The 288,358-nt window shown below is 42.8% G+C and overlaps 2 protein-coding genes across 3 annotated transcripts; both read right to left on the reverse strand.

Moving 5' to 3' along the window:
• Positions 1-7,348: 7,348 nt before the first annotated feature.
• On the reverse strand, positions 7,349-10,322 carry LOC141111659 (uncharacterized). Its single transcript, XM_073603810.1, has 3 exons — positions 10,205-10,322; positions 9,232-9,360; positions 7,349-8,170 (listed from the first exon to the last, which is right to left on the reverse strand). Exons 1-3 carry the CDS (start codon positions 10,235-10,237, stop codon positions 8,054-8,056), a joined length of 279 nt encoding a protein of 92 aa, XP_073459911.1. The 5' UTR covers positions 10,238-10,322; the 3' UTR covers positions 7,349-8,053.
• A 41,814-nt stretch (positions 10,323-52,136) lies between these two features.
• On the reverse strand, positions 52,137-233,038 carry CPNE2 (copine 2). 2 transcript variants are annotated; one of them, XM_073605522.1, is made up of 16 exons: positions 232,936-233,038; positions 218,739-218,929; positions 162,575-162,754; positions 149,255-149,329; positions 145,965-146,036; positions 145,719-145,802; positions 143,622-143,711; positions 132,665-132,763; positions 129,721-129,807; positions 110,438-110,497; positions 95,339-95,472; positions 80,721-80,775; positions 72,584-72,635; positions 71,452-71,585; positions 68,570-68,806; positions 52,137-59,378 (listed from the first exon to the last, which is right to left on the reverse strand). In XM_073605522.1, the coding sequence occupies exons 1-16, from the start codon at positions 233,024-233,026 to the stop codon at positions 59,271-59,273; spliced, it is 1,749 nt and encodes a 582-aa protein (XP_073461623.1). In that variant the 5' UTR covers positions 233,027-233,038; the 3' UTR covers positions 52,137-59,270. The 2 variants fall into 2 exon arrangements, with proteins under 2 accessions (XP_073461623.1, XP_073461625.1); XM_073605524.1 differs by having other exon boundaries at positions 232,896-233,008.
• Positions 233,039-288,358: the final 55,320 nt, after the last annotated feature.

Raw genomic sequence — 288,358 nt, forward strand, 5'->3', positions numbered from 1 at the left:
AAGTTGGGTATTAACATATCGCCTTGCCGGTCTCCCCATGCTTTACCCAGAATACCAGTAAAGTGTTACAGCACATATGTCCCTCCGAGTAGACACCCCACATTATGGAATGATAGGAAGTAATACTACGGATCTATGTAGTAGATTAAACAGTAACCTCAGCTTGTCTCTTCATCTTTTGGGAAGACTAGTGTTTAGCCACAAAAATAAACATCATAGTTTCTAACACCATTAGTAATATATGACCGTTGTCTACACCATATTCAATATGAGTTCTAGCGACTGTACCAGGAGAGAGTCAACCTTCTCAGGGCATGTAGGTGGTCCGGCATCCACAATTGTCCTCCGGATAACAGTGATTTGTTTTGTGTCTCCTCTGAAGGTTCACTATTCCCACCTCCAAAATCATTCCGACCATAGACAGAAAGATAAGTGTCCAGCGTATTGGTCAAGTTATTGTATTCCCACAAAATAGAAAGCAAGATGCCCGTCGTAAGTCAGGGATGTACCGGGGGAAGAGTTTGGGCGATGTCAGTCCAAATTTAAATGATATTTGCATCAGGGGTGGGGGACCGACTAACCTCATGCTTCCTGAATGTCCTCAGGAGATACTGCACGGGAGCCTAGCCTATTCCTCAGAGGTCTCGGAGGCAATCCGCCGCTTGGTGTGGAGTTGTTTCTATGACTCTGAAATCTCGGTATGAATCCCAACCAGTTTGGGACATCGATCGGCTCTGCTGTCAAGAAATCGATCAGAGCAGGCAGCGAGTCTGGTGAGCGGAGCGTGAAGGAGCGCTGATCTTTCCTAAAAGTAACCGATAGGGGGAAGCCCCACCGGTAGGTAGCATTGTGTCTCCGTGCCAAATCCAGGAGAGGTTTCAAAAGCGCCCGGCATTGAAGTGTTGCCCTGGAGATATCTGGTAGGATTGTAAGTGCAGCTCCATCTAGCTCCAGGTCTTGTGTTTCCCATGCCTTACGTGCGATAATGTCTTTATGGGCATAATGGTTAAGCCAGAAAATGACGTCCTGGGGTCTGGCGGGATCCTCCGATCTGGGACCCAGTGCCCTATGTATGCGATCAAACTCCAGACGACCTTGTATTTGGTCGCCCGCCACCCTCCGGAAAATGTCAGCCACAGTGTCTGCTAAATCCGCCGGCCCCGTTGCCTCAGGGAGGCCGCGGAGTCGCAGATTATTCCTGCGACTCCTGTCCTCCATTTCTTCCATGTGCAATTGTAAACCCAGCGACATCTCAGCCTGGGACCTGTGTTGTGCTTCAAGTGCTGTGACTCTACGGTCGATCACCAACATAGAGGTCTCTCCCGCCGTGAGTCTATCGGACAAGGAATGTACCTCCTGTTTGACCGCGTGGAGCTCTTTGCAGTGCGCCGCCTCCACACGACCTATCAGGGTTTCAATGTCAGCCTTCGTTGGTAAGGCCTGAAGAATGGCCCTCAATTCCTCATCTGCTCCAAACATCAGGGGTGGCTGCGGCGACATCCATGGATCAGTCGATAGGGATGGCGGAAAGTTGGAAAAGATCTCCGGGCTTTGAGATCTTGTAGGTGAGTTTAGTTGAATGTTGTGCATAGGGCTTGAAGAATGGGAGGCATGTGCTGTCACCATCTTGAGTTCCGGAGATCCCGACTGCAGATGTTGAAATATCCTCAGTATCTCCCCCTGTGCCGAGACCGAAGGAGTCGGTTTGTTGGTCTTTTTGTTCTTCTTTGACGTATGTTTCTTAGAAGAGAGCATTATGCAGTCAAAGGAGCTATACTAGCTGGGTGAGATAGGAGAAGGTCGGGAGCTTCACTCAAACATGTCTCTACTCAGCCATGTCCAGACCACGCCCCCCTTTTTTATATATATATATATATATATATATATATATATATATATATATATATATATATATATATATATAATTGTAGTTTGTATTAAAGTTTCATCCAAAAACAGTATACAATACAAGACAACTACCCCACGATTTTTTTTTATAATTGCAGTTTTTATTAAAGTTTTGTGTAAAAACAGTATACAAAACAGGACAACTACCAGAGTTTTTTTTTAATAAATTGTAGTTTTTATTAAAGCTTTATTTAAAAACAGTATACAAAACCGGACAACTAACCCAGTTTTTGTTTTACAAATGTAGTTTTTATTAAAGTTGTAGCTAAAAACAGTGTACAAAGCAGGGCAGCTACAGCAGTTTTTAACTAGCTTTTGAAGTAAGGTGCACATGGAAGGGCTTTGCACAGCAAAAAAACAAAAGATTTCCCAGCACACTTACCAGCTAACCTGCAAGTAAATCAAAAAGGCACAATCTAACACTTGGCATTAAAAACAGAGGTCTTAGTTGGATACATTTGCATATGGGGAAGCCGCACTTCTTCACCAAGGCTCCTCTGTAAAGTGCGGTCCTAAGGCCTCGTTCACACAAGGCGTATGAATCCGTACCCCGTGTGAGGGCGGTGGGTACAAGCGCTCCGTGCATCCCCCATACAGGCAGTCACATTGCACACATTTGCAAATGTATGTGGAAGCTGCACTGCCTCGTCAAGGCTCCTCTGTACAGTGCAGTTTTTTTTTGTTTTTTTTGTATGATTATCCAGAACCCACAGTTGATGTAGAGGAAGGCGAAAAAAACCCTGATGAAGCATGGTGTCATTTGCTCCAACAGGGAAAAAATTCCTTCCTGACCCCCGAAGGCGATCGGATTGCTCCCTGGATTATACATCTGTGGGTGGACATCACAATATCTTTTGATGGTTTTCAGTTTAAAACTGCTTGTTTGATGAATATCAAGAAGTAAAGGCCAAAAATGAGGAATCTTTCTTCATCTGGATCTTCTGAAGATGATATCAATGTCTTTACAGATGAACTGTCCTCTCCAAATTTCTCATGAATATATCGGTATATACATCCAATACAGGTAGTATGTCACATCAAGAGCTATTGTTCATCACGTCCATCCACCCCTTTAAGGGGACGCAGCGGCTGGACAAACACAGCCCTAATTTGACAGGTGTGCAGGAGCGGGTGAGTGGCCCTGAATGCACACAAATTAGGACCTGTGTTCCCCGGCTGCCCCGCTGCTCCGTCCCCATATCGTAACATAGGCTGACAGCACCCTTCTGTTGGTGGGCTTGCTGGTTGGCATCCTGCTGTGGGTGGCTTGCTGGTTGGGACCCTGATGTGGGTGGGCTTTTTGGCTGGCACCCTGCTGTGGGTGGCTCCTCTGTACAGGGCAGTTTTTTTTTTGTTTGATTTTGAATATTTGTTCATCTGGATCTTCTGAAGATGATATCAATGTCTTTACAGATGAACTGTCCTCTCCAAGTTTCTCATGGATATATCGGTATATAGGTCCAATACAGGTAGTATGTCACATCAAGAGCTATTGTCCAAATATGAGGAATCTTCATCATCATGTCCATCTACCCCTTTAAGGGGACGCAGCGGCTGGACAAACACAGTCCTAATTTGACAGGTGTGCAGGAGTGGGTGAGTGGCCCTGAATGCACACAAATTAGGACCTGTGTTCCCCGGCTGCCTGGCTGCTCCGTCCCCATAGCGTAACATAGGCTGACAGCACCCTGATGTAGGTGGCTTGCTTGCTGTCACCCTGATGTGGGTGGGTTTGCTGGCTGGCACCCTGCTATTTTTTGGAGTTGGAGCAGTGTGACCGCATGCAAACGGAGGTGTGCCAGAGTCACAGGGTCTAAGAAGCCACCTGGCCTCGCAGTCATAGGGGCCTTGCACAGCTGGCTAGTTTCTTTCTTTCCTTCCATCTTTCTTTCTTTCTTTCCTTCCATCCTTCTTTCTTTCTTTCTTTCTTTCGCGGTGGCCTCAGGCCTCGCAGTCATAGGGGCCTCGCACAGCTGGAAACGGAGGTGTGCCAGAGTCACAGGGTCTAAGAAGCCACCTGGTCTTCAGGCCTCGCAGTCATAGGGGCCTTGCACAGCTGGCTAGTTTCTTTCTTTCCTTCCATCTTTCTTTCTTTCCTTCCATCCTTCTTTCTTTCTTTCACGGTGGCCTCAGGCCTCGCAGTCATAGGGGCCTCGCACAGCTGGCTAGTTTACCTAATTAAGAAATATGTATATAAATAACACTGCGCTAACCCAATATGCAAAAAGCAGCTACATAGAATATAACCAATATTAAAAACACAAATACAAATAAAAATGTAGCGCTAATGATAATGACCAATGGTGGAAAACTCATCAGTGATGGTGGCCATTAGAGAGGGCCCATGAATGAAGCACATGTAACGTGATATCAATTAGTATGTGATGGGAAAAATACAATAAAGTCCCAATATGTAGCCATAAACCAGACAATGAAAAGTCCCAGAATCAAGTTAATTGATCAGTTCTTGCTGAACTGGCCTTGATTCGAGGAAGGGAAGATGGTAACCCATGAAGTGGGGGAGAGGTTTACTAGAACTGGAGCACTCAGAATCTGGTGCAGCTGTGAATGGTAGACAATCAGCACATGTGCTTCATTCATGGGCCCTCTTCAATGGCCACCATCACTGATGTGTTTTCCACCATTGGTCATTATCATTAGCGCTACATTTTTATTTGTATTTTAGTTTACCTAATTACCTTTCTTTCTTTCTTTCTTTCTTTCTTTCTTTCTTTCTTTCTTTCTTTCTTTCTTTCCTTCCATCTTTCTTTCTTTCTTTCTTTCTTTCGCGGTGGCCTCAAGCCTCGCAGTCATAGGGGCCTCGCACAGCTGGCTAGTTTACCTAATTAAGAAAGATGTATATAAATAACACTGCGCTAACCCAATATGCAAAAAGCAGCTACATAGAATATGACCAATATTAAAAACACAAATACAAATAAAAATGTAGCGCTAATGATAATGACCAATGGTGGAAAACACATCAGTGATGGTGGCCATTAGAGAGGGCCCATGAATGAAGCACATGTGACGTGATATCAATTAGTATGTGATGGGAAAAATACAATAAAGTCCCAATATGTAGCCATAAACCAGACAATGAAAAGTCCCAGAATCAAGTTAATTGATCAGTTCTTGCTGAACTGGCCGTGATTCGAGGCAGGGAAGATGGTAACCCATGAAGTGGGGGAGAGGTTTACTAGAACTGGAACACTCAGAATCTGGTGCAGCTGTGAATGGTAGACAATCAGCACATGTGCTTCATTCATGGGCCTTCTCTAATGGCCACCATCACTGATGTGTTTTCCACCATTGGTCATTATCATTAGCGCTACATTTTTATTTGTATTTTAGTTTACCTAATTACCTTTCTTTCTTTCTTTCTTTCTTTCTTTCTTTCTTTCTTTCTTTCTTTCTTTCTTTCTTTCTTTCTTTCTTTCTTTCTTTCTTTTTTTCTTTCTTTCTTTCTTTCTTTCTTTCTTTCTTTTCATCAGTGGCAAGGCACCCTGATGTGGGTGGGCTTGCTGGCTGGCACCCTGATGTAGGTGGCTTGCTTGCTGTCACCCTGATGTGGGTGGGTTTTCTGGCTGGCACCCTGCTGTGGGTGGACTTTCTGGCTGGCACACTGCTGTGGCTGGCTTGCTGGCCGGCACTCTGCTGTGGCTGGCTTGCACCATGCTGTGCATGGGCTTGCTGGCTGGCACCCTGATGTGGGTGGGCTTGCTGGCTGGCACCCTGCTGTGAGTAGGCTTTCTTGCTGGCACCCTGATGTGGGTGGCTTGCTGGCTGTCACCCTGATGTGGGTGGGCTTGCTGGCTGGCACCCTGATGTAGATGGCTTGCTTGCTGTCACCCTGATGTGGGTGGGTTTTCTGGCTGGCACCCTGCTGTGGGTGGACTTTGTGGCTCGCACCCTGCCGTGGGTGGACTTTGTGGCTAGCACTCTGCTGTGGCTGGCTTGCTGGCTGGCACCCTGCTGTGGCTGGCTTGCTGGCTTGCACCATGCTGTGCATGGGCTTGCTGGCTGGCACCCTGATGTGGGTGGGCTTGCTGGCTGGCACCCTGCTGTGAGTAGGCTTTCTTGCTGGCACCCTGATGTGGGTGGCTTGCTTTCTGGCACCCTGATGTGGGTGGGCTTGCTGGCTGGCACCCTGATGTAGGTGGCTTGCTTGCTGTCACCCTGATGTGGGTGGGTTTTCTGGCTGGCACCCTGCTGTGGGTGGACTTTGTGGCTGGCACCCTGCCGTGGGTGGACTTTGTGGCTGACACTCTGCTGTGGCTGGCTTGCTGGCTGGCACCCTGCTGCAGGTGGGCTTGCTGGCTGGCACCCTGCTGCAGGTGGGCTTGCTGGCTGGCACCCTGATGTGGGTGGGCTTGCTGGCTGGCACCCTGATGTAGGTGGCTTGCTTGCTGTCACCCTGATGTGGGTGAGTTTTCTGGCTGGCACCCTGCTGTGGGTGGACTTTGTGGCTGGCACCCTGCCGTGGGTGGACTTTGTGGCTGGCACTCTGCTGTTGCTGGCTGGCACCCTGCTGCAGGTGGGCTTGCTGGCTGGCACCCTAATGTGGGTGGCTAGCTGGCTGGCACCCTCATGTGGGTGGACTTTGTGGCTGGCACCCTGCTGTGGGTGGGCATCTTATGGCTGGCACTCTGCTGTGGTTGGCTTGCTGGCTGGCACTCTGCTGTGGGTGGCTCCTCTGTACAGTGCAGGGTTTTTTTTTGTTTGATTTTCAATCTTTGTTCATCTGGATCTTCTGAAGATGATCTCAATGTCTTTACAGATGAACTGTCCTCTCCAAATTTCTCATGAATATATCGGTATATAGGTCCAAATCAGGTAGTAGGTCACATCAAGAACTATTGTCCAAATATGAGGAATCTTCATCATCATGTCCATCCACCCCTTTAAGGGGACGCAGCGGCTGGACAAACACAGCCCTAATTTGACAGGTGTGCAGGAGTGGGTGAGTGACCCTGAATGCACACAAATTAGGACCTGTGTTCCCCGGCTGCCCGGCTGCTCCGTCCCCATAGCATAACATAGGCTGACAGCACCCTGCTGTTGGTGGGCTTGCTGGTTGGCACTCTGCTGTGGGTGGCTCCTCTGTACAGTGCAGTTTTTTTTGTTTGATTTTGAATCTTTGTTCATCTGGATCTTCTGAAGATGATATCAATGTCTTTACAGATGAACTGTCCTCTCCAAATTTCTCATGAATATATCGGTATATAGGTCCAATCCAGGTAGTAGGTCACATCAAGAACTATTGTCCAAATATGAGGAATCTTCATCATCATGTCCATCCACCTCTTTAAGGGGACGCAGCGGCTGGACAAACACAGCCCTAATTTGATAGGTGTTCAGGAGTGGGTGAGTGACCCTGAATGCACACAAATTAGGACCTGTGTTCCCCGGCTGCCCGGCTGCTCCGTCCCCATAGCGTAACATAGGCTGACAGCACCCTGCTGTTGGTGGGCTTGCTGGCTGGCACTCTGCTGTGGGTGGCTCCTCTGTACCGTGCAGTTTTTTGTTTTTTTTTTAATCTTTGTTCATCTGGATCTTCTGAAGTTGATATCAATATCTTTACAGATGAACTGTCGTCTCCAAATTTCTCATGAATATATCGGTATATAGGTCAAATCCAGGTATTATGTCACATCAAGAACTATTGTCCAAATATGAGGAATCTTCATCATCATGTCCATCCACCCCTTTAAGGGGACGCAGCGGCTGGACAAACACAGCCCTAATTTGACAGGTGTGCAGGAGTGGGTGAGTGACCCAATGTACAATGCACACAAATTAGGACCTGTGTTCCCCGGTTGCCCGGCTGCTCCGTCCCCATAGCGTGACATAAGCTGACAGCACCCTGCTGTTGGTGGGCTTGCTGGTTGGCATCCTGCTGTGGGTGGCTTGCTGGTTGGGACCATGATGTGGGTAGGCTTTTTGGCTAGCACCCTGCTGTGGGTGGGCTTGCTGGCTGGCACCCTGATGTAAGTGGCTTGGTGGCTGGTACACTGATGTGGGTGGCTTGCTGGCTGGCACCCTGCTGGCACACACTGTCAACTAAACACTAAAGAATACACACAAAACATACAAAACACACAACACACTACACACCACACACACTATATGTTGACAGGCGTCCTCAGGACCAGTCGATGTTTAAGAATCCAGGAATGTATATTTTCTTTCCTGGAATGTCCAAAGCCTTTACATCTATCGCTGATGGAGGAAGTCGACAGTTTGTTTCTATGTCCAAGGGCTGCAAAATGAAAAAACAAATATGAGATTCTGTATTCATAGATCTCTGACCTGAGTAAATATTAGAATATTGCTTAAAGCCCAATTCCAGAAACAAGTATAAATTACCCTTGCAGTATTTGTGTGTGTGTGTGTGTGTGTGTGTGTGTGTGGGGGGGGGTTGCCTAGGGGTAGAGGAATAAGGCTTAATAATTTATTTGTTGCTTTGGACGGCCTTCATCTATGCAACCGATCGCTCACAGACCCTCTCTAAAGCTTTCCCAGCCACGGTCACATTTTTACCCCCTCACATACAACGTAGGACTGATAGGCCTGTATTGTACATGATGACGCAGAGGGGTTAGGGCTAGGTCCCTCTTTCTCTGCCCCTAGAGTTTACAAGCAATAAAGCATTAGAGTGCAGGGTGGGCTGGGGGTGGTGGTTGCCTACTGCGCAATTTATTTATTTTTTGAGTTGGGCTTTAACATCAAACAACTTCTTGAATACAACCTAGAACTTTCTTCCTCTTTCCATGCAGTGGAGGAGCAGATAGGATACAAATCTAGAAGCAAACAACATGTCTGGTCCCATGCCTTAAACCACATCATGATGGTCGAAGCCAAATGTCCTAGACACCCCAGACGTTGTATTATGAACCATTGCACCTTCTCACTTCAACTATCACTCCCAGCTGTGCACCATTGGGGTTTATTTACTAAAACTGGAGAGTGCAAAACCTGGTGCAGCTCTGCATGGTAACCAATCAGCTGACATTTTTGTCAAAGCTTTATTGAACAAGCGGAAAGTTAGAAGCTGATTGGCTAGCATACACAGCTGCATCAGATTTTTCACTCTCCAGTTTTAGTAAATCATCCCCATTGTGTCTGATGCATAGAAAGTTTAAATCTTATTTACTTCTCCTGTAGAGAATGAAATATTGACTGATTAATCTGTGAGGTTTTCCTACAGGCTGGGATATGTCTGTACCCCCCTACATTAGCTGTAAGGACACAGCAATGCTCCTTATAGTGTGTAACAATCTTCTTTTTGAATCCTCATCCTATAAAGATTTGTGTACTTACCTGGCATACTGAGAAAGGGGGCTGTCCTTTCCCTTGTTCCAGCGACTTCCAATCAATAAGCCTCATGAATGAATGCCGTCTTATGTCTCTGCCGACTCCAAGCCTCTTGTTCGGACATTTGCATAGCAGCTATAAAAGAGAAATTAAGTTATTTTGAGTTAATTTTGCACTTTTTAGAAAAGAAAAAAAAAACACCTTTGATTACACTGCGTCTCCTCCTGGGCGGTCCTTTCACCCATTGGAGGATCATAGCATGTGAAGACATATATATATAGCCAAATACAGTTGCGGCATGTCTACTGACATGGATGGAATTCATATTATATCCCAGCACAACAAATGAGTACACATTATGATGTGCCGCCATTAGATCACTTCTAACTGCCTGAGCTCTTTAGATTGGCGGTGATACTTAAAGTAGAATTACAGCCACAAGCAAAGGGATGAGATTGGATATTTTTAAAGAACTTTTTTTCTTCTCATTAACATAATTTATCAGCACAGGGCGATAAAAGCAGTTTAATGAATGGAGTTGGAAAGGTATTAGAACCTCTCTGTTAGGTTGTGGTTGCTTTCTGTGTCCCCCCTTGCTGAGATTTCCGTGTCCCCAGGACAGGATATGAAACAAAATGTCCACAACAGGGACACAGACAAGATTAAAATGACGGCAGGTGATCTAATCCTCCCCACTATATTCAAAACAATAATACATGGGGGGGAGTTCTGCTTTAATAACCTCATACAATGTGCACATCAGTGATTGACCCCATGTGGCATCATCTTCTGAGCCCTCAGCCCCAGGGTGAAGTATTCCCATTGGATCTTCACCATGGGATGAAGAAGCCAAACTACCCAACAATCCAGCTGACAACCAGAATTTGCAACACTCCTACATTATACCCCTAAAGCAGCAGTAGTAGGCCTAGAAACCTTCCCTGTGCCTCTTCAAAATTAGAAAATGTCTTGCACTTACTCCGTCTATGAAGTCCTTCAGGTGTGGATCCATGTCTGCGGGGTAAACAGGATCTTCGTAATTCACAGCCTCCCAGTATACCTCGGTGTTATAGGTACAGAATGGTACAGTGCCGGTAGCCATCTCGTATATAACAACCCCCAGTGAAAACCAGTCGGGTTCAAACTGGTAGAAGTCGCCATTGATAACCTGCCAATCAGAGAAAAGAAATCAGTTACTTAGTTCCTACAAACTTACCATCCTTTTATAGGGGAAATAATAATATGTATTCATTGAACGTGTATTTTAAGGGAGGCATTTACAAAGCATCAGTATGTCCTTACTGTGGCAATAGCGCTATTTTAATAATAATTACATTTATAAAGCACAGCGGTGGAATTGGGACTTTGAGTGCTATTACAGGGAATGGGTGTAAACATAAAAAAAAAACTTGAGCGAGAGCCTAGTCATGTGACTCACCCTAATCAAATCAGAGTTCTCTTTGTTATGCTAAGTATATAGAACTTCATAGGATACCACAGGCTCTACACAGTGGCATGCATTTAATGAATGGGCCATAAAGAGAGCAGGTAGTGATATCTGCTCTCCAGTAGAAATCATTGCAACATTAACCTTGATGTAGCTTTTTACATTTTTATGTTTACTATTTCATATGTCCATTATTATAGATATTGTAGCTAGGCTTGCTTTAAGCAAGAGAAATGGCAAAGAACAACCACTGTGCCCAACAGCTAAACCAGGAGGCAGAGCCGGCATACGCAATGGCTGCCCCCCCATGGACATATATTAACCACTTAAGCCCTGGACCATTTGGCTGGCCAAAGACCAGAGCACTTTTTGCGATTCGGCACTGCGTCACTTTAACTGACTGTTGTGCGACGTGGCTCCCAAACAAAATTGATGTCCTTTTTTCCCCACAAATAGAGCTTTCTTTTGGTGGTATTTGATCACCTCTGCGGTTTTTATTTTTTGCGCTATAAACAAAAAAAGAGCGACAATTTTGAAAAAAAAAAAGCAATATTTTTTACTTTTTGCTATAATAAATATCCTCAAAAAATATATAAAAGAACAAATGTTTTCCTCAGTTTAGGCCGATATGTATTCTTCTACATATTTTTGGTAAAAAAAATCGCAATAAGCGTTTATTGATTGGTTTGCGCAAATGTTATACTGTCTACAAAATAGGGGATAGTTTTATGGCATTTTTATTAATAATTTTGCGACATTATGGCAGACACATCAGACACTTTTGGCGCTATTTTGGGACCATTCACATTTATACAGCGATCAGTGCTATAAAAATGCACTTAAATGTGACTGGCAGTGAAGGGGTTAACCACTAGGGGGCTAGGAAGGGGTTAGGTGTGTCCTAGGATAGTGTTCTAACTGTTAGGGGGCGTGGCTACAAGCGACATGTCACTGATCGCTGCTCCCAATGAGAGGGAGCAGAGGAACAGTGACATGTCACTAGGAAGAATGGGGAGATGTGTTTACACTGACATCTCCCCGTTCTTCAGCTCCGTGACACGATTGCGGGACACACAGCGGCAAATTTTAAAGGGACGTACGCCCATTTGCCTGACCGTGTCATTGTGTCGACGTATATGTTCGTGCGGCAGTCGGCAAGTGGTTAACAAATTATTAAAAAGATTTTAAGAGCTTAATGATTACCAATCAGGTGATTTACATTGCAGTGTTCTGTATGCAGTCTAAAATGTTCATATTACAAGTATCAGAGGGATAGTGATTGGATTGTGATCTACTGAATAGATGAGGCCTAATGATGGGTAAACAGAGCGTGACTTACTTCTGGCGCCAAGTATCCACGAGTTCCGGCTACACCCGTCACCTTCTGATCACCGAACAGATCCATTACTGCCAATCCAAAGTCTGCAATACGGACATGACCTTTGTCGTCCATTAGGATGTTGCCTAACTTGATGTCTCTATGGACGATGCCACGCTTGTGAAGGAACTGCAATCCGCAGGATATTTCCGCCGCAATAAATCTATAAAAGAGAAAAAAATTAGTTAATGAAGGAATTACATTTTACAGTCATTAGACTTAAGTAGAAACATTATCCATGGGCAGGGGGAGGGAGTACCTGGCTCTATCCCATTACCGGTCACACCTTTGAGGTTAGTTAGGTGACCGTACCTTTAGAGTTCTGGGTATGGCACCTGCTCACCATTTCTGGTTTTATCAGATCCCAGATTCTGGAGTCTCCTTGGAGAACCCATTTGTAGGATCCAGGCCATAAACATGCTTGTCACAGCAATAGGCATGTGACCGGTATTATAAGACCCCAAGTCTCTCCTCTATCCTTAAAAGCATTCACAACACCGAGATCTGTGTTTTTGAATGATTTTGATTCCTTAAAAATGTCAGGTCACAATGTCATCACCATCGCCGGGTTACCATAGCGGAGAGCCGATCAAAGCCGATCACAGCTTTGTTCAGCTGTCTGACCAGCCAGTAGACGTGTCGGCTGGTCGGCTGGGTCTCCCGATAGGATGAGAGAGCCTGAGAAAGCTGTGGTAGGTGCCGGGAGTGGAGGAAGTCCCCTCCTGCTGCATATAAAATGAATCCAGCGGTTAGTTAGACCGCCACCTCTAAAAAACAGTACCAGGGTAATGAGATACCGGTACATCACTGGTCCAGAAGTGTTAGCCCCTTCATGCTGGTGGTATGCATATATGTGGCCTCTAGGTGGGTGGGTCTTAACGCTGAGAGGCCGCATATATGGGTACCAGAATGTAAACAGAGCTGTCCTGAGAATGCACTCCTGGCACAGTTACCGGTGGCTAAAGGAAAGCTCCCAATCGCTACATGCAATTAGGAGCTCTCTGACCATGTGACCACTGTGACAGCTAATCATGGCGGTCACATGGTCAGAAACCCCGCTCCGCCTCCCGGCATCAGAAACCTCTTAAAGAACGTTACTAGGTGACTCTGGACTGTCTCCATCTCCTTCCCCACATGGTGCAATCATTGCCCGCTTTGGGGAAACTGGGATTGCAGAATGGCATGTGTATGAACAGTCTACTTTGAACCCCAACCCTACTATGATAATATAGAGTATCTAAGCTTGGGAGAGGTGCGTTGTCCCCAATTTATGGGGGGATGGAGTGACATTACTCTAAAGTATCTACGTCAGATCTGGGTGGACTGATGTAGCTACACATTCTAATGGAGTCCAATGTAATTCTAAACTCCTAAAAGCCTGGATTGTAAAACGACATATCTTATAAAGATTGCTTTCTATTCTATTATCATTGTGGTGATGAGACTTACCTTATGACGGAAATTGGAAGAGGGGAATTGTTTCTGGTGAAATGAAACAGATCCCCTCCAGAGATGTACTCCATAGCGAAACAGGCAGAATCACGGGTCTGAAAAGTGGTGTAAAGCTGGGTGAGGAATGGACACCCTGCCGCCATCTTCATGACCTTCAGCTCTGTTTCAATGTCGTCCCGTTGATCTGAAGTCTTCACAACTGACTTGATGGCCATGATCTTCTTGGTTGCACAATGTGTTGCCAGAAAGACCTGAATGACAGAAAAGACAAAAATCATTTGTGTTATAGGAAAGAACGGTTCTTCATTATTGGGAAAGGATGTAACTAGCATTGGGGAGGAATCAGAAGTAGTTATTGATGAAGGCTGCGAGGCTCGATGACGGACTGTCTTCTGATATCTATGACAGGGAGAGCTTTAGAGCTGCACAATTAATCATCAAGAATTGTTATCGCGATTTTTACTAAAGTATTTCACAATTCTTTCTATTAAAGTGTTTCACGATTCTTTCTATGCAAAGAATTCTCTCTGCTCTTCTGAAGCCACAGCCCTCAAAAGAAAGGAAGTAACAATTTGTCAATGGAATAGACTGTGTGTGTGTGTAAGTGAAAAAAGTTTAACCACTTAAACACTAAACCTTTTTCTGACATTTGTTGGTTTCAAGTTAAAATCATTTTTTTTTTTTTTTTTGCTAGAAAATTATTTAGAACCCCCAAACATTATATATATTTTTTTTAGTAGACGTGAAGGCGAACCTTGGCCCTCCAGATTTCGGAACTACATTTCCCATGATGCTCCACTACACTGCAGAGTGCATGAGCATCATAGGAATTGTAGTTCCAAAACATCTGGGGTGCCAAGGTTTGCCATCACTGCCCTAGAGAATAAAATGGTTGCTGTTGCAATATTTTATGTCACACTGCATTTGCGCAGAGGTCCTTCAAATGCAATGAATTAAAAAAAAAAAAAAAAAATCTAACCAGTAAAGTTAGCCCATTTTTTTGTATAATGTGAAAGATTTTACATCGCGAGAAGCGTCAGAGAATCGTGATCTTTTTATTCTAAGCAAAAAAATTGTGATTCTCATTTTGGCCAGAATCGTGCAGCTCTAGAGAGCTTTCCTAATTTTGTTTTCCCGGCTCCTCCCCTCCATAAGGCAGAGTAACATAATTAAGTCTACCAGTAGCTGAATCAGTTTTGGGTGGCTGGTGCACATTGGCTAGTTACTGGGGAGGGATTTGTTTTGTGGGTGGAGCTACTAATCTAGTTATAGGTGGGAAAATTTGAACTTACCTGTCCGTATCCTCCTTCTCCGAGCACACGGTGTAATATGAAGGCTGACTGGCTGTCACAGCGTAGAGATCCTGCAGTGACAAGTTCTATGCTCTTTCTAGTGTCACAGCTCGGGGGTGTGACAAGAGGTGGAACTTCTGCTGTTGCATTTCTCATAGGCTTTCTAGCTGGTGCGGCATTTTTCAGGATCTTTCTAATAGCTGCAACATTTCCCCTGCTCTTTCTAGTGTCACAGCTCGGGGGTGTGACAAGAGGTGGGGCTTCTGCTGCTGCATTTCTCAGAGGCTTTCTAGCTGGTGCGGCATTTTTCATGATCTTTCTAATAGCTGCAACATTTACCCTGCTCTTTCTAGTGTCACAGCTCGGGGGAGTGACAAGAGGTGGGGCTTCTGCTGCTGCATTCTTCATGGGCTTTCTTGCTGGTGCGGCATTTTTCATGATCTTTCTAATAGCTGCAACATTCATGGTGTTTTTAGTGTCACAGCTTGGGGGAGTCACTACAGATGATATTGTGTGGACTGCATCCCTATTTTTTTTCATAAAGCCATTAAATGGCTCAGGTCTTATTTTTGGAATCATATTTTCCATCATCAGTTTTCTCATTTCACTGGTTAAAAACACAGAGAAAATCAGAAACTGTCATAGAAGAAGAATTCTCAGAGAGCTCAGAACAACAGATCTTCACTCCAGAGAAGTCAGACTCTTCTGAGCTCCTCACAGGTGTGACTGATCAGTTTATAGCTCACTAACTGCCGATGACATCATAGGTGATATTCAAACTGGCCAATCACATCACAGGGCTGGTCACCATGGCAACTCCCCTAAGTTGGCAACAAGCCAAGATGCTATTTATAGCTGCACTGCCCAATCACATCACAGTGCTAGTTACATGACTCCTCCCCTAAGTCTCCCCTAAATTGTAAACAAGTCAGGCTGTATATTCTCATGTCAGAGATGTGAGGCTGCTGGGGGGTCACATGACCTCAGCCAGTACATTTGTGGATTTCAACTGTCAAATTTCAAATTTTCTCTATTCTGTGGGGGAGAGGAGGATGAGATGACTGTTAAGATTTCAATTTCTGGAATAAACCAGTTCATTCCTGTTTTACTTCCCATTGATAAATGTCAAATTCAGATGTGTGGCAAATTACAAGAAACACGACCCCATCCATGAAATGTGCCGTCCTCATATTGACAAATTTCACAAAGATAACACATCAGGATAAGGATCCTTTTATTTATTTATTTATTTTTACCATGTCATCTCCAGGAGGTTTTAACCCTTTCATGACCAGAACATTTTTGCTATTTAGCACTGTGCTACTTCAATTGGCAATTGCATCATTATGCAACACTGTATACAAATGAAATTTACAGTTTTTTCCCCACAAATAGAGCTTTCTTTTGGTGGTATTTGATATCCACTGGGTTTTTTTTATTTTTTATTATATAAATAAAAAAACAGAAGATTCAAATAAACGTAAAAAAGACCAAAAAAAATTTTTTTTTCAGTTATAAAACATATCTAGTAAAATATTTAAAAAAAAAAATCTTCATAAATTTAGACCAAAATGTATTCTGCTACATGTCCTCGCTAAAAAAAAAAAAGTGTATATTAATTGTTTTCTTATAGCGTTTACAATCTTTTTGTTAGAAAAAAAAAAAAAAATAAATGAAAAAAGACCAAAAATGAAAAAAAATGTTATGTTATAAAACATATCCAATAAAATAATTAAAACAAATCTAACTTCTACATAAATTTAGGCCAAAATGTATTCTGGTACATGTCTTTGGTAAAAAAAAAAAAAAAAAGTTTATATTATTAATTGGTTTCTTTGTTATAGCGTCTAGAATCTTTTTGGTAAAAAAAAAAAAAAAAAAATATTAATAAAAACACCGAAAATTTAAAAAAAAGGAATATTTTTTATTTTCAGTTATAAAACATATCCAATAAAATAATTAAAAAAATCTAATTTCTACATAAATTTAGGCCAAAATGTATACTGGTACATGTCTTTGGTAAAAAAAAAAAAAGTTTATATTAATTGTTTTTTTTTTGTTATAGCGTCTACAATCTTTTTGGTAAAAAAAAAAAAAAAAAATAATGAAACACCGAAAATTTTTAAAAAAGGAATATTTTTTATTTTCAGTTAGAAAACATATCCAATAAAATAATTTAAACAATCTAATGTCTTCATCAATTTAGGTCAATATGTATTTTGCTACATATTTTTGGTAATAAAATAATCCCAATAAGACTGTATTAATTGATAATTAAAACAATTTAATTAATTCAAATTAATTGGGGCCACAATGTATTCTGCTACATGTCTTTGGTAAATAAAAAAAAGTACATTAATTGGTTTCTTAGTTATAGCATCTGCAATCTATGGTATATACTCTATATATTTGAAAATTGGTCAGTACTAACAGCCTATTTTATTTTTTGAGGCCCTTAACCACTTTTAACCAGATTTAACCCCCCTAATGACCAGGCCATTTTTGCGATACGGCACTGTGTTACTTTAACTGACAATTGGTCGTACGACGCTGTACCTAAATAAAATTGATGTCTTTTTTTCCCCCACAAATAGAGCTTTCTTTTGGTGGTATTTGGTCACATCTGTGGTTTTTATTTTTTGGACTATAAACATAAAAAGATCATAATTTATTATTTACATAATATACACGTCACAATACACAATATACAAAACAATATTTTTTTACTTTCTGCTATAAATCATATGCAAAAAATAAATTTGACAATAACAAATTGCTTCATTCATTTAGGCCAATATGTATTCTGCTATATATTTTTGGTAAAAAAAAAAAATTTATGAAAAAAGACAAAAAATTTGAAAAACAATATTTTTTATTTTCGTTTATAAAACATATCTAGTAAAATTATTTTACATATCTAATTTCTTCATCAATTTAGGCCAATATGTATTCTGTTACATATTTTTGGTAAAAAAAAAATCCCAATAAGCATATATTGATTGGTGTGCGCAAAAGTTATAGCTTCTACAAACTATGGGATATTTTTATTTAATAATTTATTTTTACTAGTAATGGTGGTGATCTGCGATATTGAGGCAGACATTCGGGACTTCTAACTGACACTTTTTGGGGACTAGTGAGACTAATACAGTGATCAGTGCTAAAAAATATGCACTGTCACTGTACTAATGACACTGGCTTAGAAGGGGTTAAACATCAGGGGTGATCAAAGTGTTAAATGTGTGCCTGACCAGAGTTTTACTACTGTGGGGGAGGTGCTTGTACAGTCCAAATAATACCCAAATTACCCCTTTTTGGAAAGTAGACAGTCTGAGGTATTTAGTAAGAGGACAAAAAAATTAATTGTATTATAATTGTATTATATTATATATATATATATTTTTTTAACACACTTTGACCAGAGCAAAATAATGTACCATATTAACATTGTACTACTCTGGGGAAGTGATCATTATTATTATTTTTTTAATTTTTTTACACATGTTTGCATATAGCAATGAATTTTGTTACTATAAGCAACCATTTTACTGAATGAAATGGATTCATTGTTTATTTTGTTGTGATTAGCTGCGATTGGTCCAGTCTGTACCATGTGATCACTGTGACCAATCACAACTAACAACACAATTGTACACAATGTATGGCTTGAAAGGAAGCCATCCATCAACTGTCATGTGACCTGCTGTGATTGGTTACATCGGTCACATGGTACTGACAGCGGACCGGTACAGTCATCAGCTGTGTCTGGTAGAGACAGTCAGTGACAGATCGCACCGCAGCACGGCCCCACGTCATATGATGTCCACCCGGAGCAAAAAATAGCCAGCCCCCGGCGTCATTCTGCCATAGGCCGGGCGGCAACGGATTGCGCAAATCCTTTTGTGTGAATCTTTTTGTCGATTTTCTTACCTGGAGATCCTGCCAGTAAGAGCAGTTTTCTTAAAGTGGAACTAAACCCTTTTCTCCTCTACAGCCAGGGGAGCTGCCATCTTAGCCTCTCTTTGATCTGCAGCTGCCATGATGCTGCACATGTGATCAGTTATGGCACCAACCATTGAATGGCTTAACAGTTCAGTTGAGAGCACAAGCAACTGTGTCAGTTACCATTATTGACACGCTTTAAATGTTACTGTTGGGAATCTGTTAAATTGATGGGTTTAGGCCACTTTAGGCAAATCCTTTCGTGTGAATATTTGTAGAGTTTCTTACCTGGAGATCCTGCCAGTAACATCACTTCCTGATGGGGGCTTACAATGCAAAGTCACTGCTTTACAATTAGCAGCAGTGTTGTCAGCCTGCTGTGTGCACTCTGTCATTTGGCCATTGGGCTGTCTATCATGTATACAACCCAACAGCCAACTGAAGCAGCTTCCATGGCAGGGTGACAACACTGATGTAAATTGTGTCTTAGGGTTGTCATCCTGCAACAGGAAGTGCTGCTGCTACTGGCAGGGCCTCCAGGTAAGAAACTTTGTAAAATACAGTGCATCCGGAAAGTATTCACAGCGCTTCACTTTTTCCACATTTTGTTATGTTACAGCTTTATTCCAAAATGGATTCAATTCATTATTTTCCTCAAAATTCTACAAACAATACCCCATAATGACAACAAGAAAGAAGTTTGTTTGAAACCTTTGCAAATGTATTAAAAACAAAAACAAAAAATCCCATGTACATAAGTATTCACAGCCTTTGCCTTGACACTTACAATTGAGCTCAGATGCATCCTGTTCCCACTGAGCATCCTTGAGATGTTTATACAAATTAATTGGAGTCCACCTGTGATAAATGCAGTTGATTGGACATGATTTGGAAAGGCACACACCTGTCTATATAAGGCCCCACAGTTAACAGTGCATGTCAGAGCACAAACCAAGCCATGAAGTCCAAGGAATTGTCTGTAGACCTCCGAGACAGGATTGTATGGAGGCACAGATCTGAGAAGGGTACAGAAAAATTTCCGCAGCATTGAAGGTCCCAGTGAGCACAGTGGCCTCCATCATCTGTAAATGGAAGAAGTTTGGAACCACCAGGACTCTTCCTAGAGCGGGCTGCCCGGCAAAGCTGAGCGATCGGGGGAGAAGGGCCTTAGTCATGGAGGTGACCAAGAACCCGATAGTCACTCTGACAGAGCTCCAGCGTTTCTTTGTGGAGAGAGGAGAATAGATATGTGCAATTCGTTTCGTTCCGAATTCGTCTTTTAACGAATTTCGACAAATCCGTTAATTCAGAAATATCAGAATTAAGGAAAACCCGTTTAACAAATTTTTCCGAATAATCGTAAATTCGAATATGCAAAAATTTGTCAATTCGTACATTTGCACATTCGTAAATTCGTACTTTCGTACATTCGTAAGTTAGTAAATTTGTAAAATCGGAAATTTGTAAATTCGGAAATGCGTTAATCTGAAATAATAATTAACTAATAATAACTTAACTATTAAATTATAGGTATTGTGATTTCCTTTCAAATTTGGCTGTTAGTGAGCATAACAAATACAAATTTATCTGAAATAGCAAATGCCGTATCCAAGCGAATGGAACGTAATGAATTAGTTCCGTTCCATTTGTTTAGATGCGGTAACATTATTTTGAATAATTCGTAACTTCGGATAAATTTGTATTCGTTACGTTCACTAACAGACAAATTTGAAAGGAAATTACAATACCTATAATTTAAAGTGGATGTAAACCCAATGTCATCCTTTCTAAACTACTGCCATAGGGGTTATCTATAAGGATATACACGCCTCCTGCATGTATCTTTACCTGTCGAATGTCTCCCCTCTGTCTGTTATGAGACCCGAAAAATTGCAGATTCTGTGGGTGGGTCTGTTGTCTGGAGCTCGGTGGGTGGAGTCGTGATGTCAGTAGACTCCCCGCCCACCTCTACACTCCCCTTGTCAATATGCATTTTCTCCTGTGTATTTCTTACACTGAACTTCTGCTATGATCTCTAACATCCAGTGAAAAGACAGGAAAGTAACCAAATGCCAAATCATGCTGAGGTGTGGAACATCCAATCCTTGCAGAGCTGCTGAAGAAAGGAGTGGGGGAGGGAATTAAAAAATAATGCATGTCTTAGGCTAGTGCATAAGATGAAAATCACCTGTCACTCACAGCAAGGGGGAGGATTTGACAAAGTTTTTCTCAGTTTGTCAAGATTTTTCTCACTGAACAATAAAAGAGGATTGCTCGGAGCTGGATTAACTCTGTGTGGCAAGACTGGGCTCAAATGATAGGAAATCTTATACTCTACAGTATGATAAAAAAAAAAAAAAATTGGGTTTACATCCACTTTAATAGTTACTATTTCAGATTTTCAAATTTTTCAGGTTTTCGACTTTCCAAATTTCCAAATTTTCTAATTTACGAGTGTACAAATTTACGAACATACAAACTTTCTAATTTATGAATATACAAATTTACGAATGTGCGAATTTACAAATGTACGAAATTACAAATGTACCAATTTACTAATTGCGATCATAACGAATGACCCAAAAAACGAATGAAACGAAAACAAACAAAACAAAACTAACACATTTTTTGGCAGTGCACACCTTCCAGAAGAACAACCATTTCCACCAATCAGGCCAGACGGAAGCCACTCCTCAGTAAAAAGCACATGATTGGAGTTTGCCAAAAGGCACCTGAAGGACTCTCAGACAATGAGAAACAAAATTCTCTGGTCTGATGAAACAAAGATTGAACTCTTTGGCCTAAATGGCAAGCTTCATGTCTGGAGAAAAACAGGCAACACTCATCACCTGGCCAATACCATCCCTACAGTGAAGCATGGTGGTGGCTTCTGAAAATGCTGATTACCTGGCTGTGACCCAGAACAAGCAAGGAGCCAATGAAAGCAGATCTCCTCCTAATCTGTGTACTTGGTCTGGGCCAGTGCAAAAGAAAGCCTCAGAGCCAGAGGATCAGCATGACAGCCAGGCAGCTGGCTTTTCCAGGAGGAGAGGTTAGCAGTGGCGGCCTGATGGTGATCCTAGTTCCTTGAATGTGTATGTAATCCCCAAATCTATATTTATTATGTCTGGCATCAAATCTCTCTGTATAGTTTACTTAAAGTGGAACTAAACCCTTCTCTCCTTTACGGACAGGGGAGCTGCCATCTTAGCCTCTGTTTGATCTGTAGCTGCCATGATGCTGCACATGTGATCAGTTATGGCACCAGTCATTGGATGGCTTGACAGTTCGGGTGAGAGCACAAGCAACTGTGTCAGTTACCATTATTGAAACGCTTTGAATGTAACTGTTGGGAATCTGTTAAATTGATGGGATTAGGCCACTTTAAGCAAATCCTTTTGTGTGAATCTTTTGCAGAGTTTCTTACCTGGAGATCCTGCCAGTAACATCACTTCCTGATGGGGACTTACAATGCTAAGTCACTGCTTTGCAATTAGCAGCAGTGTTGTCAGCCTGCTGTGTGCACTCTGTCATTTGGCCATTGGGCTGTCTATCATGTATACAACCCAACAGCCAAATGAAGTAGCTTACATGGAAGGGTGACAACGCTGATGTAAGTTGTGGCTTTGGGTTGTCATCCTGCAACAGGAAGTGCTGCTGCTACTGGCAGGGCCTTCAGTTTGTTTTTTTATAAACTCTATACAATGAGATATGATGCCAGAAATACTCAATAATTGATTTCGGGTTTCCATACACTTAGGGCCCTTTAACACTGATCAGTTTTTTTATGCACTTTTGTTGTTTAACCCCTTGGCGCCAACTCCTGCTGGTCCTTTAAAGAGTTTGAACTGCCGGGAGGCGAGGCGGGGCTTATGGTCATGTGACCGCCGTCCTCTGCTCCCCAAGCCCACCCTTTTCTGAAGCCAATTAGAGCCTCAGGCTCTAATTATGTGCTTCAAAAAACAAAACAAAAAAACCCATTGAAATCCACGCTTCTGGCACCCTGCATTTAAATTAGCATGAATGGAGGGGGGGGGGGGCGGCGCCCATGGGGGGGGGGAAGCCAGATAGTATGTAACTGTAATGCACTCTTGTTGTTTAACCCCTTGGCGCCAACTCCCGTCGGTCCTTTAAAGGGTCTGAACTGCTGGGAGGCGAGACAAGGCGGGGCTTATGGTCATGTGACCGCCATCCTCTGCTCCCCAAGCCCACCCTTTTTTTAAGCCAATTAGAGCCTCAGGCTCTAATTATGTGCTAAAAAAAACAAAAAAACATTGAAATCCACGCATCTGGCACCCTGCTTTTAAATTAGCATGGATGGGGGGGGCGGCGCCTGTGGGGGGGGGGTAAAGCCAGATAGTATGTAACTGTACTGCCTTATCAGCAGCCCCAGTGACAGACTTAGCTGTCAGAGCAGACATGAAGGACAGGCCACTGCTGGAGCATGGGGGGAGGGCCATCCACTGGATGGGAGGATCAGGTAAGTAAAAATGCTTCCCTTTAGACTAAACGAGCAATAAACCCTCGCGGTGTGGACGCAACCCCGCTGCAAGGGATCACTTTCAAATTTCCCAGAGTCGGGCTTTAAAGTAAATGTCACTTTATACTCATACCTCTTGCGATGGGGACAACTGTTAGCAAAAGTATTTAGGCATAGGACACACCCCCTGCCACGCCCCCTTAAAGGAGAATTATACAAAAAAAATATTAGTTAAACCCACAAGTGCTTTTTTTTCCCCTCTACTATTTCTTTATTTTGGCTTCTGAAATGTACAAATGCAGCAATTTTGAAATTGGATAAAAGGTTTAGCACTGGGAAACACGTTTTGAAAGAAAAAAAGGTACCTGTTATATATAACTGCATAGATCAGAGCAAAATGAGGGACAAATGAGGAGGACAGAGGGACTTTATTCCAAATCAGGGACAGTCCCTCGAAATCAGGGACATTTGGGAGATATGCGAGTGCTGCTGACGGGTATTACATGAAGGCAAAGAGAGGAGTTTATACTTGGGTGCTGCAGAGTCAGTCCCTTCAATCCATTTGAATCCTGGACTTCTCTGATTGTGATGGTGTTATTGAACTAGGTATAGCAGGGTTATATTTAAATAGAAGGTAGGGGGCGCTATTAGTGTGCCAATACAAAGTGCAATGGGGGTATCCTCTGCTGCCCAAACCCGAGGTGAGCGGCTGTGATAAATGGGGGGGGTTTGATATAGTGTCCGTCCACCTGAGCCGCCCAGAGTTGGTGTGCTAACAGGGGAAGAAAAAAAGTAATGTACAGGTAGGTGATTTCGTGCTAAAGTGCCGCCCTGCCGCAGTATATGTACGTGGGGGCGGTCTTTAAGCGGTTAAAGGAACACTCGGGTCTAGTTTAAAGTGGATCTGTCAGTAACTTCACAAGTCTGTATGAGTAAATTCCTGACATGTCACAATATACAGAAACAGGATCATTGTTCCACCTTTTATCTTTAAAAAGTGTGCTTGAGCTCTGGTCAGTGATTTTGTCTAGTCTGAGATGATGTCATCAGTTTGCTGCAGGCAGGAGGAAGCATTTCCTCAGTCTCCCCTCCCCCAGTGATCAGACTGTACATCCGTGATTGTCAACCTATGAGCTAAAGGGGACCTCAAATGTAACCCCTGACATTGCCAAAGGGCCGCACGTAATGTTCAATATATGTAATGCTTATAAGTACCAACAGAAACTGTACATCAAATCAGGGCTTTTTTTCTCAGAGAATAAATGCAGGTACTCCGTCCTTCTGAGTCACTCCTTGTCTCCACCCCCTACCCACCTCTGAGCACCGTCCCTTGGTACCACACCCTACCCACCTCTGAGCACCGTCCCTTGGTTCCACCCCCTACCCACCTCTGAGCACCGTCCCTTGGTTCCACCCCCTACCCACCTCTGAGCACCGTCCCTTGGTTCCACCCCCTACCCACCTCTGAGCACCGTCCCTTGGTTCCACCCCCTACCCACCTCTGAGCACCGTCCCTTGGTTCCAACCCCTACCCACCTCTGAGCACCGTCCCTTGGTTCTACCTTCTACCCATCTCTGAGCACCATCTCATGGTTCCACCCACCTTCCAGTACCGCCCCTTTTAGTGAATACGGGGCCAAGTATATTTCTGTGGTGCTAAGAAATTTGATAATGATTACAATAAAAGCAGTAAAATAGATCCCCTGCAGTCAGCAACAAAAGACCCCCCCGGAAAAATAGACCCACTGTAAAAATGAATGCCCTCCCAGCAACAAAAGATCCACCCCAGCAACAATAGATCTCCCAGCAGCCAGCTATAATAGACCCAACCTCAACAGTAGACCCCAGCAACAATTGACCCCCCCACCCCCATCTGCAACAATAGATCCCCTGGCAGCAACAATTGAGACCCCAGCATATATAAGACACCACCAGCAAAAATAGACTCTACCCTGCAACAATAGATCCACCCCAGCAACAATAGACCCCAAATTCAACAGTAGATTGACAACCTTCACAGCAACAATAGATCCCCCAGCAGCAACAATGGACTCTACTTTGCAACGCTAGACCCCCCCCCCCCGCCCGCGACAACAGATCCAGCAACAATAGATCTCCCAGTAGTCAGCAACAGTAGACCCCAGCAACAATTGACCCCAACCAGCAATAATAGATCCCCCAGCAGCAACATTTGACAACCCAGCAATATAAGACCCCACCAGTAACAATAGACTCTACTTTGCAAAGCTAGACCCTCCACAACAACAGATCCATCTCAGCAACAGTAGATCTCCAAGCGTTTTTATGCGTGACTTGCGCATTTTTATACAGCGTTTTTTTTTTTATTAGCCAATAGAGAAAACTGTTATCTGTTGCATCATTTGTTGCTAGGTATTTCAGCGTTTTGAGCTTTTCCTTTAAGTTTTATTTCTTCTTTTTTTATTATTATTGTTTTTTTTTCTTCGTTAGGCTAAGGGGTTAGAGTTAGAGTTAGGTTAGGGTTAGTTTTATTTATTTATTTTTTTGTTAGGATTAGGGTGTTATTACTACTACTACTACTACTACTACTACTACTACTAATACTAATACTAAGAATAATAATAATAAACTAATACATAAATGTAAAATAAATACACAAATAAGTAAAAATAATCATAAATAAATTCAATTTATGAATTCCAAGTAATAATAAAGAAATAATTACCCCTAACCTTAAAGGGGTTGTAAAGGTTGATTTTTATTTTTTTAAAACAAACATGTCATACTTACCTCCACTGCGCAGCTCGTTTTGCACAGAGTGTCCCCGATCCTCCTGTTCTGGGTCCCACGGCGGCTCTCTCGGCTCCTCCCCGCAATAGCTAACCCCCTTGGGAAGCTCTCTCCCGAGGGGGTTACCTTGCGGGCGCGCTCCCGTCTCATACACTCTGCGTCTATAGACACAGAGTGTATGTCTCGGTCCCGCCCCTCCCCCCCCCCCCGGCGGCCGCGTCATTGGATTTGATTGAGAGCACCAGGAGCCAATGGCTGCGCTGCTAGCAGTCTATCCAATCAATGCCGAGACTCGAAACTCCGTGGAGAAGAGGACCCCGCCGAAGAGCCAGGCAGGTAAACGGGCTTAGGTATGTAAAACAGGTGGGCTGGGGGGCCCGTCATTGCCAGGTGTTTTTCACCTTAATGCATAGGATGCATTAAGGTGAAATAACACGAACCTTTACAACCCCTTTAACCCCTAACCCTAAAAAAAATAATAAAAAACGAAACGCCCTAACACAAAATAAATAAATAAATAATAATAATTATTATTATTATTATTGTTATTATTAATTTTTTTTGTTCGAGTATGGGTGTTTATTTATTATTCTATTATTATTATTATTATTATTATTCTTATTAATAAGAATAATAATATTATTATTCTTATTAATAAGAATAATAATAATAATTAATATAATATTTTTACGGTTAGGGGTTACCGTATTTATCGGTGTATAACATGCGTGGGTGCGTATTATACGCCAATCCTCGCCGATCTCCGCTGATTGTGAGCCGACATACACAAAGCCGAGTCTACTCAGCTAGTCTCGGCTCCTCTCGCAGTCCCGCTGAGTCCCGCCCCTATGATGGACATAACACAGGTCCAATGGCGGGACTGGGCGTGACTGTGAGCTGAGCAAGCACCAGTCACGCCCAGTCCCACCATTGGACCTGTGTTATGTCCATCATAGGGGCGGGACTGCGAGAGGAGCCGAGACTAGCCGAGTTCACTCGGCTTTGTTTATGTCAGCGGCGCTCGTTCCGCTCCCAATCAGCGGAGATTGGCGCCAATTACAAATTCCTGCAATGAGGCTGCAAAGAGACACTGGGCTGCAAAGACACTTGGCAAGGCTGCATTGATGGGCATTTAAATGTAAGTTTTTTTTTTCCTTAAACTTCCCTCCTAAACTTGGGGTGCGTGTTATACGCCGGCGCGTGTTATACGCCAATAAATACGGTAATTAAATTTATTTATATATTATTACATATTATTAATTTATTTTATTTATGATGATTTTTACTTATTTGTGTAACTTATTTGACATTCATTTGTTCATATGTTATTACTATTTAATTTTTATGCATTTTTTCATTTGAGCAAAAAAATCACACGAAAACGTGCAAATGTGCACAAAAACTTGCTTCCATCATTCCTATGAGGAAAAAAAAAGGGCAGAAAATACAAAAAAAAAATCTGACCGATTCAAGTTATAAAAAAAGATCCAGAACTTTTTTGATTTTTTTCTTCTCCATCGTTTTTTGGAGCTTCAAGCTGTGAATGGGGCCTGACTTGCTGCAGCTTCTAATGCACACTGTGAGAAGCTCTCAGAGTGCGGTGAAATCAGAGTAAGCCATTTCAGTCCAGGAGAGGAGCCGGTACAACTGTGCAAGACTGGAGGGAAGACCGGAGGTCAGATTTAAGTGGTTAAAAAGCATCTAAGACCAACATTTTTTTCTAGTTGTGGCTGGAGTGTGTGCAGGTTGGGTATTGCTGAGACCCCACTTAGGGGATTCACCTGTTCTTTTTATCCTGGTGACCATCCGCTCAGAAAGTGATGGAAATACAAAATGTAACAGTTGCCACCGAAACAGGACCAGAGGGGAAATCCTACAATGGGGACATGTTTTGGTGACAACTGTCAAATTTCCTAACTTTAAAAAGATTTCCTCTCACTTCCTGTTGTGTCTGAGACAGGAAGTGAAGGCAAATCTCCCCAAGGGGACACATCATTTACACACAAACATATATATTTTCCTGGAACCATTTGTAATGTATGTGGAATGAAGGGGGTCTCTTCTCATACAGTACATGTGTAGAAATGGATGTTTCTGGGTACCGAACTCTAATCATATTTAGATGGAGTACATTTAACCCTGTGAAGCCAGAAGATCTGTGACCTATAGATAATATCAATGAGGTCATCTGTGCGCTCAGTGCTGGGAAGGATCCAGAATAATTGTTCTTACATTGCACAATTCCAGTATAAAATTTAGTATCTGTAATGAAATTGTTTGGCACCATCAGATCTCCCAGTGGGGGAGCAACAATCTGCTGTAATGATAAGGAAATGGATTTTTTTTCTGATTATAAATTTTTCTTGTGCAAATTGTCCCTTTATTGAGATAAAGAAAAGAGAGAGGGATGGGGGGGAGGAAGGGAGGGAAGAGATAGAGAGAAGGGAGGAAAGGAGAGTGAGGAATAGAGAGAGAGAGGTGGAGGAGGAAAGAAAGGGGAGGGGGGAGAGAAAAAAGGGTGAGAGAAAGGGGGGGGGGAGAGGGATGGGGGGTGGAAGAAAGAAGGGAGTAAAGAAAGATAGAGAGAGATTGGGGAAGAAGAAGGGAGGAAAGAGAGAAAGAAGGAAAGAGAAGGAGAGAAAGGGGGAAGGGAGGAGAGGAGGGAGGAAAGGAGGGAGGGGAGTAGAGAGAGAGGGGGGAGGGAGGAAAGAAAGAAAGAGAAGAGGAAGGAAAGGAGAGAGGGTGATAGGGAGAGAGAGAGGAATAGAGAGAGGGGGGAGGAAGGGAGGAAAGAGAGAGGGAAGAAAGGAGAAAGAGAGAAGGGGAGGAAAAGAGAGAGGGAGAAGAGGAGGGAGCTGGGTAGAGAGAGAGGGGGGGGGAGATAAAGAGAGAAGGAAAGGAGGGAGGGGGATAGAGGGGGGGTGGAGAAAAAGAGGTAGGTAGGAGAGGGGGAGAAAGAGAGGGATGGGGGAGAGAGAGAGAGAGAGATGGGGGGAAGGAAAGAAAGAAGGAAAGAGGGAGGGGGGATAGAGAGGGGGAGGAAAGAGAGAGGGAAGGAAGGAGAAAGAGAGAAGGGAGGAAAGGAGAGAGAGAGCGAGGATGGGGGAGAGAGAGCGAGGATGGGGGAGAGAAAGCGAGGAATGAAAAAGACAAGGAAAGAGAGGAGGGATAGAGAGAGGAGAAGGATGGAGAGAGAGGAAGGTAGGAAAGAGAAAAATAGAAGGGAGGAAAGGAAAAGGGGGATAGAGAGAGAGAGACAGATAGAGGGGGCGGGGAAAGAAGGGAGGAAAGAGAGAAGGGGATAGAGAGAGAAGTGGGGGAAAGGAGAGAGAGACGGAAGTAGAGAGAAGGGAGGGAAGGGGAGAGGAGATGGGCGAGAGAGAGAGGAAGGATGTAGAGAGAGAGAGATGGAGGAGAAGAAGGAAGGAAAGAGAAAAAGAGGAGGGAGGTACAGAGAGAGAGAGAGAGAGAGGGGGATGGGGAAAAAGAAGGGAGGAAAGGAGAGAGAGAGAGAGGATGGGGGAGAGAAAGGGAAGAATGAAAGAGAGAAGGAAAGAGAGGAGGGAGGAAAGGAGGGGGGATAGAGAGAGAGATAGCGAGAGAAAGGGATGGGGGAGAGAAAGGAAGGAGAGGGAAAGAAAGAAGGTAGGAAAGGAGAGAGAGAGCAAGGATGGGGGAGAGGAAGGGAAGAATGAAAGAGAGAAGGAAAGAGAGGAGGGAGGAAAGGAGGGGGGATAGAGAGAGAGATAGCGATGGGGGAGAGAAAGGAAGGAGAGGGAAAGAAAGAAGGTAGGAAAGGAGGGAGAGCGAGGATGGGGGAGAGGAAGGGATGTTGGGGGGGAGGAGAAGGTAACTGAAACAGGGGAAGGAAAGAAAGGGAACAGTAAAGAGTGGGGTGAGGGAGCAAGATAGAGGGAAAGATGGTAGGGAGGAGAAAAGAAAAACAACGAAAGAAATAGATAACATTTGATGTCTCATATTTTATTTTGTTGCATTTCCCATCCCCCCCCCCCCCCCAGTACAGAGATTTTTATTATAGGGAAGTGACATTTGTCATCTCATCTGGGAATCTCATCACATTTCAGATCCCCGACATCCTTCCACTCTGCCATAAAGTGACATCTAAGATTCAGTGCAGCAATGTCACTTAAAGGGGAAGCTCCCCGAGTTTGTATGACATCCGTCTTCCCTTCCAGTGTGACGACTTCTGAACACAGTTCTGACTTCTTAGTGTTCTTCCTTCCTTGTCAGTCATGTAGGAAAAGTTTTTCAAAAGTTTGATTTCTTGTTGCCTGTAGCAACCAGTCTGTGATATCAGATCTGAACTGTCGCCTTTCACATGGTTGTCACACATCATAATGGTTGTAGTTGTCAGATCAGCAGCAGTTCATGGCGGGGGAAGCGGGCCGCGCCTGCTGAGTCGAGGTCCTGGAGTTCATGGTGCCGGTCGGGGTGGGAGGGGTGATGATTATATCCAGGACCTTCAGGTGTCCAGAGGACGTCTCTTCACCTCTGTGACCGATCTGAAGACCTGCAGACAGGAGACCAGCACAGAGATCACTAGGGGGTCCATCACTTCTATCATGGATACCATTTATTACATTGTCTATAACACGCCACCAATCTCACCATACAATCTCTGTACAATCAACTTTACATTTACAAAAACTATAATATGAGGACCTACCTGATCTATACATTTAATATGTATCCAACCACACAGGTCCTTCCACCACATAGCTGTTATTTTTAAATCTGACCTCCGGCCTCCCCTCCAGTCTTGCACAGTTGTACCGGCTCCTCTCTGGTACTGAAATAGCTTACTCTGATTTCACTGCACACTGTGAGCTTCTCACAATGTGCATTAGAAGCTGCAGTAAGTCAAATAGAGCCTGCCTCATTTTCTGGCTGGAGGACATTCAACATCATCTAGCGCTTTCCTCCCTAGCCTGACTGTCCTTGGCCTGCCCCTTTTCTTCATTTGATTAGACTTCTTTCAATCATGGAGGCTCAGCATCACATATGGGTGATAACATGCAAATGCAATCAGCCTAGGACCAGCCACTCCCCAGACTGACATTCCCCCCCCCCCGTCAAGTCATTTTGATATTTGCATAACTCCTCCCACTGCTTGAATGGGGCTGAGGGCTACTGGCCCCTCCCACCAGCTATGATCTCCCTGCATTTCATAGAGTAGTCGTCTCCAAACTGCAGCCCTTTGCTTGTCTTTATCCGGTGTCTTGCCGAGAAAGTTCCCCCGGCGGATAAGGACCCCCCCTGTACTGCGCATGTGCTGCGCTTGTGCAGTACAAACTACTACGGTGATGCCGAAAATTGCCGAACAGCTGTGAGTGAACTCTACACCGCGCATGCGCAATTAACATGACATTGTACCAGACGATGCCGCACGCTCCCGATGCTCCTCCTACTCTGCAAGGGGCGGGTCTATTATTACTGTTATATTGTCTAAGCAAGGGGTGGGTCTATTATTACTGTTATATCTGTAGGCACTTACACGATATAACAGTAATAATAGACCCGCCCCTTGCAGATTAGGATGAGCATCGGGAGCGTGCGGCATCGTCTGGTACAATGTCATGTTAATTCCGCATGCGCGGTGTACAGCTCACTCACAACTCTTTATGTTCGTCAATTTTTGCCAGCTCCGTAGTCCTTCGTACTGCGCAAACGATGCGCCTGCGCAGTACAGGGGGGTCCTTATCCGCCAGGCGGACCTTTTTGGCAGAACACCGCTCCTTGGGTCACTATTCCTCCCACTGACACCAACAATGGGTCACTATTCCTCCCACTGACACCAATGATGGGGCACTATTCCTCCCACTGACACCAATGATGGGGCACTATTCCTCCCACTGACACCAATGATGGGTCACTATTCCTCCCACTGACACCAACAATGGGTCACTATTCCTCCCACTGACACCAATGATGGGGCACTATTCCTCCCACTGATACTAACAATGGGGCATAATCCCTATTACTGACATAAACAATGGGGCACTATTCCTCCCACTGACACCAATGATGGGTCACTATTCCTCTCACTGACACCAATGATGGGACCTTGATGTAAGGGGGGGGGACTGTGATAGGGACCCTGATGTAAGTCAGGACTATCATGGGGACCCTGTTGTAAGGGGGGGGGGGACTATAATAGGGATACTGATGTAAGGGGAGGAGTATAATGGGGACCCTAATATAATGGGGACTCTGATGTAAGGTGGGACTCTGATGGGGCCCTGATGAAAGAGGGGACTTTGATGGAACTCTGATGTAAGGGGGGGGGACTTTGATTGAGACTCTGATGTAAGGGGGGACTTTAATGGAGACCCTGTTGTAAGCGGGAGACTATCATGGGGATCCTGATGTAAAGAGAGACTATGATAGGGATCTTGTTGTAAGAGGGGACTCTGATTGAGACCCTGATGTAGGGAGGACTCTGATGGTATTTTGTTTGTTGGCCCACAATTATTTGTAAACTATATAATGGGGTCCTCGTACTAAATAGTTATCAGACCCCTGTCTTAGTGCATTGGGGTACCATATAACATGAGTTGTTGAACATTACCACAATGCAAACACAGTGCAAATGTCCCCCGACTGTAACTAAACCCCTGTATGGTGTCTCTTGGCGCCTCCCCTGAGGGTTTCTCAATGTTATCTCTCACACACCAGCAATAAATTTGCATTGCCAACCCATAAGTGACTGTTGCAGCTTTGCATTAGGACAGCTCAGGCTGGGGACGGGGAGAAACAAAGACAACCGCCCCATAGCTGCTGATAACAATAAGAAATGGGTCCCTGGAGTGTAGCTGACATTATAAGATCCAGCAGCTTCATCACATTTCTACCCTTCCAGAACACAATAGTGTGAGCCGACATTGCACGCCAACCTATTTCCTCTCAGGTTATCATAGAGCGGTGGAGATGAGCAGATTGGGGGAGGGGCAGAAACAATTTTTTTTTCTTATGTAGCTGGAAATTATATTATTTCTATCGCGCGCTCAGCTAAGTATGACTAATCTAGAGTTTTTCTTATCGATATTGTGACTTATCACCAACTTCCTTCCCCTTTGTTCTGCCAGTGAAGGGGAGGGGGGGATCCTCTGCTGCGGGCAGGCAACAAAGGGTCAGCCAGAGACTAAACCTGCACATCTTCCCTGCTGCAAAGGATTCTGGGTATCAGGAAAGTCAAAGTGGTCATTCAGGAGTTAAAGGGTCTGTCCACCCAAAACTGAATGGTTGGTGGATGTTAGAAAGCTAACAAAGAAGTAAACCCTGATGGGTTCTACTTCCTTTTTTGTTCCCTGCAAAGTAAAAGCATAATGTGCTAGTATGCATCGCATACTAGCACATTATGTGACACGTGCAAACAAAGCCTGTGCTGTCCCCGTTGGAGGCCGCATTCATGTTTGCCCCTCTTCCTTCCGGGCCCGCGGACTCGCCGGAATCTCGTGACGTCACTCCCGCGCATGCGCAGAGGCCGTTTCTTCACAGTGCATGCACCGATGACATCATCAGCGCCTTTTATCATTAACTGCTTCAATACTGGGCACTTTTACCCCCTTCCTGCCCAGGCCAATTTACAGCTTTCAGAGCTGTCACACTTTGAATGACAATTGCGCGGTCATGTAGCACTGTAGCACTTATCATTTTTTTTTACACAAATAGAGCTTTCTTTGGGTAATGATAGTCTCCCCCTTACATCAGGGTCCCCATCATAGTACCCCCTTACATCAGGGTCCCCATGGTAGTCCCCCATTATATCAGAGGCCCCCCCCTTACATCAGGGTCTCAATCAGTGTCCCCCCTTACATCAGGGTCCCTATCATAGTCTCGCCTTACATCTAGGTTTCCATCATAGTGCCCCCCTACATCAGGGTCCCCAGCAGAGTACCCCCTTACATCAGGGTCCCCATTAAGTCCACCTTTATATCAGAGGCCCCCCTCCTTACATCAGGGTCTCAATTAGTGTCCCCTCTTACATCAGGGTCCCTATCATAGTCTCCCCTTACATCTAGGTCCTCATCATAGTAGCCCCCCTACATCAGGGTCCCCAGCAGAGTACCCCCTTACATTAGGGTCCCCAGCAGAGTACCCCCTTATATCAGGGTCCCCATTAAGTCCACCTTTATATCAGAGGCCCCCCCTCCTTACATGGGACGTGAGTTTGAAGTTCCTCCGGGAATAAGAAAACGATCAACAGAACTTCACCTGCGATCAGTAAAATCCTCACTCCGGCCATTCATTGAAATCTATTCCTCAATAGATTTAAATCCACTTTGTGAGCAACAAATCCTTTGTAAACCCAGATATCACCTAATAACAGTAGCACTGACATTATCACTGTGCTGTACACATAGCATAGCCTGTGCAGAGAGCAGAGCTGTGGGAGGGGCACTGCAGGCTCCACCCATTACAGGTCACCTGCAGAAAACTACAGAAGGGGGCGGAGACGAGACCCGTCCCACCGCACCAGGAGAGAGAGAGCAGTCTTTATTACAGGAAGCTCCAGCACAATTGTACATTTTCCTCTCCTGTACTGATTTCGCTTCCACCATTTACCTTTTAATCTGACCTCTGGCCTTCCCTCCAGTCTTCAGCAATTAAATGACATTGTGAGAATTGTGCAAGGACGTCAAGCTTCAAGCTTTTCAGGAAGCTGTATACAGCACCCTGCCGGCCCCTCCCACCAGCCATGATCTCATATCTCCCAACTGTCCCTGATTTCGAGGGACTGTCCCTGATTTGGAGCAATATCCCTCACTCCTCCTCATTTTGGTCTGATTATTATTATTATTATTATTATTATTCAGGATTTATATAGCGCCAACAGTTTACGCAGCGCTTTACAATATAAAAGGGAGACAATACAGTTATAATATAATACAATACAATACAATAGGATTAAGAGGGCCCTGCTCAGAAGAGCTTACAATCTAATAGGGTGGGGCAGGTGGTACAAAAGGTTGTAACTGTGGGGAATGAGCTGGTGGAAGTGGTAGGAGATTAGTTGGAGACGTGATAGGCTTTCCTGAAGAGATGAGTTTTCAGGGATTGCCTGAAGGTAGCAAGAGTAGGGGATAGCCGGATAGATGGAGGTAGCGAGTTCCAGAGGATGGGAGAGGCTCTGGAGAAATCCTGGAGACGAGCATGGGAGGAGGAGATGAGAGAGCTTGAAAGCAGGAGGTCTTGAGAAGAGCGGAGAGGACGATTTGGGTGATATTTGGAGACAAGATTAGTGATGTAGCTCGGGGCAGAGTTGTGAATGGCTTTGTATGTTGTGGTTAGAATTTTGAATTTAATTCGCTGGGTGATTGGGAGCCAGTGTAGGGATTGAAGTAGAGGGTTGGCAGACACTGAGAGGTTGGTAAGGTGGATAAGTCTGGCAGCAGCATTCATGATAGACTGAAGAGGGGATAACCTATGGAGCGGTAGGCCAATGAGAAGGGAGTTGCAATAGTCAAGGCGAGAGATAACAAGGGAGTGAATGAGGAGCTTGGTGGTTTCATTTGTTAAAAAAGGGCGAATTTTAGAGATGTTACGGAGGTGAATTCTACAAACTTTTGACAATGATTGGATTTGAGGCTGAAATGACAAGTCGGAGTCTAGGATTACACCTATATATATATGATCTATATAGATGTATAGAAAATGCACTTTTTATCTATGAAAAAGTGTTTTCCAGCCCTAAACCTTTCATTTGATTTTTAAATTGGTGCATTTGTAAATTCCAAAAGCCAATATAAAGGAATAATAGTGGTAAAAAAGCACTTGTGGGTTTAACCTCTTGCTTACTGGGCACTTAAACCCCCCTCCTGCCCAAACCAATTTTCAGCTTTCAGCGCTGTCACACTTTGAATGACAATTGCACGGTCATACAACACTGTACAAAAATGAAATTATTATCATTTTTTCCCCACAAATAGAGCTTTCTTTTGGTGGTATTTAATAACAGCTGGGATTTTTATTTTTTGCTAAACAAACAAAAAAAGATGGAAAATTTTGAAAAAAAAAAAATCATGTTTCATAGTTTGTTATAAAATTTTGCAAACAGGTAATTTTTCTCCTTCATTGATATGCGCTGATGAGGCGGCACTGGTGGGCACCGATAGGCTGCACTGATGGGCACAGATAAGGCGGCACTGATGGGTGGCACTGATGGGTGGCATGGATAGGTGGCACTGATGGGCACTGATAGGTACCACTGATGGGCGGCACTGATGGGCACTGGTGGGTGACACTGATGGGCACTGATGTGCAGCACTGTTGTGGCACTGATGTGGGCGCTGATGGGTGGCACTGATGGGTTGCACTGTGGGTGCTGATGGGTGGCACTGTGGGCACTGATGGATGGCACTGTGGGCACTGATGGGTGACGCTGGTGGGCACTGGTAGGCGGCACTGCTGCCTATTGCCAGGTGTCACTGGCAGGGGGCAGATGATCGCCGTGATCAGGACTGATGTCCCTCTCATGGCCGCCGGTGATCGGCTTTTTTTTTTTTTCCTCCTCATGCTGTCAGCGCGAGGAGAAAAAATAGCCGATTACCGACTCTGTTTACATCACATGATCAGCTGTCATTGGCTGACAGCTGATCATGTGGTAAGGGTTCGGGACCGACCCCTTACTCTGATCTGTGATCAGGCGAGTCTCATAGACTCGCTGATCACCGGGCGCGCAGGCCGCTCGTGCACAGGACGACGTCAATAGACGCGCTGTTGCCGTCATTTGGCAATAGTGCGGATCTGAAGCGGTTAACCAATCTTGGTTTTTTTTGTACAATTCTCCTTTAAGGGGGCGTGGCAGGGTGTGTGTCCTGTGCCTGCATACTTGTGCTGATAGGTGTCCCTCATTCCCATCTCAAAAAGTTGGGAGGTATGTCAAAGCCCAGACCTCAATCCAATAGAAAATCTGTGGTCAGACTTAAAGATTGCTGTTCACAAGCGTAAACCATCCAACTTGAAAGAGCTGGAGCAGTTTTGCAAGGAGGAATGGGCAAAAATCTCAGTGGTAAGATGTGGCAAGCTCATAGAGACTTATCCAATGCGACTTGGAGCTGTGATAGCCGCAAAAGGTGGCTCTACAAAGTATTGATTTAGGGGGGTGAATAGTTATGCACATTGACTCTTTCTGTTATTTTGTCCTATTTGTTGTTTGCTTCACAATAAAAAAAAAACACATCTACAAAGTTGTGGACATGTTCTGTAAATTAAATGATGCAAATCCTCAAACAATCCATGTTAATTCCAGGTTGTGAGGCAACAAAACACGAAAAATACCAAGGGGGGTGAATACTTTTACAAGGCACTGTAAGTATTTCATAATGAGCTAGTATGCAATGCATACTAGCTCATTATGCCTTTTTTTGTTTTTTGCGTTTGCAACCACTTTAAACTCCTTTATCCCAGGCACCTTCTTTGGGTTCTGCAAAACCCTGATCGCCTTACCAAATAGGATGTAATATGCAAAAAACCTCCGCCTGAGATTATTTATTCGCATTAAAAAGTGGTAGGTACACTCACAAGTGTGGCACAATGAGCTGTGCTAGCTGTAATAGCTTTCAGACAACCTAGTCTCGAGATGGCCACTAGGGGGCGAAGTCTGCGTACTGACATCACATCGTGGCCATCTCGAGACTAGGTTGTCTGAATGCTGTTATGCCGCATACACATGATCGGAAATTCCACCAGCAAAAGTCCGATGAGAGCTTTTGGTCGGAAAATGCACCATGTGTATGCTCCATCGGACTTTTACTAGCGTAATTCCAGCCAGCAAAAGACTGAGAGCAGGTTCTCAATTTTTCGGTCAGAAAAAGTTCAGATCAGAAATTCCGATCGTCTGTAGCAATTCCGACGTGCAAAATTTCTACACATGCTCGGAAGCATTGAACTCCATTTTCTCAGCTCGTCGTAGTGTTGTACGTCACCGCGTTGTACGTCACCCCAGAGTTGTGCAGCGCCCGGCTCTCTCCCACGGGCATGTTTCCTTATTTTATCCCCCATGCACAGCATGTCTTTTCAGGCTTTATTAGCCATGAATACTGCTAAACCCCAATAAGGGTCAGTTCCCTTGATATATATTGGACCTTACAGGATTGCCCTGTTGGCCCCATACATTTTTGGATTGAAGGCCTTACCTGCTCCTGTTCATAAGATTTGAAATTCACTTATTACTCCGAATTTTGAAAACCCATCGCTTATTCTAGGCTGTGGGTATATATAACAACGTACCCCTACTTAAGATAGTAGGAGAACAAATCACATCTATTGCGTCTTTGAACCTTGGTCGTGTCCTGGAGAAGCCTAACGGCGAAACACGTAGATGCACAAGGCCTTACTGTACAAATTGTTTAAATGCATATGTATGATGTTTTTTTACTCTTTCCAACTGTTATATATATATTTTGTATTTTTTCAATAAATGTGATGATTTATAATATTCCCTTCTCCATTGTTTCCTGGCCTATAAAGTCTGACATTTGGTAGTACCTCCAGTAGTACCCCCTTTTTTTTTTCCCCTAATATTACGGACGTGGCAACTGAGTGCCCTCTCTTTCTATTTCTATTTATATGTATATGCCCAGAGGAGAACACTGCTGATTTGACTCATATGTGAGGTGAGCGACCTATAATACTGGGGGAGGCGAGCACAAGCATTTTTCTGAATACTTGCACTTTGGGTGAATTCATAATCTTTGGATCCACTTCAATCAGTCACCGGTTTATCTTTATGAACTTTGATTCACTTATATGAATTCAGTGGACTTATTTATTTATGTTTGCACTTATGAATTCATCAAGTTTTTATTATATATTATCTATTTAGTAACGCAGCACTGTTTTTGTTTATATAATTTTGCAAGTGGAATGAAATCACTTTTGAGTGACAGCGGCTACTTTCCTATTAGAATTCATTTATAATTTATACACTTTTGTTTTTTTGATTGCGCTGATTGATATTTGCACATTATTTCCCAACTTGTGCCGAAATCTTAAAAAATGAAAAACTTTAATAAATTTGATTATCGTTATTTGACAGAGACTAGTGACCAAGATGAAACACTTTACTGCTGCTGCTGATGTAACTTATGTGCCTGGTGTAGATAATGGTCATCTCTCACTTCTCTCCGCAACGCAGCAGTTATGGTAAGTCAGGTAAATAAAATCCACATGTTGAAGCGCCCAATGTCAAACAGTTTAAAATGAACAACTATATTCACAAATTGTGACAGGTATTACCTACAAAGAATACTAATGTTAAATGTTTGGTGTTATACATATAGTTGGTAAGGTTGAAAAAAGACACAAGTCCATCAAGTCAAACCTGTGTGTGTGTGTGTGCGCTTTTATGTCAATATTACATTGTAAATCTTTGTATGTTTTGGTTGTTTAGGTGCCTATCTAATAACATTCTTACTGCTCTTACCGTAAAGAACCCTCTACGCAGTTTCCGGTTAAATCTCTTTTCCTCTAATTTTAGTGAATGGCCGCAAGTCTTTTTAAATGCCCTTTTGCAGAAAAGTTTTATCCCGATTGTGGGGTCAACAGTACGGTATTTGTACATTGAAATCATTTCCCCTCTCAAGCGCCTCTTCTCCGGAGAGAATAAGTTCATAAGTTCAGTGCTTGTAATCTTTCCTTATAACTAATATCCTCCAGTCCCTTAATTAGCTTTGTTGCCCTTCTCTATACTCTCTCCATTTCCAGTACATCCTTCCTGAGGACTGGAGCCCAGAACTGGATGGCATACTCCAGCTGCGGCTGGACCAGAGTCTTGTAGAGTGGGAGAATTATTGTTTTCTTTATGGAGTTAATTCCCTTATTAATGCATGCCAATATTCTATTGGCTTTGCTTGCAGCAGCTTGGCATTGTATGCCATTTCTGAGCCTATCATCCACTAGGACCCCCAGGTCCTTTTCCATCCTAGATTCCCCAAGAGCTTCTCCCTCTAGTGAGTAGATTGCATTCATGTTTTTGCCACCTAAATGCATTGTTTTACATTTTTCTACAATAAACTCCATTTGCCAAGTAGTTGCCCACCCCATTAATTTGTTCAGATCTTCTTGCAAGGTTTCCACATCCGGAGAAGTTATTGCCCTGCTTAGCTTAGTATTGTCCGCAAATACTGAGATTGAGCCGTTTACCCCATCCTCCAGGTCGTTTATGAATTTATTAAATAGGATTGGTCCCAGCACAGAACCCTGGGGGACCCCACTACCCACCTCTGACGAGTACTCCCCATTTATCACCACCCTCTGAACTCGCCCTTGTAGCCAGTTTTCAATCCATGTACTCACCCTATGGTCCATGCCGACAGACCTTAGCTTGTACGGTAAACATTTATGGGGAACTGTATAAAATGCTTTTGCAAAATCCAGATACACCACGTCTACGGGCCTTTCTTTATCTAGATGGCAACTCACCTCCTCATAGAAGGTTAACAGATTTGTTTGGTAATAACGATTTTTCATGAATCCATGCTGATTACTGCTAATGATACTGTTCTCATTACTAAAATCTTGTATATAGTCCCTTATCATCCCCTCCAAGAGCTTGCATATTATTGATGTGTTGAATGAAAAACGCTGTAGCCTATGTAGTAGTGCATCCTCTTGGCACCACTTTGAGGTCTTACACTTACTAAGGCCACGTTTGTGATGTGACTATGTGTGGTACAATAGGCAATGCACAAACAATGTTGCTCTGCATGCTTTTTGAAAGGCACTGCAATGCACCTGCATCATAGCGCACCACAATGCTCAGATGTGAAGGCACCGATGCATTAAAAGTCCCTTTGTGGTCTGATGACAGCCATTGAAAATGTAATGAGGAGTTCTACTGCAACACACATGAAAGTATGGGAGGTAAAGGTCTGCACCCCTCCTAAACATTTCTTTAAATTATTACCTTTGTAAAATATTTTTTATTAAATTACCTATCGTCTCCATTGTATTGCATTGTTAGTCAACTGCCTTTGCCTCTTTAGGGCCATTTGTGAACTCCTCTTCATAGCAAACTCCAGAAGTTTAAAGAGTTCACCTTTTCAGAAAACAAATAAATAAAAAGGTGAACTAACATCTTTCACTCGTTGGTCGTTGTCCTGTTAGAAGATGAACCTTCACCCTCGTCTGAGGTCCAGAGCGCTCTGGAGCAGGTTTTTATCAAGGATATCTCTGTACATTGCTGCATTCATCTTTCCCTCTATCCTGACTAGTCTCCCAGTTCCTGCCGCTGAAAAACATCCCCGCAGCATGATGCTGCCACCCCCATGCTTCACTGTAGATAGGGTATTGGCCAGGTGATGAGCAGTGCCTGGTTTCCTCCAAACATGACGCTTGCCATTCAGGCCAAAGAGCTCAATCTTTGTTTTATCAGACCAGAGAGTTTTGTTTCTCATGGTCTGAGAGTCCTTTAGGTGCCTTTTGGCAAACTCCAAGTGGGCTGTCATGTGTCTTTTACTAAGGAGTAGCTTCCGTCTGGCCATTCTACCATAAAGGCCTGATTGGTGGAGTGCTACAGAGATGGTTGTTCTTCTGGAAGGTTCTCCTCTCTCCACAGAGAAATGCTGCAGTTCTGTCAGAGTGACCATCGGGTACTTGGTCACCTCCTTGACTAAGGTCCTTCTCCCCTGGGTACTCAGTTTGGCCAGGCAGCCCGCTCTAGGAAGAGTTCTGGTGGTTATAAATTCTTCCATTTACTGATGATGGAGGCCACTGTGCTCAATGGATCCTTTATTGCTGCAGACATTTTTCTGTACCCTTCACCAGATCTGTGCTTCAATACAATTCTGTCTCTGAGGTCTACAGACAATTCCTTGGACTTCATGGCTTGGTTTGTGCTCTGACATGCACTGTTAACTGTGGGGCCTTATATAGACAGGAGTGTGCCTTTCCAAATCATGACCAATCAACTGAATTTACCACAGGTGGACGCCAGTTGTAGGAACATCTCAAGGATGATCAGTGGAAACAGGATGCACCTGAGCTCAGTTTTGACTGTCATGGCAAAGGCTGTGAATACTTATGTACATGGGATTTTTTTCATTTTTTATTTATAATAAATTTGCTTTGCAAGATTTCAAACAAACTTCTTTTACGTTGTCATTATGGGGTATTGTTTGTAGAAGTTTGAGGAAAATAATGAATTGAATCTATTTTGGAATAAGGCTGTAACATAACAAAATGTGAAAAATGTGAAGCACTGTGAATACTTTCTGGATGCACTGTACATCTGTACTGTAATTGCTGTTCTCGGCTGCTAGGTGGTGCTGTATGGTCTCTTTAGAGTACGGGTAGGCGGTTTGAGAGATTATGGAACCTGTGGGTCCAAGCAATGCCATGCCCTCTAACAGTGCTGCTTTAGAGCTGAGAGCACTTGTCTTCCTAACAAGGGAGAGACGTTGAATCGGGTGTAGCTTAGAGTCTTAAAGCCACGAGAGAACAATGCACAGAACTGCAGCTAGATCTTGGGTGTGCCCTGGAATTAGGTGAGCTCAATAATGGCGGGTTACTGGGGGGCGGGGGGAAAGGGTATATTAGATAGAAAAGCAATATCTTATAGCCACGTATAACAGTAACAAGAGGATTGTGGCCAGCTGGGCTAGATATATCAGATATGTGTTCTATGTGTTATAATTTGGTAATACTATGAAAAAAGAAAAGAAAAAAAAAAAAAGTACGGGTAGGCAACCTGGGGCCCTCCAGCTGTTGCAGAACTACAAGTCCCATCATGCCTCTGGGAGTAATTGTAACTGCCAGCTTTGCAATGCCTCATAGGAAATGTAGTTCCACAACAGCTGAAGGGCCCCAGGTAGCCTACCCCTGCTTTAGAGAACTGATGTCTAAGGCCACTTTCACACTGAGGCAATTTTCAGGCGTTTTAGGGCTAAAAATAGCGCCTGAAAACTGCCTCTCATGCCACCCCAGTGTGAAAGCCCGAGTGCTTTCACACTGGGGCGGTGCGCTTGCAGGACGGGAAAAAAAGTTTTGCAAGCAGCAGCTTTGGGGCGTTTTAAGAGTGCTGCCTATAGCGCTCCTAAATCTCTCCTATCCATTGGAATGAATGGGCAGCGCTTCCGAAGCACCTGAAAAGTATTTTAGAAGCGCAGCAACACAGGTGCTATGAACCCTTTCTTCGGCCGCTAGCAGGGGTTAAAAGCGCCCCACTAGGAGCCGAAAAGCACCGCTAAAATGACGGTAAAACGCTGCTAAAACTAGCGGAGCTTTACTGCTAATGGACCCGTCGCCCCAGTGTGAAAGTACCCTAAATGTAGTTGTATGATGCTGAAAGCTGTAATTAATGACCAGACTTTTCTTTTGTAGAGTTCAGTGATTGACCTGGAGCAAGTGAGAAGATAAGGACTTCTGAATTTATCATGGTTATCTTGATCTGCACATTTGTACTCAGTAGAAAGTACTGAAGCCAGAGGGCCAGCATAACAGCCAAGCAACTTGTATTTTCAGGAGGAGACCACCAATGGAATCTTCTGTATTTTTGTGTATAATCCAACCTTTCTCAGCCAGGTTCCTCTGTATTTCTTGAGCAGTGCACAATGACAAATTGATTTCCTGTCTGCCTGGTGTTAAATGGGTCCACCACTGACATCACTCAGCAGAGCCAGTGGCATGGGACCAGTTGAGTATGTCTTCTTCCCTCTCAGATAAGTAACCACCGATGTCAATGATCTTCTTAGCTGGCTGTAAGGCCCCTTTCACACTGGGGATGTGGGTGAGTCGGCGGTAAAGCGCCGCTATTATTAGCGGCGCTTTACTGTCAATTTGGCCACTAGTGGGGCTCTTTTACTCCCTGCTAGTGGCTGAGAAAGGGTTAAAAACCAGCTGCGAAAGGGTTAAAACCACCGCAAAGCACTGCTACAGCAGCGCTATGCCGGCGCTATAGCCACACTGCCCCATTGATTTCAATGGGCAAGAGCGGTGAAGCAGCGGTGTATACACCGCTGCTTCACCGCTCCAAAGATGCTGCTAGCAGGACTTTTTTTAGCGTCCTGGAAGCGCACCTCTCCAGTGTGAAAGCCCTCGGGGCCCTCGGGGCTTTCACATTGGAGAGACAGCAGTGGCTCTTTCAGGGCGCTTTGCAGGCACTATTTTTAGCGCTGTAGCGCCTGCAAAGCGTCCCAGTGTAAAAGGGGTCTAGGAGGTAAATTCTTCCCACTGATCACTGATAGGAAGGGCATTATGTATGCTGTTTAAAATTGTAAAGAGATATTTTCCATTGACCAAAATTAAAAGGGAGTCCTCTTGCACCTCTTACCACCAATTTAACTGGGTACTTCTCCACTAATCAACAATATATGTGGGTCTATCTCCTAATGACAAACAGTGTAGTTAGACCCATTTACAATGGTGGTCTATGGAAAATGTCCATCTCCACTGAACTGAACACCAATGTAAGTGGATCCATTGATCACCAATGCAACTAGGTACATCTCCACTGACCACCAATAAAATTGGGTCATTGTCCCCTGACCTCTCATACTAATCACCCATTTTTGGGCACTTCTACACTGATCACCAACGTAATAGTTCCTTGTACACTGACTTCACCAATGTAAGGGAGCATTTCTTCATTGACCACCAAAACTACGTGAGGACCTACTTAAATGGTGCATTCAGTTTGAATTTGACAGGACAACTGATCTCAGACTAACTTCCAAATCTGAAGCTTGTGATTACATTGTATATGGCCATACTACTGTGTGTATATATGCAATAAAGATGCAGTACAGCAACTTTACCATGTTTGGTAATTGTCAAAAGATGTGAAATCACTGAACCAGGACTACAGAAGGGAAAACAACTTGAATACTATGGGTCTTATTCTTGAAATTCCACTGTGTAAATAGGGCACTAAGGGCAGCAAGGAAGCACAGATAAGGTAGGTACCAACCTTGAAGGAGAACATATGAATGGGCAAAGTTTGGAAAACGTTCAGTATTTCAAACTTGACACACCTTTAACACATCCTTTAGCCCAGTGGTCATCAACTCCTGTCCTCAGGGCCCGCTAACAGGCCAGGTTTGCAAGATAACTGAAATACATCACAGGTGATATCATTTGCTGCTCAATGATTGCAGTATTCTAGTCTGCATCTCCCCAAGGTAATACATAAAACCTGGCCTGTTAATGGGCCCTGAGGACAGGGTTGATGGCCACTGCTTTAGCCCTATGGTAAATTGAGGTTGTCAAGCACACATAGCATGCCAGAACTTCAACACACATAGCACCCAGTTGTCCCTCATTTAAAGGTATTTTCCCTCTTTTGGAACCAAATGCCCCTGTCCCTCTTTTTTCTCAGCTGTCCCTCTTTTTGGTCTGATGTATAGAACTTTGTACTAAAAGATGTCCCTCATTTCCATCTTAGGAAGTTGGGAGGTGTGCAGTTTGGTCGATCAAGACTGCCTTGCAACATTGGCCTGACTTGTGTACATATGAAAACTTCCACGTGGTGTAAAGATACCTGTTTGTACTGCACAGCCTGACACCCCTTTATGAAGTACAGCATGGTTAAGCGCATCTCTTGTGATTCGCATAATTGCCCGCTTGCATAGGGCATGGCAGCAGCTCATTAGAGACCATACAATGAGAGAATACACCAAAGGTCCCATTTTTTATTTCTGTATATCCTCTGACCATTAGACCCCTTTCACACTGAGGCAGTTTTCAGGCGTTTTAGTGCTAGAAAGAGCACCTGTAAAGCACCTGCAAACTGCCTCCCATGCCACCCTAATGTGAAAGCCTGAATGCTTTTACACTGGGGAGGTGCGCTTGCGGGAAATTAGAAAAAGTATACAGCCCTCCCAAAACGCCCCTGACCATTGCATTGAATGGGCAGTGCTTCTGAAGTGCCTGAAAAGCGTTTTGGAAGTGCCACAACACGAGCGTTTTTAACCCCTTCTTTGGCCGCTAACGGGGGTTTAAAGCGCCACATTAGAGGTTGAAAAGCGCCGCTTACACAGCATTAAAGTGCCGCTAAAACGAGCGGTGCTTTAGCGCTAACGCAGGGGCGGCCCCAGTGTGAAAGGGGTCTTACAGACAGCTGAGAATATCAGAAACCTGTGAATTGACCTTTATGTCACGTTTATAAATAGATAACAATGGAAGTTATGTATATATTATACATTACTAAAAAGAAAATGAATGCAGACATCCCTAAAACTGAATATTTTAAGCCTTTATTTTGCAACAGATTCTTTGTTTTGCATCTCTTATACAAAAAGGTCACATAAACATAACAGAATAACAATGAAAACATAACAGAATTAACAATGAACAAATACATTAAGATTGAAGCTTCCACATAGAAACTAAAATTGCATTGGCAAAGTACAATAGTTACAACTATTACTTACAAGTTCCTCCAATAGGAGGAGCTCTTGATCCATTTACTGCCCGGTGCTGGAGATAAAACTCCAACTCCTACTCAGAACACCAACCTATGTACCCTGATCATTATGTCAGGTCTATATACAAAATTTACACATGTACAGATAGTCCCAAAAGCCAATCAGTGAGTCAGAAAGCCAGGCTGCCTATTATGTAATTACATGTCAGTGTTCTAGCTGGCAGTATATGCTGGCGCTTGTAGTTCTATTGCTGCCGCTGATTTCTGAAGCCTAGAGTACTGAAAATGTTGTATTTCTGTATTTCAAAAGCTTGTGGCATTCATGAAATGGTTAGTGTTGATAAAATTTAAAAAGCCAGGAGCTAAAAGAAATCGTGCAGTCAAACCAGTAACGTTCGGGAAGGCTGACAAGGGGATAACTTTGTAGCTAGATGTGTATAGCACTCATCAGTGCCTCATTTTATAGTCTAAACAAGGCTATCTTAACACAGGGCAAAAGGGGAAGCTGCCCTGGGCCCAGTGGGGCCCAAAGCAGCTGCCCGCACTGCCTGCAAAATGGTTGACAAGTGGATTTGGGAGGGCCCAGGAAAATGTTTGCCCAGAGTCCAATCAATATTAAAGCTGGTCCTGAGTCTACACATCAGTCACTATCCTCACATCCTGCCAAGTTGGCCATACATTTATTTTCTTTTATTCAGTTTATGGGCTCAATGAGAAAAAAAATCAACCAATTCCAATATCCATGCTAAGCAGCATGGATGGAGGAATCTCCACTGCCGGCAGTTGTATTCCATTAGACATGGGTGCCACAGCTGCCCGCATACAGTGGTACTGCCAAACAATGACTGTATGTACATAGAAGGAAACTCCGCTCCGCTGAAAGGACGTTGCCACTGTTCATCTACTAATTATCCAACTGCTAAGTCAACTACTTTTTGTCTAGCTGGTTGGTAGATTCTTGCAGGGCCATACGTGGCTCAGATTTTGGCTGAATCGTCCAAACTTTTTTTCTCATTCAGCCTGTGGAATGAATGAGAGAAACCTGTGCATGTATGGCTAGTTTTAAGCCCAGTACACACTATAAGAAAAATCGGACGAACGATTATCTGGCTTTCCTTGATGTTTAATAGCAGGTCAAAACCGAGGATAGTACTAATTGTATGACAATTCTCAAACGACAAAGGCTTTTCTTAGTTGTTTATTGTTTCTGATCATGCGCAGTCTTTCATATCTGATTTTTTTCGTACAAAAACCATACAAAAACAGTACACATTAAGCAAAAATCGTTTGTTCTGTTCACATATGTGAATTTCTTTTGCAGTTTGTTCTTTGGAAAGTCTGAATCGAATGTCGAAAGTTGTGTACACACTAAGCCCGGGTTCACACTACAACGGGCTGTGGATCGCACAGGAGCGCTGTGCGTCCCTGTTCCCCGTTTCAGGGACGAATCAGGGCCGATTCTATGCTTAAATTCGGCCCTGAAACGAAGACAAAGACGCACAGCGTTTTTGTGCAGTGCACTCCGCAGTCGCCCCGCAGATATGTGAACCAGCTCCATAGGGAGCCAGTCACATTCTCCTGCTATGCGAATTAGATGTGCGGAAACGCACATCTAATTCGCATAGGTGTGAACCCGGGCTAAAAGAAAATTAAACGATCGTGCCTTGTACAGAGTTTTTCTTCCCGTTTTCTCATACTGTGTACTCCACTTAAAGCAGAGTTCAGCCTCCCCCAGCAAAAAAATTAAAAGTCAGCAGCTACACATACTGTAGCTGCTAAATTTATTGTTAGGACACTTACCTGTCTTTGAAGCCAGCAATGTCGTCACCCCAGCCAATGTTTCCATCAGCTCTCGGGTGCTGCCGCCACCGTTTGTAGTAAGGGAACAGTGCAGCCTTTTGGCTTCACAGCCGGTTCTCTACTGCGCTTTCTGAATGGCCCGGCGGCGGGGAAAGGAGGAGGGGAGCCGAACTTCCGAGTGATCTTGCCGCAGTGAAAAACAGGTACCCGCCCCCCCTCTTCCTCGAAAGGTGCCAAGTGCGGTGCCGGAAGGGGGAGGAGACTGATAAGGGGAGCTTCCGCTTTAAGGCTATGTTCACACATGGAGCACTTACCAGTCGTTAGGGACAGATGATCCACCCTGTATGCAGAACAATTGCACCCAGGGCAGATCATCTGTTCCTAACCACAGCTAATCACTCCATGCAAACAGCTGTGGACAGATGTGGCCGCTGTCAGCTGTATAGGCTTCTTGGCTGCTGCAGCTGTTCACATGTACCTGTTTTTCCTGTTGCAGTAATCCGCTGTCTGTATATAACCGCCAGTGTGAATGTAACCTGCCAGAAGGGTTACATAGTAGTCCAATTACAGGGGAGAGACGGAGGAGGCTGCAGAGGGCAGCAGTCAATCTCTATAACCTGATGACATAAAGACGTCATCACCCGTTTATCTCTCATTCAGAGCCCAAAAAAAAAAAACTTGATCTGTCAAAGCTCTTCGGCTCCTTATTTACTGCTGGCATTATACTGACACACATTTTCACATAAAATCACAAAGTTAAAACTGTGTATTTAATCTGCCACAAATCCTGAGCGGTGACACCATTCATAAAAATAAAAACAGCCATTATAACACATTGTTGATGAAGCTTCTAATCATACACAGGAAACTAATAACACAGCTAGATAATACAGATTTACAACAGGTTTACAATCTCAGATCAGCTTGCCTTGTCTGTTCTTTCGGTTTTGTGGCACAGTGCTGCATACAGTAAGAGCAAAAATGACTCCTGCAATGGAATCGCTCATTGTTATAAAGAGCCAGCAAGGCATGAAAATAGCTTTCTGTAAAAGTGGTACTAGTCACATTCACAATGGATATGCTTGTCAGTATGGGACTCCAGGCAACCTCGGGATGAAAGATCAGGCATAGTACTACAAAAAATAAAAAAATAAAAAGCAGCTAAACGCAACATGTAAACGCGGCAAAATGGGCGTTTTAAACATGGGCTACTATCTGTCAAGTTAAATCGTTCAGGAGAGGTTGTGAAAACGTCCTGTGTACATGAAGCCATTGCTTTCTGTAAAAGCGGTACTAGTCACATTCACAATGGATATGCTTGATATTGTTTCAGTATGGGACTCCAGGCAACCTCGGGATGAAAGATCAGGCATAATACTACAAAAAAAAAAAAAAAAAAAAAAACTTAAAAAACATTTTTGTATATCTTTTTTTATCCCGCTATGTTCTCATTCTGCGTTCTGAATAATACCTATGGATGGGAGGAATCCAGTTGCAGGTCTGCATCATCAAGTTTTGATAAAGACATGACCTGCAGACACAGAGGAAGGCATGTTTAAATGGCCAGATATCCATATGAAGCTAGGGTGGACTGGATAGATTCACACTACTGATGGAACCTTCCTTAGCCTGATGAATCTTCATGTGAGAACTCCAGGACAGGTAATATAGGACTGAAGATGGTGGAAGAATAACACTATCGTATTATGTAAGCTGTCATTTTTCCCTGGTGGATTCCAGCAGCCAGATTTGATTTGCTAGGCCCGTCCATTAGGGTCACCCGGGCGCCGTCCCTCTATCTACGGCCCCATCTATCCATGGCCGTCACCCCCTATTAATGCGTCCAGCCCCTTTCAGGATGCCGGGCGCATGAATTACAGCGGCGGGGGTGTTTTTTTAAGCACCTGATTAGAGCCAGAGGCTCTATTAGGCTTCAAAATAGGGTGGGCTCATGGCGCAGAGCATCGCGCTACAAGCCCACCCAGGTGTTACAACAGCGAATGAATATTCACTTTTGATACACTGATCCCAATCTGGCCAACCTGAAGCTGGTCTGAAACCCGTTTTCCCATTGGCCGAAAAGAGAAGAGTCCCAATTGGCCGCTGAGGAGGAGGGAGGAAATGGAAGCCGCTGCAATGCCTGTGGAGTGCAGGGGAAGCCACCAGTGAAGCCTGGGAGAAGCTGCCCACCATAGATGGGTTAAGTGCTCCAGACCCGACCTACCAAGGAGGGGGTATGTTAATACCGTTTGCCATCCCCCTCAAATGTTGCAACGCTCGTAGGGAACGGAGCCTGGCAACAGAGCATCAGGCGGAGGACACAGCCCACAGACACAGCAGGGGGGGACATCGCAGGATCCTGGGGACAAGGTAAGTAAAATCCTGAAATGCAATCCAGACTGTGGCTCGAGGTTACCGCTAATGGTACTGAAATTTAACCCAGAGCCACAGGGAGGTTAAAGTTCATGTGTGTGCAGGTGTCCCAATACTTTTGGTAATATAGTGTATGTTCATATATTTTTAGTATTTACATGAAATCTTTATTTTACACATAAACATTGAATACAATGTTTACCAAACACATTATGGATTTATAAAGAAAGAACACAACAGAAGCAGATTGCTTTCAGACTGTCCCTCTCTAACTGAAACTCTGTATGGAGCTGTACAGAGCCAGAAGAGATGGGAAAGGGATTGTCACCCCTTTCACTCTTTCAGCTATGTGTTTATTGTTCACAATTTCCAGCTCCTTTTTTTGTAAAGCAGTTCAAATTAGCCTGGTAAATGTGAAAATGAGTCTAGAGATCATAAATATTAAACATTCCTATCCAATATTTAATATCTACCTACAAAAGTAAAAATGTAATTGATACCTTAACAATAATATTTGAAAAAAATACAGAAAAAAAATGTATAGACTGAACATAAAAAATATGCAACAAACATAAAAAATACACAAAGAACAAATAAAAAAATAGAAAGAACAAAACATTAGAGAATAGTTATATATTATTCCTTAGAATAAAAAATATGCGAAAAACAAAGAAAATATACAAAGAACAAAACATTTGAGAATAATATTTAACAATTCTCTAACATAAAAGCGAACATAAAAAAAAAAAAAAAATCAGCAAAGATAATATATGATGCTGCATTCACACCTAAGCGTTTCAAAGTTGCGCATTTTCACCACAACTTTGCCACGATTTGGTTCAGGTCACCAGTGTAAAAGGCAGAAAAACGCCTGTGATTCTATTTTGAGCTTAAGGCGTTTTTCAGGCATTTTGCTGCAGGTGACAAAACGCTCAGATCCGAACAGGTGCCATTGAAATGAATGGTATTTTGCTTGCTGGGTGTTTTTTTCGGGCTATTATAAGCGTTCAATGGCATCCCAAGGGGGGGCCAGAGGGGGCCCTGACCCCCCCCCAACATTATACTGTGCCCCACCATGTGCCCCCCCCCCCCCCCAATTAAAAAAATTTTTTTTTTTTTTACAAAAAATCAATGTCTAAGAGGGAGAGAGTCCCCAGTCAGCTCCTGCGGGTGATTCCTCCCCCCTCCCTCTGCTTGCTGACACTGCATAATGCGAGCGCTCACACAACCACGGCCGCCCGATCTGCTCCTTCCCCTGCATCCTCATTGGCAGGGAGAAGAGCGAGTTGCAGGAAGGACTTCACCAGGACTCTCAGTTACTGAAAAAACAGACTGATTTCTCCCATCCTTAGGACAGGAGAACCAGCCTGTAAATTCCAAGAGATGCCAGACCAGAGCAGTCAATAACAGGGGCAGGACAGCAAGAGGAGGCTGGGAAACCCCACAGTGGCAGAACACCAGGGCTCGGAGGCAAGACAACCTTTGCAACCCTGATAGTTCTCCCACTGCTTTGGACCCTTATATTTTCTTGGTACGCTGGTGACATATATCTCTTGTTTTCTGCCACCCTGGGGGACCCCAATACAGTAGGAAGGGAGCTCACTGCAGAACATGTGAAAGGGCCGTTGTGGGGTCGTAGTAAAGGGCCCCAGTATATATATATATATATATATATATATATATATATATATACATACACACATACATTTTATAGTTGCCCCCCTACTTTTGTCCCTGTCCACCCATGTGCCCCCCCCCTAAATATGAAAGCTGGAGACACCACTGTAAGTGTTTTATGAGCTGAAAACGCTTGGGTGTAAATGCAGCCTAAAAGAAAAACTTTTGAATCAAAAAGATACATCCTTTTAAAAGAAATGTATTTTATGTTTTTTTATTTTTTTTTATTTTTATAGTATTGCACCTGTTCTTTAAAGTTGAGGTTTGCCTGAAGTTCTTCCCAATCTTTGCTAGGTAGCCTTAAGCTTAGTGTACATGTATGGAAATTTCAGTACGTGTGCACTGTTGTCTGATTAATAGCACCGTCTTCTGTCAAATGGTCGTGCTGGAAAGCCAACATTCCATCAGTGCTTGCAGCCAGTGGCTGTAGCACTGTGTATTCTGACAGGGTGTAACCATGCTGTCAGAATACAATAGCGTAGCATGGGACCAAAAAAAAAAAAAAACTATGCATGTATACCCAAGTTTTATTTTATGTCTTATGTGATCAGCCAAACTAGGCAACAGTGGTATTTGTAGTATGTGGAAATCCTTAGGAAATAATATTTATATAGTAAAACATTTCCCTGCACTTTACTACCTTTATCATGAATAACTTCTCTGATACCTCTGATCAGTTTTATATATTTATTTGTTATTATAATAAAAAAAATTCTATACAAACAGTAAAACATTATCTGTAAGTAGGTGTTTAGTGCCTGTACATACACATGTCCGGGACATTAGTTAACATACGACATGTTACCATACCAATGCAGAACATGGCCATTACACCGCCATGTAACCAGAGAGAAGATCTTCCACTCAGTTATCAGCTCTATTCCACATCCATCCACTAATGACACAAAATGTACCTACATGTATGTACAAATATGTAAGTTTAATATGTAAATATCACCTATTATAAATGTAGCACGCCTGTGAGCAGGACCATTGATATTCGTATTTACAATATTAAAAGGACTATTTTATTACGCCTGTTGCTCTCTACTATGTTCATCTTATTATGTGCATGTCATGTTTCCTACAGTTAAACTGGATGTAAACCCAAATTTTTTTTGATGTCATAATGTAGAGTATAAGATTTCCTATCATTTGAGCCCAGTCTTGCCACAAAGAGTTAATCCATCTCTGAGCAATCCTCTTTTATTGTTCAGTGAGATAAAACTTCACAAACTGAGAAAAACTTTGTCAAATCCTCCCCCTTGCTGTGAGTGACAGGTGATTTACATATCTCGTGCACTAGCCTAAGACATGCATTATTTTTTCATTCCCTCCCCCACTCTTTTCTTCAGCAGCTCTGCAAGGATTGGCTGTTCCACACCTCAGCATGATTTGGCATGCTGAAGTCATGTGGTTACTTTCCTGTCTTTTCACTGGATGTTAGAGATCATAGCAGAAGTTCAGTGTAAGAAATACACAGGAGAAAATTCATATTAACAAGGGGAGTGTAGAGGTGGGCGGGGAGTCTACTGACATCACGACTCCACCCACCGAGCTCCAGACAACAGACCCGCCCACAGAATCTGCAGTTTTTCGGGTCTCATAACAGACAGAGGGGAGACATTTGACAGGTAAAGATACATGCAGGAGACATGTATATCCTTATAGATAACCCCTATGGCAGTAGTTTAGAAAGGATGACATTGGATTTACATCCACTTTAAAGCTGAACTCCAGCCCTACATTTTCTTTCCCACACTGGTAGCAAGTCCTCTTCTGTGTTGCACATTCCTGCAAACTTGCATCTAAACAATTCAACCCTTTAAAGCTGCAGCAGCTGTCTTGAGTCTACCTTCATTTCTTGTCTGAATTACTTCAATTTTGCCTATCTCTTATAACTTTTTAGCTTTCTCTGACATAATTAAGTCTGTTCCTGAGTATTATATGAAAGAACACATGCCTGGCATCCATGCTTGCTTAAGCAAATGATCAGCAGATTGCACAGCTAACGTCTGCAGCACTCATTGGTCAGCAGGAAGGAGTATGCATGTCTGAATGAATATCAGGGATGTGTTCTTACATATAACACCAAGGCAGGGTGCTGTAATGTTTACAAGAGTCTGCTGGCCTCTCCCCCTGCCACATGGTGATGATACCACTAGGTTGCAAAAGATGTATTTCTTGAAATGTCATTGTTTTAATCAAAATAACTGCGTATTGATCAGAGGCAAGGGGGACAATAAAGGAAGGCAGCATGCATACATTACACTTTAGCTTTAAAATCCTATTGAACTTTCAGTTAAACCAGCTTTATAAATTCCAGGTGCATCAAAACTAGTCTAATGCCGCGTACACACAAGCGGATTTCTCGTCGGAAAAAGATATGACGACTTTTCCGACGGGATTCTGCTCAAGCTTGCCTTGCATACACACGGTCACGCAAAAGTTACAACCGTCGAGAACGCGGTGACGTACAACACTACGACGAGCCCGAGAAAATTAAGTTCAATGCTTCCGAGCATGCGTCGAATTGTTTCCGAGCATGCGTAGGGATTTTGCGTGTCGGAATTGCCACAAACGATCGCATTTTTCAGATAGGAACTTTTCCCAACCGAAAAATTGAGAACATGCACTCAATCTTTTGCTGCCTGGAATTCCGCCAGCAAAAGTCCGATGGAGCACACACACGGTCGCATTTTCCGACGAAAAAACTCTCATCGGTCTTTTGCGGCCAAATTTCCGATCGTGTGTATAAGGGCCAGTTCACACCACATGCAGCCCAGTGCGTTTTTTTTTCTGCATCAAAAACGCATGGAAAGTAGGTTATATGGTTTCCAATGGCATAGTTTATAACCATGTGGTCAGTTCCAGTGCGTTCCAGAAACAAAAGTAGAACCTGCTGCATTTTTCTTGCAATGGAACGCTGTAAAATGCATCAAAAATGCACCAAAACGCATCAAAAATGCACCAGAACGTACATGTGCCTATTTAAGATGAAAAAACGGGAAAAAATGCACTGGAACGCATCAAAAATACACTGAAAACGCATCAAAAACACGTCAAAAAAGCATCCGCACTGTTTCTGTGGTGTAAACTGAACATTACAGTTATTTTTTTTTTCTATAGCAGCCGCAACCCGAACAGAAAAGCCTGTCCTTTGCTAGCAGCTACAGATTGGGACCCTGAAAGCCAGGTACACACGAGAAGTTTTTTTTTTGTTCTACCCAGAAGGCTGAACGAAAAAAAAAAAGAGAGATCGCCGTATTAGCATAAGCAATGTTAGTGCGGTGATCTACCGTGATATGCTATTGTATTCTGACAGATGGACTGCCCTGCCCCCACCAGAACACACTGATCAGAGCTTGCAGCCATTGGCTGTGAGCGCTGATCAGATGCGGATCAGATTCTGGTTTTCCAGCATGTCCATTACACAAAAGCCAGTCGTGAGACCAGCTTCTGTAGAACAGACAGAATTCAAATTCTCAGTACAGTCATGTTATAGTGTTGGACAAATAAATCCTTTGTTTTATCTGCTCCAAAAGTAACCATAAGTGTTCTCTTATATATGTATCCTGTAGGACTGCTAGCTCATGTGTACGGTGATATGGTTGTACCGTCATCAATCTCTCCAAAAATGATATAAATGGCACTGTATAAAAAAAAATATATATAAAATCATATTTCAAAAAAGTAATAAATGCATATACAGTATATCTGTATTTCTTTATATCTCATAGCTATATCTATAATATTTAGTTTATTGATCTTTATCACAGTATTTTTATTCTATGGACTGCATTCTTGAGACGGATTGGCTTTTATTGTAAAAACATATCACAATACTTAGGCCTAAAAAGAAGGGTTTGTGGCTTAAAGTGCTTTAAAGTTCAATTAAATGTTCTGTTTCAATAATCTAAAATATTTGCAGGTTTATCAAAACAATGGGTAATAAAAGGCTTTAAAAGACTTTAAATAGAAGCCTGAGTAGAAAAGCCTGTCCCCCTGCCAGCTATCTGTAAAGGACACTTGCTCACCATATGAAAGAAGAGGTCTCTCTGCAGAGCTCCTACATGCCCCATGCTGATCATAAAACAGAAGGAACTTTTCAGGATATCTGAGGCTACTTTCACACTGGAGTGTCGCAGGTGTTGGCGGTAAAGCGGCGCTATATTTAGCGGCACTCTACTGTTGTTCTAGTGGTGCTATTCGGCCGCTAGCGGGGCGGTTTTAACCGAAAAAGGGTTAAAACCACCCACAAAGCGCCGCCGAAGTGGCGCTTTGCTGGCGGGTTTGCAGCACTGCCCCATTGTTTTCAATGGGAAGGGGCACTTTAGGAGCGGTAAATACACCACTCCTGCAGCGCTCTAAAGATGCAGCTTGCAGGACTTTTTTGACCATCCTGCAAGCGCACCGCTCCAGTGTGAAAGCCCTCGGGCTTTCACATTGGAGACACAGCAGCGGCTGTTCCAGGGCGCTTTGCAGGCACTATTTTTAGCACTGTATCGCCTGCAAAGCGCCCCAGTGTGAAAGGGGCCTGAGTGTTGTCCTATGTGGTTTTGACAAATCTGCTATGGACAAGTCACCACGATTGTTAGGTAATATTATGGTCTTTCATTCCTTAAAATATTATGATTTTGAATTTGTAGCCTCTATTGCTTCTAGTCATTAGCAATGTAATTCATTCATTCATTCATTATTATAGGTGCCATTATAGTTTCACCTGAGGTGTGCCCCCTGCCCCTTGGGTACCCCTGTGTCCACCTTCTTCTTGCAGGTTTCTGGCCTTGCCAAAAGTGTTGGTGTTATTGAACAGACAGCCATTGTATACATACAAGTCTTGTGGCAAGCCACACAATGAAAGCTAAATACGGACACAAAGTTATATTCTGTACATATATAATCTATTATATATTTTTTTCATCTCAGATTTTACCACCAATAACACTCCTGATGAGGCAGCACTAAATAACTGATACATGTTGAGTCAAACCGTCCCCCTATATAAGCAGATATGCACCCCTGCTGAGTTAGAGAACTACAATCAGCAAAGCTCATGCTGCCTGCTAACTGAAGAGCTCTAGCTCTGACTGTGTTGGACCTCTCTACAGAGTCCTGCTCTACAGCATGTTGACAGGGGACAGGCTTTTCTACATAGGCTTTGGTTGCATTCTAAAGAAAATAAACGGTAATCTTTTTTACACCTGTCTATGGTGGGAGGTCCATGGGTGGGAGGATGTAAATGAATAATCACGTGATTACATGTGCCTACATCTGTATCCATTCAAGTCTGTCTTTTTTGTAAGGCTGTATCCTTTTCTGTTTAGATGGATCTGAACGGATGTAAAAAAGATGCCATCCTTGTAGGTCCATTCAATTAGGTCCCTTACACATGGGGCAAACTCTGTTTTTCACGTGGCTACCCTTTAATCTGATTCACCTTGATGGAGGAGGACAGATCCCCTTCCATTTTTTTTTTAGCAGACCGTATAGAATCGGAGGTAAGCTGGTGGCAACGAACAAGGGAGAGAGGAGAGACGTGCCCAGCAAACTCTTGGTGTAGTACAGTTTTAAGTAAGTGTGAGACCAGAGAAGGGTCAGTGCAAGAGCATCCTGCCCACGGAGAGGTGTCCTCCGACATCTTCCTCTACTGGAAGCGGCATGGACTGACAGCCCCTCCGTGGGCAGGACGCTCTTAAACTGAGCCTTCTCCAGTCTCACACTTGCACTGTTTACACCTTTGTGAGTGCCACTGTTTTATACATTTTATTTATTCAATATTAAAACTGTACTACACCAAGAGTTTGCTTTGCACTTCTCTCACCTCTTCCTCTTCTCTCGTAGCATGGGTTTTCCAGCCCTTTTGGACACAAGCAGCCCTGCATCTCTCTTGGAATTAGTCACCTGTTTTTAACCCTTCCAGGCTATTTTTAGTCATCTAATTTCCTGGACAGTACCATAACAGTTTATGGCCAATGCCTTTGGACTATTGGCATTCACAAAGAGAAGGGTGGCACTGGGAATTTTGTTTGTTCTTCAAGTGCTTTTACACCCAACTGTTCATAGTGGTGACTAGACCATCCAATCAGGTCCACCTAAAAAACTGCCCATGTGAAAGGGGCCTTGATGTCCATTTTTATTTATACTTTTGTTATCTCTTCTTAGTTTTTGTAACAACTAAAAAAAGAATGGATACAAAAACAAATGTAAACTGAACTGCAAACTGAAAAGAGCTGAACTAAACTGAAGTGCAAATGAATGTAAACTGAACTGAAGACTGATATGCAAACTGATGTAACCTGAATTTGTATTCATCAGTTTTTTTGCAAAAAAAACATGACTAAACTGATGACACTCATGTGAAGGGATCCTAACAGTTCAGACCCTAACAGCATGTCTCTTTCATTCCCAATACGGCACTAGAAACATGGCACGATCACAATGGCTGCTACAGACAACAAGACTGAACTTTCCTGCCCTTTTTAATAAACCAAAACTCCGAGGCCTCGTTCGTTTTGTGTGCTAAAAAATGTTTTCTAAATGCAATAAAACAAATGGTTAAGAGCACAAATGTGAATGAGCCTTTCCTCACAGACAAAGCTAAAAACATCCCATCCTTTGAAATGTGTTTCTATTGAGCTGAATAGATAGACTGCATTAGGGGTAAATCCGAAGCAAAAGAACAAAACATAAAGCACTAGAAGAGGCCTTGACTGATGTAAGATGCCTGCCACAAATGTAAAACACAACTAGAATTCTCCTGGGAAAGGCCATCCTGAAGACAAGAATACCTGGAGAGCCACAGAACACCATGGTAATTATAGCAGCAATCCTTGCCAAAGTTTTGTGAAGTCTCAGATCGTCACAGTGACCTCTGGCATTAAAATAGGATTAAAAAAAAAAGAATACAATGGCTTTAATACTACAGAGAAGGTGTCCATATCTGACCACCGCCAAAGACATTTTTACAATGCTGAGACAGATTGCTGGTTTTATAATGTAACAAGTTTAATTCACAGGCTTCCTGCCATATGGGCTGAAGGTCCAGAAAGTTATACACCCTCAGCCTTGGTGGGTGGCAGGTTGTGGTTCTTGAAGTAATCCACTACTTGTTGAGGAAGCTCTGCGAGCACCGCTTTGGCCAGAGTTTCCTTGGGAGCCTGAGGAGCAAAAAGATAGAAAGACAATTACACATATAATCACGGGTGTTCAATGCAACTTTTGAGGCCCTCAAACATCCACTGAAGCTATAAAAAATGCTTACTAATAGACCCGTGCCTAGAGGTGGGTTTTCTTTGTAGGGTTTCCCGATATCAGTAGAAATAGTCATCTAATATAAGCTTATTTACATGCATATAGGCAATAATGAATAAATTAAATAAATATATAAATATATAAAGATATAAATATATAAAGACCCTCAGAAGAAGTCCAGGAAGTGACGAAACGTCAGGGACGTGACGCACCGGAAGTGACGCATGCGCTCCATCGACTGAGGAATCAGGAAGCGCGTGACTGTAGTTATACACAGGGAGCGCTCCTGACAAGTTTTCACCAATGGAGGACGCAAAAAGGCACATTGCACTTTGATATCTTAGCTCATTATCTATAATTTTTGGTACGCATGTTTTTAAGGGAATGTTTGGATGGTTTAATAAAATGTTTTAGCAGTATCACACTATGTGGGCATTTTGTTTCTTCCACATATCCTATTGGAACTACCGAGAGTAATACTGACATCTGGTGGTCGCTTTGGAAATTGATGCAGATTTACCACTATTAACCAAGGCTTTTACTGATTTGATTTCTGGTGAGTGTGTTTTTCATTGGGGACCCCCAGCACGTGGTGTATCGCTTGGTGAAAGGAATACTACCCTCACAGAATACAGCTTTAATATTTATTAGTGGGAATCTTGCTGTCGGTTCCGTTTTTTGAACTTTCTGAATCTGATTGAGAAGGAGACCCTATTTTGGGGCGCACAGCGCTGCTGCAGTACTGAAGAGACTCTTTATATATTTATATCTTTATATATTTATTTAATTTATTCATTATTGCCTATATGCATTATCTGTTATCTAAGCAGCTGCTACTAATCATCTAATCATATGTTCTATACACACACCGTTAGAAATATTGTACTAAGCGCAGAGCATTGTTGTTTTTTTGGGACGGGCACGTACAACATATATTCTTTTAAAGCTTATTTACATATTGTCACAATATTGTTAGTCAAGTTAGAACCACTAAGATTAAACAAGTTCTATACCAAAGTGATTGTAGCAGCGGTATGTTGCCCTGATAATCAAAGATTGTGTGTCTATAGCAGCCATTCTTAACCTGTTGCTGCCCACGTAACACATAGGTGCAATGGCATAAGGGTGGGCTTTAATGCTCACATGCATATATGCATCACTGGGAAACTGATGTTTCTGTGCTGAGCACTGAGATTGGGCTTTTAAAGACAGCTCTTGGTCACCACTAAAGATTAATAGCCGGCGTGACTATCTCCCAATCATGTGACAGTGGTCACATGATTACCGAGACTTCCTGCACCAGTACCAATCCCCGTTTTCCCCTGGGCGTTCAAGCCCTATTAAAGGGATGCCAGTGGTGGGCTGAAAGGGGTTATACAGGTTTCCATGGAACAGTGGGGCTCCATCAGAAGTTGCTAGATTGTCTTAAACTGTGGCTACGTTACCTTCCATTTGATGGTGCCTTCATAGTTCTGGGGCTAACAGTGTTAATTTTGATATCAAATTTCGATTTCGTTTTAGTCATAATCTGTTGCCATGTTAGTCGTATTTTAGTTGTCTGAATTGTTTTAGTTATATTTTAGTCGTCTAAAATCTAATAGTTTTACAGTAGTTAACTTGTAATGCATTATTTAAGCATTTCTCTAGAATTTCCAAACTCATTACATACTCCTGGAGTAAAAGTCTAACATGTTATTATTTATGGTATTAAAGTAGAACTATAGGCAAAACTTTTTTTTATATTCGATAGAGTATGGGAGGGTTATAACAACTGTCAGATTTTTTTCGCCATATGTGTGCAATTGCGGAGATTTCCCTTCACTTCCCGTCTCATTGCCAAGCATGAAGTTGGAGGAAATCCCTGCAAATTAACCACTTGCCGACCAGCCACTGTCATTATACTGCGGCAGGTCGGCCCGTTCCCGTGAGCCGTCGTAGCTGTACATCGGCTCCTTTAAGTGGGATAGCAGGCGTGCGCACGTGCCCGCTGCACTGAAGGGGTGATGATGCTCGTGGACGACGGTTGGGATGACCGCTGGCCACGAGCGATCGCGGGCACGAGAGGCAGAACAGGGACATGTGTGTGTAAACACACAAATCCCTGTTCTGTTCTGTGAGGAGAGACAGATCGTGAGTTCCCAATAGCTAGGAACCACCATCTGTCATCCCCTCTAGTCAGTCCCCTCCCCCTACAGTTAGAACACACAGTCAGGGAACACCCTTGATCGCTCCCTAGTGTTAACCCCTTCCCTGCCAGTGACATTTATGCAGTAATCAGTGCATTTTTATAGCACTGATCGCTGTATAATTGTCAATCGTCTCAAAAATGTGTCAAAAGTGTCTGATAAAAATCACAAATCGCCACAATTACTAGTAAAAAATATAATAATAATAAAAATGCCATAAATCTATCCCCTATTTTGTAGATGCTATAACTTTTGCGCAAACCAATCAATATACACTTATTTTGATTTTTATTACCAAAATATGTAGAATACATATTGGCCTAAACTGAGAAAAAATGCAAGTTAGACTTACCGGTAACTTGTTTTCCTTGAGTCTTTCAGGACAGCACTTGAGAGAGTGACTCCTCCCCTTGCCAACAGGAAACACCTCTTCCACCAAACTTTAAAAGGAGGCTCCTTTCCACACATTGTCAGTAGTAGTAGAGAACCTCCGGCCCCAAACTGGAACACATAATCGAGATATGATTAGTCACAGTATATATATGAAAAAACAATAGGGCGGGATGCTGCTGTCCTGAAAGACTCAAGGAAAACAAGTTACCGGTAAGTCTAACTTGAATTTTCCCTTATCGTCTTTCAGGACAGCACTTGAGAGGATAATAGAGACTTACCCCCCTAGGGAGGGACCACAGCCTGCAGAACCTTTCTGCCAAAAGCCTGATCACCTGCTGATAGGAGATCCAGTCTGTAATGACGGACAAACGTTAAGTAGCTTGACCACGTAGCCGCCTTACAAATCTGATCTGGGGTGGCACCAGCTCTTTCTGCCCATGTAGTGGCCTGGGCTCTTGTTGAATGAGCCCTAATTCCCAGCGGGGAAGATAAACCCATTTGAGAATAGGCTACAGAAATAGCTGTCTTAAGCCATCTAGCCAATGATGCTTTTGATGCTTGTTGGCCTTTCTTGTTTCCAGAGAAAAGAACAAATAATGAATCTGAAACTCTAAACCCTCCTGTTACTTCCAAATACTGTAATAGGATACGTCTTACGTCTAAATTGTGAAACTGCTCTTCCTTTGCACCCGAAGGGTTAGCAGAAAAGGTTGGTAGAGTAATCTCTTGAGACCTGTTACTAAAGCTTGCCACTTTTGGCAAAAACCCCGGATCTACTTTAAGGACAACTCTATCAGGAAAAACTGACAAAAAAGGCTCTTTTACTGATAGGGCGTGCAGTTCACTAATCCTTCTTGCTGAAGTAATTGCGACCAGAAAAATAGTCTTCAAAGTTAAATTCTTTAGGGATATGGCCTGTAAAGGCTCAAATGGTTCTTTTGCCAGAGCCTGCAGAACCACCGAGAGATCCCAATTTGGGAAATGCTTCACCGGTACCGGTCTCGACCTGGAAAGTGCTTTGAAAAATCTCATGATCAGAGTTTCTGAAGATAAGGATCTCTCCAGATAAACTCCCAAGGCAGCCACCTGCACCTTAAGAGTGCTGACCGCCAGATTCTTGTCTGCACCCTTTTGCAAAAATTCCAGCACTGAAACTAGGTCTTTAACCCCCCTATGTTCGGAATGACAGAAAGAAACATAGACTTTCCATACTTTGGCGTAAATATCCCTGGTTACCTTTTTCCTACTGGAAAGCAACGTAGCAGTTAAACGTTCTGAAAAGCCTTTGCTTCTCATTAATTGCTCCTCAGATACCAGGCAGTGAGCTTTAACCTGTCTACCCCTGGATGAAGCACTGGCCCCTGAATCAACAGATCCTGACTGAGCGGGAGATGCCAACATGGTTTGATTGCCAACTGCAGAATCGTGGAAAACCAAGCTCTCTTTGGCCAATATGGAGTAATCAAAATGATTGATACTCTCTCTTTCAGTATTTTCCTCAACACTAGAGGGATTAATCGAAAAGGAGGAAAAGCATACCCCAGGTGAAAATCCCACGGATGTGCCAGAGCATCTATCCCCTGAGAGCAAATGTCTCTCTGAAGGGAGAAAAAATTCGGGAGCTGCGTGTTTTGTTTTGAAGCAAACAGATCTACCTGCGGAAGGCCCCAAACACTGGTGATTAATGCAAACACCTTCCTGTTCAGACTCCACTCTGATTCCTGAACTTTTTGTCGGCTCAGATAATCCGCTACTTCGTTCAATGTGCCTTTTAGATGGACTGCGGATAGAGATAGTAAGTGGTTCTCCGCCCACTCCAGAATCTCTACTGACAGTAAGTGAAGGGCCCTGCTTCTTGTGCCTCCCTGTTTGTTCAGGTAGGCTATGGCCGTGGCATTGTCCGACAAAATCTGGACATGGCAACCTATGAGGTTTTGAGAGAAGAAAGCTAATGCTAGGGCAACTGCCTTCAGCTCTCTCCAATTTGAGGATCTTTGGGCCTCGAACTGGGACCATGTTCCCTGCGCTAAGGCTTGACCCATGTGGGCCCCCCATCCCTGCAAACTGGCGTCTGTTGTGACCACTTTCCCGGTCGGAAAAGACCAAAGAAGACCTCTTTGCAGTACCACCTGACTTTTCCACCACCAAAGTGAACGTTTGACTCTGGTGGGAATCTTTACTTTTGTATCCAAACTCTCCGTCCTGTGGTTCCATGTCCTTAGAAGGAACCTCTGGAGAGTCCTGAAATGCAGCCTTGCCCATTGGATGGCTGGCATTGAAGAGGTTAATGTCCCCAGAGCCGACATAACCTTTCGGACTGAAACCAGTTGATTTGTTTGCAGTGCCGTTATTGCCCTTTGGACCTTGATCTTTTTCTCTTCTGGGAGAAAAATCTTTTGCTCCACTGAATCTATCAAATAACCCAGAAACAGTACTTGCTGAGCTGGGATGAAATTTGATTTTTGAACATTCACTATCCACCCTAGTGACTCCAAATGACTGCGGGATTTGTTCAAATCCTCCTGCAACTTTTCCCTGGATGGGGCAAAAAAGAGGAGGTCGTCCAGATATGGAATTACCGCAATCCCCTGGAGTCGAAGAGGGGCGAGAGCTTCCGCCATTATCTTCGTAAAAATACGAGGAGCTGACGACAGGCCGAAGGGAAGGGCCCTGAACTGAAGATGTATAATCTCCTTGCCCATATTCACCGCAAACCTCAGGAACTTCTGGGACTGAGGTGCTACAGGAATATGAAGATAAGCATCCCTCAGATCGATTGATGCCATAAAACAATCTTTTGTCAGAATGTTTCTGACCGTGAAAATTGAGTCCATACAAAACTTTTTGTATAGGACTGACTTGTTCAGGGGTTTTAGGTTGAGGATAAGACGGAAGTTTCCGGATGGTTTTCTTATCAGAAAGATGTGTGAATAGAAACCCTGACCCTGTTCTTCTGGGGATACTGGTATCACTACCCTCTGGTGCCTCAGATCCTTTAAAAGGTTCTTCATGGCCAGAGCCTTTGTTAGATCCCTTGGTAGGTTTGTTACAAAGAATCTTTCTGGCGGGCGATCCGAAAACTCTATCCTGTAACCTTGGGACAGCATGTCCAAAATATATAGACTTTCTGTCATGCTGGCCCAAAGGGGAAGGAAACTTTGAAGCCTTCCCCCCACTGGTACGCACAAGTCATTGTGCTTTACCGGAGGCTGCAGGAGGATGGAAAAGGACATTTCCTTTGCCTTTACCCTTCTGCAAGGCCCAATTTTTTCTTTTCTCCTGGGGTTTGGTTTGTTCTTGAGCCCTTTGGGAACGAAAAAAACGTTTAACTGGCTGCTTTTTCTTTTTGATGGGAAAAGACTTCTTTTTATCAGCAGTTCTATCTAGAACTGCATCTAAATCAGGTCCAAAAAGCAAGTCACCCAGGAACGGTATCCCACACAGCTTGTTTTTGGATGCCGCGTCCCCCGGCCAAGTTTTCAACCACAGAGCCCTTCTGGCTGAGTTGGCTAGGGCAGCAGATCTAGCTGTCATTTTAATTGATTCCGCTGAAGCATCCGATATAAATGCGACAGCGGCAGACAGAGTTGAAAATGAATCCAAAATTTCTTGTTTTGGTGAGTCTGCTGAGATATGGGCCTTAAGTTGCTCTAACCAGAACTCCATATTTCTGGATACCACTGTAGTTGCCATAGTAGGTTTAAGATTTCCCATGATGGATTGCCAAGCCCTCTTTAGTAGCTGGTCCATCCTTTTATCCATGGGATCTCTCAACACCCCCATGTCCTCGAATGCCAAATCTGTAGACCTCGAGACCTGGGAAAACGCGGCATCTAGTTTGGGGTTTTTGTTCCAAACCGCCGCTGGATCTTCATCAACAGGGAAACGCCTTTTTAAGGCTTTGGGAAAGAAAGGCTTTCTCTCTGGCTCTGCCCACTCTTTCTTAATAGCTTCAGAAATAACAGAGTGTACTGGGAAATTGCGATTTTTGTGCTCGCTAAGCCCTGCATACATTTTATCATGCAGAGATAACTCCTTTCTTTCCTCCTCCAGACCCAGTGTGGTATAGATTGCTTTTAACAGGCCATCTACCTGTTCTAAAGACAATTTAAATCTTGAAGGTAAATTTTCTCCTTCCTCACCCTCATCAGAATCCTCAGATTGAGAGGGGGAATGTCCCTCTGGGGTAGGAGATGCCTCAGTCTCCATCACCGGGACTATAAGTGAGCCTTGGGAGGACTGTGAGGTAGTAGGCTGACTCAGGGATGGGTTTGCTAGGGAAGAGCGAAATGATTGAATAGTCGCATCAAGTTCCTTTTTAACTGATGCAATCAAGTCGCTGCAAGCGGAAGAAGCTTCTTCTTTAACTAGCAAATCAATACAAGCTTGACATAACGTCTTCTTCCATCCTTCAGGTAGCTTGGATTTACATGAAGGACATTTTCTTTTTGCCACTGGATCAGAGCTCTTGGCCTGCCATGAGACAAAAGAAGAAACCATCCCAGTGAGACAACCTGTCCTATACCCAAGGATGCTCACCACAGGTGCACAGTAAGAGCTAACTGCTTTATGTGCCCAGACAGGCCCCTGCCACCGGGGGGGGGGATAGAGAGAGAGAGAGAGACCCCACAGTACAGGGAAGACAGTATACAACTGCACCTTACCTGGGCCTTGCTGGTGCCTGTGCCTGTCCCACTCGCTGCCGCCATCGATTCCATCGAGGAGCGCTTGCTGTGTTTGTGTGGCTAAACGCCGGTTCCGGACTCCAATAGCGCCAGTGCGCCGGACCAGAACCGCTAAATAAGCACCAGCCCCGTTCCTCCCCTTTCCCTCTGCGATTTCCGGCGGAAATGACGCCGCACGCCTGTTCCGTGGGCGCCGCCCCCTCCGGATGCCTCACTTCCGGCGGATGGAGCCCCGCTGCCATCCCCAATATGGCGGCGGTGCAATGAGCAACAGGCGGTGGACCTGAGAAAAAAATATAGTAAACGGCCACCGCCTGTCTTGCCGCCGCCTAGGAGCGATGCCCACGACAGTCGGACTCACCCTGAGCCCATATGAAGAGGGAGAGGGAGCCCAGCCAGCAGCACTTCACCTCAGCTGTGGAATGGGAGGAACAGCTCTCATGAGGTAAAAGGTGTTTGATGAAAAAAAACCAGGAAACCTGAGCTCCCAGGACAGCACCTGAGAGCCCTGACTTCCCCACGAAGTGTTCCCTCCGGAGGAAACACAAAAACTGACAATGTGTGGAAAGGAGCCTCCTTTTAAAGTTTGGTGGAAGAGGTGTTTCCTGTTGGCAAGGGGAGGAGTCACTCTCTCAAGTGCTGTCCTGAAAGACGATAAGGGAAAAATATGCTTTTTTTTAAAAAAATCGGGGATATTTATTATAATGAAAAGTACAAAATACTGTGGGTTTTTTTTCAAAATTGTCGCTCTTTTTTTGTTTATAGCGCAAAAATAAAAAAACCGCAGAGATGATCAAATACCACCAAAAGAAAGCTCTATTTGTGGGAAAAAAAGGACATCAATTTTGTTTGGGTAGAGCGTCGCACGACCGAGCAACTGTCAGTTAAAGCGACGCAGTGCCCTATCGCAAAAAATGCTCTGGTCATTGAGCAGCCAAATCTTTCAGGGCTGAAGTGGTTAAGGAAATTCCTTGGGGATCCCCAAGTCACCAGAACTAGTATCCCCATTGGAAGATTTCCCCTCTATTACTTTTCTGGGGACAACCCCAAATTTGGGGTTTTTCTTTTACTTTCGCTTTCAATGATAATGGTAAACAGGACAAATAGAGAGAGAGTGAATATCCCTAACGGGTACAGACAGACACCAATAAAAACTTGACAGGGGTTCTAATCCCTCTCCACTCTATCCAAAGCTAAAAAAAAAAAAAAAATGTTTTGCCTTTAGTTATACTTTAAGGGTTGAATATGCACTACAGACACAGATTTAGCCATTGTCATATATAACCAGTGGTAATTTTGACGTCAAACTTCGATTTATTTTTATTTAAAGTCTTTCAACCAAAATGCCATTTTAGTCATATTTTAGTTATCTGAATTGTTTTAGTTGACTAAAATAATGTTAATCATCGGCAAAATTAACACGGGGGCTAATGCCACTTGGTTGAGGTACCTGCATAACACCAATTTAGTGATCTGTAAAGGTGGCATCTGGCCATCACTGTAAGGGACATTCTTCACACCAACCAGTCTTATTCCTACCATAATGCCACTGCATTGTCTCTTTTACTCTTTAGATCTGATTTCTCAGATCAGCAAAATTTACCAGTAACATGACTGCAATAACTAGTTTGCTTGTGTATTGAAACTGTACATTGCCCAAATCACGTTTAGATGCGAACCAATGGTGACAAAGTAAGACCAAATATTTACCTCCTGTCATAATTACTGAGAGATCTATCTATGTCCACACCAAAAACATGGCTTGGTATATAATAATTATAGATATGAGTCTTGTTGGGCTCTATAATACTGACATAAACATTGTCTACTTACATTACGAAACTCCCGAAATGGCACAAACTGTACAATGTCCCGCGATGCTTCCTCTCCGGTATGAGATCGGAGAACTCTGTTATCCCCATCAAGAAACTCCATGGCGGAAAAGTCTGCATTCCCCACCCCGATGATGATAATGGACATAGGCAGCTTAGAAGCTTGTACAATGGCATGTCTTGTTTCATCCATGTCACTAATGACACCATCCGTTATGATGAGAAGGGTGAAGTATTGCTGGAAAATAAAATAAACAGAGGTTTGTATGACCCTAGCTGTCACTAGAATTTCCAAAACTGACAGTGAGAAATGTATAATGTCAATTATCATTTATAGGAGTTTTCATACTCATGCAGAAAAAAAGCATTTGGAGACATTTTTTCTTCATTATTTTTGATGAGCCATGTATTCCTATAAGTGTACCTTTGAGTGCCATTTGCAAAAGTAGATCCTGCTGTTAAAATAAACCTTACACCCCCCCATCCCCTCTCCCCCCCACCCCTTGTTTTTTTTTTTTTTCCTCTCTCGTCTTCCTCTTTCACCTTCCTCTCCTTAGCTATCCTCACCAACGCTTTTAAAATAAGGGCTCGCAGTACTCAGAGTTACTATAGATATACAGTAGGGACGGAAAGTATTCAGATCCCCTTAAATTTTTCAGTCTTTGTTATATTGCAGCCATTTGCTAAAATCATTTAAGTTCGTTTTTTTTCCTCATTAATGTACACACAGCACCCCATATTGACAGAAAAACACAGAATTGTTGACATTTTTGCAGATTTATTAAAAAAGAAAAACTGAAATGTCACATGGTCCTAAGTATTCAGACCCTTTGCTCGGTATTTAGTAGAAGCACCCTTTTGATCTAATACAGCCATGAGTCTTTTTGGGAAAGATGCAACAAGTTTTTCACACCTGGATTTGGGGATCCTCTGCCATTCCTCCTTGCAGATCCTCTCCAGTTCTGTCAGGCTGCATGGTAAACGTTGGTGGACAGCCATTTTTAGGTCTCTCCAGAGATGCTCAATTGGGTTTAAGTCAGGGCTCTGGCTGGGCCATTCAAGAACAGTCATGGAGTTGTTATGAAGCCACTCCTTCATTATTTTAGCTGTGTGCTTAGGGTCATTGTCTTGTTGAAAGGTAAACCTTCGGCCCAGTCTGAGGTCCTGAGCACTCTGGAGGTTTTTGTCCAGGATATCCCTGTACTTGGCCGCATTCATGTTTCCCTTGATTGCAACCAGTCGTCCTGTCCCTGCAGCTGAAAAACACCCCCACAGCATGATGCTGCCGCCACCATGCTTCACTGTTGGGACTGTATTGGACAGATGATGAGCAGTGCCTGGTTTTCTCCACACATACAGCTTAAAATTTAGGCCAAAAATTTCTATCTTGGTTTCATGAGACCAGAGAATCTTATTTCTCACCATCTTGGAGTCCTTCAGGTGCACCTGAGTTAAATATATGAGTGTCACAGCAAAGGGTCTGAATACTTAGAACCATGTGATATTTCAGTTTTTCTTTTTTAATAAATAAAAATTAATAAAGTGTTTCCCCTCCCTCGACAGACATCTTTGAGTAAAGACCCCAGTTATCCCATAAAATGTCAACCTGGCTTGGTTAGTACAGGAGAGCCTAATAAAATAAAATAAAAAAAAATAAAAAAATGGGGGGGGGGGATGGGTGGATGAGGTTAGTCAGGGTGAAAATGAGGAGAGAAAGTGTTTACCCTCCCCTCTACAGACCTCTTGAGCAAAGACCCCAGTTAAGTGAAGGTAAAAGCAATGGTGCTCCACTCAAAACAAGTTACAATTGCCCGGCTGAGGACATCAGGTTGAAAAACCACTAAACACCTCACAAGGAGCAAAAACAGGGCCTACACCATGTTTAGCTTGCATATATTTGTTGAAATTCTGGAGTGCAAGAGTAGGCTGTCCAGTGAAACCACATTTTATGGGTTCTCTCCTTTGTGCCCCTCAAAATGCCAGTCATGCTCTCCAATGTCCTTATATCCTCAATTTTGCAGAACCAAGGTGACAAGGAAGGTGACGTTAAGGATTTCCAGAGGGAAGGGATACAGGAAAGCGCTGCGTTAACCTAATGTCAAATAACAGAAAATAACAAACTTTTCAGACACCTTGGCAATGCATACTGATGAAATATGTGGTAGGACAGGGCCTGACTTGTCATGCCCCGTACACACGGTCGGACTTTGTTCGGACATTCCGACAACAAAATCCTAGGATTTTTTCCGACGGATGTTGGCTCAAACTTGTCTTGCATACACACGGTCACACAAAGTTGTCGGAAAATCCGATCATTCTGAATGCGGTGACGTAAAACACGTAGGTTGGGACTATAAATGGGGCAGTGGCCAATAGCTTTCATCTCTTTATTTATTCTGAGCATGCATGGCACTTTGTCCGTTGGATTTGTGTACACACGATCGGAATTTCCGACAACGGATTTTGTTGTCGGAAAATTTTATATCCTGCTCTCAAACTTTGTGTGTCGGAAAATCCGATGGAAAATGTGTGATGGAGCCTACACACGGTCGGAATTTCCGACAACAAGGTCCTATCACACATTTTCCGTCGGAAAATCCGACCGTGTGTACGGGGCATCACAGTTAAAGTGGTTGTAAAAGCTAAAGTTTTTTTTAGCTTCATGCATTTTATGCATGTAAAATATGATCTTGATGATTTTAAGCATTCTGTACTTAAAAAATATGATCTTTTTTGCAAGGTAATCCATACCTGAAATTTTGCACTTAAATAGCAAATAGCACAACCTGAAAAAATGTATTCTGTCCAGTGCTAGGTTTGCTTTAAATTTTCCTGTTTTATTCTTTTGGAAATCTGTCACGGGTTACTGAATAATGTACTTACTGCTGCTGCGTCTTGAGTTGTTGCTTGTGTTGCAAATCGAGCCACATGGTTGATTATTGGGGAGAAGTTGGTTGGTCCATAGAAGCGTATGTGCGGGAGGCAAGCAGAATATGCTTCTATAATGCCTTCAACTCCTAAAAGAAAAATGCACAAACAACTGTAATTTCTTCAGAAAACTTAAATTTTGTCATGCGCAAAGTGGCTAAGTAAAATCAAACCGTGATTGCTGTCTAAGATACATTACAGCGGGAGAAATAAACCAAAGAATATAATCCATTGGAGCCAGTGTTAATGGGCTTCTCCCAGTGGCGACCCGTCCATATGGGGCGCAGGGGTGCCGCCCCCAATCCATGCGTCAGCCCCCTAGTCTACATGCGAGGCACCGGACACATGGATTCCAATTTTTTTTTTGTTTTTTTTTTTAGAAACACGTGATTAGAGACAGAGGGTCTAATAGGCTTCAAAAAAGGGTGGGCTCGGGGCACAGAGCACTGTGCCCCAAGCCCACTTAGTTGTGTGACAATAGCAAATTAATATTCGCTATTATCTTCCTGATTCTCCTCCCGGCCAATCAGAAAGCAGGTCCTGAGACCTGTCACCCGATTTGTCGAGAGGAGAACAGATCCTATTGGCCACTGAGGAGGAGACGTAGGGAAAGCCGCCGTGAAGCACCAGGCACCAGAAGGAGGAGATGGCGGCGAATGGATTGTTTACCACCCCAAAAAAAAAATATACCACCAGCCACCACTGCTTCTCACACTTGTCACATGATTCTGTGCAATCATCCTTCTTGAGAATTACAGATAAAAGCATTCAAAACCTAAGTATTGTGATTTAGCTCATAGAGCAGCATTCTTTAGTAAAATGAAAAACAAATTCTAACAGACAGGGTGATAATGTACCATCATGGCTGAAGGAGAAAAGTAGACCTGAAGTACGGAGGTCTCTGTGACAGTAGTAGATTATGAGAGATATAAAACAATGGTGTAGGATTTATCTTTTCAGTATTTATCCAACAAATTATTTCTTAGGGTGGTTTGAAAGAATGAATACCAGCCAGATGTCATCTTTGAATGTCACAGTATGCAAAATTTTGTAAAACCTCCACTACAAGAAACGAACATAAACTTACCTGAGCAGAATGGGCTTGTAGGATTAAAGTTGATAGCAAATTCATGAGACACCTGAAGTATAAAGCATTCTGATTAAGCCGCAGACCAGTGACACTCGATAACATGCCAACCATTATATGATAAAAGGAATGCGAACAAACAGTACTATTCTAATTCTACATTCTGCTTCTCATACATTTTCTAGATAATGTGAACATATGAATATGGCAGTATGTGACTACAACAACTATTCCAAAAACCAAATACAGCTTTATTGTCTGAGTGATTTTGTACCCCAATAAATTCACATGTAACAATCAGCATTAAAGCGGAGTTCCAGGCTAAATTAAAACTAGATCTTAATCAATTGAGCATCCCCCCGCCTCGTTTTTGGATATTCTCTGCAGGACTTTCATCCTACCGTGTCACAGCGAGGTACGAATCCCTGGACCCTGGACAGGTAAGTGTCCTTACAGTGGGGAAAAATAATTATTTTATCCCCTGCAGATGTTGTAAGTTTGCCCACTTACAAAGAAATGAAGGGTCTATCATTTTTATCATAGGTATATTTTATTGACCCCTTAATGCGGCAAAGTCGGCCTGTACCTTTAGCAGAGAAACAGCCCCAAAGCATCATGTTTCCATCTCCATGCTTGACTGTAGGGATTGTGTTTTTAGGGTCATAGTCAGCATTTTTCTTCCTCCAAACACAGCTAGTTGAGTTAATGCCAAAGAGCTCAGTTTTGGCCTCATCTGACCACAGCACTTTCACCCAATCCTTCTCTGAATCATTTAGATGTTCATTGGCATGACTGTACATGTGCTTTCTTGAGGAGGGGGACTTCATGTTTGGAGGAAGAAAAAGGATGACTATGACCCCAAGAACACCATCCCTATAGTCAAGCACGGATGTGGAAAAATGATGCTTTGGGGCTTTTTCTCTGATAAAGATACAGACCGACTTTGAGGGGCCAATGGATGGGGCCATGCATTGTAAAATCTTGGATGAGAACCTTCTTCCCTCAGACAGAACACTGAGGATGGGTCATGGATGGGTCTTTCAGCATGACAATGACCCAAAATATACCGCCAAGGCAACAAAGGAGTGGCTCAAGAAGAAGCACATTAAGGTCATGGAGTAGGCTAGCCAGTCTCCAGACCTTAATCCTATAGAATTTATAGAAATTTATGGAGGGAGCTGTAAAAAAGAGTGGCCCAAAATCCCTCCTGAGATGTGTGCAAACCTGGTCACTAATTACAAGAAATGTCTCACCTCTGTGCTTGCCACCAAGGGTTGTTTTGCTTGGAGGTCAAAAAATTATTTTACTCAATGAACTGCAACTCAATTTATAACATTTATAACATTTGTATCATGTGTTTTTTCTGGATTTTTGGTTGATATTCTGTCTCTACCATTTAAAATACACCTATAATAAAAATTATAGACCCTTCATTTCTTTGGGCAAACTTCTGCAGATTTCTGCAAAATCTGCAGGGTATCAAATTATTATTTTCCCCACTGTATATTAAAAGTCAGCATCTACAGTATTTGTAGCTGCTGACTTAAAAAAAAAAAAAAAAAACATTTCGGAGCCTGGAACTCTGCTTTAAAGGCTGAGTTCACCTTTTGAAGCATGTTACACCCATATGAAACATGCTCCAGCAGTCAGTAAAATGTCTTCTCCCCCAACTCCCTATTTGACACTGAAGCCATCCATCATGGGTAACAACCAATACGAAGTTTCAGTGGGAGTGGCAGGGCTACCCTTGAGTTTTCCAAAGTCAGTTGATAATGGAACACAAGAGCTTCCTGGTTTAAGGACTCTTAAAGGCACTGAGGCCAATGGAAAAATTAAGGTTCAGGCACCTTAGAGGGCCTGTTTTGCATTGTGGCTGTTGTTTAAAAGCCATAGATGGATTGAATCTCGGACGGTTCAGCAGGGACCGACTGACTTTATTCTATTTTTGGGAAGGCTGGTTGTACTAAAGTTGACTCATCAATCAACTTCAGTAGAACCAGCCTGTCTGATTTTTGCGATGACTGCCTGAGTTATAGACATCAGCACTGACCATTGTATTCTGCTGGCACAGAAGGCTCCCCATGCGCCCTGCCCGCAGAACACAATAGCACTGGCAGGGATTGACTGTGTTAATGGGGAATCAAGCAATTTTCTTTCCTTCCCTCCATGGAAGGAAAGAAAATTGAATAATCTATGGTCTGCTTAAAGTTTTACTAAACCCAGGACTCTGCATTCACTATATCTGGTCTCTCACACTACACAGAACATAGAAATGCAATCATTTTAGTAAATATAACGGCTAAATACCTTTTCTCATCAGCAGCATATAACAGTCTTATGACTTCTATCAGTGTCTGGTTAAAGCTTGCAGGAGGAGTTTTTATTCTATCCTGATTGTCCTATGGGGACGCAGGACCCCTGACCCTCTGTCTGGACAGTACTAATTGTCCCTGTGCTGATTACATGCACTCTCCAAAAAAAACAAAAAAACTCTCTAGCAATACACACCAAACTGAGCATTTACAGCTTGTCCCTTAGCTATGTACTATCAGAAAATACAGTATCTCACAAAGTGAGTACAAACCCTCACATTTTTGAAAATATTTTATAACTTTTCATATGACAACACTGAAGAAATGACACTTTGCTACGATGTAAAGTAGTGAGTGTACAGCTGGTATAACAGTGTAAATTTGCTCAACTCAACACACAGCCATTAATGGCTAAATCGCTGGCAACAAAAGTGAGTATACCCCTATGTGAAAATGTCCAAATTGAGCCCAATTAGCCATTTTCCCTCCCTGGTGTCATGTAACTCATTAGTGTTACAAGGTCTCAAGTGTGAATGTGGAGCAGGTGTGTTAAATTTGGTGTTATCTCTCTCTCTCTCTCATACTGGTCCCTGGAAGTTCAACATGGCACCTCATAGCAAAGAACTCTGAGGATCTGAAAAAAAGAATTGTTACTCTACATAATGATGGCCTAGGCTATAAGAAGATTGCAAAGACCCTGAAACTGAGCTGTAACACGGTGGCCAAGACCATACAGCGGTTTAACAGGACAAGTTCCACTCAGAACAGGCCTCATCATGGTCGACCAAAGAAGTTGAGTGCACGTGCTCAGTGTCATATCCAGAGGTTGTCTTTGGGAAATAGATGCATGAGTGCTGCGGGCATTGCTGCAAAGGTTGAAGGGGTGGGCGCAGGGCCGTCTTTTTGCATGGGCAAGCTGGGCAGTTGCCCGGGGGCTCCTCTTGTCTGGGGGGCCCCACCTGCCCAGCGACCCCAGCCAAGCAGTATGTAGTTCCACCAATTCAGGGGGGTCCACCACCCGCCCGTTTGCCCGTGTGAGGGGCCCGCCAGTGTGAGGGGCCCACCTTACCGGCTGACTGTCCTGTCACTGTGTGAGTGTGTCCACAGTCCACTCTGGCTGGTGTTCGTCCGCCGCGGGGAGGGGGGCTTTCGCCCGCTGAGGGGGTACGGAGAAGGCAGAGGCAGTGCTGAGACTGTGGACCGCCCCGCCTATCCAGAGACATAGCGAATGTAGGGAGGTGGGGCGGACACTAAAAAATTAAGTCAGCAGACCTACTGACACCAAATGAGAGAAGGCGTGGAGGAGCTCTCCCCTCTGCAGCTGCGTGGAGTAACTGTACCGGCGTCTACCCATGAGGCAAGGCATCCTGGCGGGAGAAGGCATGGTGACGGAATTCTCAGGGAATTGATTGATTGACGGTAAGTCAATCAAGTGACATTTTGCAGAGCTGAGCAATCGGTCACAACCTCCACCACCTGTGCTTCTTACTGATCCTATCCCCCCCACCACTGATCCCATCACCTCTGTTGTAGAAGTAATGGGGGGGTATAGGGATGAGATCAGTGGTGGGGGGATAGGATCAGTAAGAAGCACAGGTGGTGGTGGGAGAGGATGGCACCACCACTGCTACCACCCCCCTTCAAGTACCACCACAGCCACCCCCCTCAAGTACCACTGCTGCCACCCCCCCAAGTATCACCGCTGCCACCCCCCCAAGTACCAATGCTGCCACCCCAGTACCACTGCTGCCACCCCCCAAGTACCACCGCTTGCCACCTCCCTCAAGTACTCCGCTGCTACTCCTCCCCCCCCAAATACCACCGCTGCCACCTCCCCCCAAGTACCACCACTTGCCACCTCCCTCAAGTACCTCCACTGCTACCCCTCCCCCTTAAGTATCACCGCTGCCACCCCCTCAACATTGACACCTTCCCTCAAGTACCACCGCTGCCACCAATAAATAATTAGTGCTTTTGTACTGTCCCATTTCAATCTGTAATTTCTTGTTTTTCAATTCCTTGCTTTTCAAGCTCGTGTTATATTGTCCAAACGTCGCGTTAATGTTTAAACACTGATTTTGTTGGAAATACCAATAAACATAACCTTATTGATAATTTGCATTTTTATTCTCGTGCGTGATTGTGTAGACAGGGCCCCCAGTGCACTGTATTGCCCGGGGCCTATAATGCTCTTAAGATGGCACTTGGTGGGGGGTCAGCCTGTCAGTGTTAAGACCATACGCCGCACACTGCATCAAATTAGTCTGCATGGCTGTCATACCAGAAGGAAGCCTCTTCTAAAGGTGATGCACAAGAAAGCCCAAAAACAGTTTGCTGAAGAGAAGCAGACATGGATTACTGGAACCATGTCCTGTGGTCTGATGAGACCAAGATAAACTTATTTGGTTCAGATGGTGTCAAGCATGTGTGGCAGCAACCAGGTGAGGAGTACAAAGACAAGTGTGTCTTGCCTACAGTCAAGCATGGTGGAGGGAGTGTCATGGTCTGGGGCTGCATGAGTGCTGCCGGCACTGGGGAGCTACAGTTCATTGAGGGAACCATGAATGCCAACATGTACTGTGACCTACTGAAGCAGAGCATGATCCCCTCCCTTCAGAGACTGAGCTGCAGGGCAGTATTCCAACATGATAACGACCCCAAACACACCTCCAAGACGACCAGTGCCTTGCTAAAGAAGCTGAGGGTAAAGGTGATGGACTGGCCAAGCATGTCTCCAGACCTAAACCCTATTGAGCATCTGTGGGGCATCCTCAAACGGAAGGTGGAGGAGCGCAAGGTCTCTAACATCCACCAGCTCTGTGATGTCGTCATGGAGGAGTGGAAGAGGACTCCAGTGGCAACCTGTGAAGCTATGGTGAACTCCATGCCCAAGAGGGTTAAGGCAGTGCTGGAAAATAATGGCGGCCACACAAAATATTGACACTTTGGGCCCAGTTTGTACATTTTCACTTAGGGGTGTACTCACTTTTGTTGCCAGCGGTTTAGACATTAATGGCTGTGTGTTGAGTTATTTTGAGGGGACAGAAAATTTACACTGTTATACAAGCTGTACACTCACCACTTTACATTGTAGCAAAGTATAATTTCTTCAGTGTTGTCACATGAAAAGTTATAATAAAATATTTACAAAAATGTGAGGGGTGTACTCACTTTTGTGAGATACTGTATATTGGGGACAGTGGAAAAGGGGGAGCATCAGAGAAGACAGGATCAAACAGACTTTTTACACAATGCAGAGGATTAACTCCTTAGGTTCCACAGTGAGTATAACAAGCATGTTTTACTGCATATTTAGACTGTCTTTACTGTTGTGGGTTTAGTATCACTTTAAGTGTCTAAAAAGTTTTTAAAGCCCAGTTGAGCTCTCAGTTTAAATCAGCTAAATACATTCCAGATTTATCAAAAAAAGATGTTTGGTGCCTTATAGTTCACGTTCTTTCTAAGGCAGCTACAGCCTAGGTAGAAAAGCCTGTCCCCTTCCAACATGCTACAGAGTGGGGAAGCAGTGATCTTTCTGTAGAGGTCCAACACGTCCCATGCCTGGTCAGAGCAAGAGCTCTCCAATCTACGGGGGGTGGGGATTAGCTTTGCTGACTGCAGAGCTATAGGCCTGATTCATTTAGAGCTTGTTAGACCTCTGCAGAGAGACCAGTGCTTCCCCACATATAGCATGGGTCCCACTCTGAAGCTGCTAGCAGGAGACAGGCTTTTCTACTTAGGCTTTAGAAAGAAATTTAACTGAAAGATATTAAACACATTTTTTTTTTAAATATAGGTTTATTAGGAGTTTTAATATACAAAGCGGTAACAACGAAAAATGTGACATTATGATGTAACAATCAAGAGGTACAAAAAAGTACAAAACGACTTGTTGAAAGCCAAAAACACACACAGTCATGGGTATAAAACATAAAAGCAAAACACATACCGACAGTAATACATTGGTAAGCTTTCTCACATGGAACGCACGGAGAAAACGAACCCAAGGGTTGGATGACTCTCAGTTGTCTAGTAATGTACTACGAAGTAACAGAAGTACTACGAGGAAGTAATTTTCAATGGCAGGTCTTGAGCATGTTTCTACACCCATTAACCTAACAGAGTGAACATAGAAGAAGGAAATATGGGGGGCTAGGCCCAGAGAATACACAGATCAAACAGAGGGGGGGGGGGATATATATGAAGAATAAGTACATGTATTAGAAATTGTGTATCATAGGGATAATATTTGCAATTTGCCCAGGGAATAACACATGTTGTTTTGATGCCCTTGGCATGTATTTAGCTGATTTAAACTGATTTTAAAGTGCTAATCTTTAAAATTAGTACTATAGGCCAAATCCTGGACCAACAGTCACTCAGTTTCTGCAAAAATTTATAGCATTTTGCAAACTCAAAAACTCAAATACTGTACACTATATTGTCAAAAGTATTGGGACACATGAACTTTAATGGCATCCCAGTCTTAGTCTGTAGGGTTCAATATTGAGTTGGCCCACCCTTTGCAGCTATAACAGCTTCAACTCTTCTGGGAAGGCTGTCCACAAGGTTTAGGAGTGTGTCTATGGGAATGTTTGACCATTCTTCCAGAAGCGCATTTGTGAGGTCAGGCACTGATGTTGAACGAGAAGGCCTGGCTCGCAGTCTCCGCTCTAATTCATCCCAAAGGTGTTCTATCAGGTTGAGGTCAGGACCGTGCAGGCCAGTCAAGTTCCTCCACCCCAAACTCCCTTATCCATGTCTTTATGGACATTGCTTTGTGCAGTGGTGTGCAGTCATTGGAGATAGCCCCTTGCTGTTTCATAAACTGTTCCCACAAAGTTGGGGGCATGAAATTGTCCAAAATGTCTTGGTATGCTGACGCCTTAAGAGTTCTCTAGACTGGAACCAGGGGTGGTGCAAGGATTTTTGACACCCTAGGCTAAACCTCATTTTGCCGCCCCCACTGACTCCACCCCCTTTGTCCTGCCCATGTGACAGGAGGCGGTGGCGCTATACAGGAAGCATCGGCTCTGCTTCCTTTAGCGCTGGCTCCAGTGCTGCGCCTCTAATTACACTACTGGTCAGACGAAGCAGCTGCCTGAGACAGAGTTAATTACATGCTGCAGCCTGCAGAGCATGCAGACACAAAGGGAAATTAGCGGCCGGGCACCCCTAGGCAGTAGTGCACCCTAGGCTGCCTAGTTTGCCCAGTGGTAGCACCGGCCCTGACTGAAACTAAGGGGCCAAGCCCAGCCCCTGAAAAACAGCCCAACACCATAATCCCCAATTCACTAAATGATTTGGTCCAGTGCACAAAGCAAGGTCCATAAAAACATGGATAAGAGAGTTTGGGGTGGAGGAACTTGACTGGCCTGCACTGCGTCCTGACCTCAACCTGATAGAACACCTTGGGGATGAATTAGAGCGGAGACTGCGAGCCAGGCCTTCTTGTCCAACATCAGTGCCTGACCTCACAAATGCACTTCTTGAAGAATGGTCAAATATTCCCATAGACACACTGCTAAACCTTGTGGACAGTCTTCCCAGAAGAGTTGAAGCTGTTATAGCTGCAAAGGGTGGGCCAACTCAATACTGTATTAGTATTTAAACTGTGCCTGCGCAATAAAAGTAACTACGGTATTTGCTATCCATGCAATTCTTATAATGTGCAAATCTCTTGCTAACAGTAAAGTGTCAATCCAAATGTGCAATACATGTTATAATGTGCAATATAGTGTATGTCTGCTTTAACCATGCACATGCAGTTCTATTCTTCCATACATACTAATACATCATCGCATAATGAGGGAAAATGATGTTACCTTCCAGTCTGGAGGCAGCTGTGCACCAAATCCTAATGCTGGAAATAGTTTATCTCTACAAATACAAGAAAAGAAAATTAGATAAACACAATAAGACCACAGGAAATGTGATGCTTTATCGCAGGATTCTATATATAATCTTACAATGCTAAAATCCTGTTTTCTAGGTGGGTGCAAAACTTGTACTGCAGGATATCAAAAATGGGTCTCATCTATCTTTATTAAAACAGTGCAAGAAAGTCCTCGGTGTTTCCTGATCAGCATTTGAAACTGACATTCATATCTACCTGATGGCATTTTTTTGTTTTGTTGTGTCTTTATTGTCGCTTAACATGAAAGCCATTAGAAAATCACAGGTCCTGACTTTCTGGTGGAGGTCAGAATGACACAGGCTCTCTAATGATTTATATATGTCTTGGTCAGCTTGTTTTTAGGAAAACCCGTCCTGGACACTGACACTAACTTCCTTTTGGAAATTCAAGATCGCAGATTGTTACACTGATTCAGGGGCTTCAATGCTGAGCCACTGGCCTAGAACAAGCATGCAGATATGAAAAGTCGTAAGTCCTTATTTGAATCCATGTTGCAGGTCAGTGACACAAAGTAATCAGCACTATGGCCTGGAGCACAGAAAATAGCATTTCAGAAGTCAGAGTACCAGTGGCTTCGCCTCCCTCCTCCTCCCAGGCGGCCAATAGGATCGCCTGTCCTTTCAGCCAAACGGGTGACGCGTCTCAAGGCCCGCTTCTGATTGGCTGGGGGAGAATCAGTGTGACAATAGTGAATATTCATTTGCTATTGTCACACAACTGGGTGGGCTCAGGGCACAGTTCTCTGCGCCCCGAGCCCACCCTGTCTTGAAGCCTATTAGAGCCTCTGGCTGTAAGAAAAAGCAAAAAACATTGGAATCCATGCGTCTGGCGCCCTGCGTGTAGATTAGGGGGCCGTACACATGGATGGGGGGACGCCCTAATGGATGGGCCGCCACTGCGAATACACCCACAAACCAGGGAAATTCTAAAGAGTGTCTATAGCACTCTTTAGATTTTCATTGTGCCTCCATACCTGTTTCCAACAGGTATATGAATTTGGGGCAAGCACTGCATGAGGAGGCGCACTGAGGCTGGAGTTCACCACCAATAAAAACAGGTGTAGTGGCGTTTCCACCGTCTCAATTTCCAGCTCCACCCGCGGCTCAGACTGAGGCTGCTGATGCCTCTGTAGAGCACAAACAACATGAAGAAAAGTCGTCACTTGGGATAACATGAAATAGCAGTCTGCCTTTATTGAAATATCATGAATAACAGCTGTGTAACAGCCAAGGCATTTCTGCTGTAAATTCAATGATTGGAAGCTATTTGACGTTATCCCGAGTGCCGACTTTTCCTCAAGGAGTTCCGCATCAGGACTGCTCCCCTTGTGATTGACAGAAGGCAGTGGGTGGTTTCCATAGCCAATAGACAGAAAGCTAATGGCTATAGAATCTGCCCACTGCCTGCTGTTAATCATAAGGGCAGAGCAGACACAATGGGGAACTGGCCCCTCAGCTTCCCCCATTGGCTGCCACCCACTATTTGCACCATTAGTTGCTAGGAGTCTGTTAACTGTGAAGCCAACCAACCAAGGACAGGGAGGGAGGGGGTAGCAGTGGCAAACATGCAATTCTGTTACACAGTGTACAGAGACAGGTACTCTACCTGTCTCTATGCCAACTCAGTGCTCGCCTTAATTACCTCCAGTTTAGTTATCTACAAACTGGAGGTAGTATTTTTTTAATTTAATGGCCCTATTAAAAACTACCGGAGTCTGCCGCACAAGCATGTTTAAGGCGTAACAGAGAAAAGCTTTATATCATGGGAAAAACAGAAACTCCATGCAAAAAAATACCATGATGGGGATTATTTCAAGAACCTCAGTGCTGCCAAGTACTGAGCCACCATGCTGCTTATAATATTTTCAGTGTGAACCATAACACTTGATCTTGTTTCTTCCAACACGCAATCATGTCAAGTATTATATTTGATCCTTTATAGATTCAAACAGGCTGATCCTACAAACTAAAAATACACATTTAAACTGACGCCTTTGGAACATGTTTAAAAGAATGGTGAACAGAAAACGACAGCAAAGTATATCAGTCCCATAGGGTAACCAGTGTCGTTTATACGGAGCAAAGAAGCGGAGCAATGCATTTGGCAGCTGCAACATTTTTGCTCCATTTTTTTTTTTTATTTGTACCAATACTTGTACATCAATCTCCCATAGTTATGTATTATACTATTACAAATGAACTATTACAGTGAAATGCTATCCTATATAAAAATGAAGATCAGACTCTAAAGTAATATGTACTTTCCAGCTTTAATTTGTTAACAAGATTTTGAGCCCTTTTCTATGTATATTATTGTAGCTTTTAAAACATGAATTTCTGTCATTTGACAGAAATCCATTTTTCTCTCCCAGCAAGCAGCAGAAAACAAATGAGCATGTTACCGTGGTAACTGTTGTGCGGAGTCTGTATTAGACTAGCCGTTTAATAGAGAGGCTGAACAAGTTTCCTGTGCAGGCTGATCCTTATATTGAGGCATGTTTCCCTTTCATTGGGGGATTATCAATATATTCTTCATTATGGAATAGTAAATGAGACAACTGACACAAAAAAGTTAAACCCTGATAAACATGCAGATTCTTCATACAAATACAATACATCACCTGTATGACTTTATATAACAGCAAGCTAAATAAGGCAGAGGTGTTTAAATACTTTAAGTGTATTATTATGAGTAAAGCCTAGTACACACAATGAGAATATTGGACGAATGATCGTCCATTTTTTTTTTTGGATGCTAATCTTCATATCGAAAACGAATAGGTTACTAAAGTACGACAATTCTCGTACGACAGAATACAATTTCGGAAGGAATGCAATGTGTTGTAGTGTATTTGTATTGTATTTTCAAATGAGAACTGTACTGATTAAACTAAAATCGTACGATGAAGTTTGTTCCTTCAGAAAATTTCAGACGACAGCTGTGTACTAACGATCAGACTATTGTACGATCGCTTCGAAAGTAGTATTTTTTTGTACGATATTCTGATCGTGTGTACGGGGCTTTAGGGTTTAAATAAAGTATGATAGTTAATGTGCATCACATTCATATGTTTTAGTTGATTGTAGTATTCAGTTTTCAGTGATAAAGTAGGGAAATTTATTCCAGGGAAGGAGATCTTTTTTGGTGAAATCAAAAGTTTTTAACTGAATAAAAGGTTCCTTTTTTCTATTTTTGTTGCTAAACTTGTATTACCAAGCATGACCACCAGATGGCAAAGCAGAGACTACGGAAAACTGTAAGCTTAGCATTTAAAAACGGTAACGGTTCAGAATCAGCAGACTGATGGTGACCATATACACGCTTCGAAACATGATTGATTTATTTTCCAATTGATCTCTCCAGATATAGGAATAAATCGATCTATGTTGTTGACAACCTTAAATCATAATGCCACACATGGGGAAGTGAATTTTGGGGGATAGCTCATACGTTATTGATCACATCTCTGTTTTCACCATGCAATCTAATAATCTGAACAATCAAAATAAGATCAAATTCATGACCAAAGCATCTCAGTGCTGGCGATCGATATATATTTCTGCCCTGGCAGACAAACTCCATTTGATTGAATCTGATCTCAGATAAAGTCTAAATTGATTGGAAGAGAAGTTATACATATTCAATTTTTTGCACCCTTACATATAGGTCAATCATAAGTGATCAAAAAAAAAAAAAAAATAGTCATCAGTCAATCCTGTATTTTCTTTGGAGTCAATCAAATCTGGGGCTGAAACAACTAATCGAATTATAATTGATCATGAAAAGTTGTCAAGTATTTTCATAATCAATTAGTTGGTCAGATGATTATTTGACCTGCATACAAAATGCATCATTGTTTACAGTGCAGCACACATACAGCTCAGTACGCCTATCATACATGTACAATAAGTGCCTGAGAAAGTGTGAATATGTGAGGACTGAGGAGCAATGACTCATGGGACACGTAGTCCTTGGCAGGAGAAAGAAGTGAGTGGTTCTAAAGGCAGAAGTTTGTTTTACCTCGCTTAATTTTTATTTCTGGAGCCTCTAAAGCATTGCACCTGCAATCAGCAGATCGCTGGTGCTATGCAGGCCTCCTGCAGACCTGCCAGTGTATCTGTGTGAACTATATAATGGTCAATCAGCGCAAATACAAACTGATAAATCAATAAAGCAGCTTAACACTCAGGGTCAAAATATCAAATCCCAGCATAAACCTAAAATGTAATAGTGCAGTGCTAAAACATCAAATATTGCACACAAAGATAAATAAAGTTAATATAGAGCAGGGCACACAGCTTGCCCATACATTGTACGGACAAGCAGGAAGACTCAATGAACTACCACAAAGCTCCACAGCGTCGTGGTAGTTTATTGTAAGGCTGTCAGGACTAGTAGTTTTCCATTTACAGAATTGTGACAGCTAGCAGGGGGAGAAAATCCCCCGCTAGTTGTCACAATAAGGGATGGGATGGGGTGGGGGTGGGGGTGCAGGGGCTGGTCTGTTCATAACATGTTACACCCTAAATATTTAAAATGATTATATCTATGCAAAAAATGTCTCAGCCTCCAGTTCTACTTTGTATAAAAGATTTATATCACCCTTCGCCCTTCATATAGCTTCATGCATGTCTGACACCCAGTTACTTTCACTGTTTCACAGTATAAATGAACCCCTTATAGTAGTGAATATCTGCTGTTTTTGTAAAGTCTTTGTACATTCGGTGGCGCATGATTCAGTAATGATTTTTGAAATGTCAAAGATCTAACCCTGATTGTGCTCTTTGCTGACATTATAGTCATTATCCTCCCCTGCAGGTAGCTATAGAATTCCTTTTATTATATATAAACATTATAGAGAAATACACAAATCACTACATCATATTACAAATATGAGCAGAATAGAAACAATTAAAATCTGTTACATAATGTTGCATCTTAATCTCATAACCACAAAAAAATACCTAACTGCATTTATCTTGGCTTTCATACAGTAAAATGTAATGAGCAATTTTTATTTACCAAGATCTATCTACTCAGCCGACTACATAATATTTCTATGACTACTCTGATAAGGAAATTGGCATTAGACCGTGAACAGCGCAGCAATATATTTGGAAATATGATTCCTATGTCATGTGACTGTTCGGTGAATGCTTCTGCACATAGCTGGACACACTGTGTAAAGTACGCTTCTTGCTTGCTTAAAATATATCATATATGCTTTCCATACACATCACTGATAAAAAAAATGTAATATAACAAAAGTATCAATAAAAGAATTGCATCTTTTACACACCATAGCACTAAATGGGCAGTTTGATCAATAAATGATCACCACTGGTCCTTGTGGAAAATCTAAATCAAAAAGTTTCTGTCTGTGTGGAAAAATTGTTTTTCAAGCTAAAGAACATTTGAAACAATCAAAATATCTGATTGATCCTTGGCTCATTTATTTGTTCGGCCAACAAGTTTTAGGGCAGGGATTCTCAAACTACGGCCCTCCAGCTGTTGCGGAACTACACATCCCATGAGGCATTGTAAAACACTGACATTCACAGACATGGCTAGGCATGATGGGAATTGTAGTTCTTGAACAACTGAAGGGCCATAGTTTGAAGACCCTTGTTTTAGGGCCAAATCAGAATAGTGATCCTGTCACTGCTGACGACTTGCCTGCAACAAGATTGCTAAAGCAAGCTCTCACCTGCTGCTATGGCGTCATGTGCTCCCTGAAGAATGTCGATGGCCAATGAAGCAGCAGTGACAGAATGACTATAAAAGCAGGTGGATGTTCTCTCTGATCTCTAAGTGGTCTTCTTGCTGGTGAGTTGCTGCCATTGAAAGGCGAAAGGCTTACTAGTGTAGGCTGGAGCACCCCATCCCCACGCCATTACCTCTTATTAGTGTCCACCTGTGTTATAGGAGGAGTCCTTTAGTTCTCCCACATAGAGGAGTGTACAGTGCCTTGCAAAAGTATTCACCTCCTTGGCTTTTTACCTATTTTAGTACATTACAGCCTTTGCTTCAATGTTTTTTAATCTGAATTATATGTGATGGATCAGAACACAATAGTCTAAGTTGCTGAAGTAAAATTAGAAAAATATATACATTAAACTATTTTTCAGAAATAAAAAAATGATAATTGACATGTGCGTATGTATTCACCCCCTTTGTTATGAAGCCCATAAAAAGCTCTGGTGCAACCAATTACCTTCAGAAGTCACATAATTAGTGAAATGATGTCCACCTGTGTGCAATCTAAGTGTCACATGATCTGTCATCACATATACACACCTTTTTGAACGGCCCCAGAGGCTGCAACACCTAAGCAAGAGGCACCACTAACCAAACACTGCCATGAAGACCAAGGAACTATCTAAACAAGTAAGGGACAATGTTGTTGAGAAGTACAAGTCAGGGTTAGGTTATAAAAAAATATCCAAATCTTTGATGATCCCTAGGAGCACCATCAAATCTATCATAACCAAATGGAAAGTACATGGCACAAAAGCAAACCTGCCAAGAGATGGCCGCACACCAAAACTCACGGACCGGGCAAGGAGGGCATTAATCAGAGAGGCAGCACAGAGACCTAAGATAACCCTGGAGGAGCTGCAGAGTTCCACAGCAGAGACTGGAGTATCTGTACATAGGACAACAATAAGCCGTACGCTCCATAGAATTGGGCTTTATAGCAGAGTGGCCAGAAGAAAGCCATGACTTTCAGCAAAAAACCAAACAGCACGTTTTGAGTTTGCGAAAAGGCACGTGGGAGACTCCCAAAATGTATGAAGGAAGGTGCTCTGGTCTGATGAGACTAAAATTGAACTTTTTGACCATCAAAGAAAACGCTATGTCTGGCGCAAACCCAACACATCACATCACCCAAAGAACACCATCCCCACAGTGAAACATGGTGGTGGCAGCATCAGGCTGTTGGGATGTTTTTCAGCAGTCGGGACTGGGAAACTGGTCAGAGTTGAGAGAAAGGTGGATGGTGCTAAATACAGGGATATTCTTGAGCAAAACCTATACCACTCTGTGTGTGATTTGAGGCTAGGACAGAGGTTCACCTTCCAGCAGGACAATGACTCCAAACACACTGCTAAAGCAATACTTGAGTGGTTTAAGGGGAAACTTGTAAATGTGTTGGAATGGCCTAGTCAAAGCCTAGACCTAAATCCAATAGAAAATCTGTGTTCAGACTTAAAGATTGCTGTTCACAAGCGTAAACCATCCAACTTGAAGGAGCTGGAGCAGTTTTGCAAGGAGGAATGGGCAAAAATCCCAGCGATAAGATGTGGCAAGCTCATAGAGACCTATCCAAAGCGACTTGGAGCTGTGATAGCCGCAAAAGGTGGCTCTACAAAGTATTGACTTTAGGGGGTGAATAGTTATGCACATTGACTTTTTTTGTTATTTTTGTCCTATTTGTTGTTTGCTTCACAATAAAAAAAAAAAAATCTTCAAAGTTGTGGGCGTGTTCTGTAAATTAAATGATGCGAATCCTCAAACAATCCATGTTAATTCCAGGTTGTGAGGCAACGAAAACACGAAAAATGCCAATGGGGGGGAATACTTTTGCAAGGCACTGTATTTCTCCCATGATTGAGAAGCAGGATCTTCCATTCTATGAATAGTGTAGGACCCACTGATAATGGGGTACTTTGATGCAGTAGTGGGCTTAAGCACTATGTGGCCATATAGTGTGACCAAATCCCCATAATTTTTGTTTATTTGCTGAATATGTTCAGGTGTTTTAAATAGCCTTGCAGGATTTAAATGTAATTTTAGTATGTGTGCGCAGTAATCTTTTCCTCTCTTTCCTTAGGAGGAGTGTCTGGTTCCTCCTCCAAAATTTGCCCGGGAGTCCTTACACATCAATGGGAGTCTTTCACCAGTAGTCAAGCCAAATTCTGAGGTAATCCTTTAAATTAATGTGAATCCAGATTGGAGAATTTGAATATATAGGCAGAGAAGGAACATTTACTCCTTAGAAAAAGCTAGGAACATTTACTTCTTTGAAAAAGTTATAGTGGTGAAACGTTGGGTAACATGATTGGATGACATAGATTCCCTGTTAAAAGAACACATCTACTTTGCATGGAATATTTCATATACCTTGACAGATCTGAACCATTGAGAAAAGGATAACCAAGGAGGCACATTGTATTTGTGGACTTTTTCCAGAAGCAAGACGGCTGGTGCAAACACTCCCAACACCTAGGGATCGGATACTGACGAGGAGATTGTGGCAACGTGACTTTTGGCAGTAACTCCATGGGGCACACAGATCAGAGTACATCAAGTTTAGCTGTACATCACAATTGTGTAGAAATACCTCAAAACTTGACATTACCAGTTGGGGACCTGGCTTGATTTTTGTGCATTGTACTATGGAACAGTGCTATTACCAATAATGAAAGGAATGGTCCTGGAATGAACTCAGAGAGTCTGTTTGTTTAGCATCCAAGAAGAAGTTTTGTGTTTAATGTGTTTTTAATATGTTATGAAATAATTGTTACTAAGTTTTTATTCTTGAGAATTCATTTCAAGTTTGCTGCTGGTGTACAAAATATGTTAAAGTGGTAGTAAACTCCAAAAAAAAGCCAATAAGGATTTGGATCTATATGCGAGCTACTCCTGTAGGGGTTAAAGGAGCTGGTGAGTGGGGACCCAAGAGTGGGAGCACGAAAGTCACCTGCTGAAATCTGCTAGCACCATTCACACTGGAATTGTTGATTTTTTGCCTTTGTTTTTTGATTTTTTTTTGTGCACTTTTTTGCACAATTCTCTGTGCACTTTGTATGTAACCTGCTTGTGGTTTTTTTGGACATTTATAGAGCATTAACACATGGACTGCATACTGCTATACACATACTGTATATACTCGAGTATAAGTCGTTCCGAGTATAAGTCGAGGCCCTAATTTACCACAAAAAAATGGGAAAAACGTATTGACCCGAGTATAAGACGAGGGTGTTAAATGCACAGCTACTGTAAGTGGAAAAGAGGGTCAGCAATGCCCATTTGCAGCCTCTCTGTGCCCATTTGCAGCCATAGGTCCCCTGAGCTTCAAACTCTGTAGTTAAGGGTCCCTAGATGCCCCCTAGCTGCAGCCAAAATTTGGGGTCTCTGGACCCAAAGGGTCTCGAAATGACATTGCTACTTTACAGGAAAAAGAAAAGAATTTACCCAGGAAGAGCGACCGCGATATGCCAGCGCCGAGCTGGCTCATTGGGAAATGAAAAATGTTTTTTTTTTCTTTCCCAGTGGACGACAAGCAATACTGACATGTGTTTGGTATGAAGAGGCCGGAGAGAGCAGAGAAGTCGGAAGAGACCCCCGAAGTCTGAAGAAAACTCCTGGAGCTGCCTAATAAATTACTTTAAAAACCTGTGTAGTGTGTTTTTTTATTGACACTTTTTTTCCCCCAGGTGAATGGGTAGGGGTACGATGTACCCCATACTCATTCACATAGAGTGGGGGGCCTGGATCTGGGGGCTCCCTTATTAAAGGGGGCTCCCGGATTACGATAAGCCCCCCGCCCGCAGACCCCGACAACCAACGGCCAGGGTTGTCGGGAAGAGGCCCTTGTCCTCATCAACATGGGGACAAGGTGCTTTGGGGTGGGGGGCCGCAGGGTGCCCCCCTTCCCCCAAAGCACCCACCCCCCCATGTTGAGGGCATGCGGCCTGGTACGGTTTAGGAGGGGGGGGGCGCTCGCTTGTCCCCACCCCTTTCCTGACCAGCTGGGCTGCATGCTCGGATAAGGGTCTGGTATGGATTTTGGGGGGGGACCCCCACTCCATTTTTTCGGCGTGGGGGTTCCCCTTAACATCCATACCAGACCTAAGAGCCTGGTATGTTCAGCTCTCTGTCCTGGAGGCGACTTCAAGTTGTGTTGTAAGTCGCGCTGAAGTCGCCCCAAGTCGCGCTGTGATTCATACTCAAGTCGTGTCCAAGTTGCCTCCCAAAGTTGCACTGGAAGTCGTGCTGCCCCTGTGTGAATGGGCTCTCACTGTTGTGTTTATATTTAGTGTTTAATTTATCTGGTATTACCTACATTTGTAGTGGGGATGAATGGAGATTTACCCTTCATATTCCTGTACTAGGAGGTCTGGTCTTACATAGGCGTGTTTACATACTGCTACCCTCACACGCAGTTCATGGTGAGGTTTTAGCAGGTAATCACGCCCTTGTGAATTTCTTCATCACATCATCTGGTTTGTTACAGCCATATAAATAGAGACCTGATAGATCACTCTTCGGGTTATAGGTAGTGCCACTGACCCCTACTTCGATTCTTCTTTTCAAAGTTATAATGTGCTAGTATGCATCCTAGTACCTTAAAACGAAGCCCTCCAGCGGCGTGCTGTCACCTCTGACAGGGCTTCCATCTTCACCCAGTCTTCCTTCCGTGTTCACGGGCTGCGGCCACTTAAATGGCCGAGCCTCGATATTGTCACTCTCGCGCATGCGTGCGGGGGTCACTGTTTACAGCACAGGTCTCTGAGGGAAAGGCATGGGTGTGTTGTTCTTTCAGAGCGCATGCGCAAGTAACGACACTGGTGGCTACACAGGGAAATATCTCCTAAATGGTGCACGTTTAGGAGATATCACATCATGAACCTGTTTTCTTGATGTCCTAATAAGCATTTATTTTTAAAAAAATTTAAAGACTGAACAAAAAGACTAATTTGTATAAAAATCAATGTTCTTACTGGTGTGAGGCAGTTATATATTGGCATTAAAAAAAACAAAAGAGAAACCTCCCAAAACCTTTTTTTGCAATAATTTAACGAAGTCTCAGTATACTAATATTTAGTATGGCTGTGCTTGGATTATGGTCCACCATAGAAACAAGACAACAATTATGTATTTCCAGTTGGACTCAAACCATTTAAATAATGCCAGTCAGGAAAAACATATTAGCTATTAGCAGTAACCTAACTCCCCACAGACAATGTAACCCAATCTAAGATGGATTGCTCTGGATGACCCACTATAGGGATCAATACATCGTCACGCATTAATCCGTGTCATTAGGAGGCATGTGAAGATATGTCTTCATCATAACGGGAAGATAAAATGGGAGAAGATGAGAATGCCAATAAAATGTTGCTACAATAGGCTATTTAGTATGTAATGTTAAATTTAATTAAAAAAAAAGCGTAAACTAAAACTTTATGTGCATTTTCGAGAATCCCTCGTTGTCTTTGTCAGACAAAGAGGCTTTAGGGAACTGTCTCTTACGCAAGGCTTTTTCATTACTGGAACTTGTAGGCAAAAAGCTTAAAGGACAGCTTCTGTACCTTTTGTAAATGTCCTTTAAAGAGTTAGTACCCCCCCCCCCCCCCAAAAAAAAAAATTATAGTCTCTACAACAAATATTGTGTGCCTTTTAGTCTTTAATACACTGAATTTATATGAAAATGCCGGCTGATTCTACCAGTAAATTCCCGTCATTTGCTGACGATAGCAACTATCTGTAAGCTCAGCAACCCCCTGCAACATTGCCACTACTTATGAGTATGCTTCCAGGGTCCACAAAGGTAACTCTAGTCCAAACAACCCAGACTTTGGGCGGAACCAGTCTGAATTGCTGTGAATTTTAAAGACAGGAGGTGCCACCGTCAATCAAACACTGTTATCCGCCCTGTCAGGATGTCAGTGCTGATGGTGACATGGGCAGCTGAGAGCCTAAAAAGGCAGGTTGGAGTATTTGACAGTTGGCATCCTGTCCTGTAGCCAGGGCCGGGACAAAGGGTGGGCAAGGAGGGACAGCTACCCTGGGCACAACAATGTATTGCAGGGATGGGGGTGCCCTGTGCCAGTTTCTTCTTTTAAAAGGCTGACAGGAGTAGTGACAGCGACATCACTGCTAACCCTAAGGGAAGGGGGGAGGGGGGGACGCAGCCTGGCATCTTAGCCCTTGACGCTGGATGGCCTTGTCCTGGCACTGCCTGTAGCCCAGATTTCACCATTATGACTGGCAGTCTCCGCCTCAGCCTTTCAAGCTGTGGGGAGAAGTGGGGACCATGTGGTCACAGGACCATGCATAAAAAACTCGAATTAATGGTAAATAAAGAGAATTTTAATTAATGAAAAATGGGATACATGGGATGCACTTTGTGCTAAGTGTGTTATTTGTTTCAGTGGTTTTTGCAATCACATACACCTATAATCAGTCCTTAACCCCATGAGTGCTGCTGATTCTACCATTAATCTTGGCGCCTGTTCCAGCGATCCTTAGTGTGCTGCTCCACCTGGAGTTGTACTCATAGTGGCCTAAAGCAGTCCTCCAAAGTATGGCTCTCCCCATTGGACTTAGTGGGGGCACGGCACTTATGCACAAGAGGAAGAGGACACTTCTGGGAGAAAATGTGTGGCTCTCCATGGATCAGCACAGTGAGAACTGCTGGAATGGAGGAAAAGGTAAATGTTATACAAGCAGCACTCAGGGAAAGGGGGGCAGTGTTTATGGGACAACTGTTCCAAAGCTACAGCTGTCCTTTAAGTAACATACTTCTTCCTTATCACCTCTTTTTGACAACATGTTTTCCCGGTCCTAAGCAGGCCTCATATGTTGTGATTATGTGTAAATAACCTTTATATGAGATAATTATTTCCACTGATGATGGCAAAAGAATTGTAACCAATAATTATACAGGGAAAATATGCCTCTTTGCCTCAGATGCGTATAGGCATGTGCCTACAAAGCCTAATTGTACATCAAGCTTTGCTCTTACCTCTGCAGGTGATTGTTTTTTTCTTAGATTAGAGCAAATAGAATACAGAAGGTCTCTTACCAGAGCTACAATGAGGGGGACACTGATGGGGGAGCTACAATGAGGGGGACACTGATGGGGGAGCTACAATGAGGGGGACACTGATGGGGGAGCTACAATGAGGGGGACACTGATGGGGGAGCTGCAATGAGGGGGACACTGATGGGGGAGCTGCAATGAGGGGGATACTGATGGGGGAGCTGCAATGAGGGGGACACTGATGGGGGAGCTGCAATGAGGGGGACACTGATGGGGGAGCTACAATGAGGGGGACACTGATGGGGGAGCTACAATGAGGGGGACACTGATGGGGGAGCTGCAATGAGGGGGACACTGATGGGGGAGCTGCAATGAGGGGGATACTGATGGGGGAGCTGCAATGAGGGGGATACTGATGGGGGAGCTGCAATGAGGGGGACACTGATGGGGGAGCTACAATGAGGGGGACACTGATGGGGGAGCTACAATGAGGGGGACACTGATGGGGGAGCTGCAATGAGGGGGACACTGATGGGGGAGCTGCAATGAGGGGGACACTGATGGGGGAGCTGCAATGAGGGTGACACTGATGGGGGAGCTACAATGAGGGGGACACTGATGGGGGAGCTACAATGAGGGGGACACTGATGGGGGAGCTGCAATGAGGGGGACACTGATGGGGGAGCTGCAATGAGGGGGACACTGATGGGGGAGCTGCAATGAGGGTGACACTGATGGGGGAGCTACAATGAGGGGGACACTGATGGGAGAGCTGCAATGAGGGGGACACTGATGGGGGAGCTACAATGAGGGGGACACTGATGGGGGAGCTGCAATGAGGGGGACACTGATGGGGGAGCTGCAATGAGGGGGACACTGATGGGGGAGCTGCAATGAGGGTGACACTGATGGGGGAGCTACAATGAGGGGGACACTGATGGGGGAGCTACAATGAGGGGGACACTGATGGGGGAGCTGCAATGAGGGGGACACTGATGGGGGAGCTGCAATGAGGGGGACACTGATGGGGGAGCTGCAATGAGGGTGACACTGATGGGGGAGCTACAATAAGGGGGACACTGATGGGAGAGCTGCAATGAGGGGGACACTGATGGGGGAGCTACAATGAGGGGGACACTGATGGGAGAGCTGCAATGAGGGGGACACTGATGGGGGAGCTGCAATGAGGGCGGACACTGATGGGGGAGCTGTACTGAGGGGACGTTGATGGCAGGATGCTCTGATGAACCTATTCAACAGAAATCAACCATGGAAAACTTTTGTTGATCAGCGACTGCATTCGCTGATCAGTGTATTCTGACAGTGAATAGTCGTGTTGTCAGAATAAATTGTGACGGTGGGGGAATTCCATATACACCTCGCTTGTGTGGATGGAAGGATCTGTTCCTATTCTTTGTGCAGCCGAATCAGAAAAAACAAGATCAGAGAGGGATTTAACTGCTCAGACACCAAATGTAAAAGGTCGCTGCTTCTCATGTGAACTTTGAAGATGTGTTGCTCCATAGTGCCTAAAGCTACAGAGATAATGACCAGGACTCCCTGTTTTAATGCTCATTTACTGTTAAAAAAATAAATACTTGCTTGCCCATGGCCTGTCCATGGGTTCACGTTATGAAGGAATAAGAGCTTTTTTTTAACAAAAGAGCTGCCTTCTCCTACCACAATTAAAGGCATGATCCTTTTGCAGAAAAGGTGTTCTCATTGTGTGCAGAGAATAAAATCACTTTACTCACGAATCATAGTCCTGGATGATCTGTCCCACTGACCAAAGTGCAGAGAGATATTCATTGGTTCCCATAGGATTAATGTGATGTAGAGATGAGGCATCCCGTGGATTTCCATTTGATGCTGTAAAGTCAATTCCAACCTAGGTACAAAACAGTCCTCTTGGGGTTAAGACCATACGTTATTTAAGTGAATACTATGTTACATACAACCAATTTAATGCTGTTTCCACCATATTATTCAGTGGAATTGTTATCTACTGGCAATGTATTCAATCTAGAAACTAGTCATGCCATGATTTACAGTGATAAATGGGAATATGTAACAGCGCTAGCTTCAACAATTCTCTCACTAAATATAAAATCTAAACCATAAATCATGTCATTCTATTAACATTATCCAAATAGGACGGTGCTTGTTCGGTGCCATCCTGTTGGTCTCTGTGTGCTTGCAGACAATGTGTGCAGGTGGAGCCGGCAGTTAGCCTCTAGTGTTGAGAATGACACTTAATCCATGTAAGCGTGCTACTTTGTTTTTAATGTGGTCCTAATAAAAGCTGTGTTATGCAATGAGAATTGTTTTTCTTGTTTTCCACCCACATTTGCTGAGAATGGATTATTGTTAAGACCATCTCATGGAGGAGAATCCACTGGGGCTAATTGATTGAGCAGGAGATGACCCACTAACTAAAGGGTCAAAAGTTCTGGTGAGTCCATTTATGCTGGCCATAGATGGTGTGATTGTCAACCCATGGTTGCAAGAAATAAAACTGCTCAATTCCCCCATCAACACAGTCAGTGTTGATGGGGGAATCCCTCCCGCAGAGCTACTGCATTCTTTCGACAGGGGGGCAGAGGGAGCCAGCTGGAAGAACACACAGTGATATTGCTAGTAGCTATAGCCGTTGGCAATGATCACATGAAAGATCCAACAGGCTGGTTGTTTAATCAAACAACTTGGGTACAATCAGCCTACCCATACATAGTTAAAATCTCGGACAGTCCCTGCTGAACCGGCTGATATTCGAACGGTCTTTGGCCGGCTGACTGGTGGAGGTTTCACTGGTGAAGATTTTTGTGATATATGAAGATTTGCATTTGATTTTTGAAGCACAGGACACTTCTTTGGGACATTATCTATCATTTGTGCTACATTATTGCACTGGACACTTTGTTGCAACAACATTTGCACAAGGTTTTTATGAATATATTGTATATGCTCAATTTAGAATAATCTTGTTGCACATGATTTATTTCATATTGGTGCACATATTTATTTTATTAATCGCTGCACATGTTTTTTTTATATATCTATTTGGATAATGTGAATAAGATATGATTTAGATTTAAAATTTAGTGAGAGAATGGTTAGAGCTAGTGCTGTTACATATTTATTTTACCCATTTATTTATAGTCAAGAAGTACCCTTTGATACTTCTTTAAACAGAAACTGCTATTTAACATATACAAGAAATCTGTGGCACACACATATATACGGTATATATATGGTAAAATAAATACTGAACTTGTCACTATTTTTCTAGGCAAGTATATTTCTAAATGTGCTATTGACATGACATTTTCACCACGTCGGTAACAACCCATGCAATCCATACATACAAAGAAACCAAAATAAATAAGTTTAGGAATAAAGTTATGTGTAAAAAAATGAAATGACACAAGGAAAAAGTATTGAACATGCTAACTCGAGAGGTTCCTTGGCTTTTTGTTTGGGATCATTGTCTTGCTGAAATGTCCACCCTTGTTTCATCTTCATCATCCTGGTTGATGGCAGCAGATTTTTATCAAGAATGTGTTGGTGCATTTTTCCATTCATCCTTCCTTCAATGGTATGAAGTTTGCCAGTACTGCATGCTGAAAAACAGCCCCACACCATGATGTTCTCACCTCCAAACTTCACTGTTGGTATGGGGTGTTTTTGGGGTGATGTGTGGTGCCATTTGGCCTCCAAACATGGTGTGTATTATGGCATCCAAAGAGTTTCATTTTGGTCTCATCTGACCAGACTATATTTTCCCAGAATTTCCCAGGCTTGTCTAAATGTTGTGCAGCAAACTTTAAAAGAGCTTCAACATTCTTTTTCTTCAGCAATGGAGTCTTGCGTGGTGAGCATGCATACAGGCATTACTTATTATTTTCTTTGAAACAATTGTACCTGCTAATGTTGGCTCTTTCTGAAGCTCTCCACAAGTGGTCCTTGGCTCTTGGACAACTCGTCTGATAATTCTTTTCCCTCATCTGTCAGAAATCTTGCGAGGAGCACCTGGTCGTGGCCAGTTTATGGTGAAATTATGTTCTTTCCACTTCCGGATTATGGCCGCAACAGCGCTCAATGGAACATTCAGAAGTTTAGAAAATCCTTCTGTAAGCAATGCCATCAGTATGTTTTGCAACAATAAGTTTGCAAAGGTCTTGACAGAGCTCTTTGCTTTTACCCATCATGAGAAGTTTCTTGTGTGACACCTTGGTAATGAGACACTTTTGTATAGGCCATCAGTTGAGACTAAACCAGCTGATAATAATTTGCAGTGACAAGGGGCAGGATTGCTTTCTAATTACTGATAGATTTAAGCTGTGGTCTTGGCTTTCCATGCCTTTTTGCACTTCCCTTTCTTCAAGCGGTCAGTACTTTTTCCCTGTGTCATTCCATTTTAATACACATAACTTCATTTCTGAACTTATTTGTTTGGTTTCTTTGTATGTATGGATTGCATTGGTTGTTACCGACATGTGCAAATTTCATGTCAATAGCACCTTTAGAGATATATTTACCTAGAAAAACGGTGACGTGTTCAATACTTATTTTACCCGATAAACTGTATATATCAATAATTTACAGTGACCTGTAAAAATGAACAATCAATCAACCCTAAAAACTTTAACACGTCAAATAACCCAACACTCAACTGATGAAGCATAGTTGATTTATTTAGATCCTATGCTACAGTCTGCTAAGCACAAGCATGTGTTTTAGTTTCTTATTAAGGTTCTACAGTGCTAATTCGTACCACAACTTCCCCTTCTATTTACACATTTGGTTATAGCAACTATGAAAGGAAGTTAAAGTTAACAGATGCGTGCAAAGATATACTTCATCAACAGAAGAAGTTAAGAAAAGTTAAATCTAGATTTGGTTTGATAAGTCCATGACAAAGTTGGCCACATAATAGTGCTGGTTTGTATAAAGGGGGAACAGTTTAATTTCTGCTGGGATCCCAAGGGTCTCCAGGAACCCAGTGAAGAGATCTCTCGTCCGTGCAGTATCTATGAAAGGACTCTCTTGATTCTGTGCTGTCCTGCTATGTTTCTAAATCTTTCATATATCCCTAAGGAGAAAGGAGAAATTACGGCTCTCCCTGGTACTGGAATATACGAAGAACCTTGTACCAAACAAGTAGCGATAGAACCATTAATGCTAGTACCTGCCCCCAGAGCTTACAATCTAACATATGTTACCAGAGTCTTATGCCCTGTACACACGGTTGGACATTGATCGGACATTCCAACAACATAATCCATGGATTTTTTCCGACGGATGTTGGCTCAAACTTGTCTTGCATACACACGGTCACACAAAGTTGTCGGAAAATCCGATCGTTCTGAACGCGGTGACGTAAAACACGTACGTCAGGACTATAAACGGGGCAGTAGCCAATAGCTTTCGTCTCTTAATTTATTCTGAGCATGCGTGGCACTTTGTGTGTCGGATTTGTGTACACACGATCAGAATTTAACCGATCGGATTTTGTTGTCGGAAAATTTTATAGCAAGCTCTCAAACTTTTTGTGTCGGAAAATCCGATGGAAAATGTGTGATGGAGCCCACACACGGTCGGAATTTCCGACAACAAGGTCCTATCACACATTTTCCATTGGAAAATCCTATCGTGTGTACAGGGCATTACAGAAATGTTTCCATGCGCATATGGTCAAATGCCAAATATAGTCTACCAGTTTGTTTCTTAATTGTGAAAGTAAAGCCACATGTGCATAACATGCATACTCTATATGGACAGGAACCCAGGATTCCAAACCTGTGAAGAGAGGTAACTACTAAGTTAACATGCTGCCTCAATCATTGAAACTCATCTCTGGGCAAAATTAACCCCTGGCTTCAATCTTGAGGTATCCATAAAATTTTATGCCAATCATCCTTATTTCTTAATAGCTTACGACAATACAATACACTTAAACACTGGCTAGGCACACAGTTAACCCTTTGATCGCCCTAGATGTTTAACCCTAGTACAGTGACGGTGCATATTTTTAGATCTGATCACTGTATTAGTGTCACTGTTTCTCACAAAGTGTCAAACGTGTCAGTTAGTGTCTGATTGCCCACTGTAATATCGCAGTCCCACTATAAGTCGCTGATCGCTGCCATTACTAGTATAAAATAAAAAACGACATATATCCCATAGTTTGTAGGCGTTATAACATTCATGTAAATCAATCAATATACGCTTATTAGGATTTTTTTTTACCAAAAAGCAACTGTAGCAGGATACATACTGGCCTAAATTTATGAAGACATTTTTTATTTTAATTTTTTTTTTATTGGATATGTTTTATAGCAGAAAGTAAAAAATTTTTTTTTTTCAAAATTGTCGGTCTTTTTTTGTTTATAGCGCAAAAAATAAAAAACATAGGGGTTTATTTACTAAAGGCAAATCCACTTTGCACTGCAAGTGCACTTGGAAGTGCAGTCACCGCTGGCAACAAAAGCAAATACACCCCTAAGTGAAAATGTCCAAATTGGGCCCAAAGTGTCAATATTTTGTGTGGCCACTAAGGATGAGCCCTGGCGTGTTTGCACAGCCCACGTGTAGAGCCTGCCAGGAAGTCGGCACTGCGCTGCGCTAATTACAGGCAGTGCCGACTTCCTGGTGGGCACTGCACGTGGGCTGTGCGAACACGCCGGAGCTCATCCTTACTGATCACCATTATTTCCAGCACTGCCTTAACCCTCTTGGGCATGGAGTTCACCAGAGCTTCACAGGTTACCACTGGAATCCTCTTCCACTCCTCCATGACAACATCACGGAGCTGGTGGATGTTAGAGACCTTGCACTTCCTCCACCTTCTATTTGAGGATGCCCCACAAGATGCTCAATACAGTTTAGGTCTGGAGACATGCTTGGCCAGTCCATTACCTTTACCCTCAGCTTCTTTAGCAAGGTAGTGGTCATCTTGGAGGTGTGCTTGGGGTCGTTATCATGTTGGAATACTGCTCTGCGGCCCAGTCTCCGAAGGGAGGGGATCATGCTCTGCTTCAGTATGTCACAGTACATATTGGCATTCATGGTTCCCTCAATGAACTGTAGCTCCCCAGTGTCAGCAGTACTCATGCAGCCCCGGACCATGACACTCCCACCAGCATACTTGACTGTAGGCAAGACACACTTGTCTTTTTACTCCCCACCTGGTTGCCGTCACACACGTTTGACACCATCTGAACCGAATACGTTTATCTTGGTCTCATCTGACCACAGGACATGGTTCCAGTAATCCATGTCCTTAGTCTTTAGCAAACTGTGTGCTTTCTTGTGCATCATCTTTAGAAGAGGCTTCTTTCTGGGACGACAGCCATGCAGACCAACTTGATGCAGTGTGCAGTGTATGGTCTGAGCACTGACAGGCTGACCTTGCTTTGTGCACTGGTCCAAATCATTTGGTGGAAGGGGATTATGGTGTGGGGTTGTTTTTCAGGGGTTGGGCTTGGCCCCTTAGTGCAGTGCATCAGTGCACAAAGCACGGTCCATAAAGACATGGATGAGTCCTGACCTCAATCTGATAGAACACCTTTGGGATGAATTAGAGCGAATACTGCGAGCCAGACCTTCTCATCCAACATCAGTGCCTGACCTCGCAAATGCGATTCTGGAAGAATGATCCAACATTCCCATAGACACACTCCTAAACCTTGTGGACAGCCTTCCCAGAAGGGTTAAAGCTGTTATAGCTGCAAAGGGTGGGCCAACACAATATTGAACCCTACGGACACAGGTTTCTGTGATGTAACAAAATGAGACAAAGATAAATCATTTCAGAACTTTTTCCACCTTCAATGTGACCTATAAACTGTACAACTCAGTTGAACAACAAACTGAAATCTTTTAGGAGGAGAGGAGTAAAAATAAAAAAATAAAATATGGTTGCATAAGTGTACACACCCTTAAACTAATACTTTGTTGAAGCACCTTTTGATTTTTTTACAGTACTCAGTCTTTTTGGGTATGAGTCTATCAGCATGACACATCTTGACTTGGCAATATTTACCCACTCTTTCCAAAAACACCCCAAATCTGTCAGATTGCGAGGGCATCTCCTGTGCACAGCCCTCTTCAGATCACCTCACAGATTTTAAATCGGATTCAGGTCAGGGCTCCAGTTGGGCCATTCCAAATCTTTAATCTTCATCTGGTGAAGCCAATTATTTTGTTGATTTGGATGTATGCTTTGGGTCGTTGTCATGTTGAAAGATGAAGTTCCTCTTCATGTTCAGCTTTCTAGCAGAAGCCTGAAAATTTTGTGCCAATATTGACTGATATTTGGAACTGTTCATAATTCCCTCTACCTTGACTAAGGCCCCTGTTCCAGCTGAGAAAAACAGCCCCAAAGCATGATGCTGCCACCACCGCCACCACTGGGCTATGGGTATGGTGTTCTTTTGGTGATGTGCAGTGTTGTTTTTGCGGCAAACATATCTTTTGGAAATATGGTCAAAAAGTTCCAACCTTGGTTTCCTCAGACCATAACACATTTTCCCACATGCTTTTGGGAGACTTCAGATGTGTTTTTGCATGTTTTGGATATTTTTCTTCGTAAGAAAAGGCTTCCGTCTTGTCATTCTACCCCATAGCCCAGACATATGAAGAATACGGGATATTGTTGTCACCACACAGCCAGTACTTGCCAGATATTCCTGCAGCTCCTTTAACATTGCTGTAGGCCTCTTGACAGCCTCCCTGACCAGTTTTATTCTCGTCTTTTCATACATTTTGGAGGGATGTCCAGTTCTTGGTAATGTCACTGTTGCACCATATTTTCTCCACTTGATAATAACTGTCTTCACTGCGTTCCATGGTATATCTAAAGCCTTGGAAATTCTTTTGTACCCTTCTCCTGACTGATACCTTTTAGCAATGAGATCCCTCTGATCCTTTGTAAGCTCTCTGCGGACCATGGCTTTTGCTGTAGGATGCGACTAAGAAAATGTCTGGAAAGACCTACTAGAACAGCTGAACTTTATCTGGGGTTAATCAGAGGGACTTGAAATGATGGCAGGTGTGTACTGATTCCTATATATACACTACCGTTCAAAAGTTTGGGGTCACATTGAAATGTCCTTATTTTTGAAGGAAAAGCACTGTACTTTTAAATGAAGCTAACTTTAAACTAGTCCTAACTTTAAACAAATATACTCTATACATTGCTAATGTGGTAAATGACTATTCTAACTGCAAATGTCTAGTTTTTGGTGCAATATCTACATAGGTGTATAGAGGCCCATTTCCAGCAACTATCACTCCAGTGTTCTAATGGTACAATGTGTTTGCTCATTGGCTCAGAAGGCTAATTGATGATTAGCAAACCCTTGTGCAATCATGTTCACACATCTAAAAACAGTCTAGCTCCTTCCAGAAGCTACAAAACTGACCTTCCTGTGAGCAGATTGAGTTTCTGGAGCATCACATTTGTGGGGTCAATTAAACGCTCAAAATGGCCAGAAAAAGAGAACTTTCATCTGAAACTCGACAGTCTATTCTTGTTCTTAGAAATGAAGGCTATTCCATGCGAGAAATTGCAAAGAAATTGAAGATTTCCTACAACGGTGTGTACTACTCCCTTCAGAGGACAGCACAAACAGGCTCTAACCAGAGTAGAAAAAGAAGTGGGAGGCCGCGTTGCACAACTAAGCAAGAAGATAAGCACATTAGAGTCTCTAGTTTGAGAAACCGACGCCTCACAGGTCCCCAACTGGCATCTTCATTAAATAGTACCCGCAAAACACCAGTGTCAACATCTACAGTGAAGAGGCGGCTGCGGGATTTTGGGCTTCAGGGCAGAGTGGCAAAGAAAAAGCCATATCTGAGACTGGCCAATAAAAGAAAAAGATTAAGATGGGCAAAAGAACACAGACATTGGACAGAGGAAGACTGGAAAAAAGTGTTGTGGACGGATGAATCCAAGTTTGAGGTGTTTGGATCACAAAGAAGAACGTTTGTGAGACGCAGAACAAATGAAAAGATGCTGGAAGAATGCCTGACGCCATCTGTTAAGCATGGTGGAGGTAATGTGATGGTCTGGGGTTGCTTTGGTGCTGGTAAGGTGGGAGCTTTGTACAGGGTAAAAGGGATTCTGAATAAGGAAGGCTATCACTCCATTTTGCAACGCCATGCCATACCCAGTGGACAGCGCTTGATTGGAGCCAATTTCATCCTACAACAGGACAATGACCCTAAACACACCTCCAAATTGTGCAAGAACTATTTACAGCAGAAGCAGGCAGCTGGTATTCTATCGGTAATGGAGTGGCCAGCACAGTCACCAGATCTGAACCTCATTGAGCTGTTGTGGGAGCAGCTTGACCGTATGGTACGCCAGAAGTGCCCATCCAACCAATCCAACTTGTGGGAGCTGCTTCTAGAAGCGTGGGGTGCAATTTCTCCAGCTTACCTCAATAAATTAACAGCTAGAATGCCAAAGGTGTGCAATGCTGTAATTGCTGCAAAAGGAGGATTCTTTGATGAAAGCAAAGTTTGATGTAAAAACAATGTTATTTCAAATACAAATCATTATTTCTAACCTTGTCAATGTCTTGACTCTATTTTCTATTCATTTCACAACGTATGGTGGTGAATAAGTGTGACTTTTCATGGAAAACACAAAATTGTTTGGGTGACCCCAAACTTTTGAACGGTAGTGTATATATATATATACACATACACATACACACACACATACACACACACACTGAGCAAGTGTGTTTCTATGCACACAAAAGGCCTATTTCTCTCAAATATTGTTCACAAATCTGTCTAAATCTGTGTTAGTGAGCACTTTTCCTTTGCTGAGATAATCCATCCACCTCACAGGTGTGGCATATCAAGATGCTGATTAAACATGATTATAGCATAGGTTGCACAGGTGTGCCTTAGGTTGGCCACAATAAAAGGCCACTCTAAAATGTGCAGTTTTATCACACAGCACAATGCCACAGATGTTGCAAGTTTTATGGGAGTGTGGAATTGGCATGCTGACTGCAGGAATGTCCACCAGAGCTCTTGTCCTTGAATTGAATGTTTATTTCTCTACCATAAGCCGTCTCTAAAGGTGTTTCAGAGAATTTGGCAGTACATCCAACCGGCCTCGCAACCACAGACCACGTGTAACCACACCAGCCCAGGTCTTCACATCCAGCATCTTCACCTCCAAGATCGTCTGAGACCAACCACTCGGACAGCTGCTGCAACAATTGGTTTGCATAACCAAAGAATTTCTGCACAAACTGTCAGGGAAGCTCATCTGCATGCTCTTCGTCCTCATCGGGGTCTCGACCTGACTGCAGTTTGTCGTTGTAACCAACTTGAGTCGGCAAATGCTCACATTCGATGGTGTCTGGCACTTTGGAGAGGTGTTCTCTTCATGGATGAATCCTGGTTTTCACTGTACAGGGCAGATGGCAGACAGCGTGTATGGCGTTGTGTGGATGAGTGGTTTGCTGATGTCAACAATGTGGATCGAGTGGCCCATGGTGGTGGTGGGGTTATGGTATGGGGAGGTGTGCGCTATGGACAACGAACACAGGTGCATTTTATTGATTGCATTTTTAATGCATAGAGATACTGTGACGAGATCCTGAGGCCCATTGTTGTGCCATTCATCCACGACCAGCCCCCCATGTTGCAGCATGATAATGCACGGCCCCATATTACAAGGATCTGTACACAATTCCTGGAAGCTGAAAACATCCCAGTTCTTGCATGGCCAGCATACTCACCGGACATGTCACCCATTGAGCATGTTTGAGATGCTCTGGATCGGCGTATACAACAGCGTGTTCCAGTTCCTGCCAATATCCAGCAACTTTGCACAGCTATTGAAGAGGAATGGACCAACATTCCACAGGCCACAATCAACAACCTGATCAACTCTATGCGAAGGAGATGTGCTGCACTGCGTGAGACAAATGGTGGTCACACCAGATACTGACTGGTTTTCGGACCCCCCCCTTACAGTAAAATTGCACATTTTAGAGTGGCCTTTTATTGTGGCCAGCCTAAGGCACACCTGTGCAATAATCATGCTGTCTAATCAGCATCTTGATATGCCACACCTGTGAGGTGGATGGATTATCTCAGGAAAGGAGAAGTGCTCACTGACACAGATTCAGACAGATTTGTGAACAATATTTGAGAGAAATAGTCCTTTGCCCTTGTTCACATTGACGCTACTTTGAAATCGCGCTACTTCACTTGAAGTAGCGCGATTTCAAAGTAGCAAGGTCAGCGCGATTTCAGGTGCTACTTGATAGACATCTGTGTGGCTTCATGCACAGATGTCTATTGAAGTCGCACCTGAAATAGGCAAAAGTAGTGCAGGAACTACTTTTGCAAATTGGTGCGGCACCACAAAATTGGTGTTGCACCGATTGAAATAGTGCCATTGCCTCCAATAGGCTGCGACTTGTCATGCGTTTTGATCTCTCAAATCGCATGACAAATCGCTCCAATGTGAACCTAGGCTTTTGTGTACATAGAAAAAGTTGTAGATCTTTGAGTTCAGCTCATGATAAATAGGGGCAAACACAAAAGTGTTGCGTTTATAATTTTGCTCAGTGTGTATATATATATGTATATACACACTGTATATACTACAGCAAGAATAGTAACAGCACCCTCTTGCCAAGTCTCTTCCATTTACCCAGTAAAAATGTAAGATTGACATGTGTACTGGTGTGCAGCTCTGATATCTTCAAGGGTATAGCATTGTAGTTATGTATCACAAAGTTACTATCCTGGATCAATGTAAATACAAGTGATTTATGAAATGTGAACATGTTGCGATCTGATAAAGAATACTTTTAAAGCGGAACATCATCCTATAAGGGAAGTTCAACTTTAACACCTCCTTCCCCCTTCTCTCCCACTTTTAAAGTTTATTTTTTATTTTTTGGGAGTTGGTGCCTAGGCAATCGGAGCAGAAGTTCCCTCCCTTGCCCACAACCTTCTGGGACATGTAACAGGTCCCAGAAGGCTGCGGGTCCATTCACAGCGCAACTCGCACATGTGCAGGGGGAAGCTGGTGTTCTGCCAAGAAAGTTCCCCTCGGCGGATAAGGACCCCCCTCTACTGCGCAGGCGCATCGCTTGCGCAGTAGGAACAACAAGGGAGCCCCTGAAAAGAGCTGAAGCTGAACACCTGAGTCAGCTGTACACGGCGCTTGCGTGCGAAGACTATTTTAATAAAAAAACAGTATGTAACAGGCCCCTCGCAGACTCGCTACGCTTCGGGCACGGCCTCGCTGTGCTCGGCATAATATTATTCTAACTCTATGTCCACTTGGATGGTGGGGCTTTAACGTGGACATAGGGTAGAATGTAGTGCGCAGGCGCCGTGTACAGCTGACTCAGGTGTTCAGCTTCGGCTGTTTTCGGCGGCTTCCTTGTTGTTCCTACTGCGCCTGCGCAGTAGAGGGGGGTCCTTATCCGCCGGGGGAACTTTCTTGGCAAGGCACCGGCTGTGAAGCTGCAATGAGTCACAGCCGGCTTCCTTTAGTAAACATGCTGGCACCGGGGACCCAAAGACCATTGAAGAACCAGCCGGGGTGAAGTCGAAGTGGCACCTTGGCTTTAACCGTAGCCCCCTGCAAGGAGTAATGGGCCAGTGACCCTAATGAAATGTTCCACTGCATAGTTACTTGTAGTCTTTGGGAATGCATGTGACAGGGTGACAACATAGGAGAACAAGTACAAAACAGAGACATTGGGAGTGATTTACTAAAGGCAAATAGAATGTGCACTTGCACTCTGCAAGGGGATTTGCTCCAGAGCTTAGTAAATGAGGTGAAGCTTCACTTTGCAAAGCATATCTATTCACATGCAAGGAAAAAACAAAAACACAGCATTTCTGATTGCACATGAATGGATGATGGAAATCAACAGAGCTAACCCTAATTTACTATGCTCTGGAGCAAATTCTCTTACAGAGTGCAAATGCACTGGGATTAATTTACTAAAGTCAAATAGACTGTGACTATGTAAGTTCAGTTGCTCCAGAGTTTAGTAAATGAGGTAAAGCTTCACTTTGCAAAGAATACCCAATAAAAAAAAAAAAACAGCATTTTTGCTTGCACATGATTGGATGATGGAAGTCACCAGAGCTTTTGCTCATTTACCAAGCTCTGGGGCAACTGCACTTTGCAAAGTGCACAGTCTACTTGCCTTTAGTAAAATCAACCCCACTATTTGTCTTTAGTAAATCATCCTATTGCAGGGTGATTCTGAAGAAGGACCTTCTTTGCAGGATCACCAGGTGTCATTTTAATGAAAGTTGCAAATGTAAAACTATTACAAATGACTTTTGAAATGACCTTAACATTTTAAAGCTTATATGAGAATTTAGTACGGTAATTGGGTTTACATATACTCTAATTTACAATCTCCACCTTGCAGAAGGTAGTGAATGATTCTATTATATACCAGATGTGATTCTAAGTATTTGTATTCGGAAGGTACAGTAACACTTTGAAAATCCATTGTTCCTAATGTACAAGTTAGATAAGTCTCAAAAGACATGTTAACATTTGAGTTATTTGTAAAACATCACATCTATTATCTGTAATCTAACCTTATCTGAAATGATATATAACCTATCGTGTAATTGAGAACAAGACAGAAATTCTAATGCTCGTTTGATCTGTCATGCACTGTTACAACCCAAATACATTATTTAGAGGTAAAATTAGTGAATACCAGCATCAGCAGTTTTAGAATGGCTTTCAAAGCCGTATCACATGTACAAAGAGGACAACCGCATTTCACATTGTCTAAGAAAAGAACATTACGCAATGTTTTGGTGCTAAAAAGCAGGTTTAGGGAGATCACAATACAGAGAGGATCAATACTGTGAATTAGCAGGACAGAAACCGAATACAGCATAGATGCACTCTATGACACCGGCCACTAGGGAATGATGATTAGCAATACCTGCTTGTTGCTAATAACTATTTCCCCAATTTATAGGATGACCCCCCCCCACCTTATGATCAAGCAACACTTAATCCTAACTCTAGAGTCACCTTTATAATAACTGTATATGTACCAGTATTCAAGCCAGTATGATGGAGACCTAAGTACCTGTTATCAGTATGTTTAAGGACTGCCAGGCAAGATTCTATTAGGGCTGTGCTCTCATACTTCATACATAAATTCTAAGCGGGAAATCTTTCATGCATTTCTGTTATATGACAATGAACACAAGTTTTACTATTCTAACAGCAACTGTCTAACTTGTTGACCTGGAATTACCAAACTTTTTGGAGTTGATTCATTAAAGGACTATGGGACATTCTAAGCTTCTGAAGAACTGAAGCTCACCTCCAGGCAAATTGTTTTAGTTGCGTATAGAGTGTGGAACAGTTGACATCTTGGTCAAATTATTATTTACGTGTAACTCCATTTTGGAAATTTTGCTTAATTTCTTGTTCATTGGGGTGCTGACGTCACCTGGGCAGGAAGGCACACAACTATAAAAAGATTATCAAAAGTTCTAACCCTTTTCCAGTCTACTAACCCATCTTGATTCTACATTCTGTTTTTCCTCACTAGAGATTTCTCATCAATTTGTGTCCCAACAAAATAAGTGCACAGACAGCAATGAAATCTAAAAAAAAAAAAATCACCGATCTTTACCATACTGTCTCGGCTCAATAAGAAGATATAATGGCTGCTTGGCCAATGGTGGTGCTGTCATATATCAATTACTAGAAAAAGCCAGCACACTATGTGCAAATGCAACATAACTGAGGTCCCATACGAGACATGACCAATGACAGAAGTTCCCTTTTTCAAAGTGATGTACAGAACAAAGTTGTTCTAGGTTTAACTTTAGTGAATATGGCTAAGCTGTGATCAATTCAGTCATGCAATAGTGCAAGCAAAACTCCTATTCTTTTGTTAATTTCCCGTACACATAATTAGGCATTCAAAATGAAAAAGCTTAACCTTATTCACTAAGCTGAATGAATGCTGTCTACTTATTCTGACTCTAGTGATTGGAATAGTGCAGGGTTTCTCAAGCAGGGTTCCTCCAGAGGTTACTAGGGGTTCCTTGAGCAATGAACAATTTCTGTCTCTGAGATAAGTTCCCACTGATGCCATTGATCTTTTTAGCAATCTATAAAGGGGTAATTCTTCCCAATGACCACAAGTGTAAGGAGCATTCTTCCCACTGACCGTCACATAAATGTATCATGAGTTATAGATCTCAGGAAACCCCTGCTAAAAATTACTAGAAAGGACAGTTATTTCAATGGTTCCTCTGTGTTGAAAAGATTGCGAAAGGCTGTAATAGTGACTATCCCTCTCTGAGGCCTCCAAGTCTAGCTTGAATATAACAGAGACAATCTTCATCAGATACCTGAACTCACCAAACTCCTAAAATTCACAAATGTCTTTATTGTATGCAGAACACTGAGGCAATACAATAAGATGCTGTAGATTTAATATAGAAGTGGTTTAGATAATCAAAAATTAGTATTGGCTTTCATGCCCCAGTATGTGTCTTGAGAGGAAGAAGGATTAGAGAAGCCCACACAAAAGAAAAAGGAAATTACCTCATAAGAAGGGGGGAGGAAATACAGAAAATAACACGCAATACAAAAAATCGCCACAAAGTGGGTGGCAGCATAACCAAAAACAATTACCAGAAAACAGTGTAGGCTATATACAGATATAACTGCATTTTCTATATACTGCAGAGGCAGCACACTACTCCTTTAGTAAATCAATCCCATGACAATAAGGGATGTCCAGTATATCTGTATAGCCAGGATGGTTACACAAAGAGCAGTATTCAGTACTTACTGTAAACATTAACTGGCATCCTCCTAGTATGTAGTCAAGGAAGGTATAATCTCTTGTGATCTACCAAGAAGAAAATAATTATACTTTTACAAAACAAAGTATCCAGGTTAAATACGTCTTAGTTATTAATGAGTGTATCCTATTTAAGATACAAGGCTCAATTCACAAAGCTAACAAAGTATCCTTCATTTCAAAAACAGTTATTTTTAGTTCAAAGAGTAAGAGTAATATTTTAGAGTCCAAAGAGTTTTTCTTCTATTCTCCCCTTCTTCCCCTCCCCTTCCCCCCCCCCCCTTCTTTCCATTCCCCGTTCCCCCCTATGCCTCCCTCCCCCTTTTTACTTCCCTCCTCACTCTCCTCCCCGTTCCCTCCCCCTTTTCTTTCTCCTCCTCCCTCATTCTTGTCCCCCCCCTCCCCTCCTATTTTTTCTTCCTCCCCTCCTTCTTCCCCCCCTCCCCCCTTCCCCCCTTTCTCCCCCCCTCCCCCCCCTTCCTTTTCTCCCTCCCCTCCTCCTTATCACTTTTTTCTCCCTCTCTTTTTCTTCCCTCTTATCTTTCCCTCACGATCTTTCCAATTATTGAAAAACTATATTAATACTCATTATCCAATTTTATTTACTTTTATTTTTGCATACAATAGTTTACCTTGCCAAAAAACTCCCCTTGTTCGCCCCCGAGGGAACGCCTCACAAGTGCCGTCCTAGCCCTAAGGGGCATTGGTTGGTGAGTGCAAATATAAAATTTGATTAACTACTCCAATGCCATGTTCTTTATCATACATTATTTGGTTTATTATTATGTATTTGTAATGTTGACTATTTCACTTTGTAGAAGTTGTACTAAGACGCCTCCTGAAGAAGCGGCTTGACCGCGAAACTTTCGAGGTCACGTTCATAAGTACTCAAATTCTGCCTTCACTTACCCTTGCGGGCGCTTTAAACTGTTATCCCAATCAACATTATATTGAAATTTGTCTTCACTGTATTGTTGTTAATCTATATTATGTCTATATATAGATTTTTTAATATGTCTACTTTTTGAATAAATTGAAATTTTATCTACTTTGTATGTGTTTATGAGGTAACGTAATAGTCCACAACCATTTTTCTGGATGAGGTAGGACTTAATTGGAGAAGTCCTGGTCATTCCCTCTCCAATTTTTCCCAATAATCCTCGAAGGATGATGGTACCCACTAATTCTATACCTTTCTTTGTTTAACCCAGTGGCATTTACTTTATAAGAGTTCAAAGAGTATTGGAAATTACAATCACATATCGGAAAATATAGTGACTTAGACTGGTGCTAAAACTTCAGATTATTCCTTTCATGTTGCTGATGAATGAGGGAACTGGATTGTCTGCTGTAGAGAACTCAAGTAGTTCCTGCTATAGACAATGTTTTACTTGTATGGGTTGCCATGTTTTCCAGATAGAAGCCCCAATGTTTTAACAGATTAGAAGTCAATTTTTGCTCTTCATTATTACAAAAATGATCTCTAGTGTGACATGGACCAAAATGGATAAAAAAATGACAGCAGTATACAACAGTATAGAAAAAGCCAATGTTTGCATACATTAAAAGAAGAAGGAACTGTCCTTTGGAAGGCCATCACCCCTTGGATGAAAAAAAAAAATACTCTTAGACTATAAGTAAGTCCTTCCTTTCAATTTTTGTTTCACAGGGTCCCCTCCTTGAGGAAACTTTATAAGGTTTATGTCACACTAATGATCCCATTGATGGCAGGAGGTCAATGCAGGAAGTGAAAACACTCACCTACAGTGAGGGAAAAAAAGTATTTGATCCCTTGCTGATTTTGTATGTTTTCCCACTGACAAAGAAATTACCAGTCTATTATGTTCTATGGGATTAAGGTCTGGAGACTGGCTAGGCCACTTCAGGACCTTAATGTGCTTCTTCTTGAGCCACTTCTTTGTTGCCTTGGCCGTGAGTTTTGGATCATTGCCATGCTGGATTACCCATCCACGACCCATTTTCAATGCCCTGGCTGAGGGAAGGAAGTTCTCACCCAAGATTTGACAGTACATGGCTCCGTCCATCATCCTTATGATGCGGTGAAGTTGTCCTGTCCCCTTAGCAGAAAAACACCCCCAAAGCATAATATTTCCATCTCCACGTATGATGGTGGGGTTGGTGATCTTGGGGTCATAGGCAGCATTCCTCCTCCAAACACGACGAGTTGAGTTGATGCCAAAGAGCTCGATTTTGGTCTCATCTGACCACAACACTTTCACCCATTTCTCCTCTGAATCATTCAGATGTTCATTAGCAAACTTCAGACAGCCTGTATGTGTGCTTTCTTGAGCAGGGGGACCTTGCGGGCACTGCAGGATTTCTGTCCATAACCACGTAGTGTGTTACCAATTGTTTTCATGATGACTATGGTACCAGCTGCTGTTAAATCATTGGAAAAATTGTAGTTCTGGGCTTATTCCTCACCGTTCTCATGACCATTGAAACTCCACAAGGTGAGATCTTGCATGGAGCCCCAGACCGAGGGAGATTGACAGTTATTTGTGTTTCTTTCATTTGCGTAAAATCACACCAACTGTTGTCACCCTCTCATGCTTGGCGATGGTCTTGTAGCCCATTACAGCCTTGTGTAGGTCTACAATCTTGTCCCTGACATCCTTGGACAGCTCTTTGGTCTTGGCCATAGTGGAGAGATTGGAATCTGATTGATTGCTTCTGTGGACAGGTGTCTTTTATATAGGTAACAAGGTGAGATTAGGAGCACTCCCTTTAAGAGAGCTCCTAATATCAGCTCATTACCTGTATAGAAGAAACCTGGGAGCCAGAAATCTTGCTGATTGATAAGGGATCAAATTCCTGTTTTCACTCATTAAAATGCAAATCAATTTATAACTTTTTTGAAATGTGTTTTTCTGGATATTTTTGTTGTTATTCTGTCTCTTACTGTTAAAATAAACCTATGGTAATGTGAGTCCTAATGCTCCCTCCTAACTCACTTCCCACCACTGCACCTCAGACACAAAGAAAGAGCTAAATCTAAAGCTGCCACTTTAAATAATCAGAATATTATACATAGTGTTTCTCTGTATGCAAACGGATAACTTGGTGACACAAAGTGAACACAGTGGCGCTAGTGCTTAAAAATCTATAAATATCCAAAATTAAACCAAATAATAAACACCACACATATATATCACATAAATGCCCACCCAGTGACAAGTGAAAAAAACATAAATAACATAAATAATTCAGACACTGCTAGAAAACAAACAACAGTCCTTTTAAATGTTGACTTTCTATTCTTTTCTTTTCTTCAACTTCCACCACACCCAAGTGTTTGGTGATCCCACTCCCTATGGTAATCCACTCACCGAATCCTAATGCCCACACTCTCGTGTTAGGGCTTAAAAGCTTGTTAACCACATCACACGGGTCACATCGGCAGATCACAATGTCAGAATCATGTGCAGGGATCGTTCCATATGTGAAATATAAAGAATACTCCAATAGTGCAAAAACGTTTACAAATTTATTAAAAGCACTCAAAATCTTCAGTATCAAACTCACGTATAACAAGTGTCAAATACGCAGATAAAAACTTCCACAGCAAATCGATCTTCACAGCACAGCAACAAACGCATATAGATCAGCCACTTAATGAGTTGTGGTCACGGCAGACCCGAGTTGTGCAGGCGTCAGACTATCTCTCTCACCTACTCCCCGGCGCCTCCCCGCTCTATCGATGTGTCACTTCCTCATACGATGCGGCAGCGTCACTCGTCATTGGTGGGGTACGTCACACAGCCACGCCCCGACATGTTTCGTCATACACCGACGTAATCATGGGATTAGCTGTATGGTGTGACGCTCGTTCCTTTTATCTCCTCCCTCAATCACCTGACTAGCGAAGCATCGTCGCGCCTGCGCACATCTCGTGTCCCCGCAGCCACAAAATCTTCATTATTACAAGCCGGCATTAGATGTACATCATGCACACCACTCCGCCCTTCCAAAGTAGCTTATATCATGGGCATAAGATATAGCATCCCTTGCCACTAATGCAGTGTTAGTGTAACTCCACACTCGTGACTGCAACTACTCTGCATAAGTGATGAGCATCCATAAATGATATAGATACCAACACTCTACTCGTTACACTGCTAAACAGGGTGATTGATTCCCCTACTCTGTACAGCATGATATAACATGCAATGCTATAATGCTATAATAATGCAAATAATAATAAAACAACACTTTGAAATATTAAATAAAATTATTATAAAAATAATATATAAAAATCTAAAAAAATGTATTTATCATTGAGCACTAACAATAACACAGTCAATTACCGATCATTAAAAGTATGCGAATAACTGAATGGGCGGTTTCTTCTAATATTTTTCTCATCATATAGTCAAACATTATATACCTATATTTTTCTAAGTTACCTGGTAAAGATCACGAGGAGGGTCTCTAATCTCACTGACCTTATAGGGGATGTGCAAATATGTCTTCCTGGATTCTCGGGATCATCCCAGTGACCCGAAGATCCACCACCACCCGTGCTCCCTAATCCGTCCCTTACCTCCTCTTTACACCTACTTCTTAATCCAATCTAAAAGTGCCTGTTGTGTGTGATCCCTTATGTCAAACCTACAACAAACTTAAATAATATAATTTAATACACCTCAAATCACCCATAGATTAACCCTTAAGATATCATTATGTGTGAATCTCCTATTACAAACACCAACTGCGCTGGAAAACAGCACAGTTGCTCAAAGTGTAGATTCCCATATTCACCATACTACTATGGGAATATGAAACAAAATATACATAACACACTAATGTGTACAAACAAAATCCGTGAACCTATATAAATATTTCCAAAATTATGCAAATATATAGTACCAAACCTTAAGTGCAAAACCGGGTGCGACCCAATAATGCCACATCATAATCCCTAATTTCTATTCCACCCAAAACATACCCCATATTTGCTCATCACCCACTACCTTCCCCCCACATATATAGGTAAAAATGGGTTCAAAAGTACCCTATGTTTCAACCAGATACACCCCTAAACCAAATCATAGTAGAGGTGTCAGTTATGATGACAGGTATTCGCTGACACCTTATATTATTTATAGGCATCAAGTCTAATAAGCCTAAAATCCTTCCTGAAGTTCTTTAAAAATCATTTATAAAGCAATTCAAGTCTAGTTCGATGTTTAACCCTCTAGATGTCAGACATTTAAAGAGGAATACCCATTTGGTTTCCCTTTGACATAAATCCCTCACCCTGTTTGACCCTCTCCAGGTTGGATGCACTACATCAATGCAACAAAACTGTAGCAGTGATGCATCCCGCTGATGTTTATCTCTAAAGTGCAACGAGACACTGTGGTATTTGTACCCTTTTTTTTATATTAGTCAGATGTTCTGCTATCCTAATTTTCAATAATCTTTTGGTTCTTCCTACATAAAATAGGCCGCACGGGCACCACATAAGATACACCACATGAGAGGAGTTACAGGTGATGAATTCCCTTATTTCAAATGTTTCTCCATCTCTATTAGTAACATTCATTACCCCTCTGTGGCTGGTTCTAACCGTTCTGCAACAAACGCATTTCCTACAACAATAGAAACCTCTAAAATCTATTTTTAAAGCCCTTGGAGGATCCAAGATCTTTTTAACTATCTGGTCTCCAAAATTTGGGGCTTTCCTATAGATAAATTTTGGTTGTTGCGGTAGTATCTCTCCTAAATGCCTGTCCTTACAAAGAATGTGCCGGTGTTTTTGGTATATACTCTCAATATCCTTATACTGACAGTGGAAGCCCGAGATAAAACTTAATTGGTGTTGATTAATGGGGTCTGGGAGCTCTCTCTTCTGGAGACACTGACTTCTGGGGACCTCTGCCACCTCCTGTATTAATTCATCCAGTTTTTTATCACTGTAGCCTTTCTGTACAAACTTGCCTTTAAGGACGTTGGCCTGCTCTAAATAGTCTTCCACCGACTATTTAGAGCAGGCCAACGTCCTTAAAGGCAAGTTTGTACAGAAAGGCTACAGTGATAAAAAACTGACGGTTAGAACCAGCCACAGAGGGGTAATGAATGTTACTAATAGAGATGGAGACACATTTGAAATAAGGGAATTCATCACCTGTAACTCCTCTCATGTGGTGTATCTTATGTGGTGCCCGTGCGGCCTATTTTATGTAGGAAGAACCAAAAGATTATTGAAAATTAGGATAGCAGAACATCTGACTAATATAAAAAATGGGTACAAATACCACAGTGTCTCGTTGCACTTTAGAGATAAACATCAGCGGGATGCATCTTTCCTCAAGTTTTGTGGCATTGATGTAGTGCATCCAACCTGGAGAGGGTCAAACAGGGGTGAGGTATTTATGTCAAAGGGAAACCAAATGGATATTCCTCTTTAAATGTCTGACACCTAGAGGGTTAAACATCGAACTAGACTTGAATTGCTTTATAAATGATTTTTAAAGAACTTCAGGAAGGATTTTAGGCTTAATAGGCTTGATGCCTATAAATAATATAAGGTGTCAGCGAATACCTGTCATCATAACTGACACCTCTACTATGATTTGGTTTAGGGGTGTATCTGGTTGAAACATAGGGAACTTTTGAACCCATCTTTACCTATATATGTGGGGGGAAGGTAGTGGGTGATGAGCGAATATTTATTTATATAGGTTCACGGATTTTGTTTGTACTCATTAGTGTGTTATGTATATTTTGTTTCATATTCCCATAGTAGTATGGTGAATATGGGAATCTACACTTTGAGCAACTGTGCTGTTTTCCAGCGCAGTTGGTGTTTGTAATAGGAGATTCACACATAATTATATCTTAAGGGTTAATCTATGGGTGATTTGAGGTGTATTAAATTATATTATTTAAGTTTGTTGTGGGTTTGACATAAGGGATCACACACAACAGGCACTTTTAGATTGGATTAAGAAGTAGGTGTAAAGAGGAGGTAAGGGACGGATTAGGGAGCACGGGTGGTGGTGGATCTTCGGGTCACTGGGATGATCCCGAGAATCCAGGAAGACATATTTGCACATCCCCTATAAGGTCAGTGAGATTAGAGACCCTCCTCGTGATCTTTACCAGGTAACTTAGAAAAATATAGGTATATAATGTTTGACTATATGATGAGAAAAATATTAGAAGAAACCGCCCATTCAGTTATTCGCATACTTTTAATGATCGGTAATTGACTGTGTTATTGTTAGTGCTCAATGATAAATACATTTTTTTAGATTTTTATATATTATTTTTATAATAATTTTATTTAATATTTCAAAGTGTTGTTTTATTATTATTTGCAATATTATAGCATTATAGCATTGCATGTTATATCATGCTGTACAGAGTAGGGGAATCAATCACCCTGTTTAGCAGTGTAACGAGTAGAGTGTTGGTATCTATATCATTTATGGATGCTCATCACTTATGCAGAGTAGTTGCAGTCACGAGTGTGGAGTTACACTAACACTGCATTAGTGGCAAGGGATGCTATATCTTATGCCCATGATATAAGCTACTTTGGAAGGGCGGAGTGGTGTGCATGATGTACATCTAATGCCGGCTTGTAATAATGAAGATTTTGTGGCTGCGGGGACACGAGATGTGTGCAGGCGCGTCGATGCTTCGCTAGTCAGGTGATGGAGGGAGGAGATAAAAGGAACGAGCGTCACACCATACAGCCAATCCCATGATTAAGTCGGTGTATGACGAAACATGTTGGGGCGTGGCTGTGTGACGTACCCCACCAATGACGAGTGACAATGCCGCATCGTATGAGGAAGTGACACATCGATAGAGCGGGGAGGCGCCGGGGAGTAGGTGAGAGAGATAGTCTGACGCCTGCACAACTCGGGTCTGCCGTGACCACAACTCATTAAGTGGCTGATCTATATGCGTTTGTTGTTGTGCTGTGAAGATCGATTTGCTGTGGAAGTTTTTATCTGCGTATTTGACACTTGTTATATGTGAGTTTGATACTGAAGATTTTGAGTGCTTTTAATAAATTTGTAAACGTTTTTGCACTATTGGAGTATTCTTTATATTTCACATATGGAACGATCCCTGCACATGATTCTGACATTGTGATCTGCCGATGTGACCCGTGTGATGTGGTCAACAAGCTTTTAAGCCCTAACACGAGAGTGTGGGCATTAGGATTCGGTGAGTGGATTACCATAGGGAGTGGGATCACCAAACACTTGGGTGTGGTGGAAGTTGAAGAAAAGAAAAGAATAGAAAGTCAACATTTAAAAGGACTGTTGTTTGTTTTCTAGCAGTGTCTGAATTATTTATGTTATTTATGTTTTTTTCACTTGTCACTGGGTGGGCATTTATTTATGTGATATACATGTGTGGTGCTTATTATTTGGTTTAATTTTGGATATTTATAGATTTTTAAGCACTAGCGCCACTGTGTTCACTTTGTGTCACCAAGTTATCCATTTGCATACAGAGAAACACTATGTATAAAATAAACCTACCATTTAAATTAAAGACTGATCATTTCTTTGTCAGTCGGCAAATGTACAAAATCAGCAGGGGATCAAATACTTTTTTTCCCTCACTGTACTTGCATGTGCTGATCCCTCACTGGCTGCAGAACTGAAGAAGCACTCTCTCACCGCTGGTCTTGCAGCGTTATCACCAGCGAGGGATTGATAGTTTGCTGTTAAAACCATTAAGAGTGTGACACATTCAAAGCAGTTGTGTGCTTCCCTTTAGTTTATAGCGATCTGGTCAATGGCGTATTCTTGCTAATGATCTCTAGTGTGACATGGACCAAAAAGGATAAAAAAATGACAGCAGTATACAACAGTACTGAAAAAAGCCAATGTTTGCAGATATTAAAAGAAGAAGGAACTGTCCTTTGGAAGGCCATCACCCCTTGGATTAAAAAAAAAAAAATACTCTTAGACCATAAGTAAGTTCTCTCTTTCAATTTTTGTTTCACAGGGTCCCCTCCTTGAGGAAACTTTATAAGAGAAGCGTTACTTCCCATATAATAAATGCAGCCAAACCTTTAATCCCTAGGTTCTGCAAACAGACCACTTGTCCCACACTCTTAGATTGAAACAGGGAAGTAGATACTATTATGAAGGCGGAACGCTGGGTATATATGGTCAAAAAACATCAGAAGAAATTTAAAGACGTGAGGACAGGCTTGATGTACTACTCTGCTGAGATTCCAGATGACTAATTATTTCCCTATGTGATGTATAGCAGCTTAATTTATTTAATTACTCAATCCCCAATTTCTCCACCCTGGTGTTAGCTGGATAAGTTGTTGTTTTCTTTTCTTTTCATTCTCTAAAAGGATATTCCTTTTGTTTAGTCATTTGTATGGTAGTGTATTTTACCAGTTGTACACTGTATAAGGTCTGTCCAGGGGTGTTGACAATATTTTGGATGATATCTAGACTATACCTGGACCTTGTTTATTTTGCCGCTATCATTTTAAATTGACCTGCTGTACATTATTTGTGCTTGAAATATGCTTTGGATAATGCACTGGGCTGGTGCGCCCTCCTTTAGAACTTTGTCAACAGATTAATGTACCTGTTGTAAACAAATACATGAATCTGGGGTATGCCCTGCATGTGGAGGTGCACTGAGGCTGGATAGTCCATACAGACAGTGCAGCGGCAGGGAAGTTTTGAAGCTGGGTGGGTGGAGTCTGACGGGGAATCACAGTTCTAGTGCCCCATCAGGTTTGTTCCTCTTATGATTAATAATTGGCAGTGGGCAGATCCTTAGCCAACAGACAGCCTGCAATTGCCTATAGAAGAATCTGCCCACTGCCTGCTTTTAATAAACAAGGAGCTTATGGGGAACTAGTGTCTTATCTTCCCTATCAGTTTCTGCAAACTATTACTGTCACTGGGTCTTAGGTGGTTGTCGGTTGGGAAGTCAACAGCATCCTTAACAACCAATGACAGGTAGGATGGGGAGGAGTTAGTAGCGGCATGCCACATGCACGCTGCCTGTCTCTGCATGACAACTTAAAGTTAGTCTCAATTACCTTCAGTTTCATCATCTACAAATTAAAGGTAATTATTTTTGAATTAAGAGCATTATTAGCGCCATTTTGTAATAGTGACGCTACTAATACTTGAATCTGATGCACATGCTGATAAGGCTACTGAAACAGGTGTCAGGTATTTTTGAATCTGGCACAGGCCATTTTAAAGGGCATTGCAGCCAGAAAAGTACTGTTAGGGATTTATTGAATTCCCCAGAATATTTATAACAGGATCATCAGTTTTTTTCTGTATTTGTAGAAAATGTTTTTAGCCTGAAAAAAGAAAACAAATGCAGTCACCACTTCTATGAACTGGAAAGCTACAGTAAATGTCAATTTAGATATATTTTGAATATTTAGGTTTATATACCCTTTGATTCTGTAGTGCAAACCAGACCAGGGATACTAATATAAAACGGAAAATTTCCTATCAAATACTTACAGTAATTTTCCTTTCCTGATAGACTCCATGGCAGCATACGTATGGGTTAACCCCGCCTCCACTCCTCTTCCATAACTAGCCTACTCCGGACACTGGGGGGGTGACTCCTGCTGCCATGGAGTCTATCGGGAAAGGAAAATTTACGCTAAGTATTTGATAAGACATTTTCGGTTTTCCTTACAGACTCCATGGCAGCATACGTATGGGAACTAACTAGCCATACATCCAATGGGCGGGCAATGCTAACCCAAAGGCTTTAATTTGTACCGTCAACAGACAGGACCTGCAAGCCACAATAAACAGACTCTACACTAAAATGAGCCACAAATGTATTGATTGAGGACTACAAGACTGGCTTAGATTACGTTGGGAACCACATGCTGCGAACCTGCCCCAGATGTAGACCCACTCCTTGTCGAGTAAGCAGTCACTACCTCCAAAAGGAGCCAAGCCCTTGCCTCTGTGAGTCTGTTGGATGGCCTTACACAATCCATGCCACAATAGTTCTAGATGAGGCACGTTTTCTCTGTCCTTTCTGGCAAAAGAATCAACAGGCGTTCTGAAGCCTGAGGGAAGCTGTAGCTTGTAGATATAACTTCACAATATCTGAGGGATCCTAAAACTGAAGGAAGGCCCTGCTGGGAGTCAATTCAGGATTCCCTGTTTACTAGACATGCGCTTTAACCAACTAAGCCAGAGCCTGCCCTCTCCCACATCCAAAGGATGCAAGTTAGAACTCTAAAGGTTGGCAGAACAATTTCTTGGCTCCCACAAAAGACTGATGCACCCTTGGGAATTGAGTCAAGCATAGGTAACAGCACTGTTCGACGCAAGAAAAGTTCTCCATGACCAGTGAATCAATCTCTGAGGCTTTTTATGCCAACGTGATAGCCAGGAAAAAGGCGACTTTGACGGAGAGGCCTTTAACAGAGACAGCCCTCAAATTCCCGGGGTTAAGGGGGTTGAGAACAAGAGGGAGACTCCATTTGGAAAATCTCCGCTTACTCTGAGGTCTGAGCCTAGCTGCTCCCTTGAAGAACTGTTGGACAGGAAAAGATGCCTAGACCGGGATACACCTGTGAAGGCCGATAAAGCTGACACTTGAACGTCAAGGGAGCTGACCGATAGAGCCAGACCTAAATCCGACTGAAGGAAGCCTAGGATATTTAGAACTTCTAGATCACTACATGATCTGTCAGCAGCAGACATGTATTGAACAAACTTTGACCAGATTCTCCCCTAAATTTTGTTTGCGTTCATTCTCTAGTATTCAAGAGAACAGAGATGACTCTGGAGGAGCAGCCGAGGACCTCCAATCTCAAGAATCAGGCTGTCAAACGCAACCATGCTGGATATGGATGTAGAATTGCACCCAGTGACAGAAGGTCTGGCTTGAGGAGAAGGTGCACTGGGTACCGGAAGCTAAACTATGCTAGCAAGGGGAACCATGGCCTAATTGGCCAATAAGGTATCACTGCCACTACCCCCACAACCTCTGTTCCGAGTATTTGTAGAAACCCGAGGTTGACCAGGACTGGAAGAAATGCACAGGTCCTCCTGCATTTTCAATGATCCATCAAGGTATCTGTGCCTGAAAACCTCCACATGTAGAGACCAATCGTTGTCAAATTAGACTCTAGAAAGAAAGTCTGTTAAAACGTTTCGGACTCTGGGGACATAAGCCACTGAGATGTAGGCTTGATTCTTCTGAGCCCAGGATATAATTGGTTCCACTTTCTGTAATAGAGAACAGGTTGTGAGTCCCCATTTGTCTTTTAATGTAGGAGATCCCCGTAGTGTTGACTAGCCTAAGAGCACTGACTCTCCCTTCGTTATATGGTGAAAGGCCTGTAGGGTGCAGAAGGCTGCCCGTAGTTTCAGAATGTTCAATACAATATTGTGAAATTGACAGCCCCGCCTGCCTTGAGCTATCCCTGACAGGCAGCAAGCCCCCCCCCCCCCATTCCATGCTAGCATCAGACGTGATTGTGAACCAGGAAATGGGGCAATGGAATGGCAAATCAGCCAGTTTCTCCATTGGAGCCACCAGGGGACTCGCTCTCATGACTGAGGTTATGTAGATGACCTGAATTCTGCTTCCTGGCTCCCACTGCTGGAGAAACCCCTTCTGGTAGGGTGGCCTTCTCCAGCTTCCACTTGACCCTTGAAACCATAGACACCATAGTGCCAATCATTTTATACACTAAAAGACACGCAGGTGGGTGGAAGACAGGGCCAGGAGTATTCTGCTCCAAAACATCGGAATCCAGAGTCAAGGCAATGGTCCTCTTGATTATATTGAACTGAGCCCCGAGGCACACAGAAGACTGAGTGGACTCCAGATGACTTTTTTCCAGATTCAGGTGCCAACCGAATTTGAGGAGCATTGAAAAGACATGAGCTCTGGGCTCCAGCAGCTGCCCTCTGTTTTGGGACAGTAGGAGAAGGACATCCACGTAACTATGCAGGCGTATGCTCCTTGTTTTAATAAAGACCATAACAACCAATAAGACCCTGAAAACACACAGGGTGATGTTGAAAGCCTGAATGGCTGTAGCTGGAGATGGTCTTGACCTACAGCGAACCGAAGGAACTTGCGGAAGTCTTCTCTTTTGCTGAAAATTGTCTCAGGTGCGCAAGGTCCAAAACCGGCCTCTGCAAGCTGTTTCTTTTCATGACCATAAAGAGGGGTGAGTATCTGCCCTGAAATCTCTCGCATTCAGAGACTTGCACGGCAGCACTTTTCGACACCAGTGACTTTACCTAAAGGATGAATATATGCTTCCTTTATCTTAGAGCGAGGCAAAATCCATTGAAATTAATCCGATATGAGGAGGACTTCTGATGAACCATGCATGTCCCGAAAGACCACTTTAACGTTCCAATAGTCTGAGACCAAAACTCAATAGATTCTTGTATACCCTAGTTCAAGCCTTTTAGCATACTTCTGAGGGGAAATCTGGTCACCTCACGAGCTCTTCCTAAAGACGTGACCTGGTCTATAAAAACGTGCGACCCTCGCACGCTTTGAACTTTGTTCTCTAGACCAGGGTATGCAATTAGTGGACCTCCAGCTGTTGCAAAATTACAAGTTCCATCATGCCTCTGGGTGTCATGCTTGTGGCTGTCAGAGTCTTGCTATGCCTCATGGGACTTGTAGTTCTGCAACAGCTGGAGGTCTGCTAATTGCATATCCCTGCTCTAGACTGTCGTCTTCCGGCTTATTAGGCGCCAGTTCTGAGGCAAGACCCCAACTTGCCAACTGTGGCCCGGGTTACGGTGCTTTCCAGCTTGCCAAAAGATGAAGCTTTCTCAAGAGGAATGCTATATTACGCCTGTTAGAGGCGGGATCAGCAAGCCCAGGCCCCAGCCATAGCACTCACTTCAATAGAAACCAAAATGTGTAGCGCTAAATGAAAGACACACCTTCAAACTAATGAGGTGAAGAGCTAATGCTCTACATACAGTTTAACCAAAAAAGAAGAACAAAGATAAATGTCCATCACTGAAAAAGATTGAATATAAAAGTCCGTGAACATAGAAACTCTACTAGTCACCACTTGTGAGTGATGTGTAAAGTACCTTCACCAGCGTATAACCATAAAAGTCTTAAAGAGATGATGTACAGCTGGTTCATAAAGAGTCCCACATGTATATGTTGAATAATGCGTGACCCCAGAAGACGACTTTTTTAGTTGAAACATGTCGGGTGGACCCCTCACGACTACCGCTACACGATTGATACGCTAATTTTATCTGCAAAAAATGTGAGTCTGTTTTTACTGTTACTTTTTAAATAAATCCAAGTTCAAACGTTATTATACTATGTGAGTGTTTTCATTCCTCACATGCAATACGAATCTTTCGCATGGCCTATGGTGGTATATCTATTAATGTGGAAGTCGTGCTGACCAATTCTTCCCCCCCACGGTTTGTGTGATGAAGACATCTGACCGGATAATACATCTAGACCTGTTGGTCACCAAGCCTCTTTGACCTGTATGGCATATGCTATTTCAGGCCACTACTTCCGCCATATGTGGGGAGATCCATCGTTATATTTGGAGAAGACACGTCTTTGGAACCCCTTGTGATCCCTTCAGGCTGTCAAGGTCTTCCTACTATTGCCAGTGAGCAATAAAAGCCGGTTTGACCCTCACAGTATATACTGTCTTGGGTCCAAACCCTTCGGTAAGCCCCCATCTTTACTGGCTGAGGGAATTGCACATTTTTAAAGACACTGTGGTGTGATGTTTAAGAGTTGGTCCATCCACGCATTATTCAACATATACATGTGGGACTCTTTATGAACCAGCTGTACATCATCTCTTTAAGACTTTTATGGTTATACGCTGGTGAAGGTACTTTACACATCACTCACAAGTGGTGACTAGTAGAGTTTCTATGTTCACGGACTTTTATATTCAATCTTTTTCAGTGATGGACATTTATCTGTGTTCTTCTTTTTTGGTTAAACTGTATGTAGAGCATTAGCTCTTCACCTCATTAGTTTGAAGGTGTGTCTTTCATTTAGCGCTACACATTTTGGTTTCTATTGATTTGTTTGGCAATTATTCTTTTTGCGGTGTTAGCGGCTTACCATTTGGAGCAAGCGCAATTTTACTACTGGTGTGGTTTTGGTGTATACATAGCACTCACTTGCCGTAATTGACGAGAGCATAACCCGCGCCACTATGCGGATGATGTCAATTGGAGCCTCACCATGGAAACCGACACCAACTCTGGCTCCTGAACTACAGAGTTTCTGAAAATGCTCTTGAATACTGAGGCCACATTCTCCATCCACATTTTCATCCTTTTCAACATGGCCACAAGAGCCCAGGCTGACTTTCAGGCTATTCACTGCATCTTCCAAGGAAAAGTGACATGCTTGCTTAGAAGGGAGGTATAACGCCCGACCTTGCTCCACTCATCCAAAATGATGTCCCCTAGTTCCGTTAGGAATGGGTAAAATAGAACACTCTCTCTAAGGTTACATCTACACTATTGCAACCCCAAATTCACACGATTTAGAGTGCAAATTTCAAGTGCGACTTCGATGCAACCTTGAGTGCAGCCCGATCCAACTTTACAGTCTCTGGATCAAAGCTCCATCAAATGTCGCACCAAAGTAATGCAGGAACCTTTCCAGATTAGCTGCAACCTTATGTCACATAAATTGGAATGGATTCCATTGAAATCAATGGGCTGTGACTCATCATATGACCCTATGTGTCCAAAGTCGCATGACAAGTCACACTAGAGGACGGAGCCCAAGGTGCTTACAGAACTTCCTCTTGCTTTGCAGGAGACTCTACAGACATGTAGATGCACCCATCATTGTCTTGTCCAAAAGGCGTTACAAGGGTAAAGAGACTCATCTCCCTCTGCCTTACTGTCTGAGGTCTTCATAGATGGATGGCTTGGATGGGACAGTTCCAGCTCTTCCTGGTCATCCTAGTGTGAGAACATGCCGCAATGGCTTATTGAACTTTGCGTGTGGCTTGCATCCCACTCTTTAAGGGATTCTTGCACCACGTGCCTCACCAGAGATTCCATTTGCTGGAAATCATCACCTCCTTTCCCAACTGCATGGGCTTAGCATAGCTCACACAGAGACTTGCCCCAGCAGGCTCCCTCCTTGGAGTGGCTGACATAGCGGTGGGTGCGTAAAGGAGGATTCAGAGCTTCTGCTATGAAGGCTGGACCTTGACAGTGACCTATGACAAATATATCTGGAAGAAGAGTGTTGTGACTTAATGGGGTCTTTATCATCTAGTGCCATGTATTGTCAATCTGACCTAGAAGCAAAAGCAAAATAGGATAGAAAGGAAATGGTTAAAGAACCCAAAAAGAATACCCAGGTCAGCAAGGAAAGGAAAGGGTTAAACCCACCCTCTCATACTTGCTACACAAGGGCTGGCCACACGGGGGGGCAGTGATACATCCACAGTGCTAAACTGCACAGACAGACAGACAACCTGCACAGGTGATCAAATAGTAAAAACACACAGAGGCAGTATACCAGGGTGTTAATGCGGAGCATATACCTGTGATGATTGCACACAGGATTTAGGGAAACTGCTGCAAGCTGCCCATAGAGTAATCCCAATATCAACAGTACTGACCGCTGATTAAATTTCTCCACTGAAATGACGCAACCCCTTCCCCCAGCGTGCATGCGCTGAGCCCTTGGGCAGGAGTAACCCAGAAATGCCCGGCCGGAAGAGAAAGCAGCAGCTTGGAACGCCAGTGAGCTCCAGCTGCCATAGACTGGAAGACATTAGAGCCAGGGAAGAAAACAGACAAACAGAAAAACACACAAACTGCTGCCATGGAATATGTATCAACAAAGTATACATCACCACACACGGCATGAACACAGATCTGCAATTCATTCCTGCTTTCACAATCAAAACCAGGCCAGGTAGGCTGATCACGCCCTACTTGGGGCAGATAGGGCCACCCGCTAATAGCTGGGTTATCTGGCCATTGTGCCCCTTGCCTGCCAATGGCCAGGCTTTAGCTCTTCCAGTGCCTCTTCCCTTTGCCCACTCCATACCCTGCTAATAGCCAAGGCTTAATGGAGTATCGCAACCTATCTTCCCAGTGGTACTTCAGGTAGTTGAATAACCAAACTGGTCCTTAGGAGGAGGACAAAAAGGGAATGCGGCCTCTGGCTCAGAGCAAATATTTATGGGAGTGGGGTCCTATAGGGGAGGAGTGGAGGCAGGGTTAACCCATACGTATGCTGCAATGGAGTCTGTCAGGAAAATGTATTTGTTAAAGAGGTTGTAAACCCTCATGCTTTTTCACCTTAATGCATTCTATGCATTAAGGTGAAAAATCGCAGCCATTGGCTCCCACTGCTGTCAATCAAATCCAATGATGCGGACGCCACGGGGCGGGGGCCGTGTTCTACTTTCTGTGTGGATACGTGCAAAAGCAGGACTCGGGAGCGAGCCCACACAGGTTTCCACCAAGAACGCTTCTACGGGGAGGAGCTACCAGCGCCCCTGGGGGACCCCAGAAGAGGTAGATCAGGGCCACTCTGTGCAAAACAAACTGCACAGTGGAGGTAAGTATGACATGTTTGTTATTTTTTTTTTTTTAAACAAGGGTTTACAACCCCTTTAATGGACAACTGTCTAACAAGTAACGAACAGCTCAACTGTTTTACCGACTAAAGTACCAATAAGAACTAATGCTTTATGGAAAGCCAAAACAAAACAAAAAAAAAAAAGAAGCCACCCAGTACACAGGACTCCAACCCAGTGTACTAATTATAATATGTTTGAAAGATAAATATCAACTAAAGTATGATAAAATAAACCAAAATTAAAATGCCCAACTAAATGAGGACAATACAAACTATGATCAAATAAAAATCAATGTGTGTGGGTAGCCTAAAAACTAGACAAATAAAAAATGAAAGCAGGCCATAGATGATGCGACTTTTTGCATCATCTATGGCCTGCTCGATTCCCTCATCTGAATCCCTCCCTCTGAGCTATTGTGTTCCCCCAGCGGCGGGGGGGGGGATGGGGAGCCATCCCTGTCTGGAGAACACAGTGATTATTACTAGTGGCTATAGCCTCTAATAATCGCATGTAAAAATCAGATTGATCAACTTGGGTACAATTAGCCTGCTCATAGATGGTTTAAACCTCCGCAGATCCCTTAACACTCCAATCAGGTTTGCTGCTGTGTGCTGTGGAGGGGAGACTATTTGTATGACATTTGTCCTTTTTTGGTGATCCTTCCCCCCCTTTTTTCTTTTTTTTCTTCTTTATTGCTACCTGCCTTTTGGTTTTCTTTTTCTTGTTGTTTATTTCAGTGGGTAATTCCCATCTTTGGGATAAAAGTTAGGTCATGATTTTGGGGTTTTTCAGCTTGGGAATGGAGCTTATTTACACATTTAGTAGGGGAAGTAATTTATTATATGCATACGTTTCTTGATCCCAGACTTACATTTATTTATTCATCCATCTAATAATTTTTATCTATCATGTACTTTTATTGATTTGTGTTCATCAATTTATATTATTTTTTATGTTATTTGATTGGTATTTCTTCATCCAGCGAGCCCTTGGCTTGCGAACATCATTTATTATTTTCATTTTAATTTATTTTATTTATAACAGGTACTTATATAGCAATGTCAATTTACGCATTGCTTTACATATATTATATATTCACATTAGTCCCTGCTCCTTTTATTTTGTTATTTGATTGCCATTGTGTATTTGATTACATGGCCTTTTACTAAGCAGCTCGTTTTTGTTTTACAGCTCCTTTAAGGGCCCCACTATCACTAGCAGTATATTTATTCTCCATGGGTAACCCGGTAGGTCAGCTGAGGAAGTTACCTCGATGAACATGTCCTGCGCATTTTCAAAGGTTGTGATGTCACACAAGGGGCCGGCACAATTGGATCCCAGGATCTGTGCATCTCTAACACGTCCGAGGAGTGAAGCCTGTCAGTGATTAGATCTGTGGACTTTGCTGTCCTGTTATTTCTATGCCCCTGACCAGGGTGTCTGACTAGCACTGCAATCATCCCATTTGTGGGCAGTTCCCCTGGGTGTTATGCCACTTACCTTTTGATTAGTATATAGATTGTTTTTATTAAAGTGCTTTTACTGATGATACCGCACAATGGTCTTTGCGCTGTGTCCCTTTCCTCCCTGTTGTGAACTGTTTTACACTGAAACAGGCTCAGACATTCTAAACTATCCAGAACTTGTCACAAGTAAGACCCACCTTGCAGGATTTAATGATAATTACTCCAGAGTTTTTGTAGCTTCTTTTTTTCTTTTGTTTCTTTGGATTAATACATTCAAACTCTACCTGAAATGAGGAGAAATCACATCAGAGAGAAAATCCTCTACACATAACAATTTCTTATTAGCTATTGTAAGCCTACTCCAGAAAATGACAGTTGGAAAAAGAATGTCGAGATCTGATTAGCCACTGTGATAAAACACAGACTTAGATATTCTGAAAATTGATGCGCCTAAATTACAGAAACACAACTAAAATAGAGAATCTGTCCACATAGGCTACTGTCTGTTTAAAAGGCTCTCCTCACCGACCCAATAATAATAACCTTGGCAATGCTCCCCGGTATGGGAGAGCTTAGAACCTCCTGACATTTGAAAGGGTTTGTGTCTAGCAGTCAATCATAAGGCCCAAGCACTGGCGCACATAATGGCGGGAGTAATGTCATCGCTCACCTTGGAGTCCAACACCAACCAACAGTGTCAGCTATGGCAGAGGCAGGTCCTACAGGGAGTGCTGGCAAGGCACCAGTGGGTCAGGGGGCCCCTTTATAAAAAAAGATATTGTAATTTTGCCCTGAATAAACAAAGCAACAGTGTCTCTTTAAACCTGTAACAGATGGGCTTCAATTAGTGACCTCCTTCTAAAAATGATGGTTGCCTGGCTGTTATGTCGACCTGCTACCTGTTATGTTGAGACTAGGACCCAGCCAAGTAAGCAATACAACAACATCAGTGTTAGAAGTCTTTGTCTGCATGCTTGTTCTGGATAACTAATTTAGGTTGGGTTCAAACTATTGTGAATTGGATGTGGCTTTCCTCACATCCAATTTGCATAGCAGGAGATTGTGACCGGCTCTCTGTGGAGCCGGTTCCCACAACCCCAGAGCGGCTCTGGTATGAATTGCACAGGAGTCCTGTGCGTCTTTTGGTCCATTTCAGGTCCAAATTCAGCCAAACATTCGGGCTTAATTTGGACCTGAACCAGTGAATGGAGACGCATAGGACCCCTGCTCTGAGCCGCTCCGTGCTCTAGTGGGAACCCAGCCTTAAAGTGCAGAAATAAGTGGACCCAGCATGACAACCAGGAGGTAACTTATTTTCAAAAGGAATGCTCAGTAATGGCAGCTGTTGTTTTCTTCTCATGGTCCCAATTAATGGAACTACACCTGCATTTACAATATTTGATAAAACAGACAGAACATCAGTAATAATGCTGCTTACATGTTCCATGAAAGCAAGAGTTTATAGTTTTTTCATATAAGGAACCACTTCCATGGAACTGAAAAATTTGCTTATTAAACCGTTTTTGAAGCCTTATAAATTAACTGCAGGGACGATATACACAGAACAAAAAGCAGAATACTTTGGCAGCTTGCTGCACTGTTTCTATTCTCAGCCCCTTTACAAGAAAGTAAAACCTTGTGCATCAGAGTTGAAGCTCCATAGAATTTATTGTGGTCAAAAAAGGGCAAACATTTCAACTCAATCGTGTCTATTCTCAGCTCTCTATATTTAGGTATATCTACACTGCCCTACCCTCACTGACACTTTGCTCATTCAGCTAAAAAGCAGGACGTTGTTTTAAAGTGAACATGTGCCTGGGCCAGTTGTGGACACTGGGTTTGAAACACAGACCCAAAACACTTTATTGCAACATTGTAACGTTTGTATCTACTCTGTTTTAGTGAGCGGCAGCTGCAGGGGAGACAAGACAGTGCTTGACAATGACTGGGAATTCTGGGAGCCATGACATCACCCATATCTCATGTCCATGTCCCAGCTGCTTTCAGCGCTCCCTCCTCTCCCCTGCAGTCATTGCTGACTGACACGGGGGAGCCTGAGCTGTGGATCACATGACTGGACTGAAGTGGACTTAAAATAGGTAAGTATTTAGATGTTCTTTTACACGGGTTAAGCAGTATAGGTAGTGGGGGGTATGTTTTTAAGACTAGTTAGTGTTAGGCTGGAATTCTATTTTAACATTAATATGTATATATGATGTTAGGTCCACCTTAACCAACCATATTTCCTACAGTTTGTACACTTTGCACACCGCACTCAGGCCATATTTGATATGGTAGGCTTTAACAGAGCTACTGCAATTTGAGTAAATGCACCAAATGAACAGTGATCCAATAAAGTCCTTAAGTGGTAAGATTATGAATATTCTTAGTCCATAACACCTCCTTCCACCACCTTTGAGTGTATAGTCTACAGAAAGAACCGCCACCACAATGGATGAAATGCTTGCTTACCAGCTTTCATAGACCTCTTATCACAGAAGGTCAAAAGAAGCGCTTGTGGCTATAAACCCAGCCAGGGCCTCTAAGCATCATCTATCAGTCCTCTTGCAGCATGCAACTTGATCATTGATAGTAGCAAAAAATATAAAGGCTCCATATGGCATAAAATCCTTATAAAACTTTTATTAACAGGTTATAAATTGCACGTACATATAAGCAATCCAAACTTAAAAAATCAGTATGCCAGTTGGCAATTGGAACAATACCATCTGTCCAGGACTCTTGATGATGTCAGCACGTCACGCCGCTCTACGTGTTTGGTCATACGTTGACGTTGTCCGGGGCCTGAAAGCTGGTAAGCAAGCATTTCTTCCATTGCGGTGGTGGTTCTTTCTGAAGACTATACACTCCAAGGTGGTGGAAGGAGGTGTTATAGACTAAGAATATTCATCATCATACCACTTAGGGACTTTATTGGATAACTTTTCCTTTGGTGCATTTACTCAAGTTGCAGTAGCGCGACTCTGTTACTCTGTTAAGCTTACCATTTCTGTACTGTGCCCATATCTCACAGGAGAGTTGCTGCTTTCACAATGTGAATTTGATTATTAGCGCAGTTTTTTCTTCTTTTATAGACATGTTTGATATGGGCTTGTTTTTTTAGGAAGTGGTACTACTCACAGACAGATTATCATGAGCTTCACACATTTTCAGTGCTGTTGTCTGGAATTCTCCTATAAAATCATGTCCTCCGTCATTGTCGTGATCAAAGCATGTGATCTGTGGAAATACATCACAAAATACTGAGAGTAAGAGAGTTAGAAGCTGACATTACAGCTGATGGGTTACTTTGTTTTTATTGTGCCTAAACTGAATATCCTAATTGCAAAAACTGGAAGAACATTTTGCAGGGTATACAAAATTGGTCTATTGCTACTGAAATAATATCTAGGTCTTCACAAAGTTAGCACATCCAGTAGATGCCGTATCTCAGCCAGCTGTTAATATACTGCAGCTTTAAAAGCTCAATTATCAAGGGTTCTTCCATAGTGGTGAAAAGGAAGTAAAGATCATGGATTTGAATTGTCAGTGATAAGTTAATATACTGTACTTTCACAGTGCATTAAAGGTACCCCAATACAGATGGATTATCCTTACTGGTGATACCTCTCTACTCATCTCTGGGGACATGTATTTACTTAAAGTGTTACTAAACCCACAACAGTAAAATTAGTCTGTATATGCAGTAAAGCATGCTTGTTATACTCACTGTGGAACCTAAGGGTTTAATCCTACACATTGTGTAAAAAAGCTGTTTAATCCTGTCTTCTCTGATCCTCCTCTTTTTCCACAGTCCCCAATCCATCTCCTGCTAGAACAGAGCCTTGGTGGCACTCTGCACATGCTCAATTTCGTGTGTATCGCTAGAGAGTTTTTTTTTTTCTTGCGAGGGTGTATGTGATCCACACAGGGCCAATCAGTACTGTCCAGAGGGTCAGGGGTCATGCAGCCTCATAGGACACTCAGAGGAGAATGAAAACTCCTCCTACAAGGTTTAACCAGACACATAAAAGTCATAAGAATGCTATATACTGCTGAAGGTATTTAGCAGTTTATATTTACTAAAATAATTGCATTTCCATGCTCAGTGTATTGTGGGAGACTAGATATAGTGAATGCAGGGTCCTGGGTTTAGTAACACTTTATTTATCCCTCTGAACTCCACGACAAGAGAGAGAACTTTCAGGTTCACAGGAAGCTCTGTAAGGCATATCAACTTCTGATAAGTTCTGACCAATCAAAATGAATGCAACAAGAGTTTTCTTATTCCTGACTTTGAATTCAATGTAACAGTCCCACATATCTAGTGTATACCACAGTAATGGTAATCTGGGTATAATCTTTTTGTTTTTGTATTCATATGGAAAAATTAAAACTAAATAAGGATTATTAAAATAAGTTGATAAATTGGATAAGCAGATCTTGACTCCAAGAACTTGTGCACCACCAACACTCCAAACATTTTGATATCATTGAAATGTTATTTGACCACATTCATAGTACCATGCTCCAACAGGGTCAAATTTCTGCCTAACATGTGCCGCAGCTGTGCAATGAGAAAATATATCCAGAGATTGAAAGGGCTTAATCACTTCTCTCTGGAATATTTATTTATTTATTTCAGGTACTTATATGGCAAGCATTCTATTCTAATTCTTGGGATCCATATTAGTTCTCTTATTATGGTGGCATCCAGTTTCATGTATAACGTATTAAATAATATAACAGCAGCCCACCACTGACAGTGCTTTGTTAGCTCACATAATTACCTTTTGCCTAAAGTGTTCCATTTACAGGGTTTAGAAGGTTTGATTTCAAGGAATTTTTTATTAAATTCTCAGGTACATAAAGCTGAATTTCAGATAGCTTTAAAAAAAGACAGAATAATGCAGTAACCATATTTATCTTGGCATCCGCCTCCTTTAACCCTCTGTACACTGGGAGAGAAAGTGGCGGCATTTGGGGCCAATCCGGGGTGTTGCATGCACATATATTGACAAGGAACACACTGGCAGGTGGAGAGAGTAAAGTGATAAGTTTGTCTGTCTATTGCTGTTCCTTAGTTTTCTAATCACAGGCTGGTGCAACATGTAGTACATGAATGTCCAGATCTTCAATACAGTAATATTGGTTTCACTAGCAGCACAGATATACAGCCTTTGTGGGATTATCCAACCCAGCATCACCTTTTTAGATGTCAAGGAGTGGGAAATGTATTGTGTAATGTCTATATCAGATAGTAGACCACACTCGACTGTCATTCATGCAGAGAATTTGGCTTTTTCGAGTTTCGCTTTTTTTTTTTTTTTTTTTTGATATTAACAATAAAATATTGTCTGACTCTTAAATTTAAGGTGGGGGGATATTTGAGAAATGGCAAGTATGAATCCTATATCCAACATGAAAAGGCTGGAAGGACATAAGCTCTTCACACTTTAAAGGCAACTGTTTTAACAACAGACTGAGATGACTCCACAAAATCTGTCTTACACCAACCAATCTACACAAAATTAACTTTCCTTAACTGCCTCCACTGAGGAAGGAGTAGATTATGGATAGTTGGTTCAGCACTGGAACCAGCGTCTTGATTTTTTATCTGATCTCTTAACACTTTACAGGCTACTGTTGTAATAACAGACTGAGAGCAGAGGTGGGGGACTCGAGTCACCTGTTTGAGGACTTGCGACTTGCTTGACAAAATTAAATAAATGACTCGACTTGACTTTGACTTGTCACTAATGACTTGCGACTTGACTTTGACTTGGGCTATTTGACTTGCAATGACTTGGCACCACCAGTTCTGTGTCTTGGCCTAGGCAAAAGCCGCCCCCCCCCCCACAAAAGAAAGCTCCCGAGTCCCGGCTTCGGGGTAGATCAGTATTTTGACTTAATTTGTGACTTGGCCAAAATAAATGACTTGACTTGCTTGACTTCTAGCAGGGACTCGACTTGACTTGCTTGCTTTTCACCACAGTAACTTGGGACTTGCTTGTGACTTGAAGGTTAAGACTTGAGACTTGCTTGTGACTTGCACATGTGTGACTTACTCCCATCACTGACTGAGAGTACTTCATCAAATCTACTCTACACCAACCAATCTACACAAAATTACAATTGTCTAATTCCAGTGATTTTGGATAGTTGATTCGGAATTGGAACCAGCTTCCTAGTTTCTTATCTGATATATTTTGTATATATATCTCAGTAAACCTAAAGATGAAAAGATCTGGTCTCATCATGCTAGTATCTTCCCACCAGAGGATCTCTTCTTGGCAAGAAAAAGCAGAAGTGTTTCTTGGAAAAAATGAAGCCTCCAACTCTTAAATACAGGAGGACAATTGCAAATCATATGCGACTTCACAAAAAGACACATAATGCATATAACAAAAACTGACATGAGTCAGTTTTTGTTGTGGTCGAGTCTTGGACCCTGGAGTACTACGTAGCCATACAGGAGGATGGTTATTCTGCTCATTATGGAACCTCATATATACAAATGCATATTGACTTCTCTAACCAAGAGAGTCAATACACTCTGGTAAGTGTGTTTTTGTAGAATGGTGATGGAGCACTGAGGTGCGGTTATTGTAAAGTGGAAGATTGGTAGTCTTTGGATGAAGACATCCTATATAATAATAATATTGGAGTCACTTTCTTTTTGAATATGGGACTTCTATTAAAACTCCCCTTCCTGTTTAAGACCCACCCTAAAATTTTCCAGTGGGGGCACTAATTTCAACAGAAATAAAATTAAGATTCCTTAATATGTACAACTGACACAAGCAAAGGATTGCAGGAGAGTCCTACTACCTACCTGCCAGGTATAGGTGACCATGTCAGTGTCCCTTGTGTCTGGTACCATCCCTCGATTAAAAGCCCTTTGGCAGTAAGGTAAGTGTCATGCAAGTTTCACCCAAATAGTGTAGCTTTCCTTCAACCCAGGGTACCCCATGCTATATAATCTAGTCAGCCACTGTATAAACATTAACACCCACCTCCTATATCAATTACCAGTAGCTGATATTTATGGTAAGTCACTATGATACAGCTGTGCTCATAAGTTTACATACCCTGGCAGAATTTATGATTTCTTGGCCATTTTTCAGAGAATATGAATGATAAACACAAAAAACTTTTCTTTCACTCATGGTTAGTGTTTGGCTGAAGCCATTTATTATCAATCAACTGTTGTTTACTCTTTTTAAATAATAATGGCAACAGAAACTATCCGAATGATCCTGATCAAATGTTTACATACCCCAGTTCTTAATACCGTGTATTGCCCCCTTTAACATAAATGACAGCTTGAAGTCTTTTGTGGTATTTGTGGATGAGGCTCTTTATCTTCTCAGATGGTAAACCTGCTCATTCCTCTTGGCAAAAAGCCTCCAGTTCCTGTAAATTCTTGGGCTGTCCTGCATGATCTCCCCAGAGTGGCTCAATGATATTGATGTCAGGAGACTGAGATGGCCACTCCAGAACCTTCACCTTATTCTGCTGTAGCCAATGACAGGTCGACCTGGCCTTGTGTTTTGGATCATTGTCATGTTGCAATGTCCAAGTACGTCCCAGGCGCATTGTTTGATAACATACTGCATTCATCTTGCCAACAATTTTGAATAAATTTCTTGTGCCTTTGTAGCTCCCACATCCCCAAAACATCAGCAATCCACCTCAGTACCTTTCATCATAGGCCTTGTTGACTCCTCTCCAAAGGTAGTGTTTATGGTTGTGGCCAAAAAGCTCAATTTTGGTCTCATCACTCCAAATTACTTTGTGCCAGAAGGTTTCAGGCTGGTCTCTGTGCTGTTTGGCATATTGTAAGCTGGATACTTTGTGGCATTTGTGTAGTAATCGCTTTCTTCTGGAGACTCGACCATGCAGCCCATCTTTCTTCATGTGCCCCCTTCATGGGCGTAGCATAAGGGGTTGCAGGGGTCACAATCACAACCCTGCCCCTAGCTCCAAGGGGCCCCTGCAGGATCCCTATCATATTATCATATCGTCAACAAAGTCCAGCTCCGATCTTCCCTAGGGCCCCAAAGCCATGCTCCAGTACTGGACTTCCACTTTGCCTTCCACAGTCCACACCCCTCTGTTCTAATTGGCTGGGAAGAAGTTGTGAGCCATTTCCTGAATGGAGAGGAGAACGGGGTGAGAGCAGCCCAGGATGGGGAAGTGTCTGGCAACGTGGAATGGTAACCAAGCTCAGCGAGTTAAGAGGAGGAGAGTGCTGTCCTGCAGCCATGATACGACCACTGTCACGGTGAGGTAAGACACCGCTCAGTGTCTCCTAGTCACCAGCTGGGATTCTCTGTACCCCCCCACCCAGAGATGTCTGCTTACCCCACTTCCCTGACAACTGGGGAAAAGACACACATCTCCGGTAAGTGACCTTCCCCCTTCTGATGTAAGGAGTAACTCTGGGAACTCAAAACTCTTAAGCCACTTTGAGTATCTTGGTGTGCGGTGGGTGTATCAGCACGCACAGTGGAAGTGGGGGGGCTAGGTACATTTTTGCATCAGGACCCACAAGCTTCAAGCTACGCCTCTGGCCTCCTTATTGTGTATCTTGAAACAGCCGCACCACATGTTTTCAGAGAGTCCTGTATTTCACCTGAAGTAAGTTATTTGTGGGTTTTTCTTTGCATCCCAAACAATTTTCCTGGCGGTTTTGGCTGAAATTTTATTTGGTCTACCTGACCATGGTTTGGTTTCAACAGAACCCCTCATTTTCCACTTCTTGATTAGAGTTTAAACACTGCTGATTGGTATTCTCAACTCCTTGCATATCTTTTTATACCCCTTTCCTGTTTTATACAGTTCCTGCAGATCCTTTGACAATTCTTTTGCTTTCCCCATGACTCAGAATCCAGAAATGTCAGTGCAGCACTGGATGAAAGATGCAAGAGTCTGTCAGGAGTCCAGAAACACATTGACCTTTACACACACACACTAATTACAAGTAAACAGATCACAAGTGAGGATGGTTACCTTTAGCCATTCAAACCCCTTTGTGTCAACCTGTGTGTATGTTATCAGGCCAAAATCACCAGGGTATGTAAACTTTTGATCAGGGTATTTGGGTAGTTTCTGTTGCCATTATGATTTGAAAAGAGTAAACACAGTTGATTGATAATAAATGGCTTCAGCTAAACACTAACCATGAGTGAAAGAAATGTTTTTGTGTTATCATTCATATTCTCTGAAAAATGGCCAACAAAACATAAATTCTGCCAGGGTATGTAAACTTATGAGCACAACTGTATATAGCAACTCCTCTGCCAAAGGCAAATAAATAAGAATATTTCCTAATATTTAACTGCCATATGCATCATTGCAAGCTTGAAAGCCTTCAGGGGTTTTTAGTAAATACAGTATATATATTAGATTGTGATCACCCAAAAGTTTGCAGGAAAGTCTTACTACCTACCTCCTAAGTGTAACTGACCATCTCAGTCTCCCTTGCATCTGCACCATCCCTACTACTCAGATTAGAAGCCCTGTGACAGCTAGGTACTTGTCCTGCAATTTACACTCCACTGGTGTGGTTTTCCTTTCAGCCTGGGTACTTACAGCCTGCCTGGCTCCCTTCTTGTGTTTTCACTGCACCTCTCCCAATATGGGGTCTCCTCACGCTCCTCCCCTTCACTCTACTGGCCTGAGCTTGTCAGCTGACTTTCTCCTCCAGTCATTTTCAGCCTCCCGACATGGCATCTGTCTCTCTGTACCTGAGAACTCAGGTGAGAGGTCCGCTGTGATGATAGGATAGTCAAAATTAGAAGCGGCGCCCCCCCCCCCTACAGTTGCAGAACGTCAGCTGCATTATGGGGGCTCCAGACCGATTTGCCTCCTGGCCCAGTCCACCCCATAAGACTGGTGCTACACTAAAAGTAGTGTGCTGCCCTCCTGCAACTAGGCCTGGGCCTTGTCAGCCTAGGCCAAGATACAGCGTTGATGGTGATTGATGTCTATATTTATTATTAGCGCTGCACATTTCGTTTAAATGTACTTTATTGGTCAACTTGTATCGGTTGGTATGTTAGCAGCTTTAAATTTGCTTTCAAGCGCAAATTCTTTTACAATTCTATTTTATATGTCTCTCATAATTTTCCATTGCTTTCGAGAGCCTAGAAAGCCACACATACTGCGTACAGTGTATGTGTACACTTACTGCGTAAGTGAATGGATGTACGTGTTTGTGCTTTTGTAAATGCTGATGCTTCTTTGTTTCAGTGTTTATATGACTGTGTTTCCAAAGAATTTTAGGAAGACATCTGTAAAAAATGTTGGACGAGTATGCGCAGGTAAATGCTAAAGCAAAAAAAGCATCTGCGTTTAGAAGAACATGGCTGTGTCCAACTATTCACTTGCATCGCAGGCTACACATGGCATGTGTGGTTCCCAGGGTGGGAAAAAGAACCAGGAAATTGCACTAGGCTTATAAAATACCTGCCAAAGCCATGTGAGCATAAACCCTTATCCTTATTTTTGTTATAATGTGTTTTGAAGATTGTCTTGCTGTCCTTCACGCATAAATAATCTTAATATGCTTCAGGTCTTTTGGATGAATGCGAAGTCATATATTCTTGTCTTCTTGTCCTCTGGTCAGATACTCACCTTATTTGGCCTTTTCATTATATTTACTGTCACTTTTATAACTGTGACCTTCATGGGTCTTACTTTAATATGGTAAATACACTGCTCAAAAAATTAAATGAACACTTTTTAATCAGAATATAGCATCAAGTCAGTTTAACTCCTGGGATATTGATTTGGCGTTGTAAAGGCAGAAGATTTTTTTTATCTTATGTATTAAGGTAAAAAACCTTCTGTGTGTAGCAGCCTCTCCAGCACTCCCCCAATTACTTACCTTACTACCATCTCTTTCCAGTGATATCCACGCCGTCCGGGACTCTCCTCCTGATTGGTTGAGACACAACAGCAGTGCCATTGGCTCCCGCGGCTGTCAATCAAAGTCAGTCAGCTAATCAGGGGAGAGAGAAGGCAGGGCCAGGTTAGGGCTCCGTGTCTGAATGGACACACGGAGCTGTGACTCGGCTCCTGTGTCCCCATAGGAAGCTGACTGTGGGGGCATTCGATAGGAGGGAGAGGCCAGGAGCAGCAAAGAGGGATACGAGAAGAGAAGGATCTCTGCACAGAGGAGGCAAGTATAACATGTTTGTTATTTATTTATTTTTTTTAACAAGCCTTTACAATCACTTTAAGTAGCAGAGGGGGTTGTTAATCCGTTTCAGCTGCTTTGGTGTAATGAAATTAACAACAGGTGCACTAGATGGGCAACAATGAGACGACCTCCAAAACAAAGGTGGAGGCCACTGACATTTTTTCCCTACTAATCTTTTCTGACTGTTTTTCACTAGTTTTGCAGTTGGCTAGGGTCAGTGTCACTACTGGTAACATGAGGCGATACCTATAGAGGTTACACAGACAGTCCAACTCCTATAGGATGGCACATCAATACGTGCCATTGCCAGAATATTTGCTGTGTCTCCCAGCACAGTCTCAAGAGCATGGAGGAGATTCCAGGACACAGGCAGTTTCTCTAGTAGAACTAGACAGGGCCATAGAAGGTCCTTAAACTATCAGCAGGACTGGTATCTGGCACTGGCAAGGAGGAACAGGATGAGCACTGCCAGAGCCCTACAAAATTACCTCCAGCAGGCCACTGGTGTGAATGTCTGTGACCAAACAATCAGAAACAGACTTCATGAGTGTGGCCTGAGGGCCCAACATCTTCTAGTGGGCTCTGGTCTAGTTCTGGTCGAGTTCTGGGGGGAAATACCCCAGGACAGCATCTGTCACCTCATTAGGAGTATGCCCCAATGTTATCAGGCATGCATACAAGTATGTTGGGGCCATACAAACTACTCAGTACCATTCTGAGTTATTGCAATGAAATTTCAGCCAAATGCTGCATCATTTTTTCACTTTTGATTTTCAGAGTGTCTTTGAATTCAGCTCTCTGTAGGTTGATAATTTTAATTTCCATCAAACGATGTGGCATCCTTTCGTTCCTAACACATTACCCAGTCCATATCAGTATAGATATTCAGCATGATATTTTTCCCCATTGAGATCTGATGCGTTTTCAAAGTGTTCCTTTAATTGTTTTGAGCAGTGTATAATGAATAACTCTAAACCCCAAAAGTGTTATAAACACTTTATTGTTCTCACTTTATTGTTCTCACACAATTTACTGAATAGAAAAACTCCTATAATTGATTCTGCTTTGGAACAAATACTGTTCAGTATAATTTTATTTTCTGTAAGTGCACCAGTTGTCTTCTTACATTTTTGGAACTTGTCCAGTAATTACTGTACTATAATCTAGAAGCAGGTGCATCTGAACATTGTCACTAGTGATAGACACCACCTCTCAAATTTACCAGTCAGGCCCCTTTCACACTTGTGCGACTTGTCCCACGATTTGGTACTGCAAAGTCGCATGACAAGTTATTCCCCATGATTTCTAATGATAGGCGTTCATATATGTGCAACTTCAAGTCGTGCCAACTTTAAAGTAGTCCCTGTACTACTTTGGTCTGACTTTCATGTGAGTTGAGGTCCATAGACCTCAAGTTTACATAGGGATTCCCTGAAATCGCATCAACATCGTGGCCGCAAAAACGTGGTAAAATCGGGTGAAAGGGACCGAAGGACAAATGTAAGCCCCGTTTCTGATCCAATATTCAAACAAGAGGTACTCTCATTCTTGGTAAATGTAATCTTAAAACCAGTCCAACCAACACTGGAGTTTCAATCCTACAATGAGTGCCTTAGCTCAGTGCAACTTTTTAATATGGGTGATCAAGCTTGCAGGCATTAGGCCAGCTTTATGATACATTCACACAGGTGATTAGGGGCATACGATGGATTCCTGCTGCAAGAATCAGTAGATTCTTGAAGCTGGGATCACAGGTGTAAACAAACAACTGCATAAAGCAATGACAGGCTGACAGAAGCTGCTGTTTGCAGGTATCCGCACATCCATCAGTTACCTGGGGTTGGGGACAGATGAGTGATCCTAGATGCAGAAAGACTGTATCCAGGGTTGAAGATCGGTCCTAACCGTAGGTAACCGTTGGATGTGTGGATATATGTGAACAGCAGCAGCTCCTATCAGCCTGTCATTGTCTTTTACAAGCCTATTGGCCGCAGCTGTTGGCATATACCTGTGATCCCAGCTGTAAGGGGTCCACTCATTCTTGCTACAAAAATCTGGTGTATGCTGCTAATCACCCATGTGAATGTAGCCTTAAGTTTACTCAGAGGCAGGTTTGGGAAACACTAATTGCAGCTCATGCTATATTTATCAGCTTACAAGTACTCTCTACACCAGCCATTCTCAACCAGGGTTAAGTGGAACCCTAGAATTCATCCAGAGGTTGCTAAGGGTTCCTTGAGTGGTAGCTCACTGACCTTCCATTTGATGATGCCTGCAAAGTTCTAGGGCCAATGCCACTTGGCAGAGCCAGCTGCATAACACCAATACTTTTTTAGCTGTTTGTAAGGGTGGAATACTAACCACCACTCTAAGGAGCATTCTTTCCACTGTCTACCAATGTAAGGGGCACTTATTTTTCCTTTGACCCCCAATGAATTGGTTTCAGCAGGGTTTCCCCAAGATCCAAATATTATTTCTAGGGTTCTTGTAGGGCACAAAGGCTGAGAAAGGCTACCAGGGGCACGGGGTTAACCAAGATTAGGCATGGGACGTGTCACCCCCTACAACCAACCCCTGTGTGGTCTTCCATGGTTCACCTCTTTAACTGAATGAATTGGTGCTTGAGTCCTGAAAGACTGAGCAGGTGGTTTGCTTAAAGTTTTAACAGTGTTATTGGTATTTAATGTTAAAGGTATGGTACAACGAAGGTTAAAGGTTATCATATTTGTTTTAAAAACCAAATGAAGGGACCGCAGCCATAATTTTCCACGCATTTCATTTTTTATGGTTTTCTTTACTATCATGATTGAACAGCTGGTTATGGTGGGGTGGTTGTTTGTGGGGTTGTATAGTCCCATTTATATTGTCAAGCATTAAACACACAATCACCTTTATTGGTTTCTCGATGTCTCCATTGCACAAAGACTGTAAGGGCACAGTAAAGGGTTTCCACACCGGGTCCAGAGTGTATTTTATGACCTGAAATGAAGACATACTCAGCATTCAAGCAACTGTAAAATTATTCACTGTACAGAAGGAAACAAGTTTTCAAGTGCAGAATGTTGTCATTTCCCTGTCAGTGATTGATTTTTATTACAGACTTTGATCCTTTGCCAAGAAACAGCCATATAAGGGGAAGCTTTTATTTCCTCCCTCATTGTTACTTTCTCACATGATCATGAGTGGAGCAAGCAACGGGTGCTGCTTATCTCTCTTTTATTGAACGGCACAAAACAGCCTTCCCAGGCAATGCATTTCTGTTTCTTCCTTTTTTAATCAAACCTAAGCCTCCGCTCTGGATACATGCACAACACTGAACACAACCTCATCATATAAAACAGAGAAATGTTTAAATGGCTTGTTTGCATATTAACTAGTTTTGCTTTTAGTGCTCAATATATATATATATATATATATATATATATATATATATATATATATATATATATATATATATATATATAATTTGCTGTCTCTGTCCTGTGGGGAATTTCCACACAATTGTAGGATTTTATTAAAGGCTATAGATGTATTCAAGTGCTCTTTAACACAAGCGGTGCTCTCAAAAGAGTGATCTGCGGTGGATATTTTTTTTTAGAGGGCAGCAGTGCAGTGGCAGTGATATTGCCACCTCCTAAATGCCTGTTTTTTTTTTGCAACCAAATGTGGATTTTGAATGGGAATACCACCCCACAATCACAAGCCATGTGTTTGGCTCATGGTTATGGATACACTGAAACTGGTCACCTTTGGCAGTGGTACTGCTTGCGGAACATGACATGTTACAATGTAAACAAGGTCTATCACAGACTGGTAGAAAAAGACAGCATTCCCTAGATTTGGGGGTTGATTTACTAATTGCACTCTGCAATGGCATTTGCTCCAGAGCTTAGTAAATAAGGGAAACACTTGTGACTTCCATCATGCAAGCAAAAAAAGCTATTTTTAAAATTTTCCTTGCATGTGATTGGGTATTTTTTGCAAAGTGAAGCTTTACCTCATTTACTAAGTTCTAGAGCAAATACCCTTGCAGAGTGCAACTGCACTTGTAAAGTGCACAGTCTATTTAACTTTAGCAAATCAACCCCTTAGAGTCATTACTAGAGTCTAACAGGATCACTGCTAAAAAAAAAAGTTCATCTTTCTCCCAATCCAGGCAAATTGTTAGTTATATTCATGCCGAGTGATGCTGTCATCTGATCAGTCCTTTCACAGGCATATGACTGGCTCCCCATGGGTTTTCACAAATGGAAAATGGAAATTTCCCTGGAGACAACAAAAACTATGTAGGACAATTTATCCTGGTATGCTTTTTTTTTTCAAGTGAATCTCTAGACTTTTTTTTGTTTTGGAAAGAGTGGGGAAGAGTTAGAATATCTCTCTCTCTGGGACAATTTAGCCTGTTTGCACTGGTGACCACTGTCAATGGAACACAGAGTGATTGGTAATTTATTACTTTACAGATGTTGGGTGAAGAGGGAACTGGAGGTAAACAGGGAAATCTTTCAATGGTCGTGATAACGGTCTAAGAGAGATTTTATCTCAGGTACTGTTGTGTGTTTGAGACAGGAAGTAAAAGGAAATCCATGCAAGTGGACACAGACGAAAAAAAAAAAAAAACAGTTTATTTTTTTTTGTGTGTGCCGCATTTCTGCTAAAAAAAAAAGGTGCATGCACCCTTTCAAAAATGCAGCCCCAGGGAAATCGCATGGTCCTTTTCACCATGCAGTTTTCCTGCAGTTCCCGCACAAGCACTGGATTTTACATGCATGGGGGTGCCATTCAGAATGAATGGCAGCCCGTGCACTTCCGCAGAGCAGTGCATTTTCAGTAGGGGTGATTTCAGGTGCGGGAAACTCTATGGTTCCCGCACCTGCATCCACACTCAGAGATGTGAACGTAGGGTAATAGCGGATTCTGATACAGTTTTGTTTTTGCTAGTCTAAATTAGAAGTACAAGCAAAAAAACATTTTAAGCTAATTCACCTCTGTCCTGTGAACTAGCATCCACTTTCCGTCATCTCCTTGTTTATAGAATTCTAAAAATGGATCAGACTTTCCAAACAGGTCCTGTTGAGATACAAATCACAATTTTCACAGATGGACAGAGATTACACATAGTGTTCATTATCCGCTGTCAAAAAGCTGCTATTAATTGAATAACGATAAGTATCCACAGGGCATCCAAATATTAATAAATAGCTGCAATATGTTAACAAGGGGAAGTGTCACCTTCTTATCCAGCTTCCTTCCGGCCATGGAGAGTGTTATCACTCTGTTATCGGACAACTCCTGGGCAATGATCTGGGTGGAAAATAATCAGAAAATGTATTTATAAAAGCAAGATCAAACACATACACACACACACACACAAAACATTGAATGCAAAAAGGATGCTATTAAATAAAAAAAAAAAAAAGGATATATAAAAACTGAATATAAACAGAGCCTCTTTACTATAACTGCATGCCCATTTTTATGTAAACTAGTACTGTATATTTAAATAGGAAACTTGGAGTGCCGCTCAAGCCATAGAGTAGATTCTTCCTTTTGATCCTAGGAGAAGGAGTGGTGGCATTCTCCTGTGTTCCAGATGGCACATGCAATGAAGTGAGATGGACTCGGCATTCCCAGGCAGCCCATGTGAGATGAAGGTAAGGAGCAGCCTAGCCTATGCTAGTCCACAAACCACACCCCCAACATGTTTTGCTCCGCCCACCAGGACCTTAGTCCAGTGGGTAGGGCGAAACACGTCAGTAGTGAGGTTTGTAGGGGAGTATAGGCTGGGCTGTTCCTCATCTTCATCTCACATGAGCTGGCCGGGAGTGCGGCATCCATCTAATACTATATGTCAAACACTTGACACTACTGAAGACTTGCTTAAAACCATTAAAATTCCTTGACAGGTGAATGTCAGTCTGGAGAATTGGACATTCTGAGGCAGACTGCACTTGCAGGCAGACTACCCCAGGTAATCCCTACATGTGATGCTTAAAGCGGACCGTCACCCTCTTCCACTACATTCCTCCACTCCACCCCTTCTTCCATTCTGTAGGTATTGCTCTGTTTTTTTATTTTTATTTTTTACCTTTATTTAGGCAAAAATATTCGGCCCCACCTACCCATGCACATCAGTTGCATTAGGCGAATGACATGCACACTGCCTGTGTACCTCCCAGGATAAGAACGTCACATATCCCAGGAGGCATAGCCTTCCAATCAGAAAAGGAGGAGAGGGCGAGCCTATCGGCACATCATCGGGGGGCCTGTCTGCTGAACCAGGAAGAGCTGGAGGGCCTCTTGATGAAGTCAGAAAAAACATGATGGTGCGGGACAGAGCTGTGGCCTGGCATTAAAGGATCTCAGCGTGACATTGCTGGATCCGCTGGGTAAGTATCTTAAATGTGCTGATACAGCCTTAAGGGAAGCGGGAGTGAAAAAACAAAAAACAAAAAAAAAAAAAACCACCGCAAAGGGCGGTTGCTTTAACTTCCATTATTAAAAAAATTAAATCCAATAAATGAAAGGGGCCGACCAGGGACAGTCAAGCTGCGGAAGAAAGGGCTAGACTGCAGGGGTCTCAAACTGGCGGCCCTCCAGCTGTTGAGAAACTACAAGTCCCATGAGGCATTGCAAGGTTGACAGTTACAAGCATGACTCCCACAGACAGAGCCATTATGGGACTTGTAGTTTTGCAACAGCTGGAGGGCCACCAGTTTGAGACCCCTGGGCTAGAGGATGCTGAATGTCTTCCAACTAGAAAAGAATGCTGGCTCTATCTGACTTGCTGCAACTTTTGATACACACTACGAGATTGCTCACAGTGTGCAATTAAATCTGTGTATTTTCAGTACAGGAGAGAAGCTGTACAACTGTGCAGGATTAAAAGGTAAGGCTCAGAGTTCAGCATCAGGGACTGTATTTTTTTTTCTAACTACACATCTGACCTACAGCAACACACACGATTACATTTTTATATGAGATTATATGTACAGTACGTGTGTGAATATGTGTGTCTGTTTTTTTTTTTTTTTTTTTGAATGACTCAACCATCTGTGGAAGGCATTGATGCAAGTCGTTCTTTCTACACTGTACAGAACTGCGGAATGTTAGGCTATATAAAGAAAGAAAACATACAAATGTAGACACAAAAAATACATCAAGCTAGAAATCCTCTACATTTAATAAGCCAGAAAACTGCACGTCATGCTAGCCTTACACATAATATGATCATTCTTTTTATTGATTATTCAGATAAAAAATACTTTTCAGAAATTAATTATATTAAAAAGGCGGTAATAATCAGGCCTGGTAGATAGTTAAATTTGACAATACTGATCTTAAAGTAGTTCTAAAGCCTGAAGGATTTTTACGTTCATGTATTCTATGCATGAAGGTAAAGATCCTTCTCTGTGCAGCAGCCCCCCCAGCCCCCCAAAACTTACCTGAGCCCTATCGCCACCTAGCGATGTGCACAAGAGCCTTGGCTTGCAGGGGACTCTCCCTCCTTATTGGCTAAGACAGCAGCAGGAGCCATCGGTTCCCGCTGCTGTCAATCACAGCCAGTTAGCCAATGACTATAGAGAGGGGGCATAGCTGATCCATGGCTCTGTGTGTGAATGGACACAGAGCAGCGGCTTGTGAGTGAGCTTGCTTGGGTACCCCCATAACAGGCTGCTTGCTCTGGTGGCACTCGGCAGAAGGGAGGGGTTAGGAGCGCCGGCGGGGGACCCGGGAAGAGGAGGATCAGTGTTGCTCTGTGCATAACTGCAGCACAGAGCAGGTAAGTATAACATGTTTGTTATTTTGAAAAAAAATAGCCTTTAGCCCGGGTTCACACCTATGCGAATTAGATGTGCGTTTCCACACATCTAATTTGCATAGCAGGAGAATGTGACTGGCTCTCTATGGAGCCGGTTTACATATCTCTGGGGCGGCTGCGGCGCGCACTGCACAAAAACGCTGTGCGTCTTTGGCTCCGTTTCAGGGCCGAATTCAGGCATAGAATCGGCCCCGATTCGTCCCTGAAACGGGGAACAGGGACGCACAGCGCTCCTGTGCGATCCGCAGCCTGATATAGTGTGAACCCGGGCTTAATGTCACTTTAATTTTGGTTTCTTTAAGTGATTGTGTGATTGTTGATCAAAAACTATCTATGCTTGATTGTTTTCTGATGTATATATAGTCAACATTGCAGAATGCTTATTCTGCCATCAAAGAAACAAAATATTAAAATATACTACGGTGCAATGAACATTGTTCACTTTGTTTACAAAGTTGCAGAATTAATGAAAGAAATGCTGCACTTGAGCCTGTCTCATCCATAGAGGAACGCGCAGCATATTGTTATCCTGGCGCTCTGTTATCTCGTTGCTAGGATATTGTTGCCATGATGCACGTCTTCGGCTTTTACTAGAAACAGAATGATTGCTACCGGTGGAATAATCAAGCGATTATCTCAGTATGAAGTTCAAACAGCTTTTAAAATGACACACGCAGTACAGAAAAAGAAACCTCTTTACCGTTATGGCTCCCTTTCCCGCTGGCTTCCCACTCCCTAAAATCAAGGGTCGTGTTATCTTCTTGCTTGAAACGATCTGAAAAAAAAAAAGGAGAAAGAAAATGAAAACACAGAAAAAATGCTATTTGCTGGATATATATGTGAGATATTTTAAAAGATCCCAGTGCAGAATATGGTGTTGATTTACTAAAGGCAAATAGACTGTGCACTTTAGAAGTGCAGGTGCTCCAGAGCTTAGTAAATGGGTTGAAGCGTCACTTTGGAAAAAAAAAAAAAAAAACGCAAAAAAAAAAAAAAAACAATCACATGAAAGTAAAATAAAATAATAATCAAAAAAAACCCAGCATTTTTGCTTGAACATGATTAGATGGTGGAAGTCAGCAGAGTTTCCCCTTATTTATTCATTACAGGTACTTAACAGCACCATCAATTCATGCAGCACTTTAAATATATATTGAATATTCACAAACCCTACCCTCAATGAGCAAAGAATCTAACGTCCATATTTACTAAGATTTGGAGCAAATGCTCTTGCAGAGTGCAACTGCACATGCAAAGTGCACAGTATATTTGTCTTTAGTAAATCAACCCCACTGTCTTGCATGTCACACACAGGGGTTGATTTAATTAATGGCAAATAGACTGTGCACTTTGCAAAGTGCAGTTGCTCCAGGACTTAGTAAATGAGGTTCACTCTGCAAAGAATACCCAATTACGTCCAAGGAAAATAAAAATACAGCAATTTTTGCTTGCAAATGATTGGATGATTGAAATCAGCAGAGCTTCTGCTCATTTACTAAGCTTTGGAGCAACTGCATTTTGCAAAGTGCACAGTCTATTTGTCTTTCGTAAATCAACCTCATAGACTCCATACATGCATGGCATTAAAATGTTTTCTAGATGATGGGTTTGACCGTACTCTCCAGGGCAAACTAGTCAGTAAAAAGAAAAATGAATATGCTATTTAGACATTTAGTGAGACCTCTATGACTAAGCCCTGGTGGACGGGGCGAAACGCGTCAGCTTGGATTTCTTTTAAATGACGTTGCAAGCCGCAATGAAATCAGTGATCCAAGTTGCATTGATTAGCAGCTTTGAAATTGCAATGAAGTAGTGCGATTTCAAAGCTGCACTATTGTGAACCAGGGAGGAAGCAATTATACCAGAATCACAGCTGCAGCCATGATTCGGGTATCAAAATTTTCAGTCAGCAGCTTTACTGTAACAGTGATCCAAGAGGCTCTACAGCCACCCGATCACTTTTACAGGGCTCATAAGAAGGTCACCCCCTCCCTTCCCAGGCTTTCCTGTCCTGTCTGGAAGCCCGGGACTGCTGCAAGCAATTGGGTCAGCTGAGAACAGAGAAGAAGGAGGAGCATCCATTCCTCCCCCACCTCTGTAACAAATGAATCTGGAAGCACAGTGTAATACATCCTTTCCAGTTTTGGTTCCTATTTACCTGGCCTTTACTGGCCAGGGTGCTAGCCGATCAAACTGATCTGTGAAGGGCAGAGGAGGGATCAGCAGAAAAAATTAATCCACCCTCGTCCCCCCGTCCTCATGAGCTACCACGCACGTAGGTCCCATACACATATGTAAATGGTGATTGCACCACACATGTGAGTTATCACCGTACATGACAGAGTAAGACCAATAATTCTAGTGCCAGAGCTCACTTTTAACTCTAAACTAGCAGCCTGTAAAGACTTAATAAAAACCTATGGACTTAATAAAAACAAAGTATAAAACCTTCTTAAATGTATGTAAACCCTAACAATGAACTTCTCTCATTTGCTCCCTTTTAGTATGTTAAATATATAATTGAAGGAATTTTGTTATATTTGCCTGGTAAGTGCAAAACTGTTGATCATGTCAGAAATTTAGAGCTATTCTGTGTCTTGTGCATACTTGCTGTGTTGTCTCAAGAAGTCCAACAACAAATTGGGAACAATGGTCTGGCAATTACTTGATTGAGTTCCCCAAGTACCCTTGGGTGCAAGCTATCCGGTCCCGGTGATTTATTAATGTTACGTTTCCCCAAGTCTAATTCCAAATCTGTCCTCTGTTAGCCATGAGGGTGCTTCCTGTGACATGTTATTAGGATAAGCACTGCAGATTTGGTTACTAAACCCCCCTGATTCCCTCATGAAGACTGAGAAGAAGAATAAAGTCAATACCTTCACCATCTCCCCATCCTTTGTAACCACACGTCCTTCCTCATTCTTTATGGGTCCAATATGGTCTGTCCTCCCTTTTTTACTGTTTACATACTTCCAATTTCTTGGGATTTTTTTTGCTCTCCTCCGCTATGTGTCTTTCGCGCTCTATCTTAGCCGCCCCAACTGCACCCTTACATATCTTGTATCCTTTATAAAGTCTGATTGCTGATGATGAGCCCTCAACCTCATGTTTTTTGAAGACTTTCTCCTTTGCTTTTATATGCATTTTTACATTGGAGTTAAGCTATCCAGGACTTTTGTTCCCCCTTTAAATGTATTACCCAATGGGATGCACTAACTAATGCCCTTATTTAATATGCTCTTAAAGCAAACCCATCTCTCCTCCATGTTCTTCGTTCCTAAGATTTTATCCCAATTTTTGCCTTCTAGCAAGGTACGTAGTTTAGGGAAGTTGGCTCTTTTGAAATTCAGTGTCTTTGTATTTCCCTTGTTTCCTATTTGTGTGATTTATACTGAAGCCAATTGACCTGTGATTGCGGTTTCCTAAATTGCCCCATATTTCCACATCCGTGATCAGGTCTGTATTGTTGGTAATCAGTAGATCTAGTAACGCTTTATTTCTAGTTGGTGCGTCTACCATCTCCTTAGATGAATGCCTACTTCCTTCCGCCCAGTCTATGTGTGGATATTTAAAAGCCCCCATTATGATGACACGTCCCATTCTTGCTGCTAATCCAAATTGTGATAGGAGTTCCACCTCCGCATCTTCCCTCAGGTTAGGGGGCCTATAGCATACTCCCAGTTTTATTTATTTTCGCCTTAGCTTCATCCCTTTGGAGCTCTACCCATAAGGATTCCACCTCCTCCCTAGCTCCCTAGTGATGTAATTTCACTTCACTTTCACATTCACTTGTACATTATTCTTGATATATAGACATACCCCTTACCCTCTCTATCCCTGCGGCAAAGGGAATACCCTTGAATGGTTGCCAGCCAATCATGAGAGCTGTTGAATCAGGTCTCAAATACCCACAAAATCCAAATCCTCCTTGTACAACAGTATCTCTAGTTCACCCATCTTGTCTGCCAGGCTCCTGGCATTGATGAATATGCCACGTAGTTTAGACCGGTCGCATACTATCCTCTTATTGGGTGTTCCGAGATTGCAACTAGGACATGTTACTATACTTACCTTGGGTTTATGTGCTTTAGTCAACCTACCACTAATGCCCCCAATACTACCCTCTGGAATATGTTCCGCGCTGACTATCTCTACCTCTGGACCCTCCTCCCATCGCCTAGTTTAAAAACCCTTCTAACTTTTTGGCCATCTTTACTCCCAGCACATCTGCACCCTCCTCATTTAGGTGCAGTCTGTCCCTTCTATAGCACTGGTGACCGACTGAGAAGTCAACCCAAACCCCTCCTTACTACATCAGCTCCTCAGCCACTTGTTTACTTCCCTAATCTCCCTCTGCCTTTCTGGTGTGGCTCTAGGTACTGGTAGTATTCCTGAGAATACTACCTTGGAGGTCCTTTTCCCAATTTAGCTCCCAAGTCCCCAAAATTGTTTTTAGGACACTCCATCTGCCTCTGGGCCTGACTGCATGGGCAGCTACCTATGGCCTGCAGGATGTGCGGAGGTGGAGGAATCCGCAGTTTCAGGCCTACACCTGTCACTCAGCATCCCACTAGACCTTTTCTCATAAAGATTTGGCCTTCGCTGGATGGCCTGTCCTGCCCAGAGTCAGTCAGGGACATCTGCATACTCCCGAGAGGTATTTTGGACAATGCTCCATTGCTCCTGACCCTGGACACTCTTGTCAGTCCCTCAGACCGACTTTGACGGCTGTCTAGGTTCTGAATCTCGGATACAACGGTAGACATGCAGTTCAAGAATGCTATGGTAGGATACTGGGTGGTTAATCTGGGATCAGCAGGGGAGGGCACAGTTTGGGAAGCGTTTAAGGCATTCACGAGGGGACAGTACCAGACCATCATAGCTAAAACCCGGAAAGAAAGAAAGGCTGACTTGATCAGGGCTGAGGCTGCGGCAGAGGCACAGGAGGCTGCCTATGTCAGGACTTAGGATCCACACCAGTATGTAAGGTTGCAATCACTGACTAGAGAGGTGCTCCAGATTTGCACGTCCCTCACACAAAAAAAGCTATTATACCAGTCCCAACGCATTTTTGAACAGGGAAAGAAGACAGGGAGGCTACTGGCTTGGCTCTCAAAAAAACAGGTGGGGGGTATTAGCATACCTCACATTAAGCGCCATACTGTGGATCTTCTCTACGCCCCGGATGAGATAAACCAGTGCTTCGCTTCATTCTACCACACACTATATAGCTCCCGGGTGATATACAGCGCTGAAGAGTTGACATCTTACCTAGAGACTATAGATATCCTAGTCCTTACGACAACATACCGCAATAAGTTAGATGCCCCCATCGCGGTCGAGGAGATTTTGAAGGCGCTCAAATTGCTGCAGATCTGGGAGCTGGAAGCTGACAGAATCCCAGTTGAGTTCTGCAAGACATGCTGCAGATCTCGCCCCCAGACTACACACTGTATATACCAAGTCTACTGAGATAGGGGAGCTCCATGGGGGAAGCAGTCATTGTGGTGATCCTTAAACCAGGGAAGGACCCCTCATTTTGCTCCTTGTATCGCACCATCTCTCTCCTAAATGCGAAGTTACTAGCCAAAATCCTTGCTAATAGACCAAGTACGGTGATAACTGCGCTGGTCCACTCGGACCAGACGGGGTTTATGTCGGGATGTGGTATGGATATAAATATTAGACGACTTTACACTCACATCGCAGTGGCGCAACAGGAGAATGCGGGGGTTGTGGCTTCTTTGGATGCGGAGAAGGCCTTTGATTCGGTCGAGTGGGGTTTTCTCTGGGCTGTACTATCAAAGTATGGATTTCGTCCTTGTTTTCTAACCTGGATTCAAATGCTTTATGCGAACCCGAGGGTACGAGTCCGGACGAATGGAAGTCTGTCAGACTCCTTCCTTCTGGGGCGTGGGACACGACAAGTATGCCCTTTGTCTCTGGCTTTGTTTGCCCTCGCCTTGGAGCCTCTAGCCATTCTTCTGAGAGCAAATCGGGGGGTGCGGGGCATAATGGTGGGACCGCTCGAAGAAAATGTATCCCTATATGCGGATGACACCCTACTATGCTTGGTCAATGCCTCATTGTCACTCTGATCGGCTCTGGCTTTATTCGATCAGTTTGGTCACTACTCGGGAATCTGTATAAATTGGGATAAATTAGTACTTTTCCCCCTACACACCTCAGTTCCACGCACATACACACATACCCCCCTTAAATGGGTTGACAAATTCACTTACCTGGGAATCAAGGTGACTAATGAGGTTACTGATTATTTGGAGAAAAGTGTGAATCCCCTGCTCAACTCACTCGTAGATGTGGCGCTTGGCGTACTCTCCCGTTAACACCGGTGGGAGAGTGAATGTATTGAAAATAATCTATCTACCAAAATTCTTATACTTTTTTTTAGGAACACTCCGTCCCACATTCCCATGGCCTTCTTCGGGCGTTTGGAGGGAGTCATGACTTCTTTTGTATGGGCTGGACGACCTCCCAGGGTAGCAAAATGCATACTCTATCTCCCATTGTCCGGGGGGGGGGGGGTTTGACTTTGCCAAACTTTCAACTTTATTATTGGGCGGCTGTTTTGGTCACAGTGAGGTGGTGGTTCTCCCAGCCTAGACAAAAAGCAGTGGTGACGTTGGAGGTGACCATCTTGGGCTTATATGCAGCCTTGAATAATCTGGTATTCCGAGGCATTAAGGTCCACCCTTCCCTGACATTGTCTATGCGAACTACGATAAGGGCATGGAGAGATGCTGAAGCGATATAGATATATCGATCGAAAACCCCTCCATATGTCTCCACATATACCTCCTTGGGGTAACCCATTGCTTCCCCACTTGTGTAGTGTCCCAGACCCCGGGATTTGGGCTAAAAAGGGTATTCCAGCTCTGAAACGTGATGGTTGAGGGCAAATTTATTTCTTTTTTCGGGAATTGAGGAGCAGGTTCTCACTACCTGGTTCCTTTAGGTTCCAATACTGGCAGCTAAGACATGCAGTTATGGCCCAATTCCTGGCCCTTGAATCAGATCCAGTTGAGCACCTTCTCATCTCTAGTGTCACGAGGAAACCGTTGTGCTCCTTGTACTTGTACCTGACTGTGGCCTACGACACTAAACTGACCCGCTCACTAGATAGATGGCGGGAGGATATTCCGACCCTTGACGAGGAGCAATGGAAAGAATGTGTTACAATCTTTATTCTCTTAATGGTTGCTGTGAAAGACAGGTTTATCCAACAGAAGTTCCTTCATAGGGCCTACTACATGCCGCAGAGATTGTCCCGTATATATAGTCAGCAGGATCCTAAATGTACTAGATGTAATCTTAAGGTGGGCAGCTTCTGGCATATGGTCTGGTCCTGTCCCAAAATACGCCCTTACTGGGAGGCGATCATAGTCACTTTGAGTGACATATGTGGCCTGAGAGTACCCCTGGATCCACTTGTGCTACTGCTGAGTCATCTGGGGGACATTGAAGGGGATAGATATAGTAAGCTTTGCTTGACCTTTGTCCTTTTTTATGCACTTAGAGAAATCCTCCTAAATCGTTGGAGGCACCCACTTATTGCTCATAGATTCAGTCAGTTAACTCAGTTTTGCTCCTATATAAAATCACATATGAGAGCAGGCGATGCCCGCAAAAATTTGACAAGGTCTGGTCCGGCTAAATAGATGCATGCGGTTAATGGATAGGGTTGGAGGGCCTCTCCGCTATGGGATCTGGGTGCTCTTGAATTAGATTAGGCGGTTAGCTCCCTCCCCCCGATGCCTCTACCCCCCTTCCCTCCTGTCTTACTCCTCTTTCCCCCACTCTCTTCTGCACTCTGTGGTCCCCCCCCATACCCTACCACTCTCTACTGCAACGTCCGCTATAACGGCTAGTTATTAAGGGTGCAATGCTGGATGCTTTTTTTTTTTTTTTTTTGTCTACAGGTTTGAGCACATGGCTTGCTGTTGCCATGTTGGTTTGGGAACAACAGCATCTACCAATCAGCCAGGACACATCCAGGGCATCCACCGCAGACAACAGGGAGCAGTGACCTCCATATAAAGCACTACATGCCCATTACCCCTGCAGGGGTGCTTGGAGTCGACGTGACAGTATATACCAGTACATATATATTGAAGCATCTCTGTCTACACACTGTACCTATATAGACAGCCCATATGTACACCATTCCTTTCTTTACCACACATCATTAAATACTTAACTAAACCAACCTAGGGACCTAAGGGCCTCTCCTTACCTGATTCATACCAGTTACTGGGGCATACTGTCTCATATACTTACTGAGATGGTATAGGTATTGATGCATCATTCTCTATTACTATAAAATACCTTTTTTTGTTTTTTTTCCTAATATGCAGTGACATGTAGGTTTTTCTTAGGTAGCACCAATTACCCCATTTTTTTACTTTATAATACAATGCTGGATGCTGGTGCACAAGAGGTCCTCATCACTATAAACGGTTCTTCTGGTGGGCATTGTAATTAGTAACTTACCTTGCACGGTAAACTGTGGGGTTCACCCCTTGATATGTAATCAATTTTACTGATGATAATTTTGTCATGCAATTGATCTATGCCTGTTGGCATGTGTTTTGTTCTGCTGATTTGTTCCATAAAATCTTTTCTGTTAAAAAAATAAAATAAGGAGTTGCTCCCCAACTCCAACTTCCTTTGCAGCTCTGCCCTATTTGGGAAGGATTCCTGCAAGATTTTGCAGAGAGTGTGGAAATGTGTGCCAATTCAGCCAAAAAAGCATTTGTGGGATCAGGTACAGATGTTTGATGACAAGATTTGGCTTGCATTTGGCATCCTGATTCAATGTGCTCAGTATGTGTTCACTGTGCAGGACACCATCTCCTCCACACCAAACTAGTCAAACTATGGGGTTGATTTATTAAAGGCAAATAGACTGTGCACTTTGCAAAGTTGCTCCAGAGCTTAGTAAATGAGGGGGAGCTCTGCTGACTTCCATCATCCAATCATGTGCAAGCAAAAATGCAGGTTTTTTTTTTCCTTGCATGTGATTGGGTATTCTTTGCAAAGTGAAGCTTTATCGCATTTACTAAGCTCTGGAACAATTGCACTTGCAGAGTGCACAATCTATTTGCCTTTAGTAAATCAAACCGTATGTCTTTAGGAAACTAGCTTTGTGCACAGGGGCATAGTCCTTCTTTGGACAGAAGAGGTGTCCTCCACCCTGTTGCCATAAGATTAGCAGCCCACAATTGTCTAAGATGTCTGTTTATGCTGTAGCATTATCCTGAATAATATGGAGGGGTGTCCACATACTTTTTGCCATGCAGTTGTAAGTGTGATTGTCAGGCATTCACAAACTTTAGGCCCCATTGTGTATCCGGTTTAGACTGCTGTTGGTGTCTTCCTGTTCCAGTGATCCCTATTACCCTCATTTTTTTGTCTTTGTAAGTTAAAAGGAAAAAAACCCAATGCATTTATTATGGGAGAGCAGGGCTCTTTTTTTTTTTTTTTTTTTTTTTTTTTTTTTAAAGCCCTAAAGGCCACAAAAAAGCTTTTTTTTTTTTTTTTTTTTTTTTTTACAGGGAACAGAAAGCCAGAGCCAATATTGGGAGTCAAATGCTTGGCTCCCTACAATGATGCAGATGGTCTTAACCTATTGATTTAAACAGTAATATAGTATTACAGAAATCACTAACTCATGATTAAACGCAACATAACATATTTACATTTCTAAATATACCCTCAAGGATATAAAAATTGGAAACCCAGAAAGGTTACACCCTTCTGCTGCTGAAAGGACGATTATGAAACTTGAAGTCTGACAACATCACTAAATTATTCTCAATATTATGCCCTGTTTCACAAACCAAACATGTTATAAAATTATTGCAAATTTTCTACCTTTTTTAGAGCTCTTGTTGAACGCAGGTCAGTAAAATCCTCTTAACTTTAAATGATCAGTACACATGGAAGCTCAGAGGCTGCGTTTGACCTGTTTTGTGTTGAGATGTGTTTCTTTAGTTGCAACATGTCTTAATTGGGTGCGTTTGAACTACATGCAAAGCAGGTCAAACACAGCCTTTTCTTTTCAAAGAGATAAGGAGAACTGCAGTGTGCCATCTGAGTTTAGTATATTAATAAAATTATTGTGGTGAAAAGACAAATGGCAACTCACATTGTGACAGTTAAAATCAGGCTCATCACATAGTAAAGGCTTCCGATGGACAGTCACAACAACAGGGAACCTCAGACCTAGATTGGAGTACCGGGTGGATGGATACACCTGAAGGACCAAGAGAACACACCGGGGGGCACCAAACTAAGTTGTATTAACAGTACTGAGAAATACTTGTAAATTAGTAACTCATATAGGAAGCGGAAATGGCACTTTCTGTATGTAATCCATGAGTGGCCGGCTCATGCACCTAGGATGGGGAGCCTCTTACTACAACTTGCAGCCTGGAAAGTCCAGACCTCAAGCTGGATGACAGCTTAGATGAGGAAGTCTTCCTCATCTAAGCTGTCATCCAGTCCTGCAGGTGTATCCATCCACCAAGTACTCCAATCTTGGTCTGAGGTTCCCTGTTGTTGTGAGACTGTCCATTGGAAGTCCTTACTATATGATGAGCCATATGATGAGCCTGATTTTAACTGTCACAATGTAAGTTGCCATTTGTCTAATCTGTTAATATTCTACACTGAGATTGCTCACTGCTGTTCTTCTTATCTGTTTTTCATAGTGATAATCACACTGGCGGAGCTGTCAGGATGAGAGAAGTATCTAAGATGAAGATAAAATAGTTATATGAACTGAAATCTTATTCCCCATTCGGACTAAATGAAGATTGGGATTTAAATTTTCATTGATAGGAGTAATTTTTTTTTTTACTTACCAATTCCCTTATAAAATAATTAAAAAAAACAATTTTAACTCTTTTTTTGTGATTTTTTTTTTCACATCTTTATCTTTAACTGGCAGAGTATCCTTAACGATATTCATTTTAACAATAGTGATATGTATATTTTTTCTTTTACAAAGTGTTTTATTAATATTCAATCCAACATATTAGCTCGACAATTTGGTGGTTACATTGCAAATAAAACATATAGTACAAAAAAGAAAAACAAAATAAAGAGAAATACTCAAGTCCTATAAATTCTAAGATAGGCGATACGTAACATCTAGAAGATAAATATCACAGTCCGAAGTATCTCGGGACTCTGAAAAACGCTGCGTGAAGTGAAGACCAAAAATGTCCATACATAAAATCAAATGCAGCCTGCTACAAAACCATATATTGAATGAGTTTGTATATAAAAGAAAATACTGTATAATAATGCTGGTGGCCTGATAAATAGACATGTGCGGTTTGTTTTGTTCCGAATTAGTATTCGGACAAATTTTTCGTTACTCGGAGATTTGGATTTATCCGAATACCCGAATTACAATATAAACAAATGTCACAGAATGCTCCGAAATGACGTAACAAAATTCGTCAGAATTTCAGAAATTCGGACTGAAATTCGAATAGAATTTTACATTGAACTCCAGTCGAATTCTAACTACACATATTGCTGAAATCAAAGACTGTGTTATTAGAGTACCATTTCAAAATAATGCTGTTTTTGTTAAGCCAATGGTGATTTAAAGAGTCATTGTAATCATTTAATGAAGATTTTTCTTTTGTTTGTTCACTTTGCTGCATTCAAATCGAAAACAATATAACATTTTCGTTGAAAATCCCGAACACGAATTGAACGAATCGCCCGAACTGAACTAAACAAAAAATAACTAGATTAACGAATCAAAACAAAACTAAACTAATTTTTTCGTCATACAGTCTACTGATAAACCTAAGAGGAAGAACGGGAAATGAGGCTAGAGAAAGGAAAGAGAAGTAAAGAATGAAAAAGAGGGGGGAAAATAAGGGAACTAGAAATAGAAAAGGAAAGAGAAAAAATTAGAAGAGAGGAGCCCAGGTGGTGGGGACCAGGAACATATTAAATCAAGAGAAGCGTAGTATCAAATCTGGAGGGTTGAATATAAGCAATCCATGGTTGCCAAACCCGAAGGAACTTATCATGTGTGTCTGAAAGGATAGCTGTCAGCTTTTCATGAACCATAATATCATTCATAAGATTTTTAACCGCCTCAAAACTAAGTACAGTGTTTTCCATGCCCTTGCTATAGTTAACTTGGTTACATTAAAAAGATGCAGCGCTAGCTGACGCTCTGGCCGAAGCAATTCTGCAATCGGTTTGTAAAGAAGAGCTTCATAGGGGTCCCTTTTGCGATTAGTATGAAATAAGTTGCGGAGAAGAGTGTAGATTCTAACCCATAACCTGCATACCTACAGACAGTAATATATATATTTTTTGATAATTACCGTATATAGTTTATACATTTTGATTTTATTGATAATTTGTGACTACTATAGAGTATATACATTTAAAGATTTTATTGAAATATTCTGACTGTAATATGTAGCCTCGCCGGACTCCAACATAGACAATCTCTTATATATACAATAATTCTTAATACAGAATATTCAGTATATATGTTTTTAGTTATATTTCTTTAAGCAATGTTGGATCATATTCTTACTCACTTAGGGCGATCTATGTCTCCTCTACACATAATTTTTATCATATTCCATATATGGCTAGATCTAGTAAGGAATACTTTTATTAACATTTACCTGGAGGCTACAAGAAAATGGAGCCTAACAGGAAGTGTTAATATGTGATCTGATGACTTCCTTGTCCATTAGAAAAAGTCGGTCGCTTGTAGTTGGTTTGACCACAACAAAATGGTGTTGAAACTGAAAGTGACGTTCTGGAGCTCTGCAAATAGGCTACATAATCATGGCCGCTTTAAACAAACAAACAGAAGCTGCTGAAAATGTGTGATACGGCGTTGGGCATTACCGTAAAGGGCTTGAGGTCTCGCCGCCATTCCCTGCAGGTTTGCTGGCCCCTTATGTATGCTATAAAGCAGCATGTGTTATATTAATTTTATGGTGGAAGTTTTTAACTGTATATTTTTGATTATGATTAAATCTACTACACTATGAGAATTTTTTTATTGCTGGTGATTCCATGTGGATCTCAACACTTCCACTCTACCAAGGGTTAGTACCAAAGAGCAGTCTTATCCTATCATTTGTGGAGAGAGGAAGGTCATTATGGATACCATATATAAAAAAGTGCTCATCGCTGTTCTAATGTTAGACAGCATATCTTTGAGGTAAGTTCAAAATTTTACCAAGGAAGGATTGACATAGAGGGTGTTTTCCAATCGCTGGGTGAAGGATGGACTTAATGTCCCGTACACATGATTGGATTTTCCGACAACAAATGTTGGATGTGAGCTTGTTGGCGGAAAGTCCGATCGAGTGTATGCTCCATCAAACATTTTTTGTCGGACTTTCCACTAACAAATGTTGGCTAGCAGGTTCTCAAATTTTCCGCCAACAAAATGTTTGTTGTCGGACTTTCCGTTCGTGTGCACACAAGTCCGTCGGACAAAAGTTCACGCATGCTCAGAATCAAGTACGAGTCGGAAGCGCTCGGTCTTGTAAAACTAGCGTTCGTAATGGAGGTATCATGTACGTCACTACGTTCGTAATTGTTGGCCAACATTTGTGTGACTGTGTTTTTTTACAAGACAGTTTGGAGCCAACACCCTTCGAACAAAAATCCACATTTTTTTTGTCGGAAAGTCCGTATGTATGGGGCATAACACTTTTAGACTTTTCATGTTTTTATTTTAATGTGTTGTGAATCATTCACATTTGTGGCTGTGACACTTGGGTCAAGAAATCAAATTTTTTTGTGGACATTGACTATATAACCAAGTGTAATGTAACTGAGTGCTGGATTAATTTTTATATATTTTTATTGGGTGTCAAAATGCTACCAGGCTGGAAGATGGAAGGACTGGGCTCCCTAATACACATTCCCATTTCTGACATAATAACTCACCTTTACTATTTTAAATATCAGATATCGATTATATGGAACTTACCGATCCAAGCGTACAAGGATACTCCCCCAAAAAGTCATGTTCGTACAGCTGTGTGCTTGACTTGTCCTGGTCAAAAATGGAAAATTTTAACTTCTGCACCTCTTCAAAGTGGTAGTTTATGGTAAACTTCTTTGAAAATACGGGGTTCAGGTTGTTGACGCTTGTTTCAGTTCTATCAATCTACAATAGACAAACGGACACATTGTTTTATACCATAATTACTTTTCCAGAATATTTTTAAGCCATAACTATTCTAGGTAAAACAAACATGTCTGCCTGCTCTTTACTTACACAGAATATGGAAGAAATGTTACAATTTGGCTAGGAATGAATGAAAAGCTGTGTTCTGAGCATAGACAATTACAGATTTGTCATTGGCCATATACCACATTACATCGGCAACAGACTGTGCAAATTAGACTCACTTTCCATAACTAAAAGACCATCATTGTTTGCTGCACCAGGCTACTGGTTGTTTCCACAAGTTTAAATACTTAAAAATTATTTTTAATGCATTCTCAATTTTCAAAAAGGACACTGAGAGCTTTTTATAACTAAAGTGGTTAGGTGAATATACATCAAAATCAACTTAGAAGAACCCTTTCTGAGAAAACACACATACTTCCAAAGGGCACCTATGAAAGAACTAAAAAAAATACTTACAGTGCCTTGAAAAAGTATTCATACACCTTTTTTCCACATTTTGTCATGTTACAACCAAAAACGTAAATGTATTTTATTGGGATTTTATGTGATAGACCAACACAAAGTGGCACATAATTGTGAAGTGGAAGGAAAATGATAAATAGTTTTCAATTTTTTTTACAAATAAATATATGAAAAGTGTGGCGTGCATTTGTATTCATCCCCCTTTACTCTGCTACCCCCAGGGTGGATATAAATCGTTTATTTAAAAAAAAAAAAAATCAAAAATAAACAAAAAATCTATTTTTTTTATTTAAATCAGATTTTTTTTTTTATTTCAATTGATTTTTTTAGTTTTTTATTAAATTTATTTTAATAAAATGCTTTTGGAGTAAAAATCTATCTAAATATAGTTTTCTATTTAAGATAAATTAGTAATTTAGTTTATTCAGGATGAAATGGAGCTTAGTTATGTAGCATTGGACTGTATATTCTGCAATATTTACCATTTTTGGTAAACTCATTCTGCAAGCTGAGATAACATGCACTGCATTGATGCATTCACACAATTTCACAGTAACCATGAGATAAACCAAAGTTCAGCAACATTGCTTTATCCCATTGTTGTGCAAATCTATGTACACTACAAACTGTATGATTGAAACGGTTCTGATATAGCTGTTTTACTAACCTGACAGCTTATTATTCTGAATAGGAAACCCTCGTTTGATTTGTAAATATTTAAGATTCTAACTACCAGCAAAAATAAGTTCTTACATTTAAAGAGCACCTGTCATTTCAGATCCATCATGGCAGCGCCTGTTAGCGGGCATCTACTCACCTGCTGCCGCCATGTCCCTCACCTTGTTGTGTCACTGCCGCATCACCAGCCATCCCATTAAAGTGAATGAGACTGTCGGTGAGTCAACAGGGGGGCAGAAGAGCCGTCGCTGCAGGACAGAGATGACAGTTGCTCTTTAACCACTTCAATACTGGGCACTTTTGCCCCTTTCCTTCCCAGGCCAATTTTCAGCCCTCAGCGCTCTTGTATGTTTAAAAAGGCACGGTCATGCAACACTGTACCCAAATGAAACTTTTATCATTTTGTTCACACAAATAGAGAAAATTGCTGTTCACAGACGCTCTCCATCCAATCTGACAGAACTTGAGCTATTTTGCAAAGAAGAATGGACAAAAATGTCACTCTAGATGTGCAAAGCTGGTAGAGACATCCCCAAAAAAAGACTGGCAGCTGTAATTGCAGCGAAAGGTGGTTCTACAAAATATTGACTCGGGGGGGGGGGGGGGGGGGGGCCTGAATACAAATGCACGCCACGCTTTTCACATATATATTTGTAAAAAAATTTGAAAGCCATTTATCATTTTCCTTCCACTTCACAATTATGCACCACTTTGTGTTGGTCTATCACATAAAATCCCACTAAAATACATTTACATTTTTGGTTGTAACATGACAAAATCAGGGAAAATTTCAAGGGGTATGAATATTTTTCAAGGCACTGTATGAATGTTGTACGTCATAACCAAACAAGTCTTAGCCACCATTCATACTTGTGGCTAGCTTTACACTTCTTCAAGCGTTTTTATGCATGTTTGTAAATGCATCAATAGGTGCAATAAATTATTCTGCCACAATCAGCATAAAATCCTACATTGTAAAAAACTAGCAGCTAGCTGACATATTTGTATATGTGTTTCTCATAAGTTTTCAGGCTTCAGGGTTTTTGTTTTAGCCAGTGGAAAGCTAGTTACTGGGAGATGGCGAGGCAAGAAATCACATTAAAAAATGAACAATTTTCAGCGACAAGTTTTAAGCAACACCAAGTGTGTTGTGTGCTCAAGTGTGAACAGGTACCATAGGATACAATGGGAATCCTAATGTCTATCGCTAAATTGCTTCTAGAAAAAATGCTTCAAAATGCTTAGATGTGAACCAGGGATAAGCGATTTGTTACATATTTTTCCTTACATGCGCCAATGCTCAACATCTAATTTTCCATTCTATTATATTGTGGCTGTTTACACTTCTACGCTCAGCCCCTGGAAGCTCAAAGGGTACATGAGCTTTTTGAAGCTGTGTCACATGTCTACAGGTGCTTCTGCTGAAGTTTATAGGGCTAACAAACGCGCAACACAGCTCCAAAACAATAGCATTTTTGCATGCTTTTGTGCCTGAACAACTCTCCTCCTATGTTCTCCTTCTCAAAACAAAAGCGCATACAAAACATTTTAAAAACGCTTCAAAAAAAGCAAAAATAAAAAGAGAAGCTTTGACATAAAGTGGAACTGGAGTTCAAATGAACCACAATTAGTGTAGCACAACAATACAATGTAAATAATGAAATTATAGAATTATATAAATGGACAATCAAAACGCACTCATCTATATCTTCAAGGTGACTATATTCCTTAGGTAATCCCTCCACAGTCCTCGTTAAGTTCCAGGATATGTATACTCTCCAATATCAGGTATTTTCATATGCCACAAGATATGAATCCCATAAAAAAAAAAAAAAAAAAAAAAAAGCAAAAGCAAAACCATAGTGCTCTCTGTTTCACAAAAATGTATTTGGACACCCAAAAGATAAAAAAAACACTTGCAAAATCCACAAACAAGCAAGCTTTCTGTTGCTATGTCATTCCCAGCTCACCACTTCACACTCTAAGATGGTCAGCGGTATGACGTCACAGGCTCAGCGCCTCCCTCCTATACGCGTGTACCCAAGCCCTTAAATAACTTCCTCCTATATCTCTATAGCAATCTCGTGAGAACCCGGAAGTGACATATGGCCTCTTAACTTCCTCCTGACCATGAAAGGAGAACATTAAGCCACAGTAAACATTCGGCGACACAGATCCTGTGCAAAAAAACATACTAAAAGCATCCTCAATCCCCGGGCATACTTTACTATACATAAGCCATTCAAAAAAATCATAAAGCATATCCAGATGCTGCGTTTTGCAATATATATATATATAAATTTTATTATTATTATTATTATTATTATTATATTATTATTATTATTAATATTATTATACAGGATTTATATAGCGCCAACACTCTGTGTGGCACTTAACAAAATGAAGGCAGACATTACAGCTACATTACAATTTGGTACAAGAGAAATCAGAGGGCCCTGATCATTAGAGCTTACAATCTAAAAAGGGAAGGTCAATTGATACAAAAAGGTAATAGCTGTGGGGGAGGAGCTGATGGAGAAAGTAAACAGTGTATTAGTTAGAAGCAGGATAGGCTTCTTTAAAGAGTAGGGTTTTTAGGGATCGTCTAAAGATGGATAGATTAAGGGACAGTCGGACAGATTGGAGTAGGGAGTTCCAAAGGATGGGAGAAGCTCTGGAGAAATCCTGGAGGCGAGTATGGGAGGAGGTGACAAGGGAGCTAGAGAGCAGGAGATCTTGGTAGGACCGAAAAGAGTGGCTTGTTGGTATTTTGAGACAAGGTTAGTGATGTAGCTGGGGGCAGAGTTATGGATGGCTTTGTAAATTATTGTTAGTACTTTGAATTGTATTAGTTGGGTGAGTGGAAGCCAGTGGAGGGATTGGCAGAGAGGGGTGGAGGACACTGAATGATTGGTAAGGTGGATGAGTCTTGCAGTGGCATTCATTATGGACTGAAGGGGGGGTGGTCTATGTAAAGGTAATCCAATGAGAAGGGAGTTGCAGTAGTCGAAGCGAGAGATAACCAGGGAGAGAATTAGAAGCTTGGTGGTGTCATTAGTTAAAAAGGGGCATATTCTGGAAATGTTGCAGAGGCTAAGGCGGTATGATTTGGACAGGGATTGTATGTGGGCCTGAAAGGACAGTTCAAAGTCTAAGGTTACCCCTAGCACCGTGACATGTGGGGACGTACTGATAGATGTGCCATTGATCTTGACAGAGAAGTCAGGGGAGGGGGCACGTGGGGGAGGAAATATTAAGAGCTCAGTTTTAGATAGATGCAGTTTGAGGAAGTGGTTTGACATCCAGGCTGATATGTCTGTTAGTAAATGTGACGCGTGAAGAGATTGATGGGGTGAGCTGAGGGGCAGAGAGATAGATTTGGGTGTCATCAGCATATAAATGGTAGTGAAAACCATGGGAGGCTATCAGCTGACCCAGCGAGGACTTATAGATCGAGAATAGTAGAGGTCCAAGGACAGAACCTTGGGGGACCCCAACGGTAAGAGGAGTTGGAGAGGAGGAAGTGGAGTTGTAAGAGACACTAAAGGTGCGATGAGATTAGGTAAGATTCGAACCAACGGAGAGTGCAGCCATGTAGACCAAGCAAATTGAGTTTTTTTGAGGAGGAGGGGATGGTCAACAATATATAAAATTTTGGGTTTCATCTACAAAATAAAAAATGAACAGCAAATAAAAAAATTAATAAATATGGGACAGCAAATAACTGTTACTAATGAAACTTAAGTCAAAGTTGACATTTAAACCAGTAGTAGCTAGAACTTTGGTTTAGTAAATCCAATAGGATTCAGGTCGACTTAACTGCCTAATATAATTCCCACCCATTCAATGATTGACCACTTTCTCAAGTCCCCAAAACTTAAGACCTCTAGGGTCCCTATTGTGGACATACCTAAAATGCTTGGTCACACTGTGTTCTACTCTACAATTCTTAATAATAGCTACATATTAATTTGTGTATCCTTACTTGCGTTGACCTGGAGGTATGTCCCACATACTGAATACCACAAGGACATTCTAACATTATTAGCTGTTGCCACAAAGTGTTTTCTTATTTACCTTCAACGATTTGCAAGCTTTACACTTGCCAAGAGAAAAGAACCCAGACAGCAGCTGGACCAATCCATTCAAAGAAGTCATAAGACTCTCAAGCTGAATGGTGGTCTCCAACACTTTGCCGGTTTTGCCCATCATGCAGACACCATGCTACTTTAGTATCATTATCACAATCTTATACACTTCGAATAAAAAAAATATGTATTTCAATTACATCCTCAAGAAAAAAAAACTAACAAAATAATCAAGTGACACGAGGGTGGAGCTTGTAGAAATGGACATTACTGTTCAAGTGTGCCTTAAGAAGCATGTCTAAATATAGTCCTGCCTGGCCTGCCTAGTGCTAGATATAACAATGGGTATAGATTTTACTGCTCTGGATATGGATTACTGGTGGCAGCGATAATGATAGCTGTCACAGTTAGAATGGATTGGAAAGTAAATGGAGATGTCAGTAAAGGATGAAATGACAAAGTGCACAACTGCTTATGCGGGAAATTGACAAGTTCAGAATAAGTGGTGCTAAAATGATAATGTAAGCCATGAAGAATCAGCAAAATTCAAGTTAATATGAGATTGAATATTTAACCACTTAAAGGCAAAAAGGAGCCTGTTGAAACCCTCTTCGAAAAATGGTGTAATCAGTTGTCTTGGGTCTATATGACAAGCACTTCAAGATACCTGCTTGAGTCCTTGGTTTATCTTCAAACCCAGGGCACTTTACTGTGCCATTAGTGACAGCAGCTTATGCAGCTGGGGTCTGGCACACCTCTTCCCACAATTGCCAACTTTACTGGCCACCAAATGTGGTAGGCAGCTTTGCTGGCTGATTGGAAGACATGAAGTTTGGGGCAGGCAGGTTAGAGGTTCACAACAGATGCTGTAATCACTGTTTCCATTAGTTAATTCTGAAGGTCCTGGGTTGCTTTGCTGCTGAGCTGAAGATACTAACTTCTCCAACTGTGGAAAAGTCCACAGACACGTTTCACCCTTTTGGGGCTTAATCGCTGAGGCGTTCTCTACAGGTAGAGAACAGGAGCTGAAGCTATCTTTTCCTCATCTCATTCACATTTATGCAACAGGTTGTTGGTGTCTGTGTGAAAACAGCCACCATTTTGTTGAAGTCTACTGGAGCCTGACAAGCCAATTCTGTCTGTCTTGCACCAGTCTTTCCACATGCTGATCTGACTGACACAAGTTTGGAGGGGCATTCATGCAGTACTATTTTCATTGTTTTGGGCTACATCAGTTTCCTAGTAGTGTCAAAAAGATCTCAGATCTAATTGAAAAACAGGGTATTATTACTATGCAACCATAATTCTTGATATATGAGGCACTAATTTAGGTAATAGTTTCAATGTTCATGTAGTAGTGGGAATGCAGTAAAATGGCAGGGATATTGTCACTTCTGGTACCTCCAAAGTTCAGACAGTGCACTGGAAGTAGAATGCTCCTGTAAGGTAGGCACCTGTCTGCCAACTTCCCACCCCTCACACAATTATGAAGGTTGACTGACAACATAGTACCCTCCTTATGCCGCTCCATTTGAGTATTTTGCAGAGCAAATCTCCACCCAACGTCATGTGACATCACATTACTACCTTTAGCCACTGTAGCGAGACCTCCTCCTAGGCTGCATCTTTTGAAATAGCAAACCACGGAGATCATGATAACGGATTTTGTAAAAACATTTTACTTTCACATTTCATTTATAGTCTGGCTGCCACTTACAGTGAAGTTGTCCTGAACTCCAGCTTTTGATACACTTGATAAGCTTCCTCTGACTGGCTGAGTCTGAGGTTGTGACTTCATCAAAGTGAAACAAAGAAAGGTGGCGGCACATCCAGGAATTAAAATCATTGAAGTTAATTGAAGATCCATAAAATCATGGGAACGTGTCACACAACGATCAAAAAAGGTGCTCAGTGGACGTGTTTCACACTGACGTGCTTACTCATCACTGCTCATTCAGCAGCATATGAGATCCTGCAGGTGGTTTGTGAGCAGTGTGTACCCAGCTTTCTCTTCCATTGTGACATCATCAGCCCGCTTCTCTGTCTCAGTCAGAGGAAGCTTTGTATTCTTTGCTAGAATACATAACTTTCTCTGAATGGCTGAGTGCCGATCAGATGGACTCTATTGTGTTTCGGTATGAGACAGGAAGTCTCGGCTCGAACCCAGAACACAGTGCGGTATGCTGTATGTAGCCTCCACTACATACAGTTTATACCGCACATCCATCGGCTTTACATGTTTGTGAGGGACATAGTTTGTTTGGGCCAACTTGACCCAAACTAACACTGTAAAGTATATTAAAAGCTGGCGTTCAGCTTTAAGTGGCACCTGGGGTGGCTTCCTGTTGGTTAAGGGTTTGTTTTATAGGTTAGACTAAGTGTTAATGGTTGACGTGGGGGTTAAAGTGGTGTTCCGGCCGAAATTATACTTTTTAAATAAAAATACCCCTATAATACACAAGCTTAATGTATTCTAGTAAAGTTAGTCTGTGAACTAAGGTCTGTTTTGTTAGTTTACAGCAGTAGTTTGTTATTTTATAAATTTACAGCAGGCCGTGACCATCTTAAGTGTGGGCATCTGAAGCCAGACTATATTTCTTCCTGGATCTCGCACATGCTCAGTGCAGCACAAGCAGTGTAATAGGTTTCAGGTCAGGTTTCCATAGCAACGGCAGTTTCAGAGGAAGTTGCCACCCCTTCCCAGAAGGCATTGCAAACAGGAAATGCTGCAATGGGCCGCGGCCAGGGAGGAGGAAGTGAAAAATGAATGGAGCAGATATACAGTAGGTGATGAGAAAAAATATAAAAAAATATCCAATTTGTTTACAGTGCACAGTTTAGTGAGGGATGCTGAAGAGTTGTAAAAGTGGGTGGAACTCCACTTTAAGTGCTGGGGTTTCTAGTGTTAAGCTAGTCATACACTTGTTGATTTTCTACCAAATGTTTGTATGAAAATTTGTACAAATATTCGTATGAAAATTTGTACAAATATTCGTACGAAAATTCTCAGTACATTCCATGACTTAACAAATGTCATTCAAAAGTACTTCAAAATTGTGTTCAGTTTTGGAATGACTGGATTTTCCTAAACCTAATACACTGTTAGAAATTCATTAATTTGAGAAAAAAAATTCCATGCTGCTCCTTCAAATTTTCTCGTCAGTGCGGTTGAAAACGAACATCAATTTGACCCCTACTAATGATTACAAAATCTAACAAATGCTCTTAATGCTTAAAATTCTAATGAAATAATGGATCTCTTTTCCCCTTCAACTAATCTCTGACATAGAGAGAAGACTTTTTTTCTGTTTACAGGAAAAGGGTTCTCCCTTAGGTGTTCACGTCACTGCCTGTGTGACATAAACATTTCTTCTTGGCTGTTCAACGGCACAGTCTTCTTAGGATCCAGAAGAAGAGTGATGAGCTGTTTGGGCAAATCTGCAGCTCAGTTGCTTTCAAAAGTTGCTCAATCCCTAGCAACTTCTTAGGCTTCGTGCACACGGGCATTAGAAAAAGCGATCTGCAAAGCCACTACCAACGCCAGGAAAAAGCGGCTGTAAAAACAAGCTTTTAGTAGCTTTTTGCTTTGGCGTTAATCCGCATTTAGCCACGTTAGCTTTTAGCAGCGTTTCTCTGCCTCTATTCAAAATCAATGGTTCCCTATGAGAGCAGTCTTAACTAATCCCAATTTCAGCCAACTGATTTGAATAGAAGTCGCATCCAAGTCGGATCATCATGATCCGAATTGTGGTGCGACTTGTTCTCTGGGGATCTTGAAAGGGAACCCCACGCCAACATTTAAAAGAATAATGGCATGGGGTCCCTTTCAAGATCCATACCAGGCCCTTTGAATCTTGTATGGATCTTGAAAGGGAACCCCATGCCAGAAAGGGAAAAAAAAACTGCGTGGGGTCCCCCCAAGACCACACCAGACCCTTATCCGAGCATGAAACCTGGCAGGTCACGTGACGTTACAATGGATGGGGTCTCCCAGTGACATCACCGAATGGCCACGCCCCATGGCTATATAAGAACCGGCAGAGATCAAAGCTGGCACTATGACGGGAGACAGCGTCAGAGGAGTACCAGGTTGGTGGCGGAAAAGACAGCAAGGCGGAGAAGACAGCAACAGGGGAGAAGAAGACCGGAGGGAGAAGACCGGGAAAATTTTTTTATTAAAGGACTCGTGAAAATTGATTCTTGTTTTTATTTACACTACATTGCCTTTTTTGGGGGGGAATGGGTAGGGGTACAATGTACCCCATACTCATTCACATGGGGGGCGGGATCTGGGTGGTCCCTTTGGTAAAGGGGTCCTCAAGATTCCGATAAGCTCCCTGCCCGCAGACCCCCACAACCATCACCCAGGGTTGTTAGAAAGAGGCCCTTTTCCACCATCAACATGGGGCAAGGTGCTTTGGGGTGGGGGGGGCACAGAGCCCCCCCTGCCCAAAAGGACCCACACCCCCCCATGTTGAGGGCGTGTGGCCTGTTATGCCCCCCCCCTTTCCTGACCTGCTGGAATTGATGTTGGGGGTGGGGACCATACACCGTTTTATTTATTTTTTATGTTTTGGCGTGGGGTTCCTCTTCATGATCCTCAGAGCACAAATCGTACCACAAGTCAAAATATTATGATCTGAACTGGATGCGACTTTCATTCAAATCAATGGGCTGAAAGTCGGATCAGTTAAGATAGCTCTCATAAGGAACCATTGATTTTGACATTTTTTTGTCAAAAAAAACGATTGACGTGGCTAAATGCTGTATCTTAACGTTTACATGTGTTTACAAGCAGTTACAAGCATTGGGCGTTTGAAATGCCAGGAAACTATTATTATTATTATTATACAGGGTATTATAGTGCCAACAGTTTGCGCAGCGCTTTACAACATGGGGGCAAACAATACAGTTACAATACAATTCAATACAGGAGGGATCAGAGGGCTCTGCTCGTTCAAGCTTACAATCTAGAAGACTACAGGCCTAAATACAATTTATCGGCTTTCAAAAAAACGTCAGTAAACTCAACTTCCTCTAAACTACTATAAACGACTGAGTGTACATGTACACATAAGATAACATAGAGGAGAGTTCAGGGGCTGCTAACAAAAATGCCCAACTCCTCCTAAACATGAGTTTAGCAGCTGCAGTGTACATGAAGCCTAAAACATTGTGCCCATCTGCAGCAGCTCTTCTCCGCTCTCTCTCTTCTCACAGGAGATTTAGCAGCAGTGGAAGCCATTGGCTCCTGCTGCTGTCAGACGAATCCTGTGAGGAGGGAGTGGGGCCGAGCCTTGCTATATGGGTCTATAGACATACGTGGCCCAGCTCAGGATCAAGCCCTCACAAAATGCCCCTATAGCCGGCTTGATCCTGAGCTGGGATTGCAATGAGGGCATTCAAAGAATAGGAGGAACAGAGAACCCTGGCTGGGGATCTCAGAAGAGAAGGTTCGGGGCCACTCTGTGCAAAAGCACTGCACAGAGCAGGTAAGTATAACATGTTTGTTATTTTAAGAAAAATAAACTTTACAACTACTTTAAACTTGCTTTACAGGGTAAGAAAAAAAAATACTGCTGAATGGGTGAGAGGGGAGTGGAAGGTAGTGGTGGGAGGTGGGTTAACTTTTGCCCAGAGATGCGTTTTAGCAATATACCCCTGAGTATAATGAGTTTAGTTACACAGTTAGGCAAAGTTCGCGTTAGCCCATGCTCTGAAAAGTGATCCATAGTGGACCGCTTTTTGGAGTGCAGCTAAGAAGCTGCAGTAAGATGTCCATGAAGCGATCCTGCTGCCTCCTAAATGTCTGCTTTTGTTGTTTTACAATGGGGGCTAATGTGCCGCAACTGCACAGAAAGTTTGACTTGCGGTAGTGGCGCGGCAGCATTGACTTCAGCGGCCTGTAAACTCGACATGTTGCATTAAATCTGCCACAGCATATGAACAGACTTTAGATGGGTGGTCAGTGTACAGTAAAGCCGCTGCTCAGGTGTCTGTTTTTCTGCCCCACAGCTGCCCTTGTGAAGGAGGCCTTATACTTTTACGTCTGTTTCACTTGTAGGGGCAACAGCTAATTTATAGTTCATTGTCTGCTAAACTGAATAAAAAAAACAAAAAAAAAAACTGTTTGCTTCCCCTGACTCAACTACATCATAACATCATTTTACACTGCAGAAACATGTTACATTATGAGCGTACAACCAGCAACTACAATATTTTGTGCAAGAGATGTCTGAATAAACTGAACAGACTGTATAAACAGGCCTCCACATTACATGGTTTAGTACAAAGATTATACAATCAGGTTGCAAGATGTATAGTCAAATTCAGTGGCGGCTGGTGCTCAAAATTCTTGGGGGGGGGGGCGCAAAATTAAAAAAAAAAAAAAAAAATCATCAATTGCAGCCACTGTGCCATCAAACGCTGGCACTGTGCCCTCGAAAGCTGGCACTGTGCCCTCGAAAGCTGCCACTGTGCCAATCAAACGCAGCCACTGTGCCCATCAAACGCAGCCAATGTGCCAGCAATTGCAGCCACTGTGCCCCAACGCTGCCATTGTGCCCATTAAACGCTGCCACTGTGCCATAAAACGCTGCCACTGTGCCCAAACGCAGCCACTGTGGCCATCAAATGTTGCCACTGTGCCATCAAATGTTGCCACTGTGCCCTCAAATGCTGCCACTGTGCCCTCAAATGCTGCCACTGTGCCCTCAAATGCTGCCACTGTGCCCAAACGCTGCCACTGTGCCCAAACGCTGCCACTGTGCCATCAAACGCTGCCACTGTGCCTATTAAACGCTGCCACTGTGCCATCAAATGCTGCCAGTGTGCCCATAATATACTGCCAGTGTGCCCATCATATGCTGCCCCTGTGCTATCAATTGCTGCCACTGTGCCATCAAACGCTGCCACTGTGCCCATTAAATGCTGCCACTGTGCCATCAAATGCTGCCACTGTGCCCATTAAATGCTGCCACTGTGCCATCAAACGCTGCCACTGTGCCCATTAAATGCTGCCACTGTGCCCATTAAATGCTGCCACTGTGCCATAAAACGCTGCCACTGTGCCCAAACGCAGCCACTGTGGCCATCAAATGTTGCCACTGTGCCATCAAATGTTGCCACTGTGCCATCAATTGCAGCCACTGTGCCATCAATTGCAGCCACTGTGCCATCAATTGCAGCCACTGTGCCATCAATTGCAGCCACTGTGCCCAAACGCTGCCACTGTGCCATCAAACGCTGCCACTGTGCCCATTAAATGCTGTCACTGTGCCATAAAACGCTGCCAATGTGCCAAACACTGCCACTGTGCCGATCAAACACTGCCACTGTGCCATCAATTGCAGCCACTGTGCCCATCAAATGCTGCCACTGTGCCCATCAAATGCTGCCACTGTGCCCAAACGTTGCCACGGTGCCAAAAGCTGCCATCGTGCCCATTAAATGCTGCCACTGTGCCATCAAATGCTGCCAGTGTGCCCATAATATGCTGCCAGTGTGCCCATCATATGCTGCCCCTGTGCCAATCATATGCTGCCAGTGTGCCCATCATATGCTGCCCCTGTGCCAATCATATGCTGCCCCTGTGCCATCAATTGCTGCCACTGTGCCATCAAACGCTGCCACTGTGCCATCAAACGCTGCCACTGTGCCATCAAACGCTGCCACTGTGCCAAACGCTGCCAGTCTGCCCATCATATGCTGCCAGTCTGCCCATCATATGCTGCCAGTCTGCCCATCATATGCTGCCAGTCTGCCCATCATATGCTGCCAGTCTGCCCATCATATGCTGCCAGTCTGCCCATCATATGCTGCCAGTGACACCCCACTCACACCCCCCCGCGCGGATGAATCGCGAATATTCATTCGCTATGGACACACAATTGGGTGCGATCAGGGTGCACTCTCTGCGCCCCGAGCCCACCTTTTTTTGAAGCCTATTAGAGCCTCTGGTTCTAATCAGGTGCTTCAAAAAAAATAAACCCCCTCCTGCCCCCCCATATAGGAGTCTATGCGTCGGACGTCCTGAAAGGGGACGGGCGCATGGATAGGGAGGCAGCAGGGATAGGGAGGTGGCGCCCGTGCGCCCACAATGCATGGGCCGCCACTGACCCCAAAAGCACTGGCATTCTGCATACAGTATATTATAACAATTGAGCTTCTCTTTCTAGTTCAGACATACTTGGCTATGACATACCCCGGGGAGGACAGACAGAGATCACCCTTGGAGGTGACAGTAGGAGCCGGTATAAAGGCACCCTAAAAAGTATGTTTCTTTTACATTTTGTTGCTTCTGTTAAACAAGGCAAAAATAGATGGCGCTCTGGGCGATGCTCTGGTAAGTTTATTACGAGCTGTGTGCTTGCACCCTGCCTCCTACTGCCAAGCCACATATGTAAGAAAGGCAGTCTTCCTTCATTCCCGTGCCAAAGTAAGCTGGGGAACCCAATAAACCAGATATTTTTACACTTTCTTGCACAGAGGACACTGTTCTGTAATAAACTTGGTACTGACGGTGCTTGAGTGTGAATTTTCTCCTGTACAGAGTTAGTGCCTACACAGGCTTTTTTTCATCAAGCTGTTTTAGCATGCTCATGCATTGCCAAGTCTATGGCAAATGCAAAACCCACTTGAAGCACAATAAATGCAGGGCAGAAGCAGGTCAACTGAAGACTAAATGCAACTGTCATTGAATTCTGAATGATCTCAAAAACGTCTCAAACTGATGCCATTGACATGAGCCCAAAGTTCTTCAACACAAGCCTTTAGTGTGGTCAGCCATATTAGTAAATTTGGACTACTCAACTCCACATCACAGCAGCACATTTGGAAGTTAAGTAGATGGGTATTGTTGTCATATTCTGCCTTTTTCAATTGAGCGTAGAGCTGGCCAAACGAATGCACTCAAACCCAAAATGCAACAAAAGGCTGTGTTTGACCTACTTTGCTTGCAATACAAATTCAATAGGATCTTCTGCCACCAAAAGAAAAGCAATGCAGCCATAAATGCGTCCCATTTCTAAAACCCAGCGTTTTGTCAGAACATCCTGATAGCGTGGAAAGAATACCTATAATTTAACTCAACTCCTGTTCCATCTCCCCTTACGCTCTTGGGAAGCACATAAACCAGTTATAAGGGGCAAAAAAGTGGCAACCAACCCAACCTATAACTGGCCCTTGCAGCAAGCAGCACATGGAAGGGCAATGCACATCAGAAACAGACAAAAGATTTCCCAACACACTTACCAGCCAGCCTGCAAAATCAAACCAAATTGGCCCTGTCTAACTTTGCTGCAAAAGCCAGTTATAGGTTGGGGTGGTTGCCACTTTTTTGTACAGGGTGAATTGGGTGCAGGGATGCAAGTGGCTGCCTTTGCTGCCATTGAGCTCTTGCTAGGCATCATGTGTGTCCCTGTGCCTTTAAGGAGGGATGGGCTCCCTCCAGGCATATCTGCCCTTAAGCAATCCATTCTTATATGTACTTCTATTATGGAGGCTCTGGAAATTTAGAGTTAGGACCACAGTATATACAGTATACACTGGGGCTTATGCATATATTTGCAAATGTGTGCAAATAAAACCCTCTGTTTTTAACATAAACTGTTAGACAGGGCCAATTTGTTTGTTTTGCAGGCTGGCTGGTTAATGTGCTGGGAAATCGTATGTCTGTTTGTGACAGTTATAAGGGGCAACTGAATACACGTAGCGACCCATCTTAAGCATGATAAGCGAGCCTGCCTGCAGCAGCTTGAACGAGATTTCCATGCCTATAACTAGGGCTGGGAAAAAAATTGATTTAAATCTTGAATTTTTTTTTCACCACACCGGTCCCGAGGCGCTGCGGGCATGAGTTTTTAAGCGAGGCCGCGGCTTTGGCCTAGTCTGCGGCTACGGCCAGACGCCGCGGACTAGGCCGAAGCCGCGGCCTCGCCTAAAAACTCATGCCCGCAGCGCCTCCGGACCGGCGCTGACACCGCACCGGGCCTGAAGAGCTGCGGGCAAGGAGTTTTTAGGTGAGGCCGCGGCTTCGGCCTAGTCCATGAGGCTGGATGCCGGGGACTAGGCCGAAGCCGCGGCCTCGCCTAAAAGCTCATGCCCGTAGCGCCTCAGGACCGGCGCAGTTTCCAAAGAAAAAAAAAACTACAGCCTATAGATTCCTTAAGTTAAAGGCCAAGACGAAGTTGTATTTACTCCTTGCTGAATCGGCGGAGAAAGTGATACATCGGTCCCCCCCTTAAGGTGCTGCAGGAATTTAAACACCACTTGCCCCAACTTTACACCTCGGAAACAGTCTTCTCCTCAGCTCAGGTCGACAAAGGGGTATCCTTTTTTTTTTACAAAAAAGACGTTGTTTATTTTTGTAAAGAGTACACAGATAATTAGCAAACATTACATTGACATACGTACAAGAATGTAATGATTAACAGGGTAAACAATGCATTTTGTACATTTTCACAATCTGATTACAGGCGATATAAATGAGTGTCTTCTATCAAGCTTTCAGGGTTTCGTTATGCGCGTTGCATCAGTAGATTATACTGTGAGGCATACTTGTTAGACTCTTAGATTGCTATCGCTCATGAACTGCATGTAGCTGAGTTACCTAGCCAGGAGTTCCATATTTTCTCATACTTGGATGGGTATCCTCTGTGGGCGTATATTTCTTTTTTATAGGGCAGGACATTGTTAATAGCAGCGATCCATTCCTGTAATGTAGGCGTTTCTACCCTCATCCATTTTCTTGCTATAAGTAGCCTAGCTATAAAGAGTGATTCTTTAAGAAAGATGATATGGAATTTATCCGAGTCAGGATCTGGGAAGATTCCCAGCAGGCATTGTTTGGGGCATAGTCTGAGGGGAGATCCCATTTCGTTGTGTATGAACTGTACCACGTGAGACCAGTAATCTTGTATAGCTGGGCACGCCCATATTAGATGGTAAAATGAACTAGAGGGGCTATCACATCTGGGGCAGAGAGGGTTGTGTTGAGGTTTAAATCTAGCTAATCTTATGGGAGTTAGGTATGCTCTATGCAAGATATACAGTTGAGTAAGTCTGTCCGCCAGTCTAGTAGACACCGCTTTGCAATTGTACAGCGCGTCCTCCCACTCGTCATCCTCCAGCTCCCCCACATCTCCAGCCCATCGATTCCTCAACCCCCCATAGGCAAGAGTCACTGCTGCAGGGCGGAGCAGAGAGTTATAAAAAACTGAAATAAGATTGGAGGAGTCTTGTCCTACGATAATATGAAGAATATCTAGTTGTTCAAGATTGGGAGAGCCATCATGAAATTGGGTCTGCAAGGCATGGCGGAGCTGGAGGTATCTAAAATGCATAGAATTGGGAAGGACAAAGTCCTCTTTGAGCTGTTGGAAGGATTTCAGAGTGTTGTCTTGGTACACATCTGAAAGTGTCTTCACTCCTCGAGTGAGCCACATATGACGCCCTGGTAGAAGCAATAATTCCTTTAGACCCAGGTTATCCCATAGAGGTGTGTGTGAATGCGTGGATGGCAAGGCCAATCTACGTCTCACCACTGCCCATATTTTGCAGTGAGCATATATTAGGCCTTTGAGGTTGCCCAATGTCCCAGGGGCTGGGGGGTCCCTGAAAATAATTTGAAATGGGTGAGTGTACAGATGAGTCTGTTGGGAACATAACAGGGCCATATATCTTTCCTTATCGCATTTGTCCAAATAATAAAAATGTGACAACTGCGCTGCTAGATAGTAGTAATTAAAATCCGGGAGCGCGGCGCCGCCTAGATCTGTGGGATTCTTCAGTACTTGCCATGATAATTTATGTCGGGCTTTCCCCCATACAAATGAGTTAAGAATTTTTTCGATTGACTTGAAGATTCGGAGTGGTAAATAAAGTGGGGCATGCCAAAAGACGTATAAGAACTTGGGGAGTAGAACCATTTTTATAAGGTTCACCCGACCCAGGACTCCCAGGGGAAGTTTAGCCCAAACTTGGGTTTTGTGTTTCAAATTTGTAATCAGGGGTTCTATGTTTAATTTGGTGTATTCTTCAGGAGTTCGAGTGATGGTAATTCCCAGATATTTTATGGAGCTAACGGTTGTGAGAGGAGAGGAGGCCTGGTCCTGGGAGGGCGCGCCTATATCTATAGGGATGATTTGGGATTTATCCCAATTTATTTTTAAGCCAGAGTGTGTTCCGAATGTTTGTATTGTTTCTAGTGCTGTTGTCAGAGAGGAGCCAGAGTCAGATAAATACAACAACATGTCGTCAGCGTATAGACTGAGTTTTTCCGTCAGGCCACCTCTCCTCAAACCTGTGATTCCCGGGTGTGACCTCAGCAACGCTGCCAAAGGTTCCACCGCAAGGGCATAGAGTATGGGGGATAGCGGGCACCCCTGACGTGTACCCCTAGAGAGTGGGAAGGAGTCGGAGACTCTCCCGTTGACCAAGATCCTGGCTCTAGGGCCCTGATACATTAGTTGGAGCCATCTAATAAATTTTGGGCCGAAGCCAAATTTTGCCAAACACTGCCAAAGGTAGTTCCACTCTACAGAGTCGAACGACTTTGCGGCGTCGAGGGATACTATGACTCTGGAGCCCATCTGGTCATGTTCGGCTTGCAGGTTCATATGCAATCTACGAAGGTTATAGGCCGTGTTTTTGGCGGGCATAAATCCGGTTTGATCCGGATGTATCAGGGTAAGGATGACTTTGTTCAAGCGTAGCGCCAGGACCTTGGCCAGAATTTTTATGTCAAGTTGAAGAAGGGATATTGGGCGATAGGATTCGGGGAATTCTAAATTTTTACCGGGTTTGGGTATAAGTACTATATAAGCTTCAGCCATAGATTGAGGTAGTATACCGGATTTAAATATGTGGGAGAATAACTCGTGAAGCCTAGGGACGATGTGTTCTGTGTATGTTTTATAAAATTCAAGGGGGAGCCCGTCAGATCCAGGTGCTTTAGAAGTTTTGAGTGTGGACAGCGCCTCTAAAATATCGTCGGTGGAAATGGGGGCCTCCAGCATATCAGTGTGGGTTTGAGATAGTGTAGGCAAATCTATGTCATTTAGTAAGGTTTTTGTTTCCTCAATGGTAGTATTGGCCGTAGAGGTGTACAGGGATAGGAAGAAGGAACGAAACTCGCTTGCCACTTTGTCGGGCTCGGATATCAGTTCCCCATTGGTACCTCTAAGGGACACAACTGTGGGTGGTCTCATATCCATATGAGCTAGGTATGCCAGGAGGCGACCCGCCCGTTCCCCGCACTCGTATGTCCTCTGTTTAGCGTAAAATATTTTTCGCTCTGCTCTTTCAAAGTGCAAACCCGAGACTAGCCGGTTTTGTTGTTTTAGCTGATCTGCTGTGAGGGGAATTGGATTCGAAGAGAATTCCCTCTCCAGGTCCGCCAGGGCCTGCTCCGCCTGTCTGACCACTTGAGAGGAAGTCCTCTTGTATTTAGTAATATAGTGAGCAAGTGTCATGCGGGCGTGTGATTTAAAGGAGTCCCACGCGACATCAAAGGATGCTGAGTTCTTATTATTCTGAAAAAATATGTCCCATTCGATCCCCAACTCATCTATTCCTGGAACTATCGACAGCCAGAAGGGATTTAGTTTCCATGTGTATGTATTGGGTGGAGAGTCAAATTTAAGTAAAACCCAATATGGGGCATGGTCTGATAATGTACGAGGGTGGAATCCCTCTTCCTCTAACATAGGGAGAAGTGGACGGGATATAAAGATCATGTCTATTCTGGACATGGAGTTGTGCGCCGCTGAGAAACAAGAAAATACCTTATCCTGAGGGTGGTGGTGCCGCCATGTATCTATCAGTGCTAATTCTTTAAAGAATCTGCCAAACCTTGTATGTTGTGGCGAGGTAGTGATAGAAGGGTGCATTGTCAGTCTGTCGAGCTCCCTATCTATGACGTTATTGAAATCTCCCAACCAAATCGTTGGGATACTTGGATATTGAGACATAAATGCCAAACCCTCATTTAACACATCGAAATGGAACGGGGGGGGGGGGGGGGGGTATATAAATTGCCAGTATCAGGAGTTCCAGTCCATTTGCTCTAGCGTGTAAAAATAGGGATCTGCCCTGAGGGTCAGATTGGAGTGTCAGTAGGGTGAATTGTACCGTTTTAGCTACAATGATCGCTATTCCCCTGGAGTTGGCAGTATAAGGAGCTTGGTACAGCCAACCTACCCAGGGTTTTTTAAGTGATAGCATTAGTTGCCCTGTGAGATGGGTCTCTACCAAGACCATCATCTCTGCACGCATATTTTTAAGAACAGATAGGACTGCGTTTCTTTTCGACCTAGCTCTAATACCCCGCACTTTCCATGTAACACATTTTAACTTAGACATAGCAACCGAGTCTGCCCAATATTAATCCCGTTGGCCCGGTGGCCCAGCGGGTGTCCCGCCCCACCACACAATTTGGGGTGGTGCGCAATCCCGTCCGGCACACCCGGAGCAACGAGGCCAACGTGTATACCTTCCAGCCTCTTACTTTGCAGCCATGGATTTCTAACAGGTGACATGAGACAACACAAATGTGGTGGTAAATCAAATATATGCCTGTGAATAAAACTCTTTCCATCATTAGTAGCATGTATATTCCAACAACGTGATAACTTATGCACTTTGCATTTCAACACTCTGGGCCATCCAGACACACAGCCCCCCCCCCCCCCCCAACCCAGGGGAGGGGAACGGTCGCCGGACATTCCAGGGAAACAAAACTTGCGCCGAATGGCGAACATTACAGTTGTAACTTGTAAAGACAGGGTCCGTTATGGAACCTGCATCTATGGGGGCAATAACTCGCTGAAGAGCGAGCATTAGCATGAGTAGTGTGCCTCCCAGGTTGTAACCTTCAGAATAGCATATTTGTATGAAAAATAAAAAAGGGGGGATGATTTGGGGTTGGTTTCCGGGAGTCGTGGCGGGTCCCAGCCCGCCATTGTCACAAGCTGGTTGCGTGGGGTCTGTTTATTGATGGGGGAAGGATTAAGCGGCAGATGAGGAACATCAGGGTGGGAGAGAAGAAGAGGGAGGACACGGCGATTCGCTGATGTTGTATTGTCTATTCTTCTAGTGTCCCGAAAGATGAAAGGAATAACTTCTAGGGTTTAGGGGGTACAGTACCTTAATGAAATAAAGGCTGTGTTAATCCGACGTGAGTGTAATCGGAGGAGTTTCGTGTTGAAATCGGGGGTGTCACATAGAAGTTCTGCAGCCGTCTGGTGCTTTAAGTAGGTGCTCTGTCCGGTGCCGCTCGATCCTCCAGCCATGCGAAAACAGCCTCGGGCGTGTCGAAGAAGTGAGCTCTGTCCTCGCCTACCACACGAAGCCTGGCGGGGAAGAGCATTGCGTATGAGTAGTGACGGATTCTTAGCTGTCGCTTGGCTTCTGCGAAGTGCGCCCTCTTCTTCTGGACCTCCGCAGAGAAGTCCAGAAAGACTTTGATTTCTCCATTTTTGTATGGGATATTGCCCTTAAGCCTAGTGAGGCGGAGGACAGCATCCTGGTCCCGAAAGTTGAGCATTTTGGCAATGAAGGTTCTAGGAGGTGCACCTTGGGGGGGAGGTCTGGATGCCAATCTGTGTGCTCTCTCTACCACAAATGAAGTGGAGAATTCAGCTCGCCCGAAAGTAGATGTAAGCAGATTTTCAAGAAACGTAGGGGGATCAGAACCCTCCGCACCTTCAGGCAGTCCCACAAATCTTAGGTTGCACCTCCGCAGTCTATTTTCCATATCGTCCCGTTTCGCGAGCACCGCATTCAGCTGATGTTGTATTCTTTCGGTTGAGATTTGTAATGGCGGCACGCTGTCCTCCACCTGGCTGATACAGGTCTCCGTCTCAGTGACCCGCTCCCTCAGCTTCTGTAGGTCCTGACGGATCAAGGAGACATCCACCTTTACCTCCTCTATCTTGCATGTGAGGGTGCTTTTGCAATCTGAGATAGCCTCAAGTACGCGTGCAGTGTCATCTGCACTTGAATCGAGCGGGGTAGGCTGATCGGCGCCATTTTCCTCTGCGGCCGCCTTGTCCTGCAGGCGATATTTGGCAAGTTTAGAAGCCGCGTCTGTGGTTTTCTTCGTCGGAGACATTCTCCTTGTATGTTCTCCCCTCGAGTAGATGTTGTGAATAGTTTTTAAGGGCGATTAGGACCCCAGGATTTGCGGAGACGGATGTATGGCAAGCGGAGCTCCCGTTCAACATTCCTCACGCCATGCCGGTCCAGGCCACGCCCCCACAAAGGGGTCTCCTTACCTTCAATATACGCTTCCCATAGAGCACGCTTGAATCGTTCTATTACTGTTGACTAAGTACTTTAAGCTATGCAAACTAATAAAAATGATAGAAAACTACTGGATAAGGTTCTTGCTCTCAGACCTAGTCGCCTTATCAGCTCTTTGGTTCATAAAGATCAGGTGGGTTGTATTACCTTGAGACAGACACAGGAAAATATTTGTAGAGATATTTGAAAGGCATTTGACACTGTCTCCTGGTCCTACCTGCAGTACATTTTACAAAGGTGGGGCTTTGGCCCCAACTTTCTACAGTGGATTTCCTCCCTTTACAACTGACCTCAGGCTTAAGTTAGATATGCAAGCTAAAAGTGGTATCTTTTCCCAATAGCCAGAGGGATGAGACAGGGGTGCCCTCTTTCTCCTTTACTCTTTGCCTAGAATCCCTGGCACATTTTATTTGTAATAATTTGAATGTTAGGGGTTTCAAGGTGGTGGGTATTTGTCAGGGCTGGGCTCAGCCCTTCCTTCTCAAAACTGGCCACTCAGCTGTCGGCTAATTGCCAGCTCCTATCTCTCCACAGTGACTCACCTGTTCATGATATCCTGCTCATCAGTCCTGCCTACTTAAGCCGTCCAGTCCAGATGATCTCTGCCTTCCCCTTGGTCACATCTCTAGAGATGCTCTCCTGTGTTCCTGTTAAAGATTTGCTTGGCTGACATTCCTTCAGGCTCCAGATCCTGCTTGCTGTTCTACTACGCTCATCTCTGGCCCCCTGACATTTTGACTTATCTGACTCACTATCCGTTCCGGTTCCTGAACTCTGGCTATGTTTTGGCTACGTTTACTCTGTTTACCTTTTTTTATTATTATTAAACAAGTGTGATTTGACTGTACTTCTGTCTCAGTCTGATTCATGGTTTCTGACAGTAGGTGAAGGTCATGAATTCAGAAGATGCAGTCAATCCACTTGTTGGTAATATTTTTTCCAGAATGGATGAGCAGGATCACCGCATGGATCAGTTTACCATGGCGTTACAACGCTCCCGAGTGACACGGCTCACCTGGAATCTCCCACTGTGGCTGCTCCGGTACAACATGTGTTGCAGGCCGTCCCGTTTGCTTCTCTGTGCAGGCACCCACCTTGAGTATTACCTCTATAAGGAGGTATGTCTGGTTCCGCTCGGCTTCCCCAGCGATTTGGGGGCGATCCAGTCCAATGCAGAGGATTTCTCAACCAGGTTGAGATATACTTTGAGATGCTGCCCCAGGCATTTCCCACAGACAGAAACAAAGTAGGATTCGTGATATCTTTGCTTTCTGAGAGAGCCTTGGCCTGGGCAAACCCTCTATGGTAGACGCAAAAACCTGTTGTCTTGAGTTACCCTGAGTTTGTGACTTCTTTTAAAAGGGTATTTGACATTCCCACACGCTCCGCTTCTGCTGCCAAGTGCCTCATGTCCATCAAACAGAGTACGAGAACTGTTGCCAATTACGCCATCGAATTCGGTACTCTGGCAGCAGAGGTTGCTTGGAACAATGAGGCCCTCGTGGCTGCTTTTTCTCATGGTCTCTCGGATACCATCAAGGATGAGATAGCAGCCCGAGATATACCCACTGAGCTGGAGAAGTTGATCACGTCTGCCATACTCATTGACTCCAGAATCACAGAAAGACTCCCTTTTAAGAAGCACTTGCGGAAGCTTCCTGTACATTTGTCTCCAAACTCTGCAGTCCCACCCTTGCCTCCCTCACCTCCTATGCCTCCTGGTACCTAAACGGTCTGTGAAGATGAACCCATGCACTTGGGCTTCACGCGTCTCTTTGCGGATGAGAGAACCCTTAGGAGGAAGAGATTGTGCCTTTATTGTGGCCAGGCAGGTCACTTTTTGAAGTCATGTTCTACCTGTCCAGGGAACGCCTGAACCTTGAGATCTTGTCACGGACAGACCTTAAGTGGCGTTGTTTCATTCTAAGTTATCCAGAAGGAAAGCCCCTGGTTTTGGTTACCCTTTCTTGGGCTGAGCCGTCCGTCAAGATACATGCTCTAATCGACTCTGGGGCTGCAGGCCTGTTCATTGATGCTGCCTTTGTATCGAAGCACTCGATTCCGCTGCAGCTGTGTGACACTCCACTTGCCATTGAGGCTCTTGGCAGAAGACCTCTACACCCTCCCCATGTGACTTATGAGACTGTTCTGTTGTCCATGGCCGTAGGGGCTCTTCACCATGAGATAATCCAATTCCAAGTTATTTCCTCACCTAAGTTTCCGCTGGTTATTGGTTATCCTTGGTTACAGGGGGAACAGCCCCTCTTTTGATTGGCTCCGTGCTGAGATTCTCTCCTGGTCGCCAAAATGCAGTAAGACATGCTTCCAGAAGGTACTCAAGGTCCTGTGCACCTCTTCACTCTCCTCCCTGTCAGAGGAGTACCGCGATTTTAGCAATATCTTTGACAAAGGTCAGGCTGGTAGTTTGCCTTCACACCGGTTGTATGATTGCGCAATTGACCTTCAACCTGGTGCCATACCCCCTCATGGTTGGGTTTACCCTTTGTCAGTCTTGCAGGATAAGGCCATGGAGGAGTATGTTGCAGACACACTTTCTCGAGGTTTCATCTTCGTCTCCTGCTGGTGCTGGTTTCTCCTTTGTGAAGAAGAAGAGTGGTGAACTGAGACTTTGTATTGATTATAGGGGTTTCAATCGTTTCATGATTAAGAATGCCTATCCGATTCTGTTGATTACGGAGTTATTTGACCGCCTCAAGGGAGCAACGGTTTTCACGAAGCTTGATTTGAGAGGGGCATACAATCTCGTGAGGATTAAGGAGGGCGACGAGTGGAAAACTGCGTTTAATACCAAAACAGGCCATTATGAGTACCTTGTAATGCCTTTTGGCCTTTGTAACGCCCCGGCAGTTTTCCAGGAGTTTATTAACGATGTCCTCCGAGATTTGTTGCAGTTATGTGTGGTGGTTTATCTCAACGATATCCTCATATTTTCCAAGTCCCTGGAGAGCCACCACACAGATGTATGTCGTGTTCTTCAAAAACCAAGAGAGAACAATCACTATTGTAAATTGGAGAAGTGCGAATTCCATCGTGAACAGGTTCAATTCCTGGGTTATGTCACTTCCACTGCTGGTTTTTGGATGGACCCAGAGAAACTTTCAGCAGTCCTACAGTGGCCCTGACCCATTGGTTTATGTCCTCTGCAGCGTTTTCTTGGCTTTGCCAACTATTATCGGAAGTTTATTCGTAACTTCTCGTCTCTGGTCAAGCCCCTGACTGATATGACCAGAAAGGACGGTAACCCACAGAGTTGGTTTTCGAAGTCCATTAAGGCCTTTGATAGTCTCAAGGCTGCCTTTGTTTCTGCTCCTGTGTTGGTACATCCTGATGATACGTTACCTTTTATCCTTGAGGTTGATGCTTCTGAGACTGGAGTTGGCGCCCTTTGGTCTTAACGTCCTACCTCTGAGAGCGCTATGCATCCTTGTGGCTACTTTTCCAAGAAATTGTCACCTGTGGAGTGCAATTACGAGATTGGTGACAGAGAGCTGTTAGCAATCATTTTAGCCCTGAAAGAATGGAGACATCTCCTTGAAGGTACCACTGTGCCGGTTCTCATTCTTACTGACCATAAGAATCTCACATTCTTGTCTGAGGCTAAACGCCTCTCTCCCAGAAGGGAGCGATGGGCTCTTTTCTTGTCTAGTTTCAATTACATTGTCTCATTCTTACCCAGTACTAAGAATGTAAGGGCTGACGCTTTGTCACAACAATTTTCCTCCACTTCCAGGATGGAGTCGGTTTCGGTTCCTGTGATTCCCCCTGATCGTATTCTGGCTACGGTTCGCACCAGTCTCACTTCTCCTTTGGGTGACAAAATTCTTTCTGCTCAGGTCCATGCTCCTCCTGAGAAACCTTGTGACCGCTGCTTTGTCCCAGAGAGTCTCCAGACTTACTATTCTCCCAAGGCTGCTGGCCACCCTGGGAAGAATCAACTCTTTTGGGAAATTTCCCAACAATTCTGGTGGCCTAGTCTACGTGCTGATGTAACCACCTTCGTAGCGGCCTGTTCCGTGAGTAAGACTCCACGACACCTTCCAGTGGGCCTCCTACAGCCCATACCCAATGGAGAGAGACCCTGGACCCACCTGTCTATGGATTTCATTGTGGAGTTACCCAACTCCCAGGGCAACACTGTTATCCTTATGGTTGACTGGATCTCGAAAATGTCCCATTGTATTCCACTTAAGAAGTTGTCCACTTCTAAGGAACTGGCTTCCATTTTTGCTCGGGAGATCTTTCGCTTACATGGGCTAGCCAAGGTGATTGTCTCGCAGAGGGGTAGTCAGTTTGTGTCCCGGTTCTGGCGAGCCTTTTGTGAATAGTTGGGAATTCAGCTTGCTTTCTCCTCTGCGTATCACCCGCAGTCTAATGGGGCCGCAGAACGAGCCAATCAGTCCTTGGAGCAATTCCTACATTGCTATATTTTTGACGATCATAACAACTGGTCAGACCTCTTACCGTGGGCGGAGTTTGCTCACAATAGTGCCTTGAATTCTGCTTCCTGATTGTCCCAGTTTATGGCGAACTATGGTTTCCAACCTTCCATGATGATAGGTATAGACTCCATGCTGACCGCGGATGCCTGCCTGCGCCTTCCTACCAGGTTGGGGACAGGGTCAAGCTATCATCTCGCAACATCGACTTTGTGTTCCCTCTCTGAGGTTCGCACCTCGGTTTATTGGGCCTTTCCGTATTCTTCGCAGGATTAACCCAGTGGCTTACGCATTAGACTTTCCTTCTAATATGAGTATTTCAAATGTATTTCATGTCTCCTTATTAAAACCTTTGGTCTGCAACCCCTTTACCACCTCTGTGCCTCGTCCTCACCCTATACAGGTTGAGAACCATGAGGAGTATGAAGTACAGTCCATTGTTGACTCCCGTAGGTTCCGTGGGCGCATACAGTATCTGGTGCATTGGAAAGGGTACGGTCCGCAGGAACGCTCTTGGGTCTCATCCTCGGACGTACCTGTCCTCCTCCACGATTTCTATAGACGTTTTCCCCTTAAGCCTGGTGGTCCTTAGGGGGAGGGGTCATTGAGGAGAGGGTACTGTCAGGGCTGGGCTCAGCCCTTCCTTCTCAAAGCTGGTCGCTCAGCTGTCGGCTAATTGCTAGCTCCTATCTCTCCAAAGTGACTCACCTGTTGATGATATCCTGCTGGTCAGTCCTGTCTACTTAAGCCGTCCAGTCCAGATGATCTCTGCCTTCGCCTTGGTCACATCTCTAGAGATGCTCTCCTGTGTTCCTGTTAAAGACTTGCTTGGCTGACATTCCTTCTGGCTCCAGATCCTGTTTGCTGTTCTACTACACTCATCTCTGGCTCCCTGACGTTTTGGCTTGTCTGACTATCCGTTACGGTTCCTGAACTCTGGCTATGTTTTGACTACGTTTACTCTGTTTACCTTTTTTTATTATTATTATTAAACAAGTGTGATTTAACTGTACTTCTGTCTCAGTCTGAGTCATGGTTTCTGACAGTATTCAACAGAAGCTCTGCATGTTTGCGGATAATGTCCTTTTATTTCTCACCTTTCATGCACACCTCAACCCCCAACCTCTTTTAGATAGCTTTGCCTGGATTTCAGGCCTGCCTTCCAGCGTTTTACGCCGCACAGACCTACCACTCTTCTTTTTACCATTGCATTCACCTGAAGTTAATGCAGCTGCATAAATTGGTCTATTCTATGGGTATTAAGCCCTTCCCAACCTTAAAGGAGCAACATAAATTACCAATCTAAATTGAAAATTTATTGCACATAAAAGGTTATACTTACAAAAGTCCTTTGATGACGCCCTGTGGGAGGGCAAAATGCATTGACGTGACACACTTCCGGTTCTGACATCATTTCCTGTCACGTGGGAACGCTGTTAATGGTGTTTGCTGCATCCTCTGATTGTTTCAATGCCTGATTTTAACTTACTTTTGTGAGTATAACCTTTTATGTGCAAAAAATTTTCAATCTTAGCATACTTCACTATTTGTCCCCCCTTTTTCTTTCCTTTTGGGTACCTGTTTTCTGTATGGCTGAGTATTAACGTTGAAGGATTGTTTATCATCTCATCAGTGAACCTGCCATCCTGCAACATTATTTGGATATCGTTACAAGCCTTTACCGACTCCCAGACTGAAAAGCTGGGTGTCATTGTGATTTGGTGAGTGGGGACACATGTGGGGGTGTCTTGGTACACCTGAAAATTGTTTCTGCAACATTTTCTCTGCACTTTCTGCACACCAGATGTGAAGCATTCCCTGCAATTTTTACACACCATTTGTGAAGCACCTTCATAGTTTTGTATGGACTTTATGTTTTTTGCTATCACTCACTATGGGTTTTTGTTTGTAAGCGCTGTATTTATATATTTTACCACTATGTTCAAGTGTCTAGCACTTTGTGTATAGCAGCCTTATTCAATAATTTTTTACCACCCATTATAAAAAAAATAGTAAAATAATTTTTTCACACCATCAGCGCGAGTTTATATATTTAGATTATATATTTTCCCAGACTTTCCCACCTGTTGTCCCCTCCTGTTTACTCCCTTCCCGCTCTCTTTTTTTATACTTAATTTTTCAGTTGTCTCATGTCCCCATTCCTATTTCTTTTATGCTAGTAACTTTATGCTTTGTATGGTAATAGCTTTCCTAGCTTTGACTATTGTAGGAAATGATCTACAGGTATGTTAAGAGGAGATGTTATATCTATGAGGAATTATCCCTCCTATGCTCCGGTATGACCTATCCACCCTCCCTGTGTGGGGCACTGGCTGCAATATATTATTCTGCGGAGGTCTTATTCTGACATTTTTTGTACTGTACTCAAATTTGTCAATACAATTTTTTGAACAAGAAGAAAAGCAATGCAGCCTCATCTACACTGCATCAATGAAGTAAATGAGAATCCACAGAAGTGCATTTGACGTGCATTTCAGCGGAAAAAAAACTCTTATCTACATGAGTCCTAAAGGCAATCTGCCAGGATACAAATATGAAAGTTGTCATCTCTGACTTGCTTTTAACAGGGCAAGTCTCCACTGATTCTTGATGGACCTTGGACCCATTGGGGAATTAATTTTTAACTATAGTGCCAGCAGTACACACCAATGTGAGTTTACATACATATTAAATCATATTTAGCAAATTTATTAAGGAATTAATTCATTAATTAATACATTTTTTTTTTTTAAATGCCAACATGTTAATTAGCCCCCGTTCACACCGATGCAAATTGTCATGCGATTTGACAGTTCCAAATCGGATGACAAATCGCACACTATTGGCGGCAATGGAACCGTTCAAAACGGTGCAACTTCAACTTTGCAGTTCAGCACCAATTTGAAAAAAAGATTCTGCACTATTTTTTGCGATTTCAGGTGTGACTTGCATAGACATCTGTGCATGAAGTGACATGAAGATGTCAGCCAAGTAGCACCTGAAATCACGCTGGCCTGCTACTTTGAAACCATGCTACTTCAAGTGAAGTAGCACAATTTAAAAGTAGCATCAATGTGAACTAGGTCTTATGGTTGGATGTCAAGTACACAAAATAATAATTATAAAAATGACAAATAATCCAACCCATATTTTTAGAATACTTTTGTTATGATATACTTAAAGGGCAGCTCCATCCAACAGCTAGTAACAACTTGGAATTTAAGCAGATAGACATGTTCCATCTATCCCTTCTGTTAGCTGTACAGCCTATGAGGAAGGCAGTGCCACCTTTAAACCCGTGCCACTGGCCAGCCTCCTCACATGAGCAGTAGGCAGGAAATTACATGAAATATATAACTGGAGTATAAAAAAGGGGGTATTCAGAGCTCGGGTTAGAGATGAGTTCAGAGGACACCCAAGCTCATCTTTATTGAGAAAATACAGAGGTTAGGAACTCTGAAAATACTTATATTATCATGACGCCCAAGCTCAACTTCATGTAGAGTTTGGAATAGCCCATTGTTGAGGAAATGATCAACTGTTTCATGCCAATACATTTATAATACAATATTCTATTATCATATGGCTGAAAACTTATGGTGGGATATTAAAAGGCACAGCTCTTTTGTATTTTTTTTTTTTTTTTTTACCTGTGATTATAAATAAAAAAATTTTGGTATAAATATAGGACGGCGTTACAGAGGAAGAGAAGCCCATAATGGGTGTCACCAGTGGGATGATGCTCAAGAGTAGTCCAACCAGCAGACAGGAGGCCGGCCAGTGGCACAATTTAAAAAAAAGCACTGTTATCATTCTTAAAGTTGTTGTAAACCCACATGAAAAAAAAAAAAAAAAACCTGCAAGACAAAGGCATAATGAGCTAGTATAAAAGGAAGGTTAGATACAGCGCTGCGCTAAAAAATGGGAAGAATAGCAGCCAACACACCTATAGACTCAAGGTAAAAGACAATAAAACAAAAAAGTGTAGCGCTATGAACCCCAAAACAAATTAAAAATGAATCAAAACAGTAAGTTTGTGTGAACAGTATGTGAAAACAATATCACCACCTTAAGATGTATCTGTAGGATACAAAGATAGAAAGCATAAAAACATAATCTAATATATAATATTGTGCTATGAATCAGAACAACATTAAATATGTATATGTGAACAGTATGTGAAAATATGTCACCACCTTAAGATGTATCCATAGGATACAAAATAAAACATAGAAGTATAAAAATGTGCTATAAATCAAAACAATATGAGATATGCCAAAAACTAGTGAAAAATATTAATTATTAATATGGATATTAATAAAATAAAATTAGAAGACCATAAAAGGTCCAATAGGTCTAGCACCATAAAAAGTTCATAAATAAAGATATTCTAAAATACAAAAGTCCACAATGTTGATTGTAGAAAAAGGTGAAGGAAAAACCACCACCAGGGGTCTATGGAGGTTCAACACTGAAAATGGTAGATCAATAGCTCCCCAAATTTTACAGTAGAGAGGATCAACTGGATCTGGCAGGTGAGTGAACTGTAGAAAAAACAGGTGTGAACAAAAGATCTAAAAGTTGTGCAGGGGCCGTCACCGGAGGCATCAAGAGGCTTACCGGAACTTAATGACTTGAAAAGACATACGTCATACAAGTCAGAAAGGCTTAGTGACCAACCGGTCTGGATAATACGTCTCTTTAGATGTCCTCAATATGTAGCAGAAGGGAAAATGGCAATACGACTTCCGTAAAATCCATAAACATTCCAATGAAAGCCATACAAGTGTTCATATGCCATGCGAGAAGTGAAAAAAACTCACATAGCGTGATAACGTTTAAACACTGGTTTATTAAAATAATGTAAATAAACTCACATGTTAGAAGATCATAAAAAGCTCGAGTATGAAGTAGCGGTATTCGTGAGGGGTCCACCCGACATGTTTCAGCTAAGGAGCCGTCATCTGGGGCCCAGCCATCACCCGCACAGGAGCCACCAGTAACGGCACACTCACTGAAGCAAACGGCACGTACATGCCATTGCTTCAGTGCGCATGTGCCAATGACATGCAGATACAGGGGATATCTCCTAAACCGTGCAGGTTTAGGAGATATCCAGGGTAGCTACAGGTAAGCCTTATTATAGGCTTACCTGTAGCAAAAAGTGGATTGTAAGGGTTTACAGCCACTTTAAGTTGTGCAGCTAAACAGCAGGGATAGATGGAACACATGAGTATCCCTATTAAATTCCAAATCTTTATTAGGCAAAAGAGTTCCAGTGTACTTTTTCCTGCCTAGTATTCGTTTTTTTGGCTGGAGCTGCCCTTTAACCACTTCAATACAGGGCACTTACCCTTCCTGCCCAGACCAATTTTCAATTTTCAGCGCTCTCACAATTTTAATGCCAATTACTCAGTCATGCAACACTGTACCCAAACAAAATTTTTATAATTTTTTTTCATACAAATAAAGCTTTCTTTTGGTGGTATTTAATCACCACTAGGTTTTTTATTTTTTGCGACATAAGTGAATAAAGAGAGCAAAAATTTTGAAAAAAAAAACACTTTTTTTTAGTTTCTATAATAAAATTTGGCAAATAAGTCATTTTTGTTCATAAATTTGGGCCAACATTTATACTGCTACATCTCTTTGGTAAAAATAACCCAAATTAGTGGATATTATTTAGTCTCTGTGAAAGTAAGGCTACTTTCACACTGAGGCGCATTACAGGCGCTACAGCGCTAAAAGTAGTGCCTGCATGGCGCCTGTAAAGAGCCTCTCCTGTCTCTCCAGTGTGAAAGCCCGAGTGCTTTCACACTGGAGCGGTGCGCTTGCAGGACGGTAAAAAAAGTCTTACAGTTGTTTACACCGCTCCTAAAGCGCCCCTGCCCATTGAGAACAATGGGGCAGCGCCGCCAAACCCTTTTTCGTCCGCTAGCGGGGGTTAAAACCGCCCCGCTAGAGGCCGAATAGCGCTGCTAAAATGACGGTAAAGCGGCGCTACTTTTTCTTTACCGCTGACGCCCGCCCACCCCAGTGTGAAAGTAGCCTTATAGAGTCTAAAAGCTAGGGTGCAAATCATTAAAAATTGATCACACCTGATGTACTGATGGCCTATCTCAGGCCCTTAAATGTCAGAAAAGTACAAACACCCCCCAAATGACCCCTTTTTGAAAAGTAGACAGTCAAAGGTATTTAGTAAGAGGCATGGTGAGTTTTTTGAAGTTGTTATTATTATGACAATTTTTTGAAAAAAAAATCTTAATTTTCCCAAGAATTGTGGGAAAAAATTACAAGTTATTTCTCACACACAGCATAGGCAGACTTCTAATTACACCCCAAACTACATTCTGCTACTCCTCCCGAGTATGGCGATACCACATGTGTGTGACTTTTACAAAGCCTGGCCACACAGAGAGGTCCAACATGCAGGGAGCACCATCAGGGGTTCTAGGAGCATAAATTACACCTCTAATTTCCTAACGACCTATAGATATTTCTAACTCAAAGCATGTATATAGCAAAAATTACACCCCAAAATACATTCTGCTACTCCTCCTAAGTATGGCAATACCACATGTGAGACTTTCACACAGCCTGGCCACATACAGAGGTCAGACATTCAGGAAGCACCGTCAGGCGTTCTAGGAGCATAAATTACACCTTTACTTTCCTAACGACCTATTACACTTTTGAAGGCCCTGGAGCACCAGGACAATGGAATTACGCACAAAAATGACCCCATTTTGGAAAGCAAACACACCAACATATATTCTATGTAGCATTATGAGTCTTTTGAATGATTCATTTTTTTACACAAGTCTTCAGAAAACGTGGAAAGAAAATGTAAACCCAAAAACCCAAAACCCATTCTGCTACTCGTCCTGAGTATAGCGATACCACATGTGTGAGACTTTTACACAGCCTGGCCGCATACAGAGACCCAACATTGAAGTAGTACCTTCAGGCGTGCTAGGAGCATAAATTACACATCTCATTTCATTCCTACCCATCACACTTTTGAAGGTCCTTGAGCACCAGGACAGGCATGGGTTGCAGATAGGTACTGGGGTACTCTGATGGGCTTTAGCTAGATACTCGGGTACTCTGATGGGCTGGAGACAGGTACTCGGGTAACCTAATAAGCTGCAGATAGATACTCGGGTACTCTGATGGGCTGGTGACAGGTACTCGGGTACTCTGATGGGCTGGTGACAGGTACTCAGGTACTCTGATGGGCTGGTGACAGGTACTCGGGTACTCTGATGGGCTGGTGACAGGTACTCGGGTACTCTGATGGGCTGGTGACAGGTACTCGGGTACTCTGATGGGCTGGTGACAGGTACTCGGGTACTCTGATGGGCTGGTGACAGGTACTCGGGTACTCTGATGGGCTGGTGACTGGTACTCGGGTACTCTGATGGGTAGTGACAGGTACTCTGAAGGTCTGTGACAGGTACTCAGATGGGCTGTGACAGGTGCTCAGGTACTCAGATGAACTGTGACAATTACTCAGATGGACTGTGACAGGTACTCAGGTACTAAATGGCATTTTAGTTTTAGTCGTATTTTAGTCATCTCAATTGTTTTAGTTTTAGTCGTATTTTAGTCGACTAAAATGGTATTAAGTTAGTCGACTAAAAAGTTTTAGTCAACGAAATTAACATTGGTGACAGTTACTTTGATGGGTGGTGACAGGTCCTCTTTATTGGGGGGTGGGGGACATCCAGTGTGATTGGAGTACATCGTAAGCGGTAACGAGATGTTACCGCAATCTCCTTCTCACACACGATCGGTGTGTGAGGAGGAGAACCCGGTATCATCTCGTTTTCGCGGTTTGTTGACATTCTGTGACCGGCTGTGATTGAACATAGCCAGTCACGTGGTAAAGAGCAGTTTTTTATTGCCTCTTTACACGGATGTGGGATGGGCAGTGTCCGAGGGACACGCCTCATCCCCGATCGCCGCGATGCGGGCCCCCGGGGGATGTCATATGTCACCTGCCCAGGATGGGAGATCCCATCTGCGGACATCGTTTGACTATGGGCCAGGAGTGAAGTGGTTAAGTATATCATATCAGAAGTAATCTAGCATTATAGATTTAAATTATTGTCATTTTTATAATTTTTTTTTTTTTTATACTTGACATCCAACTATAAAGAACGTATTGGCTTTTTTTTTTATAAAACAACTCTAATAAAAATTACTTTTTGCATTGTATAAAACAAATTAGCATTACAGACACGTCAATTAACAAGGGAACAGAATAGAAAAGCTGAAGGGAAAAAAAGGCTTAACAGTAGAATCCAAGTGACATAGACAATGCGCCACAAATAGACATAAAGACTGTTATTATGTAGCTCTCATTCTGCATATTACAAACACTTTGCTTTCTTTTAAAGCAGAAAATACTTCTGCAAGGCCCATAAAAGCTCCTGTGGGTTCCATTAGAGATAGATTTAAAAGGTCACCATTCCCTGCGCTTATCGCCATAAAGAAACCGTCAAAAAAATTACCATAAAATTAGCACAACTGTGAGGGTAAATGGCCCTGCTGTCTTAATTTACTGTACTATTTTGTGTAAGAAAAACTGCCCACGCAAAAGATTATCAGGCTGCGCTATAGCCTCATGTATCTAACAGGAAGTAAAATAAAAACGGGAACGAGTGGTTCTTTTAAAAATGTACCCGACAGAGTCACCAATGTTGCTGTTGGAATCAAAATTTAAAAAATGTACCCAGACATCAGGGGGTGGTGACCTTACCTGCTGGTTTTCTATAAAAGGAAAGAGAGGTGTAGCTTGGCCCCACCATTGTCACATTTGCTGGTCAAACTTCCTGCCGCTCCTGGTAGCTCCAGAAGAAAAAACAATATTTGATGCTCTAAAGCAGATCTCAAGGCAAACAGGGAATCACACAGTTGAAATACATATACATGTGAAGGAGTTCACCATGATCTCTCTTATATCTAATGCACATTGATTGAGTCAATTTGCTTACCAAAATTGTAAAATCATTTTGGCATATAATGCACACCCACAATAATATACAGCTGCTCCTTCCATTAATTTTCAGCTGACGATCCAGCCAGTAACACACTACCTGTCCTAGGGTGACTATTTGGATATATTGATGATGCATCTCTGCCTAAGAAATCCCACATTTTTCTACGCTTAGCTCTATTTTATGCCAAAAAATCCATCACCAAATCAAATCTCCAGCTCCCCCTATTATAGCTTTTTGCCTTACCCTTATTAATCACGTGCTCCCATTATACAAATTGAAGCTAAGGGCTGCCCTTACAAATTTCAAAAAATCTGGGACCCATAGGGGAATTCAAACAGTACTATACTCAGAGGTGTAGCTTGAAAGTTGTGGGACCAGATGCAAAAGTTGACCTGCCCCCCCCCCCCCACACACACACACACACAACTTCCAACGTGCGTGCAGATACATCCACCACACGCCAAGATACTCAACATGGCTTAAGAGCTTTGAGTTCCCAGAGTTCCTCTTTACATCAGAGGACAGGGATCACTGCTGGAGAATCAGAGGACACTCACAGGGCTGAAATCACATTCCTTTACACACAGTCTGTCAGTCTTCACAGGATGTATCTGGCTTTTATGTTGCCCTTCAGATACACCCTGTGCAGATCATGGCTAACTGGCTATGTTGTAAAGGAATGTGATTTCAGCCCTGCGGAGGAGGAACAGTATAGAGTGCTGTAATGGGAAAGGAGCTCAGCAGCCAGGCATAGCATGCAGAGTGGAGGGGGTGGTCAGGGGGCTTTGGAGGGGGACAACTTAGGTCTGGGAGGGCAAAGCCATGTGACACAAAATATAGAGCCTGCAGCCCTTCAGGGGCCCCCTGAGGAGGTGTTAAGGGATTTGTTTTAGCAATTTCTGAAGGTTTCTCTGTCAGTGTTGGCAGGTGTTAGGGGAAGGTAACCTCCCGGAGGTGTGTGTCTTTTCCCCAGTTGTGTGGGAAGTGGGGTAAGTAGATATCCCTGGGTGGGGGGGTACAGAGAATCCTAGCTGGTGACTAGGAGACACTGAGCAGTGCCATACCTCACCAGTGACATTGGTCCCATCGTGGCTACAGGATGGCATTCTCCTCCTCTTGCCTCGCTGAGCTTGGTTACCATTCCATGTTGCCAGATACTTCCCCATCCTGGGCTGTTCTCACCTTGTGCTCCTCTCCATTCAGGAATTGGCTCACAGCCTCTACTCAGCCAATGGGAACAGAGGGGTATGGACTGTGGAAGGCAAAGTAGAAGCCCAGTACTGGAGCGTGGCTGTGGGGCCCTAGGGCAGATCGGAGCTGGATTTTGTGGAGGATATGATAATATGACAGGGAGGCTGCAGGGGCCCCCTGGAGCAAGGGTCAGGGTTGCGATTGTGACCTCTGCAACCCCTTATACTATACCACCTGATACTCAGGAATTCCGCAAGTAGTCCCTAGCTCCTGGCAATACCTATTTTTTGTTTTTGTTTCCTTTTGATTGTTGCACATATATGTAGCATTCTATTGACAACCTGTATCCTACAATTTTAAATAAGTATTTGCTGTAGATCTCTCACCGAACTCTGTGGAAGAGCAGAGCTGTCACTGAAAGACAGGGCTACAGCACACCTTATCCTCTTTTCTTCTCCATAAGATATGGCGAGGTTTCTCAACCAGGGTTCCGCTGAACCCTGGGCTTCCTCCAGAGGTTGATAGAAACTCTTCATTGCTCAAGGAATCTAACTACCAGTAATCACTAATTTTAATTATCTTTTCGGCTGTGTGTAAGGGGAGGCAGTTTCCCACTGGTCAGCAATGTAAGTGTCTTTCTCCCACTGACTATTAATGACCACAATGTATGGGAACCCTACACCAACTACCAATATAAGAAGGCAATTTTCCATTGACCACCAATTTCAGGGGCACTAACATTTTCACCTTTGGTGTTTCTTATATGACCATTATGAATATTTATTCCTGTTCATGATTGGTACTAAAATATTTTTTTCTTATAGAGAAGGGGAGTGTTAAAAAAAAAGATCTGCTCTGGGTGTAAAATATGTTAGATACACTATAGGGGTTATTTACTAAAGGAAAATCCACTTTGCACTGAAAGCGCACTTGGAAGTAAAGTCGCTGTAAAATCGAGGGGGACATGCAAGGAAAATAAAAAACAGCATTTTAGCTTGCACGTGATTGGATGATAAAATCAGCAGAGCTTCCCCTCATTTCAGATCTACCCCTTAGATTTAGAGTGACTGCACTTCCAAGTGCTTTTTTAGTGCACTTTCAATTGCACTTGCAGTGCAAAGTGGAGTTGCCTTTTGTAAATAACCCCCAATATTCTTTATTATTTTATGTATCGTGAGCTACAAATATTTTTTTCTTATAGAGAAGGGGAGTGTTAAAAAAAAAGATCTGCTCTGGGTGTAAAATATGTTAGATACACTATAGGGGTTATTTACTAAAGGAAAATCCACTTTGCACTGAAAGCGCACTTGGAAGTAAAGTCGCTGTAAAATCGAGGGGGACATGCAAGGAAAATAAAAAACAGCATTTTAGCTTGCACGTGATTGGATGATAAAATCAGCAGAGCTTCCACTCATTTCAGATCTACCCCTTAGATTTAGAGCGACTGCACTTCCAAGTGCTTTTTTAGTGCACTTTCAAGTGCACTTGCAGTGCAAAATGGATTTGCCTTTTGTAAATAGCCCCCAATATTCTTTATTATTTTATGTATCGTGAGCTACAAATGTAATAATTTAGCAGGGGTTCCCAAAGACATGAAAATTATTTCAAGGGTTCCTCTGTAGTAAAAAGGTTGAGAAAGGCTGACTTAGGGTGAGGTGTATTGTAGTCTACAGAGATTGCTGGCAACAGATAAATAAGCAGTACAGGAAAAGAAGGGGCAAATATATCAGATCCCAAGCATCCTGTAATGATCAGATTTTTTTTTAACTTATTGAACTGACCTAACAAAGCAATTCCATTGGTATATTTAACAGAATAAATGGCACAATCCAAATACCTAATATCTGCAACCCCTAAGGGTCGGTTCACACTGGGGCGACTTGGGATCCGACTTGTACGCCCTCAAGTCGCCCCAAGTCGCCCCAGAAATAGATTCACATTGAAGTGAATGGGAGCATCTTAATAGACACTACTGAAGTCGCTCCGACTTCAGAGCGTACTCCCTGTACTACTTTGATCCGGCTTGGTAGGCGACCTGTACCATAAAAATCAATGGAAGTCGCCTCCAAGTCGGATCTCTCTGTAAAGTCAAGCGACTTTGCAGGGAAAACCCCTCCCTCCCCCCCTCCCTCCCAGAGAGCTGATTGCCCTGTGATTGGCCACAGCCGAAGTCGCCTGTCATTTAGGCGACTTCAAGTCGCCTTGTAATTTGCTGAAGTCGCGCTGAAGCCGCGCTGAAGTCGTGTTGCCCCTGTGTGAATCGAGCCTTAAGATGCCTATTTGGATATATTAATGATGAATCTCTGCCTAAGAATTCCCAAATTTTTCTACGCTTAGCTCTATTTTATGCCAAAAAATCCATCACCATGCACTGGAAATCTCAAGCTCCCCCTACTATAATTTTTTGGCTTACCCTTATTCAGGGCTTTTTTTCTCAAACAATAGGTGCTGGAACTCAACCACGACCCCCCAAAATCCCTCCCCCCACACACACCCTCCAAATCACATCAAATAGTGGGTGTGGTCAGTCAAATTTCACGAACAGTAGGAGGGTCTTAAAGATGCATTAAATACCAGGATTGCATTACATACAGGGTGCAGAGTTCAAGGGAGTTACACACACAGTGCAGAGCTGTCACTTGTAAACATAGAAACCGGACTTCTGTGTTTACAAGTGATTGTGATGAGCAGCCGCCTACAAGGGTCTGAGCCAGAGGTGGTGGAACTGAGTTCCACCAAGTTCCCCCTGAAAAAAAGCCCTGCCCTTATTAATCAGGCGCTTCCATTATATAAATTTAAGCTAGGGGCTGTCCCCCTCAAATTTCATAAAATCTGGGACCCTTGGGTGAATTCAAACAGTACTATAAAACCTGATACTTAATGTATTGCCTGGAGCTAGGGACTACTTGCTGAATTTAAATTTTTTTTCCTATTGATTGTTGCACATATATGTAACGTTCTATTGACAACCTGTATCCTATGATTTTATGTGAATTTTCGTTGTACTGTATATCTGTTTCCTTAATACCTGCAAGTGTATCAAATGGACACTCTGTTTGCATTATTTTTTGATACCTGAGCAATGTTTGCTCTATTCTCTCTTTTATTTTATACATGCATATTTTATGTAGAATAAAGTTACCCTTAAAAAAAAAAAAGGCACAATCAAGAGGAATCCATTGTTAGTATTACATACACCTTGAAGTGCAACTGCAGACAATACTTTTTTTTCTTTAGTTTTGGATAGAGCAGAGAGGGATTACAACACCTGCCAGTTTTTTTTTTTTTGCGATCTGCATCCCCTTTAGGGGGTTTCACCCTCTCTATTTATCCTGGTGACTTAAATTCAAATATAAGAAAAATCAAAGAAAAATTAAAAATTTTGAGTTGTCACCAGAACAGGAATAATGGAAATACAATTTTACAAATCTTACAATGGGAACAACAGAGAGATTTCCCTCACTTTTGGGACAACTTCCTGTTGTGGCTATGGGACAGGAAGTGGAGGGAAAGCGTTAAAAAAAAAAAAAAAAAAAACTGAAGGTAGTTATAGCCCTCCCCCACTCTATTCAAAGAAATAAAAAGCAGCATCATCTTGAAGATTCATCCCTTTTCTTACAATGTTCTTTCCCCCTTTTAGCATATTCCGTTTCAGGACTGCCCTAATGCTGCCCTTCCCCCTCCTAACTTAATTTTTACTATACAGAGGATTACAAGAGGTTATTAACAATCAAATTTAGGTACTTAGGCTGCATTTACACCTGAGGGAAGCAATTTTTCTGGCTTTTTTATTCAAGAGTTTTTGAGGATTTGTAAAAGTGCAATACAAGCGTTTTAAAAGTTTATGCTGTTTGAGTAGTGGCGGCCTGTGCACACAGGGCGCCGCCCCCCAAATCCATGCACCCGGCCCCTAATCTACATGCAGGGCGTCGGACGCATGGATTCCAATGAGGTTTTTTTTTAATATTTTTAGAAGCACGTAATTAGAGCTTGAGGCTCCAATTTCTTCAAAAAAGAGTGGGCTTGGGGCGCAGAGCACTGCACCCTAAGCCCACCCCGTTATGTGACAATAGTGAATATTCGCTATTGTCTTCCAGATTCTCCTCCCGGACAATCAGGAAGCGGGTCCCAATTGGCCGAGAGGAGAAGCGATAGGCCGCCTAGGAGGAGGCGGGAGGAGACGCATGGTGGAAGCCGCCATGATGCAGAGGAGGAGGAGATGCAGGGTAAGCCACCACCCGCAGGAAGCGCTGCCGCAACCTAGATGGGGTAAGTGCAGGGCTGGTGACAAACTGACCGATGGGGGGGGGGGGGGGGGGTATGGGGTTGTAGGTGACCCGACCGCCTGGGGGGCAGGACAAAACGCTCATAAAATTCTGATGTCATGCATTTTCAGGCGTTCCCGTTTAAGTCTATGGGGCCCAATCTGCCAAAAAATAAGCTCATGTAGTTTTTTGAGTGACAGGCGTTTTTGCTACAGGCAACAGAACGCTCAGATGTGAATAGGGGCCATTAAAATGAATGGGATTTGCCTTGTTGAGCATTTTGCAGCTTTAAACAACAAATTGCTCAGGTGTGAATGGGGCCTTAGAATGCTTTTTTAATTAATTTACAATTACATTAATTGGTGATTTTTTTTATACCTGTCTAGAGTTTGGCTCTAGAGGTGCAGCACAAGTTTAGGTACTTAAAGTGGTTCTAAACACTTTCTGCATTCTCTGTATTAAGGGCCGATTTCTGCGTTCCAGATGCATTTCTGCATGAGTGCTTCAGATACATTTTTGATGCATTCTGGTGCAATTTCTCCTTTTTCGTCATCTTAATTCAGAGCATGTGCATTCTGGTGTCTTTTTTCATGCATTCTGGGATTTTTTTTGCTGTGTTTTGCTGTATTCCAGATGCATTTCATACAGAAAAAAATTATAATTTTTTACTTTTGTTGACTGCACTGGAATGCACTACGCTGATCTGAACTTGGACCATTGGAATACATGGAAAGCACTGAGCATGCGTTTTTAAAGCAGATTAAAAATGTACTTGTAACGCCCATTCCCCCTTTTTCTTTTTCTTTTCATTTTCTTGCATCTTCCTGACTTTCCTTTCTGGCTTCTTAGTACTTTCCTCACATGTTCTTATACCTAAGTCTTTTGACTCAGCCAGTTGTTTAGGCCGACAGTTTGCGCCATGTGGCTGAATAGTTCAATCTCAGATCAGAGTTGAAATATTGTTCATTATAAAACTGTCATCGATGCACCCATCATTTTCAACAACTGTTGTTTAAAGGTTTAAGCGATTTTCATCTATATATGACTGTATAAGGCCCCCTGCGTGTGTGCCTCTTGCATTGTATTTCCTTTCGATTCTCAATAATTATTGTACCATAATAAAAAATTAAAACTGGACTGCATACCTATCCCCCCCCATCCTACATCAGTAAACACTCTCCTGAGGCCTTTCTCGATCCAGAGCTGTCCTGTCTGCATCATCGCTCCCCTTCTCTTTCTCTTCTGACAGAAGACTCTGAAAGCAGCAGTAGACATTGCCTCCTGATGCTGTCAGCCAAATATTCTGAGAGAGAAGAGGGTATGGCCTAGCGGCAATGTGTCTATGGATGCACACAGTCTGGTTTGGGACACACGGCTTGCTGAGGGGGCACTCGGAGAAGAGAAGTAGTGAACAGCACTGGCATTGGACCAAAAAAAGAGATGTTAAGTCGCAGCTCTGTGCAATATCCTTGCACAGAGCAGGTTAGTATAGCATCTTTTTTATCTCAATAAAAAAAATGTAGACTTTAATGTCACTTTAAAGTAAAGTAATCTTTTTAGGGCTGTTACTGATTAAAATTTTCGTGTTTTCGATTAATCGATTTTTTTGTAATCGATTAATCGACTAATTTCGATTAATTATAACGCACATACAGATCCAACTACTTTTAGCTGATCTCCTTGCATTGCAACTCTGCATTAGTCAGTGGTAAATGTGGTATACACTATATACAATCACCCAACACTAGTTAGTTTCCACAATCTTCACAGTTCACACAAATACGTCTTAAATTCAAACTGTAGCACTGATGTAAGTAATTTTTTTCTCCACAGTAGCGTGACAATCCCTCCACCTCCGGTCTAACTAATCACTCTAACCTTATGGCATGGACCCCTGTACAAACAGATGGTCATGCAAGCGAGTATCAAAAGGGTTAACACGGACCATAAACTTCTCTCACGTCTCCTTAGATCTTAGCAAGGACGCCAGGTCATGGGTAGAAAGAAAAGATCTAAGTGCTCACCGCTTAAGTATAAGATTTCATTTTTGTGTTCAAACACAAACTATTCACATAAAGATGATAAAAATACAGCATGTAAAGCCAACAACCATGTTAGTTCCGTAGGGCAGCAGCGGGTGACGTCATGCGTAGCTCCTCTCGCGTACGCGTTACGTTCAATCAGAACTTCGACGTCACCGGACTCCTCCCCCCTTCTCTTCGTTAGCAGACGGAGGCACTTGAGGAAGGGGGGAGGAGTCCGGTGATGTCGATGTCCATGACGTCACCGGATCTCCAACGGAACTCCCTGAAGACCCGGAAGCCGGCGGACAGGTGAGTACCGATCAAAAAAATTAATAGATTAATCGAGGAATTAATCTTTCATTTCCACAGCCCTAAATCTTTTTAGATGAATTTCAACAAATCAAAATAAAAGCACAGCATTACACATTGGAAAGACTGTTTTTTTCTTTCTTTAAGTACTGGTTCATGCTAACTGCATGGTAAATCACAGCATTTTACTGTGTAAAGTAGTGTCAGTTCTAGCCAACAGTGTCTAATGCTTTTTAAAGCATAGAGCACAGTTTACTTTTTTTTTCACAGTATGACATTTAATTTATTTGAGCTCTTGGATTTGTGCTTCCCCTTCACTTTGTTATATTTTAGGCAGTTATACAGGAATAAAATCTAAATATGTTAAGTACGTTGCCAGGGTTATAAATATAACAGGAGGTGTGGGTTTAGTTTTTGTAACTTGTTTTTCAATGTTTACACTGCTCTTTGTCCTGTTCAGTTATTGTGTTTGCACCATATTGACATTGGCATCAACACACTGCAAGGGCTAGCACATGGAAAGACACTATCAACAGAGAAAAGCAATTGCAAGAAGCTCGCTGGCTTAGTGCAGTGGCGCCACTAGGGTTGGTGTCACCCGGTGCGGAATAAAATTGGTGTCACCCCCCCTACACCAACTATAGTCCCCCTCCACCTTCAGTACAGACCCCCCTCCCTCAGTACAGACCCCCCTCCACTAACTACAGACCCCCCTCTATTAAGTACAGATCCCCCTCACTCAGTACGGACCCCTTTTTTCAGTTTAACCCCCCCCCACAGTATAGACCCCTCTCCCTTAGTATAGACCTCCCCCTCCATCAATATAGACACTCTCAGTGCAGACCCCCCCTCCCTCAGCATAGAATCCCCTCCATCAGGATAGACCCCCCATAGTGCATCCCCCCTTCCATCAGCATTTATCCCTCCTTCATCAGCATAGACCCCCCCCCCCTCTCCACTTGTGCTAGTAGTCCCGCTCACCTACCATAGCGCCCCCAGCACATGTCCATCTACAAATACAATACACTGTTCAGACCTCAGAACAGCGCGGGATAGGCACAGCGGTGTGTCCCTTCTTGGACTCCCTCCTCCTGTGTACATGTAAACAGAGAGGAGGGGGGAGGGCTTTGGTCCACTCCGCTTAGGGAGACAGCCGGAGGGACACAGATCAGTGCAGGGGTGTGCGGACAGTGTGATCCCGCTGCCCACAGGTGTCACCCGGGTGCGGTCCGCACCCCCTGCCCCCTCCAGCGACGGCACTGGTATAGTGTTTTGCACCTTGCAGTACTGGGGTCCTTAGTTCAATATCCCAAACAGAGCACTACCTGCCTGGCGTTTGCATATTTCCCTGTGCTTGTGTGAGCTTCCTCCCACACCCCAAAGACATTCTGGTAGGTTAATTGGCTGCTGTCTAAATTGGCCCCAGTATGTGTACATATGCATGTGAGATAGGGACCTTAGATTGTAAGTTCTTTGAGGGCAAGAGTTCCAATATGTGAATTTCCAATATGTAAAGTGCTGAATAAATTGTTAGTGCTTTATAAATGCCTGTAATAAATAAATCATCAATATATGCATGCTGTGCACTAGCAGCTACAGTACAGTGCATTGGGGTGCTATTCACAATGAATGATGCATCAAAATGACACTGAGTTAGGGGCGTCATTCAGGATGAATGGCATCCAAATGCACACTGCACATTTTTCTGTGATTTGGAGTGGCTTGGATGGGGGCCTAGATGTACAGAAACAGCAACAAGCAAATAAACTGGAAGTCTTCCAACCATTACAATAAACATGTACTGGTAAAGCCCCATTAGAAAGATAAATCTATAATTATTGGGAGAATGGGAGGAAGGAGTTATTCAGAACTGATTTCCTGATTACTGTCACCTCTCTCAATCCAGCGCTGTGCCCATCTGCAACAGCGCTGGGCACATCTCACAGGGATTCAGGCAGTCAATCAAATCCTGTGAGGGGAGGATTGGGCGGCGCGACTGTCTATGGACAAACAAGGCCCAGCTCGGGAGCGTGCCCACCTGTGTGCCCCCATAGCACAGGGCTTGCTATGGGTGCACACAGTCCATATTCCCATCACACATGTTTCTGGAATGAGTTCTTAAGGTACTGGGTGCTGTAGCGAGCGGAAGCTGGATGCTAGAACCTGTACAATATGTAGATTATTTGCCAGCACACCAAGGATCATCAATTTCATCCAAACAGCTTTTATTAAGGAAAGATCACATCACAAAGCAGTGTAGTGCAACGTTGCAGAGCCACGCAGGACCCCTGATCACATGCCTGACGAAGGGGACCTGCGTTGCTCTGAAACGTTGCACTTCACTGCTTTGTGATGTGATCTTTCTGTAATAAAAACCATTTGGACGAAACCGATAATCCTTGGTGTGCTGGCGAATATCTACATATTGATATGGGGGCACACGCAGGGAAGGAGGAGCCAAGAGAGAAGGTAAGGGGCGCCCTTTTTTCAATATCTTTGCACAGAGCAGGCAAGTAAAAACCTCTTTATCATTTTAGTTAAAAAACTGGAGCATTAAATATCACATATCAAGTCAACATCATATGCAGATTAAAGTTCACCCCTTTGATCTGCAGGTAATAAGGACATTAACTAAATACCATGTATCCATTATGTTGTTACGTGGTGTTTTGACCTTTAAGCATAAAACTTCCATATTGACCAAGGCTCAGGAATGCAATTATAAGATCTTGTCCAGATGGTATTGTTGCCCTGTCGTTTGGCATAAAATTGACAATACAATATCAGAAGTTTGCTGAAGATATCAAACTGCACCGGCATGATGACCCATATCTGCTCGCATCATTATATCTAGACACTGGCGAAAAATTGCTTGACTGGGCTTGTGAGATGGATTCTTTATGCCAACTGGAGAGGATGGTCTCCTGGGAAAATCACAAGTCAGAGACCTTTAAAATCACCTGGACCATGTGGTCTTATTTCAGGCACTCCTCAGAATTTGCCACGTACTTTAATTGAGGAGTTGGTCATAAGGTCGATGTGTCTTGGCCTAGGTGTTCCTAAATGTTGGTGAGCTCCAAACAGTCGATGGCTCCTACCCTTCCCTCCCTCCCTTTTTTTTCTTTCCTTTCTCTATTTCACTTATATTTCAAAAATATACTTACAGTGGGGGGGGGGGAATTATTTGATCCCCTGCTGATTTTTTATGTTTGCCCACTGACAAAGAAATGATCAGTCTATAATGTTAATGGTAGGTTTATTTTAACAGTGAGAGACAGAATAACAATAAAAATATCCAGAAAAACACATTTCAAAAAAGTTATAAATTGATTTGCATTTTAATGAGTGAAATAAGTATATGATCCCCTATTAATCAGCAAGATTTCTGGCTCCCAGGTGTCTTCTATACAGGTAACAAGCTGAGATTAGGAGCACTCTCACAGAAGTAATCACAGAAGTAATCAATCAGATTCCAATCTCTGCACCATGGCCAAGACCAAAGAGCTGTCCAAGGATGTCAGGGACAAGATTGCAGACCTACACAAGGCTGGAATGGGCTACAAGACCATCGCCAAGCAGTTTGGTGAGAGGGTGACAACAGTTGGTGTGATTATTCGCAAATGGAATAAACACAAAATAACTGTCAATCTCCCTCGGTCTGGGGCTCCATGCAAGATTTCACTTCATGGAGTTTCAATTTCAATGAGAACAGTAAGGAATCAGCCCAGAACTACACGGGAGAATCTTGTCAATGATCTCAAGGCAGCTGGGACCATAGTCACCAAGAAAACATTTGGTAACACATTACACCGTGAATGACTGAAAGCCTACAGCGCCTGCAAGGTCCCCCTGCTCAAGAAATCACATGTACAGGCCTATCTGAAGTTTGCTAATAAACATCTGGATGATTTAGAGGAAAACTGGGTGAAACGGTTGTGGTCAGATGAGACCAAAATAATGCTCTTTGGCATCAACTCAACTCGCCGTGTTTGGAGGAGGAACGCCATCCCCACCGTCAAACATGGAGGTGGAAATATTATGCTTTGGGGTGTTTTTTGGCTAAGGGGACAGGACAACTTCACCACATCAAAGGGATGATGGACGAGGCCATGCACCGTCAAATCTTGGGTGAGAACCTCCTTCCCTCAGCCAGGGCACGGAGAATGGGTCATGGATGGGTATTCCAGCATGACAATGACCGAAAACACACGGCCAAGGCAACAAAGGAGTGGCTAAAGAAGAAGCACATTAAGGTCTTGGAGTGGCCTAGCCAGTGTCCAGCCCTTATCCCATAGAAAATATGTGGAGGGAGCTAAAAGGTTCAAGTTACCAAACGTCAGCCTTGAAACCTTAATGACTTGGAGAGGATCTGCAAAGAGGAGTGGGACAAACATGGTGACCAACTACATGAAACTTCTGACCTCTGATTGCCAACAAGGGTTTTGCCACCAAGTACTAAGCCATGTTTTGCGAAGGGGTCAAATACTTATTTCACTCATTAAAATGCAAATCAATTTATAACTTTTTTGAAAAGCATTTTTCTGGATATTTTTTGTTATTCTGTCTCTCACTGTTAAAATAAACCTACCATTAAAATTATAGACTGATCATTTTTTTGTCGGTGGGCAAACGTACAAAATCAGCAGGGGATCAAATACTTTTTACCCTCACTGTAAGTACCCGATAGTTATTACCGTAATGCTGCTTGAATGATTCTGCCTCCTGAACTCTTCAAGGAAGGCTGGGTTCATAACAAAGCACCACTGACTTTTGTTTACAGTAGAACTCCCTTGCCTGCCTGTGGGTGGGCCTTTAGTTCTTGACCCCACATTTTCTCATATGCATGTCCAAAGGCGATGCCAAATGCTCAGGTTCTGTTCTTACATATGCATTATGTCTGCTGAACTGAATATTATCCCTTGAAATACAGTTCTGTTAATGTTCCTCACTCTTTTTTTTAAAGAAGTTTTTTATTACCAGAGAAATAAAATTACACACAGAGGTACAGCAGTACTTAAAGAATCCATAATAGCACACTTATACCCAACACTCAGCATGTATTTATCAAAAAATATAATTTGTGCATGAAACACATATGTAGGGATTGGGAGAGTGCACCGCACGCACTCTCCCAATCCCTACAGCAGAGCAGCAGTGTACCAGAAAACCTGGCGAGTACCATTTTTTTTCTCTCCCCTGTCTTCCTCCCACCCCCTCCTAAACCAAAAAAGAAAGCTACAGCCAGCCTTAACCTTGAGAAAAAACAAAAACCACCTCCTTCACCCAAGGTTCGTCAAGTGTGCAAAAACCTACCCATAATAAACATATCACAGAATTAATTGTCTCAATTCATCCCCTCTCATAGATCTTCAAATATCAACCTCCCCTTCTAACGTGTCAGTGGAATCCATCTATTGGAACCAAGCCTTCTCGAATTTTATAGGGGAACCCTTGGCTTCGTATGTCATCTGATAAAACTGAATATCCGCATTAACTATTTTCAGCCACATCCCTAAAGTCAGGTTTTCCGCATATATTCACCTCCTCGCTATGAGCTTATGAGCTGAAAAGAAAAGAAGTCTAAGGAACAGTTTTGTAGCCACATCCATCTCCTGATCTTCGGTGACACCCTAAAGACATAGCAGAGGAGTGCATATTTTCGGGAGACCAAACTTATCAGCGATGACCTCAGTTACCCTAGACCACAAGGGCCTTACCTTAGAACATTACCAGACAAGGGGAAGGAAAATACCCACTCTCAACTGACATTTATAAACTAATGCAGAGTCCTTCTTATGCATAAGAAATAAATGTACAGGGGTATAGTACACTTGATGTAAAAATCATAATTGGATCATCTGATCTGTACAGATCTAACATCTCCTTCCACATCACATCCGATAATTCCAGTGCAACAACTACCCAACAGGCCCTTGTTTGTTCCAATAGTTTTGAGTCCCCTGCACCCAAAACCGCATAATATCTGGAAACCCGCTTAGCAGGATCCAGGTCAAGTAAAACCGCTTCCAATTAGTTATTTATGAATTGAACAACCCCCCCCCTCCCAAACTGTGCCATTGCTGCATTACGCAGCTGTGCGAATTTGAAATGCCAAGTCCTAGGTATCCCAAAGTTCGTACACAACTGCCCAAAAGTGGATATCTTCCCATCCTGGAACAGCTGGTATACATACTTAATTCCAAATTGGGCCCAGTTGAAGCCACTCTCCAAATGAAAAATGTATTGTAAAGACGGATTGAACCGAGCGGACTATTAGGGGACCCAGACAAAATGTGTCAGAGCTAGGACAGAGAGAACAGATATGAAAACTTTCCCTGGAAGCAATAGGACAGTGCCTACCTCTCTACCCGGGACCCCTCCCCTATAAAGCATGTTAATCAAGGCCTCAAACGAAGTGGCCACCGCCACCTTCGCCACAGTCGTCGCATTGGGAATCTGGGGAGAAAATCTCCACGGAAGGAAAATCAATTGAGAGGCAAGATAGTAATACCTTAAGTCCGACATTCCCAGTCCCCCCACGGTCAATGGTAGTTTCAGAATAGCCAATGATAGTCTGGGGAGTACGAGAACCCCATAGAAAATGTAAAAATATTGATTCTATATTCTGAAAGACCCATTTTGGTACATATATAGGAAAATTCGACAGTATATACAGAAATTTAGGGAGGAAAATCATTTTAAATAAATGAATTCTCCTCATCAGAGTAAGTGGTAAGGTCTGCCATCTTTGCGCCTTTTCACGGAACGCCCCCACCAAGTTATTGTCCAGGAACTTAGAGAATGTTCCTCATCCTTATTTGTATTGATATATGCTGTATTTTTTTTATAATACCTTCCATTGAGACTATACATGCTTCTACCTTTTCTTATGTAAAATTCAATAAAAAGAAAGGATTAAACATAAAGCGTTTTCTTCTCTTCGTCAACAAAACAAGCTATTAACCCTGGCAATCCAGGCGCAGTCCCACGACAAGGGATATATAATAAATATATATATATATATATATATATATATATATATATATATATATATATATATATATATATATATATATTTCTTTTTTTTAACATGAGAATGCGGTTCACAGTATAGTGGCTGCAACATTTAGCCAGTGAAACAATATAGGAATAACAGTGTACAATTTGTTAATATAGTTCAAGAACAAACTAGGAATGTTGGGTCTAGGAGTGAACCCTAAGCACCTGGATGGATGGTGGTAAGTCTAACAATTAACAAGTAGAAGAAAAAATGAGGGAGGCCTTGGTTAATATGTTTAAAACATTTTTCAATGTAAGTGGAGTGTAAGGCATCGGGGGGGGGGGGGGGGGATTTAGGGGTCTTTGGCTAGCAGTCTGATTTGGTACCACTGTGTGTATTGAAAGCATCGTACTATAGATTGTTGAGTATCTGCAGGCAAGGCTCATGATTCCGTACATTCAAAGGCCTCCACCCATTCCATGTGGAAAACATAAGATAATTTGGCTATAAACAAAGAAATGGTCTGGGGTTCTGAGTAGATTGGATGAAGGATAGTTCTCCGTGGTACAAGGCTACAAGGGATAGAACAATAGGAAGCTGTTTAAAGCCTCTTGAGATTTTAATACCTGGGATATTGATTAGGCTAAAGAGTGCCTATTCAGGGGTCAGAGGCAAGTAGTTTACCAAATGTTTGGTAGCATAGCGCACTACTGAGTGCCAAAAAGAGGTAATCCATGGGCATGCCCATAAAGCGTGAAACAAGTCGGCATCCAAATGGCCACAATTTAGGCGGATGGGATAATTTCACATTTTCCCAGTTGGGCTTTGAATTGTTTTCTTTATCTTTTTTTATTCGTTGTTCTGCTACTGGTTGCTTGCAGTTTTTTTTCAGCCACTTCATGTCTACGCGCATGCAGTCCAGTGATGGCTGCATAGTATTTCTCAGGACGGGTTAGATGGTGACAACAGTGGACCGTTCTTATGTAATATGTGTTAAAATGGTCACCTTTCTCCACCAGAAATACACATGTGACAGGGTAACCAAAGACCACAGCAGGAAGACAGGGGCAAGCCACTGGCACGCTATAACAGCAAGTTCATGGCAGGATTACCAGGTATTATTTTAATGAAAGCTGCAGATTTACGACAATTGAAAACAAAAGTTTTCATTGAATTGGCGAGTTAACACAGAATTCCAGTCAACACTGAAAATTACGCTGTGCTTTCTACATAATAATGAATTCCCTTTCGTATTTGTAATATTTTTTGCTGTACCTTCAGTTTACTTATTGATCCTTCCAGTTTGCAGTTCTGATAAAGAGTTCCAGTTTAGGGCTGACAACTCTGCAGTGCATCCGGAAATCATTCACAGCTCTTCACTTTTTGTTATGTTACAGCCTTATTCCGAAATGGATTAAATTCAGTATTTTCCGCAAAATTCTACAAACAATACCCTATAATGACAACATGAAAGAAGTTTGTTTGAAATCTTTGCAAATTTATTGAAAATAAAAAACGAAAAAAATCCCATGGACATAAGTATTCACAGCCTTTGCCATGACACTCAAAATTGAGCTCAGGTGCATCCTGTTTTCCACTGATCTACAACTTGATTAGAGTCCATCTGTGGTATATTAAGGTTGATTGGACATGATTTGGAAAGATACACACCTGTATCTGTACACCTGTATAAGGTCCCACAGTTAACAGTGCATGTCAGAGCACAAACCAAGCCATGAAGTCCAAGGAATTGTCTGTAGCCCTCCGAGACAAGATTGTATCGAGGCACAGATCTGGGGAAGGGTACAGAAAATTTTCTGCTGCATTGAAAGTCCCAATGAACACAGTGGTGGCCTCCATCATCCGTAAATGGAAGAAGTTTGGAACCACCAAAACTCTTCTTAGAGCTGGCCGCCCAGCAAAAATGAGCAATTGGGGGAGAAGGGCCTAAGTCAGGGAGGTGTCCAAGAAACCGATGGTCACTCTGATAGAGCTCCAGTGTTTACTCCTCAGTAAAAGGCACATGACAGCCCACCTGGAGTTTGCCAAAAGGCACCTGAAGGACTCTCAGACCATGAGAAACTAAACTCTCTGGTCTGATGAAGCAAAGATTGAACTCATTGGCCTGAATGACAAGCGTCATGTCTGGAGGAAACCAGGCACTGCTCATCACCTGGCCAATACCATCTCAACAGTGAAAGATGGTGGTGGCAGCATCATGCTGTGGGTAAGTTTTTCAGCGGCAGGAACTGGGAGACTAGTCAGAATCAAGGGAAAGATGAATTCAGCAATGTTCAGAGACATCCTTGATGAAAACCTGCTCCGGAGTGCTCTGGACCTCAGACTGGGGTGGAGGTTCATCTTCCAACAGAACAACGACCCTAAGCACACAGCCAAGATAACACTGGAGTGGCTAAGGGACAACACTGTGAATGTCCTTGAGTGGCCCAGCCAGAGCCCAGATTGAAACCGATTGAACATCTCTGGAGAGATCTGAAAATGGCTGTGCACCGGCGCTCCCCATCCAACCTGATGAAGCTTGAGAGGTCCTGCAAAGAAGAATGGGAGAACCTGCCCAAAAATAGGCGTACAAAGCTTGTAGCATCATACTCAAAAAGACTTGAGTCTGTAATTGGTGCCAAAGGTACTTTAACAAAGTATTGAGCAAGGGCTGTGAATACTTATGTACATGGGATTTTTTTTGTTTTTTATTAAATTTGCAAAGATTGCAAACAAACTTCTTTCGCGCTGTCATTATGGGGTATTGTTTGTAGACATTTGTGGGAAATAATGAATTTAATCAATTTTGGAATAAGGCTGTAACATAACAAAAATATGAAAAAAATGAAGCGCTGTGAATACTTTCCAGATGCACTATATATTGCTGTGACTTGAAACTCCAGTTAGCCTTGTTGGTCCTTCACATCTACCTCATGTAATTACAAATGTGCAATGAGCACGACGGGCGCTTCCTTCACCCACTAATGAGGAAGCTGTGGAACCACTGACTGGCCCTTACAGCTTCTCCCATGCTCCCAGCCTCACCTTGGCTAACATATCAGTGCTCTGAGGTACACACCCACCACCCACCCCCAGCGCTCCCAAGATGCCCACCATCACTAAAGTACATAACCGCAGCAAGAGCTACCCCGTTTCCCCGAAAATAAGACCTAGCGTGATTGTCGGTGATGGCTGCAATATAAGCTCTACCCCCCAAATAAGCCCTAGTTAAAGTCCTTGTAGGTCTTATTTTCAGGGTAGGGCTTATTTTCGGGGGAAACCATGCAGCAGAAGAAACCCTGTGTCCAAAGACATAGCTGAGGCACCCTAAGGCATTTAGTGTAAAGTCAGTATTTTGGCAGACAAACCAGTGACTGGAGTGGGCAACCTGCTATTTACTTTATATCAATCAATATGTGAAAGTGCAACGTGTCCACTTCGCAGTGGCGCTGTGATCTGAATTTTAAAGATTCGTAATAAAGTGCATAAATCATGACATTAGAAAAGTCCTGAGAAAGTCCGCAAACTTGTGCAAAGAAAAAAATTGTTTCAATTCTTCACCAAAATATTGCACTTTATTATGAATTTGTAATATTCAGATCACAGCGCCACTGTGAAGTGGACACTTTTCACTTTCACATTATGATATTTTTGGATTTAATAAGGTGGCAGCAGTGATTTGTCATATATATCAAGTTTTATTATGTTGATACATTTTTATGCTCATATAATTTAATTAGAAGTTTGAAGGCGGTGAATAATTTTTACATGGTTTACTCAGTAGCATGGGTTTTTTTATATGCTATTTACGTTATCGTGATGAAGGGAGCCCATGATACCCCTGAAACGTGTTGGTTTTTCTAACGTAGGTTATGAAAAATAATTTGTATCAGGATTCTTACATTTGCCTGGCTTCACTCCTGTACCTCTGGACGAATTTCTTCAAGAGGCAATCTATGACTATTGTATACCAGAGAGAGGTCTACTAATAAATCTTTTCATCAGTCTACATGTCTGTTTGGGACACTGACCTACACCAGGGTATCCAGAGCTCCAATCAAACTGCTAGTGGAATCAGAGGCTTGATGTCTTAAAGTAGTTGTAAAGGCTGGACATTTTTTACCTTAATGCATTCCCTACATTAAGGTAAAAAAATGCATCTCCCCCACTTACACTTGACCATCTGCAGTGGTGCTCTTCTCTCCTCACAGGACAAAGAGGTAGCATTAAAACCTATTGGCTCCTGCTGCTGTCAATCAAATCCTGTGAGGAGGGAACGAGGGGTGGGGCCTAGCCTCGCTGTGTGCTTCTATGGATGCACACAGCCCAGCTTGGGAGTGAGCCTGCCGGTGCACCACCATAGAAAGCGGCTTCATATGGGGGGAGCACAGAGAAGAGGAGGACCCAAGAGTGCCGGCGGAGGACCCCAAAAGAGCAAGTTTGGGGCAGCTCTGTGCAATACCATTGCAAAAAGCAGGTAACTATGTTTATTATTAAAAATAGATATATATGTTTACAACTGCTTTAAGTTAGTCATACACTGCTTAAATTTTGTTTGATGTCCACTGAATCAGTCCAACTTCAGGCTGTGGGTTGCTCTCAAGCTTAAAGCATTGTCTATATTAAGGTAAAAAAATGTCCCAGCAGTTGTATCTCCCCCCTTAAAATTACTCAAGACCTAGTTCCATCCAGCACAGTGCCCATCTGCAGCTGTGCTCTCCTCTCTGCTCACAGGACACAGTGGCAGCATTAGAAGCCATTGATTCCTTCTGCTGTCAATCAAATTTTGTGAGGAGGGAACAAGGGGTGGGGCCTAGCCTCACTTTGTGCATCTATGGACGCACACAGCCCAGCTTGGGAGTGAGCCTGCCGGTGCACCACCATAGGAAGCGGCTTCCTATGGGGGAGCACGGAGAAGAGGAGGAGCTGAGAGTGCTGGTGGAGGACCCCAAAAGAGCACGTTCGGGACCGCTCTGTGCAATACCATTGCACAGAACAGGTAACTATGTTTATTATTTAAAATATATATATATTGTTTACAATATCAGAGGCTTGGTGCCTTAAGCTGGTCAAATGCAGGTCAAATTTTATTTGATTCCTGATGAATCAACCAAAATTCGGGCCATTGACAGCTCGGTTTGCAGGGCCCAGCTCAACAAACACGGCTGAAAAAACCCCCAAAGAAACCAGGTAGACAATTGTTAATCAAACAGTGACTGCATCCTATAAGGCCAGCCATAGACAGTTCGAATCTCAGCCAGTTCAGCAAGCACCAGCCGAGATTCGAACCGTGTGTGGGCAGACTGAATGTATCAAGTTGATCGAGTGATCAGCTTGAGTACAACCAGCCAGCCAGATTCTCTTGCGATTATTGCTAGCGGCTGCTATAGCCACTAGCAATAATCACTGTATTCTCCCGGAGGAGACGGCTTCCCCCGCTGGAAGCAGACAATTGCTCGGCAGGAGGGACTCCCCTGTCAGCACTGTTTGTGTTGATGGGGGAACCGTGCAAATTTCTTTCTTGGAACCTGTGGTTGCAGGAATGAAATACGCACCATCTTTGGCCAGCCTCGGATAGCCAAGGACACTGCAGCTGTCTGAATACTATAGTCAGCAGGGGGGATTCCTCCATCTTCGCTGTTTAGGAATCTATTCAATTTCTCTTCTTCAACCTATGACCTGAAGAGGGATCTATGCATGTATGGATAGCATTATAAGCAGAGAGTGATCATTATAACTGACTGAAGCATTTTGTTATTTTTTTTACTCCAGTGTCTAAAAAATGAGTAATGTCTGCTTCATGAACATCCAAAAAAAAAAAAAAAATTCAAACACAAAACAAAAGAAAATTATAGACAATTCTTCTGTTGAACAGAAATCTAAATGTGTGAGTACTGACAGATAAATAACTCCCTTTAACACTTATGTGATCAGAACATGGAAAAGCAGAAAATCTATTTTCGGAACTGTCAGATAAAAGCAAATGAATCATAAAATGAAGGTGACCTTCTGTGCCTAAGGGACAGTAAACCTCGGACCATTACCACTTAAGGCCTTTTGCTCCAAGTCTCGTTTCTGAGAACTGAAGCCACTTTGTGAAACATAATCAATAATTCCCCAATGCAAGGTAATGCAGTGCTTTCACGGGGTTTGAAATTACATGTTCATTACTGTACCTCAGTCCATTTATCATTTACTTCCAAAAATAAGACACAAAAGGGGTCAGATTTGGAGGCGACATCCCGGTCAAGGAGGTTCTGGCAGGAAATGGAAAGTTCCACTCTACAGACGCAGTACTGGGAACCCACTGGAGCAGCTGAAGAGGTGCTATATGTGTACGCCATGGGCTTCAGCAAAGCACGACAATCTGAAGAGAGAACAAGACACAAATGGTCAGATCAACAAACATAACTAGCATTTTCCAATTTTAGTATATGTGATGCTGAGGGTACATTCATAAAATCAATACACAAGACAATGATCATCCGGGGCTGAGGAATCCTTTTTGACACCTTCCAGTGTAGAGTCAGTTTAAACGTTTTAACTGTGATGTAGCAACCAACTAGAAAAGTGAGAAAGAGTGATGAAAGAGAAGGAGTAGGACACACACTAGAAGGGTAGAGAGGGAAAGCCTGCAAGCAGCGGATATGGGAAGATCTGTGACCAGGCAAGATTGCCTAGCTATCCAGAGAGGATGGTCAATGATCAAAGTCCCTGGGTAAATAATGTTCAATCCAGGGGGTCCAGACCCATTCAAATGTACGTTGTTTGTCATTAAGTATTGCAAACACCTTTTCGTCCATGAGGTATCATGCCATTTTGCTCTTGACCTGTTCCACCCATGGGGTGGAGGACCATCAAGCTTTGGCTAGGACCTGTTTTGCCGCTATAAAAAAGGAAAGTAAGAAGGCAAAACTGAGTGCCTGGGTTTCAAACTAAGTTAGGCTTTTTATGATTTTTCAGAATACCTCTACCCAGAAGAGTGTAGACCAGGGTTTCTCAAACAGGGTTCCTCCAGATGTTGTTAGGGGTTCCTTGAGCAATGAGCAATGTCTGCCTCTCAGATAAGTTCCCATGGACATTGATATTTTTAGCTATCTGTAAGGGGGTAGTTCTTCACAATGACCACAAGTTTAAGGGTCATTCTTCCCAGTGACTATCACACTAATATATTATGAGTTGTACATATAGTCATGTTTAGCAGGGGTACCCTTAGACCAGAAAGCAATTTCAAGGGTTCCACTGTGTTGAAAGGTTGGGAAAGTTTGGGTTTAGACTATTTGGTATACTGCACTTCAAAATCCACCATTTGTGGAAAAGGGTCTCTAAAAGCCTGATACTGACACCGTCATTTTCAATGAGTGCACAGTTTGATATGTTATTGCAGTGTTTACCTTACATGAATTTATTATGTTTTTTTTACATTTTAAAAGCTTGCTCCATACATATTATTGTTTTGTATTAAAGAGTATGTAAACCCATTTTATATTCCTGATATGTGCATGCTGTACTATGTACTTGTATGAATAAGTTTCCTGCGCTCTTTGTATTGCTTCCTTTATGTGAAATCCCTGGTGTTCCCGCTAGTCCCTCTGCTTTCCTATTAAAAGCTGACCACACTAGGCATGAGAGCAAAGCGTGGCCAGTTCTCTAGCTGTGCTGGGAACTCAGTGTACTCTCCTGCAATGATCAGACTTTTGTTTGCACGCCCCTACTGCTCAACCATTCACTGGGAAGTTCAGTGTTCTGCTGTTTCTCCTTCCTTAGATCCTTGTTCTTAGCTGCATAAGGAGCTTAGAGGGTATGTGATCTTTAATAAAACAGGGAGAAAAAGGCATTTATAATGTTTTTTATATGTATACACAGATGTTTTGCCTTTCATTTCTATTTTACACTGAATGGGACCGCAAAATGAGGGTTTACATATACTTTGTATATAGAGATGATAAAATAACCAGTAGAGAGAGCTCTGCGGCTCAGTGTAATTACTCTGTCACTCTATGATGAGCTAAAATATTAGATAACTTGGTATTGCATAACAGTGGGGTTGATTTACTAAGGACTTGTTTACATGGGTGATCACAGGGCGGAAAAGTCAAGTTCTTGAGCTGTGGTTCTGAGTGAGTGCAGCCATTGGAATACACATATTAGCACCCAGAGTGGTGTCAGAGCTGCCTAGATCATGCATTTTTCTTTAGGTGTCAACAATTTAACACACCAGAATGCTGATTATGTAACAACCACAACATAACTGTAAAAAAGTAAAGTTTGCAATGCTAGTTATAATGGGGAACCGCGGCACATGTGGAATACATGTGTTAAAATGCAACACTGTAAATGGGCCCTAAATGTTGCTACTAGGCTGAAACAGTTTGCGGAAACAAAAAGGATAATTTCGTTTAACATGTTCTTTTTCCTGAAATGGAAAGCTATGATCTTGGATTGAGCTGTACCTGTAATGTATGCCCCAGGTAGCAAAGCCATCAGCAAATGCCAAGTATAGAATTCATACGTTTGGTCATTTGTGCACTGTGACAGCAGGAATCTACCTCTGTACTAAGCCCTCCAGCATTCCCCAAAAGGCACTTTCATAGATATTTTCCAGAACAAATACAGAGCACTGGGCTGCTTTCTTTCCAACCAGGAACCATCCCTTTCATGTAAATTGGGTCAGAGACAGATCCTTCCATAGCTTCTGCCTTTTTCACATCCCTTTCTTAAAAGGTACCTAGAGAAATAACAGCCCAATTGCATAATTCACAATGAACTGATTACACAATAAGCATTTTGTAGGAGGGTGTGGGCACGCATTAATAAGGAGGACCCGTATTCATTGTGTGGAAGCAATGAGCCCTCTGCAGATCTGACACGTCCCCTGCAGAGTCTGAGCTACAGCCGTCCAATCAACAGGGAGCATGAGATTTGCTGACTGCAGATCTACAGGTCTGACCCAGAAAGGGGCGTGTCTAGCCTCTGCAGAGAGACCACTGCTTGCCTACAGAGAGCAAGGCTGGCAGTGGAGAGGGTTTTCTACCCAGCCTGTGACTGCTTTCTAAACAAGACAAAACTGCCAGCCTTTTCACACCTTTTATTTTATAGTACTTGTAGTGTTTTTAGCTGATTTAACCACTTCAACCCCGGAAGATTTTACCCCCTTCCTGACCAGAGCACTTTTTGCTTTAACTGAAAATTGCACGGTTGTGCGACGTTGCAAACAAAATTGATGTCCTTTTTTCCCCACAAATGGAGCTTTCTTTTGGTGGTATTTGATCACCTCTGTGGTTTTTATATTTTGCGCTATAAACAAAGCGACAATTTTGAAAAAAAACCAAACCATTATTTTTTACTTTTTGCTATAATCAATCTCCCCCAAAAATATATATATATAAAAAAAAATGTTTTCCTCAGTTTAGGCCGATATGTATTCTTCTACATATTTTTGGCTAAAAAAAAAATATTGCAATAAGCATATATTGATTGGTTTGCGTAAAAGTTATAGCATCTACAAAATAGGGGATAGTTTTATGGCATTTTTATTATTAATTTTTTTTCTACTAGTAATAGCGGTGATCTGCGATTTTTATCGATACTGCATCATTATGGTGGACACATTGGACAATTTTCACACATTTTTGGGACCATTGGCATACAGCGATCAATGCTATAAAAATGCACTGATTACTGTAAAAATGTCACTGGCAGTGAAGGGGTTAACCACTAGAGGGTGATCAAGGGGTTAATGTGTTCCCTAGTGTGTGTTCTAACTGAAGGGGGAGGGGACTGTGCAGGGGAGATGATAGATCCCTGTTCATACTCTGTATGAACAGACGATCTGTCTGTTCTCCCCACAGAGAACCAGAAACTGTGTATTCGCACACACAGATCCCGGTTCTCCATGTGTCAGCAGCGATCGCGGGAGCCCGGAGGTGATTGTGACTGCCGGGCACTCGCATCGGCGGGGGGGGCACGCGCGCGCCCCTAGTGGCCATAGGGTGAAGCGTCATTACATAACGTTGTCTCGCCCAGCCGTGCCATTATGCCGCAGTGCAACTGCGGTGGCTGGACGGCAAGTGGTTAAACTGTAATTTCATTTGGGCACAGCCGTTTACTGGGAAGTTCAGTGCATTGCTGTTTCTCCTCCCCTAGCTCTGTTCTCAGCTGCATAAGGACCTTAGAGGGTATGTGATCACTCAAAAAACAGGAGAAAAGAGGTATTTATAATGTTTCAAGCGTTTCTCAAACAGTTGGCGCTATATAAATCCTGAATAATAATAATAATAATAATAATAATAATAATAATATTATATGTATACACAAATGCTTTTCCTGCTTAAACTGAATGGTGTCATATATGCACCTTGGTAGGGGGCTCGCTCAAAAACCTAAACGATAACTGCAGCAACAAAGCAAACCAACATTGCATTCTGCATACATTAGGTAAAGGGCTGAACCTTCATATATAATCTTTATTATTATTACACAAAATGTATATAGCGCCAACAGTTTGCATAGCACTTAACAAAATTCAAGTTGTTTTAAACTCCAGACATGAAATATGAACAAAGCATATCCCTCTATAGTGTGTACTTGTCTCAATTAGAAGCACAAAGTGTCACTTTTGTCTGCTGCTGCATTCCTCTGCTATCTGCATAATCACATAAATCACACTTCAGCTCCGGAAGGTTTTACCCCCTTAATGACCAGGCCATTTTTTGCTATACGGCACTGCGTTGCTTTAACTGACAATTGTGCGGTCTTGCGACACTATACACATATAAAATTGATGTCCTTTTTTTCCCTACAAATAGAGCTTTCTTTTGGTGGTATTTGATCAACTCTGCGCTTTTTTGTGCTATAAACATGCTATATACTTGCTATAAAACATACCCAATAAAAAAATTGAAAAAAATCAAATTTCTTCATCAATTTAGGCCAATATGTATTCTGCTACATATTTTTGGAAAAACAAAAATCTCAATAAGTGTATATTGATTGGTTTGCGCAAAAGTTATAGTGTCTACAAACTATGGGATACATTTATGAAACTTTTATTTATTTATTCATTTTACTAGTAATGGCAGTGATCAGCGATTTTTTAGCGGAACTGCGACATTGTGGCAGACAAATCAGACACAAAGTGAAACACTTTTTGGGGACCAGTGACACAATACAGTGACCAGTGCTAACAAAATGCACTGCCACTCTACAAATGACACTTCCGGGGAAGGGGTTAACATCAGGGGCAATCAAAGGGTTAAAATGTGTCCCTACGGGTGCTTTCTAACTGTATGGGGGATGCTTTGACTAAAGGATGACAGACATCCGTGTTTCTGCTTAGCACAAGATCTTAATTTTCCCCTCTGGCAGAACGGCGGACTGCCATGTTTACATAGGCAGACCGTCATTCTGCCTGTCCTCAGAATGATCAGTGGGTCCCAGCAGACATGGTGTCCACCGGACCCGCTGATTGGCTCCCACTGTGTCCAATCACAGCAGAAGCAGGTCGCCAGCGGCGCGTGCGCACTCCAGACCCTGTGCACAAAATCACGTAATTTCGAGCAGGAGGGCTGCCCTGCCACAGTATATCTGCGTGGGGCGGTTCATAAGTGGTTAATTATATAAATCACAAAAATCATACAGAACAGAATTATAAACATGCGCTAGTTATAAAATACAAAAACCCCAGCAAGTGTTCTAACAAGAGAGCAAGACTGAGTAAAAAAAATTAATATCTTCTTATAATTATCAAGAAAGGACGTACCCATGTCAAGATAATTTCCCAATATCCAACCAAATAATGTTTAATATACAACTAATCAAAATGAGATTCAAGGTGCACAGAAAGATCCCAAAACCTTAGTGCTAACTCAATACCAGATCATGGTAAATCCACTTCATCAGGAGACAATAACTATGAGATATATTAAATGTAGAGTAAAGAAAAGTTTTAAAAAAATAATTCAAGTAAATCTTGCACCCAGTTTTGAGTTTCAAGCTTTCTTTCCTTCCCTCTGTAAGGGACAGAGTACAGGAGTATGTAATACACATTCACAAAGCACAGGGGACAGGTGTATTAAGGCACAAAGTGCAGAGGTCAGAAGTACTGGATGAGTTTAGAGTTTTTTATGGAATAGAGTGCAGGGTTTATGTGTATGTAAAGCACAGAGTGCAGGGATCAGGAGTATGTAAGGCACAGTGAGCGGGGGTCAAAAGTAAACATTGCACAGAGTTCAGTGGTCAAGAGTAAGCAATGCACAAGGTTTAGGGACCAGTAGTAAGTAACATACAGAGCCCGGGCAACAAAAGTAAGTAACACACAAAGAGAATGAGTTAGGATTAGGTTATGAACAGAGCCTAGGGGGCAAGAGTAAGTAATGCACAAAAAGAGTATGTAAGGTGCAAAGAGCAGGGGTCAAGAGTAAGTAAGGAACACAGAACAGGAGCGATGAGTAAGTATTGCACAAACAGAAGAGGTCAAGAGTAATGCAAAAAGCACAGGAGTCAGGAGTAAACAAGGCACAAACCGCATGGGTCAAAAATAAGTAATGCACAGAGCACAAGGATCAAACAAATTCCATCTACCTTCCAATACAATGCCACCTAGGACAAAACTACCCCCAGCACAAATCCCTCTTCCCTCCCCGATATGTACTCACAATGCCTTGAGTCTATTGGTAAGTGCCCTGGGTCCCAATGTCATGACCACCTGCATTTTTTCCCGTTCATTTGTGTGCTTTGGTAGCTGCTGGCTTCTGTTCCTGCCTGTCTATCTGCCCACCACCTGTTGGACCTGCAGCACAGAGCTAAGGGAAGTGCCTCGAAACTCCCCCTCGGCTCTGTGCTGCAGGTCTGATGGACAGAAACGAACAGCTGCTGAAGCACAAAAATTGCGTTCGGGCTCTTTCACACGGGGCGGATCAGTGCGTTTCCGAACGGCGCCGATCAGCTGCAATCGATGCTGCTCAGCTCCGGCCCCCCCCCACCTCAGGCCAAATGCGGTACTGCACACGCTTTGGCCTTAATCGTGCTCGTTTTGTGAGACAACACTCGCAAACCGAGTTACGATTTTTTAAAAATACAGTGCCCATATTGCGAAACGCTCGTTAACCGCGTTACTCGCAATCCGAGGTTCCACTGTATTGAAGGGGAGATAGGAGACACAGGGCGCCAGACAGGCAAGTATACTTACTACCTCTTCTTTTGAAGACAATTTCTGGCTGTACTTTTTTAGAACCTGCCAGGGTTGCTTTAAGTAGATCAGCGTAATAGGCAATAAAAGAGAATGCCAAACATAGTGGGCAGCTATGGAAAAATTTTCTAGCAGAAGAAGAGAGCCTTCATTGGCGAAGTCATACACTGTAGAAAGGAGTTTATGAGAAAAATGTAAAAGAATAAAGATGCTTCAATTTCATCGTAATCTAATTCTAAAATCTACATTATAATCAGCTGAAATCTGCAGACATTGTTAAGCAGCTGTAAAGTTCCTGTACACACTCGGTGTCATCTCCCTTCTCTCTACACGGTCCATACAGCCACATGACAATAGTTGCTTCACAAGTGTCTCCTCTAACCAGGTCATTAGTCCTGGTGGAAATGACAGCTCATGGGCTCATTTCAAGAAGATGTCTCCTGCCCTCTCTTCTATATCCTAAGGAGGTTATTTTAACTCCCTGTGTGGCAGTAAACTGACAATCTATCTAATACTGTATATGGCTGCTGGTTTCTTGTTTTAGGAAACCTCTGCTATGGAAGTATGAAGCCAACTATTGCTGATCTTTTATTTTGAACATGCTAATTCACTAGCTGATCCATTGACTTCAATAGTTTCTGAGCCACTCAGCATGTATGCAGGCCATGAATTCCGGTTTCTCTATTAGTATACTTCCACATAAAGTATTAACCCCTTCCCTCCCCCACAGGTGGCCCTTTGATTGAGTTCTAATGCCAGGACGGGCTTCCTGATCACTAATTGGCTTTCACAGTGGTCACATGACCTGAAGCTCATCTAGCCAGCTCCCAATCATAAACAGAAACCAGGTTCTGTCTGTGACAGCTCGGTCACTGTGCTGGGAGCACACACTGAGGTTGCTCTTAGCCAGTAACCCTGTGCGCTATACAAGGCTGGTGCAAGGATCCCTGTCCACACAGAAGCGAAGCTGTATCATCTCGCTCCCCACCTGGCACACACTCTACCCACACAGTGAAGGACGCAAATGCTGCAGCCAAAGTCCCAACCAAACTGCCTGCCGAACGGTGCGTGCAACAAGGGGGCAGGTTCACTCAACCCCCCTACACCCACAGCCGTGCCACTTTACGCCGCACCCGCAATATAATGGGGTGCAGCACGAAGGACTCCACACAGCACCGAAAACCTCTGTTGTGCCAAACTGCAGTGTGCAACGCAGAGTCGAGGCCACACACTCCCTGCCTCCCCCCACCGGCCATAGGCAGTTGGTAGGCAAAGCAAACCAAAAGCCCCACACTGCGCCCGGTAGGAGAGAGGGTGCAGCTACAGGGAAAGGACGACAGGTAAGCAGACTGATGCTGGCACCGGCCCTGCCGCCCTGGATCTATATGATTAGTATTACAAGGTGTGCAAGAGTAAAATAATAACTCTACTTTTGCACATTATGCTTTCATTTATTCCCCTCTGCCAGAGAAACCCCCAAGTCTATCTAGGCTCCTTACAGATCCACACAGTAGAGCCCACGGGGAGGCACACAGCTACTGCTGCAAACTCTCCAGGCTGGCCTTTTCCTTCTGTGAATTTACAGACAAAATCCCTTTCATTTCTATGGAAAGGCCGTCTGTGATTGGAACGCAGGATAAACAATTTCTAGTATTAGCTATATTTTTTAAACACGCAAAAAGAAGTAGGGGACAACAGCAGCAGCTGCGTGGCTTCCCAGTAGGCAGGTCAGCATGGATCTGACAAAAACATGGACAGATTCATCCAAGACTCCTGAGAGTGCTGGTGGGACTAAATTAAAGGATACCGTATATAATCGAGTATAAGTCGTTCCGAGTATAAGTCGAGGCCCTAATTTACCACAAAAAAATGGGAAAAACTTATTGACCCGAGTATAAGACGAGGGTGAGAAATGCACAGCTACTGTAAGTGGAAAAGAGGGTCAACAATGCCCATTTGCAGCCTCACTGTGCCCATTTGCATGCCTCACTGTGCCCATTTGCAGCCATAGGTCCCCCGAACTTCAAACTCAGTAGTTAAGGGTTCCTAGATGCCCCCTAGCTGCAGCCAAAAATTTGGGGTCTCTGAACCCAAAGGGTCCCAAAAATGACATTGCTGCAGATGGACACAGTTGACCAAATTTGGGGCCCCGTATCTTGGGGCCACTTAGTGCTAAGAACCCCAAATTTGGTGTGCAAACCCAGTTGAACTAGCACCATAAAATGTCCAAAGCTGGGGTTTCTAGCATCAAGTGGCCCCGAGATACAGGGCCCCAAAAATCGGTTCAGAAAATGTCAAGCACTTTTCTGTAGCAGAGAATGACATTTTCCGAACCGGATGATTTGGGGCCCCATATCTCGGGGCCACTTGGTGCTGGGAACTCCATCTTTGGATATGTTATGGTACCAATTCCACTGGGTTTGCACACCAAATTTGGGGTTCCTAGCACTAAGTGGCCCTGAGATACGGGGCCCCAAATTCAGTTCAGAAAATGTCAAGCACTTTTCTGCAGCAGAGAATGACATTTTCTGAACCAATTTTGGGGCCCCGTATCTCGGCGCCACTTAGTGCTAGGAACTTCATCTTTGGATATGTTATGGTACCAGTTCCACTGGGTTTGCACACCAAATTTGGGGTTTCGGAAAATGACATTTTTTGCTGCATTAAAGTGCTTGACTCGAGTATATACGGTACATTTTACAAAAGTAAAGTTATTCTTTAAAGACAGAGACTGCCAGACATCTAGCATTTTCAGAGGCAAGTTGGCATTGGCCGACCTCTATATATCTCACAGAACAAGTTTCTTTTTTTCGTCAACTGTGCTTTTATTTAGTGTTTTGTTAATCCAAAAAAGAACAAATATAATCAGGCAATGGTCCAACATACAGAAGAGGTAGAGCAAGCCAGCTCTTTCTAGCTCCTTTATTCCCCGCTTGTTGTAAAGTGAATACACACGCGGGGGCTCAATCATCAGTTTCAAAAGTTCTCCTTTCTGCAAAATGTAGGGTTAAGCATAAAAACATTGCTGTTACTATGCAAATGTTGACCTTTTGTCATAAGCCAGCAGTTAAGTCCTGGTCTTTATCGCCAACTACTTCACCTGGTCCTTGATGTACGAGGAGAGCAGTGACATATGAATGGCACAGAAAGGGCTTAGGTGTCTTTGATGCCAGCTGTAACTGACAGCTTCTGTGTTGTGTGAGAGGCAAGATGGTCACACCCAATGGAGCAATAATGGATTCGCAGGAGACCAACTTGGGAAGAGCTTTTGTTCAATGATTATGCGTCACTGAACTGTTTATAAACTGAAGAGTTCATATTTGGCAGCATATTCTGTAAACAATGGCAAAGGAAAGGGTTGGTGACGTAAATACCAACCAGTAGACTCTCAACTATACCAGTATGGCCATTGGACTGTCTTAGGGCCAAGGGAAAGGTAAGGCACAAATGAAAGTCCCTCTTATGCTATATTAAAAGTGAAAACAAAACATTTACTGCAAAGGAAAGAGTGAATTTTACCTGTGCACCTGCCCGTGCTACAGATCTTTGCTCTCTTGAAGAGCTACACTTGCTAAAACATCTTTAGTATCCAACACTTCCGAGAATGTAAAGTACAACAGATGCGCAATGCCGCACATTAAACATGTGTGCATTTCTGCAATGCACTGGTGTATGTCCCTCCTTACCTACAATACCTGTACAAATACTGTCTGTCTTTCTCAAAGTGTATATGGAGAACCATAGAAATGTCCGCTCCCCCTTCGCCCCTTCTTCCCCAGTGCCTGGACTTGGTGATATCTTGCCTTGTGCTGTTGGATGCAGGTGGTGCATGTATGTTCTCCACTGCATATTAAGGCTTTTCAGAGGAGGTTCCAGAGAGTGCTGGAAGGACAGCTCCTAACAAAAGTTAGGTGCTAAAAAGGTTATCGGTTATTTCAGCTGTTGACAGCTCTGACCTATTCTCTACAGCAGGGGTGTCCAACCTGGGGCCTAAAATGGCTATGAATGTGGCCTAACACAAAACCGTAAACTTACTTTTTTAGGGGGATTTTTTTGTAAAAATGCATTAACATTTAGCCAACACATGTGGCTGAAGAAATATTTGACAGTGTCTCTTTACTGGACTTTTACAAGTCTTATCTTCCGAAATAAAATTATCCCCCTCTTGCATGTCACATGGCAATCTCAAGATTTACCATGTGACATGCACAAAACCATTCATGTAAAAGGAAAAGGGGCATCACCTGTGACAGTGGGAGACGCATACCGTGACTTCCGACTTCTGAAGACATTACGTAGTGACGAAACGCGTCAAGTTGGAATGCACAGTGCATAGGTCCACATGCAGGTAGAACGCACGCTGGAGTCTAATGGCCCACAGCTTTCGCTGCACTAATGGGATGCCCATGTTTTTAAGCCTTTATTGTATGTACATTGGCTACAGATGTTTTGTTTAAATAAACTTGAAGCATTTTACACTATAAGAAGCCCGCCCTTCTCTTTCTTTTTTTCTTCACTAACAATCCTGCTACCAGAGCCACTGGTGACACCACCGCGAGAATAGGATAACGAAGAGCGGCTGGAGGATACCCCTGGTCTTTAGTTGAATACTAGACGTTTTCTGACTCCTTTTGTTATACAAAAAGAGGGTCAACTCCATTTGGTGAGTGGGGATCTATATCACACAAGTGGTGAATCGGTGGCACCAAGTGGATATTGCAGCTGAAAAAATCATAAGGCACCCACATGCTGAAAGGACTTGTTATATTATACATCACAATTATCTGTGACTGAGCATTTTTATTATTTTTCACTATCTGTAATCATGGTCTTTGAGAATTGATTATTTGCACCATATATAATTCAATCATTTGATTTGCACTTGCAAGCACTGTTTATACACACGGAGCTAACACTCCTTCTGACGATTACACATCCTAACAGCACTGGTGGTGCGAGTGTGTTTTATATTTACTCATGGTAAACCACAGGGTTCTACTGTGTGGGCACCTGTTAGTGAGAGTTCTGGGAAATGACGGTGCAATGCGCATTTAAGGGCATTGCTCTATGTCCTTGTTTTTTTTTTTAACTTTATTGAAAATGTCAAAATTACATTTCATTCGTTTTTTTGGGGTTTTTTTTGTACCACAGCTTAGCTGCATTGCATAGAAACAGACTGTACACGGAGTCTTCAGGTAAGCTTCAGTCCACTGCAGATAAATGCACATAATATGCATTTTTTTTGCACCGCACTGCTGAGCACCCAAGGGCACTGTCGCAGCATGAACAAGGCACATAGAAATAAATCGTTTTTTGTTAGCCTTGCAGAAACCTGTGTGTTTCAAGTGCAGAAAAACATAGATTTCTGCATATGTGAACAAGCCCTTACATCAGTGTCCTCAGTCCTCCCTTTCACATCACAGAACTGCCCCCCCCCCCCCCCCCATTTACATCAGTGTCCTCAGTCCCCACCTTCACATCACAGTCCCCCCTTAAAGACCCTCTTTCACGTGATAACCCCCCTTTATATCACGGACCCCCCCCTCTTTACATCCCAGACCCCTTCTCCTTATATCACAGTCCTCCCTTCATATCAGACTCCCCTTTACATTACAGCACCCCCTCCCTCTTTACTGTCCTACCTTACACAGCAGGGCAGAGGGTGGGAGGCATGGATGGTATGATATGAAGTATTTAGAGATACCGAATTTTTCAAGTTAAAGACGGGTGAAAGGTTGCTTGGACCCCCTGTGTCTTAGCAACCAATCACACGCTAACTTGTTAACTTGGAATGTCCTGCCCTCCATCCAGACCTTTCGTGCCTCCCACATTCTGCCCTGCCTTGAAAAAGGGCGGGAGGGAGAGGACACCCAGGCTGCCATTTGTTAAGGCCGGATAAGGCTGTTAGTCTGGATCCAGACAGCGGTCTGCCATTTAGCGATGCCCGATTTACAGCCATGGAAGTTGCCATCCTGAAAAAAGGAGATTCTTCCCCAGGAGAGAGGGGTTTTCTAAGCAGCAAACAATGTGTACGGGTGACACTAAATTTAAAAGGATAATTTTATTGGAACATATGACAATAGAGTAAAAAACATGAGCTCTGGTACAAGAAATATAAAAATGCAGGAGCACATATAAAACTACACACAAATTATGCAATAATCGAGCGCTTGGATAGTTCTGACACGTTTCGACCCCATCGGGTCTTCTTCAGAGGATATGTATGCGCTATAGAAAAAGTTTACATGTAGGAAGTTGCCATACTTTCCTGCCTGATCTGCAGCTGCCATGGTACTACACATGTAATCAGCTCTGACACCAGCCATTTGATGGCTTGAGAGTTTGGTTGAGCGCACAAGCAACTGTGACAATTATCATTGACGGCATGCCTTGAATTTAACAGTTTTTGATAACCATTAAAATGATGAGCTCTACTTTAAGGGAAGCCTTGCTGCAGAAAAAAACAAACACTCTATAAAGGTCCTATAAACATAAGATATAAAAAATATATACTTCCAAATTAAATTAATGTCTCAAAATATTGCCCCAAACAAACAAAAGCCGATTTTTAAATCTTTTCAAAGGAAGCCTTGGTAGAAAAAAGGTTGTCATGGATGGGACAGCAACTAAAATGACCACTGACCTCAACCACAAAGTAAAATTAATGACAAAAAAAAAAAAAAAAAAAGAGGGGTTCATTTCCCAAACAGCTAGCATTAAGAACTAAAGTACTGTTTCCTAACTGACCCTTATCACTGCTCAGGGTTTTTTTTTTCTCAGGGAATAGGTGCGGGAACTCGACCATGCATTTCCCCCATTCTCTAAGGGGTGAAAGAGCGCATCGCATCAAATTGTGGTTGTGGCCAAACTGTATTGACAGTGGCCTTAAAGGGGCATTGTTTAATACCACAGAGTGCAGGGTCCAGGAGTATGTTACGTACAGAGTGCAGAGTTCAAGAGTGCGCTACATGCAGAATGCAGAGTTCAGGAGTGCGCTATGTAGACTGCAGAGTTCAGGAGTGCTTATCTCACAGTCTGTTTTACAACCAAGAATGACTCCCCCCTCCCTCCAAATCACCCCCATTCACCCAGTACAGAGCTCTCCCCCACCACAAAATCCCCCTACCCCCCTACTTGAACGTACCAGAGAGAGGGGTTGCTGCTGAAGAGCAGCTACAACTTACTGCAGCAGGAGGGTAGAGAGTGCAGGCTGAAGGCACAGGCTTCAGGAGGAGTGGCTGCCGGCAGACTAGCGTGGTGGTGTACATCCCCCATCCCCCTCCTCTGCTCTCATAGGATTTTTCAGGGCAGGGCAGGGCGAGTTCTATGAGCTGCCAGGAGAGCTATGCTGTTACTTGAATACACAGAAGCTGGGCGTATCTGTGTTTACTTTTATAGTAAGGAAGTTGGCTTCTTCAAAAGTCCCCATTATGGGTTCCTCGAAACTTACTGACCATATTACAAAAGCCATGCAGCCAAAAAAAAATTCTCTCAGGCAAATCTGGACATAAACTCCCCAGGACTGAAAGTCTTAATCTATGGAAGCAGCAAACTCCTCATCCCCAGGTATGGTGTCTGCTGCGGAAACCCACATTGAGAGAAATGTGAAGGTTGCCATTGCTGACCTTTTTCTGAAAAATACTAATTGCTTGGCTGCTTATAACCACACAAATTCATGCCATAGCAAACAGCTGCACCAGATTTTGCACTCTATAGCTTCAGTAAATCAACCCCACAGAGTGCAGCGTTAAGGAGTGCGCTACGTACAGAGTGCAGAGTTCCGGAGTGCACTATGTACAGGAGTTCAGAGTTCAGGAGTGCGCTACATACAGAGTGCAGAGTTCAGGATTGCAGTACATACAGAGTGCAGAGTTCAGGAGTGCACCATGTACAGAGTGCAGAGTTCAGGAGTGCACCATGTACAGAGTGCAGAGTTCAGGAGTGCACCATGTACAGAGTGCAGAGTTCAGGAGTGCACCATGTACAGAGTGCAGAGTTCAGGAGTGCACCATGTACAGAGTGCAGAGTTCAGGAGTGCACCATGTACAGAGTGCAGAGTTCAGGAGTGCACCATGTACAGATTGCAGAGTTCAGGAGTGCACCATGTACAGAGTGCAGAGTTCAGGAGTGCACCATGTACAGAGTGCAGAGTTCAGGAGTGCACCATGTACAGAGTGCAGAGTTCAGGAGTGCGCTACCTACAGAATGCAGCGTTCAAAAGTGCAGTACATACAGAGTGCAGAGTTCAGGAGTGCGCTACGTAGAATGCAAAGCTGAAGAGCAGCAAGTGATGTCAGAAGAAAAGTAGAACTCCTGCTTTTCCTGTATTAGGTCAGGCATACTCAGAAAGTACCAGAGACTATAAAAGCCAAGAAACTAGCATTTTCAAAAGGAGAAAACTGTTGTAATAGCTGCCTCATGCTCACAGTACGGGTTTCTTAAATGCTGCAATTTTGCTTGATAATTTTTTTCCACTTTTATTTTTCAAAACAGAGCTAACAACCTACTTTTCCCAATTACCTCTAGCAATGCTTCTATCCTCTGTTTGAGTGATGAAGACTGAGTAGTATGTAGATAACATTACAAAACCCTGCACAATAAATGATATTCATCATGCTCAAATTAAACAATTTACTATTTGCCTTTAATCTCCAATCTCTGCTCGCCGTAGCTAGAAGCATCAAACATTACAGGCTGTTGTGTGCATACATCTGATATAATATCTCATTATGCACCATTATCAAAGTACTAAACTTAAAGGGTTGGAAGGCTGGGAAAGATTGGCAAGGATTTTAATCATAATTCAAATTACATGGCAACGAGCATCAAACGTCTGCATACTATTTTCCTTGCTAAGTGCTTTCCCGGTAATGTATATATTTGACACAATACAGTCCTCTTTATGGTAATTATGAGACAATGCACAGTATCCAGTATTATGTCTGGTTGGGATTTGTACTCCTGCCACGGGTGTCTCTTCTAATGCACACCCTGGAATAATAACAGCCAACAATGATGCAAAGTACAGCTACACTTTACAAAGTTTTCCTCTCTCTTACCACTGCTAAAGTAAAAAAAAATAATAATACCTGACTTTTTTAGGCAAGAAATCATACATTACTGAAAAATGGCACAGTGCATAGGTTGAAAAAAGACACCATTGAGCTCAGGTATAACTAAAGGCACATTTTTTTTTGTTAGTTTTGGATGGAGTGGAGAGGGATTAGAACAGTGTTTCTCAACCTTTTTTGAGTCAAGGCACCCTTTAAAATTATAGACAGTCTTGAGGCACCCCGTTCTAAAATGTAAAAAACTATAATTGTTTTACATAATGCAGCAACATCCACACATGTAGGACATCCAACCTTAGAGGTGACTTATTCTTCCAAAGCAAATACACTTTTGCACACTGGTACTGACTAGTATTCCAATGTTTCTCTTCTCCCTCAATTTTCTCTCCATCAGTTAGCTAATGTTACCCCAGTGCTGAGGGAGAGAGGCAGAGGAGGGTCAAACAAGGATGCTGTGGAGGCAATATACATCCTCCTTATTAGATGATGATGTCATTGGTTGTTAGGATGCCAGTGTCTAGAAAGTTGTAATGGTACATAATGAAAACCTGTGGATTTGTGTAACTAAAAGGCAGGCTACATAATGAAAACCTGCTGGCTTGTATACAATTTTTGATCATTTTTAGGCATTTTGCCAGGGATACCCTGAAGAAGCCTCAAGGCCCTCCAGGGTGCCTGGGTAAAAAAGGCTTGATTAGAACACTTGTCATTTATTATTGCTGTTTGTACCCCCATTAGGGAGATTCCCCCTCTCTATTTGTCCTGTTTAACATTATCATTGAACGTAAAAGAAAATCCCAAATTTTGGGTTGTCCCCAGAAAAGTAATTGAGAGGAATCTGCCAATGGGGACACTAGTCCCGGAGACCTGGGGGTCCCCAAGGAACTCCCTTTATTTGCAGAGATTTCCGCTCACTTCCTGTTTGGCCATGGGACAGGAAGTGTACGGAAATCCTCTCTAGGACAGGAAGGATCCTGCCAGGATCACCATGTGAAAATAAAGGGGAAAAATAGGGGACAATAAATGGGAACAGAATGAAAAAAATAAAACCAATGCAACCCTCACATTCAAGGACTGGTAAGCTGCAATGATTTAAACGTTTGTTTTTGGGTTAAGATATGCTTTAACACTCAATACTGTAACTCAGGGTGGACTCCTCCAGTGGGAAAGCAGTGTGATGGGTGAGTATACCTTGCTTCTGTAGATAGGCTATCAGGGGACACTGTAATTCTGTTCTGAATTGGCATGTAATATTGTCTTTTTATGGAAGAAAAGTCAGGTTGGTATGAAGAACAATCTCACAATTGTCTACAGCCATCCTAAGAACATTTAGAAGTTAGTTTGAGTTTCCACGCTCCATTCAGCCCCTGCTCACCCTCCAGGCAATGTAGAGGTTTAGCTCCCTATATTGCAGTGGTGTTCATAGATATACACCACTGCTGCCACTAAACTGTAGTTTCTCTGCTGACTTGCTTATTTTAAAATAACAGACTTGGGTTGCTACATTTATATGATAAAACTGCTTGGCAGATTCATGCGTTTATTTGTGCATAGGATAAAGCAGACACTCTCAAACGTTTTACAATTGAGGAACCTTTGAAATCATTTTCACTTCTCAGGAAACCCCTGCTAAATCTGCACAGTAGCCACACCAAATTAATGCTCAATGAGAGAATGGTCACTTTACACCGGTGTTCAGTGGGAAGAATGTCCTATTACATTGGTGGTTAGAGGGAGGAATGACCATTACATGGGTTGTCAGTGAAGTGCCTAAAAACACTGGGGGAAATAATGCTCCTTACCTTGGTGGTCAGTGGGAGGATCGCTCCCCTTATGCCGTGTACACACGACCAGACTTTACGGCATACTTGGTCCGGCGGACTGGAGTCCGTCGGACAATTCGATCGTGTGTGGCCTCCAGCGGACTTTTTTTTTCCAAAAGTTCGATAGACCTAAAAATGAAACATGTTTCAAATCTTTCCGACGGACTCGAGTCCGGTCGAAACGTATGCTAGTCCGATGGACAAAAACTGACTCTAGGGCAGCTATTGGCTACTGGCTATGAACTTCCTTGTTTTAGTCTGGTCGTACGTCATCACGTACGAATCCGTCGGACTTTGGTTGATCGTGTGTAGGCAAGTCCGTTCATTCGGAAAGTCTGTAGAAAAGTCCACCAGACCTAGTCCGTCGAAAAGGCCGCCCGTGTGTACGCGGCATAACAGACCGATAACATGATTATTGGAGTTGGTGATTATTTACCTAAGAAATGAAAGAAGGAGCTCCACAAGTACTATGCCATTGACTTTGAGATGTGATGTTGATATTAGAATTAGGCAGATATTGTCAAGGAACCCTTCTGGTTGATCTGTATGTTGAATCTGGATGATCCGTAGCATTCCATAGAACCCTGGTTGAGAAACACTAGTATAGAGGTGGCCAGATACTGTCAATGAACCCCTAGCAATATCTAGAGGAACCCTAGGGTTCAACACAATCCTAGCTGAGAAAGGCTAGTATAGAGGTAGGCAGACACTGTCAAGGAAATCCTAGCAACATCTGGAGGAACACTGGGGTTCCACTGAATCATGGCTGAGAAAGGCTAGTGTAGAGGAAGGAAGACAATGTCAAGGAATCTCTAGCAGCATCTAGAGGAATTCTAGGGTTTCACAGAACCCTGGATGAGAAAGGCTAGTGTAGAGGAAGGAAGACACTGTAAAAGGAACTTCTAGCAACATCTGGAGGAACTCTAGGGTTCCACTGAACCCTGGGGGAGAATGACTAGCGTGGAGCAAGGCAGACACTGTCAAGGAACCCCTAGCAACATCTGGAAAAACCCTATGGTTTCACAGAACCCTGGATGAGAAAGCCTAGTATTGAAGAAGGCCACTAATTACCGTTTATATGTAAAATGGGTATGCATTTAGATAAACTCGCTGTCTGCCGGTGGCCCGTGATCGTGGCACGCAAAGGCAGAATGGGGAGATGTGCACAAGGCATTTCCCTGTTCTGCCTAGCAACATGACGGGGATCTACTGCTCCCAATGATCAGGAGCAGTGATCTCTACCATGTTCTAGTGAGCCCATCCCCCCCACAGTTAGAACACACTAAGGGGACACAGTTAACCCCTTGATCGCCCCCTAGTGTTTAATCCCTTCCCTGCCAGTGACATTTACACAGTAATCAGTGCATTTTTATAGCACGGATCGCTGTATAAATGCCAATGGTCCCAAAAAAGTGTCAAAAGTGTCCGATCTGTCTGCCGCAATGTCGCAGTCATGATAATTAAAAAAAAAAAAAAAAAAAAAAAATCGCAGATCGCTGCCATTACTAATAAAAAAAAAATTAATAATAAAAATGGCATCAATCTATTCCCTATTTTGTAGACACGATAACTTTTGTGCAAACCAATCAATATACGCTTATTGCGAGTTTTTTACCAAAAATATGTAGAATACATATTGGCCTAAACGGAGGAAGAAATTTGTTTTTATATATTTTTTGGGATATTTATTATAATTATTTTTTTTTATAGCACAAAAAATAAAAAATGCAGAGGTGATCAAATACCACCAAAAGACAGCTCTATTTGTGGGAAAAAAAAGGTCATACATTTTGCTTGGGTACAAAGTCGCACGACCGTGCAATTGTCAGTTAAAGCGACGCAGTGCCATATCGCAAAAAAAGGGCTTGGTCAGGAAGGGGGTAAATGCTTCCGGGGCTGAAGTGGTTAAGCTGCACAATCTGTCAGAAGCATATACAGAGAAAGAAAACGCACACTTCTGTGTCAGCTTAGTCACTCAAAGTATTCATTATACAAACATTTTGAGACATTGTTAGGAAAAAAAAAAAAATAGAAAGAAAAGGAAAAAAGGAAAAGAAGATTAAAGAGAAAAAAAGACTTCCTAGGCCAGAAAAGGAGCTTGTTCCTAGAATGTCTGAATTGTGCCATGCTTACCCTCCATCTCATGGGACCTGTGGCTGGTGAACACAGAACACATTTCTTCCCAGCAGAAGAAAAGACACACTGTTATATTTGGAACAACTTCTGGACTTTTCACAGATCAGGAAAGTGATGCAATGGAAAATGATCCAGACTTCAATAATATGTAATTTTCTGGAATGGAAACTTGCATTGATGTTTCTTGGGGCATAATTACTGCCTGCAACACACCTTTACTTTTCATTCTCTAATTACAACCTGAAATTAATTCTGAGCACTCAAATATAACTGTTGATTGACGATAAGGTCTCGTGCACACTGGACGTTTTTTGTTTCTGCCTCTAATCACCCCTGCATGTTCACCTATGTTGAAACTGGAGGGTGCAAAATCTGGTGCAACTCTGCACAGAAATCATCTTCCAGGATTTTTTTTTTCGTCAGAGTTTAACCACTTGCCTACCAGGCACTTACACCCCCTTCCTGCCCAGGCCGTTTTTCAGCTTTCAGCACTGTCACACTTTGAATGACAATTGTGCGGTCGTGCTACACTGTACCCAGACAAATTTTTTTATCATTTTCTTCACACAAATAGAGCTTTCTTTTGGTGGTATTTAATCACTGCTGTTTTTGTTTTTTGTTTTTTCACAAAAAAAAAAAAAAAAGGAGCAAAAATTTTGAAAAAAAATGTTTACTTTTTTTCTGTCAGTAAATTTTGCAACTAAGTAATTTTTCACCTTCACTGATGTGCGCTGATGAGGAGGCACTGATAGGCTGAACTGGTGGGCATTGATGAGGTGGCACTTATGGGCACTGATTAGGAAACACTAATATGCTGCACTTATGGGCACTGATAGGCGGCACTGATGGGCACTAATAGGCGGCACTGGTGGGCACTAATAGGTGGCACTGGTGGACACTATTAGGCGGCACTGGTGGGCACTGAAAGGCATTGATGGGTGGCACTGATGGGCATTGATCAACAGCAGTGATGGGCATTGATCAACAGCAGTGATAAGCGGCACTGATTGCCAGCACTGACTGGCATCGCTAATGGGCACTGATTGGTGGCACTTGTGGGCACTGATTGCTGCCACTGGTGGGCACTGATTGCTGGCATTGGTGGGCACTGTATGGTGACACTGTTTTACTATACTGTAATCAGGGCACTGATGATCAGTGCCCTGATTACATTCCTACATGTCCCCCTGCGTGGAGATGCCGCTGATCGGCTCTGTCAGTGTGAGGCGAGGAGCACTGATTACCGTCACTTCCCTGTGTTACATGTGACCGGCTGTGATTGGACACAGCCGATCGCATAGTTAAAGAGCCGTGGACACGGCTCTTTACAGAGATCTGGGTCGCGCCATGTCCTAGTCCTAGCCGTGTTCGCCGCACTATGCGCATCCACGGGCGCACGAGAGTGTCCATTCTGAGACGCCGTCATATGACGGCATTCCAGAACAAGAGCTGCACCGCCCCGCCGTCATTTGACAGCGGGGTGGGCGGCAACCATTTAATTGAATAAGCTGAAGTTAGAAGCTGATTGGCTATCATGCACAGCTGCACCAGATTTGGCACTCTCCGGTTTTAGTAAATCAACTCCTATGTGTCCATGTACACATAGGTGTTTAGAGGCAGGGATGTTTGAAAGCAGAAAAATGAAACCTACTGATAGCATGTCCAGGATCAGCAGCGTTTTGGCAGAAAAAAAACACTTGATGCCTGTAAACATGTGTAAACGCACATTAGTGCCAGTGTATCAGTTCAGTCACATTATTTACTAAGAAAAAGCTGATTCAGATTACAACAGTACACATGAGTTTGCACATCCGTCTTCAGTTCAGGTCCAATTTACATCATTGTATATCAGTTCAGCTCAGTTCCTTTTTTTTTTTGGTTGTTGCAGAAACCAGAGGTGACAAAAGTATAAACAAAAAATGTTTCTTGCCTAAAAACAGATATAAACAAAATGGAAGTAAATTGATGGCAGTCGATGGGTAGATCACAAACACGGCCCTGTTTCCCCCCAGCTTCTGCCACTTTCATCTTCACAACAGAGAGCGGGAGGCAGAACAGTACTGGATGGAGGGTGGGAGCAGGAGCTGCATCAGTTAACCTTTCGAGTTAACCAGCAGTTGATTGGTTGCTAGGACGCCGGGCGGTTCTAGCAACCAATCAGACAGCGAAACTGCCACAAATGAGATTGTCAAAACAATCCCACTTTTCCCTCTGTTGTTTTGAGGTTGGCTGTGTTCATTTAGACCTGGTTCACACCTATGCATTTTTTTTAGCGCATTTTCAGTTTTGCAGAAACACACTACAGTCCATTTAACATGGTTTCCTATGGATGTAGTTCACATCTGTGCATTTTATGGAAAGGGCCAGGGTTTTTTTTCTGGTTTTTGGATCCATAGACTTCAATGGTTTAACCACTTCAGTCCCGGAAGGATTTACCCCCTTCCTGACCAGAGCACTTTTTGCGTTACGACACTGCGTCTCTTTAACTGACAATTGCGCGGTCGCGCGGCGTTGCACCCAAACAAAATTGACGTCCTTTTTTTCCCCACAAATATTTTTTTTTAGTGGTATTTGATCACCTCTGCGTTTTTTACTTTTTGCGCTATAAACAAAAAAGAGGGACAATTTTGAAGAAAAAAGCAATATTTTTTCCTTTTTGCTATAATAAATATTCCCCAAAAAATATATAAAAAAAATGAATTTCTTTCTCAGTTTAGGCCGATATGTATTCTTCTACATATTTTTTGGGGGAAAAAAAAAAAAAAAATCGCAATAAGCATATATTGATTGGTTTGCGAAAAGTTATAGCGTCTACAAAATAGGGGACAGATTTATGGCATTTTTATTATTTTTTCTTTGCATTAGTATTGGTGGCGATCTGGGATTTTTATCATGACTGCGACATTATGGTGGACACATCGGACACTTTTGACACTATTTTGGGATCATTGTCATTTATACAGCGATCAGTGCTATAAAAATGCACCGATTACTGTGTAACTGACACTGGCAGGGAACGAGTTAAACAGTAGGTGGCGATGAAGGGGTTAAGTGTGTCCTAGGGAGTGATTCTAACTGTGGGGGGGGGGATGGGCTACCATGAACATGACAGTGGTCACTACTCCCGATGACAGGGAGCAGTGATCTCTGTCATGAGATTAAACACTAGGCAGAACAGGGAAATGCCTTGTTTACATAGGAATCCCCCCGTTCTGCCGCTCCGTGACACGATCGCGGGCCCAGCGACGGACATTGAGTCCATGGGACCTACGGGCACGGAGCACGTGGCGGGCGCGCTCGCTCCCCGAATGCCGCGATTTAAAGGGGACGTACCTGTACGCCCATTTGGCCAGCCATGCTTTTGTGCTGACGTACATCGTCATGCGCTGGTCGGCATGTCGTTAAAGATGTGTATTCAAAAACGCAAAATGCACCTGCTATATGCAAACTGCAACCTGCATAGGTGTGAATCGGGACTTAAACAAATGTATATACTGTATATCTCCGTCCTCTACCAGGTATTCGAAGTTGACTTTATCTACATGGAGGTCCTCCCTGGCTTGGGGCAAAGAATAAAAAAAAAAGGTCTACTGCCCTGAACAACCAATGAGAAATGTGCGTCCATTTTCTAACCTGAAATGGAATACTGCATTTGTTTTCTTTGCTAAAATTAACATCCCTATTATTAATGTTGGCATTTTACTTCTATAAATTAGCTCAAAAATTATTTTGCTACCATCACGTAATGGCACGTTGACCTGTGGTTAATGAAAACCGTCTCTACAGAAGAAGCCACAGGTTATCTCGGAATTGGAGCAGCGACAGAAAAAAAAAAAAAAGGGAATAAAATAGGAATCTTCAGCCTATGAAAGTAGTTTATATTTAGATGGCATGGTCTCTCTCCAGGACAAGCTCCGGCTATGCTATGGCAGACACTTGGCTACATGAACAGGTCATGTTCTGGTTGCCGTGGCAACCTTGGAAATTGCACTAAATAGACGAAGAGAAAGACTTCAGACAGCCCTGGTGTAATTCCCAGATAAACACAACATGACAAGAACTACATAGCGATGTCAAGGGAACGCCTTTTATTGTATTATCCTCCCCGCAAGCAGAAGTTTTCAATTCAATTCACATTGAATGCTCAGAAGTTCATTGTAGCCAATTCCATCCCGTTTGCAATACTGGGTATTACAATCAGGTGAATCTGACTTAGAAAGGATCTTAATCCCAGATAAAGTTATGAACTCCTTTTTTTTGGTCATCAAATCATTCTGAGGTCCTTGAGAAAGTCAAAGTTAAAGTGTCACTAAACCCACATCATAAAAAAACTGCTGTATTACATGCCTTTCATACTGACTCGGTCACTATAAGCATAGGCGTGCGCACAGGGTGTGCCAGGTGTGCCTGGGCACACCCTATTTGCCTTGTGTGCTGCATATTCCCCCCTGTTTAGACCACTGATATTTCATTCCCCCCAAAAAAATTTTACACAAGGCCAAAAATTTTGGGAAAATAAAATTAACAAAATTACACTGGCCACTGCCCTACTGACACCATCAGTACATATACACATGCATATGTATTTGAGCTTTGGGGTGCACACCCTAATGCAAGAGGCTGCGCACACCTATGACTATAAGATTTGTTTTCTGTATTCTGCAAAAAACCTGGATGATCCTGTTGCTCTCTATCTCCCCCTTCTGTCCATGTCTCCAATTGCAGCTAGGGATTTTGCAGCTGTGGTGGCAACATACAAAGGATATTGTTCCCAACTCTCTGATCCTCTGAATACAGTGCGGGTAAATGTCAGAATTCACTTTCACGTGTGGCACCTCCAAACTCACCTTTGCGGGGATCAAACACCGGTCTCCTCTGAGTACTCTCTCCTGTTGCCTGGCAACTGCTCAACTCAGCACCAGCAGCTTATTTTATTACCCCAAAAGTGATTGCATGTGATTGGCTGCTGTCACTAATTGGCTGATAATTCTCCGCTCGGCTCTTTCGGTTCCTCAAAAGCAGCTTGTAAAGCCAGGAGGTGCCGACAGGGCCTACCATGGCCTGAATTTGGGCAGATTTACTAAGAATCTACACACATAACTGCTAAGGCTGTAAAAGAGAGCAGACATGGGAACGGAGGAGTGGCGAGTCCCAGACATACATCAGTAATTGGTGGAAAACTGAGCAGGGTATTATCTCACCAAGAATTACTGGCATTTTGTGAACGCACTCAAAGTTAGAAATGTGTAGAACTGGAAAGTTTTGAATACCTGTGAATGTCAACATCACCAATAACTGATATATTAATATTAGATTGCATTGGATAAGGGTAGTTCACCATGTCTCAGGGACTGCAACAACAAAATTTACCATGATAACGTATGCTCCCGCACCTTCTGCAATAAAAGTGCTGCATCTTTATATTTTATTTTTTATTTGGAATAACGGCTAATTAATACAAGTCTTGCCCTCTGAAGAGCAATCCACAGTGGATCACATTTTATGGTAGGTTGACCGGCGGTGACGAGGGGTTATTTCGCCTCCTCACTATCTGTTTTAACCCTTAAAAAGCCGCACCACAGCCACACAGTGTGGGTGTGGTGCAGTCCTATTCACTTGATTGGGTCGCGTTTGGTGTCATGTGCTGCCCCTTCAAACGCATCAGAGGGCTTATCCTTTATCTGTTGCTCTTATTGCAAAGCATAATGGCCAGGGCAAGCATATAACCTCTTGGCTGCCTTTTCAGCTTGGGGGGTGGCCAGGGATCAGAGCAGTTATCACCTTTTTGCCTTCCCCCCCAACCGCAAGTATAACCTAGACAATAGAAGAAGTGAGACTTTTTAATGGCTGCAGCAGTTAGTACAGCTAGGTAAGTTTGGTAGGGATCTCCAGGGGGTGCTGTTAGAAATCATGGGGCCCCATACAGCCTACCTGACAGGGCCCCCCATGGCCAAAAGTGACTGAGGACATAGATTTATCAATCCCTTTTTCTACAGCCTCAGCTGCACAGATAAATAGGAAGTGCTCTGAGGCTTCCTGCTCATTGACAAACTGAATGGACACAGGAGTGATTGGTACTGATTGCTCACTGTGTTCATTCTGGAAAGGATGGGGCCAGTAAATGAAATCCCTCTGTGTGCCCGCAGCAGCTGCCAGTGGGAGAGGAGGGAAGTCAGCAGTGCTGCGAGGGAAAGGGGCACACGGGGGAGGGGGGGGGGGCCCGGACAGCAAGAGGGAGGGCCTTGACAGCAGATGGAAAGGGCGTATGTGCTAGAACCAATCCCCTTGCAGTGCAGCCGGAGGGAGAGGAGAAGCTGGCAGCGCTGCAGAGGGAGACAGAAGAGAATCGGTGTCTGCAATAACACAGTACAGCCGTCCCTCCTGCTCAGCAGGGGCTTGGGCCCCCCCTTTTGAACTGATGGGGCCCGGGCCCAGTACAGGAGGGCTGGCTGTACTCCCTTATCAGCCGCCCTGGGGATCTCACATGACTGCACTACCCCAGATCTATTGTATAAAATGCCAACTTTCAATTCAATTTTACAGCAACCCTAAACAACTGAAATATCAACGTGGGGAAAAGCTGTCCTTTGAATTAATACTGTTGCTAAAAAGAAAAAAAAAAAAAAGAAAGAAAAAAGAAAGCGGAACTAAACTGCATCTGAGCACCACAAACCGAAAAAACGCTATTTACTTCATTTTTAATATTCAAAGCAAACTCCCCCATCCCATCCATGTCTCCATGCTTTACTTTGCTACAAAATCACTTTGAAAAACATCCCTTAACATTTCTTGCCATGGCCATCTTTGATAAGGGCAGATGATTCATAGAGCATTTACTCACAGGAATCCATCTGCCCTTAGCGCAGGCATGCAGACAGAAGGGTGTGCGTAGCTGAGAAACCCCTCCTCCCCTCCAGAAGACTCCTGGAATGTAAGATATCATTTGCTTAGGCCAGAAACTAGGAAGTAGCTGAAGAAATGGGGAAACTTCATATCAAAATAAAAACTAAAACATAAATGGGACTTTTGAGATTGAGAGTCAAGATAATCTACTTGCTACATAAAAAATATATATTTTTTATTCCAAATCTTACAAAAAGTCAACCAATGACTAGAGAAATAAAAACAGATAATGATCACATTAGTATGGATGAATTCCAGCAATGTAAAATTATAGTGGTCAGGATAACATGAGTTGGGCTATGCGTTTCACGGGTCACCCAGCCTCCTTAGGACCATATGTTATCACTAAAATTATCCAGCTGTAATTACATTAAAGGGGTTGTAAACCCTCTTTTTTTTTTTTTTAAAACATATCATACTTACCTGCACTGAGCAGTTCGTTTTGTATAGTGTGGCTCCGAACCTCGTCTTCTGGGGTCCCCCGGCGGCGCTCGCGACTCCTCCTCGCATCGGTAAACATAGGATGCATTAAGGTGAAAAAACACGAGGGTTTACAACCCCTTTAATATAGAGAGATAGATTAAGGAGGGATATGATCAACATGTACAAATACATAGGGGGGCCATATAGTAAACTGGGTGTTGAGTTATTCACTTTACGGTCAACACAGAGAACAATGGGGCACTCTTTACATCTAGAGGAAAAGAGATTTCATCTCCAAATATAGAAAAGGTTTCTTCACAGTAAAAGTTGTGAAAATGTGGAATAGACTCCCTCCAGTTATGGCCAGCTCAGTAGATTGCTTTAACCTCCCTGGCGGTTTTCCCGAGTGTGGCTCGGGGTTAAATTTCAGTAAGCCTGAGCCACACTCTGGATTGCATCTCAGAATCCTGTTGCAGTATACTTACCTTGTCCCCAGGATCCTATGATGTCCCCCCGCTGTGTCCGCGGGCTGTGTCCTCCACCCGATGCCTCTGTGTGCCGGCCTCCGTTCCCTGCGAGCGTCGCAACGCATGAGGGCGGAGCCTGGCGGCAAATTCAAAAAGTACAAAATTCATAACAGATACAGTAATGTAATCTAGAAGATTACAGTGTACTGTATCAAATCATTTCACATCCCTTTTGCCCCTAATGCTTTGTCCAGTGCCCTGCATACTGTTTTATATGATATATACTGTTCTTTCTGCCTCGAAACTTGAGATTGTCCATGGCAGCCAAAAAGTGTCCCTTTATGTCAAAATCGGTTTTAGACCAGCTAGACCACAGCGATAGTAAATTAGAACACTTGCAGAATTGAGCGATAGTGAATCGTGGGGAAATTCATTGTATTATTATTATATTATTATTTTTTATAATTATTTATAGTTATTTATTATATTATAATTTATGATTTTGTGTTTCAAACGTTATCATACCCGGGATGTCTACTAGACTCTTGTTTGGACAGATTTAAGCCTGTTATTACTAAGAATTACAGGCCTACAATATAAAACGACAAATTTCTATGCAAAACAATGTACCGCTCAGAGACGCAAAAATCTGACATAATCACACCGCCAGGGAGGCTACGAAAGGCCTGGATTCTTTCCTAAATGTACATAATATAATTGGGTACTAACAGTTATAGGCAAAGTTGATCCCGGGAAAATCCAATTGCCTCACGTGGGATCAGGAAGGAATTTTTTCCCCTGCTACAGCAAATTGGATCATGCTTTTCTGGGGTTTTTCGCCTTCCTCTGGATCAACTGTGGGTATAGGAACCTAGGCTCAAACATCTAAGGCCTCTTGCACATGATAGTGATGTTTGAGCAGCTGCTTTTGTGGACATAACTTCAGGTGTTTGTTTTGTGTGTATTTATGTGCATATCTGCATGTATATGCGTGTTTGCGCATTTTGCGCACAATACATTCCTAGGGAAAATGTCTTACAATTTATGCTCATACATATTGGCGCAAAATACTGATTAGGAAAGCAGATTTTTCTTCTATTTTTATTTTTTATTCATGAATATGCAGCGCTTATTTTCATGGCTGTGTGTACAGGCACATAAACAATGGGCTACATTTAGATAATTAAAAAAACAACACTGTACTGAGCTTTTTTTTAAGCTGCAGTGTGCAAGAGGCCTAATAAAGCACACTTCCTATAAGACTAAACAGGTGTACAACATGATGTAAAGGGGCTTATAGAAAAATATCCAATTTGGAGGATAAGCTTACCTTTCACCCAGATAGCATTGATAACTTGCCACAAATTTGTGGCAGTGCTGAATTGTAAGTCTGTTAAATTTCCTGCACATTTTCACTGGCAAGTTGTACACGTGCAGAGGACTTGAAGCACAAGTTCTGGTTGACACTTTTCCAATTTGAAGCAAATTTGGGTGGCAAGTCTAACAAGAACAAAGTTGCAGTGGTGAGTATACAGCAGGAATCCTTAAACTACGGCCCTCCAGCTGTTGCAGAACTACACATCCTATGAGGCATTGTAAAACTCTGACATTCACAGACATGACTAGGCATGATGGGAATTGTAGTTGCTGAACACCTGGAGGGCCACAGTTTGAAGACCCCTGGTCTACAGCAAGAGCTCTGCAAGTCTGCAGCTTGAAAATTCAGCCACAGTGCCCCCTGTGGTGGGGTGACTATTGCACAACATAACTGAACCAGAACTTGCAGCAAACTTGCAGAATGTTAGCAAGGAAAGTTGATCTGGAGACATGCAATGTGGACTTGCTGCAATTATGCAACAAACTTGTGAAGCCTGGCAAGTCTAGCAATAGCTTAGCAAGTCATTCTCAAACTTGCAGCACGATTGCTTGCTATACATACACCAAGGGGAGACCGAAATCCCATTTTAGACATGCAGCGGCTGGTGTGCAGTACAATACACGGTTTCTTTTTTTTTTTTTTTTTTTTTTTTTTAACTTTGAGATAACACAGGTATTTCATAAAGTTAATTGCCAGCATGCAATATATTTTTTGTAGCCCACTGTGCTCACATACCATAGTAATGCAGTGGTGTGAACAGGGCACATAGGAGACAAGGCATTTTACCTTGTCCATGCGGTGGGACTGCATTGGAATAACTGCCCATTGCAGTCCCACTGCATCTGGTGTAAAGGCCCATACACACGATACAAACTTTCCCGTGGATTTTTGTACAAAGGGCGTCGGCCGTAAACTAATTAAGCATACACACGGCAGGACTTTTTCAGCCAACTTTTACCAAATCGCGTGGTTTTTTCAGCTCTTTACCACCACCCTTTGGTCAACTTCTGTATTGTTGTCTGATCTTTTGCATTGGTTCTGAGCATGCGTGTTTGTACTTTGGACTAAAGTCCTATGGACTTGTGTACACACGATAGGATTTTGCACCATAGGACTTTTGTTGCCGGAAAGTTTGTCTGTTTGCACAGCCAACATTTGTCCGATGAAAACCGAAAAAGTTTGTCCGATGGAGCGTACACACGGTAGGATGTTGCCTTAAAACAGCTAATTTGCATGTTTGTTGTCAAAAAGTCCTATCGTGTGTATGGGCCTTTAGACTGGCCATACACCTATAGATTATCTGCAGATTTTCTATGGTCAGATGGAAAAAGTGGAACAGATTCCTCCATCTACGCTGAACTGTGTGGATGGAAGAATCGCCCACTGGCCCAAGCTTCCATATCTTGCTAGTCGGCCCCTTTGGCTCTCACAATATCTGAACATTCTGATTGGGTGCAAGCATTGGGTTGAGAGTCAGCGGGGCCGACTAGCAAGATACTGAAGCTTGGCCCACTGGGAGATTCCTCCATCCACACAGTTTACTTTAGCATACATGGAGAAATCTGTTGCACTTTTTCCATCTAACCATAGAAATTCTGCAGATAATCTATAGGTGTATGGCCAGCTTCAATCTACCCTTAGGTTAGGTTCACCTCTTTGCTTCTGCGTTTTCATGCTTTTTTCATCATTTTTTCTGCGTTGGAGTCTGCTTGGTCAAAAACGAGGGTTGATGCACAAAAAAAAAGCACCTATACTACTTTTATCCAGGCATGGCAAAGCAGCGCACACATGTGAACAGGCCCCCTGCCTGTTAAATTGCACACGTGTGAATGGGAACTTGCACTGGAATGTTCAGCATTTGATAGTATTGTATGTGTCAGAATCCTGCAATCCCCTGCTGCTTGCTATTCCCCAGCCTCTAAAGGGACAGACTAGTGACAACGAGGCCAGGGGTTGGGGCAGCGATGGGGGACAGCCACAGCGTGGAGTAACAACACACCCAGAAGTCTCAAAAGCTGGTCGGTCCTGGCAATAACATTTTCCATATTTTTGTGTAACAGTGTCACTTTAAAATACTAATCAACAACACAAAATGCAATATTCAGTTATACAGTGGAATCATGAATAATATCAAGGTCAGATCTTTGCCGTAAAACAAAAGATCACATTTATTATTTTTAATTCACACATTGAAGGAAATGACATTTTCAGTTCTGTGCCCCCCCCCTCCTTGTTTTTATTACAAGAGGCAGATTTATTATAAAAGGCACGAGGGACTCCAGGAAAAAAAAATGGCAAAACAGCAAAGCAAATATCCTCCACAGCGCCAGCAATGTGCAAAGAGCATGATATTTTCAAAAGAAAACACGAACAAAGCAGATACGCGAGGGGCAGAGGAGTGCAGAGCTGTTGGTGTCTGCAAGGTTAATGGAAAGTCAAAAAAAAAAAAAAGAGAGAAAGGGGCTAAAAGCAGCTCCAGTTCCAATATAACAATTTTACCGAATGAATAGCGGTAACTCGCGTTTTCTGGTACTGAAATAAAAGTTTGGGTAATTCTTCATTACAAACTGACCAGAGACTCTTTTGTGCAGTTCACCTGCACGCTTTGAAGGAACGCTCATATAACCTTCAGAAATAAGGCCATCAGAGGGGTAATGATACTTACAGAGAACCAAAGCAACATAGAAATACAAAATGCACCACAATCATAAGCAATCTAGACTTAACTTGGATTCACATTTGAGTTTCTGGTTTGAGCATTTTTGTTTTAGCCCCAAAAAATAGTTAACGCACATTACATACATTTTTATGATGCTCTTATTTTAGTCTGTACTTTTTGTGAGCGTTGAGCAATAGCGCGTTGTTCAGATAGGAATGGGCACTGTAGAATAACATAGAAATCTGCTGTTGAGAGAGGACAGCTTTTGGAAACATTCTTCAAATCAGGTTTGAATGGGGGCTTAAAGTGGACCTTAAAGAGGAACTCCAGTCTACCCCCAAAAATGTATTACTGGCCAGATCACCTGGTGAAAACAGAGGGGAAAAAAGCAATTGAAAAGAAAACTGATGCAGCCACCACATCTAATGATTGGGAAGCTGCAATATAATACATTTTCGGTGTTGGGTTTAATACCGCTTTAAGGGACTATCAAATCCTTACATATTCTAGAGTTAAAAAATTTATGTCAGAGATATATTTAACCCATTTGTTAGTCAAACTAGATATATCTGATAACTCCGAAACAACTTATACATCTATTATGCAAAGTATGCAAGCCATGATATCAGCTTCTATATTTGTAATGCATATTTAGACAGTGGGTAGGTTTTTGGTTTCCTGTAGAAACCAGGCTTCCTGCCACAAGGCCTATTGAAACAGACTGTTGGGAAATGTTTTGGCAGAAAGAAGTGGTCACTAAGTAAATAAAATTTATATATGACCACGTTTAAAGGAAAGTTCTGAAAAGTTGTTCTCTACAGTATTTGAATAGAAAAGTGTAAGCTGTTATTTGTTACTTCTGTCCTTCGCTGGGAAAGCAACAGAGAAATCCTAATACTCTCTGCAGTTCAGGCTACATTGCTGCACATCTATTCCTGTTGCTCTGCTTTGGGTAATTGAAAGCTTCATTCCAGAAAATGTAAAAAATGACACTTAGTAGTGGGGCTGCACTCACACTGCAAGGTTTTATTGCTCATTTAGGCCCGTTTCACACTGCTGCGAATTCAAAGTCGTGCGACTTTGAAGCCGACATACCAACGTGACTTTAACAGAAGTCAATGCAAGTCGTGCCAAAGTCGCACCATCAGTAGTGCTGGAACCTTTTTCGAACGGTTCCATTGCACTTAATGGGGCGCGACTTGTCATGCAACATGTGCTCTCAAAGTCGGAGTGCATGTCGCCCCAGTGTGAACTGGGCTTTAGGTAGAGAGGACATAAAAAAAAAAAAAAAGAAGGATATACTTAGCTGATCCTCCACACTGCTAGACTCTCCTGGCAGGGGGGTACTTTTGTCAAAAATTTCAACAGTTGATGTATACATTTAATTAACCCCGTGCCAAGGGGTATATGGGTATTGTAATGGTTTATTGTCCCCTGGTGTATGTATTGTGCTGCCAGAATTTTATGTAAATATATTTTAAAGGATTTTTTTGTGCAAATCCAGCATGTATTTTTTTTTATTACATTGTTTCTTTTGATTTTGAAAATTTCATGGCTTGTAGTTGTATTAGGGATACAGCTCTTGATAGACCTATTGCTTAAAGTGCTTGTAAACCCCTTTTGTCTTTTATCTATAAGCAAGCCTAGAATAAGGCTTACCTATAGGTAGTGGAAATATCTCCTAAACGTGCGCAGTTTAGGAGATATTTCACTTGTAGTGCGCCGATGACGTCATTGGCGCATGCGCTGTGAAGAAACGGACCACCGTGCTGTTTCCTCCCCAGCGTGTGCCGTGACTGACGGCTCCTGCACGCATGTGACATCACTCGGCTCTGGCCAGTCATAAAGCCGGAGTCCACGGCCCTGGAAAGAAGAGGGGCAAAAGATGGACGCGGCCTGCACAGGGGACAGCGACTGGTTCGTTTGCAGGTAAGTGTCACATTATACTTTTAATTTGCAGGCTTTGCAGGTAGCAAAAGAGGAAGTAAAACCCATCAGGGTTTACTTCCTCTTTAAAGTTATTGTAAAGCTGCCTGTTATGGGGACACGTATGCAGGCACGAACCTGAGTCAGCTCTGTGTTTGAATGGACCATGCTTCCCCCCCCACCTCTCTCCTCACTGGCTGTGATTGATAACAGCAGGAGCCAATGGCTCCTGCTGCTGTCTCTGAGCAAATGAGGATGGAAAGAGCAGAAAGAGCTACTGCTCTCATGCACATTGCTAGATTGAGATCGGGCTCAGGTAAGTATGGAGGGTCCTCTGCAAGATAGCAATAAGTAACAAATAGTTACAACCTTTCCACACTCTACCAGAGAAGTATTTCTGTGGCTGTCTCTGTCCTCATTGGAGAGATCTCCTATCACACTATCATTGAAATAAGAAGGGAGTAAAAGCGTCAACCCAAGTCAAATGAGGTGTAAGCCTAACAGAGTTCTTATGATTACAACACACCCAAGGGTCACTTTACACCAGGGGTCTCAAACTGGCGGCCCTCCAGCTGTCGCGAAACTACAAGTCCCATGAGGCATTGCAAGCTTACAACTAGGGTTGTCCCGATACCGATACTAGTATTGGTATCGGCACCGATACCGAGCATTTGCCCAAGTACTTGTACTCGGGCAAATGCTCCCGATGCTTCATCCGATACCTGGACAGTCAGCAGTGATCGGCATGTGGGGGAGTTTCAAGCTTCTCCCCCAGCGGCTTTCAGCTGTTTTAGTGAAATCTATACAGCGGTGATCGGTGCTTGTAACTCTCCCACACACAATCACCGCTGACTGTCACCGCATCCTCCATGCTGTCCCCCTCCGTTCTGCTGTCTCCCTCCGCTCTGCTGCCCCACTCCGCTCTGCTGCCCCACTCCGCTCTGCTGTTCCCCTCCATGTCCTCCTCTTTCCTTTTCTGTATGGATGGAGTCAGCTGACTCTGTCCATTTACATAACTGAAACATTGTAACCTCCTGTGATTACGATGTCTCAGTTTATTAAACGAGAGGAGCAGCTGTCTTCTCTCCATTCATTTTCAGTGCAGCTGAGGCTGCAGAGAAAGGGACTGGGGAATCTCTATCCTCTGTCTCTTTCTCTGTCTCAAGGAGGAGATATCAGGGGTCTGTTAAGACCCCTGATATCTCACCAAAGCCCCCCAACAGGGCTGATTAAAAAAAAAAAAAAAACAACAACACACAAAAGTATTGCAATAAATAATTTAAAAAAAATTATTGTAAAAAATAATAAAAATTTAAATAAAAAAAACACACAGACACCGTCCACCCCCTCCCCCCCCCCCCAAAAAAAAAGAAAGCTTTGTAAAAAAACAAAACAAAAAGATAAAAAAAAAACACACTGTCACGTGACATTAAAGATAAAAGTATCGGTAATCGGTATCAGCGAGTATTTGAAAAAAAGTATCAGTACTTGTACTCGGTCTTAAAAAAGTGGTATCGGGACAACCCTACTTACAACCATGACTCCCACAGGTAGAGGCATGATGGGACTTGTAGTTTCGCAACAGCTGGAGGGCCGCCAGTTTGAGACCCCTGCGTTACACTGTAAATCCTACTTCACAGAACCGACAAAAGAAGGCTGAAAAGCTCAAACTCAACTGAACTGTACAGCTACATATAATGGCAAACAAGTGACCAAAGGTGCTGGACCATGAATTCTAAAAGGTTTATTTATTAAAGCGGACCTTCAGTCATTCTTTCCACTTTCCATCTAATCCTCTGCCCTTGTTGTTTTAACTTTGGATAGTAAAACATTTCCAGTAATTACCTTATACAACCCGCTTCCTGTTTGTCTAGTCATTAACCTAGGCCAGGGATATGCCATTAGCGGACCTCCAGCTGTTGCAGAACTACAAGTCCCATGAGGCATAGCAAGACTCTGACAGCCACAAGCATGACATCCAGAGGCAGAGCATGATGGGACTTGTAGTTTTGCAACAGCTGGAGGTCCGCTAATTGCATATCCCTGGCCTAGGCTTATGACATCATACACAGCTCTCTCTCTCTCTCACTCTTGTGAGCATTTGCCAGGAAGGGAGGGTGGATGAGTCATAAAAGGGCCAATGAAAGCTGCAGAGCTGGAGGTGTGTCTGTGGAAATCCGGGAAGTGAACAGGCAACAGCTTCAGCTGCCCACAGTTGAAATAGCTGCAGGCAGACTCAGTGGAGGGAGATTTCTGCAGCTTATTTGGCAAGTACAGAATCACAGTATATAGAAAATAATATGTAAAGTGGTTGGAGGGAAGCTTCAGAAAGGCAAAGATGTTTTTATTACAAATTATGTGAGCAGACTGCAGTTCCTCTTTAAAGCGGACTTCCACCCAAAAGTGGAACCTCCGCTTATCTCCCCTCCCGTGCCACATTTGGCACCTGTTTTTGACAGGTACCATTCCCCACTTCCGGGAGACAGCGTCACAGCGCTGTCCCTCAGAAGTTAAGCCCCTCCTCCTTCCTCCACTGGCGGGCCAGTTAGAAAGCCCAGCGAGCTTCACGCATGCGCAGTAGGGAACCGTCTGTGAAGCCGAAAGAGTTCACTGCCGCTTTCCCTTACGATGAAGCAAAATCGTCTGGGGTGCCAATATCGCGGGAACCCTGGACTGGTAAGTGTCCATGTATTAAAAGTCAGCAGCTACAGTATTTTTTACTTTCTGCTAAAAGAAACATATCCAATAAAAAAAAAAAAAAATCTAATTTCTTCATCAATTTAGGCCAATATGTATTCTGCTACATGTTTTTGGTATTAAAAAAAAAAAAAAAAATCCAAAAAAAAAAAAAAATTACTAAACTCTGGAGCTTCAGTTGCTCCAGAGTTTAGTAAATGAGCAGAAGCTCTGCTGACTTCCACCATCCAATCATGCGCAAGCAAAAATGCTGTTTTTTACATTTTCCTTGCACGTGACTGGTATTCTTTGCAAAGGGAAGCTTTACCTCATTTACTAAGCTTTGATGCAACTGCACTTTGCAAAGTGCACAGTCTATTTGCATTCAGTAAATCAACCCCTAAGTGTCAGATTTGTCCGCCGCAATGTCGCAGTCCCGCTAAAAATTTGCTGATTGCCACCATTATTACTAACAAAATAAATAAATAAATCTAAATCTATCTCATAGTTTGTAGACGCTATAACCTTTGCGCAAACCAATCCATATATGCTTATTTGGATTTTTTTACCAAAAACAAAGAATACATATTGGCCTAATTTGATGAAGAAATTAGATTTTTTTATTGGATATGTTTAATAGCAGAAAGTAAAAAATATTGTTTGTTTGTTTTTTTCAAAATGGTCTTTTTTTTTTTTAAACCGCAGAGGTGGTCGAATACCACAAAGAAAGCTCTATTTGTGGGAAAAAAAAAAGGACATCAATTTTATTTGGGTATAACGTCGCACGACCGCGCAATTGTCAGTTAACCTAACGCAGTACCATATCGCAAAAAATGGCCTGTCATGGGGGGGGGGGTAAATCTTCCAGAGGTCAAGTGGTTAAGTAAGGACACACAAATCTGTGTTTAGACTATATTTGCTTAGCCCAGAATTCCTCTTTATTATACAATGCCATGGGATATTTATTTTTTTATTTGCAGTATTTTGGATTGTGTTATTGATCGCTGCAGGAAAGGTAAATGGAGGCAGAAGTCATGACTGCATGAGTGGTAATGCACGTGTTTACATTTGTATCTATAAAGAGTAAATAAGTCTACAAGCAGTGAATGTAGTAGTAATTTGTTATTACGGGATAATGAGCATATGTTTAGATCTGATTCATTTTCCGGCAATTCAGAGCACAGCTTTGGACACTGGGAATTGTTCCATGCCATACTCGCTCATATACACACACATCTAAATGAATAAGAACAAGATGTCCATATAATATGAGCCATGGTTACTAGGCAACTGTGGTGGGTGCAGCTGCCACTTCTCCAAGCAGTGACATCACGGCAATCATGAAGTCATCAAAGTTGCCAGTCGGTGATCCAGAAAAATACAGGAATTTTTGTTTCCTTTGAAATCCGAGCATTACACATATTTTTACTATAAATAAATAAATGCAAATGCGTGCCTATTCGTTGAACAGCAGAGATGTAGACGAGCAATAAATATATCTGTTTTATATTAAAAAAAAAAAAAAAATTAAAAAAAAAAGAAGAAAGATTCTGTGTATGTGTGCTACAAAATACATTCAAGAAACATTAAATGCATAACACACTGGGGTTGATTTACTAAAGGCAAATAGACTGTGCACTTTGCAAAGTGTAGCTGCGCTCTGCAAGTGCAATTGCGCCAGAGCTTAGTAAATGAGGTAAAGCTTCACTTTGCAAAGAATACCCAATCACATGCAAGGATTTTTTTTTATAAAAACAGCATTTTTGCTTGCATATGATTGGATGATAGAAGTCAGCAGAGCTTCTGCTCATTTTCTAAGCCCTGGAGCAATTGCACTTTGCAAAGTGCACGGTCTATTTGTCTTTAGTAAATCAACCCCACTGTGTCACTATCAGCCCTCATGCACACAGGCTGTTAAAAAAACGTTATGAAAACGCCAGTATTTTAGCAGTGACTTTTTTCAGCTTTTTTCAGCTTTTTTCAGCGTTTTTGTAATAGCGTTTTTCCGCGTTAGCATTTTTGAGCGTTTTTTTTTTTTCAAAATTTTTTTTTTTTTTTTTTTTCAATGGATCAAAAACGCTAAAAAACGTTGGTGAATGACGTTTTTGAGCGTTTTTCAGCGTTAGAGCGTTTTTACAGTTGAAAAACGTCTCTCAGAACCCACTGGTCCTGGGTTTTTTTTACAGCTTAAAAACGCCTATGCCACTTGCAGCTCAAAAACGCCTAGGTGGGCATGAAGCCATAGACTAACATAGACAGGCCTTTTTAAGCTGCAAAAAAGTCCGTGTGCATGAGGACTTAAGGTGCATTTGCTGTCAGATGTCAAAACATGCCAATACATCAGAAGAGATTAGCCATCAAATGTCACCTGTCCCAATGCATCGCTGTCAAGTCACATAGGCTGTCAGTATGTCAGAATATTGCATTTCCATAGCTCCCAACTGTCCCTGATTTTGAGGGGCTGATTGAAATAAATATATATATATATATATATGTATATGTATATATATATATATATATATATATATATATATATATATATATATATATATATATATATATATATATATATATAATTTCAGCGTATGGCCAGCTTGGCTCTTCCCGGAGTAGTCAAATTTTCTACCAATTTCAAAGGCACATTGCTTTTAAATGCACATGCTTTCAAAGGGCCTCATTCACACTATTTGGCCACGTGAATTAGGCCTTTAAAAGGATGCGTTGGGCAGCTTGATTCTCCATTCTACTGATCTAGTGTTTACAATCTCATACACAATTTATAAGGGTGAGAATAGTAGTAGAGAGGCCAGGAGGGTGCCGTTTGAACTATAATATCTGCAGTAAGTATAAAACAAGTACAGAAAGCATACAGTGAATGGAACTATTCATTTATCAAACAGGGTAAGAAAAAACACAAATAAAAACATACAAAATAAAACATACAAAATAAAAAAAAAAATAAAAAAAGTCACCCCTAGGGCTCTGTTCACTATAATGTGCTGTGTTAGCCCATGCGCGTCAACATGTTGCATGCTATATGCTTTAAAGTGTAACTCTACTTTTGTTAAGAAAAAACATTTCCCTCTGAGTGATCTATGTACATTGCGGGGATATTGACAAACTTTGTTGCAGATTCCAACCTTTTGTTATTCTAAAGAAATCAATCAGCTGTTGCACATGCAGGGCTCTAATTGGGAAAGTGGCAGGGTCTGCATCCCTTTAGACACGATTTCTCTTTGGGAATATCTCAACAAAAATGACAGTTTTGTTGCAGGGGATGCTCAAAATCTGACTTGTATCTTAGTGCAGACTGGGAAAATTAGTGAGCCAATCACACAAGCAGGAAACAACATTTCTTGGGGGTGTTCTGTACACCAACTGTTTAAAAGACACCTACAGGTTGTCATATTGCATTGCGCATTACAGAAAATTACAGAGCTGCAGATTGAAAAGGGCAGGTCATTTTTAATAGAATTCAATTAAAATATGATTTGTGTAGTAATTGCATATACTATATTTCGTTTTTTTATTTGCTATTTATCCCCAAGAAAGTAGAGTTACCCCTTAAAGGAGTAAAGTCTTGAGGTTTTTTTACCTTAATGCGTTCTATGCATTAAGGTGAAAAACCTTTTGTGGTGCAGCTGCCCCCCTTTTACTTACCTGAACCCGATCTTTCCAGCGACGAGAACGAGCCCAGCAGCTCCTGTCATGGTCTTGGGTCCTCATTGGATACATTGATCGCAGCAAAAGCCAATGGCTCCTGCAGCTGTCAATCAAATCCAGTGAGACAGGAGAGGGGGGGGGTGGGACCGAGTCCTGCTGCCTGTGTCAATGTACGCAGTAGCAGGACTCGGGAGCGTGCCAGCACGAGTGCCCCCATGGAATGCAGTTCTCCTTGGGGACACTCAATGCGGAGGAGGAGCCAGGAGCGTCACCAGGGGACCCCAGAAGAGGAGGATCAGGGCCACTCTGTGCAAAACCCTTGCACAGAGCAGGTAAGTATAACATGTTTATTTATTTATTTATTTTTAAAAACAAACCTTTACAATCACTTTAAGACAGCCCATTTCCCCTGTATTACTGTGTGTTGTAGTCACAGTGCACTGCAATACAAGTCTATTGCCAAGGTGCACTTGGGTACAATTCAGAATGCTGTTAATGCAGTGCAATGGAGTGAACAGGGCCTAAAATAACACAACAGTGATTAGAAAATATAAACCTGCACAAATGTCCACAAATTACAGCTGCATAAAAAAAAAAAAAAAAAAATCTTCATGATACATAAAAAACATATAAAACAGTGAGTGCAATGTCAACTAGACCCAGATATTACAAAGCACAGTTCAGACCACATACACAAACGGGTTGATTTACCAAAGCAATGGACCATCAGTGTTAGTTTTGGCGTGAAATTTCTATTTATTTTTAGTCAGGCTTTTGACTAAAATGCCATTTTAGTTTTACTCGCATTTTAGTCATCTGCAATCGTTTTAGTTTTAGTAGTGTTTATTCTACTAAAATCTGCTGTACATTTTTGGCGATTAAAATATATTACATTTTAGTGGACTAAAATATAATGGGTTTAGTTAAATTGTAATGCATTATATAAGCATTTCTCTAGAATTTCAAAACTCATTATATACTCCTGGAGTAAACAAATCTAATGTCATATTATTTATGGTATTAAGGTTTGAACAAACTACACAGAGACCCTGGACAGTGATCTGAGGAGGCCTATAATTCACAGTGCTCTGGACAGTGGTCTGAGGAGGCCTGTAATGCTACACATTGCTCAGGATGGTGGTCTGAGGAGGTCTGTAATGCACAGTGCTCTGAGATGGTGGTCTGAGAGACCTGTAACGCTACACAGTACTCTGGACGGTGGTCTGAGGAGGCCTGTAATGCATTGTGTTCTGGTCCTCTGGACGGTCGGGACTGTCAGGAGGCCTGTTATGCACAGTGCTCTGGACGGTCATCTGAGAAGGCCTGTAATGCTACACAGTGCTCTGGGTGATCTGAAGAGGCCTGTAATGCACAGTGCTCTGGACGCTCATGAGTTGGGACTCTCAGTGGGCCTGTAATGCACAGTGCTCAGGACAGTCATCGGCGGAGGCCTGTAATGCTACACAGTGCTCTGTGTGCTCTGAGGAGGCCTGTAATGCATGGTGCTGTGGATGGTCATGAGTCGGGACTCTCGGGGGGCCTGTAATGCACAGTGCTCTGGACAGTCATCTGAGGAGCCACACCACTAAGCACGCTACAGTCGCTACCTTGCTTGCTGGGAGGGGGAAGAACTCACGGACTCCAAGAAAAGCGGAAGTTAACATGGGTAATCGTCCCTCCCTCGCATTTTCATTCCATTTGTTGACGAAAAGGAAATTGATTTTTATCATAGTTTTCGTCAATTGACAAAAATGTGAGGCAATTTTAAAATCATCACTGGAAATATGCCGCTGATAGAAATGATGACGAAAATGTTTTTGACGACGAAATTAACACTCTGGACCATGTTTATGTTCACTTTTTAACATGTATGTTCACTTCTTGGTGAATGAGGTGAAGTTGCATTTACAATAATCCAGTCATGTGCAAGAACCCCCCATTTTTCCCTTATTTTCCTTGCACATGATTGGATATCAAATGTGAACAAAGCCCCTTATTTACCAAGCTAAGTGATCAATCCAATGCTAGCCAACTGCATCCTAGTAAAATCTGATTAGGCATACATTTATATGATCCCAAAAGCCAACTGTAGACTACAAACGTGGTAAAATGTTTACAAATGTAACATGCGGTCACTGTGCTGTCATGGTGTGTAGGGTATTCTGCTCGTAATCCACATTACAGAGTACACAAATATCTCTCCACACATAACTGTCTGGTGACCTGTTACAAATCTGCAGCGGCAAAACAGGAGTTTGCCAATGCATCCAATAAAATGAATACACAGCTAATGAATCATAGCATAATGCATAGCGCTCAGGATTTGTCACAGTGCCCCTTTCATATGACCTTTGGCTTGTATAATAATTTCACACTGATTTGATTTGAGATCTCTCCCTCTTGCTCATGTCCTTCTTTCAGGTTCCCAATACCCTGTAAAAAAAAAAAATTGTCCGTGCCAGCACATAATGTAACATTTCTGTTAGCATTTTAACACCCCCCTTATCTAAAATGCAAGCTTAAAAGTTAACATGGTACCAGCACAGACGCAAAACGGATCGCTCCAGGTTTTATTTAGCAAGGACCGGCGTACTAACCCAAATAAGTCAATCACAGCTGGTATTTCTTCAGCCAATACTAAAATAGAAGTAAGGCAGGCCATACAAGGTTCGAATCTTGGCCAGTATAACAGGAACCAGACGAGATTTGAACAGTGTATGGGCAGGCTGAATGTACCAAATTGATCAATCAATCAACTTGGGTACAGCCAGCATGCCAGGTTTTATCTGCGAGTATCACTGGCAGGTGCTATAGCAGTGAGCAGAGGGACACAGCGAGCAGAGGGACGAGCTCTTCAGTCTGCCGCTGCTCCTTCATTGTCCAATTACTGGTTAAGGGCAGAGAGATGACCAAGCTCTATTACATAGTGCCTTCCATATGATAGCTGTAATTAAAAAAAATTTAAAAATAAAAAATAAAAAATAAAAAAACTTTGAATAAAAGCTAGAAATATTCTAGCCTACCACTCGGTTTCTACTTATAGTTCCTTGGTGATGCTGATTTCACGATCATTCTAGCAAGATCCTAGGAACAATGAAAATCTCAAATTTTACGAGAAGTTGCTCCTCCTCAGTGCAGGAAAATCTTTATATGAGATTTGGGGTACTCAGCATTCCTGGGATCTTGCCACAAGGATCAGGACGATACTCATTCACCCAGTGTGGAAGACAGATGGAAGATAAGTCTGTATCCCAACTTTTCTCCATAGTCATTTTCTTTTGTGTTGTTTTTGAATGGAGGTTGGAGACATCAATACAGGTTGATTTACTAAAACTGGAGAGTGCAAAATGTCATGCAGCTGTGCACGATAGCCAATCAGCTTCTAACTTCAGCTTGTTCAATTAAGCTTTGACAAAAAAAAAAAAAAAAAAAAAACCCTGGAAGCTGATTTCTATGCAGAGCGGCACCAGATTTTATACTTTAAAGAGGTAGTAAACCCTCTGACACTTTTTTTTTTTTTTTTTACACACCTGTAAGGTAAAAGGCACAATGAGCTAGTATGCACCGCATACTAGCTCATTATGAAATACTTACCTTAGAACGAGGCATCGGTATCTCACCTGGTCCACGCCGAGGTAGCTGACATGTTGCCTCGGCGTGTCTTCCGGGTATCGCGGCTCCAGCGCTGTGAGTGGCTGGAGCCGCAATGTCGTCACTCCCGCGCATGCACGCGGGAGACTTCTTTCTGGCAAGGTCTGGCATCTGCCGGGTTTTCAGCCGAGAATCCCCTGTGCGCATGCGCCGCTGCAGTCAGCGGCTCATTACAAGGGGAATATCTCCTAAACCGTACAGGTTTAGATTTTTTTTTACCTACAGGTAAAAAAAAAAAAAAAAAAAAAAAATCACAAAGAGTACCGCGCTGTCAAAAAAAAAACGTGAAAAAGCAGCCAACAAGACAATGTAAATAAAATGGTCAAAAAAAGGAGGGGGAGTGCAGCGCTATAAACAAATAAATACCAAGAATGTAATTGTCGACAATGATGTCACAATAAAATAATTGAAATAATATGTGAACAGTGACATAAATATACAGTAAATAAAGTGACATATGACCAGTATAAAGATCAATAAAAATAAATGTCCACTGTCAAGATATAATGTCGGGAGGCTGCGACCCCCTCTATCTTGTACCGTTGTGGTATTCTGTGGGCTCTGCCCTTTTCTTGGAAACTAATAATAATAAAATATATATTTGAAAAAAAAAAATAAAATGTCCATATGTGATGAAAAGGGACCACATATAATGGTAAATCTCTGTGGTGAGTGATCCAAAACAAGCATGTGACGATCATTAAAATCTTGAGCAGACATCAAAGTGAATGGTGAATAATCATGAAAAGACCACCACTGAAAGTACTAGTCTCTTACCAGAAAGATTGGAATTGTACAGGTGTACACCTGACAAGCCAATCAAGCTTGGAAGGTAACCAATGAGGCACCAATTCAATGTATGGAATACAGCGTCTGGATGGACGTTCCTTTGAATTCAGCAGAGTAGACACAGCTTACATGCAGATGCAAATCAGCCAAACCATAGATAAAGGAAAGAGATAGGGCGCATAGCGTAATACTGTATAGGATATTTATTCCAGATAAAATCGTAAGTATTACACTTACATTTGCCAATAGGAATACAAGCGCTTGAAAGAGAGACAATAACTGTGGACCAGGAAGAAAATCCCAATGCGTTTCGCCTAAACAGGCATCATCAGCCTTATTATAGGCTCACCTGTAGGTAAAAGTTAAAAATTTGACTATACAACCGCTTTAAGTAAATCAACTGGAATCCAATGTGCCGTATGCAAAGTTCACTTTACCTGCAGTAGAACAAAAAGTCAGGTCATCGACCTAGATCTGCTGTCTCGCAAAGCTATATAAATCTCAGTACAAAGTAGAACTGTACCTTTGAGAAATCACTAAAGCTCCATTCACACTTATACGCCTTCAAAGTTGCAATTCGGATGGGTGCAACTTGGATACGACTTTGACCAGTGAAAATGTACAACTGTTGCAAAATATTGCATTGTATAACATTAAGGTACGACTTTCATGCAACTTTTAAGAGTTAACTTTCATGTTAACATTCAAGTCACATGAAAGTCGGACCAAAGTAGTGCATAAACTAAAGTTGCTTCAACTTTTAATCACACATATATGAATGATTATCATTGGAAAACATGGGGAATGACCTGTCGTGAGACTTTGATGTCCAAAGTTGCATGAAAAGTTTGAATGTAGCCTAAAAGACCAATCGATCTATGAACAATGGCTTTCACTGAAGAGAAGACTGGTTCTGGGGAAAATCCAAACATAGCTTTCTTTCTTTTTTTTGTGTTGAACAGTCAACTTTTAGAACAAATTCAGCGGAAGTGATTGAATATATGTTTGACCATTCATTTATCTTTATGCACTTGACCAGCCCAATGCTGCCCATACATTCAGCAATTGAAACTGTTAGTGGTGGGTTTCTTTATGTTGTTTGGCCATTTTTGCAATTAAAAGCTGGCAGAAAGTGTTCGAAACTACCTAAAAACTGCCATGAGTATGTCCAACAGAACTGAAAATAATTATTTTATGCAGCATAGTCTGACAAGAGGTTCACCAATGGAATATTTTGACCCTAACTGGAAAAAAAAAATGGTATCTTATACAGCACAGTGTGGCAACAGATTCTAAATTCTGCAGAATAAATCGACAAGTGTGTGCATGAAGACTACTGGATAGTAGGGGGGCCCTGTCACATGACCTGTCAAAGTCAAAACCAACATCTTTTCCCCCCTCCAGGTCATTGAATGGGGGTTTATCGCACCCCCTAAAAGTTTTATTTTAAGAATATTTTATTTAAAAAAAAAAAAAGATATCACACATACTGTATTTTAACAAATTTTTTTTACAATACTTTATCAATAGTTTTTCAATTTGTCAACTTAAAAAATAAAATAAACCACGAGAGTCTTCCTTTAAGAAATTCAATGCACAAAGGAAATCACAAGATGCTTTTGTTTTGCAGTCAGCATGAGAAATTTGAACATTGTGACTTCCATGCATGTCTGCATTATCTAAGACCACATGGTCTCTAACGTACATACAGTGACTCCACAACTGCTGTTATGCAATAATCTTACATACTCGTGTTTATTTGATTGAGCTTGTCCAATCATACTGCCACCACGCAATTCTAAATCGGGGAGGGGGCGAGCCTATAAAAAGCTTGTAAATACAGCGTTATGCCCAGAACTGTTGCTGAATATTACAGTCAAAACAGTCTTTGTAATCATAAATTGCATTATATTCTGAGAATTCTGCCACAGTTACTAATCTTGAAAGTAAGCAGAAAAAGAAGAAAATCCTGTTGGCATGCTTTCAATTGCAACAAGACTGATTAACATAAGAGACACGGTAGTTGGGCTTCTATTCCCAAGCATAGTCATCACAGTGGATCATTTTTTCCAGTAGCAGGACTTCCGTGTCGAGATCACAGCAGGACTGGTATTGTTTGGTGTTGCTTCTACCAATGCAGGTTAGGGTGAGTATAGGGGTTTGGTTGGGTTTATTTTGGGGTTTAGCAGGGGAAGTTCAGGTTAAAGTGTAAGGCTGGGATATATATATATATATAGATATATATCTATATATATCTATATATATATATATATATATATATATATATATATATATATATATCTGATGGATTGATTAAAAAAAATTGAATTAGTTTGGTATTCTGTTTTATTTATGTTCAGGTCATACTGTCTACGGTCCCATAATAATTAACACTTTAGCAAATTTAGGGGCGTTTACACATGTTTAGGAGCGTAAATTTTAACATTTTTTCTAAACGCCCCTGCCACTAAACTCCTCTAAACGCCTATGTGTGCATGGATATATAGGGGTCAATTCACTAAGATAAATACTGCATGAATGTTTGATTTAGAATAACTCATGTATTTATCTCAAAAGGAGTCAATTTACTAAAAATATTTATGTTTTGCGATATTTAGAGCTTAAATTTTGTGTAATTTTTGGCTTTTTTTTTTCCACAATTTTTTTTTAACGATGACTAGCACTGCACCAGAAGGTACACAGCAATATTGTGAAACAATAAAAACATTCCAGTGTGCTTTCATTCACAAAACGGATCTCCCTCTGACGAAATGTTACAATTTATTTACATTCCTGAACTCAGAGGAGAACATTTTTACATTGATACATTGTATACTTTTAACTTACTGGCCAGTGCAGAGTTCCTCTAATTTTTATTTTGCACATTTCTACAATACCGCCAGCAAACACCAGGTAATAAATAACAAAAAAAAAAAAAATAGTCACGTGACCTTCATATCGCATTCAGTAACCTTTAGTGAATTGTTCCCATAGGCTTACATGCAGGGGCATTTAGAGTCAGGAATAAAAAAAAAAACAAAAAAAAACCAAACGCCCTATGTTTTAAGAAACCAATAAAGCAAGACAAGAAAAAAATAAAAAAAAAGTAATCAAAAAGAAAGGGAAAAAAAGCCAATAACACACGGCTTACAAATTGGTTTTCTATTCCTCTTTTTTATACCATTATAATTGTTTATCTAAAGAGACTCCTTGGATACACTCCTTTGTACTCCGGCACTGCAATTCATCATGTACATTATGACTCCTGAGTAATGATCTAATGGATGTTAACACCAAATGTATATAAACATGTGAGAACTGTGCTATGTGTACTATTTGATATGTCTCCATGATAAGGTCAATATGTTTTTACTCCTTGTACTGTGTTATTGTGAAAACACCTAAAATAGAAACATTTCAAAGCGCTACTGGCAGCACAAGTAAATCCTGCTTCGCAAGATTAGTAGCAAACTGGGATATTTTTACCCAAAAATATGCATTCTGAGAAATGGCTCCCCTTCAACTTTTCAGAGAAAATGACATGATAGGCCTGACTGACTGACTAAATTGTAAAGCGAGGTGAAGTGATGCTGGGCCTGACTAAATTGTGAAGTGAAATGTTCCCACGCCTGACTTTATAAAGTTTTAGGTGAGGTAGAGTGATTCAGGGTCTGACTGGCTTAAGTGTGAAGTGAAGTAATGCTGGGTCTGATTGACTAAATTGTCAAGCGTGAGTAAAATGGTTCCAGGGACAGCGCATTACATCTACGTAAATTCCCTACATGTGCCGTCATTAGCTCTGCCACTTGTCCCACCCCCATCTTAGGCCAAATGTCATTCAAAAGTTCCCATGTATGGCCCTGACTGACTAAAGTGGTAAGTGAATTGATGTCAGGCCTGAATGACTAGATGTGAAGTGATGCCGGGACTGACTGGCTATGGTGTGCAGTGATTCTGGGTCTGAGCAGCTATGGTGTGGTGAGGTGAGGTGAACTGATGTCAGCCCTGACTGGCTAAGGTATGAAGTGATGCCAGATCTGACTGGCTATGGTATGAAGTGATTTGAATTGATGTCAGGCCTGACTGGATTTGGTGTGAAGTGAGTTGAATGATGCCAGCCCTGACTGGTTATGGTTTGAAGTAAGGTGAGCGAAGTTCCCAGATGTGGTCCTGACTGACTAAAGTGTAAAGTGATGCCAGGCCTGAATGACTAGGTGTGAAGTGAGGTGATGCCGGGCCTGACTGGCTATGGTGTGCCGTGATGCCGGGTCTGACTACCTATAGTGTAAATTGAGGCGAATTGATGGCAGTCTTGACTGAATTTGGTGTGAGCTGAAGTGAGTTGATGCTGAGCCTGACTGGCTATGGTGTAAAGTGAGGTGAATTGATGCCAGCACTGACTGGCTATGGTGTGAAGTGATGCCAGGTCTGACTAGCTATAGTGTGAAGTGATGCTGGGTCTGACTGGCTACGGTGTGAAGTGATGCTGGGCCTGAATGGCTTTAGGCTTGAAGTAAGGTGAGTGAAGTTCCCAGGTGTTCCCTGACTGACTGAAGTGTAAACTGATGCCAGGCCTGAATGACTAGGTGTGAAGTGAGGTGATGCCAGGCCTGACTGGCTATGGTGTGCAGTGAGGTGAATGAATGCCAGGCCTGACTGGATCAGGATCCACTAAGACCAGGATAGCAGAATGGACCCATTTGCTAAACAAAAGGTATTTAGAAGGAATAGGAGACTTTGTAGCTGTGGTGGAAACAATTATCCATTGTGGAAGGTGAACCTCAGAAAAACCTTTAAAGCAAGATGGACATACAGATCTACGATGACAAGGTACACAAATGCACATTTCGCTTACAGCTTTCATGCCAACCCAGAATATATTTTATCCACGGATAGATGTACAAAAAAAAAAAATACAGAAAGGGGCAATAAAAACACATCAGTAGCAACAGAATTCCTGAAATTCAGCTTCCTTTACCATAAAAACACTGCTGTAACCTGACTAGGAGCAATGGATCAACATATCACATGTTTGGTTAGGAAGTGATAGCATAGTAAAATGTAACTTGATTTTTTTCATTATGATGGAGGTAAAATGCCATCAGAGAGAGTCACTTATGACATGGGCTTAAAGTGGACCTTCACCCTAAAGGACATGTTGTGCTGCCCTGCCTCCTTCCCACTCCCTCTTCCTTACAAATTGAATTTTTTGAAGTGATTTATTTGTGGTACAAAGCAACACTTCTGCAATTCTCGCCTACCGCATGGTAAACCGTCTGTCACCGCAGGGACACACAACTGTTTGCTAGGTGTCTCATTCACACTGCAACACAGCCTAGCGCTGCGCTGTAATGTGCTGCAATAACATACAGACATGCTGCATTTTACCGCACCACACCAGACTGAATTGCACTGCAATGTCAGGCATCGTGCTGCCCAACATTATAGTGAATGAAGTGTACGTTTTGTACACTTCAAATAAAGCTCATACAAAAATAAAAGAGGGAGCTGTGCAGTGTGCTGAATCGCGCACCGCACTGCCCCCTAGCCAGCTGGCAACGCAGAGCGGCTGGAGCACTGAATTGCTCCGGATGCTCTGCGATTTAACTGATAAGCAGTATGAATTCGCCCTAAGCGAGAGAAAATTCCTCCAAAGTGATGGAATCCCTGGTTTTCACCAAAACTGGGATCCACGCTGAAATATTCCACTGTATTCCTGTTCTGGTGACGACCCAAAATTTGGTATTTTCTTTCACTCTCATTTTAGGTGATAATGGTAAACAGGACGAATAGAGAGGGGTAATCTCCCTAATGGGGGCACAGACAGAAGTAAAAACCTGACAGGTGTTCTAATTTAACCACTTGCCGACCGGGCCATAGCCGAAAGACGGCTACAGCGCGGTCGGCTAGTTCTGGGTGGACGTCCATGGACGTCCTCCCAGAATACTGCTCTCTCGCGCCCCCTGGGGCGCGCACCCGAGAACTTCCGTGACCGCCGGGTCCAGAGGACCCGGCGCATCACGGTAAACGGCCGCTGATCGCGGCCGTCTACCATGTGATCGCTCCGTCAAATGACGGAGCGATCACATGTCAACAGACCGGCGTCATGTCATGACGCCGGTTCCTCCCTCCCCTCTCTGTACCGATCGGTACAGTGCGAGGGGAGAGGGGGAGGGATCGGATGGCAGCACCGCTGTGGGCTGCATGTGTAGTGCCCACAGCGGTGCTCAGTGACAATTGTAGTCACATCCATCCATCCCTCCATGCTCAGCCATCCCTGCATAATACCCTGCAATACTCTGCATAATACCCCGCAATACTCTGCATAATACCCCGCAATACTCTGCATAATACCCCGCAATACTCTGCATAATACCCCGCAATACTCTGCAATATACCCGGCACTACTCTGCAATATACCCGGCACTACTCTGCAATATACCCGGCACTACTCTGCAATATACCCAGCAATATACCCTGCACTACTCTGCAATATACACAGCAATACTCTGCAATATACCCTGCACTACTCCGCAATACTCTGCAATATACCCAGCAATATACCCTGCAATATACCCTGCACTACTCCGCAATACTCTGCAATATACCCAGCAATATACCCTGCAATATACCCTGCACTACTCCGCAATACTCTGCAATACCCCGCAATACCCCGCAATTTTTAACCAGTTCCCGCCCACAGTCATATGACGTCCTTGACTTTGAGCGGGGATATCTGAATGATGCCTGCAGCTACAGACATCATTCAGATATCAGCTTTTTTAGCCGGCGATTTCCTACACCATAAGAATGATCATAGCGGCTGTTCCACTGCTTGATCGTTCTTATGGGAGGCGAGAGGGGACGCCCCCCCCCTTCCCGCCACCCTCCGGTGCTTCTACCGACTCACCGCTACGATCGAAGCCAAGATCGTTTATTTTTTTTTATTTCAGGCACAACCTAGAGGTGAGATGTGGGGTCTTATTGACCCCATATCTCACTGTAAAGAGGACCTGTCATGCCATATTCCTATTACATGGGATGTTTACATTCCTTGTAATAGAAATAAAAGTGATCAAAAATTTTTTTGGGGGGGAAAAAGTGTCAAACTAAAATAAATAAAGTAAAATAAACAATAAAAAAAAAAAAAAACATTTTTAAAGCGCCCATGTCCGTGTGCTCGCATGCAGAAGCGAACACATACGTAAGTCCCGCCCACATATGAAAACGGTGTTCAAACCACACATGTGAGGTATCACTGCGAACGTTGGAGCGAGAGCAATAATTTTGGCCCTAGACCTCCTCTGTAACTCAAAACATGTAACCAGTAAAAAATTTTAAAGCGTCACCTATGGAGACTTTTAAGTAGTGACGTTTGGCACCATTCCACGAGAGAGTGCAATTTTGAAGGGTGACATGTTAGGTATCTATTTACTCGGCATAACTTCATCTTTCACATTATGCAAAAACATTGGGCTAACTTTACTGTTTTGTTTTTTTTTTAAAGCACAAAACTGTTTTTTTTCCCCAAAAAAACGCGTTCTAAAAATTGCTGCGCAAATACCGTGCGAGATAAAAAGTTGCAACAACTGCCATTGTATTCTCTAGGGTCTTTGCTTAAAAAAAATATATATATATAATGTTTTGGGGTTCTATGTAATTTTCTAGCAAATAAATTATTATTTTTACATGTAGGAGAGAAATATAAGAATTGGCCTGGGTGCTGCAGAACGCCTGAAGGTGCTCCGTGCATGTTGGGCCTCTGTATGTGGCCACGCTGTGTAAAAGTCTCATCACACATGTGGTATCACCATACTCGGGAGTAATAGCAGAATGTGTTTTGGGGTGTAATTTGTGGTATGCATATGCGGTTTTATGAGAAATAACCTTCTAACATGACAATTTTGTGAAAAAGAAAAAAAAAAAAATCTTGATTTTGCAAAGAATTGTGGGAAAAGATGACAATTTAAAAAAACTCATCATGCATCTTTCTAAATACCTTGGAATGTCTTCTTTCCAAGTAGGGGTAATTTGGGAGGTATTTGTACTTTTCTGGCATGTTAGGGTCTCAAGAAATGAGATAGGCCGTCAGTACTTCAGGTGTGATCAATTTTCAGATATTGGCACCATAGCTTTTGGACTCTCTAACATTCACAAAGACCAAATAATATACACCAAGTTGTACTTATTTTTACCAAAGATATGCAGCAGTATAAATTTTGGCCAAAATTTATGAAGAAAAATTACTAATTTGCTAAATTTTATAACAGAAACAAAGAAAAATTCATTTTTTTACCAAATTTTCAGTCTTTTTTCTTTTATAGCGCAAAAAATAAAAAACCCAACGGTGATTAAATACCACCAAAAGAAGGCTCTATTTGTGTGAAAAAAAGGACAAAAATTTCATATGGGTAAAGTGTTGTATGACTGAGTAATTGTCATTCAAAGTGTGAGAGCACCGAAAGCTGAAAATTGGTCTGGTTAGGAAGGGGGTTTAAGTGCCCAGTTGTCAAGTGGTTAAAAAAAAAAAAAAATGTTTTAGCTTTTTTTTCTCTTGGTTTGCAATGGTTAAATGAAGCACATGATTATGGATGCTTCTAACATCTCCAAAGGGATGCACAAAGTATATATAATGCTACAGAGGACTGCCAGAGACTGCAGGCACACTAGAGCAGAATTTCTCAACAGTCTTAGAGGAACATGGAGGAACCCTAAAAACAACTTTGGGGTCTCAGGGAGTCCTTTCAACATATGGCATACATATCCTGACACCCTGGGTTGCTTTATATACACCATCATTATTTTCAATAATATTGAAAGGAAACACAGTGTAATAATAGCCAGAAAATATAGTAGTGTTGCCTCATTGGTGGCCCATGGAAAAGTGCCCCCTTACATCGGGGGTCAGTGAAGAGATCCCTTATTTTGGTGGCCAGTGGAAAAGGGACCCCCTAGTTTGCAGGCTAGTAGGACAATGACTGCCTTACATTAGTGATCCTAGGGAGGTAGGACCTATTACTCCAGTGGTCAGTGGGAAAAATGCCCCTTAAATTGGTATTCAGTAGGACTGCTCCCTTATAAGGGTGGTGACCACTGGTGTTAGTGGTTACTTATCTAAGCCCCAACCATTATTGGTTTGAATCTCAGCCGGTTCCCTGAACAAGCCAAGACTCAAACTGTTGATGGGAAGGCTGAATACCAAGTGATCAACTTGGGTACAACCAGCCTGCTGGATTCTCCTACGATTATCGTTAGCGGCTGCTATAGCCGCTAGCGATAATCACTGTCTTCTCCCAGCGAGGACGGCTTCCCCCCGCCCCCCGCCCCCACGCTGGGAGCAGACAATAGCTCAGCAGGAGGGATTCCCATCAGCACTATCCGTGTTGATGGGGGAATTGTGCAAAGTGTGTAGTTGTAGGAAAGAAATGCACACCATGAATGGTAGGCCTAATGGCGTGTACACACGAGCGGAATGTCCGACAGAAAAAGTACGACAGGAGCTTTACATTGTATATTCCGATCGCGAGTATGCCCCATCGGACTTTTTACGTCGAAAATTCTGATGGACCTAGAAAGGGAACATGTTCTAAATTTTTTCGACGGAACCAATTCCTATCGGGAAAACCGCTCGTCTGTATGCTGTTCCGACAGACCAAAAACGTTGCATGCGCTAAAGCAAGTATGAGACAGAAGCCATTGGCTACTGGCTATTGTACTTCCGTTTTCTAGTCCTGTCCTACGTGTTGTACGTCACCACATTCTGGACAGTCGGAATTTGGTGTGACCGTGTGTATGCAAGACAACTTGAGCGGAATTCCGTCGGAACTCTGTCGGAAAAACCTTCAGAGTTTATTCCGACGGGAAAACCGGTTGTGTGTACAGGGCATAAGAGAAAGACATTTCTTAGCAACCTCTGGAGGAACCCTAGTTGAGAAAGGCTGTACTAGGGGGACTATGGACATATAGGCTATAGGTTTGGCTGGAGATTGGGGGCACACTGCAGAAAACAGTGATCTAGAGATCCTACTATTACTGCTTTACATATCACTGCTCCCACTGTAGATTGCTGAGGTTTGAGGGTTGCAGGTTGGGCTTTAGGGTTTGGGGACGCATAAAGCAGTATACACCTCTGATGGCACAGATAACAATCAGGAGATATGCTTGGGGTACTTATCCAGAGAGTTAGCATAGCAATTCACTTTACATTTGAATAAACACTAGGCACCAAAACAGAACTCTAGTAATCATTTGGCATGTAAGAAAATGTGAAATTCACAGTAAATTTTACTGTTCATTTTCTTTTGATTTGTAACATCTGCGTTGAACTAGGACAGATTTCTGGCGCTAAATATGTTCATGAAATGGAATAAATCCAGAAAATGTGCAAACTGCTTGCCAACCTCTTCCTGGCACAAGAGGTTCTAAGTATCAACATTTCTCCCAATACCCCTTAGGGTTCAGAAAAAAAAAAATCAGAAGGTGGCTTTACAAGATCCCCAGATGGTGTGCATTCAAGGCACAAAAATAGCGCGGTTCTGTTTATTTTTCCACGGATAGCAGAAAAGTGCACTGAGGTTCCCTTGTACTGAATTATCCCCGTTGTCTGATTTACATAATATCTTCTGTTTATCGCAAAGCGGCATCAGCTTGTTTGGGGTCAAGCTGCATGTAACCGGCAGGGCAATGACAATGCTGTAGGCTCCGCATCACATCCACACAGTGCGTCATAAGCTGCCAGTCACCTACACGTTTTGTACAGCGATGCTTCCATAACTGCCATTAAGTTGCATTATTTTCCCCGTCACATTTGTGCTTGAGGTGTGAAGTTCAAGTTGAAGCGGACAAGGGAAAAGGAAAAAAAAAAAAAAAAAACACAACTGTCTGCCGTAACAATAAATTCATTCTTTAGCCCGAAGCCTATTTTAAGACATCATAAGACTAGCTAGTATCATTTCCAGGGACGCTGCTGTTTAGCTGCGGTTTCCAAATTTGTCATATGCAATACAGTCTTGGGAAACTGCTGGACTCTATAGTGTCGATTCCAAAAAGCACAGCGCACGCTGCGTTTTCGCTAGTATGCATTGTTGCCTAAATTAACATTCATTTTAAATTATTTCAATTTCCTGAAGGAATTACCTCACGGATCAACTGAATGTAATACCCAAACATAACATTATTGTTTTTTGTCGCATTTGCAGTGTATAAGTCAATTCACAAGGAATATTGTAAGGGTTATCGCTCTCTAACCGTTTCAGGCCCGGAGCCCCTTTCACGCTTTCATTTCTTGGGTCTTTTTTTTTTTTTTTTTTTCCACAAATAAAAACATCTTTTAATTTTTGGAACAAGCAGGGATTTATTATCGCATCGGATGAGGATACATATACTTTTATTTGTAAGGCTTAGTTTGACAGTTGGTTTGGGCAGAACAGAACCCAAATGGTGATCAAAGTAATTCAGGACCCATGGCACTTGGGTTTCTTTATTACAGCGGAAATTCACCCTAAGGCCTGGTTCACACCTATGCAGGTTGCAGTTGATGCATTTTTCCAGTGTTTTGCGTTTTTTCACATTTTTGATTTGAGCTTTTTATACATTGTGCATTTTTGGGAGCACTTGCAGTTTACAAACTTTTAATGCTGCTGGCTCCTTCTCTTTCAGTGCTGCTTCCCTGAACTTCAAGTCTTTACAGGGAAGTACAAACAGAGGACCGTGCAGTCTCCAGCCAGTCTGTTAGCTTTAGAAAGAAAGGAGGGCTGGGCAGTGCCTTGCTATGCTATGGGGTTTTGACTTTCTATTGATCATGTAAGGAGGTAAAACTCTAGTCCCTGCATGTAAGTGTAGCTCCATAGGATGCTGCAAGAGAAAGGAGCGGTGATGGCTTGCGCACCATTGGTCGGGAAAGGGCAGCAGATGGATCTGACCATGGACCCCCCCCCCCCCCCCCCCATTGCTGCAGCCCACATCGTGCACCATACCCACCCCCCCCCCCGGTCGCCATGTCATTCACTCTGTGCTGTCCTGGACTGACATGTAGAGGTGGTGGCAGCAGCTTCCCCCCTCAGTTTCCTCCTTGTCCCGGACTCCGTGTCCCCCCTCCGTCGGTTGGTCCTCCTAATGCATCTCCTCGGCATCACAGCGGCCGTGTGTCTCCTCCCTCCTCCTTCCAGGTCAATCGTATGGCTTCTCCTTTCGGCCAATCGGGAAACGGGTCTCAGGATCCACTTCCTGATTGGCTGGGAGGAGAATCAGTGCGACAGTAGTGAATATTCATTCACTATTGTCAAACAACTGGGTGGGCTGAGGGTGCAGTGCTCTGTGCCCCGCGCCTGCCCTTTTTTGAAGCCTATTAGAGCCTCTGGCTCAAATCACGTGCTTAAAAAAAAAAAAAAAAACCCTCATTGGAATCCATGCGTCCGGCACCCCGCATGTAGATTAGGGGGCCAGACACATGGATCGGGGGGCAGTGCCCCTGTGCCCCTAATGGATGGACCGCCACTAAAAAGGAGCCACCCTGAAACAGGAAGTCTGGAGCGGCAGTCATGGCACCAGCCTAAACAGGAACATAGGCAATGATTAAAATATAAACAAGCTGTACACTCTGTAAGTGATTAAATCAGCTGCTGAAATTGCTTGAAAACACATGTAGGAGTTGATTTACTAAAGGCAAATTGACTTTGCAAGGTGCCGTTGTTTCAAAGTTTAGTAAATAAACAGAAACTCTGCTGGCTTCCATCATCCAGTCATGTGCAAGCAAAAACTGTTTTGAAAAAAAAAAAATAAAATAATTTTCCAGGCACGCGATTGGGTATTCTTTGCAAAGTGAAGCTTTACCTCATTTACTAAGCTCTGGAGCAACTGCACTTTGCAAAGTGCACCGTCTATTTGCCTTTAGTAAATAAACCCCTGAGTGTTTAATATCACTTTAGGTCCAGAAGCGCCGGTTTACATTAGCTCACCGAGGCGACCTGCACACGACTGCCGCGGCGACTTGCAAGACGACTTCTGTATAGAAGTCTATGCAAGTCGCCCCCAAAGTAGTACAGGAACCTTTCTTCTAAGTCGGAGCGACTTGCGTCGCTCCGATTAGAACGGTTCCATTGTACAGAACGGGAGGCGACTTGTCAGGCGGCTAGGTCGCCTGACAAGTCGCCCCCGTGTGAACCGGCTCGAAGGCTCACAGCAGAGACCAGGTGGTGTGACTTAGTTCCACGGGTACATGGTTTGGGAGGACATGGTTGGGGAGGAGCGGCCATAGATTGGTCGAGCTGGGGTCAAGCCCAAGGAGGTACAATGGGAGTGGTAGTGGAAAGCTATAGTAAAATGCGCAGAGGCAGCAATACTGGGCAGCATTGGTTAAATCCACATTGTCACCCTGGAAGCAATATGGTGCAGCAATAAAAGGCATGCTGGCTGCAATAACAGCACAGTACAGTAAGAAATAACTCCACTGCCACAGTGACAGAGGTACAGTACAGCAGGAGTAAAAGCCAAAAGAGTCACAGAGCTAGCAATATGGAACAGCCAGGGATAACGCTTCAGTCAAAAGTGGCAGCAATAAGGTACAGTAAGGAATAACGTGGCAGCAGGGGGTTAAATCCATAGAGGCTCAGACGTACAGCAAGGGATAACTCAGTTGAATCGAAGTAGCAGCAACATGGTACAGCAGGAGTTAACTATTTTACACTGGAGACTTCTGACAGTCCTGATCAGCTGCCTGTGTCACCTTGTCTGAGGGGTCCTTCTAGAGCTGCCAGCTGAGCAGAGACCAGAGCACACTCAACAGGGTTTATGGGCCTATAAGGGGGTGGAAGGGGACCCTGTGCAGCCTGACTACAATTCCGAAGGGGCAGGATGGCAGAATGGCAGAATGCGCTGTGCCCACCAAGATTTTATGGCACCAGCAGGGAGAAAGTCTGCAACCAGCCATAGCATAGGGTGTGGGGAACAGAATGGCACTTGGATGGGCAATTTGTCTCCCCACACATAAATGTCAGGAAGTAGTAGTAAATGTGTATGGAATGGGGGGACCAATGTACTAGGATGCAGGTAATGGGGGACAGGGGAACAGTGATACTTAAATTACCCAGAAATAAGGAAAAAATGTGATCTCAGTACTTCCCTGGTGATCTGTGTCAGAATTCACACACATACATACATACATGATACAAATAAATATATAAAATTTATTTTATTATGTAGGGGGGCTATTTTTTTTTTTTTTTACATGAACAGTAATATTCTCATGAGATTCCACTATCAGGGGGCGTTCTCCACAGTTTGAAGCGTTTGTAGATCCCTTCTCCTTTTGTGAAGTGAAGCGATCTACACCACTTCATAAACTGGCACCCAGAGGAGAGAGATCTCCTCTGTGAATGCCGGAGAATGAAGCAGTAGATATTTTCCACTGCTTCATAAACTGACACCTATATTGTATTACACTGAGAAAATAATAATGTGTGTAAATTGATCAAGCCAGGATTTTGCAGACAGAAATTAGCTACATTTGATACAAGAGGTCAACAAGGTGTACAGTGTCCAATCTATTGTAGCCATCTGGCGATTCAAATATAATTAAGGAGTGGAGAGGGGTGGTGGGTTTGGTATGTGTGGTGGGAACAGAAGAGTTGCAGCGGCACAGAGTCAAAAGAGGGTGCTATGCATTTATCAGGGTACATGTGTTATATGGCTATTTAATGCTCAGAGTAATTCTAGGAGGACCTTCCACTTTAAAAAGGTACAGTGACGTCTGGATTGGACCTCATATAGCTTGAGCCTTCTAGATCGCCACACTTTGGTAGTCATTTCTATTTTGCAATCAGAACATGTGTTATAAGAGTAAATTGGTATTCTGCAATATCCACAGGTTTTAAGATGAGAAGCGCCTTGCAGAGATATTTGTAATTGGGGTTATTTAACAGTGTATGAGGTATGTTATAGACCTTTGTCTAGAGTTCATAAGAATTGTTTTAAAAATGAGGCCTTCAGTGGCAGCCCTTGCATGTCACTCAAGACCAGGTCAGTAAGAACCCTTAGGTATTTGTGAACATTCCTAAAAAAGCCATTAAGCCCATGGCTACCAAATGTTTTTCATTTTTAAACCAGTCCAGGATAGATAACTGGTGCCATGTACATCCCAGTTCTTCTCTTACAAGGCCCAGTGCTTGCCACCATTCCCTGCACTCAACTAGGAACACACAAAACTTGCAATAGCCAGTTTGTACATAGGTGTAAATGGTGGATAGTACCATAGTGCATTGGGCACTATCTCTATGCCCATGTGTAAATCAATATGTACTTTAGAGAACATTAAAGTGGAACTAAACTGCATCTGAGCACCAAACATGCCATTTAATTAATTTTTAATATTCAAAGCAAACGCCCCCATCCATCCATCCATGTCTTCACGCTTTATTGTGCTGAGAAATCCCTTTAAAAAAACACCCCCGCAGCATTTCTGGCCGTGCCCATATTAACCTCCCTGGCAGTATGATTGTCAGATTTTTGCATCTCAAAGTACATTGTTTTGCATGGAAATGTGGCGTTTTATATTAAAGGCCTGTAATTCTTAGGAATAACTCACTTAAATCTGTCCAAACAAGAGTCTAGTAGACATCCCGGGTATGATAAAGTTTGAAACACGAAATCATAAATTATAATATAATATAATACATAACTATTAATAATTATAACAAATAATAATAAAATGTATTCAATAATGTAATCAAAAACACTTAAAATTTGCTCAGTTGCAGAATTGTCGCTGTCATTACTTTCAGTGTTTGATGATGAACTTCCCCACGAATCACTATCGCTCAATTCTGTAAGTGTTATAATTTATTATCGCTGTTTTCTAGCTGGTCAAAAAACACTTTTGACATAAAGGGATGCTTTTTGGTTGCTATGGACATTCTCAAGTTTCCAGGCAGAAAGAACAGTATATATAATATAAAACTGCAGGCAGGGCACTGGGGACAAAAGAGAGGTGAAATTATTTTTTACAGTAATGTAATCTGTAAGATTACAGTGTACTGTATGTGTTATTTTTTTTCACTTTTTGATTTTGCCACCGAGCTCCGTCCCCGTGCGTCACGACGTTCGCAGGGAACGGAGCCCGGCACATTGATAGATCGAGCGGAGGACACAGCCCACGGACACAGTGGGAGGACATCACAGGATCCCGGGGACAAGGTAAGTAACTTTCCCAGGATACGGCGATGCAATCCCGAGTGTGGCTCGGGGTTACCGCATTTGGTCATGAAAATTCACCCCGAGCCACACTCGGGGTTACAGCCAGGGAGGTTAAGGGCAAATGATTCACATAGCATTTACTTCCTGGAATCCATCTGCTCTTAGCTCAGGCATGCACGCAGGAGAGTATGCTTAGTTGAGAAAACCCCTACTCCCCTCCTGAAGACTCCTGGGATGCATGATATAATTTGCCTTGGCCTGGAAACCAGGAAGGAACTGAAGAAATGAAAAAAAAAAAAAGAGTTTAAAACAAGTAAATGTGATATACAGGTGATACTCGAAAAATTAGAATATCGTGCAAAAGTTTATTTATTTCACAAATGCAACTTAAAAGGTGAAACTAATATATGAGATAGTTCAAGCCATGATTTGTCATAATTGTGATGATGATTATGGCTTACAGCTTATGAAAACCCCAAATCCACAATCTCAGAAAATTAGAATATTGGGAAAAGGTGCAATATTGTAGGCTCAAAGTGTCCCACTCTAATCAGCTAATTAAGCCATAACACCTGCAAAGGGTTCCTGAGCCTTTAAATGGTCTCTCAGTCTGGTTCAGTAGGAATCACAATCATGGGAAAGACTGCTGACCTGACAGTTGTGCAGAAAACCATCATCGACACCCTCCATAAGGAGGGAAAGCCTCAAAAGGTAATTGCAAAAGAAGTTGGATGTTCCCAAAGTGCTGTATCAAAGCACATTAATAGAAATTTATGTGGAAGGGAAAAGTGTGGAAGAAAAAGGTGCACAAGCAGCAGGGATGACCGCAGGCTGGAGAGGATTGTCAGGAAAAGGCCATTCAAAAGTGTTGGGGACTTTCACAAGAAGTGGACTGAGGCTGGAGTGCATCAAGAGCCACCACACACAGACAGATCCTGGACATGTGCTTCAAATGTCGTATTCTTATTGTCAAGCCACTCCTGAACAACAAACAACGTCAGAAGCGGCTTACCTGGGCTGAAGAAAAACAGACCTGGTCTGTTGCTCAGTGGTCCAAAGTCCTTTTTTCTGATGAGAGGAAATTTTGCATCTCATTTGGAAACCACCAGAGTATGGAGGAAAAATGGAGAAGCACACACTGCAAGATGCTTGAAGTCCATTGTGAAGTTTCCACAGTCTGTGTTCATTTGGGAAGCCATGTCATCTGCTGATGTTGGTCCACTGTGCTTCATTAAGTCCAGGGTCAACGCAGCCGTCTACCAGGAGCTTTTGGAGCACTTCATACTTCTTTCCGCAGAGGAGCCCTATAGAGATGCCAACTTCATTTTCCGGCAGTACTTGGCACCTGCCCACACTGCCAAAAGCACCAACACCTGGTTCAATGACCGTGGGATTACTGTGCTTGATTGGCCAGCAAACTCGCCTGACCTGAACCCCATAGAGAATCTATGGGGCATTGCCAAGAGAAAGATGAGAGACATGAGACCGAACAATGCAGAAGAGCTGAAGGCCACTATTGAAGCATCCTGGTCTTCCATAACACCATAGCAGTGCCACAGGCTGATAGCTTCCATGCCACGCCGCATTGAGGCAGTAATTGCTGCAAAAGGGGCCCAAACCAAGTACTGAGTACATATGCATGATTATACTTTTCAGAGGTCCGATATTGTTCTATGTACAATCCTTGTTTTATTGATTGCATGTAATATTCTAATTTTCGGAGATTGTGGATTTGGGGTTTTCATGAGCTGTAAGCCATAATCATCACAATTATGACAAATCACGGCTTTAACTATCTTGCTTTGCATGTAATGAGTCTATCTCATATATTAGTTTCACCTTTTAAGTTGCATTAGTGAAATAAATGAACTTTTGCACGATATTCTAATTTTTCGAATATCACCTGTACTTTCCCTATCCATTTACTAATGTTAGCAGCATAAGAAAAACAAAGCCAATGTTAATTGAGAGAGTGAATGCTGTGAGCAGTGTAGAAGAGTGTTAACAGAAAGAGATCCCTAGTAGGCTAGCCAGCAGTGATTTTTCCAATAGAAGAAGCAATGAACATACAAAAAAAGAAAAGTATAGTAGCCCAACCTAATTAATCAGAGGTCACTTTGCTTAAAGAGGTGTTCCAGCCTGGGGAAAAAAAATAAATAACGTCAGCAGCTACAAATACTGTAGCTGCTGACTATTAATTTATGGACACTTACCTGTCCAGGGTTCCTGCGATGTCGGCACCCCAGCCGATCGTCGGCCATCTTGGCCATCTCCACTAAGGGAAACCAGCAGTGAAGCCTTTCGGCTTCACAGACAGTTCCCTACTATGCATGCGCAAATTGTGCTGTGCTTTCTAATTGGCCCAGCTGCGGAGGAAGGTGGAGAGGGGCCGCTGAGTTGCTGTATCCTGGAAGTAGCGACAGGGACCTGTCAAAAACAGGTACCTGTTCCCCCCCTCCCCCGTGAAAGGTGTCAAATGTGGCACCGGGGGGGGCAAATAAGCGGAAGTTCCACTTTTTGGTGGAACTCTGCTTTAACTAGTTATGGACCAGCTGCTGCAGTTATACTGCGGCAGGTTGGCTCGGCTGGGTGAAATGTCGTAGCTATACGTCGGGCGTGCGCGCCCCTTCAGAACCAATCAGTCTCCAGGCCCAGGCCAATGACTTCTGGCCTGTACCTGGTGATCAGTTCTGGCAAATGAAATCCTTCCCCTGCCTTCAAGTGTAAACACAGGCAGGGGAAGTGATGTCATCTCCCCACGTGGAACTCTTTTTCCGTTCCAGAGAGAGGAAAGAGGAGGAGATCTCACAGTAAGTTGCACCAACACTAAATTAACACAGTACACATAGGCACACTTGTAACCTCCCGATCGCCCCCCACCCAGTTAACCCCTTCACTCCCTGTCACAGTGCCACCCAGTGCAGTGTCCATACTTTTCTTTGATCACTGTACTGGTGTCATTTGTGACAATAACCAGTGTTAGGTCTAGGGACCCCCCTAATCTAGGTTTAACCCCTTGATCACCCCCCCCCCCCGTTAACCCTTTTACCCCCTGTCACCAGTGTCAATAATATAGTATACAGATCTCTTTTCTGATCGCTGTATTTAGTGTCACGGGTGACACTAGTTAGCCAGTTAGCTAGTTACTGTCACCGTCAGGTTTTTATAGTGTCAGGGTACCCGCCATATATTGCTGAATCAAGGTTTAACCCACTGATTGCCCCCTAGTTAACCCTTTCACCTCTTGTCACCAGTGATCACGATATTAGTGTTACGGGTGATGCTGGTTTGTTTTTTACAGCGTCAGGGCACCTGCCGTTCTTCTGTTGTTGCTAAGGTGTAAGAACTGCAGGGCTCTCGTATGGAGCAGAGAGCTAGTACTAGTGCCACTCATCCTTCTGGTGAACTGGCAAGCACCAGCGGCCTAGTACATCCTGGTCGTACATCCAGCACTGCAGTAACACTTGGTGACGTGGTGAGTCCCATAAGTGCAGTTCAAGCTTGTGAGGTGGCTGGCACAAGTAGACTCCCGCAGCCACCAAGAAGACAAACACAGGCCCGTCGAGCCCATAGTGCCCTTCCTGCTGCATTTGCCAATCCAAATTGGGAGCCCACCACTTCTGCAGCACCTGTACTTCCCCCATTCACTAGCTAACCCGGAATTCAGGTGGAAACAGTTGATTTTACGTCACTTGATTTTTATTTGCTGTTTTTCACGGAAGATCTCTATAGATCTGTTGTGGACCAAAGCAATTTGTATGCTGGTCAATTCATTGCCGCTAATCCCCAGTTGATCCTTGCCAGGTGATTGGTAACCTATTAGGGTTTCTGAATTTAAGACCTTCCTGGGCCTATCCCTCCTCATGGGCATAGTTTAAAAAATTGAGTTGCGGTCATATTGGTCCACTGACCCAATTCACCATATGCCCGTGTTCTCTGCCTCCATGACCAGGACACAATATGAGCAGATCTTGCAGTTCATGCATTTCAATGACAATGAACTCTGTCGTCTCTGGGGTGACCCTGGATTTGATCGGTCCACAAAATTCGGCCCCTTGTAAACCACTTCAACAAACAGTTTGCAGCCTTGTTTGCTCCCGATCAAGTTGTCTGCATTGATGAGTCCCTGATTAAGTTTTCTGGCCGCTTGTCTATCAAACAGTATCTTCCCAGCAAGCGTGCCAGATATGGGGTCAAGATGTAAAAGCTCCGTGACAAGGCAACAGGCTATACATATAGTTTTATGGTTTACGAGGGAAGAGATAGTCACGTGGAGCCCGAGAACTGACCAGACTACATAAGGAGTGCTGGTAAGATTGTGTGGGACTTGGAGTCACCCTTATTCGGAAAGGGGTACCACTTGTACATGGACAATTATTACACAAGTGTGCCACTTTTTAGTCACCTTTTTGATTGTGGAATTGGTGCATGTGGTACCGTGCAATCTAATTGCCGGGGCTTCCCCCAACAGCTTGTAGAGTCTCGACCTAGACGGGGGAAGAGAGCCTGCTTGAAATTTAATAGTTTGTTAGCAGAGAAGTGGAGGGATACACGTAATGTTTTCATCCTCCCTTCATGCAGATACGACTATCCAAATTCCTACAGCGACTGGTGTTGTCGAGAAACCCCTCTGTGTCCACGAATACAACCTTAACATGGGAGGGGTAGACCTCAATGACCAGTTGTTGGCGTCGTACTTCATTGCCCGTAAGGCCAGACGCTGATACAAAAAAAGTGTCTGTATATTTATTCCAATTGGTTCTGCTGAATGTTTATATGCTATACAAAGCTTCAGGAAAAACTGGATCCTTCCTTAAATTCCAGGAAGAGATCATCACAGCCCTTCTGTTTCCAGACAGTGCTATGCCCCACCTTCCCAACGCAAATGCAGTGAGCCAGCTGCATGAGAGGCATTTTCGGTATGTCCTCCCTGGTACCCCTGCCCACAGAACACCCCAAAGAAGATGTCATATCTGCAGAAAACTCAGATTTAGGGGTGACACACGCTTTTATTGTCCCTCATGTCCTGACCGACCTGGTCTCTGCATCGGTGACTGTTTCAAACGCTACCACACACTACTGGAGTATTAGCGTAGGTTACAGCATTGCACAGTCCTAGGGCACACTTACACACGGTCTCGAAAGATGAGATGCCCATCACATTTTGAGAGACCCTAATCTGGAATGTTTATAGTTTATATAAAAGTGCAAAGAAAAAAACCCACAAAAAACAAAAAAAAAAAGCCAAAAATAGTTGTCGTTTTTTTTTTTTTTCTTCTCTCTATTGTTCTTTCTCTTATGTTCGTTCTTTATTGTTCTATATCTATTGTTCTCTATTGTTACTGTATTTTAGAACTGTAATGTTTTATTTTTACTATGTTTTATTATATTTGCTTTGCATGTATGGTATGTCTTACTGTTACACTATAATGTTACTTTGTTTTATTGTTAACCATTATTTGCTTAGCAGGTACAACATTCAGCTGCAGCATGGGTTTATTTATTCTGACAGCAATAGCGTTTGCTCCCACGATACGTAAAGCTGTGACTCCAGCGCTGTAGGAGGTGATTTTACCACCACAGTTAAAAAAAAGAGCATACCGTATATACTCGAGTATAAGTTGAATTTTTCAGCACATTTTTTTGTGCTGAAAGTGCCCCCCTCGACTTATACTCGAGTCAAGCCACTTTTCTGCAGCAAAAAATTTCATTTTCCGAACAGAATTTGGGGCCCCGTATCTCAGGGCCACTTTGTGCTAGGAACCCCAAATTTGGTGTGCAAACCCAGGGGACTGGTACCACAACATATCCAAAGCTGGGGTTCCTAGCACCAAGTGGTCCCGAGATACAGGGCCCTAAAATTGGTTCGGAAAATGTCACTCTCTGCTGCAGAAAAGTGCTTGACATTTTCTGAACCGATTTTGGGGCCCGTATCTCAGGGCCACTTGGTGCTAGGAACCCCAAATGTGGTGTGCAAACCCAGTGGAACTGTTACCACAACATATCCAAAGCTGGGGTCCCTAGCACCAAGTGGCCCCGAGATACGGGGCCCCAAAGCCAGTTCGGAAAATGTCATTCTCTGCTGCAGAAAAGTGCTTGACATTTTTTGAACCGATTTTTGGGGCCCTGTATCTTGGTGCTAGAAACCCCAGCTTTGGATATTTTATGGTGCTAGTTCCACTGGGTTTGCACACCAAATTTGGCGTTCCTAGCACTAAGTGTCCCCAATATACGGGGCCCCAAAGTCGGTCAACTGTGTCCATCTGCAGCAATGTCATTTCGGGACCTTTTGGGTTCAGAGACCCCAAATTTTGGCTGCAGCTAGGGGGCATCTAGGAACCCTTAACTACCGAGTTTGAAGTTCGGGGGACCTATGGCTGCAAATGGGCACAGTGAGGCATGCAAATGGGCACAGTGAGGCTGCAAATGGGCATTGTTGACCCTCTTTTTCACTTACAGTAGCTGTGCATTTCTCACCCTCGTCTTATACTCGGATTACTAAGTTTTTCCCATTTTTTTGTGGTAAATTAGGGCCTCGACTTATACTCGGATCGACTTATACTCGAGTATATACGGTATTTGCCGAAGCATTGGGGCAGGGGTGGAGGAGCGATTTACTCCTAACATTAGGGGCGGATTTCCTCATGCTTCTGCATATATTTTTTAGGCACAAATTGCGTTAAAAAATCAAGTTGTTTTATTGAGTTAATGTTTTATCGTTACCATTGTTTGCGTTTCAGGCATGCTATTCAGCTGCAGCACTGATTTATTTATCTTGACAGAAACAGTGTTTGCTCTCACGAGACGTAACCCAGTGACTCCAGCGCTGTAGGAGGTGATTTCACCACCACAGTTAAAAAAATAAATAAATAAAAAATTGGTGCATGTATGTCAATCATTAGAAGTGGGTGGATGAAGGGCAGTATCTAATGGTGGTCATACCCACCGATCAATCTCTTTTTTTCGTTCAGCCCACAGGATGCATGAAAAAAAGAACATTACAATATATGCCCAACAAGGACCAGCAACGTACCGTAAGTTCCTGGACTTTGAGTGGTTATACCAGAATGATGCCTGAAGGTTTAGTTATCATCTTGGTATCATTCTTTCAGCCAGCGGTCGGCTTTCATGTAAAAGCAATCCTAGCAGCCAATTAGCTTCTAGACTGCTTTTACGTCTACGTCCCCCCCCCCCCCCCATCTTCCATGGTTTTCTCGTGCTCTACTGTCCCAACAAGGAACCTGAGAATGCAGCCGGTGTTTCCACCAGCTAATCATAGAGCTGATCGGAGACCAGAACGGCTCCAATTATCTCTATGGCCTAAGAAACCGAAAGCTATGAGCATTTCATGACTTAGGATTCGCCGGATATACACAGCGCCATTGGGAAATTGGGAAAGCATTTTATCACACCGATCTTGGTGTGGTGGTCAGATGCTTTGAGGGCAGAGGAGAGATCTAGGGTTTAGACTCCAATTTTTTCAAAAAAGGAGGAGTACCTGTCACTAACTATTGCTATTATAGAGGATATTTACATTCCCTGAGATAATAAAAAAAAAATGAAAGGAACAGGTTAAAAATAAAAGAAAAAAGCAAAATAAAAAAAAAAAAAAAAAAAAAAAAAGCACCTCTGTCCCCCCGTGCTTACACGCAAAGGCGAACGCAAGCGTTAGTCTGGTGTCGTATGTAAACAGCAATTGCACCAGGTATCACCACAAACGTCAGATCGAGGGCAGTAATTTTAGCAGTACATCTCCTCTGTACCTCTAAAGTGGTAACCTGTAAAAGGCTTTTAAAAATGTATGTAGTTTGTCGTCGCTGCACGTTTGTGCGCAATTTTAAAGCATGTCATGTTTGGCATCCATGCACTTAGCATAAGATCATCTTTTTTATTTCATCAAACATTTGGGAACATTTGGAAAATTACAAACTTTTTGTTTTTTTGCACAAAGTTGTCACTAAGTTGTCACTAAGTCACTAAATATTGCTCAAACATGCCAGGGGCATATGTGAAATTACACCCCAAACTACATTCTGCTGCTTCTCCTGAGTACAGGGATACCACTTTTTGGGAGCCTATCCGTGTACTGGACCCCCCGAAAACCAATCACCGCCTTCAGGCTTTCTAAGGGCATAAAATGGTGATTTCACTTGCTCACTACCTATCACAGGTTCGGAAGCCATGAAATGTAAAGATAGCACAACCCCCCCCAAATGACCCCATTTTGGAAAGTAGACACTTCAAGCTATTAGCTGAGAGGCATGTTGAGTCCATGGAATATTTTATATTTTGCCACAAGTTTCGTGAAAATTTTTTTTTTTTTTTTACACAAAGTTGTCACTAAATGATACATTGTTCAAACATGGCATGGTTATATCTGGAATTACACTTCAAAATGCATTCTGCTGCTTCTCCTGAGTATAGGGATACCATATGTGTGGGACGTTTTGGGAGCCTAGCCACGTACAGGAAGCCAAAAGCCAATCACTGCCTTCAGGCTTTCTAAAGGCGTAAAATTGTGACTTTACTCCTCACTACCTATCACAGTTACGGAGGCCCTGAAATGTCAAGATAGTACAACAACTCCCCCAAAATGAACCCATTTTGGAAAGTAGACACCCCAAGGTATTTTCTAAGAGGTATGGTGAGTATTTTTCAGCTCTCACTTGTTTTTGAAAATGAAGAAAGTAAAGAAAATGTATTTTTTTTTTTTTTTCAATTTTCAAAACTTTGTGACAAAAAGCGAGTTCTGCAAAATACTCACCATGCCTCTCAGCAAATAGCTTGGGGTGTCTACTTTCCAAAATGGGGTGATTTGGGGGGTTTTGTGCTATCTTGGCATTTCATGGCCAAC

Source organism: Aquarana catesbeiana, linkage group LG11, assembly GCF_042186555.1.
Source record: "Aquarana catesbeiana isolate 2022-GZ linkage group LG11, ASM4218655v1, whole genome shotgun sequence".
Classification (NCBI taxonomy): domain Eukaryota; kingdom Metazoa; phylum Chordata; class Amphibia; order Anura; family Ranidae; genus Aquarana; species Aquarana catesbeiana.

Bases quoted from the DNA above. Each gene is read 5' to 3' on its own strand.
- LOC141111659 (XM_073603810.1), bottom strand. From the start codon at position 10,237: ATGGATCCACACCTGAAGGACTTCATAGACGGA. The intron at 9,361-10,204 runs GTAAGTGCAAGA...TCTCTTTTATAG, and splicing joins TGAAGGACTTCATAGACGGA to CTGCTATGCAAATGTCCGAA. The intron at 8,171-9,231 runs GTAAGTACACAA...TTCATTTTGCAG, and splicing joins CCCCTTTCTCAGTATGCCAG to CCCTTGGACATAGAAACAAA.
- CPNE2 (XM_073605522.1), bottom strand. From the start codon at position 233,026: ATGGGGGATGTACACCACCACGCTAGTCTGCCGGCAGCCACTCCTCCT. The intron at 146,037-149,254 runs GTAAAGAGGTTT...TTTTCCACCCAG, and splicing joins CGGGAAAGGGAGCCATAACG to ATCATTGCCCAGGAGTTGTC. The intron at 145,803-145,964 runs GTGACACTTCCC...GTATCTCAACAG, and splicing joins GAAGGAAGCTGGATAAGAAG to GACCTGTTTGGAAAGTCTGA.